The sequence below is a fragment of the Felis catus genome, chromosome C2, assembly GCF_018350175.1.
Source record: "Felis catus isolate Fca126 chromosome C2, F.catus_Fca126_mat1.0, whole genome shotgun sequence".
NCBI classification, from domain to species: domain Eukaryota; kingdom Metazoa; phylum Chordata; class Mammalia; order Carnivora; family Felidae; genus Felis; species Felis catus.
In genome coordinates, this window is record NC_058376.1 from 142,526,036 (window position 1) to 142,787,012 (window position 260,977).

General features: G+C 42.5%; 1 protein-coding gene and 1 long non-coding RNA gene across 7 annotated transcripts; one reads left to right on the plus strand and one right to left on the minus strand.

Moving 5' to 3' along the window:
* Positions 1-14,541: 14,541 nt before the first annotated feature.
* Positions 14,542-15,884, minus strand: LOC123380154. Its single transcript, XR_006585579.1, has 3 exons — positions 15,745-15,884; positions 15,203-15,294; positions 14,542-14,843 (listed from the first exon to the last, which is right to left on the minus strand). It is a non-coding gene; the product is annotated as an uncharacterized LOC123380154 (long non-coding RNA).
* A 63,674-nt stretch (positions 15,885-79,558) lies between these two features.
* Positions 79,559-187,841, plus strand: LRRC3B (leucine rich repeat containing 3B). 6 transcript variants are annotated; one of them, XM_045037705.1, is made up of 4 exons: positions 79,559-79,616; positions 81,945-82,088; positions 82,259-82,411; positions 186,581-187,841. In XM_045037705.1, exon 4 carries the CDS (start codon positions 186,745-186,747, stop codon positions 187,522-187,524), a length of 780 nt encoding a protein of 259 aa, XP_044893640.1. In that variant the 5' UTR covers positions 79,559-79,616; positions 81,945-82,088; positions 82,259-82,411; positions 186,581-186,744; the 3' UTR covers positions 187,525-187,841. The 6 variants fall into 6 exon arrangements, 5 of the variants coding, with proteins under 5 accessions (XP_044893640.1, XP_019666354.1, XP_011284572.1 ...); XR_006585581.1 differs by lacking the exon at positions 186,581-187,841 and adding an exon at positions 93,628-94,422; XM_011286270.4 differs by lacking the exons at positions 79,559-79,616; positions 81,945-82,088; positions 82,259-82,411 and adding exons at positions 97,225-97,850; positions 129,668-129,707.
* The last annotated feature ends 73,136 nt before the right edge of the window (positions 187,842-260,977 follow it).

Below are 260,977 nucleotides of genomic sequence, written 5' to 3' on the forward strand. Positions count from 1 at the left end.
AAAAAACAAAGACAAAAATTATTATTATTTGGAAGTAGAAGCCACTTTGTGTACTAGATAGGGATACAATGAGCAAAGACTTCAGACCAAGGACAAACATCAGCTACAGCACAGCTCCGACTCACAAATTCTTTGTGTGTTCAGAAAGCACAGTTCGAAGTCTCTCGGAGTGATGTAATTACAAACTGAAGCATATCCTTCTTCTTCTATGTCAACTGAACCCTGGAGAACTACTCTCCCAAAGTACCCTGCTGCATGTCTCAAGGTCTGCGGAGGCTTTTACATCCATGCTTGAACCAGGGATTATTATAGCAATTCGTTTCCCAGGGGTGTTCTGTGAGGTGAAAAGAACACTTAGAAATGGTAGGCTGAGAGTAATAATAATATTAATAATTGATGCGTCTGCCGTTCATTTAATCTTTGAATCCCACAGCTAAGTTGTCATATCGTATTATCTAAATTTCAAACAGACAACCTTCACACTGATTAGCACATCAAGGTAAAGATGGAACTTGGAAAAAGCTGAGGGGGTTTATTATTCAGTGCCGTGTTCTACAGCAGAACTTCACAGGCCGGCTGAGATTGGGTTCCAGGTGTTCAGATTGGGTTTCCAGCAGCTTTGGGACAGCCAGGTATGGCTTTTCAGGCCAATTATCTCACATCCCGAGATGCGGGGTGGAGCAGTGTCTAATGGCAGACCCCACGGTTCTGCAGCACCGAGCGTTAGTGACTTTCTGGCACCTGCTGCTTTGCCGTCACGTACAGACGCCCTCGAGGAGATGACCCGCCAATAGCAAGGCACGCTGCTCTCCAGGGACAAGAGGTCTGTGGTGTGGTTGAATGAGTTCTTCTTTCAGGCGTTCAGGGAGAGCAGGAGGCATTCCAATACCAGGGGGTCTGGAGCAAGTGGGGGGGGGGGATGAGCAGAAAAGCCTAGATGAGGGATTCTGATGGGCTCCCTGGATCTCTGTCGTTGATTCTTCTGTCAGTTTGTTTTGAGGAATGTGCTTAGTGCAGTCCAAGCTAGCTGCCAAGTGACTGCCTTAATAATGTGTGCATTTAGAACGTCATCATCTTCATATACTTGATAAAAAAGTTTTGATCAGAGGTTAAAACCATTTGCATCGTCACAACAAAATGACATTACATTTTGTAATGAAAGAAAATGGGGTGTTTGATTGTTTCAATATACCATCAACTGTTGCCAACTTTGGATGGTTGAAAATGTTTTAATTTTCCTATCATTTATGCAAAAACAGATTTTGTCTTCAATGTAAACTCAAGAGTTTAAGGAGATTATCAATAGGAAATATTGATAAAAATTGCATATTATTCATTTTTGTCGTAAAATTTGATGGGAAAACTATGTTCATACATGCTGTTATGAGTGAGTTATGTCCCTTAAGAATATATGTTGAAAAGTGGACCCAAGGAACTGGGGCAGTCACTGTGGCCACCAACCGTGGCTACCAGCTCAAGTGACTATCCTTGCCTTCACAGAGTAAGCCACAGCTCCCAGAGTGCTACCGGGGTGCATCTCCAGCCTATGAGCCTTTAGTCATCCCAGTATCAGTCCTTGTCATGATTAAAATGTGAGCAAAGATAAGGTTTGGCTCTCTGTTCCAAGGATTTTTGAGAATTGATAAATACTCATTTGTCTAGGCTTCGGGCAATCATAATAAATGTCCACCTAAACACCCCCCTTCTGGGAAAAAGAGCCACACGTGGAACATTGAATCTATGCAACAGGGAGGTGATTCAACATGGGGAAAGATCTTAGCCTGCTTTTGATTTGACATGAAGAGTAAATGGTCAGTGTCCTGGGAACTGGAGTTAGGTGGGGGAATTCTTTTCACTTTGTCCCTTCACTTTTTCTTCAGTTATAATATTCAAGGGCTTATTCACTCATTAATCGAGCAATTAACAGTTATTTTATGTTATCACCTACTTCCAAGGTTTTCTTCTATTTCCTGATCTCAGAGGGAGTCTTCTTTTCAGTCACTTGGACGTTCTTCCGATGAGTCAGTTCATGGCTCACCTTCTCTATCAGGTTATCTTGTTCCTGTTCCCAACCCACAGAAGGCCCGTGGAACAAAACCAAATGGAAGCTACTTGCAATTCCATTACTGAGCAGACAGGTCCTACTGCATAACAATATTGTCCAAATGGCCCTGGCTACTGCTCTCCACCATCTTTGCTTCCGGCCCTCTCATTGGCCCCCTCCCACCAAAGCTGCTCTGGACTGTCCTGATGCCCAAGCCACTAGATACTTTTTCCTCAGCCTTTAAATATTAGGCGGATGTTCCAATAGAAGGCTTTTAATGTTACTTTTGAAGTTCTGAGTTTCTGAGAAAACTTACAGTTAGTGGCCCTATTTCACGTAGAAGACAAAACCCAGCCAGCATAATTTGCTCCATCTTTCCTTTTTGTTATCCCATCCTAGATTCACCTATCTCTGCATCCCTCCTCTTAGCTCACCCAGACACTGGGAAGAGGAAGATTAGCTCTTTCACTTTTGTAAAACGAATCCTTCTGGTGATCTGAATTGCACCCCATCCCACCTCCTCAAGGATCAGGCTTTGACTCAACTCATTCTTTTCTAGCACCTTCTCTCTGTGTGGCCCCTGCCCATTTGCCTTCAATCACCTACAGTTCTCCCCCACATAAGAAACACACATTCCTTGTCTTGGAATGCAAACTCTGAACATATCTACCCTGTTTGCTTGTTGCTTTCCCACTTGGCTCACCCACCCACGACCATCATTGCAGAAACTGCTCGTTAGAAGGACACCAGAATCACCTTCTAGTCAAATCCAATAATGCCTTGTTTCTTCTTGTTCCTCATTTTCCATGATCTATTGGATTTGACAGACTTTTGTTGATATCGTAGTAAGTAAAGCAGATGTTAACAGTCCTTGGATAATTTGAACAGGGAAAAAAAATAACAGATGAAACATGAGAAGTATCCTCCCATGGACTTTAGTAGGTTAATTAACTACCCTGACTACTCTTGGCATATATGAAAGGCCAGGTAGGCAATCAGTGTTCTACTATTTGCAGCAATGTGGGATTATGCTCTTGTTTTTGGAAGAGGGAACTAATATTTGTATTGTTGTATCAAATTGGGTACCCTACCACAGCACCCTAATGTCATAGAGGGTGACTTCAACATTGTTCATTTCCTTCTTAAAACCTCTGCTCCCTAGTTACTGAGACTGTAGGTCTCCAATCACCTCTCTGGCAGTTTCTCTTGTGTGTGGTCATGTCTCTGACCCTTTTAGTTTGCCATTGAGTTTGGGTTCATGCTTGAAGGCCCTCCAGCTCTCATGTGCAGAAAGAATTGACCAGCAGTTTAGGTCACCATAAAGTCTGGAATTCCAAGAAAATAAATCGTTGGCATTGGGAGTGTCCAAGGAAGAGACACTGGCACTGTATTTTCTTTAGCTAGATGCCTGCTGCGTTGCAGGACCTGTAGGCCCACATCGGTGTTGCTATCAAACCGAGAGCTGGGAAACATGAAGAACCTTATAGAACAAAATGACAAAATACATGTTTTCTATCACTCATCCTCCCGAAAGTCCCACTGAAATAATAAAAGAAATATAAAACTATAAATCAGTCATTAGTAGCACTAAAAAATAAGAAAGAGACTCTCAACAGATTCAAACTCTCAGAGTATTTTTCCTTCAGCTCAAAGCCATAATACAGATTCTCCATGTAAAAAGAGAGATCTACCTGTGGAAAGAGCCAGGGAAATTTGAAAAAGCAAAGCCCGAGCTAACTTGCCCCCAGGTAACTTCTAGCTCTATGACAAAATAGAACCTTCCCACCCTGAAGGAAGACTGGCTTCTTCTCACTTTCTCCACCACTACTACCTGGTCAAAGTCAACTTCCTCCCTGGTCTGAATTTGCAATTACCTCCTAATCAGTGTCCCCACTTCAATTCATGTTCTTCTAAATTCTGTTCTCCACAGAGCAGCCAGTGATTCTATTAAACCATGAATCAAGTCATGTCACTCATTTGCTCAAAACCTCACACAGAGTAGATTCCAAAGGTGTGAATCCACAGTGACCCCCAAGTGACCTTCCACAGTGACCCCCAAGACCATGTGCAATCTCATGCCGAACCAGCCGATGGACCGTGTGGTTTTTCACAGAGGGAAAATAGCCGTCCCCTCCGAGCGTTGGTGGAGGTGAAGAGAAGGCAGAGATTGGAGGACTGACAAGAGCAGGATTAAAATAATCGAGTCTAGACTGTAAATTGGATTGGGAGAAAGCACACAGGGGTAGTGAGCTGAAGGGATATGGAGTTGCTGGAAATGATGACATGAGTCGGGATGATACCCTGCAGCCCTGATGAAGTGAGGAGTGGTGAGCGGTGGGGAAAAGGTAGCTCTGAGCAGAGGTGGCTGGAGTCACGGCAGGAGGAAGTCAGAGTGGGAGGGGCTCAGGCTTGTCCAAGGGCATGGAGGAGTAAGGGTCTGGAAGCATCACTGTGGAAGAGGAGGGGAGCGGCCCCGACTCCAGTATGACTGACACATGAATTTGGAAAGGGGATTCAAAGGAGAAGCGTCAAAAGGAAGCCGTGTCTTCAGGGATTATCCTACTTCCTTGAAAGTAAGGCATCGGAGGGGCTTTTTGAGAAGTGATTGAAGAAACAGAGGATGTTTTTGTGGAACATTAACTATAGCACATGAGATAAAGGACTCTGGAAAGACAGATATATTAAGTGAAAAAACAAGTTTTAGAAAAGTGTATATGATGCCACACTATTTTATGTAAATATAAATATATGCCAAACCCTGTATCAAAATGTGGAAGGATGCCAACACCAAAGCCTTTCAATGGATTTCAGGAAGTTTTCACGGTCAACAGTATGTATTTCTGTATTGGTTTTACTCGTAGCAGCTATCATGTATTAAACTTTGTGATCAGAGTAAACAAAACAGAATTAACAACAATAACAACAAAACTTGCCTGAGCAAATCAGTTAAATATGATCGTGCCTCTAACAAGGGCAGGAATGTCATAGAATTGTCACAGAGTTTTACGGAGCAGGTGCTAAGAGAGTTATATTTCTAGGGGCACGCTTGTGTTGTGACTTAAATGTTTGTGATCGAGTTATTCTGTGGGAGTAGGTAGAGTTCAAAGCAGTGATTTTTTTTTTATTTTGAGAGAGAGAGAGATAGAGAGAGAGAGAATGAGAATGAGTGGGGGAGAGGCAGAGAGAGAGAGAGGGAGAGAGAGAGAGAATTCCAAGCAGGCTCTGAGCTGTTAGCACAGAGCCCAATGCTGGGCTCTATCCTATGAGCTGTGAGATCATGACCGGAGCTGAAATTAAGAAGGGTGATGACATCAGTGAACTTTCTGGAATGTCAATTTATCAGTTAAATGACAGTGTTCTGTAATTAAAGAGTTCTGGACTCAAATCTTGGCTCCCTCTCTTACTAGCTTTGTGACTATGGATGTCACTTAACTTTTCTGAGCTACAGTTTCCTCATCTGTAAGATGGAGTTAGTAACACACATCTATAAATTTGTCTTAAGAATTGAATAAGGGTGTAAGTTCCCAGTACAATGCCTGGTCTAGAGCTAGTCCCCAACAAATTGAGCCTGTTATTACCTCTTCGTACATGAATTAAATCTGAAAATATCTTCTATATGTCAATTCTTTATAAGTTGTGTTACATGTGCAAAAATTTGACAAAAGTAGAAAAATAAAGCCACAATATGCAAAAAGTTTGTCAAAAAAAATCATCGATCCACCTCATTGATCTCTATTCCCTGAAATTAAAGAGATCTGAAGCTTTACCAAAACATTATGAAATTTGATAAATGTTATTGCAAATACTAATGTTGGTATTTACTAAAAGAAACTTTACCTCTTTATAACTTTTCTTGAACACATACTCCGTGTCATAAAATTTCTTTCCCAAGAATTTCAAAATGAAACAAGAAGCATTTTCAAACGTCTCATTTCTACTCAAGAGATTTTCCTCAAAACTAGAGGTCATGATTTATTGTTTATGATCCGAGAGAAATTAGGAATATTTCAGAACTTTCAGGGCTAGAAGAATGAAATTATGCCCTGAAATCTTCAAATATGTCAAAGGTGGAAACTTGCTCTGCAGATGAGGAAACAAATTCTGAAGAAAATATATCATGACGATTTAGGCAGACCATTTTTCTACTTCCCCATAAGAATGCACACAGTTCTTTATTACTGAACAGTACTGAATATCACTGCATTTAAATTTATGCTTTCAAAACAATGGTCATAGCAAAATTCAGTTTTGGAATTACTGCTGCAATGGAAAAAGCTATTACACAAAGGAAATATTTTAAAGACAGACAACCCAAATATAAACCCCAAACTGCAATTTTACATGGATGATGTAAAACAATTATTTTTTTAAAAAGCCACTTTTATTTTTCATCCTTTAAAACTTTTTAAAAATGTTTATTTATCTATTTTTGAGAGAGAGAGAGAGAGGAAGATAGAGAATCCCAAGCAGGCTCCACACCGTCAGCACAGAGCCTGACACGGAGCTTGAACTCATGAACGCTGAGATCATGACCTGAGCCAAAATCAAGAGTCAGATGCTTAATGACTCAGCCACCCAGGCCCACCCCTCTGCCTTTTTTTTTTTTTTTTTTGGTGATCATCTCTAGTATTTACTGATTCTTATTCAATACGGTTTTGGGCAAAAACAAACAACTTATAGCTGTCTGTTGATATTACTTTGACTTGGCCAATCACTACATCAAGCATAAAGTGCTAATTTCTTTTTATATGCCACCTGTGTCTTAAACAATGCCATAGGGAAGGACAGACATAGATTTTATGCCCTTATCTGTTGAGCAGAAATTTGCCGAAAATATTCATGGAAACTGGACATTTTGTCACATTAGTTAAAAAAAATAAAGGGGGAGATAAATATGAGGCAAAAACAAGATAAACGTTAATAGTCTATTATAGAAGCTACTTGCATTCTAGAGTTATCTTACATAGCAAAAAGGTTTTCTCTTGATTTTCAGTTAAAATCAGTTGATATTGCCTGAACGCTCTACTGGCTCCAAGGCTCAGCAAGAAAAAGTCCAGTGATTAATTAGTAATGTCTGTCACTGGTACAGATGACAAAGTGGAAACACGTGTGTGGAGACAGATTCACCCAGAGATTCTCAAAGCGTGGTCTCTGGTGCAGCAACAGCACCTGGAGATTTGCTAGAAATATAAATTATCAAGTCCTGCCCACTCATACTGAACCAGCAACTGGGGGGGGTGGGGCCCAGCAATCTTTTTATAAGCCCCCCAGGCAACTTAAATTTATAAGCTAGGGTTGAAAACCTCTGGGTTGGAATAATGCCAGTCATCAAACTACCTAAATTTATAGAACAATCCTAAACAGCAATTGCTTGTGTGTTTCTTAGCAGACGTTCCTCATTTTATTTGCCATTAAAAAAATTTCATCTCAGCGGCGCCTGGGTGGTTTAGTCAGTTGTGCCTTCAACTCTTGATTATGGCTCAAGTCATGATCCCAGGGTCATGGGATCGAGCCCTGCATTGGTCTCTGTAGAGTGTGGAGCCTACTTGGGATTCTCTCTCTCTCTCTCTCTCTCTCTCTCTCTCTCTCTGTTCCTCCCCAGCTCACATGCATGCTCTCTCTCTCACTCTTTCTCTAAAATTAAACAATTCATTTTATTGCCTTTCACTTTCCCCATGCCATCTTATTACTTAAATTCTAGTTTTTTAAAGTATTTTTTTAGTTTATTTATTTATTTTGAGAGAGAAGTGTGAGTGGGGTGGGGGGCAGAGAGAGAATCCCAAGGAGGCTCTGTGCACAGAGCCTGACTCCGGGCTTGAACTCACAAAACCGTGAGACCATGACCTGAGCGAAAGCCAAGAGTCAGATGCTTAGTGGACTGAGCCACCCATGCACCCCACTTAAATTTTGATCTAAGGCAATTTTAGAATAGAATATATTATGCTAGAATTTGACAACGGTGCCCTGGAGAAGTGTGCTATTTTAGGCTGATAGATGTACTTTATAATAAATCCCAAACAAAGGATAGTTTGCAAAAAAGAAATGTTATTGGAAACTACAGAAACTACCAGGAGTCAGGGGATTATAAAAACAAAGGAAGATCCTGAGATTAGAAGTGAATCAGTAGGAAAGGGTTTCAAAGCAAACCCAGAAAACATTTCTGGGTTTTCTGGGTTACATCACTTGATTATCTATTACCGCATAACGCAGTCCCCCAAACTTAAGTACCTTAAGCAGCAACTGTTTTGCATGCTTATGATTCTGTGGGCAGAAATTGGGACAGAGCACAGCAGGAACGGTTTATCCTTGTTCCGCGTGATATATGCTGGGGTTGGAATATCGAGTATTGTTCCCTGATACATATAACTGGACCCCCAGCCAAGACAGCTTGGCAAGCCGGGACCTCTCCAAGTATCATGATCTCTAGCAGGGGTGAGGGCCACCAAGCGGGAGAAGACAAAACTGCTACTTACAGAACAGGACCCAAAGTGGTCCAGTAGCAATCTCCCTATATTCTATTCCAGTTCAAGGGGTGAAAGAAATGAACTTCATATTCGGATGAGGGAAGTGAAAAAGAACGTACTGCCATCTTTAATCCAGTACGCCAATGGTTAAATTCTGTCTTCTGAAAGATCTTAGTATTTTGAAAAAGAAAGTAGAACTTATTTTACAGAAATTGTTTTATTGCCATATTTCAGGCAATCTATACAGTGAAACTTCAAGGATAATATAATTGGGTCTTTCTCATCTTCAAAGTCCCATGACCTAGTCCTGTGTCTGGCCCAATGTCAGAATTTAATAAATGGATGTTGAGAGAATGAATACATTTTGTAAATAAGGTGTAACAGTGTAGGCTAGGTTATATTGTTGTAACAACCCTAAATCTTACATCCCAGTCTGTCTTGGGTGCGTTAAAGCTCTGCTCTACGTTGTCACCATTCTGGAACCCAGACTGAAGAGACATATACTCTTTGGGCATGGTGGGTTGTGTGGAAGAGGGAGAAGAGAATATGGTAGAAACTCTATGGCTCCTCACACTTCAACTGGAAATGGCATGCGTCTCTACTGCTCATGTTTCTTTGGCCAAGGCAATTCAGTGACTATGCTTGGCATCAATAAAGCATCTTCCACAGGGAGAAACCATGAATATTTCGAGTAATAACATAAGCCCTCATGAAAAATGTGTCTGTGGTAATAGTACATTATTACTGATTTTGTCTTTTCATTTTTTTTTATAAAACTTTTCAATGTCCATTTATTTTTGAGAGACAGAGACATGGCACGAGTTGGGGAGGGGCAGAGAGAGAAGGAGACGTAGAATCCGAAACAGGCTCCAGGCTCTGAGCTGTCAGCACAGAGCCCAACGTGGGGCTCAGACTCATGAATTGCAAGATCATGACCTGAGCCGAAGTCGGACGCTCAGCTGACTGAGCCACCCGGGCACCCCTCTTTTTATTTCCTGAACAATCACAAGATTTCAGAAGTGGTGTCTTTTATGAGGGTTATTCGCATATAGCTTTCATATGGTATTATTCCAGATGCTCTTTCAAAAAAATTAACTAAATGTGGTTCCTTCCTTGAGAAAGGAACACGTAACCCCCGCAGAACGAGTCTGTTGAGCGAGGTGTCTGGAACAGAGCACCAAGTTGCTAAATTCTTCCTGAAGGAACTCTTCAATCTTTTTGTTGAAGTGCATAGAAAATAGAAAATATGTATTACGTCCAATTCAGTAATATGACTGGCATTGACAGCTGCTTCCCGAAACTCAACTGGTTTGAGGGGACGGACAGGTCTGCAACTGGACTATAAACAAGTTGGTTTTATTTTCCAGTTGGCTTTGTGCAGTTCTGGCTTCTAGGATTTCCAGCTTAGCTATGAATGAAGCCCACGGAAGCCCTGAAGAAATATCCCCCATGCCAGTCAGTGGCTTCGGAAGGAGTGGGGACTGCTGAGGCACGTCGCACGCAATTACCTGAACTTTGCTGAGGCATACCGTGCTCCGTTTTTAAATCCGTGAAGTAAGCCACTATTTGGGGATTTATCTACATGCAGTATTTCTCACCTACACGTTTGAAAAAGAATCGGACTGGCTTCACAAAATATTTTCAAAGGATTAGATAGCAATGCTTCGGGTAACCCGGAAACGGGGGATATCATTAGTAAATTCCATTCCTTGCAAGAGCGATTTACATTCTTTTTCATTTTCTGCCTTTGGCCCAAAAGGCCACAACGCCCAGAAAGGAAATAGTCTCTCTAATTGCAGATGCCTGTGCCCATCACTTGGCTGCCTGTGTTGCTCTCAAAGCGGGGGGGGGGGGGGAAGCAGTTCTGCCAGCCAGGGAAGCGATTACGGCTCTGAAGTTGGTTGGCAGGTTAGTTTACAGATTAACATTTTGTGGATGCATATTTATGGTCTAGAATCCCAAGTACTTACTTTATAATAGGATGTGTGAGAGAGAGATGATAAAGTGGCATGACCCGGCACATCATCCCCATGGCAACTGTATCACAGAGAAAAGTTACCGCCGGTGCAAAGGCAAGATGCTTTTCTCCTTGATGCAAAATATTGCCTTCGAAATCTGTAAACTGGGAAGGGGCTCAGAAGAGCTATTTCTCCCTCCAGCTCTTTGTCTTGGTAGCTTTCTTTTCTCTTTTCTTCTTACCTTCTCACCCTCTCTCCGCTCAGCCAAGGAAAAGGGGCGTCTCTTTTTCTAAGTTTTCTCATCGTTCCTGAACGTAAATCGGCATGAACACACAATTTTTAATGACGCAGTTTGTCAGAGAGCAAGAAGGCCACCTCAGAACCCTGCAGATATCCTAAATGTTTTGGGTTTTTGTTTCCTCCTTGGTGTCCTGCTCCTCCTTGGTGTCCTGCTCTGACTAAACACACAGAGGTGTTTACCTAACAGTTCACATTCGTCATTGGTCCAGGCAAATTGTTTGGAGTCCTAGAGGGGGAAGCTACCATTCATATTGATGAACACATATGATGTGGTCCATCGCATGTACCCAGAATGTGGATGGACGAGCCTGATGTTATGATTAGCAGGTGTTGTTTCCCCTCCCCAGTACGAAAGACAAATTTCTTGTCCCCTGGATAACATTGCAAATGATTTCTATGTGGAGAGAGTGCCAGTTTCCCTAAATCAAAGGCCAGGAGTTTCCCCTAAACTTGACCTAACTCTTCCATTAAGTACTGAATGGTTATTTCACTTCTACGTGCTTGGAAGTACCCCCTAATTTCAGATGATGCTTTAAATCTGTGACCTTTGTCTGTATTGGAGGAGGGGAGAAGGCAAAGTTCCTTTGCTATTTTAACTGTATAAATGCAATTATATATGCGACTGTATGCATATATAGGCACTTATGTCAGTATTTGTTGATGATGACCACCAGAAATCTGCTCTTTTCTCTTTGATAAATGCACACTAACAATCAGACAATAATAATGAATTTGCAACATCGCCAAGCACTAAATATTAGGCCAGAAATGGCAGATCGGTGGTACGTCTGTTTGCACTCTCTGAATTCATCGTGGACATTGCTAGCCAGTTTATCGTTTTCTCTTACTGAGACAGACATAGCCTCAGAGTTCTTAATTCAGCTCCCCAACCAGCCACTGCCAATTGATTAGAGCTGACCTGAAGCACGTAGCATTGACTTGTAAAATCTATTTCCTATTCCTAAATAAGGGAATGCATTAACTTAAAAAGGCAGCATAGCATTAAATCAAATGCCTGTCAAAAATGGAACCCAGCTGACACAAATTCAGTTGCGTAAACGAAGTCCAAGCCTTTATTACTAGATACAAATTCAGCAATGAATAGAGATGATTCCCACAAGACATGGAAACAGTGTAAATATACATCGATGGATGATTGGATAGATGTAGTGCGATGTACAATGGAGTATTATTTGGCCGTAAAAAAAGAAAGAGATCTTTCCATTTGCAACAACAAGGATAAACCGTGAGAACATTCTGTGAGTGAGATAAGTCAGACAGGGAAAGACAAAAGGCTGAATGATTTGACTCATAGGTAAAATCGAAAAAGGCCAAACTCCTAGAAATGGAGAATTGATTGGAAGTTGCCAAGGGCCGCGGTGTGGTTGGGGGGAGGATGAGAAGATGTTGGTCTAAGGGTACAAACTTCCAGTTATAAGAGGAATAAGCTCTGGGGATCTAAGATACAGTATGGCAAACAGAGTTTCCAATACTGTCTTGTATACTTGAAAATTGGCAAGAGAGGAGATCTTAACTGTTCTCCCCATAACAACAACAAAATTGTAATTACGTGAGGTGAAGGATGTGTTAAGTGGTAATTATTCCACGACATATACATGTAGCAAATAATCACACTGTGTGAGTTTAAGGTATACAGTGTGATATATCAATTGTGTCTCAATAAAGTTGGAGGAGAAAAGAAAGGTGAGGGTACTGATTGGGAAGAAATGGGATCCTGAAAATTAGAATAGGAGCATGTAGGAAAATCTTTACAAACCTTGGGATCTTCAACCCCCAAATTATTCTGAGTCTTTTTAGGCAGCAGAAGTATCCCTTCCATCTTATCTGAGGAACTCAACCCTCCTTTGTCTGAAAATCTATAATGGCCTCTCCTTGTAAGGCACTCCTTCTCCTTCTCAAGAGCAACTCTCATGACCCTCTTTGCTTTCAGATATACAATTAGATTTATGTCCCAGCAAGAACGAGGTACAAAGGACGAGGTACAGAAAGTTACCTGTGAGGAAGTCAATGTGCACCTAAGAACTACAGGGTTTTTAAAATCAAGATAGACATAAACCTAGAGAATGTTTGTAGGAATGGGATTATAGTGGAAGGGATATAAAATTGAATCAGGCTCAATTTATTATTATGGGCCCACTAAGCAAAGATTCTGGGTTCATTATTTGGGCTCAAAAGGCTAGGGATGGCTCTAACATTTTGGGGGAGTGATTCTCTAAAATGTGGAGCCAGTGGTGGTCTGTGCTAAATAAAGTTAGAATGCCAGAACTGCTTTGGTATGCTGTAGGGGAAAATATCCAAAGACAAGGTAATTGGAATGTGAGCGTGGATACGTCTTGTAAGATCTGATCACTCATTTTTGGAGGGCCTGGATGATATGATTTTCTCACGTGACTGTGAGGAATAAATTTGTGAGCATTCCTTGAAAAGTTCTTTGGTGACTCTTCTCTGTAGGTCCTAAATTACGGTAGGAACCACTCTATTTAACCAGAATCCCTAAATGCAATGGGAATGATGGGATCCTGGGATGTCAAGGGTAAAGTAAAGGCACTAATCACTAAGGACAAGGTGGGTGTGGTTATCATAATGGTAGTGATGTAGTAGCCAAAGTACTACAATGGTAATGGTAGCCAAAGTAGTAAACAGAATATTCTGACTCACAGATCCCTATGTGGTTGGCCAGCTGATCGTGATGTTCCTAGAAAAGAAATTGATGGGGGGGGGGCACCCGGGTGGCTCAGTCGGTGGAGTGTCCAACTTTGGCTCAGGTCACGATCTCACGGTGAGTTCAAGCCCCGCGTCCAGCTCTGTGCTGACAGCTCAGAGCCTGGAGCCTGCTTTGGATTCTGTCTCCCTCTCTCTCTGCCCCTCCTCCGCTCATGCTCTGTTCTCTCAAAAATGAATAAACATTAAAAAAAATTTTTTTAAAGAAAAGAGATGGGACAGCTCAAAAGGGTAGAGTTGTAAGAACATTCTATTATTTGCAGAATTTTGAGCAGTGCGTCCAGCTTTTATTCATCTTGCTTGGGAGGAGAAATGGCCAGATGTCTGAGTCTGTATCAATTCATAGGCTGTGGCTAATGGTTTGACTCACTGGCCAGGGACTTAGAAGGAACACAATTAGAAAGTTGGTCCCAAGGAAGTCTGAGGAAGAGATATACGGATAGGCTGTGGAGGTAGGCATAGGACATGAAGATATTTGTGTACAATTTGAATGCTTCTGAAAGGGTCACCTCAGCAGAGGAGAATATTAATAATCAAGTGGAGAAGATGACCCATTCTATGGACACCAGTCAGCCCTTCCCCCCCAGCAACCTCTGCCATTGTCCAACGGGCTCATGAGCAAAGTCGCCCTGGTGGAAGAAATGTATGCTGTGTATAGGCTCAGCCACATAGGCTAATCATAGTCAACTTTATACGTCCCTCAGTATTTAAATTGCAGAATACCCAAAGAGAATGAGACTGAATGTCACCTAATAACTTTGCATTTTCTTCCCGGAGAATGGTTTGCAGGATTTTAGCTGTTTGCAGAACATTTGTATCATGTCTGGCAGACATGTGTTTATTGTCTTTACTTGGGGATTTAAGCAGGGTCTAAGAACACATGGGGGCGCCTGGGTGGCTCAGTCCGTTAGGTGACCGACTTTGGCTCAGGTCATGATCTCGCGGTTTGTGAGTTCGAGCCCCGCGTCGGGCTCTGTGCTGACAGCCCAGAGCCTGGAGCCTGCTTCAGATTCGGTGTCCCCCACTCTCTCTACCCCTCCCCTGCTCACACTTTGCGTCGCTCTGTCTCCCAATAGTAAATAAACGTTAAAAAAAAAAAAAAGAAGACGTGTGTAGGTGCCAAATTGCTAAGGGGGATAGCTTAGCACCGTGATAGCTTTTTCCACATGTAAACTTGCAAAGGTGATAGTTTCCAACGATTCAACTGAATTATTATTTAGATGTCACTCTGAAGAGATTATGCAAATGAAACTAGAGACCCTGATCAGTCGGCTGCAAGTAAGGGAGATGATCCTGGATGATCTTGGTAGCCCTTCAAAGTTACACCGAAGCTTCCTGGGAGAAAGAGAATGAGAGCAGAGTCACAAATAGAGAGACACCTGTGGATATTTGGCTCATGCCTTTGGGTTCCAGTCTGGCTGTGAACTTCTTTCCCTGAATGCCTGCATCAGAGTCGTTTGGACTTTCAGACTTCCTTAGCCAGTCCCCACGATGGCATAAACCAATTCCTTGTAATAAGTAAATATTAAAAATATACATATACGTGGGGCCTCCCCTCTACTTACAAGATGGCATGCCATCTGATTCATGAATCATTTACTAAAGCCAATTAGATTACATACATGATAATCATGTATATACGTGTGTGTGTGTGTGTGTGTGTGTGTGTGTGTGTGTGTGTGTGTGTATCCTACCAGTTCTTCTTCTCTGGTTAAATCCTGACCGACACGTGTGCTTTGCAGAGTCCCAATTCTGGCATCACAGAGCAGCATTCAGAAGAGTAGGTCTGAAGCAAAGAGACAATATGGTAATAACCAGCCCATGGAGCTTTACTCAAGAGGGGCAGATAGTCACTCTGTGACCAGAAATGAGAACGGGCGTGGAGGTGTGTGTGTGTGCAGGGCTTCCCCCCCTCAAGAGTCTGGAGGAGAAAGGCCCATCTGGGCGGCTGAAACAGAAGTCCCGCAGCCCAGCCTTCGAGGAGCTGCAGAAGTGACTGAGGGAGGCTGGCCTGGGAGAGAGCGTGCTCCATGGCCAAAAGGCCATGGGGTGGGCAGCTGACCAACAGCAGGCCAGCATTTCCAGGATGGAAACTAGCATCACCCAGGGGAGCAGAGAGACTTTTTTCTCTGTCCTTGTTCAGAGAGAGCCGTAAGGAGATAGCCCTGTGCTGGAGGGATGGGCTCCTTGGCCTTGCAGAGTCCCCCAGGGCAAGCGGTGCCCCACGACCTCTTACTTCTGTCTGTCATGCTGCTGCTGCCGGCAGGGATGGGACGTGTGGTGACAGCCTCTAGGTCAGCTTTCACGGCCAAAGCTCTTCATAAAAGTAGCTCATCTGAGTCCCAGCCTTACTGGCAGCAACCCTGCAAGAAGAACCATCCCAAAGTAGCACAGGAAACCCGGGTGAAAAAGAAAGAAGTAGGGGAATATTCTGGGATGGCACCCTGACTCTAGTATATTCCAGGACTCCCAGAATTATCATAGTCTTATCTGGTTAACCTTGGTATTTTATAAAAAACAAAACACAAAACCAAAACAAAACCACAAAGAGTCTCCACTGCAGTACCTACAAAGCACAGACAGGTAACGCAGGTGCAGAGAGTAGATCAGGTGTGGCCTCTGACACTGCAGGAGACAGGTGGTCCCTCGGAAGGAGCCAACTTCACACAGCTCTTGTTTCCTGATGCCAACGGGGAGCTTGGCCCACTGTTCCCAATCTTCTGGGTTCTTTTAGAGAAGCCAAAAAAAAAAAATCCAGATTTTGATGAGACATCTTCCAAGTTTTCAATGTACGGCAATTTTTTTCAAGCACTATGTAGGTCAAAGAAAATACATCTGTGTCCTCCTGTTTGCAACTCAGCTCTAATCGTTAGTGAAATTGGAGATAAAGTAGGATTAGCTTAATCTCATTTCCTTTCCTTTCCTTCTCCTCTTCCCTGAGGCTTGTGCCCTCCGAGCCTGTGTGCTGTGTAATCCGTGGGTACTTTGTTTCTCCATCTAAGAGCACTGACTGGCCACCTCAAACCATATTACCAAGTAATTGAAAGGAGAAGTAGTCCTTCTCAATTTAACAGCTGTGAAAACTCAGACAAGAAACCACACCGGCTAACAGTGAGACCTGGCACACTGGTTTAAAAGGAGCTAGTGATAAATTCAAATGGAACTTGAAGGTTTACAAAGTATTTCTTGTCTATTTTTTGTGGCTTGTGTTTTGTTCTCAGCTGTATGGTCTGTCCCCCAACAACACCCAGCATCGTGCGGATTGAAATCAACTGTTAAGGGATGCACGCAGACAACTCCTGAAAGCAATTACCTGAAAGTGCTTATTTTGATGTGGCTCCACTGAACGCTAATTAGCAGCCGGTTTACAGAGGGTAGCTGTCCGTTCTCTCTTTTGTCTATGCAACGTGCTGGCTAACCTCCACATTACCAACTTTATCCTCTATGCAGTTAGCACCTTCCCAGATTCTTTCTGCAACTGGATCCTGAATCTATCTGTGGGTTGTAGTGATGCCAAAGGAAAAAATTAAAGGAATTTTAAGCGGGACCCTCTCAGAGTAGTTGAATAACAGTTAAGTTACCTGTTACAGGGTTTAGGGCAGGTCATCACCAAATATGCCACTTTGGCATATTGATTATTTTGAATTAAAGTTAATTAAGAAACCACAGGTGCAAGGATACACTGACTTTCCTTTGTCCCCCTGAAAACAGGAAATACATTTTCCATGTGAAAGTTACCTTCCCTGTACCAGGAGAAAGATCCCCACCACCAGAGATCAGGAATTTTAGGGATGAGAAGGCTGCATAAACAAAACTTTACTTCTTCACTAATTTATTACCTTAAGCCCAAACCTCTTTCACAGATTTGTTGTTTCTTCATCTAAAAGGTATAAAAGCTGCCTTCTTGGGTCATTTCTTTGAGTCTCGTGTCTCTATGAGTTCCTGTAATACAAGATGAAATTTATTTTCCTCCTGTGAATCTGTCTCACGCCAATTTAATTATTAGACCATCCAAAGAACCTGAAAGGGAAGAAAGGAAAAGTTCTCCTCTTGTACACCTGCTTCCAAAATATTCTTCTCTCCCAGCATGAATTTGAATATTGGCAGATGTTTGGAGGGGATAAGCTATTTCAGACCAAGGAGCATACAGAATAAATTTACCTCAGGAAATGCTGGCAATAGAGAATAGGAGTTCAAAATGGATTTTCTAAAATGCACGGTGAATGAAAATGTCTTGTTTTGGTTTTGTGTCTGAATGTTTCCCCACAACTGAAATTGAACACAAAGGATTTTAAAAAGAAATCTGAACACTTCTCTGTGGGAGATTTTAAAAATGGATCCTTGGCTTTCAGTAAGGAGGAATTAAACACACAGTGCAAGGCTAAAGGTGCAAATTTTACAAGGTAATGAAATTCAAATCCAAGGAGATGAAGTCAAGAAAATGATATCCTCTTTCACCTCTACTAATGCATGAATACCGTGATTATAAGTATCAGTAAATATTTTTCACGAATTATTTTCAAATTATGTTTCTAAGGATATCGATACTAACAACATGTATAAAATACGACAAGCATTAGGCTTGTCACGAAGGCAAAATAAAACAAAAAAAGAAGATAATGTATCCAGCTAATTCACACAGAAACCATACTCTTCAGGGAAAGAGAGATTCGGGATCTCCAGAAATTTCTGAGTAGTTATGGATTCCCATGTACCAGATATTAACTGTTTGGTTTTTTTTTTTTTTTTCCACTTTGTCTTTCTGTTTCAGATTATGTTCAGAGGCTGTCCAAACAGGCTATGTTCAAACACAATATCCGGATCATCTGCTGGTTTTCACAAGTTGCTTGGCCAGCGGAATGGGACCCGCTGCCTCTGCTTTTGGAGATCAGCGTCCACACATCTGCAATGCACCACAGCTGGTCCCTTATTATACCTTCAGTATTCTGAGTGGTTCCCATCGGAGTCCCCGGTGAAGCTCAGGCTGCTTAAGACATAAGTAAATGAGAAGCAGCATGAATTTTCTTCGTGGGGATGGGAAAGTCAGAAAATTTGAAGCTTGTTCTCTTTCTGCCCACTAATTCACTGTACTGCTTTTATTCTTGAATATCTGTCTTTCTGAACCTGTGGGGGAGGTTTAGCATGGATCACCTTGTGGAGAATAAAGCACCTCGTGTACACAGTCAAAAGCTGCACTGTCTGTGCTCCCCAGAGCCTGGGTCTGGACCTCCTCAGCCCCTTGTTCCTTCATGATACCCAGAAGGGGCAAGTGAGGGCCTGCCCAGCAAGAGCACAAACGAGGCGGTAAACAGGTGTTGGAGGGAGCCACGCATGGGGCATTGCCTCCTGCTTCCTTCCTCCTCACTTCAGAAACCAACAACACAGGAAAGCAGTGAGCCCCAGCCTGAGCCTGAAGAAGCCCGGCAGCTCTACATTTTGTTCTTCTGGATCCTAGGCTATCCTGTTGGAGGCAGAATGACCATGTGGAGGAGAATCAAGGCACCTTGTTAACAGCTAAGACCAAAGCCAAGGCATGTGAGTGAGGCCATCTTGGCTCTACTAACCTCAGTGATGCCCGGTCAGCATCTGTGTTTTAAGCATCCTGAGGTTAACTGAGAGGAACCTTCTCCTCTAAGCTCTGAGCCCACCTTCTCAAACCACAGAATCATAAGCAACAAAATGATGTTGTCTTGGGCAACTGAGTTTGGAATGATTTGTTATCAGCAGAAGCTGACACGTGAAGATAATGGCATTTTCCCAAATTACTAAGGCCTTTTAAAAATCAAACCGAATAGTAAATATTAGAAGGCCCTTTAAACTTATAAGTGGTTTAAGCTGAAGAGAATTAGTAGTAGTATAACTAATACTTTATATGACACTAGTTTAAGATGTCAAGAATTTGTATATAAAATACTGGCACCCTGAGCAGTACTGAGGGCAGGGAAGGAGAAGGAAACAAGGAGATGAGGTGCATGCTTTAATAATCATAATAGTAGCTATTATTTTTTGACTATATGCTAAGTGACAGGCACTGTGCTGGTCAATTCACAAGGCCCCAGGGAGGTCCACTACAGTGACCCCATTTTACAATGAGAAAACTGACTCTAGAGTGAGCGCAACACTGAGCTTCGTGCAGCAAATAAACGGAAGAGTCGGAATTATCCACTTATCTGAAGCCAAAGCTCTTTTCAATGTTGAACGTTGACCATGTTTTTCTGCAACTCCTTCACAAGTGCTTAGTGACACAGCCTCAGTTCTGTCGAATCCTTTTGGAAAACGCTACTCAAAGGCCAGATTCAAGGCACGAGGAAAGAGACTCCATTTCTTGGAGGAAAGACTGGGGTGTGTGTGTGTGTGTGTGTGTGTGTGTGTGTGTGTGTGTGTGTGTGTGTACAGGGATGGGTGGAACTATTGGCGGTTATCTCTACAAGACAATCTTATACCCTATTTTACACAGGAGGAGACTGAGGCCAAAAGAAGTTGGGCCACTTGTTTAATGTCACATAGTCAGTATAAAGCAGAGCTAGAATGAAGATCCAGCTGTGAAAGTCCAAGTTCAAGTGGTAGATAATTGTACAGATATTTTGCAGTCAAAGAGAACAGTCCATCCTGAATAGCCCAGCTGGGGAGGGATTTAGACACTTAGAGAGATCTGCCATATTTTATTGGTTGACAGTGTTGGAAGGGAAAATGACAGCATTACCCCTCAACAGTGGGCAGTGTTGCAGTGTTTAAAAGATGACAACATACAGGATTTGGAATAGTAGGTCATGACCCCTGACTCCTGGATTCTGAACAGCACAGTGGCGTGGAAAAGCTCCATCATTGCCAATGTCATTCCAGGGAAGGATTCCATTTAAATAATGTATGTTCTGGCTCCCAGGAATGGACAGTAGTGTTTTATTCATCTATATTTAGAATGGGGATTGTTTCTCAAGGTTTTACACTGTGTTATAATTATTCTATGTGCTGAAAAGAAAATAAGCTTAAAATGTGCTGGGATACAGAATAACATGAGTTCACCTAATTTAGTTTTGTCATCAAGCAGCATTACTCGAATTCTTTATATCACTTTATTTCAAACAGACCAATTATTCCCACTGAAAAAGCAAGTGACCAGAGGAATAAGAGAGGGGGGGTCCTTAGCTTTATGGTCAGGAGATTTCAACAGCAGCCAGATGATCCAGGCCAAAGAGATACAGTAGCCAAAGAGATTTTGCGTGGGCACCACAGAATAATTGAGAAGTCATTCTGAGTGCTGGTATTACGACTACCCTGTCACATATGTCAGTATTAGCCAGTGGGCCATCCCAGGATGCCACTATGGTCACTTCGTTTGAAATTAGGTGTGGACACAACAGAAAAGCCCAGTTCCTTCAACTTTAGAAAATTATACTTCCTCTCCTTCCAAATCACTCCTGGCTAAACAGTTATGCTTCTAAAACAGAAGTATGGTTAAATCAGCTATGTATGGGCAAAAGAGCTGCTGTTGCTTTCTTTGGCTCACAACCCCCAGCCACCAAGCTAGGATACTCAGGTGTGTCCTATATGAGTGGGTGTCACTAAAGATGGGTGGAGGGTCAGGGATCCTCTCCCAGCCAGCCGGGGCTGCTGCTGCATTTCTACCGAACCAGCTCATGGAAGGGAAGGTCATGATGTAAGATTGGATTTCAGGACGTCATCGAATGAACCGGAAAGCTCAGCTGACCACTGTAGCTCAGTGTGTGATAGGGACCAGTCTTACAGTACTTTTTCCTTGGCTTCCATCATCAAAAGTAGAGACTGACCGTTTGTGTAGAAAAGTTCCATTCTCTGTTTCCTCTGCACACTGATATCAACTAAAAGAAAGCTCCCCGTGTCTTCCTTTAGTCTCTCAACTCTACCCACAGAATGCTTCTGTACTTCTAACGTGTGGGATTTTTTTTTCCCATACCCAGCAATTCTCTAATTCTCTACAGACACCAGCTGGGTCCTACTATTCAAGTCTGACGCTATCCACCTGGAGTCAGTGTCAGATCCTACAGGTTAAGGTTGAGGGCTCAGTCCTACGAGACTGTCCTGCCCCCACACATAGACACCAATCTTAAGTAGTGGGTCCACAGGTTACCCACAATTTCCATCTGGCTTGACTACAAATCAGGAGTTTCCACAGTCTCTTCCTCACTTTCATTATTTTGCCAGAGTGACTCCCAGAACTGGGGAAAACAGTTTACTCACTAGATTACTGGCTTATTATAAAAAGATACAACTCAGGAACATTCAGGTGTTAGAAATGCTAAAAGAAAGTTATGTGGGTAAAGGGTGTGGGCTACGTGCTTTCCCCAACTTCGCCACCCTCCCAACCCTTTCTCATCTTCACCAACTAGGAAGCACCAAACCCCTTTGAGTAGGAGTTTTTGGAGGATTCATTACATAGGCCTCATTGATTATACCACTGGGTGTTGGTGATTGAGCCCAGTCTCCAGCCCTTCTCCCTGAGCCTGGAGGTCTGGAGCGCAGGTTTGAGGGTAAAGGGATGGTGTATGGAGGGTAAGGGTTGAAAGTTCCAACCCTCTAATTACTTGGTTGGTTCCCCTGGTAACCTAGCCCCCAGGGTTACCTGAGGTTGAACCAGGAGCCCTCAGCCATCAATCATCTCATTTGTATACAAAAAGAGACTTATCACCCTGAAAATCCCAAGGGTTTTAGGAGCTCTGTGCCAGGAAAGGTGGGGTGCAGAGAACAACTATTTATTTCTAATTAGCAATCCTCTCTATAGTGCATCAACTCTAAAGCTGCCCCATCAAAAGCTGGGGCTTAACTTCCGTGTGGATTAATTACTCCTCAGATTGTTCCATTAAATGAAGGGTATGCCCACTTGCTCAACTGCCTTACTTTTCCTTTGGAAATAGGCTGATAACTACAGCTTTCCGCAACTTAACATTTGTCCATAAACAGGGACAGTGTCTCTTAATGCTTAATGCTAAATTGCTATTCTAAAATCTTGGATATTTTCAGCTATATAGTACTCACTTCCTATTTTTGCCCCCAAGGTCAATGATTGTGTAAGGAACCCTGTACACACACTTCAAGCCAACCATACCCAGAAGTGTGTCCCCGAGGCCCTGAGATCAGGGCCAGGTGCTGTGTCCTAGTGGTCAATCTCAGACTAGGACAGGGCATCGGTGGCTCGGCGTCGTCATGTGTGGAGTTTTTAGAGGCTGGCCCAGAAGGCAGCTTCCTCAGGGAGGAAACATATCCTCCTAACAAAGCTCCCCTTTATTGAACATTTTCTAGGAGCCATTCTGCCATGCACTTTGCATACGTAATTTTAGTTCATCTTTACAACTTCAGAGAATGGTGCCATCCCCATTGAACAAAGACACTGAAGCTTACTGAGTCTAAGACACTTATTTTCCGTCAAAAAGCTAAAATCACGTAGAAGAACTGTGATTTAAATCCGGTTATGTCGAATCCCACAGCATTGACCTGTATCATAACGATAATACAACAAAACAACAACAACAACAACAAAACGGATATTCAGTAGACCCCCCAAACCAGTGTTGAAAGAGCTGAGGATAGGAGGGAGAACCCATCATAGTCCCCCCCACCAACCTGGTCCCCTCCCCCCCAACCCTCACTCCCACCCCCCTTCCCAAGAAGGCTTAGGGACACAGTTTGGGAGTTAATAAGTCTCAGCGGAACCCACTAGGGCAAAGCAACCCTCCCTGCCAGGAGAGGGCACAGGAGATGTGCGGACAGCTTCTTCCACTGAAGTCTAGATGTTCTCCATCTCCCTTAGAGCCCTGCCACAATTAATCTTTGCTTGAACCCCCCAATCTTCAGTAACCATGAAAAGAATTCAATATATTCTCAGATCCCAGCATCCCACTTCAGCAACCATCAAAAGAAAAACAAAGTGGGAGTTTCTTGCACCATCATACATTTTTGTATTTATATGAATAAAACTTCATAAGATACACAAAACTTCTGAAAGTAGAGATCGTCGTTGCATTCTTGGAGAAGAGACGCTTCACACGATAATTGTGATAAATAATATGTATTCAGCACTTCCATGTGAGGGACTGTGCTAAGTGCCTTAGATTATGTCGTGTATTCCTTTGTAAACCCGATGGCGTTACGGCTCAGCCTGAGAAGCTGAAGTTTAGCGTTGGAGCTAAATCTGATGCTGTCACAGAACGCAAAAGGCTTTCCGCTTCGGGTGCATCAGCCAAGAGACCAGACCAAGTGTTTTGCTTTAAGCAAATGGCTTTTGATTACTCATGGCAAGTAAGGAGACAGGAAGATCATTCTCAGGGCTTTGAGAACCAACACAAACTTCAGGGTTGCTTTACACGGTCAGCCAGCAGCCTTGTGGTCAGTTTTTCTTATAGTCGGAAGCAGCCGCCGGAACTTTGCAAAACCTGTATAATCATTTAAGCATGACCTAAAAGGCATTTGTTTTCCCCTGCGATTGCCCTGAAACTTTACAATTTTCTTTGTTCCCAGACATCTGCTCCCTTGAGTAGCTTCGGTGGGCTTCCCAGGAACAGGGCAGTTCTCGAGGACTCCTAAAGTTGAAAAATGAACAAGCCGGGAGCAGTTTGTTTGAATTTCTCGCTGTAGTCCTTGCTGACCTTATCCCTAACGAGCGATTCTAATAGCCATCTTTGTATTAGCACTTAAGCTATATTCCTAGTAATGACGTGTATCTCCCTTAGCCTTGGAAGTTGTTGTTTGTATGTTGCTGTATATGTCTGTATTAATGGCTCTCAGATATAAGGCTTATCTAAATGTAATGTAGAAATGTAAGTTACTCACCCTCAAAGCATGGCCTGTTTAGGGGCCAAGGTCAGGCTATCCTAAAGTGTGCCACTTTGGCATATTGGCTATTTTAAATAAAAGTTACTTAAGAGACAGCTTGTGTAAGGAGGGCCTCAGATCCTCCTCTGTCCCCTAAGACCAAGGAATAAATCTCCCATGTGAAAGCCAACCTCCCTGTACTAGGAGGTAAAGAAACATCCATATTACCAGAGACAGGAAATTTAGAACCAAGGAGGCTATATAGACAACCCTGTCACTTTTTGCTACCACAGACCAAATTCTGTTTAGAATTGCTTACTAATTAAAACTCCCAAACACAAGTTTTCTTTGTCCTGTCAATTGTTCACAAGTTTATTCTCTTTATCTGAAAAGTATAAAAACTGCGTGCTTTGGTCATTTTTTTTCTGTTTCAATTTCATTGTTGGGTCTCCTTGCACATATAATAAAACTTTTCTCCTGCTGTTTAATTTAATTCTTAGTCCAACTGGAAGACCTTGAAGGGCAGAGGAAAAACTTTTCCTTCCCCTCACCTGGAGACTTGTCCTTTACTGTATTTCCTTCCTTACCAATGGAACTTCGTGTGCCTATAAATCACATGGGTATTTTGTGAAAATGCAGATTCTGATTCAGCAGATCTGGGGTGCAGCCTGAGAGTCTGAATTTCTAATAAGCTCCCAAGTGCTGGCTTAGGGGTCATGTTGCAAGGATCCATGTAGGATCTCTACTAAATCCATGTAGCAAGGATCTCAGGTGTTGCGTCCCAGATTGAAACTCACAGTGTCGAATGAATTCTGGGTGTCCCCGAAGGCATCGCTGCCTTAGCTAGCTGGGCGGGTCCTGAGATGTTGTACCTCAGACCTCATCAAGACATGGAGGTGGGGCTGAGAAGGCAGCACTCTCTGCAGGTACTTGTTCCCAGCTGAGGAAAGGGGAGATGTAACTGTCCCCACTCTCCTGGGGCAGCTACAGGTTTGAGCTCACATTTTAGAATGTTTACATCAATCCCCGGCCCCCGGGGGTTATTTATGTTCTAGTGAGCTGGTGATTAAGTGCTATCGTAAGATTAAGAGTTCACAGCTGCAAGGCTGGTATTGGTAAATAAAAAAATGCCTTATTATTATTTTTAGCTTTCCTGGAGGCCAGATGGAGACCAGGTGCTTTACCTTAATGCGAGTGACAGCACAGTTCTGCTCAGTGAATGCTCAGCGAGGAATGACTGCCGGCTTGCGTCGCGTACACAACTGATGGGCTTTGTAAGTTATCCTTGCGCTGAATTTGTTTCACGTTAAGTATCATTTTCCCAATGACTTTCACCATGACTTCGGATTAAATTTATATTGTTTTGTATTACTGAGTAATGAGCCTGAGCTTATTTTTACTCTTTTTGAGTAATTGAGCAAGCTGTCACCACCTTCCTTGAGAAAATATGCACTCAAGAGGATCAGCGACACAGTATTGCATACATGCAAGCACGCACCGAGCACAGAGCTCTTGGAGAGTTTCCTCACCTGCCAAATGGCAGATTCCTTCCACCTTTATGCATCTGTGATATTATGATTCTTGAGTAACGATTCCTAAACTTTCTTGTACCTAATTTACTTGGAGGTCCTGTTATGCAGATCCTGATTAGTAGATCTGGGTTAAGACCCAAGATACTGCATTTCTAAGAAGCTTCCAGGTGATGACAGTGATGTTGGTGCATGAACCAAAGCTCTACTAAATAACTTTAATGCTCCTTCTCGCATCGAGGAGCTGATGGTTTCTTTATGTAAGCAAAGATATATACACTTAGGAGGGTTCGTATTTAAAGAAACTTCAACGTACCTTTGAACATTATTGTAAAAAAATCTAACCATAAAGCATTTGTCTACTTTTATGTATCAAGTTTACCACTGTGCACTTATTATTTTTGGCTATTTTTTTTTAATTAAAAACTGACAATTCCAATTGCTGGAAAAGATGTGGAGGAATAAGAGCTCTCGTTCAGTGTTGATGGTACAGCCATTTTGGGAGATAGTTTAGCAGTTTGTTATAATGCTAAACGTGATCTTACTGTATGACTCAGAAGTCGCCCTCCTAAGTATTTGATAATTTGAAAACTCATACACATATGCAATGTGCATGCAGTGTTTATAGTAACTTTATAATGACTAGAAACTGGGGCGCCTGGGTGGCGCAGTCGGTTAAGCCTCTGACTTCAGCCAGGTCACGATCTCGCGGTCCGTGAGTTCGAGCCCCGCGTCAGGCTCTGGGCTGATGGCTCAGAGCCTGGAGCCTGTTTCCGATGCTGTGTCTCCCTCTCTCTCTGCCCCTCCCCCGTTCATGCTCTGTTTCTCTCTGTCCCAAAAATAAAAAACATTGAAAAAAAAATTAGAAACTGGAAGCAACCAATGTGTTCTTCAGTATGTGAATCTATAAAGAAACTCTGGTGTATCTCTACAATGGAAAACGATTCAACAATAACAAGCAATGATCTATCTAAACCTCACAATGCATAGGTAATGTTAAACGTGTTACTAAGTTAAAGAAACCAGTCTGAAAAAAAGTGAAATGCTATATTGTTATAATAATGTGACATTTTAACAAAAGCAATACTAAGACGAAGTAAACGTATCAGTAATTGCCAGGGTTCTGGGTGGGAAAAGAATCGCATATGTGAAGCACAAGGAAATTTTTTTAGGCAAATAAAACTGTTTATCATATTACAATTGTAGATATGTGCCACTATGCTTTTGCCAACATCCATAGAACTTTATGGCACAAAGAGTGAACATTGACATATGAAATAAACGGTGATCATTTAGGAGGTTGAGGGAACCAATTATGGAATGCAGAAAGTTTACAGAAGAATCTGAATAAAGACGATGAGGGGAAAATGTGCTGAACTAAGTCACTCTGGAAACGAGTAGAGACAGTTAAGATTAAAGGCAAAGTGGACTGTATGTAAATGCTGTCCTCTCGTTGATGAAGTTGTTTCCCATGTCTGTACGGGCTAAAAATTACGAAACTGCTATACATGGATACTGGAACTGACGAAATAAATTAATATCAGCTTGTAGGAGCCAGGTTTCTCACTGTTGGAGTGGCAGTTTACAGATAAGCAAGGGAATAAGGTCAAAATGATCCAAGTAGTAATTAATTAGAGTTTCAGGAATCAGTATGAATTCATGTTTAGGTTAATGCAGATAGAGACATTTTCATATAGAAACATTTACAAATACACGTATATGCAGATTGGTATTTACAAATATACTTTCTTGCCTTGTCAGCTGAAAAGACCCGAAGCAACAAGACCAATGCCATTCACCAATAAAGGGAACCAGGTCTCCTTGGAAAATGGCTGATTCTAGGACCAAGACAGCTAATACACAACATGGCCTAGAGAATCTTGTAGTGCCAGCAAGCAAGGAAGTGCTAAGACAACAACAATAAAAACCTCCAACTATAGGGAGGTATGTCAAAGGGTCACAGGAGCCAACTGAAGGAAGTTTCAGTTGCCAAACCTGGAACAATTTGAGCAAATACATAAAGCTGTATTTGATCATAATGTACAGTATAATATAAATACCCATGCGTTCATTAAACTTGCAAAATCAAGTATGGTCATTGCAGGGCTGACTTTGATAGACAATTTGCCCTCATATTGAACTCCTATCTTTACAGTCTCTATTCAGTAGGTATTGGTCCTCCAGAGACTGATGCCTGTTGAACATAGCCTTGGCTAATCTGTTGGCCAGTCACTCTAGAAGCTGGCTAAGCCATCGGTACTAAACTTCCTGGATGTGGGGGATAATGATGTGACAGGATCTAATTCAGTGGATCCTTGCTGTTATATGTTGCCATCAGTCTTGGGCAGGTGTTCTCACCGAAGCACAGGATACAGGATATTACGGCTCATCCTTTGAAAGTAAGGGTACATGATTATGTAAAACTAATATGCATGATTTCCCCCCAGCTCCCTATAACCCTTCCTTGCTTCTGTCTAGAAATGCCAATGCTTAAATGAGAAATTTAAACCAAGCAAATGAAACTCTTTGAGGGAAACATCCTTTTTCTTTATGGTGGTGCACTGAGATCTCCTTAATGTAATAGCTTAAGGAATCAGAAGTAGTAAATCAGATGTTTTTACCACCGCCGAGACATATTTTTTTAACTCCCCATGAATCTCAAGCTAATTTACAAGCTTTGATTGGTTCCGACCTTAAATGAAGCTCAGGTAGGTCAGGTGAATACTCTCACTGGTCCAATTTCCTTCTATTACATGCAGGCTACATCCTCCTATTTCGAAAGTGTGTTGATGATGTTTTGTCACTAATGACTGGCCTGTCTGGAGTCTCTGAGGACAACAATGGCTTTTAAAGGGGGTTGTAATTGTTAGACTGTGCCAGTGCTCCTTGTGATCTTGTGATCCTTGTTGTGCACAGCAGTTACCTAATACCCCCAAGGCCCCTAGAGAATTAAACTAAAGCTTTCCGGTGCCATCTGGTATATAATATTTTTAAAAGGAAAAAAATGAACAAAACCTCTGATATGAAGCTGCAATGTAATTACAGTTTAACCTAAGGAAGGAAGAAATAGGAGCGATAATTTAATCAATAACAAATACATAATAAATGTCTTTGTATACAAAACTCTGCCGGTGAAAGGGACATGTGGCTCTAGCAAAATAGAGTCTCTGACCTCAGTGAACACACAATCTAGTGGGAAAAACAGATGCATAAAAGCAAACTATAACACAATGAGGAAAGACGCTCAATTGTGTTTAGATGAAAGGGACTAGGGATAAAGCTAAAGAAGAGGGACTGATTCTTTTGGGATAAAAGATGGAACAGAGAAAGTATTGCCAAGGAGATAATACTAAATTTGGTTCCGAAAGATGAGTAGAAATTTCCTGAAAGAAAAGACCAGGGAAGGATATTCTAGGCAGATAGAAGAGAAAAATCACAGATTTGGCACTGTAAATATGCTTATGTGTTGGGGGAAAGTTGGTTAATACCATAGAGCAAGAGCAGTTCTAGTCAAAGTATAGTCCGTGGACCAAAACAACATCAGCATCGACATCTGGGAACTTAATAGAAATGCTTATCAGATCCTAATCCAGACTGCCTGGATGAAGATTTCTGGAAGTCGGACCCTGCGTTCTGGGTTTTCCCCCACCTCTCTGAGTGATTCTGACACAAGTTTGAGAAGTACTGAACTATAACACCAACTGATTTTGGAGACCAACTATAATAAAGGGAAGCAAGATAGATTGTAGGAGGGACCAGATCTTGATGAGTCATTGTCCTTAATTAAGCATAACTGAGGCAACTGAAAATATAGTGAATGGAATAAATGCTAGGTTTTACAAGAAAAACACGTTATCCCAAAATAAACATAATCTTGGGTTATGAACATCGCAATGAGGTTCTAAGAACCAAGAACAAACTAGATGTGTCCACTTCCAAAGACCCGAACAGAGCAAGCCCAAGTTAAATATCAAGAGAGAGAGAAATTGTAAAGAGGACTGAATGTCCATCCTGAAAAATTGTGTGAGAGAGATGTGAGTTGAAATGAAAGTACAGTTCACCTTTTCTTGGCCAAGTTCTTTCAAGTATCTCTTTCATTCAACATGTGTTGAACACCTACCATGTGCTAAGTATTTTGACACACACTGGGGACATAAGCCAAGTGAGACTCATCTCTCCCTCAGGCAGATTAGAACGTATTGCCTAATGGTCACTGCCATTTATGGAGTCCTTACAAAGTGTTAATCACCATCTAACATTATAGAGAATCTTAACCTGTAAGCAACAATAAGTAACTTACACAAGTTTGTCTGCTTATAAAGCTCACGTTCCTTTTTTAATACCATATTATCTCTTTGCATAAAGTCAGAGGAAATTCATTGGTATTGGTAATGATACTGCTAAATGTATCTCCAGACTGAATAGATCAAAAGCATTGTACTATAAATAGGCCAAGGCCTTTGATGATGGACCCGCCATGTATTTCTGCCAGATTTTAAGTTCATCTTTGCCGCTTCTGGATTTGACTGTCTTATTTGTCTTCTTGTTTGGGTAGCTTGGTTGACCTTCTGCACCATTTTTGGTCTTGATGATTCCTGGGTTGCTCCCATGGTTATGAGTAGTATACTCTGCTCTTCTCTAAAACCTTATTTTGGCATCTTCAATTTCCATCCCCCTGCTTACTTCACCTCCCCCCAGATCATTGTGACGTTTAGACAAAGGTGGCCAAGTTTGAAAAATCAGACCGGAGGTCACAGGCAATCCAACAAATTCAAAGCGACCAAGTAGTCAGTACCACCATATTGGAAAAAATACTGGAGAATATGTTGCAAACCTACTAATTGTCAGAATTTGGCCAGTTTTGATTAGGTTCATTACATCACGATGGAACACGCTAAGAAAAGGCTTGGGTCTAGATTCATCCACTGGCATGGGGCAGGTATTGGGGAGAAGAACCAGTGTCAGAATATGAGAGGCAGTCCCACTGAATGACAGAATGGAGCCATGAAGGGATAGGAGCATGTGGCAGGTGATGGGTCCAGCCGTGATAGGGAGTCCGACATGCAGTATTGGAGTGTCCCGAAAAGAAAAGTCAGAATTCTAGGCATTCACTCAACGTCAGGGTCTGTGCAGTTGATTAAAATAAAGGAAGGAATCTGATCCTCAGTGAACAAAGTATGGAATGAGTTCTAAAGTATGGAATAGTTATGATGGCAGTGCTTAGTGCTAGGGGAACATGAAACCAGAACACATATCTAGAGGTAAGTGTTGAACATCACCAGGTGGACAACTGGGACCGAGGCCAATTTCCAGGTAGAAAGGCCATGAGCTAATATACAGAGATAGTCTGAACATTTGATGGGAACATTTGGCAGAAGTTGGAGATGTGCCCACTGATAGAGTCTCTAAGGTGCCTGGCATCTCTACCCTTGCATAACCATTTGTAATCACCTCTCTTTCCAAGAGGGAGACAGAGATGCTATAGAGAAAGGGCAACTGGAACTGGTTAATAATGGTGCAAGAACAGGCAATTTGCCTGTCTCTAAATGTGACATAGTTATTCATTCAGAAATGTATTTATTAGTATGTGCATGAACATACGTATTTATTTGGAAAAAGATAGTATTTTAATCCACTTAATTGACTTTTTTCTAGTTCCCTATCTGTGTTAGGTGAAAGTCATGTGGGGTTAGTAACTTCCCTGGCCTCATTTAATCAATGTTTGCTCTTCTGAGCAAACATGCCTTGCCCCAGACCACACTGTAGGGATGACCTGGGATTGACATGGGAGTGAAGTTCTCTTGCATCTCTCAGTGCAGCCGGCTGAACGAGGCTGAGGAGGTGGCTCCAGTTAACATCACATGGAGCAGAAAAACCACCCAACTGGGACCTGCCTGAAATCCTGACCCACAAAGTTATGAAAAACAGTACATTGCTGTTTTAAGCCCCTAAGCTTTGGATTGATTTGCTACACAGTCCCCGCTCTACCCCCATTAGTCTCAGTCAGAGTACACTCTTGCTTGGGGCCAGAAGGAGGAGCCACCTTGTATAGTGTTGGGGAAAAAGCATTCTAGGAAGGACGAGTACAAATCTTGGCGGCAGAGCGAGGTTTGAAGTGTTCACAGAACTGGAGACCAGAGCACAAGGGGTGAGAAGAAGGTTGAGGTGAAGGGGGAGCAGGAAGCAGGAGTGGATCCCACAGGGCCTTGTAGACTGTGATAAAGGGTTTGGAGTTTCTTGTGTGAGCAGTTGGAAGTCATTGATTGGACTGTGTGTTAAAGATGAACTGGTTTAGGGGCGCCTGGGTGGCGCAGTCAGTTAAGCGTCCGACTTCAGCCAGGTCACGATCTCGCGGTCCGTGAGTTCGAGCCCCGCGTCGGGCTCTGGGCTGATGGCTCAGAGCCTGGGGCCTGTTTCCGATTCTGTGTCTCCCTCTCTCTCTGCCCCTCGCCCGTTCATGCTCTGTCTCTCTCTGTCCCAAAAATAAATAAACGTTGAAAAAAAAAAAAATTAAAAAAAAAAAAAAAGACTGCATGGTCAATTTAAAAAAAAAAAAAAAAAAAAAGATGAACTGGTTTATTTTAAACAGATCTTTCTGGCCACCGTGCGGTGAATGAGCAGTGGTGGGGCAGGCACCGAGGCTGACAGAGCACTTAGGAACCATTGCGGTGGCCCAGGTAAGACATGATGGTTGGTTGAACTAAGATGCTGGCTGTGGTCTTGGAGAGAAGTGAACAGATTGGAGATACATTTTGAAGGTAAAATGGTTAGAATTTAGTGATTGATTTGAGGAGGTCGTGAAAAAAAGAATCAAGAATAACTCTTGAATTTGGGGTTTGAGCTACCAGGGAGTGCAATTTAATAAATGAAGCAAAGCAGGGTGGAAGGAGGCTTGGGGTGAGGACTGTAGGAAATTATCAAGGTCTCTGGTTTTAGTCATAATAAATTTCAAACAAGTATTGCAAAACCTGGCAGAATGTCAAGGAAGTGGTGAAAGGAAAGATTTGGACTGGATTCTTGGGATTGGATAAGACCTCTTGGGGGAGAGTATTGACAGGGTAATAGGGTGCTGGCTAAACCCTGAGACAAGTTGATTCAAAAAGGTTGAGGTGGCACAGAAGAGCCTGCAGAGAACAGTGGGAAGGGACAGCTTCTGAGGGAGAGGAAAATTAAGAGGCTAAATGTAGAGTATTTCAAGACAGAAGGAAGAATGGACTGTGTTGGGTGCTCTGAGAATCATATAAGATGATGGAGAAGACGTTCATTTCATTTGGCAACATGGAGGATGTCCATACTATTGACAAGAACAGTTTCCTTAGACTGAGGAGGCAGAAGACAGATTTTATTTAACTCAAGAAATTGTGGTATGAAAGGAGAGAAAGGGACTGATGACCTCGGAGAAAGGTGGGGTAAAGGAAGGGTATTGTGGTTGTTCCTGGTATTACATGTTTGTTTGTTTATCAAAGTAGTTACATTCTTATTTTGAAAAATTTAATAGTATTAATAAACTTAGCTTAAAAAAAAAACAAAAAACAACCCAGTAGTGCCCTGATCCCCCCCAAGAGGCAGCCACTTTGAATTCTTTTGGTTGTATTTTCTCGTTGCCTTAAATTTCTAAATAATACATGTGTATTACTATTTCTCAATGTGTTGATACGTTTTCTCTTGACCTAGTGCTATAAAAGATTTAAGTTTTTTTCTTTTCCTTTAATGACATATGTTAGAGCAGATGTAGGCAAACTTTTTCTGTTAAAGCACCATATATTTTAGGCAGTGTGGGTCACTTGGTCTCAGTTGGGACTGTTAAACTCTCCTGTTGTGCATGAAAGTGAACACAGCCAATACATAAATGAATGAGCATGGATAAGTTTCCAAAAATCTTTATTTACCAAAAGAGGTGAATGGGCCGGCGTCAGTTCACGGGCTAGAGTTTGCCAATTCCTCTTTAGAGTATGATTGTACGCTTACAGTACTGATCCAGGAGCAGGGAGGAGATCGATAATGCAGATCCTAACTAGGCTTCGAAACGTAAAGGCAACATACCGCTTCATATGATGTCAGAGCTCTCTCCAGTCTTCAAATGTCCCCACGTCTTTAGCACTGTGGCAGGAGAACAGGAGCTCTCTGGTTTCCTCAAGATGATTGCAAGATTAATGTAGACATTCCTGCCCCACTGGGCGTGGGGCTTAGTAACATACCGTATTTCCGTAGAACTAATTTCTCCATTTGACGAACGCAACAGGTGAACTTGGCTGTATATGTGGCTATATTTGTAGACCCTGTCCTTCTCTCACCCAGGCTCAGAAATTAGAGTCGATCACATAGTTAATTAATGTCTGTAAAACCAAAAAGGACACAGGAAGTCCCTCAGGAAACCCCGGCTAAACAAAGATGATAAATCAGGTTCCCTGGACTCCCATCTATGAGCTATGATTATTTCCTAGAAATGGTTCTGGTTTCCCATGTCTCTTATACCCAGTGGTTCAAGAATAGGGTATTGGCCTTGACGAAATGAATAAGCTGTAACGGCCTTAAATATAGTTACTGTTAAAAAATCCATGCTTCCTCTGAATGTGGTACTTTTGGTGGCCTTACTTGTTCCTTTTGCCATAACACAGCAGGGATATGATGGGAGCCCCACATCCCTGGGAGCTCCCATATCCCAGGGATATGATGGGAGCAGTGAAATTGATGGTTCAAGGCTAACTGGTGCCAGTCAAATGTCCACTTTCCAAGCACGGGGGGGATTCTGGTTTGCTGGTCGATATATTTTATGGTTTCATTTACAGAATGTACAAATATGCTTATTTAATTAAAAATGATCCAGGCTTAGCCAAAGAAAACATATTTTTTTCCCCAACCAAAATGTCCTCTTCCGATTCTCTAAAAATCAAGTGATAGTTTGTTTAAAAAACAGAGAACATCTGTTTTATTTCGAGATACTGTACTGTCAAATATAGAGCATAGGCCCTCATGCTGATTCATCTATGATATTTGTGTCTGCGATGGTGTGTGGAAACTTGAAAATTAATCTAATTAGTTAAATTTAACAAGTCCTTCCTGCTTGCTAACCTTTAAAGAAATTCCCATTTAGAAAACTTACTTATTTCAGTTCAAGTTAGTTAACATACAGTGTAGGATTGGTTTCAGGAGTAGAACCCAGTGATTCGTCACTTACATATGACACCCAGTGCTCATCCCAACAAGTGCCCTCCTTAGTGCCCATCACCCTTTAACCCATCCCCCCACTCACCTCCCCTCCAGCAACCCTCAGTTTGTTCTCTATATTGAAGAGGCTCTTATGGTTTGTCTCTCTCTCCATTTTTATCTTCTTTTTCCTTCCCTTCCCCTATGTTCATCTGTTGTGTTTCTTAAATTCCACAGGTGAATGAAATCATATGATATTTGTCTTTCTCTGATCGACTTATTTTGCTTAGCATAATATCCCCATTTTTTTTTTTAAGGAAAAGTCCCCATCCAGGGACTGGAAGAGTTGGCTGGATTTGGGATTTTCACATCAGCCAGCAACACGTGTAGGCACAGATATCTGCAATATGACAACAACCCTCTTTGTTGTAGTTATGGTGGTGAGAATGGCCAAAGTTACCAATTTAACTCGTACTGGTATTTATCCTGGATGAGCAGGGATTTTCTCAAAAGCAACAGTGCTTTGGGTCTCCAATTGATTGGTGGAGTTTCTGGGGATGAGGCTGATTATGGCATGATGAACTAACAGCAGAATTAAGTTAAACTGATGGGCACTGGAGCCCCGTGGAGAAAAGACAGAAAAGGTGCTGAGAGCAGCCAGGCTGGCGTATTGTCCCAAGCACCCATGCGTTAGAGCTATGTAGTTCTGGCTGTGGTGGGCATTTGTCCAAATGCTCACCTCAGAACAGCCAGCCCACTGCCTGCTCTGAACCAAGGAAACTGGCCCTTCAGAGAACATCAAGTTTACACAGCTCAGTGCTCTCAGCAAATGATGTTTTAATGGTGTTAAGATGGGGGAACGGATTTGGCCTAAAGCACCAATTACTTTCCATTAGACAGAAAGAACATCCCAGCAGTGGAATCTCCTAACCTCTGCATTGCCCCCCAATCTCACTTCCTTAGTGCTCCTCACAACGTCTGGCCCCACGTATCGTTCATTCCCCCCTCTTAGATCTAGGTTTGCTGCTACTCCACAGCCAGCACTTTTGCACAGGCCAGTCATTGATTAGCTGCCATCCCAGTGGTGCTCTTCCTGTTCTCTGCACCTACTAGACATGTGGGTCCAGCAGCCGGAAGCAAGTTCTGTGAGGAATAGCCACAAGTTCTGGCCATGGAAAGTCCAAGGAAGCCAGAGAGGGCACACGACCTGTCAAATACTTATCTGAGAGGGCCTGGAGATTCTCTGAGCACTGTCCTCCTTAAAGCATTAGGCAAAAGACGCAAAAGACACAAAACCTCTAGAACTCCAATTTGTGAAGCCCTCCACTGTGTGTGAAGCACTGTTCTAAGTACTGACCCATTTTATCCTATTGGATCTCTACCTAAGCATGAACATTACTGTTTCCTCATGTTATAGATGAGGAAAGCTAGGATCAAAGAAATTAACTTGCTCAATGCCAAACGATCCTAGGTCACAAAGCTGGAATTTGAATCCAGGTTTTATTTATTCTACCATCCATGCTCGTAAGCATCAGTATGCCTTCTTCTCAAACCATTCTCACATTGCTCAAGATTTTCCAAGCATCGTAGGAAATTTGACACGCCCTGGCCTTTGCTTGGTGGACCTTCTCTTAAACATCCTCCCTCTTGTGTCTATGTGCTGGTAACCTTCTCTTCTTTGCCACAGCCCTCCCTCCCAATGTCAAGTGTGCCCTGATAGTATTTCAATCAGTCTGCACCAGTTTTATGCTTCTGCAACTGTATGTCATCCCAATGTGCACAACTCTTCCACATTGTGACCTATATTTTTCCTCATGTTAGATCATACACTTCTTGAGGCCAGGGTCCATGCCTCGTTCATCTTTGTACTCCTGGCAATGAACATGCACCTAGGTAGCAAAGTGCTAAATTAAATGAGCCCGTGTATAGTAAGATGTATCAGCACCCTTCCAGTTGTGTGGCAATCAGAGGGTCAAGCAAATGTTACATTCCCACTGGAGACGGACATGTTTTCACTTGGGGTTATTGACAAAGGCTCTGTGGAAAGTTTGACCTTTGATGGTGGTTTTGGTGGCGAGAGGAGGGGAGTGGGAAGATTTTTCAAGTGGAATTGGCAGAGTGAGTAAATTGCTAGAAAATGTAAAACATTAGAGGGGCGCCTGGGTGGCTCAGTCGGTCGGGTATCCAACTCCGGCTCAGGTCATGATCTCATGGTTTGTGAGTCCTTCGAGCCCCGCATCGGGTTCTGCGCTGACAGCTCGGAGCCTGGAGTCTGCTTCCGATTCTGTGTCTCATTCTCTCTCTTCCCCTACCCCACTTGTGCTCAGTTTCTCTCTGTCTCTCAAAAATAAATAAATGTAAAAAGAAAAAAAGAAAATGCCAAACATGAGAAGAAGAGATCTTCTATGTGTCTGAACTATAGGAGTGTGTGGAAACAGACCAGGAAAGTGAACATGTTTCAGATCACAGGGAGTTTTGGATGCTCTGCTAAATGGGATATTTTTTATTTTTTAGATGTGAAGAGACCCTGAAAGATGCTATTTTTTTTAATAAGTGAATGAATAATAAACATTACTGTTATGATCTTGAGCAAGAAAATGTAAGTACTTGTGACTTTATGAATGATGTGAGGTGAATGGGCAGACTGAGTGGGAGATTGGCTAGAATGCCTATATCAATAGCTATAGGCGAACTCATGTTGGTAGTAGGCAACAATGGAGGCAGCTGCTACATCCCCATAGGAAGGAAAACACCCACCACAATTTGAGAATTGCCAGTTGAGCACAGGAAACAAAGGATGAGGCCAGAGAGCGTGGCCAGCACCATGGACTAGGTTCCCCCAGCCCTAACACGGGCCTGCCTGCATGCGTGAAGCTGTGCACTTACCACTTGATTAGTGTTTCGTTCATTCTTCACGCACTTGACTTAGGCTTGAGGATGGATTCCACCAGAGCTGACTTTGAACTAATCCTTTTAGAATCCAGGGAAGTGGGGGCGCCTGGGTGACTCTGTCGGTTAAGTGTCTGACTTCAGCTCAGGTCATCATCTCGAGGCTCATGGGTTCAAGCCCTGCGTTGGGCTCTGTGCTAACAGCTCAGAGCCTGGAGCCTGCTTCGGCTTCTAATGTCTCCCTCTCTCTCTGCCCCTCCCCCATGCACACTCTGTCTCTCTCCCTCAAGAGTAAATAAACATTAAAAAAAAAATCCAGGGGCGTGTAATCAGAGGCATACCATCTGTCTCATCATCAAGAAAACTTTCTCAACCTGCTAGGGAACGAAAGGACCTGAAGAGCAATTCTGTCAATAACAGCTCCCCACTCTCAACTCCCACAAGCCCCATTCTCGATCCCCCAACCTAAGCCCAGCCTCTGTTCCCCCATGGCCAAACTTCTGTCCCTCACCTCTTCACCTCCATTCCAGTTTCAGTGTAGGAAGCCAAAGTAGGCTCCATCAAACTGGAAAACCTGAGTCCTATGCGTTGTGCTTTGCCTAAGAACACTCTTCCCTTGCAGAAGTGATGCTTCTCAGAAGCTTACCAGTATCTTTCTTTCCCCTTTACAGTGGGCTTTGAATTTCTCAGGCTCACTGGTTTGGGAGGGAATGACTTCATCCTCTTTTCCAGGTATGGACCGTGATTGTTTTACCTAATCCTCCTATTCCATCACCTCCTGCAGGTGTTGGTTCAGGGATGAGCACTTGATCCAGGCCAATCAGGGGCAACTCTTTTTCTTTTTGGTAGCCTCAAATCGAAGAAATCTGTAGCCCTCTGAATGCCCACAGCCACTGCATGACAACATGAGGAAAGTGATCATCATGAAGAAGCCTTTAAGGAAAAGAGAATTTGGGTGCTTCTTCCATTGCTTAAGTGCTGGACGAGGCCAGGCTTAAAGCCCTTTTTACCATCTCCATTTATGAGAAACATTAAAGCAAAATAGACAAGGTAACCATCCTCTATCAGTTTAGATACTGGGTTTTTTGGGGGGGGGGTTTCTTTGGTTAGTGGCAACCCCAAACATCCAAACTAACACACCCTGTGATCTTCTTTGCCTCAACTGCTGGTTCGGATCACCGAAAGTATACTGTTATCTACTCAGCCCTTCCTTACAGCATGAACACACACAGTTGTGACAAGGAAGACATGTTTACAGGCAGCTGGGGCATAGAAAGTTGTGAGTAGGTTACAAATACCGTACAACAACATTATCCTACACAGTTGGCGATAGTGACAATCCTGAGTCATCAACTGCTTTACGGTTAAAGAACAGACAATTTTCTCTTCACATGGAGTAAAACTCAAATGTTTTCTTAACTACATATAAAATATTTTTTGATTTTTATTGGAAAGTTCTTCTACAATAACCTGGTTTGACATATTTCTCTGGCATATACTTACACAATGTATAACCAATAAACAACTAGTTTAGCCACGAAGTTTTGTTGATCCGTCTACCCAATCATGTGACAAGCTCATGTTCGATAGACAAATGCAACTGCTGTCCAGGGGCTGTATTCAAACTTTGTATTCATCTACCTTCAATTTTAAAGAGCTGAGGTTATTCCAAAATTTTGCTTTCTGCTTTACTAGCCATTAAAAACAAAGAAGTAGATAAAGAAATCAACTTTAAACTTATTTTGGAGAAATAATTCACAAAGAGGCCCAGAAATCCTTGTAAGGTGTGGATCCATCCAGCACCGCAATACTGATGACAGGCTAATTTGCCAATATTAACACGATTTAATTAGATTAAACCTAATAGATGCACTTCCTGAAGAGCAATGATTTCCGGACCAACTTCAGAATGCACAGAATATCCATTTAATCCCTATTTTGATGCAGAAATACTCAACTACACATAAGAAACACTCACCATGACTGAACCCACCAAAAAAATGACAGATTGCAAGAATCCGCTCCTGATTAGGGGTCTGAGAGGGTTATTATATTTAACATTATCTAAGTAGAACCTCTTGGTGAAGTAAAAATATATTTCCACATCAACCAGCAAAATTTTGTACCAGGAAGTCTAACAAAAGCAGCCTAGTTTAGGAGCTAAGACATGGTTTTTAACCTTTTTTGAGGTATAGACCTCTCACCATTGGGTCACATCAGTGGATCTCTTCTCGGAATGTTTTTAAATTCATAAAATAAAGCACATAGAATCACCAAGGAAATGAATTCTATTGAAAGATAGTCATCCCAACATTTAAAAATTATGATGGGATTATGTTTTCTTCTTTATTCATGAATTAAATAATAAGATCTAGCAGTGGGTCTGATAATTACTATAATTTCAAAATGATAATGAGCATAAACAGTATCTCATGAGGTTTGTGAAAACTCTGATTTGAGAATGTGAAAATGTGTGTTTTCAGTTGTATCAAGGTTGCAGGTACTGCCAGTACAACTGTGGACTGTTATCTGTGTTCACAATGTAACAGAATGACTTTGTAGCGGGGAGTGGTCTTTGCGCTAAGTGGCCCGTATTGGCTTCTCAAAGGATATGGCTTCTACTATCATAGATGTGTTTTCCCAGACCATCTTAATTATCACCTACTCCTCATGGGAGTGTAAATTGATGTAAGCACTTTGAAAAACCGTTTGACTTTATCTAACTCAAGTTGCACGATTTCTGTCCTAGCTTGGGCGGCCATAACGAAATACAATATACTGGGTGCCTTAAACAACAGAAATCTGTTTCTCACAATTCCGGAACCTGGGAGTCCAAGATCAGTGTGCTTGCATGGTTGGGTCTGGTGTGGGCCTCTTCCTGGTTTACAGACGATCGTCTTCTTATTGTGCTCTCACCTGGTGAAGAGACTGAGAAAGAGGGAGGGTGAGAGGCGGAAAGAGGGAGGGAGAAGTGTAAGTACAAGCTTTCTGGCATCTCTCCCTATAAGGGCATTAATCTCCTCTCATGATGATGAGAGTCCCATCCTCATGACTTCATCTAAACCTGATTGCCTCTCAAAAGTACCGTCTCCAGTTACCATCACATTGGGGGTTAGGGCTTCAACATGAATTCGAAAGTGGGGGCAGGATTCATTTCGTAGCAATTGTATTGCTAAGGTCCAGGGATATTTAAAGTCTTCATCCTCTGATTATTTAGGGTGCCAGTAGAGACTCCGAAGCTTGCCCTCCCCTCCACTTCTCTGGAATATAGCTACGGTACTGGGAATATACCCACTGGGAAGATTACTACATGCAGGTTCTATGTTGGGGAAGATATCTTGGATATGTATGGCTTGGTTATAACAACAGCAACAACACGATAATAATAGCAATCATAACACACGTAATGTGCACTATATGCCAAGCCCTGTTCTAAGCAGTTTATAATAATAATTCATTTGATCCTTTGAGATAAAAGTAAAAAAGTATGCCCATTTTACATCTGACAAAACTGGGGCACAAAGATGTTATGTGACTTGCTCAAGGCCTCACAGCCAGTGGTGACTGAGACAGGATCCCTACTCCTAACTACTACACACTATTGCCTTTGCCAAGGTGCTGATGAATGGACAGGTTAATCCCAATGAGGAATGAATGTGGATTCTGGGAACAGATCTGTGTTCAAATCCCAGCTTCACTGCTTTGTGAGCATGGTGGCATACGGCAATTATTTTTTCTCTGTGGTATTTAATTGTCTCTAATATTGAGAACAAAATAACTACTCACTTAGTTTGAGTTCCCTTGAGAGCAGAGCCCAGATAAGGACTTGAGTGTAGGTGCTTTATCTGGAAGATAATCCAGGAAGCAGCAAGGAGGGAGTGGGGTGAATAAAACAAAGAACGAGGGAAAGGCAGCAGGGTATGTTGTTAAGTTTGTACTGGGGTCGGTGAGAGCCTGATTCTTCCATGGCCTCCTAGGACAACTCCTGAGAGCATGCCTCTCAGAATTGCTCACCTGAAGGACATGGGACTGGAGCATTTATCTGTCGGTTCTTGGTCTGTTTTGGCTGAGGGTTGCGCTGCAGCGTTAGCTTCCCTGCCCTTTGAGGCCTCGCTTGCGATGCTGGGTGAGAGCAGCCTCCTTGGCCTCAGAGAAACCCCTGAGCTGGAATGCAGCGTGTGCCGAGGTAGGAGATGGCAATGGAAATGAATCTAAACTGGGCCCACGATGCCCATGGCAGCAGCAACTGAAATAGAAGGTAAGTCAAGGAGATATGCCACTGGGGACCAACCAGCTACACCCGTTTTTTCCAGATTTGATTAAGATTCGAGATGATACCTCCAAGCATCTGGCAGAGTGTCTAACTATAATGGACAAAGTCTACCACCTTCCATTCTCAAGGAAACCCATGTTAATTAGCCTATCGCTGCAATTGCCTCTTCTACTACTGCTACCGATTGCATTGTGTGTTTTTTTTAATGTTTATGTATTTATTTTGAGAGAGGGAACACAGGGGAGGGGCAGAGAGAGAGAGGGAGAGAGAATCGGAAGCAGCCTCCATGATGTTAGCTCAGAGCCCAACACGGGGCTCACACCCATGAACTGTGAGATTGTGACCTGAGCTGAAACCAAGAGTCAGACACTCAAGTGACTGAGCCACCCAGGTGCCCCCACTATTGATTACATTGTGATTGAACAATTGAAAAAAAAGATGAGCTTCGATCTATAACTCATGCCACATAAAAATTCAAAATTCATGGTAAATCTAAATATAAAATCCCAAACTATAATAGTTAGATAAAAACATAGAAGAAATTGAGCATTAGCAAATGAAAGAACTTCTGCTTTTTGTAAGTCACTATGAAAAGAACGAGAAGACAAACCACATCGGGGTGGAAATATGTGCAACTCAGATACTTATAAAGGACTTGTATTCAGAATATGTAAGTAACTCAAAACGCAGTAATAAGAAAACCAGCAATAAAACAATAGGCAGAAGATCTGAGTAGACACATTACCAAAGAAGGTGCATAGATGGCAAATGAGCCCATGAAAATATACTGAATGTCTTAGCCCTTAAGAACATGCAAATTGAACCCACAAAGAGATACTGCTACATAGCCCACTTACAGTAAAACCACTGACCACACCAAGCGTTGGTAATGATGTGGAACATCTGGAACTCTCATACGCTGCTTGGTGAGAATGAAAAATGGTACAACTGCTTTGGAAAACAATTTGGCAGTTTCTTAAGAAGTTAAATATACGCATACCATATGTCCCAGTCATTCCTCTTTTATGCCAGGTAAGTGAACTTATACATCCATACAAAGACTTGTATATCAATATTCAGAACAGCTTTATTTGCAATTGCCAGAAATTGAAGTGTCCATCAGGAGATGAACAGATAAACAATTTGTGTTGTATTAACGCATTGGAAAATACTCAGCCCTAAAAAAAAGGATAAATTATTGACACATGCAACAACATGAATTAACCTTAAAATAATTGTACTGAGTTTATTTTTTTTTAATTTTTTTTTTCAACATTTATTTATTTTTGGGGGGACAGAGAGAGACAGAGCATGAACGGGGGAGGGGCAGAGAGAGAGGGAGACATAGAATCGGAAACAGGCTCCAGGCTCTGAGCCATCAGCCCAGAGCCTGATGCGGGGCTCGAACTCACGGATCGCGAGATGGTGACCTGGCTGAAGTCGGACGCTTAACCGACTGCGCCACCCAGGCGCCCCTGTACTGAGTTTAAAAAGCCAGATCAGCGGCGCCTGGTTGGCTCAGTCGGTTAAGCGTCCGATTTTGGCTCAGGTCATGATCTTGAGGTTCATGAGTTCGAGGCTCTGTGCTGACAGCTCAGAGCCTGGAGCCTGCTTCGGGTTCTGTGTCTCCCTCTCTCTCAAAAATAAATAAACATAAATATTTTTTTAAAAAAGCCAGACCAAACAAGAGTACGTACTATATGAGTCTATTTTTATGCAGTTATCTAAATGCAAAGTAACCTACAGCAATAGAGAGCAGATCATTGGCAGCCTGGGAGTGGAGGGGTGGGAGAGGGATTACAGAAGGGCTTGAGGAAACTTTTGGTGGTGAAGGATCTATTCACTATCTTGATTGTGATGGTGGCTTCACAGGTGCATCCATCTGTGAAAATTGATCAAACTGTACAATCGAAACATATGCGATTTATTGTGTGTCAATTAAAGCCATTACAAATATCATCATGATGAAAATTCCCCTGATTAAGGATGGGGAAATTGCCAGTGCAGCCTCTCTCCCCCAGACATGGCAGCTCTCAGATGTAGGTTCTACACGACCCCGTATTTTATCTGTTCGCAAGGTCGTGGTTAATCTATTCTCTCCAGATTTCTTTTAAAAGCAATGTCATTAAAGACTCTTTAGCTCTGAATCTGTACACGTGTTTATATTTGTGTGTTTGCCATTGCATTGGGATTAACGCTCTAAAGGTCTCATCTTTGTGGTCATTAATCCCAGGTCCAGATGGCACTGTGTCTGGAGGGAGATTAAATTTCATCATCTGTCTTTAGAAAACTGGACAAATGCCTCTACTTGGAGGTGCTGTGTGCCTCGCTGGAAAGAAGTGTGCTCACCAGGAAGCTCACTCTTAAAGAGGAATCTACATTTTAAAAATAAAGCAAACACCCAATTTGTGGCAGATGTTTTACATGGCCCCATATCATATCCCACCATGACCCCAGAGTAGCCATGGTGGAAGGCGCCATGCATTGGCCACTGAAAACATCCCCCCTTCTGACTCACTTGTTTTTCTGTCTCTGGGTTTTCTCTAGATGCCAGGAAACCCTCTCAGCCAGTGCCCCAGCACCCAGGCTAGAACTGAGCAGGATTTAATGCCCTGTGGGCAACCCTCAATTAATGAAATTGGAATACCTGCTACCTATGCTCTTCAGAGAGGCACATTCTAGGCAATGCCTCAGGGGTAACCTGGGCATGAACCTCATTGCGTAGTGGTGAACAGCTAAGTTATGCATTCTGACTGCCTCTGATAAGTTCTCTTTTCCCTCTTCTCAGTTCCTCATTCTTGCTTCCGGGAATGACCTCCCAAATAGAGTTAACTTCATCTTAGACCTTGTCTCAAGTTCTGGTTCTCATCATTATCACATCAGCGCCTGCACTTTGTGTGCACAAGTTCAACATCTAGCTTCTAGGTTGATCTATAAAGCAAGCTGAGCAAAGAGTTTTGGTAGTGAAGTGGAATATTCACCCAAAACCTTGATGCCTAAAAAATTGTTGGTATTTTTTCCTTTAATTTCTCAATCCTTCATAAGTAAAATTGTGACATTTTAGCCACAGGTTAAAAATAGCATGACTTGAGCAAGGAGAATGCGGAAATATTTACATTTAAGATCAGGATCGGTTCTATAAGAGGAACTCCAACCAAGTTGGGACCTTGGGCTCACTATCATTTGGCAATCAATGCCATAGATACACTGACAGCATTATCTGCTTAGAAATCACATTCCAGTGCCCCCAAACGGCATACTGACATTAGAATCCTCACTACATACTACTGTGTCTGTTTCTGCCCCATGCAAGGACTCTCTGTTCTGCTCAGATTATTCTTGCTGTCATAAGATACATTTCAAAAACTAAAATGTAGATGCCAAGTGTTAGTCTAATCTATTATTCAGGATAGAAAACATTGCTGTCATAATACATTATGACGAACATTAATTATCCTTGACAAAAATGGGCCCATAGAAGGACATTAAACAATGCTACTTCCCTTGGTGCCTAAATGAACCCTTTTACTTGACTGATGAAAAAATTGTTATCCCCCAACAGGATGAGAGTTATCTTTGTCAGCTATCACTACCTAACTGATAGTTCAGATGGAAAGTAAACGTCACCCAGCATGATTAGATCATTATGGTTTGTGACATTTAATTTATAAATATTCCAAGATTTTGCTTATTTAAAAAATATCCTAAGGAAAGTTACGCGAACATACATGAAATAAGAGTTCAAGTGGGAAAGTTGAACAAAGTAAAAAGTGATTATGTCATTTGAGTCCTGGGGTGTCCTCTAGAATTCCTGTTTCCTGACATGGGAAAATTTGTGACGTGCTTGCTAAGAAGTAAAACTTTGTACCCAGTCATGTTTCAAGGCTAAGTATTTCAGGAATACCTGCCCCGGTTCTGAGAGTGTGATCCTGAGACATTAGTCCTGCCTTTCACGTGTGTCCTAAAAGAAAGCAAAGCACAGTGGTTAAGAGGTAGAGTTTTGAAGTAATGCATGGATTCAACTCCAGGCTCTTCCAGTATAGAATCTTAGGCAAATTACGTAAGTGTCAGAGCTCAATGTTTTTAGATCTAAAATAGGATTTCTAATGCCTCCCTGACAGGGAAATTGGGAGAATTAAGTGGATTAAAGTCTGCACCATTTTTTTTTAAAGTTTATTTAGTTTTGAGAGAGACAGACACAGAGAGAGAGAGAGAGAGACAGAGAGAGACAGAGTGTGAGTGGGGGAAGGACAGAGAGAGAGGGAGACACAGAATCGGAAGCAGGCTCCAGGCTCAGAGCTGTCAGCACAGAGCCCGATGTGGGGCTCAAACCCCTGAACCGTGAGATCATGACCTGAGCTGAAGTCAGATGCTTAACCGACTGAGCCACCCAGGCGCCCCAAAGTCTTTAACATTCTTAAAAAGTAACTGGCAAATAGTGAAATTCAAAAATTCAGCTGCTGGCATAAAAGAGTGGCCATTTGTAGATCGCCTGTTGTAGGTGAATTATGTTCTACCCTTCTCCCAACCCCCCAAATTCATGTACCGAAGCCCTAAACTCGGGAACCTCAGAATGTGAATGCATTTGGAGACAGGCTCTGTGAAGGGGTAATTAAACTAAAAAGAGGCTGTTAGAGTGAGCTGTGGCCCAATGTGACTGATGTTTTTGTAAGTGATCAGGACATGGACACGGAGGGAAAACCATGTGAAGACACGGGGAGAAAGCAGTCGTCTGCCAACAGAGAGAGAGGCCTCAGAAACCAACCCTTCTAAACCTTCATCTTGGACTTCTAGCCACCAGACCTGAGAGACAGTACATTTCTGTTGCTAAGTCCCCTAGTCGGTGTTATTTGGCTGTAGTGGGCGGAGCAAACGAAAACACTGCTCAATGACGACAAGCAAGTATAAACCGAGACAAATAAATGAAATGATCGCATTGGACAGCAGGAAGCAAAAGAAAGCGATCCTTGGGAAAAGGGGATAGAACGGCTGAGCCCGCTTGTCACCCTGGCTTTCTGCCCAGGGGCAGAAATAGATGACGCTGCGGAGGAAGGGGAAACAGAAGCAGAGCCCAGGGGTCGAAGTTCAGGAGACGGTGATCAAAGTTCAGGGGAGTTGACATGGATAGAAGTTGTCTGAGCAGAGTACCAGAGGGAAGGGATCTGTGTAGAGAAAAGAACTCCTCAAATTTGCAGCAGGGGCCCCTCAAGTCTCTGGCTGAAGACAAAATGGTGAACATGTAGGGGAAAATTTCATGCGCCAGAACAACTACTAGAAAAAGAACAAATTTCAAGCAAAGAACAGTTACTAGGCAACTGCAAACTGAGCAATTTCCAGCGCTGGCCAGCCAGAGAGATGAGATCTCAGTGAAGGTTCCGGGCATTTAGTAGAGACACCAAGAGGATCCAATGTTAATAATAGGGGTAAAATAGCCCTAGAGAGAAGTTTCCCTAAGGAATCACTAAAAACAGAGGCGCCTGGGTGGCTCACTCGGTTAAGAGTCTGACTTCGGCTCAGGTCATGACCTCACGGTTCGTGAGTTTGAGCCCCACATCGGGCTCCGGGCTGACAGCTCAGAGCCTGGAGCCTGCTTCCGATTCTGTGTCTCCCTCTCTCTCTGCCACTCCCCCACTCACGTTCTCTCTCTCTCTCTCTCTCTCTCTCTCTCTCTCTCTCTCTCAAAAGTAAATAAACATTTAAAAAAAAAGAGATCATTAAAAACAAACATCAAATAATCAGACTGCTCTCTAAGTAACTTTATTTTCTAAGTGGCAGGGGTGGGAGTTGGGGGGAGGGGGGCGGGTAGGAATCTCAGAAAAAGATGGGGGGCAGGAAATGGACAAACAGAAAAAAAATAGTAAAATGGTAGATACAAACCCTAATTGTCTACTCTTTGTGTTCCTATTTATACAGATATCAATACAAATTATCTAAACAGTCCAAATAAAAGCAGAGATTATCATATTGTGTTAGAAAACAAAACCCAAATATAGTTTCTATATAAAGCATTTTAACTATATTCACACAAGTAAAAATTGAAAGTAGAAAGTATATATCTTACAAACACAAAGCTAAAAAAGCTGGAAAGGCTATATTAGTATCACAGAAAGTAGACTCCTAGGTAAGGAATATTATCGGAGACTAAGTGGTACATTTTATACTAATATCTAGGTTAGTCGATAATATTGTGCCAAGATTAATGTCTTTTGATAAATGTATCACAGATGTAAGTTGTTAGCATTGAAGGAAAATAGGTGAAGAATAATGAGTAATACTTAATATAATCTTTGCAACTCTTCTGTAAATCTAAAACTGTTTTAGAAAAAAATGTAGATGTATCCAGCTTGAAAAGGGAGATAAAAAGACTATCTTTAGTCACAGATTGACGTGACTGATTTTGAAGGAAATCTTAAAAGGTTCACAAAAAAATAAGTTATGAGAAGCAATATGTGAGTTTAGCAAGTTTGTAGGATCAAGAAAAATATACTAAACTTAAGATATACTAGCAACGAACAAGCTGGCGTTGAAATTTTAAAATACCATTCACAATAGCAGCACCACGTAAAATACTTAGGGATAAATTTGGTAAAAGGCATGCAGTGTTGAACACTACCCAACGTTGCTGGAAGAAGGTAGAGACGGGTCGAAATAAATGGAGAGACAGATCTTATTCATGGGTTGGAAGACTTGGTAGACTAAGATGTCCTTTCTTCTCAAATTTATGTAGAGATTCACTGCAATACCACACACAACTCCGGTAGAGTTTCTCGTGGGAATTGACAAGCTGCCTCACTCAATATGCAGTTGACAATACAAAGGACCGGGGCGCCTAGGTGGCTCAGTCGGTTAAGCGTCCGACTTCGGCTCAGGTCATGATCTCACGGTCTGTGGGTTCGAGCCCGCGTCGGGCTCTGTGCTGACAGCTCAGAGCCTGGAGCCTGTTTCAGATTCTGTGTCTCCCTCTTTCTCTGACCCTCCCCTGTTCATGCTCTCTTTCTCTCTGTCTCAAAAATAAATAAATGTTAAAAAAAAATTTAAAAAAAAAAAAGAAAATACAAAGGACCTAGATTAGCTAAAACAGCTTTGAAAAAAAAAAAAAGAAAAAAGAAAAGAAAAACAAAGAGAGGCTGGCCTGTATGATTTCAAAATGTATGACATCGCTACAGCAATCAAGACAGTGTAATATTGGCATGAATGTTGACCAAAAAATCAATAGAACAAAATATAAAGCCCCAAAGTAGACTTACACATATATATGGTCTATTGATTTTTGACCAATGTGCAAAGGCAATTCAGAGGAGGAGAAAACTATGTTGTTCAACAAATGGTACCTGAACAATTTAATATGCAAAAATACAAAAACAAAAACTAATATCCAAAAATGCAAAAAGCCTTGGTTCATACTTTAAACCATGCCCCCCAAATAATTCAAATACACGATAAGCTAAATGTAAAACTTCAAACTATAGAACTTATTAAAACAAACCAACCAACCACCGGAAAACTCTCTGTGACTTTATGTTAGGAAAGATTTCTTATATGCATCCAAATCACAATCCAGAAGATAAATCATTTATAAAGTAGATTTTATCAAATTTAATAAATCTCTCTCTGAAAGACATTCTTAGGGAATTAAAGGCATGTATCTGCAAATCACCTATTAAAGGACTTTTTTTTTTCCGACGTTTTTTTATTTATTTTTGGGACAGAGAGAGACAGAGCATGAACGGGGGAGGGGCAGAGAGAGAGGGAGACACAGAATCGGAAACAGGCTCCAGGCTCTGAGCCATCAGCCCAGAGCCCGATGCGGGGCTCGAACTCACGGACCGCGAGATCGTGACCTGGCTGAAGTCGGACGCTCAACCGACTGTGCCACCCAGGCACCCCTATTAAAGGACTTTTAGCCAGAATATATAAAGAACCCTCAAAACAAAGCAATAAGAAAACAAAACAGCCAATCAAAACATGAGCAAAAATTTAAAGGCATCAGATGGCAAATAAGTTCCCAAAAGGGGTTTACCATCATTAGTTGTTAGAGAAATACAAATTAAAACAGCAGTGTAATACCACTAATACCTATTAGCGTGTCTAAAATTTAATAAAAAACTGGACCATATTAAGTCTTGATAAAAATATGGAGCAACTGGAACTTCCATATATTCCTGATGAGAAGGCAAAATGGCACAACGGCCTCGGACAACAGTTTGGTAATTTCTTAACATGTTAAATGTACACCCATCACATGAGCTAGCCATTCTTCTAGGATTTTGCCCAGGCGAACCGATGGCACATTTACACAAAGCCTTGTTCACAAATGTGCATAGCAGTCTCATTTGTAATAGTAAAAAATTGAAGACACCCCCAGAACAGCTGAAAAGAAAAAAAAATTGTGTTATATCCGTAGAATGGAATATTACTGTGCAAGAAACAAAAATGAAAACAAAACAAAACAAAATAAAAACCAAAAAGCTGTTTCTTTGGGAAAAAGAAAGGAAAACAAAAAAAGATGAATCTCAAAATAACTGTGTTAAGTGAAAGAAACCAGACCATGAACATATATAGTATATGATCCTCTTTACGTAATATTCTGGAAAATGTAAACTAATCCATAATGCTAAAGTAACTCAGTGGTTACTTAGCATTAAGGGTTAGTGGGGAGGGGCAGGAGGAAGAATTACAAAAGAAGGCTTTGAGCAAGAAAGACACCTTCTTTATATTCCTGGGGGTCATGTTTTCCCCAGTGTATACATATGTCAAACTATCAAATTGTATACTTTAAATATTTTTCGTTAGTACGTGTCAAATATGCCTTTAGAAAGCTGTAAAAATGATGCATAAAAACATTAGTATATTAGCAAACTGTTAAAATGTTTGATTAGCTGGTACTTATTGATGTTTATCAAATTATGCATACCACCTAAAACCACGCACATTAATAAGTGGCTACATGCCATTTGTATCATCCAAAACCAATCAGTAGTTAGATTGAAAAAAGGCAGGATTCTTGAGCTCAATTCTAGTATTACATTTCCTAACGTAGGGAATGAAAGAAATACATACATTGTGGGAATGGGGGGAGATTCGATTTCTAGAGAGACAAGTTTTCTTTATGGCTTCCCCATTAACTCTGTATTCAGAGAGGAGAAATTTGTCTGGGAAAATTAACATCAGAGCCTCCAAAGCCTCTGATCTGACTGTGCTCTTGAGTTTTTGGAGTATTGCACTTGGGTCTGATGATTATGATCATCATTCTCATCTGAATAAAGGGCATTAAGTGCTTGTGTGTGTGGAATAGATACTGAACAGAGAGCATGTTTAGCCCTGTACATGATTATCTCCATCTTCTGTGGATTTACTGTTTCTGAGAACATGTCCAGTCAAAATTGAGAAGTCTTGTAAATAAACAAACAAACAAACAACATCGCTCGACCACTGTGGCAGTGACCTTTTTTCCTGGCGCCTTTAGGTTAAAGTAGGACATCAGTTTTGAGACAGTTTCGCTGGCTTTTGACAAAATGATGTGTTTATGTGCATTTGATTAGAGAGCCTGTCTTCACTTTAACATTTTTCTTTTTTGCTCAGCCTTTTAGCTCAATGTTCAAACTGTTTTTCCAGTCAGCCTTGTGTTTTCTGTGAATATTGAGACCGGTAGCTGATAAACCGGAGGCAAACCCAAGGATTTTTAGGAAATTTGTAGCTATAGATGGAACACCTGGAATGCTGGGACCATGTATCTCTGGTGCCTAGCTCGTTTCCTGGCTTATGGTGAACACTTCATGAATGAGTGAATAGATGAATGGATGGATGGATGAGCAAAACCAATAAGAAAATATATTGATTCTTCAGGAAAATATATTTCTACTCATGAGATATGTATGTGTATATACATTTATATATTATATTATATTATATTATATTATATTATATTAGTGGTTATTATATAAATTATATTTATAAATAATAAGTATAATATATATAATATATATAAATTATATTATTATTGTATTAATGTGTGTTTATATATGGGCGGTTTACCATATGTATTAGTTATCTATTGCTGCATAAAAATGTACCCTCAAACTTAGCAGCTTAAAACAACATTATCTCACACAGTTTCTGTGGGTCAGGAATTCAATAATGGCATAAGTGAATTGTATGGCTTGGGAATGCTTATCAAATATATATGCAAGATGTCAGCCAGAGCTGTCATCTTTAAAGCTGGGACTAAAGGATCCATTTCCAAAATAGCTCACTCACATAGATGTGAGTAATTCTAGTTATTAGTAGGAGGCCTCAGTTCCTCACCATGTTGGCCCCTCCATTCAGCTTCATGAGTTCCCTATGACATGGCATCTGGTTTCTCCAAGAGTGAGTGAAAACGAGACAACAAGATAGAGGCTACAGTGATTTTTATGACCTAGTGTTATAAGTGGCACTCCATCATTTCTGCGATGTCTTATTTGCTGCCTAGGGCAGCTCTATATAGTGTTTTACAGACTATAAAAAGGCACAAAATAGCATAAGGGAAGAGTCCTCGGAGGCTACCCTAGAGTCAGATGACCTCATCATTCTTTGGATTCTTCAGAGTATTTCCCCAGCTATTATAGCATTAACATAAAAGTACTCCTTGAACTTTGTAAAAAAAAGAAACACCATGGCTCATTATCACCATGATTTCGTGCCCTTCAGTACATGGCCAATACAAGGAACCAATACATTTTATTTGAAGGATAAGAGTCTAAATCGGGTGATGTGACCAACAATTAAGTAATCCCTGTGGCCTGGGAAGCGACCTCATCTGGGTTGCCTGAACTAGTCACTGTGATAAAGGAAATGGGGTTAACTGATTGGGTTAGTCTTACTAATGTCCATATCTGGTAGAGTGTGGGATCACCTTATCCACAAGACAGACACCTGAATGTCAACCAGTGCCCTGTTAGAAAGTGGGAATTAGGGGATAGACATTAACCAGGCAACAAATGAATGTCCACCACCCTCTATCTTGGAGAATTAGTTAATGACCTTGGTTTTGGAATGGAAAGAAAAAATCAAGATCTCATTCCAGAAGGGCACATGGACTTTCCTTCCAAAGTTCCACCGTCTTAAGGTTACTCAGGTCCAATCCCTCTTACTATGTATTTCTTCATCCCAAATTTCAGATTCTTTAGAGAGCAACTCTGGTTGATACAACTTGCATCAGATGTCCAGTCACAATGACAAAAGGGCAGGATCAACTTCATTCCTACATGCTGAAGCCATTCTTAGAAAAGGCAGCTCCTTGGTTGTTGGAGAGACAACTCCAGCACACTTAGGGCCAGGAAATTAATTATGCCCTGATTGGATTCACCTTTAGCCTCAGGGCTATATTAACAACATTAGAAGCCCTGAGCTCTGGTTACCATGGCTCTCCAATCACCACGTATGATTCAAAATGAAAACAATTCTAACCATAATATCAATGAAAAGAAGTCAATAAAATTGTGTTATTTCCCTTGATCATAGTTGCAATACTTTTTTTCTGAAAGTTGTTTTTTCTTTTTTAAGCATTGTTAGTGCCCTAAGCCCTCAATTAGTGTTCTTTAGTGATCCAACATGGACCACTCTTATGAAGTTTACTACAGAATTCAGAATCAAAATCAATGAACACAGCAAATAAATTAGGCAGCAGTAGGCAGGTGCAGGAAATGCAAGAGTGTAGTCTCATTTTCTGTCATTATTAAAGGGGACTATAGCAGACACTGGCAAAGCCCACTCTATAATCTTGGCAGAGCCCACTGTTCCATATAGCCCAAGGGCTTCCTACCGCCCTGCCAGCAACTCTGTGTCTATGGTGGAGGCTTCCTCTGGCTACAGAAGTTTACTCCACCTAAGCAGTGTCCCCAGGAGTTAATTCCCCTAGAACAATCCTCAGCAATGAGGGATGTGATCAAGGGTAAATACCTCTCCTATGAAGTTGAAATATTCAACATCATCTTCCAAAGCCTCCCAAAAGGACGGAGTCTCAGGGGACCATGGTGGTTTCTTCCCATCTCTGCCTCCTTCCTCCTTTGTCTTTCCAGCGCTCCTAAGGATCATCTTCCAAATACAAATCATTATCTCGGGATTTTGTGGGAACCCCATCAAAGACAGGCAGATCCTAGCACGAGGCCATAACCAAGGGAGTGCTGAGGCCTGACCACTCCAAAGCATAATAGGGTTCGATTTCCTAGATGAATTGGTAAACTCAGTTGGGGACGCAACCATACAGATAGAGAAACTAGACTTTCTCTCAGTTCACTGGCGTGATGAGTGTTTTAGAGTTCAGCTTCTCTTAACTAAGTACACGTGACTAATAATTCAATGCCAGAAGTTCACTGGAGAACCTCATAGTAAGACTGAGTTTGTTCCAGGAATCAGTATGCTTTTCCCTTCTGTCAATTGTATTTTCATCGGGGTGCCTGAAGCTCAATAAAATAATCAGAAATGTGTCAGGTCGGCACTGATATAGGGCAAAAGGAAATGGATGTTCGCAGAGCTATCTATCCAGGCCGTGGTGAGGCCTGATAAACCCCCTCTGCCCCACACTAGAGGCACCCCTGGTTGATGGCCAGAATTCCTGTCACCCCCCCTGTTTAGGAACTCTCTCTGAAACAATGGTAGACTGTCAAGTTGGCACATTGGAACCAGTTTTCTATCCACATTACCCCTTTCAGCTAAAACATTCCTGCTCCGGATGGAACAAGCAATCTACAGCCATGCCCTGGGACACAGTGTCCCCTTTGTTTTCATTCCTAGAGAACAACCTTTTTTCCACGTACTGAGTGGACCCCTCATTATCGTCCACTAACTATTCTTTTCTGAAATTTCTGTTATTTTTGATTTTTTTTAATTTTATTTTAGAGAGAGAGAGAAAGAACATGAGCTGGGGAGAGGGGCAGAGGGAGAGAGAAAGAGAATCTTAAGCAGGCTCCACACTCAACACAGAGCCCAACTTGGGGCTTGATTCCATGACCCTGGGATCATGACCTGAGCCAAAATCAAGAGTGAGATGCTCAACGGACTGAGCCACCCAGGCGCCCTGCACAAGCCATTCTTTTAACATTCTTTATACTTTACTCTCTTCTAAAAATGGCTTAAGGTAGCTCACAATAATGCATAAAATAACACATGAGAATACAAATTTTTTAGAAAGGTGATGAAAGTCTAGGGAAAATCTAGGAAAGCGTCACAAAACGAAGTTAGGAATGATACCAAAATCAATATAGCAGGCCATTTTAATTCTAAGTTTAATTCTAATACCATTTAATTCTAATACCATTTAATTCTAATACCACAAGGGAGTCAATCTACAAACCTAAGCTCACTAGTGGGAGCCCCGGTATTCCCAGCCCCCAGACACCTGTGCTTGTCCTCTGTTTGGGATGCAAGGTCTTTTGCTCGTCCACACAAGAGCCTCCATCAAATTCATAGGAGCATGCATCCAAAGGGCTTGCAAACTTTTGTGCCACCTCAAATCAAAACGGCAGTAGGCAAAGCTGTTTTTCTCGCCTTCCCCACTCCCCTCCTGCCAACAAGAAACAGAGGCAGAGAGGTGCTGGGAAAATAGACTTCGGGCTCTCCTGTGTATTTTCAAAGGCCTCCACCTCTGACAAATAGTAGCTGAAGCTCTATGCCATTTGAAAAGAATTCAGCTGAAAATTACGAATGGCTTTGCTGTTATTCAAACTCAAGCAGGTGCCAGCACCTCCTTCCCGCCCCACCACCCCTGCCCCATTTATTTTTGACAATTTCCAGAGTTTTTCTCTTTGATTTCCTTATAATGAAATTCACTAAGAAGGAGAACAGAGAGGTTTTCAAGGGGGAATTGGAAGCTTGACAGACTAGGGCCATTGAAACTATTTTAATTAAGTCCTCAATGCTTCTGTAGAACATACACACCAGCCACAATAACAAAGAAACAAGAAAAGGGCCTTGGCTTTACTCTCAGCAAAATAGATACAACGAAGTAACACCATTCTGCCCAATACAAATCTTCCTTTCTTTATTTCTCAGGCTGTGCTTATATTGGGCACATCCAGGGTATTTTTTTGGTTCTGTGGCCCGCCACAGAACTGTCCAGGAAGCAGCCTCTTCTCATCTCCGGGGTATGAGGTCTTTGCAGGCTGAAATGCTGTCTCCGGCTTTCCTTTGTTGTTAGAAAAGAAAACTGTGGTGTCAGAGAGGCATAGGACTCTTACCCTGCAGGACAAGCCGAAAGCTTCCTGGGTCCATCTGATTTCTGCCACACAATCTGCTCATGGCATGCGGTCACCTATAGGAGCTACTCTTTGACATTTACCCTTAACCACTGTTCTGGTCAAGTAGCAGTTACTAAAACTGTATTTAATCTCTGAAGTTAAAAAAAAAAGTAGGAAAGTGATTTTTTTTTCTGAATGATTTATTTGTTTAAAAAAATTTTAAGTGTCTTTATTTATTCTGAGAGAGACAGAGAGAGTGGGGAAGGGTTAGAGAGAGAAGGAGACAGAACCCTGAGCAGACTCCACACTGCCAGGGCAGAGCCCGCTGTGGGGCTCGAACCCACGAGACCGCGAGGTCATGACTTGAGCCGAAACCAAGAGTTGGAGGCTCAACCAACTGAGCCACCCAGGTGCCCCTGAGTGATTTATTTTAAGATGTCAATGCCATTCTGAGGGGTTTTGATACATAGAAAGGTATTTCTTTAATAAGGTTCAGTATTCTTCATAATTCTCAGTATCCTCCATCTGTTCAGTTGTGGTGAGGCCAGTACATACTGCATAAGACTAATTTGAGAATTAAAAGAGGAAATAAATGCACAGTAAGCGCTCAGTCATGTTTATTAGTAGCATTTTCTTGCCTTTATAATGATCATATATCGAGCACATAGTCTGTGTCATGTACTATAATAAATACTTTTTTGGTACAATTATCTGTTATTTCCCCGAAGAGCCCCAAAGAATAGTTTCTGTGAAATTTGCCTTTATCTGATTATAGAGTAATATATACTCTTTGTAGAAAACTTTAAAAATGAAGAAAAGTGTACATAAGAAATTATCTATTTTCCTACCACCCAGAATAAGCACTCTTAATCTTTTAGTATGTTTTGCCCCAATTATTTATCCTTATGCATAAAATGGATGTACTTTATACAAGTGGACTCATCGTGCAAATAAATGTGACTTCCTGTATTCATTTATTTTTTTTTTTTTAATGTTTATTTATCTTTGAGAGGCAGAGACAGACAGAGAACCAGCAGGGGAGGAACAGAGAGAGAGGGAGACACAGAATCCAAAGCAGGCTCCAGGCTCTGAGCTGTCAGCACAGAGCCCGACGCGGGGCTCGAACCCACGAACTGCGAGATCATGACCTGAGCTGAAGTCAGTTGCTTAACCGACTGAGCCACCCAGGTGCCCCTGTATTCATTTAATTTGATAGCAGGAGCTTTGTCCCAGGACATTTAATATTTTTGAGTAACAGTGGTTATTGTATGTGCCATCAAAAGAATGCATAATAACTTGATACTCTGCAAGGTAGTGTTGTTGCCCCCAGTTCGCAGCTGGAGGAATTGAAGCTAGGAAAGTTGAGTGATGTGCTGAAGCAGGATAGTTTATGGGGACCAGACCCGGGATTCAAAACCAAGTCTGTCTGGCTGCAAAGCAGAGGCTTGGTGCCCCCCTCTGTATGGCCTTGTTCTCCCCTCGAGGTCACCAACAGACGTTCTGCACATGCCCGTGGCTTCCAGTAGCTCTGTCTTGGAGGTGCTCTCTGGCCAGAAGGAGTGGGCTTAGCTACGTAGGGGAGCAAACATGTTACAGTGTCTTAAGTGGGGCTCCTGTAACAAAAGACAGACTCACAAGAGAAAAACAAGTTTGTCAACATGTGTATCACACATGTAACACGCAGGAGTACCCGGGCATGAGTGACACAGAGGTGGCTTAGAACTCTGGGTTACACAGCATCTTCAACAAAGAACAATAAATTTTGCCGGAAAATGACAGGACAAAAGAAAGTGGTTTTCTGGCTTCCAAGGATGGCAAAGTTGTGGGAAAGTAACTATATAGAAAGAAACTAATGGAGTCAGGTTTATTTGTAGATTCCTCTGGTGCCATCTCCTGTAAAACAGAATTTACATCCTGCCTTTAGGCAGAAAAGGAGGAAGGCAGAGGGAGCTTTTCTTCTGATGTTGCTGCTTATTAATTGCTTTCGGCTCAAAATAAGTTTTTGTCAAAGAAGTATATTTCGGGGTGACATATTCTGGTTTCCTGCAGCTCCTACATGTCACAGCCTGGAAACGTCAGGAGTTAAGGCCCCAGGAACAACCCTCCAGGGTAGGATGGGAGTTAGTGACCGAGTACCTGTGCTTCATCACCCCAGTGGGTCATTCTGAGGAGTGCTGGACATAGTCCTTCAGAGGATCCCCTATGGGACCGGGCCCATGTTGCCCACAGGGTCCTGCCCATGTGTGCATCCTCTATTGCTGTCCTTTCCTCCCTGGGTTCCTTCCCCGCTCCCTCGCAGCGCTTTCCAGATAAATCCCGTGGATAAAAACCCTTGCTTTAGTGCCACCTTCTGTGAACTACCCAAACGAGGACAATCTCAGATGCACCCACATTCTGTGTCACCCAGAGCCCAGCCAAATGCTCCTTCGTCTGCCTTAGCCTTATGCTAACCGAGAACTCTCTTCATGGTCATCGTACAATTTACAACAGTGAAAAATTTCGCGCTTTAAGGCTTAAACTGTTAGAAAGTTCTTTCATATGCGCTTCCATTTTTTTAGCGTTAGCCTTCATAGAAAACCTACTAGATGAACAAGTCAGATCTAGTTTGGTCCGTTTTAAAGATGAAGTGAAATGGTCCCAGATGGGTTAGTTATATTACTCAGAGTTCCAAAGAGAAATCATGATTATTTTGTACATTTCCTGCTGAATCCCATTACATACAGATTCTCTGCTAAATACTCCTAGACTACTCCATATTTCACAGTCTGGAACAAAAAAGAGCTACGATTGATGGATAATTGGAGAAAAGGTAATAATTGGTTCATTAAAAATAAGATGCTTAAAATCCTCCGTACTATTAAGTTTTAATGTTTTCCCATGAATTCACTGAGTTAGTAACACAGTTTAAATAACAGTGAGTTTAACCTTATCTGCAACAAGGGATGAATAAAATATGAAAAATGAAAGGTCAGTTCTAAAAGGCAACTGTCTCACCCTTTTTCTGTACATATTTTTTCTGTCTGACAAAATGTTCTGTTACAGCTAATTGGTCAGCATGAGCAAATCTACAAAAGGAACTTCATGCTGTGTGGAAGATTTTGAACTGATGGCACAAGACGGAGTTGTTTTGGGCAAAAGTCTGAGATTTCAATCTCAATCAAACCACGTAGGAGGCATTTACACATATAAATAACTACACAAGCATATTTCTCATGCACAGACCTCACTAATGTATCTCTTCTCTCAAGGCTCTTCCACAGACTCTGCACCCTGTGTTCCTTTTTCCTTCTGTCTTCAATCTTAAAGAAGCCATCATTCTGCTCTCCCTTGTTCAGACCCTAACCTCTTATCCTCAACTACCAACTGGGAGTTTTTATTCAGATGTCCTAGAATGGCTTTGAACCCAATGTCTTTACAAGCCAACTTTTTGGCTCCTTTCCAGCATCACTGTTTCTATCCATACCCACGTTTACCTCAGAAACCTTGCATCTGGGCTCATTCTTCTTCACTGTTCTCCATTCCCGAAGACTAATTCTTATCATTTTTCCATGTAAAATGGGATCCCATGGCCACAAAGTCACGTGAAGACACCTTCCTGAGTGTCTTCCAGCCCATCCCCTCTCTCTGGTGGCACCACGGCTCACAGTGCCAGTGGGGTATTCCTCGGGACCAAATCCCCCCATGGCTCTCCTTACCAAGTGTAATTTCCTCTGTCGGATTCCCACGACGCTTTCTAATATCTCCCCATTTGGGTCCGAATCTATTCTTTGTTATTCTGCTATGTGTACTTTCTATTTTGGTCAGTGTCTAAAATCTGAGAGATCACTGCTCTTTCAAGTCACAATTTGTTTGTCACTGGTTTATAGGTGCACAAAATAGATGTTCTCTGAAGACAGGGTTTAGCTCCTACTCTCCGTTCACGAACGTGCCTGGTACAGTGTTAAGCACAGTAGAAGTTCAACAGTTGTTCACTGACTTATTATATTCAATAGATTGGTGTGCCTGAGTGGCTCAGTGAGTTAAACATCCAACTCTTCCATTTGGCTTGACCTCACTGTCATGAGATCCAGCCCTGCGTCATGCTCTGCACTGGGTTTGGAGCCTGCCTAAGATTCTTTCTCTCTCTCTCTCTCTCTCTCTCTCTCTCTCTCTCTCTCTCTCTCTGTTTCTCTCTCCCTCCCTCCCTCTGTTCCCCTCCCCACTCATGTTCTCTCTCTCTTAAAATCAATCAATCAATCAATTAAATAAAAGCTAGATCATCATTTTTGAGAATAACACATGCCTCAAGGCACATAGGCTAAGAGGGATCCTTGTAGCTCACTCCCCAGGCAGAAATACATTGCCCAAGCCAAAGGTATGGCAACCATAGGGCACAAAGTCCAGGCTGGTCTGGGTTGACACAAGATCTAGTGGGTTAGTTTCCCAGTCTTTGCTCACACCTGAGTTGTCTTCATCAGATGTTGCTAGTAGAACCTTGAAGAAGAGAGGGAAACTCACTGTTTTCTCTAGGGAATGGAATATTCCTTGAATTTGACCACTTAGAAGCAAAATCTCAACACTAGGGGTGAGTTTGATTTCCAAGTCAGTCATTCCCGACCCTGGCTATTCATCATAGTCACGGAGTTGCTTTAAAAAATACTGATGCCTGGGCCCAAACTACCACAGATAATGATTTGTAGCTGAGGAGTGGGTCTCAGCCATGTGCATTAAAAAAAAAAAAATCCCCCCAGGGAATTCTTATGAGTATCCAGGGTTGGAAACCATTATTTTAGATGTAACAATATGGGGTATATGTACGTTTCACTTCCCTTCTGTTTTAGGAATCTATGATTTGGCTGAATAATCAAGTACTATGTCAAAGAAGGTACTTCTGAGTTAGAAAAACATGACTTGGTGGATGGAGAAAGAATACGTTCTGTAGCCCATGTCATTAATTTTGATCCTCTGACATAGCAGACCATAATACAGCTATATATTTAAGCTACTCTCCTTCTAAAAGTTAAAGGAAATAGACCTGCTGGCTGACATTGACCTTATGGATTCTGAATGGTCACAGTTTGCAAAACCTATTGCCTCCCATCTCAGAGTCAAGAAGTATTTTTAAACCCAATTAGGAACAACTTCTTCAATCTCTTCAAGTAGCTTCAAATAGGGAATTTGTCAACAAGGGCAAATTGAAAGGAGTCCACTTAAAGGAAATTGACATATTTATAATGAGGGAAAGAGAAATCATCACTTTCTGAAAATAGTGAACTCCATAGTTTGCCTACATAATTCCTGGAAGCTTTGTTCCTTCCACCTGTGTTCCCTTCCATTTTCCTATTCAGATACTACGTTTGAGTGGCCTGTACAATGTCAGATCACATCACTAGTCCACTCACTCACACAAAGTTACGTGGAAATATTTGGGTCCTCCACTGACAGCCTTTATGCATTCTGCCACTACCTTTAGTGTGTTTCCAATTCAAAGCATCACCAAAGGAGAAGTTTTCATTTTGAAATAGGTGTGATCATTCTTAGAAATAGGAGAAGGTGTTTGTTTTGGAACTTAATGGACTCCATGGCCGGACTTGAAAGTAGACAGCCAGTGACACTCTTGGGAGTGTCTTTTATAGACCACTCTTACCCAATCAATGGAACTTTAGAGCCTTGGTGTCTGTTGATTTAAGGTAGCCTCGTAGGAGGGAAAAGATGTATTTGCTACTTCAAAATAAAGCCCCGTGGATCTGAAACTCGGCAGAAGATATTTATTCCTTTGGATTAATTTGTTGCTAAATGTTAGACAGTTAACTTATTCATGGTCATTTACACCATAGCGTGAGCTGGTTCATTAGCCACTTTCTGCTGTGACTGCCGGCTGATGTTTTCATTTGGATCAGGGAGAATAAGACAGATAGTCTCATTTCCGGGATAGAGCAAATTGATGTGAAGACCACTGGCCCCTCAAGGACAGGGCAAGAATTCCACTGTTGGAATTAAAGGGGTCTGTCTGAGCAGTGAAGTGTGGGGAAGCCTGGGGTCAAGGAAATTCTTCCTCCAACAGCTCTAAGACATGATCTGAGACACAAATGCATACACTTAGCTTCTAACTTTCTTCTTTTTTAAAATTTTATTTTGAAAGAGAGAGTGGTGGGGGGTGGGAAGGGCAGAGAGAGGAGAGAGAGAATCCCAAGCAAGCTTCATGCTGTCAGCACAGAGCTCGATGTGGGGCTCAATCCCACTAACTGTGAGATCATAACCTGAGCAGAAACCAAGAGTGGGACACTTAACTGACTGAGCCACCCAGGCACCTGCCTCTGGTTTTCTCTACCCCACCTAGTCACCAAGTGGAAAAAGAAAATTTGTGAAATCCCAGAAACCACGCCTGGATTTGGGGGATTCTCTGGGTGACTTTTGAACGTCTTTTTGCCCCCATGCTTGATTTTCCTTTTAACTAGTTCTCAACTGTATAATAGCAGTGGAATGGGGAGAGCAACATGTAGAGTGGTTTGTCGTCAGCCTGACCCCTACCTTGGATAGTTCTAGGTAGTATAACGGGTTTAGACAATAAACTCTTCTGACCGGGGGCTTCCTGAAGTTCTGAGTACCTAGAAGTCAGCTGGAAGAATCTGGGAACCTGGAAGGAGATGATGGACAAGTTCAGAAAAGAGAAGTGGGAACACCGTCTGAAGAATTCTCTTTCGCCGTGGTGCCATTAAATTCCCTGTTGCCCAAGCTGATCCCTTGCGGGGGGGTGGGGGGGCATCTTAGACTCTTTCTTTGCCTAGTCAGTCAACAAGCACGGTCCAGGCTCCGTGTATATCTTGTCAGTGGCTTCTCTCCTCCCCGACCCCACAGCATTCCTCCCTCTGACCTTCACTACCTCTCACCTGGGCTGTGGTTGTTTCCTTCTCCCAACCACCAGTCTCAGCCCCCATAAATCCACAGCCCTCAATATCACCAGAAAGGTGTTCCAAAAGGGTAACTTTGCTTCCCTAAAACCATTAAGAGATGTTCCCATCACCCCAAGATGGCTCCCCTACTTGTGGGACCTTTGCCACTGACAGCTCTCAGGATGCTTTTAGAAACTCATGGTGACAGCATTACCTGATACCAAATTCCACAGCACCAAGCGCATTCCCTTCCCAGCTTCCTCTCCATCTTTCTAAGTGAAAAGTTTGCCATATGTGCTTGATGGTTTTCACACTCCTCGAAAACCTACTGATTTCCCTTTTTAGCCAAGAGACAGTAGGCTCAGAGCCTTTGCAGGCAAAAGTATCTAGCAAGGGTTTATGAAAGTAATTTGTTTTTACTTCACTTGTTTCACCATTATGTTTACAGCGAAAGATAAGGATTATTATTTACAATAGTAACAGAGTTTTCTTAGATGGCAGGTTTAGTTAAGTTAAAAAGAACGGGTTGGGGCACCTGGGTGGCTCAGTCGGTTGAGCGTCCAGCTCCACTCAGGTCACGATGTCGCGGTCTGTGAGTTCGAGCCCCGAGTCGGGCTCTGTGCTGAAGGCTCGGAGCCTGGAACCTGCTTCGGATTCTGTGTGTGTGTGTCTCTCTCTCTGCCCCTCCCCTGCTCATGCTCTGTCTCTCTCTCTCTCTGTCAAAAATAAATAAACATTTTTAAAAAATTAAAAATAAAATAAAATAAATACAAAGAACGGGTAAATTAAGGAAAACATTAAGAGGTTAAGTGAGAGATATTGCATTATTTAGATCTGGCAAAAATTGTGCAGGTGACACTGGCTGAAGTTTGGAAAACACTGACCCCACGGGACCTAATCCCTGCTGCTTAACGTGCTGCTCAAGGCCACCACTGTCTGTTCCCATCTCACTTTCCAGTTGCCCTGAGTACCAGCATGTCCTGGCCTCGCTGTCATCCTGTGGGCTTCGTGGAGTCCTGCCCTCCTGTCAGTCGCTGGGCCCTGGCTGGCATGAGCGCACCGGCCACCTTTCCTTACCTGGCAGTGACTCCCACTGTTTCTGAGTCTCAGCTCAGTGTTCTGCCCCTCCAAGTCGTTCTCCTCTCCTGCTCTCTGCCCACTCCTGTCCACGGGGATGGCTGGCCTTTCTGGGTTCATTTATTCATCATCTGTTGTAGGGCAGACCCTCTACCCTTGCCCGGCTGCCAGGAGACATGCAGTCCAGTGGGGCTGAGACCCCCCCTCCCCCCGCCGTAAAGGGAGGAGGCGATTGCGACGTAGTGCAGTAATTACAATGTTTGCAGTAGCTAATATTCACTGAGTGCTTTTTATGGGCCAGACATTCCACTTACATGTAGTATCCTAAGTATCGTTCGCCATAATAGTATGACAAAGGAAATATTATTAATATCACCATTTTACAGATGAGAAAGCTGAGGCGTTAAGAGATTGAATAACTTTCTCAAGACTACAGAACCACAAACAGAGAGTAACTAGCCGTGCCAGGGGGCAGTGGCGAGGGATACATTTTGGCTCTGTGCTCTTGTTCCAGACACATCTAAACATAAATGCACCTGGTTTGTCACCATGTCTAACATTTGGACACAGAGGGACGTGAAGGTGATGAGAGGCCTTGTCTAAAGCAGGACCAAAACTCTTCTTTCTTCTGCCTGGTCCCTGGGAGGAAGCCTCTATTGTACTTGCGGGGGACCTAACAGGGCAGGGCACAAAGTAGTGTCCAAGGGGATACCTTAGGGGTCCTGATGTTAGAAGCACATTACATTTCCCTCAGATTCTTTAACGACTCTGTTAACTCTCCTGCAGTCCCAAAGCTCAAGGCTTTAAAATAGCAGCGTGTTGGGACCCCTGGGTGGCTCAGTCGGTTGAGCATCGATTTCGGCTCAGGTCATGATCTCACAGCTTGTGGGTTTGAGCCCCACATCGAGCTCTGTGCTGACAGCTCAGAGCCTGGAGCCTGCTTCAGATTTTGTGTCTCCCTCTCTCTCTGTCCCTCCTCCACTTGCACTCTGTCTCTCAAAAATAAATAAACGTTAAAAATTTTTTTAATTTAAAATAGCAGTGTGTTTTCATGCACATTATTTCACTTCTGCTCACATCTACCCTGTGAGGTACACTTTCTTAGCCCTATTTTACAGTTAAGAAAATGGAGGTTTGAGCAAGTTGAGCACTTTGTCCAAGGTCACAGAACAGCTTAGTGCTAAGAGCTGGGGTTTGAATCTGAACTGTTGGTTACAACTTTATTGTTTTTTTTTTTTTTGATGATACCATATCTACTCTCGTAGTGAATAGTCAGAATTTTGTTGTTTTGGATTCACAGTACCTCTGAAAATGACATGCTAGCTTCCTGGGGATGATTTCTAGTCAAGGATCATTTGGGAGAGAATAGGATCATTAAAAACAAATCCGAGGCTCGTTATCTCCGGGAACCACAATTTGGAAAAACATGGGCTCGTTGTGGAATGGTTGTATCCAAACTGGCGTCTCTGCGATCGTTAGTATTGCCCACAGGAGCCAGAAGAGGTTACTTCCTGGCATAGCCCTCTGCTTCATGATCCATCAGGCTAGGGTCTAAGGTTCGGCTCCTTACAGGTTTCTCTTCTGCTTCTCCACTCACATCATCAAGTCCAATCCAGACAGCTGGGTCCCTGGCAGTGTCTAGAGGTCGTGCCACTGTCTTCAGACAGTGATGCAGAAACTGGGCATCAACCACGGGCAGGAGGCTGCTGGGACAGAATGCTGCCTCCCTGTGGTGCCTGGTAGGACACAGGAGACAGCGTCTCCCTCCATTTCCCCTGCCCACAACCTCGCTCTAAAGAAGAGCTTGTGTTTTTATTAGGTTGAGGGAACAAATGACCCTCTTTGAACTTGACCCTAGCCCGCTTTGTGTGCACCACATGCCCAAGTGTCAGCCACACTGGGTTCCTCCCCGTATCCCTGGGAAGTTCGTAACCCTCATGCCATCATAACCTTCACATTTCTTGGCTTAGAATGACCTACTCCATCTTTCTCACATGTGCAACCCCACCCACGTCTGATGCTCAAACCAAACGGTCTCTGGGGAAATCCTCACTATGTCCACCTCTACTCTTCTCTGAAATTCTAGAATTCCTTAGTTCTGACACCACGTATCACAGAGGTTACAAGCACTTGCTTTAGCGTCAGACAGATCTAGGCTCACAACCCAGTTCTTGCAATTACTGATAATAACATTGGGGAAGTTATTGACTGCTCTGCATCTGTCTTTACTCACTCTAAAACGGGAATGATAGTATCTGCTTCCTCAGGAGGCTGGTTTGAAGCTAAACACGGAATGCTACATATATAACATGGTACCACGATGTAGACACAATACCGTAACAATTAGTTTTACTTCTCAGGCTACAAATAAGGGTTCCCACTCCATACTTCATAGAGCAGGTACTAGGATACAAGCCACACATTGATTGCAGCCTTCGTTTCCCCAGTGGGTCCCGTCTCTGGGCCAACGAAAGCGAGAGAGTGGGGAAGGGGAGAAGCAATGAGGACACAGAAATTGAAAGCAGCACACGTTTTTTATTTGCCATTGTCCACCCGGCAGGAGGCTGCTGGAGACGCAACCAAGCACTTGGGCCCCTCCTTCTTGCAGTCAGTTAAGCCAGAACCTCGGGGCGGGGGGAGGGGGACGGGGGGCGCGGGGGGGGGGGCGGGGGGGGGCAGGGAGAGATCAGGACAATAGATTCCACCTCAAGGCCTCTCATCCTGTGAAGATCTGAGATGCCTGGCTCTTGCCTCTGCTTCCTGCCAAAAAGTTTGCAACTCTGGCTTTTTCCAGTGGATAGCCATAAAGACTCCTCACCTCGTCTTTAGGAATGCTCTCAAAACCAGCATCTTGGCCTTTCCCTTTCATGGGCCTTGATTTTGATTCCCATGACCCAGCAGTATCACTGGGAAGCATTCTAGTGGAAAAGCTTACTACTGCCTCTCTCTGTACATAGAAAGAAGTAATGCCTACGTAGAACTTGGTACTTATTTCGGCTTGGTGCTCTTGGCACTTATTTGGGCTTGGTACTCTTTTGAACACCTTGCGGACATTAACTCATCTATTTAATTCTCATGATGATCATAGGGAGTAATCTCTAATATCATCCCTGTTTTTACGGGTAAGGAAACTGAGGCACCAAGAGAGTCACTCACCTAAGGTTCCACAACTAGCAAGTGGCAGGAGTGGGATCCAAACCAAAGCCCAATATTGTCACCTCTAAGCCACACCCCCTTAACGGACAGACAGATGGAAAATCAGTTATACAAGTCAGTTGTGCATTATGCGCAGATTACATTATATGCATCTAAAGAATGATGTTAGCTCTTTGAGACTCAGCAGCAGTAACACTTCCCCTTGGAAACTTCTCCATCCCATCCTCTCTCCCAAATGGAATGAGGTGCCTCCTTTCTTCTTTCTTTCCTGATTATTCTGGATCCACCTGAATCCTGACCCTCCAGGAGACTGCAGGCTCTGGAGAACAGACGCCTTGTTTTACTTATCTTTGCCACCCTGGTGTCTGTCTGACCCAGCAGTATTTGGTCAGTGAATGAATAAGTGATTGAGGATACGTCTGTCTCCTAAATCTGTGAGAATCAATCGATAACATTCTACTTCTGGAAAGCAGGGCCTGTACTCCATATATTTTAATATTCCCCCAAATGCTTACATCTCATAACAAAGGCTATCTACATGCTAGTTGAAAGAGTGAATGAATAACCAACTCTTTTCTAGAACCCCCCGACAAAGTCTGCCCCTTCCTCTGCTCTCCGTCTCTCTTGCCCGATGGTTTAGCCCCCACGGGCTTCATCTGTGTAGCTTATTCATGTTTAAAAATGAAGGTGACACTCTACTATCTTAGAAACACTCTCCACTCCAACTGCTACTTTTAAAAGGGGCAAGTTCAGTTGTGGTTGCAGCTCTATGCAAGGAGTGGCGGGAGTTTATCATCTGTTGGTGCTGTGGAATATAGCCAACATTTATGGCTCATTTCTCCCTTTCTCTCCCCGTCAGCTTTTCTTAGTTTCTGAGCTAGATTATGTCCTGCCATGTTATGAGAAAAACAGCAGTAAATCTGATGGGGACTCTGTGTCCGGGAAGACTGGAAAAGTAAGCCCCTTCCCCTTCCCCCACCCCCTTTCTTTCTGTTTCTTATTAAAAAACAATGAGTGTGTGCGTGTCCTGAGAAGGGTTAACTACCCTCAACGTATCATGTCCAATGTTTTGAAGGCACTGATGAAAGATGAAAAGATAATGATTTATTTATGCAGTCCTTCTCCCAACCTTTTTCCTGGTCTCTGTATTAAGGAGAAGATGCCTAGGAAGACCTCCCCCTACATCCTCCATGCTGAAGTGTAGCTGGTAGGGAGACCATGAGCCAGCCAAGGGGGCTGTGGAGTCCTTTGCGAGCGATAACTCGAAACTCTGCTAGACAGTTATGTCCAGCCTCCAAGGTGGCCCATATTAGTCCCTGTCTCCTGGAAGATACACGCTTGTATGGTGCCCTCGACATTCTCCTAGGGTTGGTCTCTGTGACCAGTTGCATTTTATGAGAAAAATAATGACATGTCACTTCTGAGATTAGGTTAGATACCTCCTAGGACATGTATCTGGGTATCGTTCCCTCTCGGTCATTCACTCTGGGGATGCCAGCTGTCATATTGTAAGCAGCCCTGTGTGCAGGCCTACGTGGTGAGGAACTGATGCGTCTTGAGGACATCCATGGGAACAAGTTTGGATCTTCTAATCCAACAAAGCCCTGGGATGACTGCGGCCCCAAGCAACGTCTTGACTGCAGCATTAAGACAGACCTCAACCAGAACCACTCATCTGAGATGCTCCCTGAGTCTTGACACTCAGACACCGAGTGAGATCATCAGTGTTTGTTATTTTAAATTGCTAAGGTTTGGGGTAATTTGTTGGGCAGAAATAATTAATTGGTATAGCTTTACAGTTAGATCAGGGAATTGAAATCAAACCACCCGGGACTGGCTTTGCCACTTTCTAGCTGGGTGACCTCTGTGGGTTCCTACCCTTCTGAGCCCCCGGTTTCTCATGTAAAAATGTCAACCTCATTTCATGATTCCTGCGTCATAGAGATGGGATTAAGTGGCAAATAATAATAATAATAATAATAATAATAATAATTCTTACTTAATTTAAAGAATCATCTAATATAAATCTAATTTTAAAAAAAACACACCTTTTATCTACATGTGGTGTACAACTAGTTTCTAATGAAAGCGGTTGGAGAAAACATATTTACCAATGAGGATCCAATGAGCAGTACAGATAAGATGGATGAGAGGGGGGGTAAAAATGTTGGCTGTCTGGTGGTCCAGAAGGGGCCCATGGCCTGTCTCATTTGCACATTTCATTAAGTTTTATTTTAATTCCAGTCCAGTTAGCATACAGTGTTCTATTAGTTTCAGGTGCACAATAGGTAATTCAACAATTCTATACATTATTCAGTGCTCACCGTGGGAAGTGTGCTTCTAATCCCTATCACCTATTTCACCCATCTCCCTCTGCTGACCATCAGTTTTTTTCTCTATAGTTAAGAGCCTATTTCCTGGCTTCTCTCTCCCCGCCCCACACTTTTCTTCACTCGTTTGTTTTGTTTCTTAAAGTCCACATATGAGTGATATCGTATGAATCTGTTCCTTCTCTGCCTGACTTATTCCACTAAACATCTTACTCTCTAGCCCCACTCATGTGGTTGCCAATTGGCATATTAATATAAATCCCCACAGAGAGATTTTTGGCTTGCCGGAAGGAAATATTTTGCGTGATGGTTTGTACCTTGGAGGGATGTCCCTCATAGGTAGACTCAAACAGCATCTTCTCCCCTGGGAAGACATTGCATTATAGGTTTTTAAGACTTCCTATTTTCCTGCTACCTCAACAGATCCACAAACAAACAGGCAGGAAGCATTTGACCCACGTGACCAGGTGCACCAGCGTGGTAAGGCTAGTCCCTGCCAAAGCTCCCCCTTTGGCCCTCTCCTGGTTGTGACCAGTGATCACACCAGTGAAATTCCTCACCTCTCTTGCTTGTTGTGCACCACACCCTGACCTCCAGTAAAGGCACTTGCCCAGAGGTCCTCGCTCTCTCTCGGCTCCCCACCTGCTTGGCGGAGCCTGTTCCCTGCACCCTCCTCCTGTGTGGCCCCTGCGTGGCCCGCCTCGCCTCTCTCTTCTATGACTCGTGAGCGTAACAGATCTCTTTCGCTCTCGTATGCCTCTCTGGTGTTATTTTGTGTCTGCACCCGACTGATCATCAAACCCTATGTTAAGCAACATAATCATTCTTTACAATAAGATGGTGTATCCTCAAGGAAATGCCTATTAGAGATGAAGAAATGGTTTCCTGTTTTACAGGTAGAAATACTGAATCTCAGAGCATTGACCCCCTTTGCCACGGGCCCCTGGCTAGACATGCTTGGGATTGGAAACATGTCTTGCTCTCTACCTCCGAGTCTCTCACCTCATCTCCGAGTGGCAAGAACACATCCCAGGGCAGCTGAGACACATCCAATCCCTTCGTGTTGCTCTACTGGAAGGAATGGGACTATGGAGCTGAGCGTAGCACTTGAAGCCCGATACATGTTAAGTAAAATTCAGGCCAGACGTGTTGCCTGGGAATTCTGCCCAGTGCTCGGCTTCTTGCTCTCCACGTGCAAGGCAGTGTATGCAGAGCTCTAGCCGTGACCAACACCCTAAGTCTAACTGACCCTCAGGTGGTCCAGATGCAGTCTTTGGCCAACGTGGGGCCAGCTCCATCATTCCGGGCTCGCTACTGACCTCCTGATGCCTCCCTCTGTGCCGTTGGGGACCCTGCGGGCCTCCTCTGTGATGGCAGAGGAGGCTGCTGAACCCATCCTGGTTCTACAGCACTGGGGACGCTGCTGACTATCTCCTGTCAGAAGCAGCTGCCTAGAAAGCATGGCTTCCCTATGCAGACAGTGCAGTAGCCCCCACTTTTCTCGAAAGTTCGCGTTATACCACTTCGCTTTTAGAAAAGACCAACATTAGTACCTGTTTTTTGCCAACAAAAGAAATCTGGAAAGGGTTTTTGCTTTTATGAGAAAAAGGTAGGAAGCACAAGCAACATTCAGCATTTGTTTGGCAGTGAGCCGCGATGGATGCGGCACGTACCCCCAGCAGCGGCAGTGGCCCTGCCAGTTCCTTCCCCGGGGCACGACAGCACCTTAGCGTCAGGCCACCATAGCTTTGAACTGCGTCTCTGAGCATCTGTGCTTTCTCTCGATTTATCTCGTGCATCCATTAGCAAGATGTGTCCTCAGGTATCAAAAAAGCCTAAGAGGTTATTTGGGGGGAATCTGGAATGCTCACAAACTGTTCCATATAAATTAATGGCAGTTGTTTCGCTTTGTGCCATTTGGGCTTCTGAAAGGGTTCACAGGTCCCTTCTACTTTTGGATGGCAGGAGAAGCCTGGACTGGGCAGGACTTGCCAGCCGGACACTCCCCCTCCGCATGGCGAATGTTCCCGCATGATTACAGCCCTAATGGGAGCTTGAGCGTCTGCAAAATTAGCAGGCTTTGCAGATGATTCTATCGAGCTGCCAGTTCATGGAAACTTTCGGGGCTATTTTCTCAGGTTTCCTGAACTGGGATTCCAGATAAGAGAAACTATGGGATGGCAAGCAGCTTATGTAGATGACGAAAATGATTTCCTCAGCTCCCTGAGGGTCCCTGGTTCGGTCTGAAAATTAAACTGACAAAGATCGATTAGCAAAAAACATATCCACGTCCTTGAATTTTACATGCACACGAGAAACTTCACAAGAGAATGAAGACCCAAAGCAACCAGAGCAGAAAGCTTTTATACTTTTTTAGACAAGTGGACAATGAACTTGTGAGGAATTGGCAAGACGGAGGTGTTTGGGCCAGGGGTAGTAAATGGTGAAGAAGTAACCAGAAAGAGAAGAGTGAGTTTCACAAGGTTTGTGCACATTTCCCAGCCCTTAATTCTCCATCTCTGATGGTAAGAGTGTCTCCCTCCCTCCAGGTTCAGGTCGGGTACCCTTCACATGGGGGATTTATCTCATGCTTTCAGAGATGAAGGGCGAAGCGTTGGGGGTCACAGTGACCTTTTTTCTCCTGTCATTTTTTTCAAAAAGAAAATCCTTCGGCTTAATACTTAATATGCTGAGGTGTCATATTTGGGGGTAGCATGTCCTGAACCTCATAATATACAATAGCATGTTTGGAATGGAGGCCAAATAAGGTCACTTCTCTTTTTGCTGGACTGAGACACATTCTGCTTCTTCCAAAGGGCCACAGTCATGGAGTGCAAGAGTATGTAGTGAGGTTGGTCTGGCCACCAGGGCGGTGCTTACCAAAGTGTGCTCCTTGGAACCCCAGCATGTCCTACTGTCCTGAGTTATTCCTTCATGGTCTGTACTCTCATTTCTCCAAGGCTTGACCCAGATGTAACCTTCTCAGAGAGATCTTTCCTAACCACGATATCTAAAAATGCAACAATCCACCCAATACTTCCTCTACCTTTCCTTGCTTTCTTTTTCCCCTTAGGACTTACCAGCCTCTAACAAACTAAGTATTTACTTATTTTGTTTACACTAGGATGTGTGGCAATAAATTCTGTTTGTTTCATTTACCCTGTGTCCTCAGAGCCTACAATGCAGTCTGGCACCTCATATGTACTCCATAAATATTTATTGCATTCGTTAATATTGACAACATTAAAAGAAGAGACACACACCCTGCTTTGCAATAATGCAATATCCCTAGTATGTTATAGCATTTTAATATTTGCAAAATCTTTCCTATGCCTTGCCCAAGTATGATCCTCACCTTAGGCTGACAGAGCCAGCACTATTATCCTCATCTTGGGAAAGGTCAGGCTCAGAGTGGTAAAGCCATTTCCATAAATTCACACAGCCGAGAAGTGCCATAGCCCCACCTTGAACCAGGCATCCCACTACAATGTGTTTGATTCTTTAGTGCTGTCTTCTTACTGATGTGGCTACTGATTTAGGGGCGACTTAGAGACGAATTCTGAAAACCGAAGGCTTTGATGTTCTCTCAAAGCCCAAACTTTATTCTTTTTCCCCTTGTTTTGGAAGAACAATACATTCATCAAACGCCAGCTGTTCGAGTAGCATCAAGGATCAGAAACGTGTAAGAAGCAAATTCTTGTGAAGCAGTTTCACATTTTGGAAAGCATCCAGGTGAAAGCTGGGGTAGCTTCAGGCTACATGGTGGCTTGGGGGTTCCCTCCTCCCATACCTCATTAGGTTCACATCTTTCTCAGCGCAAGACTGTGGAATGGAATGAGGCAGAGTACTACCGGATGGGGCTCCAGGTGAAATGTCCAGGCCTGTGCCTTCAGAGAATCAAGTGGAAGACTGAATGCATGCAGGGACCTCCAGGAGGATTTTTGTTAATTGGCCAAGGAAGTGCACTGGCCCCAGACAGACGTGGGTTCTGATCTCAGCCTTGTCACTTGCCATCTGTGTGACCTTCGGCAGGTTGACTGAGCTCTCTGAGCCTAGGTTCCTTGTGTGAAAATGTGACCAGGCCGCCTGACCTGATGCTCTACTAACCAGTCATGTGTCCTTGGGCAAGATAATTGTTGAAATTTGAAGTGGGATTCATGAGCAAACGGCTAAGAATTATCGAGACATCTTTGGTGCAAAAGGGTGATTTTATTAAAGCGCAGGGGCAGCACCCGTGGGCAGGAAGAGCTGTATTGGGTTGTGAGGAGCGACTGATTGTATACTTTTAAGTTTGTGGAAGGAGGAAAGGTATAGACAACGTAGGTATCCAAGGAATTTCTGGATGCCAAAAAACGGAGTCTCACAGGACCCTGAGGATTTAGGTATTGTCAAGATAAGGTTGCTTTTAGTTTTTAAGGAAACGTAAACATTAAGGCATTAAGGCAGCCATAAACTTCTTGATGAGTGTTCCACACTACAGGTCTCTGGCATCTATCAGTGGGCTGCAGGCTCTAAGGGAATTAAATTTAAACTACATTTTTCTTGCCTTTGCTTCCCTCATCATAATCAATGTTTTATGCCTTGCTTTCCTCATCTATAAATGAGGGTGATATCAACACCCAGACCAGTATGGTGATGTGAGAATGATATGAGGTAATATGTGGAAAGCACTTAGAAAAATGAATAATCATTGCTAGTAGTACATTATCACACTCGGTTGTTTATCAGCATCTGGTGTGTGTTGTCTTGTGCCGGCCTCCCCCAGAAGCAGATCCTCTGGTAAGTGTGTATCAGGGAAGTGGTCTTAGGAGGTACTGTAGGGACCCAGGAAGTGGGAGAGGGAAGGAAAGGCAGCTCTCAAAGTGCGTGTTAGTGGTCGGGTCACTGCCGTGGGCATTGGAGACTCAAGCCTGTGGGGACCTTGGGGAAATAGGGTGAGACATACCTGAAAGCTGTGTCGCCCTCGGCATGTGGGACTGGCCGCCATCTTTTAGTGCTTGAGGGCTGCTTCAGGAGCATTAATTCTGTGTCAGCCCTGAGTTGAGTCCAGTCTGTAGCAGAGCACTCCTATGGCTGGAAAAGTCCAGTGTTGGGCAGAGCGTGGAAGGAATTTGTGGTGAGCACTCTCCATGAGTGCCGAGGGGGGAAAGAATGTGGATACAAAAGCAAGTGTCAGGCAGAGAACCGGGCTCCCGTTAAGTTTTCAATAAAAGCTTCCCTCTACCCTTAACGAGTTTCCTGGCGGATGTGGATTCCCTTGGAAGACGTGAGAAGAGCTTGAGGGCAAGCAGTTTATCTGCTTGAAGGGCCAAGAAAGCAAGGACGGGCCACGTGGGGAAGTGAGGCAGCCAGTAGAGGGCGCTTTCTCAATCAGGGCCCGGCTGTGAAAAACTTGCCCTTCTGGGAACTCTGGAGACAGTGCAGAGCACCTCAGAATTATCTCTGCACAGAGGTTCAGATGCTGGGTGGTGTTTATCTACCAAGCCCCTGTCAGCCCCTGTCTGCTTCTCTCTCCAGTGTGAGGAAGCAACGTTGCCAATATGTCTCTTCGCTGTCATATTTCAGTGCCTGGTTACTAATTATTATAGCTCTGGCTTACCGAAGTTAGGAATTAGAGGATAATGATTTTTTTTTAAGTTTTATTTATTTATTTTGAAAGAGAGAGCGTGAGCAGGCACACAAGTGGGGCAGGGACAGAGAGAGGGGGAGAGAGAGAATCCCAAGAAGGCTTTATCCTCAGCTTGAAGCCCAACTAAGAGCTGGATCCCAGGACCATGAGATCATGACCTGAGCCAAAATCATAACCTGCTGAGCCCCCCGGGCACCCTGAGGATGATGCATTTGGTCAGTATTTAGCCACATATCTCCAGTTGTTTCAGAAAGTAATTTGAGCAAGTTCTGCAAAAGGGCAGTGCTCTTGGGCCGTACTACCAGAGACTTGTTTTCCAGAGCCTGTCTGCCCCTACACTGACACCTGTGTGACCCACACAGAGTGTTCCCCAGGCTCTCGGGGTGAACAACCTGTCCTCTGTAGGTCTCTCCCACATGTGCTGTTGTAAACATCATCCATGGGGCAAGCACATGTCAGAGACTAGAAGTCCAGTTGCTGATGTCAAACACATTTTCAGGAATGCTTGGAGTTGAGCCTCAACTGAGAAGGACTCCAGTGAGTGAAAACTGGGGCTGACATTTCTGGTGAGCTCAGCATAAAACTGGTGGAAGCAAGATATAGGGGCTGCTGTCAGGCTGGGGCACACTCACTGGGGTGGGCGTGGGCAGCTCACAAGGTCAGCTCAACACCGTTATCCTCTGGAAACTCATTGTCATAGGATGGTCCTGGCTCACCTGGCTTGGAGAGAGCTAGGCGTGACGTCGTCTTCTCAGCATTTACTCTTCCTTCTAAAAGGCCAAATAAATCACAAAGATAATAATATTTCCTATTCCTAGATACTCTTTTTCTACCCCTGGACCTTGCGCTCAAGTCACTCCAGTTTGGAGGCAACTTACAAAGAGTCACAGCACATCCCCACCACTGTGGTTTGGCCTGTGCCTTCCTCCACCAGGAATGCCTTATCCCCAGAGAATGTTACACCTTAGTCTACTTCCTAATGGTGGAAATGAAAATGAATGAGTGGACGTCGACTTCACTTGGAAGTCCACTGAGCAGTACCTGCCGACCCCTCCCCGCCACCCAGTCCATCAGCGATCCATGTTGTATCCCATTTCCTCCCTCCTCATCCATAGGGCAGACGCAGTGGATGACCTGCCCTTTCAAAACCCTCCCTCTTATGGCCACACCCAACACTGGATGGTTCTGAAGGAGAACGTATCCCTCATAACCGCCTCTCAAGACCCTTCCCATCCTTCAAGACCAGTCAAATCCTCTCATCTCCCCCAAAGGCTTCCCAAATCCGCCACCAGAATCTCTCTTTGCCTATATTCCCTTTGCATTTTATACATAGCCATCATGACAATCTGCTCTAAATTAAAGATATTAATACGATGTTCTTCCAGCCTAGGTGGTAACATTCAACTGAGTATCCATCCGGATGCTGCTTTGGATGCAGTAGTCACTAAATAAATGTCACTTCCTTTGCATTGAGTTCAAATGAATGACAAAAAGGGTAAAAGCCCAGCTTTACAGCTTGGGGAGACGCTCCCAGCATGATGCTATCCTGATGGTGACAATAATGACGATACCAGTGACGTTAACGACTAGAATAATGGTATCGATCAGAACTGCCATTCGCTGAGCACATATAATAATGATGGTATAGTGGACAGTCTGCTAAACGCTTCATCCTCACATCAATCCTGTGACACAAGACTTATTATCATTCCCATTCTCTAGATGAGGAAGCTGAGGGGGTAGAAAGGTTAAGTAAGTTACTCAAGATCATACAGATAGCAGGGCAAAGTAAGGACTGAAATTCGAGGCCCTTACTCTTAGAAAGCCTTGCTCCAAGGAAGATCACTATGATGGTTACACAGAATACACAGAAGATCAGGTGTAGGGAGATGGGAATGGAAGAAAAAAAAAAGACTCTTGTGAGAGTTCTGGCAAGAGATGAAAAGATGTAAGTGTGAACAAGTACACAATGGAAACAGAAGATGAATTTGAGACATATTTATCGGGTAACACCGACAGCAGTTGATACCTAGTTGAATGTAGTGAGTGAGACAGAAGTCGCTGAAGATCACGTCAAAGTTTTTGTTCAAGGCAGTTGGATAGCTGTTGATGGCATCAGCAGGTTTATGGAGAAAGCAAGACTTGGTGAAGAAAAACAGTTGGACGCCTTAGGGTAGGACGTGTTGGCGCTGAGGTGCCTGCGAGACATCTGACTTTGTTCCAGTGATAGTAATAGATTAAGGAGCAATTTGAGCATAACAAGAATTTTGTGTTTGCTCATGTGTGATTTCATCCACGAGAAGCACTCGGCAAGTGCAGAAAACCGTACCCAGCTGAACCAAGCCACAAAGGGATCCCCGCCCCCCCCCCCCCACACACACACGCCTCACACATCTACCAGCTACCTCGGGCTGAATCGCATGTGTCCGGAGTTACACCTATCCACGTCTAGTGTTACAACTTTCTGAATCATCTCATGACCCTCCTTCTACCACTTCACAATCACTCACAAAGTGTGATGGTTCCAAAGCATCTTTCTCCAGGCAAACGTCAGGTATTTTTCAATATTTATTGTAGCATTTGTGCTATTGTGTGTGTATTGCTTAACCATTTAACATGTATAAATTGTGACATTGCATGAATTAGGTCGGCATCATTTTCTATGTGTTTTTGACACATATGTGATGAAGTTTTTGACTATTGTTCTCCTAATTCCATTTTTGCCCATAAGCCTTGTTATTTTTATTATATAATTTTGCACAATGTTGCAAAACAGGATCCTTAATCAGAGATTGGCAAACTATGGCCCCTGGGCCAAATCTGGACCATTGCTTTTGTGTGTGTGTGTGTGTGTGTGTGTGTGTGTGTGTGTGTGTTTGTGTGTGTGTGTGTGTGTGTGTGTGTGTATGTATAACATTACTGGAGCAGAGCCATGTCAGTTTGTTTATTTACTATCTGTGGCTGCTTTTTCTAAAATTTTTTTAATGTTTATTTATTTTTGAGAGACAGAGCATGAGCAGAGGAGGGGCAGAGAGAGAGGGAGACACAATCCGAAGCAGGCTCCAGGCTCTGAGCTGTCAGCACAGAGCGTGATGCAGGGTTCAAACCCACAAACCTCAAGATCATGACCTGAGCTGAAGTTGGACGCTTAATCGACTGAGCCACCCAGGTGCCCCATGGCTGCTTTTGAACTACAGTGGCAGAACTGACTATCTGTGACTGAGACCCACCCCATGGCTCACACAGCCTAATACATTTACTATCTGGCCCTTTAAAAAAAAATTCTACTGGTGTCTGCCCTAGCTCAAAAGGAACGTGGAGGGTAGCAATGAAGGGGTCTAACCAAGGTTAGGAGAGTAAAGCGAAGTGTTCCAGTCCAAGGTCAAGGTCAAGATCACTGATTCAATATTGAAACATTTGCAGGAGGATGAAGAAACTCAGAGTGATCAGTGCTATACCCACAATAGACAAGCTAAACATGGGGAAAATATTTTTCAAAAAATGTGATATTAAATGCTTCAAAAAAAATCAAGATATTCATCATGGGAAAAATTAGTACTTTCTTGGGGCTTCCTAATTTCATAGTGTTTATTATTTTAATTTGAATTGCATATGGTTTGTGGCAGCAACCCTTCCACACTTAGGGCCTCGAAGTTCTTAATTTAAGGAAGAAGGGTGCCTGCGGGACTGACTTGAGAGACAGGTCAACAAAGGGTTGGCAACTTATTGTGGACGCCCTTCTTGCCGTATTCCCCTCCTCAAACCACCACCTGGCCTTGTTGATGCTGACCTGGCTCTTCCACTTTCCAACAGACCTCTTCAGTGTAAATTCCAGAGCCACCATTTGCTGTTATTTTCTCTTCTCCTACTTCTCAGCTACGAATTGAGCAGATAGGCTAGTATCTATTTAGTAGGTAATCCACAAAATGTTCTTAGAATACTATCTGGTATACATTCAAGCATCAAGAAAAGGTTATTATTTTCTTTAATGTTTATTTATTTTGAAGGAGAGAGAGACAGAGTGTGATTGGGGAGGCGCAGAGAGACAGACACCCACAGAATCCACAGCAGGCTCCAGGCTCTGAGCTGTCAGCAGAGCCCAACGCGGAGCTCAGAGTCGCAAACCACAAGATCACGACTTGAGCCGAAGTCAGATGCTTAACCCAATGAGTCATCCAGGCGCCCCCCAGAAAAGGTTAGTTATGGTAAGTGCCTATTTAAATCTCCAATATGCTTTCGCCAAAGAATATTCAGTAAAAACTGAATGGGACAAGTGGGAATGACATCTTTTCCAATTAGTTTTTCCTCTACCAACCTCAGATCTTTGGAGCGCAACCATACTCTGTGTCCTAATTTGTACAAAGTGTTCCTTCCTTCACTTTTTACACGAGAATGCAGAGCACTTTTGGAAGTATTTTACTCCGGAAGTGGGGGGGCGAGAACTAAACACACATACTGACTAGTGTGGCGGGTTCCAGGCCACACTGCTGTGCTTCACTGAAATCATTATAGCAGGTCCCGTAAGCCAGGTATTTTTCTCCCTTCATGTATGATTAAACCAAGATTTATGATAACTTTTTTAAAAAGCTAGCTCAAGATACATAGTCTATGGCCCTCCTGTGATTCCAAAGGTTATTATCCCGTGTCTCTTTGGCTTTACCAATGGTTCTCCCAGGGGGAGGGGTGGGGAGGGCAATTTTGCCCCTAGGACACATTTGGCCTTGTGGGGTCTGGAGGGGGATCAGTGGTGCCACTGACTTCTCTAGTAGGTAGAGGCCGGGATGCTGGTAGACATCCTAAAAGGCACCGAACAACCCCAAATGATCTGTCCCCACATGTAAATAGTGCTAAGATTGAGAACCCTGGACTAGACCATGCTGCTTCCGAGGTATTTTTGTTGGTTTAGGGAAAATAAGTGAAAAGAAGATATATGCAAATAACGTTTCTAAAGGACTTGCTGCAGTGGTTTCAGTTGATTATTACTCAACGTTGCTGATAAAATGAATTCCTGTTTTAAATCCTGAAGTTCAACATTTTAACATCTCTTCTTAACCTCTTCCACTGTTGTCTGAGACTCATTAATATGGCTGTTTGTAAAATGCTTGGAACATTTCAAGGAGAAAAGGAGATGTTTGTTATTCGGCATTGCAAATACTGTGTCCACATTGCCCTACGTTAGCAGAGTGCCCTCCGAAGGGAACTCAAGATGCCAGACATGATTCTCAAGGCCACTATGAATTATGCTGTGCCAGGCAGTGATACTTGGAGAAGTGCTTTTGGGTTGTTGTTTTTTTTTAAACTGTGATTCATGTCTCTTTTGGACTCTGGCAGACATAAAGCAAATGCTCTTGGTGTCTCATCTAAATCTCCCTCGTGGGATAGGGGCACCCCACTCTCAGCCTCTGTGATTGTTGGCTGGCCAGGGTGCACAGCTGCCCCCAGGGGGCTCATGCCCCACCCTGTTGAGCAGTCCAAGGCCCAAGACTGACCGACAAAGGGTTATGAAAATCGGGTCCCCTTGCCTCAGGAGGATCAACTCCTTGGTACACTTCGTATTCCACATCTGCCCAGGGGATCAGACTGAAGCTAAATTCCAGCCAAAAATGACATCCTTGCTTAGATTTCTTCCCCTAATTTGTCTGGCTTCCTATATTGCCCTTCTCCTGAGAGGAGCACCCAATAAATCACTTACACAGAAATACCCACTGGGGGCTCTGGGCCTATGGAATATGACCGAAAACGGGGTCAGCAAATTCAAATGGCGATGAGTATTGTAGGTACTTCTCCTGTAACATCCTCCTTGCTTTGCTACATTCCTGTTGTTCTTTAGCCCGGGTGCTGACAGAGACGCTGGGGGCGGGGGGGGGGGGGGGGGGGGGCGGGGAGGCTAGTCAGAGCTCAGAAACTGATCAGAGAGAGGAAGCCTACTGATCTGCCTACCGATCAAAGGACTGTCTCTCCAAACTCCTCCTTCTCCCTGAGGGGAGCATTTGTTTCTTGGCCGGAAACTAGGCTTCAGGGCAATCGCGGTTTTGTCTGACACCCAGCTCCCATCAAAATTAGTGGGGAGGGATTCCTACTTCACCATTCCTGTTGAATTCATACATTTAAGATCATCAGCACAAAATAGCCCATGAATCTTTGCATCCCTTAATAAGGCTATCAACGATATGTTATGTGAATAGGTCTTTTTTCTTCCGTGATTCCTGCAGTTCTTGAGAAATAACTCGACCTATTTATACCAGTCAGTCCACAAAGACAGATTATGGTGACCAAATAGTTAAAATAACAGTTAAGACGGCTTCCCAAGTATAATTTTCCAAGCAGTCCTTGGTGAATGCAGGCTTGTTTTTTTTTTTTTCCCAGTAATGTTAGGTTTTTAAAAATATATACAGCCATCAAATTAAGGGGAAATGTATGATTTTTCTCTCTATTCTGATCACACATTCCTAGAGGGCTAGTTTTTGGCTAAGTAAAGGCATACATTCATTTATTCATTTCTCAGATGTTGTCTAATGCCTTCTGTGTGCCAGGTGCTGTTCTAGGCACTTGAAGATACAAAGAGGAGCAAAACAGACAAAAACTCCTGCCCTCTTGGACCTCACTTGGTAAAGGGGAGACAGAGAGGAAACAGAAGAGACTGAAAAATATACATCGTGCAGTGGTGTCGGACGTTGGTAAGTGAAAGGAAGAAACATCGATTAGAATAACTCCTCACCTTAGTGAGGAGGATGCTAAGTTAGATAAGATTATGATGTGATGTTTCTCTGATCAGATGACAATTTAGTGGAGACCTCAACGAAGCAAGGGAACGAGACCTATGGATATGTTGGGCGGTGTTTTTCAGGCAGGGAGCAGCTAGTGACAGATCCCTGAGAATGGAACACACCTGGAAGTTTCGAGCAATGGCAAGTGCGCTGGCTAGAGCACCAAGACTGACCCGTCGAGTGGGTGAGGCAGCGAGGCCACAGGATCTTACCAGAGGCGCTCAACAGTTTGGGTGAGTCAGTTCTTCACAGCCCTCCTGTTACGGGGCAATATGTTTCCTCCACCCCCAGGTGCTAAAGGCTAGTAGCTCCCCACTTACTAGGACAAGCCAACATACGTCCCTACTTATTTCCAGTAGCACACTGGGCTATGTATGGAATTAGTCCCAGTGGAGACTAAGCTTTAGGACAAGAAGTGACACCATCAGGTTTGCTTTGTTAAGGTTACTGTGACTGCCGAGCAGAAAGCAGATTGAACAGGTGGAAGGTTGAAGATAAATCATTGAGAACGCTGTTGAAGTGGACCCGGGGAAAGAGAATGGTGGCAGGTCTGGGAGGTATCAGTGGAGGTGGCCCAAAGCAATTGCTTTTGGGAATATTGTTTGAAAGAGGAGCTGACAGGATGGGCTGGTGTTGGAAGTAAGATGGGTGAAAGAGGAGAAGTTATGGAAAAGTCGAAGGTTTTCTGTTGTCATTTCTGTTCCTGTTTTGCTTATAAAGAAGAATTAGAAGTAATGTAGCTAGCTATCTTATCTTCTGGTCATTTCTGTGTTTGCGTGTGTGTGTGTGTGTGTGTGTGTGTGTGTATGCAAGCCTTATTATTTAAATGATACTTGCACCCCTGGGTTTCTTAGCCTCATCACTACTATGCTGGGGAGCCATTTTGTGCGTTATAGGATGTGTACTAGGATTCCTGTGCCCAATTCACTAGATGTGAGTAGTACTTTCTTCCTAGTGTGAAACCAAAAATGTATCCAAACCTTATTCAGTGTCTCTCAGGGGGGCAAAATTACCACCAGTTGAGTACCACTGGTCTAAAAGAGGTAATGAGGCTGTGGTCCTAGCTCTGCCGCTAATTGAGTGACCTTGGGCAAGCCACTAACTGCTCAGGGCTCTGTTTCTTGCTGTGCATTTATCAGAAGTATGAGTGAGAGGTCTGTTAACCCAAATTGGTAAGTCTATAAATTGGTTAACCAACTCCTTTCTGGGGAATTAACTTCCACTCAATTTCAAATGAACAGTGTCTCAAAAAATCTTATTAATATAAACATAAAATTAGTTTTTCTTCTGGGAGTGAAAAAATGCCCCCAACAATTATAAGACTGATTTTCTCAATCTAGGCCATAATTTGAACAGGCAAAATTTGCTAATAAGCATTCCCAGATTCTGAAATAGCTTCTGCAATTTTCCTATTTGCAAAGTCAATTGGGGACTTAAAACCACAGCTGTCCATGTGTGGTTTTCTGTGGGCCTCATTGGGCAATTTGGTCCAATAAAGTTTAGCTTTCAGTGGACAATGTTGAATTATGGCAGGCACTGCTAGGGATTATTTTGCTACATCACGTCTTCCCCTCCTTTGCCCAATTAGGGCTGTCAGTAAATAAATGAAATTGTTGGAACAGATGGAAAAATTTAGTACGACCTCTTCTAAATGATCTCATACAACCTCCGTGAATTTTGTGAAACTATTTCCCTTAAATGAGTATATGGTTTTTCTTATCCACCCTAAAATTTGGGATTGAGGAGTGTCCATAATCAAACGGATGGCACTCATTTGCACCAACAGGCTGGGATAGGCTCACCTCTTACCTTTAACTGGTATGGAGTTGGGACCAGATCCTAAGCCCCTTTGCCTTAGGTCTTGGGTTTTGCTCACTACACCTACAGTGACTGCCATTTTGCCAGATATTGAGGGGGGAGGCCAGCATGCCGATATGCTGTGGGCTGTGAAGGTGTGTTTACAAAATCATGGAAAAGCCAGAAAGTCAAACCACATGGCTCTCTATTTGTTGTATGTGTTGTGAGAAGGCTAAAATCTATTCCCCGTGTGCGTCCTCTGTTTGTGTGACCTATATGCAGAGTTTCTACTTTATAGAATCTATGGATGCTTTTTATTAAATGAAAAAGATAAATCAATTTTCTATATTTATCCCTGCCTTCTAGCTTCTCTAAGCTTGGCCACCGCCAGAGCCTTTTAAGGAAAGCAGAGTCAGCTAAATGTGCCTGCCTCTTTCTGGCTTTTCCTGATTTCTAGATGGTCAGGAATTTCTTTCCTGGCCATATTTAGTGGTCAACGTTCGATGCTAAATGGTGGATTAATTTATGGCATTGATTACTATAAATTAATCAGCATATGGAAAAAGTGGTCCCCAGAGGGCTGCATCTGGTGACTTGGACAGGGCCAACCCTGGGATGACTTCCATTATTCCAATGACAATAAGGCAATTAAGCTTTAGAAAGATGGCAAGGATGTGGCCCACCATGAGGAAAAAACCAGATTTATGGAGCATTTTGCCTCTGAAGAGCTCTGTTGAGCACGGCTCTACCTGGAAAATGGTTGAATAAGAAAACAAAATACATTTATAGCCCGAGGCAGATCATGAGCGTACCTCTGGGTCCATTTTGTCTATCTACTGGAGGTTCTAAAATTCTCATTGGCAAGAAGAATTACAAAGAAATTATTACTCCTTTTATTCTTTCATTCAATAAATATTTGAATATTTGCTTTCACGGAATTTAATGCTGGGCAGAAGGGGGAGTAGAAAGGCCAGTAGGATATAGGGCTTTCTCTTAAGGAATTTATGACGTTGTATCGATCAGACTGCCACAGACAGTTCTAACTCTACTATGTACATATGACAAAATAAAAGGCATGCTGTGGCAGAGAGGTGGTCAAGTATTGTGGAATAACAGGAGAAAACACAATTACTTCTAGTTATAGAGGGAGCTGTATGTAATGATATATTAATTAGGATGCTTCAAGGAAAGTAACACAATACTCAATGAAAAGGAGCTTAAACTGACACTGGGGATCTGGTTAAAATGCAGATTCTTTTTTTCTTTTTTTTTTCTTTTTTTTTTTAATTTTTTTTCAACATTCACTTATTTTTGGGACAGAGAGAGACAGAGCATGAACGGGGGAGGGGCAGAGAGAGAGGGAGACACAGAATCGGAAACAGGCTCCAGGCTCTGAGCCATCAGCCCAGAGCCCGACGCGGGGCTCGAACTCCCGGACCGCGAGATCGTGACCTGGCTGAAGTCGGACGCTTAACCGGCTGCGCCACCCAGGCGCCCCTAAAATGCAGATTCTGATTCAGGTTTTCTGGGCTAGTGCCCAAGATTCTGTGGTTACAACAGAATTCGCTGGTTATGACCGGTTCCAGTTTATATTGAGAGACTTGGTCCACTGACCACCCTTTGAGTAGCAAGAACTTTTAAAACTAGGCTTTGTATTATTTCATATAACAGAAGTTTGGAGACATGTGGTTTCAGGGTGGGTTTAAAAAGCTCAAATGACATCAATAAAGAACCAGGTTCTTTCCATTCTTCTTCTCCGATCCTTGACATAATGGCTTCTGTCTTCACACTTTTCTCTCATGGTCTCAGGATGGTTGCCACAGTTCTAGGCATCACACACAGGCATGACAAAGGGCATGATCAGTAGAAGAAGAGGGATATTTCTCCTCTTGTTATTCTTTTTTTATAGGGAAAAAGCCCTTCACTAAAAAATTCCTGGCACCAAGCTTCCCCTTAGTTTCCAGTGACTGCAGTCATGTGTGATGTTAATCCTTCACTGCAAAGTCTGCTGGGAAAGCAGGTTTTCAGCTCCTATAGTGAGTTATGGGCTCTGTTGTAAGAATGGTGGGGAGGAAAAATTGGTTGGGCAGCCAACTGCACTTGTCACAGTGGGGCTGGGGTTCTGTTGGCCATAGAAATCTTGATGGGCTAGGGACACCCCACTGAGTTAGCACGTGGAAGGGGAAATTGGAGTCCATCATATAATGTGTCACTTAGATAGCATTAGATGACTTAACTTAGACCTTAGAATTGTCTCCTTCTAGAGGCACATGTCTCCCCATCCATCCTTCTATTGTCTTGATTCTAAACACTGATATTTCTCACCTTGAATATTGTCCTGGAGTCCTAAATGCTCTCCCTATCCCCACCCTTCTACACCGCCCATCCATCCTGCATGCAGCGTCAGACTCCTGGCCTGCAAATGTGACTGTGATATACTTTGTTCAAAACTCTTTAGTGGTTCCTGATAAGATATTAACTCCGTAATATAGTCTTCAAGTTTCGTTATAATTTCCTGTCTGCTACTTGTTTGTCCTGCTTCACCTCCCAACACTACCCACTAAAAGTCAGACTTCAATGCTACAGAGAATAAGAGAATGATTTTGCTGGGACCTATGATTAAATTCTATAGGTATAAAACCATCTGCTTAAGAATTCCTTTCAATATCTCCACAGATCATGAGAAATGATTACTAGGATTCCCCTGTTATGGAACATGTACATTTTCTAATCCACCCTCTATGCTAGATGCTTGATTATCATGGCCATCCTCAAATATGCCAGGAGGCTTTAATGGTGAGAACTCCAGGGGCCTTTCATTCACTGAGGGAGGGGGAGTCATCTGGAGCCAAAGTTCTGATTTCCTTAATATTACCCTTAGTTTGCTTTCCTTTCCGTGATTTATTAAATTTTACCCAAGACTTGAGGACTTTCTGGCTTATTTGACTTTTCGGTATGCATGATTTATTATTATTAATATCTCTGCCCATCCTCTCATTATTTTTATCACTCTCCCAGATGTAAGTCATAGGCTGCTTACTTTCCCTTCCTGTCCTGAACCTCCCCCAAATCAAACACGGAGACTGTCATATCTTAGGTGCTTAGAAAATGCTCTTTCCTTTCTCATCCTAAGACATTTATCGAGCACCTTTTGTCTGGTATGGTGCTAGGGAGTTGAAGATCCAACACATGGTCTCAGCCTTTAGATGGTCACACTTGAGTTCACCATGCAAATGCTAGTTTGATTATAGCCATATGGCCGTATGTAGGGAGCATTGGAAATGGGAAGGAAATTGTCCGTAGTGAGTTAGGAAAGGTGATTTGGGGAAGATGTTGGTGAGAGGCACCTAAAAGGTAAGGAGAACCTGGGAGTATCCTTTCTGGGAAGTATCCCAGTAAGCAGCACAAGAGTGCAGTGAATTTGGGGGGACCATGAACAGCTAAACTTGGCTAGACCCTAGAAGAAGAGGAAATCACAGAGGGGGAGGCTAGTGAAGTAGGCAGATTATAATGAGACTTATAGGGCTGTGTGATAAAGTTCTGGTTTTATTACGAACCACTGAAGAATTCTAAACAAGGCATGTGACCAACACATTGCAGACTAGGGAATCGCTCCTGCTGCTGGGCTGAGAGCAGAGTTGAGGACAGTTAGACCTTTTCGGAGGGTAATAGAGTACCCACGTGAGATATGATAATGTTCTGAATCAAGCCAGCAGTGGAGGGGCGTTGACAGAGCGGTGTGGACCATTAGCAAGATATTGAGGGGGTAAACTTAGTTCTATTTGGTGATGCATAGGGAGGCTAAGGGTGACTATGTGGTGAGTAGAGAGAAGAATAGGACTTTGAGCTTCTTTTACGCCCCTTCGCGCCCCTCGCTGAAATTGTTGCACGACTCCTTATGTCCAAAGGTGCGTGCCAGATACACCCAACAACCTATAAATGTAACTCAATCTTAATTCCTGGTACAACTCGCTAGCATTGCCTCTCGCCGTGTAACTCTTGAGGAATTGAGCACTGTGGCTCAAAGAACTTTGGCCATGTGTGAATATTGCACCTTTCCTCTCGGGTATGATCTCTATTTTTATTGAACAACTGTCAGTAGGCCACGCAGCATTGCCAACAACACACTGAAAATAGAATGAAAGCAATTACCTCAGCAAAGATTAACGCAGAAAGTAAAATTGCACTTATGTAATACTCCTTTTCCAGGCACTGAGACCAGCCTTCCGTTGGTTTGTCTGTATCTGTTTCAGAACGGTAACAGAATGACACCATCCCTGTCCATGCTGGAGGGATCCATTTTCTCCATAATCCCCTCTTCCTGCGATCTCTAAATCTGTTCTCAGAGCAGACTCCAGAAGAGGGCTGCTCCCCAGGGATGATTTCCCATCAAGATGCTACAAACAGATGAGAGATAATATTAGCTAACAACATATCAGCACTCCTCTGGTGTTTGGCAACTACTTGTCAGTAAGCTTCAAGAAGATGCTTGTGTTTTGGAGAATGTCAGTCCTAAGAGGAACTAAGAGTTGCAGAAGAGATGATTTAGGCCAATTCACAAGCCTGGGGAAATAAATGGCTTGCCTGAAGCTTCCTTTGTCCCTCGAATTTAAAGAAAGGATTGAAACCCCAGCCTCTACTCCAACAAGGGCATTTCCCCCACACCCTTGGCTTCTTACAATGAAACAGGGACCATAGGGAAAGCTTCCTTGTCAAATCCCTAACACCCCCAGTGGGTGGAGAAAACCTTAATACAAAAGAAGAAAATCAACCCCATAATTAGATACAGAACTGACTCCAGACCAGCTAGCAGAAATATTGTGCCGGCTTCCATAAGTGCTACAGAAGGAGGAAAGGAAAGTCTGCATCAGCAACTTGAGGCTTACATGTGGGTCTGATGGAACGATCCCATTTCACAAAGCACAAACAATAACAAAAATAGCTATGATGGGAGGCAAAAAGAAACAAGAACAACTAATTGCTAAGGAGGGCCACTTTGGCATCAATTGTTAATGTCACCCAGCTTCACCCCCCCCCACCCCCGCCAAACCCCACCACCAAATCTCTGGCATTACAGACTGAGTCGGCTCGTTATACCTATTAAGTTATACTATTATAAATGTTAACCTCTGACCAAACCTTGTCAAAGCAAATCTCACATCTGAAAAGTAACAGGGAGACAGGATGGTAATGGAGATCGTGGGGGGAAACAGGATGCCTGAGACGCACTGATGATTCTGCCTTATGCACCTAGGTCCCCGTGTTAGTTAGTTCGAAAGAGAGAGAGGTTATCTGCCAGACATAGTAAGTGTTGTATACACTATCTCAATTGATAGTGTATAATTCTTATAACCAGTTTACGGATGAGTATTGTAGTATTGTTCTCCCTTAAGGTAGGGAAACTGAGTCAGAGAAGTTTTGACCCTTCCCAAGCTCAGACCTTCCCAAGTTTAGACCCAAGTTTAAAAACTGTTTATTTTAAAGTAGGTTTACATTTGCAAAAGAATTGCCATGATAGTACAGACCCTCCATGCCCATACACCTTTTACCCAGCCTCTCCTAATGTTAACATTTTGCATCACAATGTGGACCTAACTTCAAGAGCTTTGTTCCGATGCAATTCACATACTATATAGTTGACCTATTTAAAGTGTACCTTTCAATGGTTTTTAGTATATTAAGAGATATGGATAACTCTAGTCATGTTTAGAATATTTTTATCACCTCAAAAAGAAACCCCACGCCCTTCAGCTATCTCCCCCCTTCCCCACTCCCCTCCACACGCCCAAGCCCTAAGCAACGGCAAATCTATTTTATGCCTCTGCAGAAATCCTAGGCATTGCATATAAATAGAATAATATTATATGTGATATTTTGTGACTGTATTGTTTTACTTACCATCACATTTTCAAGATCCAGCTATGCTATAGCAGGTCTCAATATTTCATGCCTTTTAATGGCCAAATAATATTCCATAAACATATTTTGTCTATCCATTAATCAGTTGATGCTTATTTGGGTTGTTTCCACATTTGGCTTTTATGAACCATGTGAATATTGCTGATAAAGCTGTTTGGAGAGCATGATTTTAGATCTGTAAGGATCTGGTGAGTGTCCTAATACATCACTCCTGAAACGAACTGACTTATCCATCCAGTTGCTAACTGAAGACCTTCCCATGAAGGCAAGCCTTTAAGCCCACAGCAGAGGGTAGTCCAAACATGCATGTCCTATGAACTTGCCCTCTTCAAAAGAGTTGAAGTAATAGATAATGTTCAGTTTCTTCTTTCAAACTCATCGATCAGGTAATCTGACAGTCTCCCTTCAGGATGAGGATAAAGGGGCCAGAGATATGACTTAGCTCCTTAGCTCAGGTGAGCCCAGAAGCAGAACCTTGAGATAAAGGCAAGAGTTTGAGTAGTTTGTTTGGAAGGTTCTGGGAGAGGTGAAGGGAAGTGAGACATGGAAGGAAAGGAAACCAATAAAGGGTATACTTTTAAGCAAATTAGTGTTGTGGGTAATTGGGGCACAGTCACATCGAGGACCTCTTGGAGACAGTGTGGAACATGCCTTGAAGTCAAACCAAAAGAGGAGGAAGGTGTAGGGTATTTATCCATCAACTCCCATCAGTCTTGGGGGTAAGGAGTAAGTCCTCTAACTCTTCCAGGGAAAGACCAGGGGAACAAGAAGAGAGCTTCCATCCTGAAAATGAGACTTTCTGAGTAGATATTGACTGATGAGTACTGGATGCAGCCCTATAGACCTGCACTTACTCGTCTGTAGAGTGAGGACTAATTCTGTGTTCACTAAATCCTTGATCATTAGAGCTGGAGTTATATATGAAGCAATATTCCAGTCCAGCCTTGTCCCCTTTTAGTTTATTGCTCCGGAAGAGATCCCTGCCCTGTATGTTAATATGTGAATGTGGTATGTTAGAGAGAGCACACGTTTTGGAGACTGATGCTCCTGGTTTCAAATCCTGACCCCCACCATATAGAATCTACGTGCAAACTGTTTGAACAAACTGTCTCATCTTAGAACAAGTTCTCGGAATCCATAGTCGTTTCCCACCCACAGCCTCCGCTCCAAGGTCAGGTAATAAACTAAATGACATGTTTGTTGACACTGAGCACAGTGGCTGATTTGTAGTATGGATTCAATAAGGAGTCATTGTCCATATTTCGACTAGGACTAAGGAAGATATGCAACAAATAAATGCATTCATTCATTCCACAAATATTTATTAAATAATGTGCAGAATTATCTAGCATGTGCAGAATTCTATTGTAGTCATCAGTGAACAGTGGTAAAGAATCCAGATTTCTCCCTCATGAAGCCTACATTCCAGTAAGTCAAAAACACTGGGATCCTGCTTTTACATGTCAGATCCTATTTTTATTATCTGGAAAATTATGGTTCAATTTATATTAGTCACCGGGCTTTTAACTTCTCAAACTATAAGCCTCATATCGAAGTGTCCCCAAGCGCACTCTCTCCAACCCTTAATCAAACATATTCTGAGAAGCATTTCTCCAATCTTTCTTTGATGTTGCATTAGTTGGACTTTTTTTTTTTGGTCCCAAGAGACAGAAACTAAATGTGAACTAGTTTAAGCAAAAAGGTGATTTCTTGAAAAAAGAGGATGAATAAAAGCAGGGGAGAGCAGAGCCATGGCTGGACTTCCAAATAGCTTGAACCAGGGACTCAGACCCTCGAGGGAATCACTCTGCCTCTCACATTTGTCCCTGTGTGGAAGTTTTGTCACTCATAGTATAGTGTGCCTTTCTCTGCAAGGCAGATATCATCCCTGCTCATGGCTCCTATGAGTTACACCTTGCGATGTTAGTCATCAGAAAGATGAGCCCGGTCTTCCCAGTTTTCTTGTCCAAAATGCCCAAGAAGAGAGTCTGATATTTCCACCTAGGGATAGGAATTCTCTATTGGTTCTCTCAGCTACAAGACATTTCCCACAATAATTATATGGCTAGGGAGCTAAGAGTGCAATCCTAGAATCCCATAGGTACCCATATGACCTGTCAAGACACGGAACCCCAGGAAGGCTGATTCTCATATCCTGGGCACCTTTCTGGCAGAAAACATGTATAATAGTGGTTCTGAGAGCTGGAGAAATGAGCAAACAATAGAGCCAGAAGAGGCCACATCTTATTCAGTCCACACAAGATGTCCATTAGTAGAAATGAGCCAACAATACATTACTTCCTGCAAATTTGTTGAGTATATTCAAAACAAACACATTAAAATGGATTATTCACCATTTATGTGTCAGGGAAGTAATAATAATGTCTTTATTGCACATATTAATGTTCTTGAGTGCTTCCAAAGTACTGTGGAACTTCAAAACATTTTCCAGTTTCAGAGAATTAATTAGCTCCCCTGTGGAGCAGCTCACGAGCAATATTGCCATTTTAGAGATAGAATGATTGAATTGGAAAGGCAAGGGGTGTTGAATTATTCATCTTTTCAATAAGCATGTATAAGCACCCACTCTTTGCATGGCTCGACTGACAGTTGTGGGGGCATAAATTGATTGGAATAAAGTCTCTGCTCTCAAGGAACTTTAGTCCCCTATGATAAGTCTACTAGGAGAGGTGAACTTGTCAACAGCTAGCCTGAATAGGAGTCTACATAAAGCCAAGGTAAGATGGATAAACATGAGAAGATAAAAGAAGCTGACAGAGCTGGAAAGAAAGTTAAATGGCAGAGGCCCATGAAAAAACCATGATAGGGAATTTGGTCTTCACTATGTGGACCAGTCATTAAATACACACACACACACACACACACACACACACACACACACAAATTACTATGCATTTATACATGGCCAGTCCTCTAATTCCTTTATTTTTATTAAACAGTAAACCTATTTCTCCCATCTCCCCCAACCTCTGCCTCTGGCAACCACCAATATGTTCATTGTATTGAAGAGTTTTTGTTTTTGTTTTTTTTGGTGTTTTGTTTTGTTTTGTTTTGGTTTGGTTTGGTTTAGATTCCACATAGAAGTGAAATCACACAGTATTTGTCTCTCTCTCTCTGGTTTCTTTCACTTAGCATAATGCCCTCAAGGTCCATTCATGTTATTACAAAGGCAGGATTTCCTTCGTTTTTATGGCTGAATAATATTCCATAGTGTCATTTTGTGTGTGTGTGTGTGTGTGTGTGTGTGTGTGTGTGTGTGTCTTTTTCATTACCCATTCATCCATCAATAGACACTTAGGTTGTTTCCATGTCTTGGCTATTGTAAATAATGCTGCAATGAACATGAGGGTGCAGACATATTTTTGAGATGGTGATTCTGTTTTCTTTGGATAAATACCCAGAAGTGGAATTGCTGGATCATATAATAGTTCTATTTTTAATTTTTTGAGGAATCTCCATATTGTTTCCCATGGTGGGTGCACTACTTTGCATTCCAAATGATCTCAGTAAATGGAAGAAAAACTGATCCATGTACCCAAGTCTTCCAAATGATGAGCTAGATTCACGAGTGTACATTGCCCAGTGAGTTCTGGGTTAAAACTTGCAATGCCATTCGAAGACTAGATTGTATAATGGGCACCACTGGGTTAAAACTTGCAATGCCATTCGAAGACTAGATTGTTTGTATAATGTTCAGATTTTCATTATCCAGGCAAGGTCCGATTCCTATCGGGTTCTCTTTGTAAACACAAATGGCATAAAGTGAGGAAATCTATGAGGAACTATGGAGATATGGGAAAGATGCACATGGAAACGCCCATATGGAGAGAAACTGAGGTCTGAGCTTCAGCTCCTGTCGAACGCCAAGAGCCAGCACATGCCGCCAGGCATGTGACGGAACCATTTGGGAAGTGAATCCTCTACTTCTGATTCCAGTGGCCCTAAGCTGACACTGAGTGGGCCAGAAGTGAGCCTTCCTCCCCGAGCCCTGTCCAAATTCCAGATTCAGGCTAATAAAAGATTGTTGTTATTTTAAGCCAAGAAGTTCTGGGGTGATTTGTTATGAAGAGTACTTAACTGGAACACGTTCCACAAAGGATTCATGATATTAACATCTTCTTGCCTTGATTCCATTCATTTAAGTCACCCCAACTATTTAGATTTCAGAAAATCAACTCAAGGGCTCGGAAAAATGCATTTCCATTTCTCTGGAGAGTTCCAAATGGAAAATGCAATTAAAATTTCAAGAGGTTTCCTTTAGTTGCAAAATTACTGGAATATATTGATTTTAAAACAATTGCTTACCCCTGTTTCTAAAGAGAGTTAAACTGAAAACACCAGTAAGTAATGTAATGTTTGTAATATACACAATAAGTTTTACAAAAGCTCCCCCTCTGGGCCAGAGGGGCCGCTGCTGTGATGTGAAGGTCATTGAATGAAGTGGCCCTTCAGTGCTAGGCTTCCTTCTTAATTCACTAATCAAGTTACAAATATAGCTTCTGATACCTCCTCCCTTCTCTTTTTTTATAGGTTGTCAAGACAAGTCAGGGGCAGCAACCAATCAGCTCCTCGTATTAAACAGCATATTTTGCTGAGCTGGATTTGACTCCTGGTTGCTACAAAACAAATCTAAGTTTATATCAGAGGTGACAAACTCCATGCCCTGTCATTTATCCTTTTTATAGCATGGGCGACACCAATGGTCAGCAAGTCTTGTTGATGAGCATGTGAATCAAGTAGAGCAGAAAGCATCCAAGTCTAGAGGTTTCCTCTGTCAATAGGTAGAAATCGTTTGTTTTAATTAAAAGAGAACTAATTTAAAAACAAATTCCTCTGCTTTTGATTACCCTATATATTTTAAAAGATACTTGTAATCCCTGTATGAACAGGGATAACCACTGTTAATACTGGAGTATACATTACTCTAGACACGAGCCTAAACATATGTATATATTCACATTTATACATGTAATGATTGCCAAGAGAAAAACATACTGAGATTTTTACCGTGTAGTAGGCACTTATTTGTGAAATAAGTGTTTTGCAAAGTTCAATGAAAACAGAACACTATGAGGTAATTAACATCAACCAATTATACCTTTAAGGAATTGGAAGTTCAAGTCTAAGATTTCTACATAGCTATCAGGTAGAAATGTATAGCTCCAAACCTACATCTGTTGACTCCAGATATTAATTTTTATTATTGTGTCTCTCATCTTGTGCATCTGATTTTTTTGCATCTAAAATTATAATTATCATTTATAACAATACTCACTTAACTCATTTACAACCACAGTTTAATGTCTGACCAGTATCCATTTATAGATTTAAAAACATTTCACTATTCCAGTCTTGTTAGAAATTTCAATTTGGTTTTGTTTATTTTCAATTTTCCACTAGTGTAAACAACACTGCAATGAATATCCTTGTATATAAATCTTACTGTATATCCATTATTTATTCCTAATGATGAATTTCTAGAAGTACAGTCTTAGGGACAATGACCTCCAAAAAGTTTATGCTTTCAAGAGTAACATCATATTTCCCTTCAGAAAAGTTACACCAAATTACATACCTGCCATCCATAAGTCCTAAGACTTCATTTAAAAAACAAAAACAAAATAAATAAACGGAACTTAAACCACAAAAAACCCACAACCTTTCCAATCACAGTTTCATCTTAGAAATAGAAGATATCTTAGCAATCATGTTTTCTAATCTCCTACACATTATGGACCTTTTCCTTAGCACATCCCCGATCTAGGTGGTATCCATCCTACAATGCATAGGAAGTGGGGATAGAAAATAAAGAACAATTTTAAATATCCCTAAACTACATAGCACTTTTTTTTTTTAACTCTCAGCAATGAAGTACTCTTCAAACTATTCTAAAATGCATCTACAATAAGAGAGCCTCATTGGAAATGAGGACACCTTGGCAGGCTTTCAACATACTTGACACAGGTCATGAAATAATAAAGATTTTTTTGGTCATTCTCTGCCTGGAATGGGTTTGCTTTGGGTGTGGGCAACTGAGTACATATCACTTGCTCTATGCAGTTGCCCAACAACTTGGTTTCCCTTGCTTATGGGAATTCAGCAAACAGACGTAGGCTGGTCAGTGGGAAAAGAAAAGTGTCCAGACACAAAAAATGAATTAAATACTTTTACATTTCTAGGTCAGAGGAGCTGGGAGTAGAACTATGTGTGCCCTCCCCTTCCCCAAACCCTCCCAAATTTCATCACCCAAGTTCCTTTAATTCTAGACACCCTGGGATTTAGCAGTGTTTAAAGGAGAAAACGACTTCCAACAGGCTAAGCTTTCCTTGAGCACCCACTAGACACAAAACAAGTCTGGATGTTGCAGTGGTATCCTAAAAAAGAAGAAAAAAGGAGGTAATACAGGTGAGTGATGCAATAGAAAACGATAAAAAAAATCTATACCTTTGTGAATTCTGCAAGTGATTGGCAAATTTGACTGCGAGAGCAAAGAGAAGAGGAAAAGTAATTCTGCCTGGAGTGAGGGGTGAGGGCTGGGGTGGAAACAGGGCTGTAAAAGAAGGTGGTATTTGTAGATGCTGGGAAGGCTGGTTCCTCTGGCCCCAATTGCTTGTTTCTTGATTCATTTATTTATTTAGGTGCAGATCTGCTAAATAATTTAAATCATGAACTGAGAACCACTAAAACCAGTAATTTGTGTTAATCTTAGCAAACACACATGAACACACACACATACACTTTCTTAAGGTCTATATATACTCTGCACGCCGTTTGTTGTTGTTGTTGTTGTTGTTGTTGTTGTTGTTGTTTTGGTTTGGTTTGGTTTGGTTTGGTTTTGGCTGTAGAAAGTCATCCCTGCAACCGGAAGGCAAATTGAATTCTAACACCTTCTTCTGCTTTGGGAAACTGGACTAGTAGGGGGTGGGGATCAGGGCCCAGGACTCATGGCCAAAACTTTGTGCTTCAGGAACCGCAGGGGATCATTCTGATATTGGAATATAGAGCCTTCGGGGAATAGCTCACTTTATCCCTCTTACCCCGGAACAGCCTACTACATACAGCACTTGGCACCCAGTAGGCCATCATTTGTCGAAGAGCTGTTAGGCATCCGCCTTTTCCCCATTAGAGAACAATCAACCCATCACCACATTATGCTTCTTCTGCCGGTTTTATTCAGCTCGGATCTCAGTAGTTAGATAAACAGGAGAAAGAATGGGGCCGTAGCTTCCAGAGAGAGGAGCTCTGCACCGGCGGGGTGCGAGGAAGGCAGGCGAGGGAGGCGGAGGGAGCCCATACTCCCACCTCGGCGCCTCTCCTCCCGCAGCAAACGCTCAGCCCCCGCCCTCTCTCTCCGTTCCGGACCCTCCACCCGGCTGGCGAGAGGGCAGCGCGGGAGAGGCGGTGGCAGGGCTCTGACTGTCACGTTCGTTCCCTGCTGCTTTTCCCGTCCCCAGCCTCCTCGCCCCTCCTCCCTCATCCTCAGCCGGGGTTTGGAGGCGATTCCCCTCTAGTGACTGAGACGATCGCATCTGGGCGAGCGGCGCTTCGCCTCCCTCGCGTCTTTGTCTCCTCCTCCTGCAAGGCTCCGGGGCCGGGCGCAGGGTCTGCAGCAGCCGCCGCAGAAGCGGGAGCCAAGCGGTGCTCCGCACGGTCGCCCGGAGCCGCACCCTCGCTCGGTGGAGGCGCCGGAGGACGCCGGCCAGCCACGCACAGCCGGCGTCCCGCGCTCCTGCCGCCGCGCACTAACGCCGCCGCCGCGGCGGGGAACGAGCCCTCCCGGCCGGCCGGGTCCGGGGTGGGCAGCCCGGCTGGCAGCGGGGTGGGAAGAGCGGGCGCTGCAGCTCTGGCAGCTCACACCCCCAGGCATACGCATCCAACGCCTCTTCCCTGCGCCACGAGGATGGAGCAGCCACCCCGGCCCGGGACTGGCGCAAGGTAAGGTGCAGCCGCCTGTTGCTTTTCGCAAAGCGCGGTGTCGTCCCTCTACCCGGGTGCCTAGGCCGTCCCTTCCCGTAACAAGTAGAGGGGAACTGTCACCCCAGGCCAGAGCCACGTCCAAAGCTCCGGTCCCCTTGGCGCAGACCCTGGGAGAGACCCCTCCTGGCGGGGGGAAGTCGACCCCCTGCTCGCTTGCAGCCAGCTGCTGTGCAATAGTCTGCAAAGTTTTGTGCCCCCCTCCCTCCCCGCGCGGTGCTCACCCCGTGCCGTGCAAGTTGCAGGTCTAGTTCTCGCGTGCGCCCTTCCCCCAGCCCTCCCCCACTACCACCCCTGACGTTTGCATCTGCCCATTTCTCTTTCGGTGTTCTTGCTAGTCGACTTTTCACTCCCTGCAGCTCCCGCTAGAGAGGCGAGGGTTTGGGACTCAGCAGTGCTCATCCTGCTCGTGAGGGTGGGATAGGAGCAGAAATAATGCAATAGGAGGGGTGGGACATGGGAGGAGGCTGCGGCCACCCTTGGGGCTCAGTCTAGCACGGTCCATCCTTGCGTATGCCACCCCGAACTCGGTAATGAAACCCTTGGAGTGGCTTGCGGCTGTGTGCCGCGGGAACAGCAAGTGCAGATCCGGGTGGGTGAAGTAAGTCATTTGGGGAGAGAAATGTTGCTGGAGGGGTGGGGGTGGGGGTCTCGGGTAGATCTGGTTGACAGGGTACCAAAGGGCTCCGCTTTTAAAGTGGGCGAGGGGCCAGTCCAAGCCGTCACCTGACACGGAGGAAACAGGATTTGAGTCCGGAGAGCTCTGGCCCGGGTGTGTAAATAGAGATGGGGGGAGGGGCTGGGCACCTGGGAAGGCGCAGAGAGGCAGAATGGAGCCCTGGAATGCCAGAGCCCGGGGGGGAGGGGGGTGGAGGGGTGGGGAGGGGTACTTGGGAAGGCCGGCTTCTGGGTGCCTGGAACGGGGCGATCTTCCTCTCCAGGAGAAACAAACCTCCAGGCGAGATTGTGAATGCGTTGGCGTCTCAGGCGGCGACCGAGTGGTCAGACCATGGACCAGGGATGCTTTTCCTGGCTCTAAGAGGACCAGAGTCCTCTCCTTTCCCCGGCACCCGCTTCTACACCCTTCCACCTCCGCAGCCGAGTCCGTAGACCCACGCCCACCTTCCCTGCCGGGCGCTCTGGAGTCAAGGAGGTCTGCACAGCCGCAGGGTGGGAAGGGGATTCCTGGCCCCCAGGAGAGGCGCGTGTGCCGGGCGGGGGGGGGGGGAGTCCCCAGCGCCAGGAGAGTAGACAGGGGTTCGAACCGGTTGGAGGAGAGCGCAGGGGCGGAGGCTGCAGTGGGAAGCCACCTTTCCGTCCCCCCCCCCTCCCCGCCCTTCCGCAAATCGCACCTGGGCGGAGCGAGGGAGTGGGGGAGCCCCACGCTGTGCCCGCAGGCTCCGGAGCCAAGAGCCGGAGGGCGTGCGGGAAACGCAGGGCGAGGGGGTGTGGGCATCCGATGAGGGGAGACTTGGCTTCCAGGCCGGGGCCCCGGGCAGAGGTGGGTCTTTCCACGTTTGGGCCCCTCGGTAGGTCCTTGTGGTTGTTGCAGCCGCCTTAACGGATGCGGGAAGGCGAGGCTCTCTCCTCCTTTGCCCCCCAGCAATCTCGAATGGAAGACCATTTGCGGGAGGGGGCCTAGACTGCTGTTGCAGAGAAGGGGCGCCCCCCCCCCGGGCTCCATTTCTCCAGGTGGGCTACCAAAGGCCTGGAAGCACCTCGTTTAACCCTTCTCTCTCTGAGGAGGTGCACGCCCCTCTCCAAGCAGCACCTTGGAGAGTCCAGTGCCGGGTTTCCACTGGCCCATCGAAGAATTTGGAGGTTGCGTGGGGTCCCGAGCTGTTTAAAACCCTCTGGCCCTCCTTGCCCAGGCCTCCCACGTGCAGGCTTTTCGGGGCACAGCCGCCTCTGCGGTTGCCCTGTTATAATAAGTCTGCTGCTCTCCCGTAACCAGCTGGGAGAAAGCAGAGCTCAGCGCAGTCTCCTTTTCTGGGCCCCACGCCTTGGCCAGACCCTTCCGGAAGAGACGTCGACTTGCCAGGGCTCCGGGGGAGGAATCCTGAGGTCGCTCACTCCCACCCTGGGGCACCCCTGGAGCAGCGAGCTCCAGTCTCCCCGCGGCCGGCTTCAGAGCCCCGAGGAGCGGGACCGGGGATTCCCTCAGCGCTGACTCCCCGCGGCTCCTGAGCACAAAGGCCACACCCTCACAGGCCAGGCATCGCAGGGGACAGAGCGTTGGCTTCTGCCGAATTACCTGGATACCTGAGGTAGGATCCCAGAATGCAGTCCCTCACCCCTGGAGAACTACCCCAGGACCACTTTCTTTCCGGATGTCTATTACCTGGGTTTGTGCTTGGGCCACTTCCCTCTGCATGGAGAAACAGGTTGGAACATGTCCCTGGGGAACTCTTGAAGGAAGACTTCAATTGCACACCAAAGTGTCCCCGTCCGCCCTCCCCCCACCCCCACCCCCACCCCCGCGTTGCTGAGATATCCTGGGGAGACAGGTAGTAATAATAATCAGCGCCAGTGTTTATTGAGCTCTTACTCTGTGCCAGGCACTATTCTTGATATGTTGCGTGAACTGTTAGTTCTACTCCTCACAACAACCCTGGAGGACAGTTATTTTTTTTCCCCATTTTATGGGTGAGGAAACTAAACCATGGAGAACTTAAGTTATGTGTTCATTGTCATCCAGCCAGCAAGTGGGGAAGCTGGTTAATCTTGTGGGTAGAGAACACTGGGTGTGTCCCAAGCTCCTTGACCCTGTTTGGTACTAAAGACCTTTTGTCCACAAGGAAGTATGGGTGAGGTCTCCCAGCCCTTTACTCCAAACCCCACAGGCAGGCATACTGTGGGAGCGCCAGTCCTTGCCTGTATCACGTGGGAGGCTGATGGGGCATGTCCCCTCTCTCAGAGTCTGTTGGGGTACATCTTGGTAGAATGGGACCCTGGTGCTGAAAGCAAATTTAGGCAACTGGCTGCTGGCAATGGACTTCTTTTCTGAACCTTTTGGTAGACCTTCCCATTTAAAATATGAAGAGCAGTGGAGAGGGGGGAATCCAAACGTGAACGGAGATCTATAGTCACAAACCTTAGAAACTGTGTTTTGCCAGTGTCTTTCTAGTGATTGAACCACAGAATATTAGAGCTAAAGGGATCTCAGATATCACTGCCCCCAATCCAAAAGCAGGGAAGAGATTCAGTGATATGTTCAAGGCCACTCTGTGTGTTCCTAACATAACCAGTACTGGAACCACTGTCTTCTGACTCTTGGCCAAAATAAGCCATGTTGATGCATAAATGGATTATGGCCACTGCTGTTTTTCAGCATCTTAAAATTAATTAGGGAAAAACTTATTAAAAGAAAGTTCATTTTTCTAATTCTTCATAACCGCCTCAGTCAGCATAACCAGAAAAAAAATAACTATCTTATAACGGATACACCATCACAAATGTGTCTCATTTGCAAAAAATTGCAACCAAATACTTATAAGCCTTCAAATCAACAGCGTTTAAGTAACCATGCAAACCTTTCGGTGACGTTAAATAAAATTGAATGGATTCCCAATCATTGTAGCAGTCTTTTTGTCAGGAGGAGTAGCTCTGTCTGGCCTCACTCCCAAGTATTTGGGAAAATAAGAGAAATCATAGTAGATCAGAGGGGAAAATTCTTTTGAATACAATGAAGTGATTTGGTATGACTTCTTCTGAATTTCTGACCGTTGGGTCACACTGTAGGCTTTTGCAAATCTGAGGCAAAACAATATCGTTCTAGCGGATATACCTGAGGCTCAGAGAGGGGAAAATAGCCCTTTGCCACTTTGTTACCCACAGAGACCTTATAACAAAGGGACCTTCTTCAGCAGCCTCGGGATGCCATATAGCCCTAGCCATTCTTATAGGACAGAATTTTGGTTTCTAAGAACATCCCATGTCTTTTCTCTGTAGCTACTGGCATCAGGAGGTCCTGCCCCTGGAGACAAATCAAGAAAAAGTCAGCTGGAGTAAACAGAGAGGGGGATTGGGAAAAACCTGTTTCTTAGAGCCACACAGAGGGGTGAGAGTTACAAGCAGACAGATGGTGGAAGCTTGGTGCCTTTTATGTAGCCTGGGGTAGGATTTGCATCCCTGATGTTGTGAGAAGCCAGGACAGAAGTCCTCAGGCAGTAACTAGGGGTGGAGGAGGGAAAGGTGAAGGTGAGGGATCACTGCTGTCAAGAACCTGGGGTGGGGGTAGACGGAGGTCGGCTGATAAAGGGCTTTGGGGTGACAGGAATGACCATGGAGAGCCTGAACTGAGAGATGCTGTTCTTTCCCCTTCTCCGCCTCCCCACCACCTCAGTTTGCCGTCTGTGTTGGGTTGACCGGTCCGAATCCCAGAATCCCCTGTTATCTCGAGGGGAGCACTCACATTTTTAGAGAATTTATTAGAAATGAATATTATTTTATGTTAAGTCAGAAAACAAAATATGCCTAGCTGTCCCAATCTTCAGGGGAAACTATGAAAATTCACATTAAAGTGGAGATGCTGGTCTAGTGAGATCACAGCAGTGTTAGAGGAGAAAAGATGTACCATTGAAATCAGGTATGACAAAATCCAAAAGAAATGGTCTCTCTTTTAGGAAGCACAGGAAGAAGAATCCTTTTTGATCTGGGCAGATATCCTGGTTCCCAATTTGTAGCTTTTCAGGGCTGATAGGAGACTTAGCTGGAGCCTCATCCTGTTTATGTGGTTGGCATCCCTACTACCTGTTTTACTGTGGCTTTTATGTGGTGTAGTGTTAAAGGGCCCACACAGCACTTCTGCTGGGACAATTCTTTGCGCGTGTATCTACCTTAAATCATATAAACTGATATCAGTTTGTTGGCAGAAGAAAAACTGCTGTTAAACAGCATGTTCTGGGGAAAAGAGTATGAAGAAAAAAAAAACCGAAGCCTTTTTATTCAGAACACAATGAATAAACGCATTTATGCAATACATAGCATGAATTAAAATTCTCAGTTTGGGTGAGATATTTGAAAATAAAAACATAATCAAGGACCAGAGCATCTGAACTTGACCTACTTTGAGTAACAAGAGAAGCCGTATAATAAGTTTCTGTGGAGTTTGAAGAAGACGTTGGAGGGGGAAAAGGTTCATTAAGTAGAACCTGAGAAGTTTTACCCTTGTGTATTTTATTTTAAATAAATATATACTATCTTAATTTACACTTAAGTTTGAATATTCCATAAGATCAATAAATCTAATATTGTATCTGCAGGTTGTGACTTTGGAGAGCTTTATTCTACAAGTGGTTGGGAACCATGATGGCAGCTTTTATATCTGACATACTAGTATATAATTGTATATCCCTTATAAAAGCCCAGTGAATTAATACATTGTAACATGGCGTATGAAATTTTATGTGAGAATGAAGTCTGCAGTCTTCTCAAGAGCTAACAGCCTTGGAACATGCTATTTTCCCAAAGGGGATGGGTTGTTGGCAAGGGCAGTATAATTCATTTAAAATAAATAAATGAACAGGTGTTGAAAAAGAACCACCCTGATAAAAATGGATTTTTTTCTTTAAGAGGATCAATGAACAGATCAGTGAAGTTTATAAAATTTGTGGTTTCAATTTATCCCAAGTTCTCTGAGCTGCTTCATATGTTAACAACTCTCCAATGTAAGTGTCACTACACTTTCAGATAGTTTTCTAAAAAGAATTGTGCCTTTCCTTAGAATTAAATTGGAAACAGAGGTGCCTGGGTGGCTCAGTCGGTTAAGCGTCCGACTCTTGGTTTCAGTTCAGCTCATGATCTCACGTTCGTGGGATCGAGCCCCACGGAGCCTGCTTGGGGTTCTCTCTCTCCCCCTCTCTCTGCCCCTCCTCTGCATGTGCTCTCTCTCTCTCAAAATAAATAAACATTTTTTTAGGAGAAGAAGTAAAATAGAAACATTAAAAAAAAAATAAAAGATTGTGCACCATTCTCGAACACAGAATAACCCTCGACAAAATGAAGCATGTCTTCAAATGCAGATTCGTTTCCTTTTTTCTCTTTCTTCTCTTTATTTCTTCCCTTTTGTTCTTTCTTCCTTTCATTTTTTAGGCCATTGATACACGTTTTCAGTCTACATGTAAGCCTTCAATACCTTGCCGGGAGAGTTGGCTATTTCAGGACAAATGTTTCCCCTGGTGAGGGCAGGGAGGAGGCGCCGTGCACTTGGATGTTTGTCCAGAGCGAAAGCACACAGGTCATGAAGGCACACTGGCTTTCCCTCTAGTCTAACCTCTTCACTTCTGATTTAGAAAAGCAATGCTGGTAAAGGCCTGCTTACAGAGGGCTCCCCCTGTTAGCAGTGACTAAGCAGTATACTTCTCTTTTGCTACTCTGGGAATTCATGCACTGAGAAGAATCCTGGTCTAGTCTGCTGACCTTCCCTAGACATCTGGTCAGCAGGGATTATCAAGCAGGAGTGTTCCCCACCCTCCTACAAATTATATTTAAGCTTGCGTTGGCAAAGGCAGGTACCCTTCTCCCATGGAATGTTTGGTTGTCATTTATTCAGGTGGTCAGTCTGTTTTCTGGTGGCTCCTTAGAAACGTGTCATCTAGACAAAATAAATTCCCTTCCCCAGTGCAAGGTGGACTGTAGGCGCTTGGTGCCCGAAGCATCTGCTGCAGAACCCAGGAAGGAGGGAGGACTGACAGCCAGCTGGGTCAGGGGGCGAAGAGAGAGGTAACCAGGATACAGCAAGGAGAGAAAGGGGGTGAGAGAGGTAGGCCGGGAAAGAAAACAGACCACCTGAAGGAAGAAAACCCAGCTCTGTGCACAGAAGGACTAAATGAGATTCGATAGTATGCCAAACATGAGGGATAGGATTTAAAAGGCATAAAAATAAGAAGATACGGAAAGCTAATGGGGATGATAAAGGGCTGAAGAAGTGTACAAGGAAAAATAACGTACCCAAATAATTCCTCAAGGTGTAGGTCAAAGGAGAGGCCAGCTGGCTGCTCAGCCTGCTGGAGCAGGGCCTGGTCTCATACCCACATTCCCCTGTCCCCTGTTCATGTGGCTTCTCTACCACCAGGCCAATCAATGGCTCTTCATCTCATTGATGCCTGTGGCCCTTCGGCAGTCCTCCAAACTTAGGGACCCGCAGAATGACGTGTTTAAATGCTTCAAACGCAACGCAGAAGATTATAACACTAGATACACACACGCGCACACACACACGCACACCATTGTAAGCTCCTAATGTATGTGTAACAACAAGATCTGGTGGGACAGATGGCCACCATCTCTCCTAAGTAGGGATCTGCAACGGGGCTGCTTTGAGACACCTGCAGCAGCTGTGTTCGGACACGAAAAAGTCTGCTTTCTGTCAGTGGCAAAGTCTTTGGTGCTTCTACTACGTGGCAGACCGTAAAGGCAGTATTGTAGCCTGCCTTTATGATGGAATGAAATACTAAATTGTAGTGCAGTGTTCATAAACAAAGTTGTGACTCTCCCTGTTCAAGTTTATGGATCACTTGCATTCTGTTGATAAATGCCCTAGAGGTCTGCGACCCCCAAAACCTTGGACCCTTGTTCGGTGTCTCCAGCTAACACGGTAGGAGTACGTCGGAACAGACTTGGGCAGATTATAACAGGGTCCTCCCAGCTTCTTTTATCTCTCTGGGATCTTCTGTCTCTCCGTCTCTCTCTCTGGACCAATTTTCACTTTTCCGGCTCCAGGAACTGGCCTTACCTGCCCTATTCCTAGGGGTCATGGTTGTAGACAATGACGGGCGTTGGCAAATAAAAATCACTGTTAGCTGAAAGAGACTCACATGTCAGGGGCACAGGCAGGCTGTGGGATGCCTCTGTAAGAACTAGAAAATAGGCAGCAACATCATCTGGCTCCTGGCTAGGTGAAGATTGGCCTGTATCTCAGTCCCCTACGGCTGGCTGCCTTGGCTACGTGCCCTGTCGCCTTGGCTGGTCACCTGAAGTGTGCATTTCAGCTGAAAGTTTTAAGTTCCCCTCCAACACTTTTTTCCCCAAAGCAGAGCTGCTATAATGGCTTTTAAAGGTTCACTTCCTTTCCCTGTCCATTTCCTGCTTATCAGGAAATGGCCTCAGTGCAGGCCAGGTAGATGGAGACCCAGGGGGAAAGGTCTGGGTCTGGAGAACTGAATTCTTAAACTGACGAATAAGGCCATGAGTGATAGAAAGGAGACTGTGGTCATAGGAGTGTTTTCCAGACAGATGGCTCATACTGTCCTGTGTTACGGGAGGATGCCAGGATGTCCCCGATCGTGGAGATCACCATGTTTCTGTCTGTTCTATTTGGTGAAGTAGAACCTGCTTAATAGAAAAAGTTCTCCTAAGAATGCCTTTGACTTTGCAGGAGGGAAGCAACATCTCAGAAAACATCCTGCTTATATGCAGGTAGAGTATTTGGGAACGAGGCAACCTGATTCTACATCAAACTTTGGCCTTAATCAGCATGATGTCTTTGGGCTGGTTAAGTTGACTGCCCTCTGCTCTGCTTCCCCGGTAAACTGGAGGCTTTCTAGAGCCCCTTCCAGCTCTGTGGTCTCTGATGTCAAGGATGTGTCTGGCTTTGCTTTACTGATAATACTCCGTATGATGGCTTTCCTGTTCAGCTCGTTCAAGCTCACTTCTTTGCTTAGGCCCTCCAGCCCTGACGTACCAGAGGACCAGTAATGATGGGCAGAGATTCCCCAGTCCTGAGGGTCTGTTGACCCCCAGAGCACTTCCAGGAGCCCAGAATAAGAGGATTGTGGTGGTGGGCAGAGGGATTGGTAGAGGGAACGACAGCTGACGGGGGAAAAGGGATAGAGTAGGCAAAGGGCAGAACCACTGGTAAGTTTCCTTGCAGCAGTAACTGTCACTCAGGAAAGTTGCAGGAAAGATGAAGGAGGGGTTCCTGAAGGTTTGACTGTGTGCCTGTCTTCATAACTGTATGATGTGTCACTTGCTACTAAAAACTTCGAGGTTACTCCTTGTTGTTGTATTGAGGACGATCCTCAGTAGGGTTTCGTAGTTCCTTCCTCACCTGGTCCTGCCTGTCTCTTCCTCTGTCGCCTTCCTAGGTACATCCTGCACTCTGGTGTATCTGAGCTGACGTGTTAGTACCGGGTAGTGCCACCAACTTGTCCCATTTCCTCTTTCCAACTCTGCATTCAGTGATATCACGTTGAGAGCTCAAAATCCTCCACGGTAGGATTATCGGCACCACAGAAACTCACAGACACTGCGAAGCAGGGCTTTTTTGATGCAGAGAATCTGTTGCTACATTTTACCAGCATACGACACTGCCCTGGCCCCACCAGGGACCTTGTGGTTGCCGCCACGGAACGTGCCTTTTCCTGTTCCTAACAGTTCACCTGACTGGGTCTCCCTCCTTTCCTCTCTTTTTCCTTTCTTCCGTCTCTCCCTTCCTTCTGTCTTTTCATCTACCCATCTATCCAGAGGTAGCCAGACTCGGTTCTAATTCCCCTTCTGCAACTGAATAGCAGAGTGAGTGACTCCGAGAATATTCCCTAACCTTTAATGTGCCTAAATATCCTCAGACATCCATTTTCTCTAGGTGAGATGAATGTAAGGATAGAGAGTTGTGAGGCTTACATGAGTTAATATGTATTAGGTGCTTTGAACCGCGTCTGGTACATGATAAGTACTACTTAATTCTTTGTTTTTAGTACGGATCAAAACATAGCTGATTGCTTACTATGTGCCCAACACTGAATATGCACACATGAAAAGACGTTTAATAAAATAAACACAAAAAGGGAGGCCTCGGTGGCTCAGTCAGTTAAGCATCCGACTTTGGCTCAGGACATCATCTCACCATTCGTGGGTTCAAGCCCTGCATCGGGCTCAGTGCTGACAGCTCAGAGTCTGGAGCCTGCTTTGGACTCTGTGTCTCCCTCTCTCTCTGCCCCTCCCCAGCTCGCACTCTGTCTCTGTGTCTCTCAAAAATAAATAAACATTTAAAAAATTTTTAAATAAATAAAATAAACACAAGAAATATTCAAGAACAGAGGCTGGTTCGTTCTTCCGGGGAACTGACTTTTTGGAGCCAAGGGCACGCGAACTGGATCCTGAAAGACTGATCACATACACATACCAAACTGGCAAGACAGGCAGAGACGTCCCAGGAAGACAGAAGTCATGTGAGCACAGGCGTGGAAGTGGGAACAGCCTGAGCTGTTAGGGTTTTGTGTAGCTGAGCGTGAGACCGTGGAAGGAGAGAGTCTTTGACCCTGTTTGGGTTCTGGGTTATCCATGGGAAAACGGGCTACAGTCTCCTCTTAGCTCTGTTCTTCAGTTGCCCTGTGTGAGGACAGATCTGAGCTTTTTTTCCCCCCAGAAGTCAGAAATCCAGGTTTTTATGTGAAACCTCCTGATGTTTGATGGTTGGACCAGCTCAATTAAAAACAGAACAAAGCAAAATACAAAACACATCCGCAGGCTACGTCCAGCCTCCTGCAGAAGAATGGACTTCTAGGTTCCCAAGCCCATGTAAAGATGATAACATCTGCCCTTGGAATTCCTGATTTTGAATAGGATTCTGCCATTAGCTGTGTGACCAGAGGTGAGAGTCCCTTCAACTTTCTGAGCCCCGGGTTTCTGCTAAACGGCTATCATATTTCTTGTCCTACATCAGTGGCTGTGAGGAGCCTCTAGTACTATGGAAATAAAAGCCCTTGCAACGAACAAGAGATGCCTTAGAATTATTCCCAGACCCTGTGTGCTGTGGCAGAACCATCCATCCAGCACAGCCCGATTGAAGTCACCCAACGATACCCGCTTTTTCAATTTTAACACTAGATGAGGGAAGAGACATGTAGGAGTGTCTTTTTCCCCTTCGTTCTGTTAGAAACAGGAAGGAGCTTGACCTTCCGTTTTGGAAGTCTGGATGTCAGAGATCCAGCTAAAAGTTCTCGATTGCTTCTGCATGGATCGAGGACCAGGGCAAAAGGTGCATTCGGCCTCTGTGACGTGTGCTGATTATTTCTTTGAGGTGGCAGAGGATGGTCTGAAAGCAAGTCCGCTGCCCTAAGTTTTAGAGTCAAAACCTGCATCTGGATTTCTGTAATTTCTCCTCTTTGATCCCTTTGCGTGCCAGGCTGGCTTTGATCATCCAGGCTTTTAAGGAAATGATCAAACCTCGAAGAGTCAAATGACATCTAGTGGAGGGGCTGAGCTTGGTGGGTGTTGCCTTTAATGTATTGGGGGGTGGGGTGTGAATACCCACCTACCCTACTTCCTCAGGTCCCAAGAAAAGTGCTCTGTGATTGCAGTTTTGTGAAAACCTCACAATAACGCATTGACTCTTGCTGTTATTCTGAGTTTGTGTTATTTTTATTTGTTTTGCTGTACTGCCTGATTGAACTTGATCACGAGAACTTCAAAGAGGGAGGCAGGCCTTGGAGTAAGGATACTGGATTTTAAAAAGCATATCATTTCTAAATTTCGACCTCACTGCGGAGATCTTATCAGTTCTGCTTTAGATGCTGACCTGAGAGCCTCAGAGCCTGTTTTACTTTCTTCCAAACCCTAAACCACTTGCGTCCTTAGGACTGGGGGGGGTCTGGTGCTCCTGTGGCTCTCATCCTCTGTTGGTGTCTAAGGCCCTCAGCCCTAACCACTACAGAAAGCCAAATGGCAGAGGAGCCAAAGTCCCACTCTTCTGAGATGGATTTGAAAGACTTAGGTCTATTGAATTAACATGACGGATGAAATAGCACATTTGATATTAAAGAGGTATTGAAGCCCTAACCCCTAATGTGATGGCGTTCGGAGATGGGGCCTTGGGGAGGTAATTAGGTGATGAGGGTGGGCCCCTCATTACGGGATTAGCACCCTGATAAGAAGAGATATTAGAGAGTTTACATCCTCTCTTTCCAACCACACCCACTCAAGAACAGTCACGCGAGGATACAGGAAGGACGTGGCCATCTGCAACCCAAGGAGAGATCCCTCATAAGACATTGGCCATGCTGGCACCTTGGCTTTGGTATTTGGTTATGGCAGCCCGAGATGACTGATACAGGAGGTGACCGTAGGTTAGTCTGGGCACCCAGCCACCTTGTGAAATGTTCCTTTGAGCAAAGATGGGCTTGTGTTGGTACCAGTGTATGTGATGTTCACCACCAGCCTGGCACATAGTAGGCATTCACTCACAACTTGTCGAACGAATGAACACTAATGAATGAAGTGACAACCACCCAACTTATAAACAAATATTTGGGAAACCATTCAAGTATGGGGGATTTTCTGCAGGCACGGTTTGAGATGAAGGAAAAGTAAATTCTTTTAGAATATACTGTGTGTGTGGGGGGGTGTGTATGTGTATGTATATACCAAGCTGTTAACAGCCTGCACTTTTTTACTAGCCCACCCCACGGAGACATAATGATAGTAAAATAAATACAGTCAGCATGCTTTCCTATTTACCCAGCATGCAAGCAAGTGACTATTTCCAAGCATTTGCAATTTCATCAAGGTCTCCTAGAACCATTCTCCATAAAGAGATGCTGAGTTGGACTGCTGACCTACCAAAATGTAATTATCTGAAATTTAGTAAAAGGAGAAAGAAAAGTCATTTCTTCATAAGAGAATCACAGAACCTCTCAGTATTGGAACTTCTGAAGTTCCTTTGGACTTTAAATCCCTAGTGGGCACGTTGCCAGGGAAGGATGTGGTTTTTTTTCTAACAAAATGGTGGCTTTAGGGTTCTTTCTTGCTCCTCTGAGAAATCCCTCAGACACCGTGACGTGTTTGCTTCATGGCTTTTGCCATTTGAGAATGGAGAAGCTATTTCCTCAAGATGCTATTCATCTTTATTCATATCTGAGTGCAGATGAGTTCAGAACATGTGGGTGTGGGATTTGAAGAGTGAAGTGCTTAGGTAACAGTTGGGGTGCCAGTTCTGTAATGAAGAAAATGTATTGACAATATTAAATTGTGGGCTGAATCTGGCTTTTGGTGTTACGAAAAAAAAGAAAGAAAGAAAGAAAAAGAACAAAATTTTCAAAAGCGACAGCATTGTTTTGATGCCGGGGCGTTTCTAAATGTTGGGACAACAAGTGCCTAGAAATACCGGTCTTCAGTGTGTGTCACTTTTTCTTTCTGCCCTGCCTGGTCTTACCCTTCTAAGCCCAGCGTAGCTTTTCTTTTAAACTGGAATGTGTTGCAGTGTTTCTAAATATACATTCATATTGTACTTAACTGAGGGAAATGGATTCAGTAATAACAGGCAAGGTTTTAATCCACTTTTCATATTGCAGGTGGAAGAGCCAAGTGGTTTCTAGAAAAACTGATCGTAACTTATTGAGTCACTAGGAAGTTACTGTTTGCTTCCCAAGCTCTAAAACCTCCACATCATCATCAACTTCTAAGGCTTTAACAGGTGAAAATGTGCACCATTACACCTCTCTCTTATTTTTTAAATGTAAAATTAACATTTTAAATTTGTTGAGATTGAGTCTAGAAATATTTTAAATGTAAAAATTAATGTACATAAAATTACAAAGAACAGCACCACCCCCACCACCTACACAAAACGCCCTGATTCTCAGGGATTCTGGGAATCTCTGTCACACTGAACTTACAATATTATGCATGACCTATATCACTGCCTACTCCGTCATCAGTGTTTTAAAAAAATCACTTGAAATAACACACTTGGATAGTTAGCTTTACCATCAGATGTGTTTGAACTTGCCTGGTCTGGATTTGTAGTCCACAGACCTGTCATATTCCAAAAGCCAGTGCTAACTTATGAAGAATTAAACCTTCTCATTTAAGCTGTCCGGCTTTGCAGAACTATAACAAATAATTTAAGTGGTTGACTTCTTTCTATTTATCCATGAAGAATAAACAAATGTCGACAGGGGCAGCCATTAAGCACCCTCGACGCCTGGATCACTGGGTGAGAAGATGCACCCTTTCCCTTTTGTGGCTGAGGTGAGAAGTTGACCAGTAATCCCCTCCCTACATTAGAAGGGGCTGTGGTCAGGAGGAATTAACTATCCTGATTTTAAAGTTGTGATATTCGTAAATGATATTTCAGGATTTAATTTTTTTTATATATATATTTTAGAGAGAGAGAGAGAGAGAGTAGGAGTTGGGGGAAAGGGGCAGATGGGAAAAGACTCTTAAGCGGGCTCCACACTCAGCGTGGATCCTGAGGAGGGGCTATTTCCCACAACCCTGGGATCGTGACCTGGGCCTAAATCAAGAGTCAGGTGCTCAATCGACTGAGCCAGCCAGGTGGTCTATTTCAGGATTTCTAAACAACTGTGCTGCCATGTAAAAAAAAAAAAAAAAAAAAAAAAAAAAAAAAAAAAAAAGCTGTGATTTTTTTTTTTTTGGTGATGTCACAGGTACTAATTAACAGTAGTGTAATCTGTTGCTTGTCTTTAAAATTAAAGAAAATGCCAGATTCCAGTTGTTGATGAGTGGGGGAAAAAAATCAGAAAAGACCTCCCAGAGTTGTGGATCCCCTGCATTGTAACCATGGCCTCAGTGGGGGACCATGGAGCCCAAAAACCTCTGTCTCAAGGTGCAAGTCAATGCCTGATAACGTGGGAAATAACAATGAAAGCAGTTTTCAGACACATGAAACCCACAGAAGGGGTTAGAAAAAAATGTCACTGTCTGGTAATGTATTTATTTATTTAAAAAAAATTTTTTTTTTAACATTTATTTATTTTTGAGACAGAGAGAGCATGAACGGGGGAGGGTCAGAGAGAGAGGGAGACACAGAATCCGAAACAGGCTCCGGGCTCCGAGCTGTCAGCACAGAGCCCGACGCGGGGCTCGAACTCACAGACCGCGAGATCATGACCTGAGCCGAAGTCGGCCGCTTAACCGACTGAGCCACCCAGGTGCCCCTGGTAATGTATTTAACAAACATGCCAGAATTTGACCTAAAGAGTGTGGTTGGTTTAGTAACTAGTCTCTTTGGAGAGAGATGCTGTTGCCTGTATTCAATAGACATTTGGGGTCTTTGAGACCCAGGGGTATATTGTTGTGAATAGTCTTGTCTGTTAATTCTTAAACTGTTTAGGGTTGGGTTAAGGCTGCTGAATATAGAGGGTGATCAGGTGTGCACGCCAGATTGGGACTTGAAAATTCTAAGTCTTCTTTTCAGAAGGGACTCATCAGCTCTCCTGGAATCTGATGCATTGTGATGGAGGCAAAGTAAGGATGAGATCTGGAAAAGATTTGAGTTTCCAAAATGATAATATCCTTGGAATCAGCCTTCAGTCCTCTGGGGTGACTAATTCATAGAGGAACAGCCATTTCCCTCTATAAACTAATGTTCCAAGATGGTTTCAAAATATTTAATAACATTCAGTAGTCACATTCTATATAGTCTTGAATGGAACTGCGCTCTTTGGTAGAAATATAATGCTAGCTACTTAAGGAATTTAAAATTTTCCAGTAGCCACATTAAACATGTAAAAAGACGGGCGCCTGGGTGGCTCAGTGGGTTAAGCGTCCGACTTTGGCTCAGGTCATGATCTCACGGTTCGTGAGTTGGAGCCCTGCATCGGGCTCTCTGCTGACAACTCAGAGCCTGGAGCCTGCTTCAGATTCTGTGTCTCCCTCTCTCTCTCTCTCTCTGCCCATCCGCTGCTCATGCTCTGTCTCTCTCTGTCTCTCAAAACTAAAGTGTTAAACAAAGAAATTTTAAACATGTAAAAAGAAAAAAGGTGAAATTAAGTTTAATAATTTTTTTTTTACTTAACTCAGTATATCCAAAATTATCCTTTTCACATATAATCAAGTTAAAATTTATTGATTTTTTTTCCATACCAAATCTATGAAATCTAGTGTGTATTTTATACTCACAGCCCATTGCCCTTTGGACGCTGAGTTTTCATCAGAAACACTTGACCTGTGTTCAGATTTCAAAAAACTGTTGAGAAAGCAAATCCCCATAACCACGTTGCTTCAAATATGCCTGAGTGTTTTCTGGTGACTGGAGTATTAGGTTTTAAGTTTAATCACAAATAAAATTAAACATTTAGCTCCTCAGTCACATGAGCCACATTTCAAGTGCTCTGTAGCCACTGTAACTAGTGGTTACCTCATTGGGTGGGGAATGCTCTCAATTATACGGGGGGAACAATGGGAGTGGGATCCATAGGCACAGTGTGGACATTTAAACTCTGGAAAACTTGGGAGATTCTTGTCCTTCCAGTGTTTTGGCCTTTCTATGAAACAGTTCTTTTTGTTAATCCAGTATTTTTCCAAAAGCTCCCCATCTTCTCCTTTGAATCCATTTATAGGCGCCCTCCCTTTGCGGGGCCCCTCCCCCCCCCCCCCCCCCGCCCCGCAAAGGGCCTTTCCTTGTGGGTATTTACCACTTACATCCAGGGGCACCATATGGGCTCTGCTTCATAGATGGAAGGTTCAGGGATGAGTAGAGATGATTAGACAAAGGCCAGAATTAATACCCCTGCTCCAGGTTCTTATGACTAAGCACTTAAAACACAGGAGCAAAGTTTCCTGACTGTAAGCCCCACTGGACGCACCTCTGATTCGGATTCTGAAGAGCTGGGGTGGGGCTCAGGAAATTGCATTTTCGTCAAGTCTTCTTTGTTGTCCCTACCTCCCCGCCCCAGGTGATTTGGCACAGCCTAATCTACTAACTACTACCCCTCGCCCCACTATGTTCTTTTTGCCAGTGGTCCATAAAATGTGTTCTGTACCCTATGTCTCGTTGAACTGAAGAGTTCTGGGCCCTGCCCCAAACCAGCTAAGTCAGAACAGCTGAAACTGTGGAGCTGAGAATCTTCATTTTAACAAGCCCCTTAAATAATTCTTGTGCCCAGTGACTTTAAAAAGCACTGCTCTGTGCAGACCCCTCCCAAGTTGGGCAGACAGAATTCTTTGATCCCACTCTTTCTCGTTCATTCTCTTTCGCCATGTCTGATGTTTAGAAACCCCCTGTGCCGTGTATTCCACTTCCCCTGTGTTCAAGTCATTTAACAAATATGCATTTGTTCCAGGGATTGGGGATACAAAGATATAGATTGTGAGATTCTGTCTCTGACCTCTGAGAGCTTGCGGACACAGGAGGGAGGGATAGATCTATGGACAAGTGAGCTCATAAAGCATCACAGGTGGAGTGCTACGTGTATGTTCTGGGTGCAGGGAGATCACGGAGAAAAGAGTCATGCTTACCTGGGCTGTGAGTTGATGAGAATGGCTTGAAAGGGGCTTTAGAGACCCTGGATGCGTTGAGGGAAAGATAAAATTGGTTGGCCTGATAGAGGAGGGGAAGGATACCTGGAGACCCTAGTAGGAATGAGGTGAACAGGGAAACAGAGCTATCGTGAATGAAGGATTTACCGTATGAAGGATCCCAAACAGTTTTCGTTTAGGTGGGCAATATTATCCCTAATTTCCATTAGAAAATAAGGCTGAGAAATTTTAAAAAATGATTGCTGATTCATTAAAATAACAATAACAAACCCATTACCTATTAACGTAAAGAACACGTTTATGAAAACTTATTTTCCAGAACAAAAATTCAGTGAGAAGAGTGACATCCTTTAATGTTTCTGCACGTCTCTAATACCCGACTTAAGACAAGACTGTGATTCTCAGATCTGCTTCTGGATTCACTCTGTTCCGATAGCCCACGTCAGAAAACCTTTGGAAAACTCCACAGCACACTCATGATAGAATAAGTGTAGAAAAGGCAAATCGCATCTTTAATATTATATCTGTATTGTTATGGAAATAGTCTATATCATGTTCACAGTCAAATCATGTCTACAGAATCATAGAAATAGTCTCATTCTCACGTAAGGGTCTCAGGGATCCCAGGGGTCCCTGGGCCAAACTTTGAGAGCCATTGATGTAGAGGGTGGCTTGGTAGGCAGGCAGTAGGTAGGGATACCAGGGGGGAGACCTTGTAACAGTGTAGGGGAGGAACATGAGGGCCTGCACCAAGGTGTATCAGTAGGGAAGGAGAAGAGAGAATGGAGGGGACAAGTTCTAGGGAGACAGATGCCACAGAACTCAGTAACCAATCGGCTGTTGGGATGAAAGAGAGGGGAGAGCCCCTGAGAGCGTCCTGGGCCATGGATAGCTTGGCATCTACCAGCTGCCGGAACAGGTGTGGGGGGTTCTCCAACCCATGCCGGAGCTCCCCAGGCCTTCTGGTCCACAAGGCTTTGACCTGAGGTGTGAAGGTGGTGGGAGGTCTAGCCCTAAAATAATTTTATGGAGGTCCAAATGCTGAGTTTTTATAGTGTGATTATACCCTGGCAGGAATTAGGATGGGTAGAGTTACTAGAAGCATTTTCGTATGGGCTGGCCGGGGCTGCATGGTTCGCAGAGCAAGGGACACAGGGAAAGATGATTGTTTGGTGAGCAGCGAAAATGACAATGGTGAGGTTCAGAGAATGAACCTCTCTGCCCCTTGCCTTTGGGGCTGAACACATTTGTGGTTGAAAGAGCATTTAGGAGGGATTCAGGAAGCCAGAATGTGGTTTTGCATGTATGTGTGTTTATGTGTGTGTGTGTGTGTGTATAAATATGGCTTTATATGTGTAATGGTATATATATATGGTTTTATACATCAAAAACTGTATAGGCTCAGGCCTCAGCATGGGGTGTGGAATGAACTGTTCTCAGGGATCTGAGATTGTAGATGAAGTTTCTGGTTTGCCACCAACAAGCAGTGTGACCCTGGACACTGGACAACCCACCCAGCGTCTCCGGGCCTCTGTCTCTTTCTGGCAAATGTAGAGGGGATGAAACCTCGGGAATTCTGTGATCCATATGCATATTTTATAGGCCACAAAGTGATCTTCTGGAGGACACAGTGATTCCTTCCATCAGTGTCAGAGTTTGCCCGAGTAGCATTTTCCTGAGCCTGTTTTCAATCTTGCCTGTTGAGGGCCTGGGAAATGAATAGACAAGCAATCAATCTGGCGTCAGGGGACTGGAGATAGCAGCTGTGCCTCTCAGGAAATGCAGGCCTTGTCATTTGTTTAGATGTTGTCCCTGACTTGGCCTGACAACCTGGGCACCTTCTTGTTTCCTTAGTTCCTGAGAAGGCCTTTTATGCCAACTCGGTCTACACACACACGCGCACGTGTGTGCCCACAGCAGGGCGACCCTACTGTACTCAGTGTTTCCCCCAGAACCCCACTGTGTTATGGGAGATGGTTTTAGACGTGCACAGATTTGTTTTCGGTATTTTTGTATACCGGATAGGTGTTAGAAAAATAGAGCAAGCCCAGCAGAACCGTTGTTATGGATATTATTTCTTAGGATAACAGTTTCAATAAGTTGAATTAAAATAAATGATTGCATCAATGCTAATGTAAGTAGAACTTGGGTGTAACAAAATTCTTGAAGATCATATGTGAGTGACTAATGTGTGGGAAGCACTAACCTGACTGCATTGAGGAGGATTTTAACAAATTGAGGAGACTTGTTTCTCAGGCAAGACCTGATGCCTATGTCAGAAGTGTTCTTATCCTTCATTGATTCGCTATTTCAGCCTAAAAATTTCTTTTGGGAACCAGAGGTATTTCATATCTACTTTACATTGGTGGTGTCAGGTACTTAGAATGATAGACTTCACCCTAGATATAATTAGAGGAAACAATCAGGTCAATTCAAATGGAAGGAAATTCCCTAAGAAGCTGGCCCAGGACACTACAAAAATGTCAGTGTCATACAGGGCCAAAAAGAAACAAACAAACACGGCTGGGGAACCATTCTAGATTAAAGGAGACTCAAGAAAGATGACAACTAAATATAATGTGTGATACGTGATTGGACCCTGGGTCGAAAATAAGAAGTTATCAAGGACATTTGGGGATGTTTAAGGGATGTGAAAACCAACTGCCTATTAGGGAACCGTAGTTACAAATTTTACATTTTCTGAGTGTGATAGTTGTAGTAGAGGCGGCTGTTCTTGGTCTAACGAGATTCCTGATGAAGTATTCAGGGATGAAGTACATCGATGTCTGCCACAAACTCTCAATTCAAGCCAAATATACACGTACACTCACACGTTCACCTAATGCCCATACATACATGTACGTAGCTACGCGTACCACATAGCACGCACGCGTGTGCATACACGCCGATGCACATGCCCACATTCACACATTCATACTCACATGTACAAGAAGAGGGAAAGCAAATGTGACAGAATAGCTAACAGTCGCTCCGTCTATGGCGTCCATCGTGCAATTCTCCCACCCTTTCTGAAGGCCGAGACCTCGAAATTTGGCAAAAGAAAAAGGCGCGGAAAAATATTAGACTTTTTGAGGTAGAGAAGTCTGAGATCATGCGAGATTTTCATCGTGTAGATCAGGAAGCAGGTGTTGAGGAATTGGGTAACCTTTTCTTTAAGCTTACTCAGGGGCATGCTTACTTTGGTGCGGAGAACCCAAATTGCCCTGCTGTTCTTGCACACCTAAGATTCCCTCTGGCGACTGACTGTTAGACATAGAATGAGTCTCCAGTCAGCAGACAGTTCATGATGAGCGCCTAGATTCTAGCTTGCATAGGCTTCACTGTTAACAGCTGATGAAACAATACTCTTGCACACAGAATAGCCTCTGCTCTTGTCTATTGAGATTTTTGTGAAGTCAGAAGTCTTTCAGTTAAGATTTATTGAGTACCCACTGTGCTCCGGGCATTGTTCCTAGGGGCTGGTGGAGGGTGGTTAAAATTCTCCTTCTCAGGGAGGTTATGTTCTGGGATGGGAGGGATAGAATAGCCGGGCAAGTAATGAAAACTAATTGGGCGATTCCAGAAATTGTTTTGTCTTGTAAAGAAAAAGAAAATTCTGAGGGTAACATGGCGGAGAGTGATGAGGCAGGGTGAGATAGGATGGTCGTGGAAGGTTTCTCTGAAGAGATGGCCCATCGTTAAGATCACAAGGAAGAGGATTTTATTTTACACGTCTGTACTGCTTATTCCCAATTCTCCCAGCCTTTGAGTTTGACGTCAAGGTCAAGGGTCTTCTGAAACCTGACTGTTCTGTTGGGCTACCACGGGTCTGTGTTTCTGGTTTTGGTTCATGCCAGTTGACCAGAATGGAGCCAACACTTGGATGTGTTCTTGTGTCCTCGTTCTCTCGTTGCCAAATGCAGATGTCTGGGCATTTTCATCTGTGTGGTGGACTTTTGAAAAAGTTTAATCCAAGAGCCACAGAAAGCCCATCATTTGCTTGTACTGATACATGGTGATGAAAGTGAGTTATTGTCCCCAAATAATGCTGCAGGAAGCCTTCCAGCCAGCAATTTTCAATAATGCCACATTGGCACCCCTCTGAATTACTATCTTCTTTTGCTAATTCGATATGACAGGTTTCTAAAGCAATTTGAGCTCATGTAAAAGCAGTGTCAGAGAGAGCATTCAAACTTGCTTAGAGAAGGAACTTGTACTGCATTCTTCCCGCAACGCCAATCCAGAGCCATTTGGATTCATTTCCTAGAGGCATTAAATATGCTTTACTTCTTTTCCCGTCACCTTTTTAGTTTCATCTGATAACTATATTCTATCTTCAGTGCTTGAATTTGCCTCAGAGTGTAGAGACAGTCAGCTGATTCTTTAGACCAGAGGCCACCAAAGATAGGAAACGAAGACGATGTGGCTTCGCACTTAGAGAAATTGCAACTTTTAAAATTCAGGCTGAAATTATGTCCTTCATAAGCAAACGCTCACGACATAGGCCAGCAGGTAAAAAGGCTCCTGTGTGGGATTCAGAATATCATTTTTCCTTCTCTTTCCCGCTTCCACCTGGGTGAACCAAAGCTGGCCTTCCGGATGGCTGGGTGTGAGCCGGGCAGCGCGGCATAGCACGAGACACACAGGATTTGGAGTCAGAGAATCTGGTTTGAGTCCCAGCCCCACCACTTATGGCTGAACTTGGCTCCAAGTCTGGCCCACAGTAAACACTCGACAAATATGAGCCCCGTCTCCTCCTCCTCCTCCATCTTATTTCTTTACGCATGGTCTTGTACTTCCAAGGAGGAAGGCCCTTTCCCCACCTTTCCAGCCCATCTCTTTTCCCATTCTCTCCAAAGCCCCCATCAGTCACGCTGGCCTTCTTGCGGTTTGTAGGACATGCCAAGCAGGTCCCTGCTTCAGAGTGGCTGAACGTGGGGCGCCGGGGTCAACTTCAGCTCAGGTCGTGATCTCAAGGTTCGTGAGTTCGAACCCCTCCGGTCCTCTCTCTCCCTCCCCCCAGCCTCTCAAAACCAAAGTTGCTGAATGCGCCCTTCCTTCTGTTTGACATGCCCCTCCCTCAGATCACCCTTTGCTTGCCACTTACCCCTTGCCGTTCTCAGTTTGAGTGTCACCCTCAAGAACAGCCTCCCCATCTCTGACATACTGCCCCGATGGATTTTCTTCATGGTGTCTCTCACTGTCTTAAGTTATCTCGATGATTCATTTGTGTTTGCCGTTTATTATCTGTCTCTCCCTCCCAGCCCGGAGCTCCGTGGGAGCAGAGGCCTTGACTCCAGTGGGTGTACCAACAACACCTGTAACACACACCGGTTACTCAGCACATTATTTATTGTACGGAAGTTACAGGAAACTCCCTGAGAGATGGGACAGCGTCACAGGGCTATTCTGAAGGTCAGATGGTTCGGGTTTCTGAGAGTCCTTTGGAAATTAAATCACATCACGCAGATGACGCTTAGTATTATGAAGAATTCCCAACCTCATCCATGAACCGCCCCTTCTCAGTGCCTCCGCCTGAAGTATCCTTTTCACATTCGTACAGCATTTTCTGTAGAGATTGGGTGTTTGTGACACACGATTTCACTCCTGATCTACTTCCCCGGCACGAGTTTCACATGAAACCTAGAGGAATTTGAAACAGAGGAAAACAGTTCCTGCTTGGAAATTGGTAGCCAGCAACCAGTTTACAGGTGTAGGCTTCAGTCCTCTAGAGGGCACAGAGCATGCAGCAAACAATGGCCAACATCAGAGGGAGACTGTATTAAGAATTCAAGTTACACACAGCTTCCCTGTGCCAAGTTTGGCGTAAAGGATATGGCATCATATGCCTGGTTTGGGGGAGGCACGAATAAATGCAGAGGTTTCAGCTCGGAGGCAGGCACAATGGTGCAGCGGCCCTTCTTTGTTCCTCGCGTTCTTTCAAGACAGCAGCACAGTGATGAAGGAGAACAGTGTTGATAATGAGCCGCTGAGTACATCTTGCCCGTGTATGGTATAAGGCTTTTTTTTTTCTTCATCTACCTACCTTTGTGGAAAATTTTCAACCTTTACTATTTATAACCTTTTCAGGCTTCAATCAAGATGTAGTATGTTGGCTTTGAAAGAGCTTGATTTAAATTATGGAGGGAAAGGAAGGGGTTTCAGAAATCTCCATCCATTATTCATGATGTTTAGAAAGATGTGTTTTTGGAAGTGTGAAAATCATCCTGATAGAGACTGAATCAAGGAGCGAACGATGTTGATTTCGCGGTGAAAACCCCTCACTCGCTGCCACCTTGTAGACACAGTCTGCAGGGATGCTCGCCTTTTCCCCTCCCCGTTCTCCCTCCAGTTCCCCAGGCAGTTCAAAGGGCTTCTTTAAGTTTCAGTGGAAATTGAAGCCTCCGGTTTAAAAAACTGAAACCAAATCTTGAAAAATGTTGGGAAAAATCACTTCACCTGTAGCTCTCAAAATGGATGTCCGCCCTGTTTCTCAAAGTGCAAAGATTTTGGAAAACTGAGTCAGAAAAGGAGACTGAATATCCAGTCTGTTTTCTCCTCCCCCACCTCCCCGGAAGATCCAAATCCTGCCCTCACCTCCTAGGATGTGGAGTCTTTTTCTCCCAAGAGAAACACACACAAATGCTTAGATCTACTGAAAAAAAATGTATATAGCACGAGGGCTTTGATATTTGATGCAAAATATTTCAATTATACTGTTTTTAATTTGAGTGATTTGAAGAATGCATGGTTGCAACACAAATTTTATAATATGGATGAGACCTTAAAATCAGCAAATTATTGCTGCTAAAGACGAATACACTGGCTGTCTAGACTCTCTTAAACTTGCATCTCTCCCTTGAGACAACTCACAAATGAGAGTGAAGCCTTTTTCTTTTTTGGAGCGCTGAAGATTTCTTGTAGGCAGCGTTATTTAAAGAGGAGAGGTGGGGCACCTGGGTGGCTCAGTTGGTTAAGCATCCAGCTTTTGATGTTGGCTCAGGTCGGGATCTCTTGGTTATAAGGATTCATTTTTACTCTTTGTTTTAGGGTTTACAATTGAAGCCACTTGCGTTTCTAAGAAAAGAATTAGAAATAGAAGGTAGATCTTAATTTCTAAAAGATTCTCAGGGTTTCATATTCTATTGTCTGACTTCAGGTCAGCTGTCCCAGGTAGGACCAACCACCAGACAGAATTTTCCTGGACCTTCATGTAAGTGATTCTTTTTTTTTTTTTTTTTAACTTATTTTTGAGGATGGAAAGCTTCTACTGGTTTTTGTGGAGAAGCCAGCAGTTGAACTCTAGCATTCAAAGAGAAGTCTTTGTCCCTCTGACTTTTCGGTATTGTTTCTTTGGGAATCTAGCTCAGAATCTTTAGCTTAGAATACTATGTCAGCAGATACAAGAGCATTTTACTAGATGCCAGTTGTGTGACTATCTTCCCCAGTCTCATACTTCACATTCCCCAAGTTAAAAATTTAGCCCAGCCTCTGAGTTTTAATTTTGTGATGTTTGATCCTTTGTCTAATGTCACCCATTCCATTGTATTTGAAGGAGAACTTCTTCAAATTCTTTTTATCACTTTATGCCTGTATCCACATTTGCTTCTCTTTACCCCCTTCCTTTACCCCAGTCCTTCATATGACTTCATATTTTCCTAAAATACCGCTTTGATTTAGTTACCCCCTTGCTTAAAGCATTTGGTGACACTCAGCTGCCAGTAAAGTCAAACCCCTTAACCCGGCTTTCAAGGCCGCCTATGGCCCCATTCTACTTCTCCTAATAGATTTCATGGTGCATCTCCATGCTCCTGTTGGACATCATCCAAACTGTTGCTTGACTGTTTAACACACTCTGCATTTTCTACACCCCTGAGGTCGTCTCCACTGAAGATTTTCTCTTCTCCTCTTCCTTTTACTCATCCAGTGCCATTACATCCTTTTGAGACCTGTGTCAAACACTAATGCAGACATTTGCCTTGACCACCCCTGATTAAAGTAATCTCTCCTTTTTAATAAGATTCTATCTCTTGAATTTATTTGCACTATGGGTTGTTTGTTTGTTTGTTTGTTTGTTTTTCGCCTTTTATAATCTGTGCCCAAGCTATGTCTTAAGTTCCAAGACTGTGTCTCATAACTTTGTGAACCCCTAGCTTGCCCTCTCACACATTATAGATATTCGGTCAGTATCTGTTATTTGCTATCAAGAATGAGGTTATGCTCTTTCTCATAAACATGAAGGTTGGGTGGCTCCATTTCTATGCTCATCAAACAAGCTTTGTTTGTCATATCACTTTACTTCTGAGGGATGAGCTGTCGTATTCCGGGACCTGAAAGGCCCATGAAGAATACTCGATGGCATCACACCAGATCTGGAAGTGAGAAGAGTGGGGACACTCAGCTCATCCCATCAGTGGCTTGTCTAGGGTGGGACAGGGGAGTAGCACACCCTGTGGGCAGGCAATAAGCAGGTACACAGAGGATTTAAACCTGTCATAAACCTGCTGAGTGGTTCTTCTTATTATCACCAAACACTAGCACATCTAAACAACGTCAATGCTAAAATACTCTTTCCTCCCCAAAATACATGTTGCTGTGGTTACTGTTAAATTTTAATAATGTATGTAAACTACAGGGGCGCCCGCATGGCTCATTTGGTTGAGCATCTGACTTCGGCTCAGGTCATGATATCACAGTTTGTGAGTTTGAGCCCCTCATTGGTCTCGCTCCTGTCTGTGCAGAGCCTGCTTTAGATCCTCTGTCCCCCTTTCTCTCTGCCCCTCCCCTGCTTGTCCTCTTTCTCTCTCTCTCTCTCTAAAATAACAAAATAAACATTAAAAAAATAATATATGTAAACTCCAAATTAGCATATTATTATTATTATTATCTAATAAATGCTGAATTATGCATGGGTGTTAATTTGGAGAGATCCCAATATGCCGCATGGCCCACACGACCTCAGGTGTCCACTTACCAAAAGGGACTTAACGGATCCTGTATCCTTCCCTTGTTTCAGGCACAGCTTGTGCCCCCAGCCCCTGTGGGATCATGTATTCTTGCATTTAATTAGTAGATTTGGAATTAGCAGTGGAGGATGATGATTGTAAAAATGAATAGATCTTGAGTCTCATTAATTCTTTCATCCTCTGTGACCACTTGTGGTTTTTGTTTGTTAGTTTTTAACAATCGGATACTTCAAAGTACAGGGTTTTGTTTGATGAATGCATATTTTAGTTTGTACATGAAATAAATATATTTGTCCCATTTCATGATCATCACCACAAATCATTTTTTTTTCACGTAGAGAAGGGGTATGATAAAAATGACTTAGCCCAAAAGTCATATATACTAAGAATTCTTATGTATCAGATGCATTTGTTTTACTGAAGGACAGTCTCCTAGGAGGCCCCCATGGAAGGCTCTACTCAATGTCACCTTATTAGAGAAGTTCCACTGATCAACCACCTACAGTCTGCAGTCATTCCCCTGCTTCCACTCTCTATTCCCACTCCAGTTTATCTCCAGAGCACTGATATATTGTGTGTGTGTGTGTGTGTGTGTGTGTGTGTGTGTGTCCTCTGCTACTTTCAAGTTCCACAGGGCCAGGAAATTTGCTTTATCAGTGTTGTATCCTAGACACCTGTACGATAGTCTGACATACAGTCAAGGCTCAGTAAATATTGGTGAATGAACGAATGAATGAATGAAGTGTCATAATACGTCCTACAGAGACCTTTCCTTTATGTTCTCTCCAGAGCTTATCTGAGTAGGGAGAATGAGCAGACTTTCACGTGGGTCATAGATATAGTGCTTTTTTTTTTTTTTTACCTAAACTGGAAGTTGATGGAAAATTGCCCCCAACTTTTCTACCCATTGTTCAGCCCTGTAGGCTTAACTCAGGAGATGGATGTGTAATCAGCAGTTAACATATATTGAAAATTTACCGTGTTAGGCCATTTAATATGTATTATCTCAAGGAATTCTCAAAAAAAATAAAAAGGCAATTTTAGAAATGAGACCAGTATCAGTGTGATCAGCTGGGTCCGCCCTGTCCCCGGGACCAAGGAGGAAGGACAGCTGGGCCCTGGGAGGCACAGCCCAGCCCTTCATGGGGTCTTCTCCATTTCTCAGTCTCCACTGCTTTGGCATCGGCTCCTGCCAGCATATGCTGCCGGGAAGTGTTAGATGTCACCGCACAGCTGTGAAGTGGGGTGGAAGCCAGAAGCGGAGGGAATAGCACAGAAGAGCTGGGGAACTAAATGCAGGGCTTCAGAAGGTGAGGAGAACCACGTCAGCTCGAACCCTGCAAGAGTGAAAGAGGTGGTCTTCAGGGAAAAGGATGCGTAGAAATCCGGGAGTTGATAGAGTCAACTGCACACAGGGAAGGGGCCCGTTTCCTGTGTCCGTGCACTAAGAATGCCTCCACAATGATACTCATTCTGTCAATTACCCACCCCTCAACCCCACTTTTCCCCCAAACCATTCATAGATGCTTTAGGGGCTTGAAGGCAGCTTTTTAAAAAGCGTATATTTTTTTAATTACAAGTTTAAATTTCTGCTCTAAAACCCTGCCGTCACAAAGTTATAACAACGCTGCAGGAAATAAACAGAGCGTCTCCTGAAATTTCACCATGCTAAAAAATATTTTTGAGTTTTTCTGGGCTCCTCCCTTTCTAGTTCTTGTCCATCTGCATGCATATTTTTATTTTGGCAGAAGCCTGTATCTGGAATGTGCTGGAATCTGTTTCTGGAGGGAGTTGTGGCTTCCACTGCCACCAGTGCAGGGCATGGCCAGGGTCAAGAAGGAGATTGAAGGGATGACAGCATCCCTCGTAGATTCACACATAGGGAGAGGTCACCCCAAAAGCAGGGGCTGAGCTTGTGAGATTAAAAAAAATGAGATTGGGGCTCCTGGGTGGCTCAGTCGGTTAAGCGTCCGACTTCGGCTTAGGTCATGATCTCACGGCTGGTGGGTTCGAGCCCTGCATCAGGCTCCAGGCTCTGTGCTCACAGCTCAGGGAATAGAGTAAGGAAGAGAGAGCAAAAGTGCCAGAAGAGTGGATTAAAAAAAAAAAAAAATAGAACAGACATAAGTGGGAAAGGGGAAAATGGGGCAGGAAGAAGTTATTAGAGGGAATGAATGAAAGGAAAATGACTTACAGCTCCCTGACATTCAGTTTGACCAATTTGTGTTAGCCACAGCCCACATCGGGGCAGTTTCTCCATGAAATCTAGAATTTCTGTCATTTTTCTTCAGGCAGAGTAACAAATATGGTGGAAAGACTGATTTGAAATATTCTCAAAGATGGGCTTGGATATACATGTGAGTTCAGATGTTGCAGAAATTGGTCTGTCATTAATAATGTTTTAGGAGAAACTGACATGCCATTTCTCACTGATTTAAGCCTCTGGGAGGATGAGAGAGGTGGAGTATAAAACGAAACATGTAAACCGTCAGAAAGAAGAACTCACAGAGAAGAAAGCTGACGGTGTCCCTTAAGCAACAGTAAGATAACCTGAGTCTCGCAGAGATTTTGAGAACTCTTGACCATGCTGGGTGTATTAGGCCTTTAAGTCAATCTGATTACTGCTCAGGGCCAGGTATTAGATTTTACTATGAATTATAAGGTTACTCATATAAAGTCACTCTGAACTGTTTGTTTTTGAGAACAGACTGTGCCCATGTGTGTGTCAAGAAATAGTTATGCCCGGCCATACTGAAAGACGCCATCTTGAAAACAGCGGTTCATCTCATGGGTGGCGTTTGGTTTATTAAGAGGCAAATTACGTTCGTGTGGATATTGGAGAAGAAGTTTGTAGTGTCCATACTTGGTGGCACCAGATGGCTATTTTTTCGATGTCTAATTAAGAACCTAAAATAGCCTGCACGATACATTTCCTAGATGCAGAAGCCATCCACAGCCTGGCTGAATTGTGATGCCTTCCTGTTCCTGGTGGCCTGTTTCTAATAACCTGCACAATAATGTTATAGAAGCAGACTGAAAATCCATCAGAAATGTAGGTGTCCTGGAACGAGACCAGGGTAGCCTTACCTTTTAGCAAGCCAAGGCCCAGATCCGTTCAGAATGCTGAACCAGATGCTTGAGTCTTTTCCCACTGACATCCATCTGTACCAAGGGAGACAAACTTAAGAAGTTCACTGTCCAACAGCAGAGGCCTAGAGAGGATTCTAAGTATCTATAGCAATGGTTCTCAAGCTTCACTACATGCCAGAGTCTCCTGGGAGCTTCTAAAATCCGCCAAGTTCCGGGCTATGTTCTGTACACATTAAATCAGAATTTCTAAGGCTGGGGCTGAATGATCAGTAGTTTAACATATCTTCCAGGTGGTTCTGATACACAACTATAGATTAGTATAAGAAATGCTGATGGGAAAATAGCGAAGGCTTCCTTGGCAGGCAGTAAGGAGGGTGTTCCCGGCAGTGGGAACAGCATAAGCAAACACAGAGATAAGAAAGCATGTAGTGGGACAGTGCAAACTTGGTTGCTTTTTTGTGGTTAGTTTTTATTTTTTCCTTTTGGTTTTGTTTGGTTTTGGCTATAGCGTGGAGGCGTAAAGGAACAGTGGGAGAAAATATCATGGAGTATCGTGATATGCTATTAAGGGGGTTTGACTACCAGGCTGATGAAATCTTACGTGTAGTTTCCGAGGCAGAGGTAACTATTAGAGAGAAAGGTAACTATTAGAGAGAAAAGGTAACTTGTTTGTTTGTTTGTTTTTTCATTTATTTTTGGATGCTTTATTGTATAGCCTCACCCCAAACGCCAATTTTTCCCCTTGAGAACCACAAGCACCTTTTTAAAAATTTATTTTATTTTTAGAGGGAAAGAGAGCGGGCAAGCAGGTGAGAGGGGCAGAGGGAGAGAGAAAAGCTCACGCAGGCTCCATGCTCCGCGCAGAGCCCAATGCGGGGCTCAGTCCCATGACCCTGAGATCGTGACCTGAGCGAAATCAAGAATGGGACACTCAACCGACTGAGCACCACTCGGGTGCCCTGAGAACCACAAGCACTTTAAAGATACCATATAAATGTTTCTTATAATATCCCTTTGATGTTGGGGTCGGATAAAAGAACCCTGCTTCACGGGTGACAAAATTGAGGTGATTCTCCAACACGTTTCCTAAACCATTGACAGATGGCATCTGGGTTACAAGCCTTCCGGTGGCTGGCAGAATTAATTTTTGTTGACAAAATGGCACCATTTTGTTATATCTTAGCATCCCCTCAACTATGGCAAAGGAGAGCAGAAGCCTTTCTTTTCTTTCTCCGAGTCCTGCTGGGCACCTTGTCTCCTGTGTATTTGTCTGTGGACCCAATGCCTTCCTGATGACAGTGAGGTACGAGGTGGGGGGGCGGTGAGGCTGCAACTTGAGTGAGGACACAGAGGTAGACGTGAAGTTTTCATTCAAAACTTGAGTTGTACGTGCACATGCCATCCAGGGGGCCATTTTAGAGAGAAAAGAAAACCGCAAGAAGCAAACCTTAAAAAAAAAAAAATGTTGCTCCACATTCAATAAAACTGAGAAAAATCACATTGTCCTTGGTAAAAGCAGCTGCCACTTCTTCCAGAAGGCCTTTGAAGATGGGCTGCCACCTCGGTGCCGTGAGAGGCGGTGCACCGTGGAGCATGAGCCCGGGCAAATGCAGCTTGCTTCCCGGCCACTGTGTTTCAGCTGAGAAAGAATCGAAAGGGCACACTTCCGGACACACTCATCTCCAAAAGGCTGCTTCCTAAAACTGCTCATGGTGCATGTTAAAGAGGCTCCCGGCGGCCTCTCCGACTCCTCTTTGCAGATGTTTTATTTTTGTTTGTTTGTGTCTAATGAACAAAGCCTCGGTGTATACAAAGTGCCTACGGGAAAGCAGAAACTCTAACCCTGCGTCACATTGGGAGGCTCGTGTGGCTTTTAAGCGACGCCTCCCAACTTTAGTCATTAGCTGGCATCTTCATGATTTTTGCGCACAATTTCCTAATACTTTTCTTTAAATGGACTTACTTTACTTAAATTATCTACAAAGAATACATATGTATGTGGATCTCCGTCGATACTTACACAACCCCCTTAATGGAAAACTAGTAGCACTTTTCATAAATGGAAGCTTAACCTTAGGAACTAAGACAGAACTAAAGGACTAAAACAAAGGCATTTCTTGATAGATACTCTCACCCACCGAGGAGTCCGACTTCGAGGCCCGGCCTCTTGGTGAAAAGGGAAGGTTTGCAAGGGGTGTGAAAGACGGAACGGCGCCAAGCAGGGCAGTGGCCGTGAGTCTGGAGAAGGTGGAATGGAAACGAGACCGCTCAGAGGCAGACGCACCGGTCTTTGGCCAGTGGCCCCTGTTGGCTCTGCATGAGGGTGATGGGCATTTTGTCAGTGTTGCCCCCAGAGAATGCAGCTCCAGTCTGCCTGCCGTGTGTCAGCTCGAATGCCAAAATACCTACAAGGGATGTGGCTGAGAAAGATGGTAAAGATCAGGACAGCGAATCTTCGAGAGTTCCTTCAGATCTAATCATCCCCTTTTCTTTTGCTTGCAGAAAAGGCAGCTCCTGATGGTTTGATAATCCCAGGAAGAAGGTACTTGCTCTCGGTGTGTATGAACCTAACTGGTAACACACACTGTAACTAAATACAGTTGGATTTAGTGATTGTCGTCTTTAAAACACAATACCAACTAAGAGAATCATGAGAATTTGGAGTGTCACGAAATTTGAAAATAGTGTGCTGCATGGCTGTAGTTGTATGTGGGCACATTTTATTTTGGTGAGGGGCTGATTAGATTTGAAGCCGAGAGAACACCGTGGTGTCCATATATGTGTCTGTGTTTTGTATTCACGAAGCACTATGGTAAATGGAAACTTTCCAAAGTAGTTTCGAAACTGCTGGGCAAAGAAAGTAATGAGGGAAATAAGCCTGCAGTCACAGAGCAAACATTACGACCCTATCTTTAAAGCCAGTGACCAATGGAGAAGGAAATGTAATTCTTACTAACCCTCTGGAGTTCTCTTAAAGCCTTTGAGACACATAATAATGTCCTGATCTTGAGTTACATGCTGCTTTGTTTATGTAGACTATTAGTAAAATCCAATCTGGAGCCTGCTACAATTGCATGACTAAGGCCTTCTGCTGATAAATAGATCTTACTCGACAGGTAGGACTAGGATTATGAGTAAAACCCAGCAGTGCTGGAGACAAACCCGCTTCTGTTCATGTCACCGATTCATCTGCCCTGTTTGCATCGACAACACCTACCTGCATCTTTTTCGTTGTCCAGTAACTGTCCTTTGCGGCTGTCTCCTCCTTGGAATGCCAAGTTGAAGGAGAGCTCACGTCTCTGATTTTCTGTTACCAATTGCCCGTATTACCTTCAGCCACCATTCTAGTTGTGTTGTGGTGACAGAAAAGCCCACGGTGCACCTGCTAAAGATCGCTAATGCCTGCTGGTTACTAGACGTCCTTTACGGGCCAGGGCCTGTGCCATGCCTGCCACTTACATTGTGACGTGGCTTAACATTCACCAGAACATTACTGTTGTTTATCATCACCTTTTTATAGATGAGGAAACCAAGACTCCGAAACTAAGGGGCCAGCCGGAGTTTGCGTAGCTGAGGAATGACGGAGCTAGACTCCAGACTGAGGTCTGTTCACAGAGTTAATCTCATCTGCTTCTCTACACTGCCTCCAGTTGGCTCAATGACTTACGAGCACAGTGAACAATCACCACAGGGAGGGATTTGACAGTCTCTGTGAAACAGAGCAAGACTCACGTCGCTGCTGCTGTTGCCCCAAATGAGCTGGCAGGCGGGGAGGCTGGTTGTGTATCATAGCCAGGATCCTCTAACTGCTTAAACAAATTGACCCAATCATGTCATGACTCAACACAACAAAAGTTTTATTTCTTTTTTTTTAATTTTTTAATGTTTCTTTATTTTTGACAGAGAGAGAGAGAGAGAGACAGTGAGGGAGGGGCAGAGACAGAGAGAGGGAGACACAGAATCTGAAACAGGCTCCAGGCTGTCAGCATAGAGCCCAACGTGGGGCTCAAACCCACGGACTGTGAGATCATGACCTGGGCCGAAGTCGGACGCTTGACTCACCGAACCACCCAGGTGCTCCCAAAAGTTTTATTTCTTAGTCAAATAGTTTCCAGGGCAGTTTGAAGTTGATGGTAAGGTGGGAGGGAATGGTGACTTTGCTCCATGTAGCCATTCAGGGACCTCAGCTGTCCGTGGCTCTGTTATCACCACGAGTGGCTTCCATGGTTGTCGTCGTTTGCCATTGCAGTCAGCCAGGAGCAAAGAGGTTTAGAGGAATGTACATGGGATACTTTCATAGGCCAGGCCTTACAAGAGGTGTATGTTCCTTGCACACCCATTCCATTGGCCAGAATTCAGTCACACGGATACCCTAATGGCAGGGAAGCCTGTGAAATATCGTCAAGCTAGGTTTCCAAGAAGAGGAGGAAATGAATTGTCCCGAATACTCACATCAGGGGAGCAGAGGGAAGCTTCCCCAGTCTAGGAACCCAGACATTTCCTGACGACCCATTACTAACAGCCACTTGGCAAGTTTCTCATTTGAAAAATCAGAATCAATCGCCCTTGCAGCTTTGCACTCCACAGGGTAATTTAAGATCAAAATTAAGGTGAAATAAGGTATGTGCGTATGCTTTGTATGCAACTTAGCATGGAATAATAGGCAAAGACCTAGACTGAGATATGGAATCCAAGTTCACATTCTTTTTTCTGCCACTTCCTAGCTATGTAAGCATGACTCACTCATTTGAGCTGTGAGCTGCAAGGCCTTTTCTGTTAAGTTAGGAGGAAAAGCACCTCCTTACCTTCTTTGTAGGCTTCCCGAACATATACAAATGAATCAGCTATGAAAAAGCGTTGGAGAAACCGTTCAATGTCAAGGAGATAATGAAAGCATTTAATGTTTTGTCTTTTGGTATCATCGGGGACTTCTGCTTAAGGGCCTATTACCTGGGGAGTTGCTTTCTGAACCCCATGCTCCGTGCTTTGCCCTTCCCCCCTGGCTGAAGTAGAGCCTTTATGCGTGAAAATGTTTTTTTTTTTTTCTAAAGATTGAAATAGATGTTCACTCTCAACACACACCGTAACTGTAGGCTCCTGAGCGAACACCCTGCATCACCTCCATGTTTGGAATCCCCACCAGGTATTCATACGTTCCAGGTATGCAGTTGCTGTCCAACTGTTGCTTACTGAATTACTTTCAAGTTTAATTTTTTTTAAGTTATTTATTTACTTATTTATTTTGAGGGAGACAGAGACAGCATGAGAAAGGGAGGGGGAGAGAGAGACGGAGAGAAAGAGAGAATCCCAAGCAGACCCCACCCTGTCAGCACAGAGCCTGATGGCGGGGCTCGAACTCACAAAACCATGAGGTCATGACCAGAGCTGAAACTGAGAGTTGGACGCTTAACCGACTGAGACACCGAGGCACCCCTGAGTTACCTTCAATTTTAAAATATACTTGCTGGCCTGGGGCGCCTGGGTGGCGCAGTCGGTTAAGCGTCCGACTTCAGCCAGGTCACGATCTCACGGTCCGTGAGTTTGAGCCCCGTGTCGGGCTCTGGGCTGATGGCTCAGAGCCTGGAGCCTGTTTCCGATTCTGTGTCTCCCTCTCTCTCTGCCCCTCCCCCGTTCATGCTCTGTCTCTCTCTGTCCCAAAAATAAATAAACGTTGAAAAAAAAAATTAAAATATACTTGCTGGCCAAAGACAGAGTGACTAGGGGGCTGGTACAAGAGTAGTTCGTGACTGACCCCCCTGGGATGTAACGGGGGGCTCATTCAGGTCCCATTTCTCTCTTTGAGGGTGTTTTATCCTAAGTGATCATATTCCAACTTTCTTATTTGCTAAATCATTTTTCTGAATTGATGGTGTTAGTCACTTAAACAGACTCAGACTTTCCTTCCTACATTGAGTATTGCCAAACTCAGAGTGATTCACTACGTTATTTTCCTTTTCCAATTCTTTTTTCTTGTTGGAATCTCTTGAAACTTCTTAATTGCAGCCACCGAGTTCATTCTGTGAGAGGTTGCTTTCTGAGCTGAGTCTCGAAGAGGGATGGTTCGCCTGGCCTTTCATTCATTCCTGGGCTCACCCAGCTATGAGCTGTGAAAGTGGGATGACTCACTCTTTTGTTGTTCTGGGTTGTTGCAGGTGAGGCCGCATCTGCTTTTTCAAGCTTTCATAAGTAAATAACAAGGGACATTAGAGAAAATCTGGGAGATTGGCTGCCTTTAGTTCTAGAATGGTTGCTGAAGTGGATCGTAGTACTATCAAATTTAGGCTAATCTTGACTTTACCTGCCCACTGAACAGCTACCAAAGTGTCATTCCTTGAATGGGCCCTCCAGTAAGAGAGACAATTGCAAATAACGGTCCTGCAGAGAGGTAGCCCTGTGCTTCTCGGACTTTCACGTGCACGGGAACCAGCTGGGATCATCCTTTTTTTTTTTTTTTTAAGCTTATTTATTTATCTTGAGAGAGAAAGAGAGAGTACATGGGGGTGGAGGTGGGGGGCAGAGAGAGAGAAGAAACAGAATCTCGAGCAGGCTCCATGTTGTCAGCACAGAGCCCAACACGGGGCTCTATCTGATCTCACGAACCATGAGATCATGACCTGAGACGAAACCAAGAGTCGGACGCTTCACCAACAGAGCCCCTCGCCTGGGATCGCCTTACGCTGCAGATTCTGACGCAGTGGGTGTGAAATGGGGCCTGGGAATTGGCATTTCTAGAAAGCTCCCCAGGAATGCTGCTGGTTGAGCTACCACATTTTGAGGAGCGTGGGGGAGTTGATGAGGCTGAGACCATTCTTACCAAGCCTTTTTTTTTTTTTTTTGGATGGGGGGCAGTGAAGGGGAAGGAATGAACATTTATGGAGCATTTTCACTGACCAGCTGTAAGCTAGGAACATCCCATAGCATCTCATTAATATTTAATGCATACGACTATTATTATCTGTTTCTTAAACCTCTGTCAAATTAAGTTATGATAATTCCAAAAGCAAACTCCAAGCGTCAGCTTTTTCAAAGTATGTTGCTCATGTAGTACATTTCATTAGCCCATACAATATGGTTATTTCCTCTGAATGTATTAAAATTTAAAGGGAATAATGGGCATTCATCAGAAATAGCAAATGACAATGAGCTCTCCAAGGAATTTTTTTCTCCAACACTCAATTTCTGGGAGTTGAAATTCAGGGTGATTAAGATGGCCAACCCGGTAGGTGCTGCAAGGCCTCGTTCTTTATACAAAATATTTTCAGATGATGTGGTCTCTGTGATAAGGAGTAATAACCAGGCTGCGATTGTGAAAGTAGCTAAAAAATTTGCAATCAGGAGGCAAGTGGGATCTTTTACGTTTTTTTAATCTACGGTATTTTATAAAGTGCCTCTTCTGGGTCCGAACGAGTTTGTGCAATTCAGGCCACTCCAGTGCTAAGGTTGCATCTACACGGACGGTGAACAGGAAGATAACAGATCCCATTCCATCTGAGCGGTGCTATGAGCTGACTGCAACCGATTACCCAACAGAAGGGATGGTGAGCTATGAGAGCAGGGGTGAATATCGGGATCATAGAAAATTAGGGATCTGGCTTGGGATCAGATGCTAACTTGCTAATGGTTTTGCATAGTACATTGGGAGTTTGGAGATACCCAGATATAAATATTGGAGGCATACCTTCATAAGTACGTTTTTATGTCTAAAAGGGGAGGTGGGGCCAAATATCTGTACATAGTTAATGATGACAGCCACAAGTATAGTGCTTACGGGGTCCAGGCGCTTTGCTCATATTAACTCATTTTATCCTCACAACAGTCCTGTCCTTGTCTCCTTTTTATAGATAAAGAAATTGAGTCACAGAGAGATTAAGCACATTCTCCAGTTCAACAGAGCTCAGATTTTGAATCTGAGCAGGCTGGCTGCCGAGCGTACTCTCTCATCATGCTCGTCCTGGGCTCACGTACACCAAGGATGTGGGGGTTCAAGTTCAGATTCTGCCCATTTGCATCTATCCTTTGAGAAGTCCTCCAGTCTCTCTGTGTCAGTTTCATCACCTGTGAAATGAGCCCAGTGCTGTCCTGCAACCTCCCAGGATTCTTGGGACATTGAGATCAGATAATGCACTGAAATTATATACATTATATACTGCTGTATAGACAGATTCAGAGGTCAGATGGACACATTCAGTTATCATTGGTATATATTTTAAATAGCATCGGGTAAAGACCCAACTTATGTTTCCTGAGTCTCTATTTTTATATTTTTGCTGCTTCCTCAGAAAGAACTAGTTTTGCCTGGACACTTAAACAGAAAACAACAAAAAAAAAGTCTTTTTGGATTTGCTTTCTTTAGGTTTTCTGAAAATAGAATGTTCTGCAGAGGCTAAAAACCAGTAGAAGCCCCATCAGCTGATTTCATTCATTCCTATTTTGTGAAATATTCCCTACAGGTTCTTCTCTGAAGTGTTAGCCCATCTGGATTGAAATGATTCTCTGAGGCCTCTAGCATTTAGCTCTTCATTTGGAAAGGTGTTTTGTGATGAAATCCATTTCACCAGAGATTTTTGCACTCAGATTCAGCCCGTGATTTTTCTTGTTGCCTTGTCTCGCGCCAGCATATTTCTCATTCTGCAAAAGCCGTCACTTAGAGTTTTAACGTTCCAGCTGCACCCATTTCTGTCCCTCTAAGTTTTAGTGAGAGGTAAGATAGGACTTGGGTCATAATTGCATTACTGCATCTCTCCTCTGCCCAAGAATTCAGGGGACTTGAGAATATGAATTGGCAGGAGGAAAGATCACAGGGGCTTTGCTTGTTTGCTGGGGCCAGGATTTCGATGTCTCTGGTTCCTGGATGAGTGTGATGGAGGTGCCTCCTGATCATTAAACTATACAAATTATGATTAGAGATTAATTTTTTCTTTGTTTTCTGTTTGTTTGTTTGTTTCGGTCAGAAAGCCAGGGAATTGAAGCAAGTGAATTTTAAACCAGAATGTTATTCTATTTCATTCAATTTCTCCAGATCAGAATTGTTTCCTTTTGGGCAGCAGCTCATGGCAAGTCTTTCAGAGTAAATGTTAGTGTTAGATACGATTAGCTCTCTTAAATAAATTAGCAAATTCGAAACAGAACAAATTCACAGAGTGAATTTTATGTGTGCAAGGAGGTAACATTTTGAAGCTGATTTCATCAAAGAGCCATCAGACAACGACATCATCATTTTCCTTTAAGTGTAGCTTCTAAGATAGGGTTCATTTAGATTTCGGAAGTGGCCCGTAATTCCTGAACTCCAGTAGTTACTCTGTGTATGTGTGCTCCCGAACATGGCTTGCTTTCTCTGGTATTGTTTTAGAGCAAACAGTGACAAAGAAAGACGGTCTGCGAGGACTATTGGCTTCCAAGCTATCTAGGTATGTATTTCTGGAGTCAAAAAATACAGACAGTATAGGACATGGTCAAAGATATAGGGCTTGAGGTCAGAGAGCACCCAGTTTAGATCTTGCTTTTTTCCTTTCCTCGCTGCATGGCCCTGAGTGAGTTAACTCATCTTGCCTAAGCCTCCGCCTCCCCCTTATGTGGAGTGATAATAGTTTCCACCTCAGGGGTTGTGGTGGCGACCACACTAATGTGTTGTGTGGAATATCATGTATTTCTTTAAAAAATGATAAAACTTGTGAAGACAAGTTTTGAGATAATTTTATCTTTGACTTACTATTAATCCATGTGGGACCCTAATGGCTGCAATAACTTGTGTGAGACATTTGAACGATTTCAAAAACACCCTGAATGAATTAGGAATGCCTTTCAAACCAGTCCATAGAAATGCCATCCCAGAAATGTGTGCATCTTTAAGAGAAACCCCTTCACTTCAGCTCAGGTCATGATCTCACGGTTCATGGGTTCAAGCCCCTCATTGGGCTCTGTGCTGGCAGCTCAGAGGATGAAGAAATGCCACTCAAAATCTCGATCCCCAACCCAAAGATTAATATTTTGGGGTTTTTTTAATGACTTTAGGTGTTTGTTGTTAGTTGCAATCATACTGTACAGGTAATTTTATGTCCTCCTTTTTCATTATGCATGTTAAAAAACATTATTATTACAATGTCTTTATAAAATCATTTTAATGACTGTGTACCATCATATTGAATGGATGTGTTGTCAGTTTTCAGGCCAAGTTTGTAGAGTAAAACACATGCTTTCCCAGTTCTTAGCTGTCATACTGATGTTGCAGCATTTGTGACAGTGGTCACATGTCTCCCGCACATGCCAAATATGTCAAGTCATTAGAGTTGGAAGTTGGTTCATGCAACTGCCATCAATTTCTCCCACTGTATTTCCTGATGTTTTGTAGAGTCCCCCAGCTCAGGATCAAAGACCAAGTCAGTCTCTGACATCTCCATGTCTTTTAAAGGCTGGAAGGTCAGGAAGGTACAGAAAGGTCTGGAATGGATAGGGGTCACTCATCTTGCTCAGATAACCGTGTTCTCAGGGTTATAGGTTCTGAACTCTGTGACCCCTCAGAGCCTTCTAGTAATTACCCGAGGCTGCTGAGGCTCCTTTGGGAAATGCTGCTGTCCTTAACCTATCACCCCAGCATTCCCTTATCTATCCCAGAAAACCAATCACATTAACTTCACCTTTAAAGGAATATGCATTTCAGATCTTTTCGTCAAAGCCCTTCTTTATCCTTCCCTTGAGTTAGATAATTTAAGTCATTTCTTCTAACTGTTAAAGCTATCCTGCCTTATCTTTTTTCCCCCTTGATCATTATAGTTAATTCAATTCATTACTGTCCTTAAACTCTCTGCCATACCCTACCTGTGCTTCACATTTGGGGATTTAGAGAGTTTAATAAAAGAACAATATTCTTGTTTGTTAGGACTGATACTCTTCTGATCCGCATGGTACCAGCACACCAGTCATTGAAATAGTGACATGCATTAGTACTGAGTAATAAATAGTTTCTACCACTATGTCCCCTTAAAAGGCCCCCCTTCACCCCTAACTTTCTCCTACCGTTCTGGCAACCCCAGCCCCTCCTCTGAAATCTCTGTGCCATGCAGCTTCTCAATTCTGCTGTAGCTGCTGTTTCCTGCTTGCCTTAAGACAGACAGATAGATATCTCCGCTCTATTCAAATTGGGATTGGGGTCTTTGCCTATAAATTTCTTGGAAAGAAGGCAGATATTTTGGTTGTACGAATATCACTTGATTCCCGCCTTTGCCTCTTGCTCTCCCGACCCAGACGCTTCTTTAAAGGAGGTCTATTCTCAGATTGATGGTGGGATGATGAGGCCAATTGACATCGCCATTATTTTCAGGGAAATCTGACACTGGTCTTTCCTATTGCTATTTCTCCTCATTTTGGATACCAAGGAGTTTAAGTCAAAGAGAGCAGAAAGGAAGGAGAGATGTGAATACGTGCATGTGTATTACTCAGGGGGCCTTTCTAAGAGCTCGAACACTTGGACAGAAGGGGAGCCAAGGTCTTGTGCTGGCTTTGCCATTCGGTCACTTTTGCTCCCAGTGCATCGTGTGCAAGAGGATGGAGCTAGACTGGGTTGTATTGTAGGCACCAGTAAACCCTCCTCCAAGTCGTTTCTACAAATTCCTCCCTTTATGCAGGTGGTAAGCTCTGGCTTTGAGAAAAGAGGCACATTTAATGGTAATATTTATGTACCAGAGTCAGGTGCTGTGCTTGCTCCTGTCCAAATAGTAATTCGAGGGTTTCATTTTGCAGGTTGCCTTGCTGACCGCTTACAGTGACTACGTATTTGCTCCCTGCACCCCAACACAAACATCTTTACTTCACTGTTGGTTCTCTAGTAAACTTGTACATGGCTCTACGTCTGATTCTCTCAAGGCTTAGAATTTTATTAATTACTGACAAAATACTGGATAATTTCATAAACTTTCCATTTAAGTAATCATGCCTAAATTGCATTTAACTGAAAGGGCCTGTGTATTAATTGTGCCTGGTGTTTTTGTTGATTAGGCAATTCTGTATCTGTGCTAATCAGAGCCGCCTTGTGTCTGTCGGCACCGATGAAGTTTTCCGTCAACTGTGTTGATGTAGAATATTAGTCGTGTCTTGCTTTCCTAAGGTGGGGGAGCAGTTCTCAGCAGGACTGTTTTAGTCCTCATTCTGAACTGACAAAATGGAAATGATTAGGACTCTAAGTTAATTGCATCACTTAAGCCAGAAACCTGGATTTGTCCTTGCCTCGTTCTTCCCTGTCATTCAGTACATTTATGCAGTCAAACTCTTGTCACTTTCACCCCCCTAAATATTTCGTGTGTTAACAGATCCTCCTCTAGCTCGGGCCCCTGGTATGTCTTGCCTGAACTATCCCTGGAGTCTTTGACTTGGTCTGCCTGATGGTAGGATCATCCCTCTTAATTCAGCCAGAAGGATCTTCCTATGCACGTCTGACAGAGTTCCTCTCATGCTTAAGAGCCATCAGCAGATACAGAAAAAGGCCATGCTACTTTACAGGGCACAGACGTGTCTTCCTGTGCTTCCAGTGCTTTCCTATTTTTTTCAGCTTCATCACCTGCCCCTTTCCAATTTGAACTTGACACCACACGAACACCAAATCATGACTTTTTTCTCTGTTGCTCGCTTTCATGTTTTGGTCCATGGTTTGGGCTGGAATATTTTGTTCACTTTCCCTATCCTGACTCGCTAAACCTCATCCACGCTTGAGCAGCTAGCTTGGCTTATTGCCCCTTTCAGGAATTTGGGGGGGGGGGAATGTTTTCCTAGCACTGTTGAGAATTTCACTATTGTTATACTGACAATATCCATTCTTGTGTCTGCTTCCCACCACTATTGCCGCTAGCCCTAAGTTCTCTAAGGGCAGAAAGACTCCTATTTTTCGTGTTGTCCCCATTCTGTAATACGGTGCCCGGAGTCTAGTAACAACTGATAATGTAATGCTGGGTCACCAGGCTATAACCAACGAAGGTGGATTTTTTTTTTTTTTTCACTGAAGGACATATTTTTTGTGTAGTTCCCTAGGAGCAGACTGTGAGCTGAAGGCTCATGTGAAAATGATTTATTAGGTACTGGTCCCAGGAAAAAGTAGTAAAGGAGTAGGGCAGTGAGGCAGGGATATAAAGGTAAAGAGGTCAAGTATGGGCTGCTCTCAGGAGAGTCCCACAGAAGGTAATTTTGGCTCAGTTCTACAAGAGAGTTCTGGAGACAGTTTAGGTCCCACCTGTGATTTGTCCCCACCAGAAGTGGGGCACCTGGGGTTTCGATACACTCACGTCTATCAACATTGGCCAGGTACTGCCTCTCCCCCAAAAAATAAAGTCCCAGTCACTTGACTTTCTATGTGTATAAGTCAGTGGAGCTCAAAACTGCTCATGTGTCAGAATCACCTAAAGGGCTTATTAAAATACAGATTGTTGAGCCCTACCCCTAGAGTTGCTGATTCGGTGGGTCTGCAGTTGGGCTCAAGAATTTGCAGTTTCAACAAGTTCCCAGGTGGTGCTGATGCTTCTGATTTGCAGACCGTATTTTGAGAAGCACTGGTTTAAGCAAAGCAAGTTACAGCAGCCTGAGGGTCATCCTACAATAAGGGCGTGGATATATAGGCTGCTAGCAATGAAGACATACCAGAATCATCAAGGGATCTAAGGGAATAAGGATACTGCTTCAACAGCATCTCCTTTCAGGGATTGAGCCCAGACTAATGCCCAAGACGATTTGAGCTGTCCGGGGCAGAGGGCTGCTGGCCCCATTTGTTCTCCAAGGCCAGATCCCAATTTGAAGGATGACTTATGTGAGTATTTAACTTCTAAATCAAATTTCACTTTGCGGTAATTGACAATCACACTTTCACTAAACTATTTCTTCTTCTTATCGTTGGTTCTCTTCTTGTCCTCATTAAGTTCTGCCAAAAGTACTTCCTGGAAGCACCATTGGATGTTGTCTTGCTGATATGTTTTTCTTCCCAGCTGACTTCTTTGTATGTTCTCTTTTATCTTAATGTACCAAAACAAACTTCAAAATGTCATTATCTAATCAGAAAAGAGTAGAGTGTAGTAATATAGAAGAGTTGAGGCAACAAACTAAAAATATAGTGTAAGAAAAAAGTGTAGCATTAAGAAATAAACAACCAGACAGTAAAATAGGCTAACTCAACAAGAAAGGACCTAGAATTAAACAAAAACAAAAATTAGAGCTTAGTTTGTGGATTTTCTAGATGCTCTTTGGAAATAAGTGAGGAATCTTGGCAATTGTGAGAATTTTGGTCAAATCTTAGGTATGATTTTATTTTACTAAAAGAGGATTTCCTTCCACAGTTTTTATCCTGGGTTGTTAGAAAAAGTTCATGGAGCTCCCAGAGGCATCTGATGTTCACAAGAGTAGCTCATGATGTAGTGGAAAATCTATCTAACCTGGTGCTTTGAAATAAATATGCGAGAGCTAAAAGTTTAGTGTTGTAATTGAATCTGACATCATGCTAGAATCTTTGCAAAGGTGGTAAGTCACTCAAGAATCATGAAATGGTTCTTTCACTATACTCCTTGTTCATTACTTTAAGTCAACTTAATAGAAACATGAGAACCTACTCTGTGTAAAGGGAAGAGACGGAACCACAGAGAAGGAGGACTTTTGCCCTTAGAAGGCTTACTGTCAGCATGCCTTTGTGAGAGCACTTAGTATGATCTGAATCTGAAATTTAGTCATATGTGGAAAACTTAGAAAGACCAGAAAAATGACTTCATGGAAGAAAGAAGTGTAAGAGGAAAAGCTGATGACAAATAGTTAATTGATGGTGAAGAAAAGGACAAAAAAACCTATAACCATCTTCAAATTTGTGCAAGTTCATAATAAGAGAATAGATTGTTCAGTTATGCCATGATAGAAGTACACATCAAAGAATTTGTCTGATAATGAAGTGGTTGATAAGGATTTTATGAAGGGTTTACTTGGAAGGAAGGATATTACCACTTGCTGGATCCCTTCTACAAGTCCATGGTTTTATAACCTATTAACACAACAAATCTACCAAAGATATTACCATTTTTTAAATAACATTTTAAAATTTTATTTACAAAAAAAGTAAAGCTAGAACAGAGAGTTCTTTGTATGCCCTCAGTCACTTTCCCCTATTGTTTACATCTTATGTTAGTCTGCTTTGTCACAATGAAAACTCTTAATATCGGCCCATCACTATCAACCAAACTCCAGACTTTAGTTGGATGTCACCACAGTGCTTTTCTTTTCCAGGATCCAATTCAGTATCCAAACTACCCTTATCTCCTCTGGTCCATGACAGTTTCTCAATCTTCCTTGTCTTTCGTGATCTTGGCAGTTTTGCAGAGTACTGGTTAGGTATTTGTAGAATTGAAATTGCTATTTTTAATAGACATTTATCAACTGTAACACTTTCATCAAAGATAGAGATTTCGGCTGAAAAGAGAGGTATCAGTACGAACTTTTGCCAGCAACAACATTGAAAACTAAGAATGAACTGTTTTGTACCAATGTCTGGGCTCCTTGAATTCTAGAAATGTTGCCTCTGTGATTTTGTTTTCACTGTTTCTAAAGGCCCCCTTTTGAGAGAAAGAAACAAGCCTTAGGTTACATCAGAATATCCATTCCCATCACCCTTCAGCCTCTGGGAGATTTGATGAGGATGCTAACCTTCTGAGTGAATTTTTAAGGATCACTAACACTTGATATTCACTACTGAACATAGTGCCTAACTTAAGTTTATTAAGTGTTCTAATTCTGCATTCTGTTAAAATGTCTGCTTGTCATACAAAACTTCATATAGCCTTCAAGATAAGGTTTGGCTGCAAGTACAGAGATTTGAAAAAAAACAACAAAAAACAAAGCCCAGTAAATATAGCGACTTAAAGAAAGCACACATTTATTATCTTCTTACCTGGAAACAATTCAGAGTAGGCAATACAGAACTGGAATCAAAGCTAAAGAAATTGTTCACTCAGGGATATAACCCCCCCTTCAGCTCACTATTCTATCTTCCCGAGAGTGTGGCCTGATTCTTCTGGTCCCAAAAGGCTGGTAAAACTCTATTCATCACATCCACATTGCATGTAGTAGGATGGAGCAAGAAAAGGGTGTGCCTTCTCCCTTATAAGAAGATTTCTGGAAGTACAGCACAACACTTTCTCTTCATATCTTCTTGCCCGAAACTTAGTCACATGAACAGTCCTAAATACAAGGGAGGCTGGGTATATGATTTTTATTGTGGGTGGTCAAGTACCTGCAAAAATTGAGTATCTCTTACCAAAGAAGAAGGTGATACTGGGAGTTGGGAGATAAATAGTGGTCTCCACCACACTTAGCAATGTTGTATGATCCCTCCTGTAGATGCAGACACAGATCATTGGGTTACCAACAATTTTCGGTGCACCATCAATGGTTGAGTCTTTTGACTCAACATGGCTTTGGACCTATCATTAATTGTTGCATAAACAGTGTTTTGGACCTATCATTTTCAAATAACTAGACGATGGAGACATATCTGGGTTGCAGTTAAATCCTAAAGAAAATGGATTTGCTGTCTTTATAATCTATCTTGGGAATGCATAGAATAGGGGAGCTCTCTTTTTCCCTCCATAAGTGAATTGGAGAGCTTTTGTTCCAGAGGATGTGTCCTGGGAAATAACTAGACTCTTTGAAGAACTAGTAAGCAAGATGGCTTTGAAATGCCATGACAGAGCCAAAGCTGGTTACTCAATATCATGGTTAAGCATTAAGCTAGAGAGGTTAGGGGGAGGCAGTATCAGAAAGCTTTGAAGGCTGTGCAATTTTCCTCCAAGTCAAACAGAAGCAGAACAGGATTTCTTTTGTGCTGAAGATGTAGTTGTTCTTGCCAGAAACCTAGTTTTTTGGGATACATCATGGTTGTAGAATGCACATTTACATTCTCATAGTTTCCCACATTGCTTTGCAGGAATGGGTCCTCAGGAAAGAGTAGAAGCAGCTATTAGGGACATTTTCCAAGAATCTGGGTGTTTAACTCTACAGTGAACTGCTAGGTAGGGCCTTCCTGATAATCATGGCATGGGGACCTTTTGTTAAGTTTTGTTTGGCTTTTTTGTTGTTTGTTTTTACTACAAAGGGAATAAATAATTACTGTTGAAAATTTGGAAAATACAGAAAAGCAAATAAACCTCCCTAAACTATTCTAGCCAGCAATGAATACTGTTACCATTTTAGTGTTTGATACTCTGGCTCTTTTTCAATGCAGATAGACTGCAAATTTTTGCAGGATAACGTGCTGGAATGCCTTCTAAAAGCCTATTTTTAGTTCATGGAGTCTTTAGTAGAAGAGAAAGGGCTTAGTAGTTCCCATCTGGCAGCTGAAGAATCCTGGGGAGCCATGAATTACTTATAAGGGTCCTCAAATCCGCACGCTTATCAAACGTTATCAATAGATTGAACAAATTAATATGTCACACACACACACACACACACACACACACACATGTTTGACCATAGGGTAAACATACAAAGATGCTATTCATTGAGATTAATAAATGCAAATTCATTCAAAAGCACTACTGAATTTAGAGTAGCTTGCTGTCGTTAGTTATTTTTTCAATGAATATTAAATAAGTTCAACTACCTTATAGTAGGCCCCCAGTGTACTGATGTTCCAAAGGGGTCCCTGTGTTTGTGATGAGGGATGACTGACTTATGGAGCCATCACTGTTTCTACCATATCATACTTCAGTCCATGCCAGCCACATGCTTCCAGAATACCTCCTTTGCCTTCACTCTTCTTACTTTGCTCCTTTCAATGAGAAGCAGCAAATTGCTCACATAGTTTGGAAGGTCCTTCTTCCACAGTTACATTAATAAACCTGATTGCTTACTATTCTTTCAAAAAGTCGAGTCATTTCCCAGAACACATCCTCTGGAACAAAGGCTCTCCAATTAACTTATGGAGGGAAAAAGAGAGCTCCCCTATTCTATGCATTCCCGAGATAGATTATAAAGACAGCAAATCCATTTTCTTTAGGATTTAACTGCAACCCAGATATGTCTCCATCGTCTAGTTATTTGAAAATGATAGGTCCAAAACACTGTTTATGCAACAATTAATGATAGGTCCAAAGCCGTGTTGAGTCGAAAGACTCAACCATTGACGGTGCACTGAAAATTTTTAGTGACCCAACATTCGTAAAATAAGGAGATGGCTTTTGCCATTTTACCCTTGATCACCCCGAGAGTCATGAACCTTCTTTCACTAATTGCTTGATTCCTGTTCTTTAAGATTTACTCTTTTAGTGAAATCTGCCCTATTTGAAGAGAGCAGCCCAGTAATTTGGAAATAAAGATTTCCTATTTGCCATTCTGAAGAAAACGCTATTTCACACTTCATTACTTTTCTTTGCCCAAAGTTGAATGTGACTTAAAGCCATACAGTCTCTAGCAAAAGGTGATTTCTTGGATTTTCCATGAGTAGGATGTGCTCACAGATGCCCCTTCCAAGCCCATTAGTTTCGCTTAGTGTTGTTCGTTTGGGTTCAGTTCTGTTACTTGAGGGTGCTCACCCCAGGAGAAGAATCAAGCCCTCCTCATCCACTCTAGCACATTCCAAATATAATCACATTTCCCTGAGCTTCATAAAATGCTCTTTCTCCCTCTCCACTCTGCTTAGCCTTCTCCTTTTAGGTGATTAGAATTAATACTTCTGTCCTTTCTATACCTGATGGAGTTTTGCCATCAGCTTAGCACCTCATTCTCATCATTTATCTCCTTTGTCCTGTTTGTTTTTATCCTATGGGTGCTGTTAATTAGTCTGTTTCTTTCATCACTGGAGAAGTGAGGGTATTTAGGAAAGGAGGTACATTTCCTGGTGGATGCTCTGTTCTAAAGAGAAATCACTTCATCACTTTGACTTTCACAAGTGAGAGATGCGAAGCAGTTTTCTAGAATATGGAGAGACATGTTAGTACTGTGTTTCCCAAAATAACTGAAGGGATTTAGTTCGCAGTCCTGTGCCCTCCCTTCTACCCCATTTTTTGATAGAAGGTCATGGTGAACTATCCAGGGGAATGTCGTCATATTAGTATTCTGAAGGCTCGAATTCTTGTTCACTGTTCCACTTAGATCCTTGGGCAAATTATTTCTTCTTCCTGAGTTTTGGGCCTTTTAAGCTATCAAATAAAGCTCATGATATTCCAGGATTGTCTGGGAAGCTCAAGAAATACCACAAGTGCTATAAAAATATCAGGAATCAAAAGTTTTATTAACAAAGCTGAAGGCACAGTCATTAGTTTCTTATTTGTTTCCTTATTATTCAAAGAGATAACAAGCCTGGGTATTGAATTCCCAAGCCTACTAATGTATCACCTTGAGCAAGTTACTTGACCTCTTTGTGTCTCAGTTTCCCCAAGCATAAAATAGAGATAATCATAGCTACTACCTCATTAGATTAGGCAAATAGAAAGCAATAATTCACATAAAGAGCTCAGTGTGGTACTTGGAGCATAATAAAAGTTGAGTAACCATTAATGTCTTTATCAGCACATATAAAGAACTAGCAAGGAGAATTCTGGCATTTCAATCCTTTCAGGCTATGTTCATTGCATCCTATCTATGGCAGGTGCATCATAGTGGAAACTGCATTGGGAGAAGTGAACACAGTCCTTTTCTCATGTATCTTATGAAAAGAATGTCTATATTTAAAGGATCAAAACTAGCCCCATTTTACCGATAAAGGAAACTGAAGTTCAGGGACATGAAGCAGATTATTTTAACCAGGACCACATTCTAGGTGTTCAAATTCTGTCCTAGAGTTCCTTCTTCTGTATTTGCAAACTTGAGCTTGACATCCTTCCCTAACAGAAAACTCTCCCAGAAAGGACAAGATATAAACGTTGTGGATTTTAAACACAAGATCTGTTTTGTTGTTAGAAAATTGAAAAGCCCTACAGTAACAATGGTTCATTGTAAAACTCATTTTATAGACTTTTCAAACATATGGTGTTCTGGGCACACCCCTTCCCCCCAGCTCTAGGTTTCAACCACTTGAAATAAATTGCTATCCAGTAATTGAGATGTTGGTCCCCTGAAAACACCCTGCTTTCTGGGTAAACAACTGTGTCACTCTGCATATATTTTTTGGATTTATAAGAAAAATATTGAATATAAAAAGATATAATACATACATACACATTGATATGGCAATGCCAGTCTTTTTAATTGGAACCCTTAAATTTAAAATTGAGTACATTTTTTGGAAGACAAAATACATTTTGAAGAGAATAATCTCGATTTGTTAAAAGGCAGAGCCAAAGACATATCAAGAAAGAGGGAACACAGCTTTTAATGATATGCTATCCTAGCAATCACAGTCAGCAATTTTGAAGGAGAGAGGTGGTGATAAGTTGGTTGCAACACGCCATGCAGTTCTCAGCCTGATTTCTTAGTATTTTCATTGTTCAATTGCTAGGTCAGTTCTTAACTGTTTGATAAAAGTTAGTTGTGATTACAGGTATATGGAAATATCTTCCCACAATGTTCAGCTAATTGTAAACAAAAAAGAAGAAGAAGACGCTTCACTTGGGTGGTTACCCTGGGAAGGTCACCTGCCTTTTGAAAAAGAATGTTAGATTTAGCGTGCATTTCCTGGACTGGCAGTTCATACTGAGTCCCTGCTCCCAACCTCCAACCCGGTCAGGCTGTTGGTATTCACATTTTTATCGTTAGACATAAAATCTCAAATTGGTTATCCAGTTTCCATCAGAGACTGAAACCTCAGCCTCAAATCTGGGGCTCAAATTACAGTAGCAGCTACTCTAGTAGCTACTTAAGATTCTTGCACTCACCATATTTGATAGTCCCTCCTTGTCATGTCTCTGAAATCAATCCATTTTGAATAGAATGCATCCGGGTCTTTTTTGAACATCTTAATTCAGAAACAACTTCATAGCGTACCTTTTGTAGGGGCCACTTTTTGGAAGGTTAACGATACTTGTTATCTTTCACCAAGGCGACTACACCACATGACTGTGAGTTAGAGCAAGGCTGCCCACGATATAAGAATGCTGGATGGCAGACTAGGTTTACTCACTGTTCTAAAGTCCCACACCACACCCAACTTCATAGCATTTGAGATTCCAGTTCTGGCCTCGGCGAATGTAAACGTTGCCTCATAAAGTGAATCTTAGAGATCGCACTTGCGTAGCCCCAAAGAAGGTCCGTTGCAGTGGTGAGCAGTATTTTCTGCACAAATGTCAAACCAAGAAAAATTAAAGTGTTCATAGATTGCTTTCTTTTTTTCTTGGTACAAATCATAATCCTTAAAAAATGGGAACATGAAGTATCTAAAACTTAGCTTCTGCAGTCTTTTATTTCTCTTATGCTAAGGTTTTCATTTCAAGCAGTAACTGTACTGCTGTGTCTTTAGATACACTTTGTGCGAGATGAAAACCCAACGATATTCAAGGGGTTATTGCAAACTATGTAGATAGTGGAGAAAAAAATGGCACCATAGTTGAGCCACGGTACTATGAAAATGTGTTCTATTAAGGTTTTCTCAGCTGTGTAGGGAGAGTTTTAGGGACATTTAGTAAATGGGACAGTGCAATGGGGCCTGTGGATTGGATACAGACACTTACCAGTGAGTCCTTGCCTGTTCCACATCTATTCCCAGCCTACAAACAGGACAGAATTCCAGGGGAGCTGTTCTCTGGCACAGGATGGAGTAAAAGCTGTCCTCTCTATCTCGCTTCCTCTCTGGCTACTTTGCCCTCTACTATGTCTATGTCATGTAAGAAGATACCGGCGTAGGTAGTTAGATACCATATGGGTGGGAACTTAGGTCGTTTTCTTAAAATAAAATAGAGACATCTCAAATGTTCTAGAAGATGACCCCTGGATTGTGCACCACGTTGGAAAGCTGGCAAGCTACAGGAGACCCAATCTTCGGGCCTCGTGGAGATTGTAAATAACAATAATAAAGCAATAGCAAAGAAATAAATAGGTTTGCTGCTGATGAAGTTTGGGGCTAAGTCAATTCAATGATTTAATAGTAGTCATTTAAACATTTAAACCTCCTGAATTTTTGAAGCAAGCACACTCTGCAGTTTACAAGAGAGGTTTATGTTGGGTTAGTTTGTGGATTCATGATGTGGCACTCTCAGAAATGTGGCTGTGACTTTCATCATCTCCCAAAGTTAATTAATAGAGATCTTTCTGAAGTCTGTGGGAGGTTGTGCTATCCAATTCAACAGGTTAATTATGAATATTTGGTAACTATATTTTGTCATATTGTCATAGGACAAAAGCAAACACATTTACTCGTGAAGGCAAAAAATATTAAGGTGAAATTAAATGGACTGAAATAAAATGTAGGCTCTTGACTAATTTAGCCAGATCAAAATAACAAAAGTAAAATGTTGGAATTATGTAAATGTGGCAGCACTTGACTTCTATTCCTGTTTTCTTATTTAAAAAAAGATGAGGTGCCTGGCTAGCTCAGTCAGTAGAGCATGCGACTCAGTCTTGGGATTGTGAGTTTGAGCCCCACATTGGGTGTGGTGATGACTTAAAAAAGAAAAAGAAGGATGCTCTTTAAAATTTCCAAATGAATTATATACTTAAAAACAAGATTTCTCAAAGAAGAAAAACATTTTATTAGTTACCACAGAAATGGTTGCTATTAAAATGTAGGTTCTCTGTGGAAGCAGGTCCGTGTTCTTTTTTGAATCCCTAGAACCTAATGCTGGGGTTGTCAGTCATTAAATATATAGTTGACCCTTGAACAAGATGGGTTTGAACTGCATGGGTCCACTTATACATGGGTTTTTTTTTCAATAAATACCATACAGTACTGTAGATGTACTTTTTCTTTTGATTTTCTTACCATTTTTTCCTCTAGCTTACTTTACCATAAGAATAACATATATAATACATAAAACATACAAAATATGTCTTAATCAACTGTTTATATTTTCAGTGGGGGTTGGGGTCAACAGTAGGCTATTCATAAAGTTTTTGAAGAGTCCAAGTTATACACAGATTTTCAACTGTGGGGGTGGGAGAGGGTTGGTATCCTTAGCCCCTGTGTTCTTCAAGGGTCACCTGTAATAATAAATAGTTTTAGATGGTTAAATGGTTTATAAGCTACCTATGAGACCTCATAACCTCAAAGTCCCACAAGTACATCAAACGAGCATTTCTAGAAAGGAGCTCAAACTTGACCATTCCTTATGTGCTTCAACCCACAACCTACTCCTCTCATTTTCTTCCTCAGTGAAGAGAAAAGGGTTTGACCTGAGTGTCAACATGTTTCAAGTCCTGTCCATCAGGATTGTCCATTAAAGAGCATGAGCTTATAAATATAATCTAAAATTGATTTAGCATCATTTTATATTGGGCTATTGTGTTGACATTCAATGACTTGATCTGAAATAATTGTAAACACCCTGGGGTATCGCAAGCAGAAAGACCAAGAAATCCTCTCTTAATGTTTTCTAGTCTTTAAACAAAATTTTATTTTTAATGTTGATTTGTTTTTGAGAGAGAGACAGAGACAGAGATAGAGCATGGGTGGGGGAGAGGCAGAGAGAGACAGGGAGACACAGAATCCCAAGCAGGCTCCAGGCTCTGAGCTGTCAGCACGGAGCCCGGTGCAGGGCTCAAACTCCAGAACCATGAGATCATGACCTGAGCTGAAGTCGGACACTTAACCGACTGAGCCACCCAGGCACCCCTGTCGTCTAGTCTTTGATATATGTTTTCTCTGTACTTTAGTAGAATGTCTTCCCTATGGAGTCCTTCCCCACCTAATTTCTGTTGCATATAAGAAGATACCTGTGTAGGTAGATAGATACCATACAGGTAGGGACTTACGTTATTTTCTTAAAATAAAATGGAGACGTTCAAGTATAGCATGTAAATAAAGCCAGTGATTCTTAAAATCAGATCTGTAACACAAGTGCCTGTGATACCCCAATAAGATGATTTGCAAGTGGCAGGGTTCTGAATCAGGCCCAGGCCGTCAGCTCTGGGTCTCAGCAGAGGCTCTAGGTGCTGCAGTCCCCTTCCTACAGCACCTGCTACCTTCAGCCAGATGCACACCCTGCCAACGACCCACTGTCCTTCTAGAGTTCCACGGAGAGAGAGAGGCAGAAAAGAAGCCAGTGGCATAGAAACAGTTGATTCCCCACTTCTTTCAGTTGGCCTAGAATATTCTAAGCTATGTGAAGAAGCCCTAGTGAGTGTTATTTCCATTTTTATCAAATAGCATGTGAAACTGGGAGGTTTGGTAATATTGACAGAAATGAAGTTAATTGAAATAACTGTTTTTCCTTGCATTGGTGAATATATATATGTATATATGTATGTATATAATATATATACACATATATATGTACACACACTCAGATTGACAAACTGTGTCAATTATTAATATATATAAAGCATAGTTAAAGGAAAATTGTTTTCATTTTTCTAATTTTAGATTTGAAAAAATAATTTTATACATATGTATTTATTTATTATTTTTTTAATATATATTTTTTAACATTTATTCATTCTTGAGAGACAGAGTGCGAACAGGGGAGGGGCAGAGAGCGGTGGGGAGACACACAATCTGAAGCAGGCTCCAGGCTCTGAGCTGTCAGCCCAGAGCCTGACGTGGGGCTCAAACCCATGAACTGTGGGATCATGACCTGAGCTAAAGTCAGACTCTCAACTGACTGAGCCACCCAGGTGCCCCCAAAAATATAATTATATTTTTAAAAATAGAGTGGTGCAAATGGTTTAATGGTTGTTTCTTAGGAAAGACTAGCTCTTATTCTAAAATGTTTTACTTTCTATTTTGGTGGTGGCCATGTTACTTTTATGAAATAATGGTGGTAGCTGACACAATAAAATGTGACCGTACTATATCAGTCCTTGGTTTATTTCATCTTCAAATTTTGCACGTCCATGAACACTGGTGTGGAAGCTTGGTTTTGGAGGATGGGAGTCTAGGCTTCCCTGCAGTCTCTGACTGGATGGGCATGGAGATTGGAGATGTTTGTGCTTCCAAGTTGCAGCATAAAGTTGGACTTGGGTGAGGTGTCATGGTGGAATAAAAAGGGCGCTAGTCTTGGGGTCAGAGAGCAGGCTTCACAGTCTCGCTCCATCACTGACTGGTCGTGAAGATGAGTCATTAACCTCATCTGCAAAATGAAGATAAAAACCGTGTCTGTCTTCCCCGCAGGGATATTGAACAATCAAAGAAATGTGCATGAAGCACTTTGAAAATTGTACAGTACTATGCAGAAATAAGTCATTAATTATATAAGGAAGCCATAGTTTCCTCTGAGGGAGTGGGGATGTGTATAGGTTGATTTCGAGAATATTTAACCACCAGTGCTATGTGCTGCAGAGATTGCACTTCCGATAGGCTTCCACGTGAGGGCAAATATGAGGGAGGTTTGGCTAGTGATGGGCTATGATCACAATGGTGGGTGGTGGTTGGAGTTAGGTAATGGACCTGTCATGGAGCTAGCACTGCTGTCTGTCAGGAGACAGGCTCGTCCACCATGGTCCTGACCCACTCTGGAGGGGCTAGGGATTTGTATGTAAAGAAGGGATCGTCTGAGTCAGAGCAGATTGACTAGGGGGCCAGTTGGCTGAGGGACACTGGAAGCACCTCTGTGCTAATGCTATAAAAATGTGAAGGTTATTTAGAGCATGTGAGGACAATAACGCTGTAATTCCAAAGAAACACAGGTACACATGTCATGCATTCTCACTGCCAGCCAAAATTGAGCTATCAATATGGCCAGATTAGAATTTTTAAAAGTTGTTTTAGATACATACAAAAGCACAAGAGAGGGCTTCTTGGTGAAACCTGTGAACATCTGGCAGAAGTAGAGATTGTTGCTCAGTGTTGGTGTCTAAGGAGCCAGATTTTGCACCTAACCCTCAAAGCCATATGCTAATCATGATCAGCGTTCTTGATGCTTATTCTGGAAGAAAGGTTGGAAAACCACCACGGTCAAGATTCACCAAAATCGTAGATTCATAGAACCAGAGATAAAAGTGACTTCGAAGGTCGTCCAATACGCAATTCACATTCTATTGAGGGTTATTATAAAAGTCTTTGAGAGTAAGGGGGGATGACGAGCTTCCTAAGAGGAATGGTTATGAATTTCCTTCTTAAGTCTGCCTTTGAGAGAAATGTGTATTTTCCATGGTTTCCCATTAGAAACAAAGTGAAATCCGGAATTCTCTAAAAACCTCAGATCTTGAAGGAATATTTGGGTGGACTTCCTGTTGACAATGTGTCTGTTATCCTATAGCAAATCCAAATAGATATGGTGAGAAAAGATCAATACTGCATAGCATAGGATTATTTGCTTCAGGTAGCCAAAATACGGGCAATCGGAACCATTTATTCAATCATTCATTCAGTTTTTGACTCCGTCATCAAATATTTGAACAAGGGGATACAAACCCTTAGAGATGGACAATCTGTGGCATTGTAGATGCTTCTTTAGAAGAGGTGATGGCTGGTGGCCTTGGTGTGAACACAACAGCTGGAGTAATCTTCCCTTTCCTCCTCTCCCTTCCCTCCCCTCCCCTTCCCTGTTTATGTATTCATTTTGAGAGAGAGAGCCCAATAGGGGAGGGGCGGGGGGGGGAGAGAATCCCAAGCAGGCTCCACGCTGTCAGTGCAGAGCCCCATGTGGGGCTTGATCTCACAAACCGTGAGATCATGACCTGAGCCAAAGTCAACAGACACTTAACTGACTGAGCCACCCAGGTGCCCCCAGAGTAATCTTTTCAATATATAAATCAGACAGTCTTGCTTCTCTACTCACAGTCTTCCAGTGGCTTGTCATTGTGCATAAATTAAAATCCAACCCCCTCCCCCCACTATGGTCTTTGAAGACCTTCTGACCTCTAGTTCCTGCTGACCTCTCCAAACCTATTTCTGCCACTGTACCACCTCACTTCAGCCAAGCTAGACTTTTCACTCTTCCTCAAAGAAGTTGCAGATGTCTCAGGGTCTTGGCACATGCTGTTCCTTCTGCCTGGAACACTGTTCCCCAACTACCTTCAGAATGGTTCCCTCACTCAGTTCTCTGCTCAACAGGTACCTCCTTGGAGAGGTGTCCCCCAACCCCTGTCTGAAACAGCACCATCACACCACAACAGGCTTTTCTTGTCCTACTTTATTATGACTCATAGCTACTCCCTGACATTAAATGGTTTCTTTATGTGTTTGCCTCCTGTCCATCTCACTCCTCCTCCTCCTCCTCCACCCTCCTCCCTCCCAAGCTTTGTTTGGGCAGGGATCTGGTCTGCTGCGTGCACTGCTGTACCCTCAACGCAGCGGGGGGACAGTGCCTAGCACAGAGGAGGCTTCTAAGAAAATATTTGTTGAGTGGCCAGATGAATGAATGAAAGCGAGTGATGCGGGATTGGAGGTGGGGAAAAAGCAAAGAAACGCCACATTCAGGGGAGAAGGGGTCCCTGAGCTTCATTTCCTCCATGGGTCACTACCTCTGCCATGCTCACTTGCTTTCCCCCTTCAGCCTGCAGAGGAGGCTGAGGCCGAGTGAATCCAACCTTCAAGTGCGAGAAAATCACCTGGACCTTGTGAAAGTGCAGCTCGTTATGTAGGAGGTCTGGGGTGGGACCTGAGATTCTGCATTTCGAAGAATCTCGAAGGTGCCGCCATTACTGCTGCTCCGTGGGCCAGGGGAGGACAAGGGTAACAAAGCTGCCTGCCACACCGGGGCCCTTCCCCCCCTCCTGGCCCCACCCACCCCGTTCCCTACCTGTGGGCCTCAGGTGGGTGGGGCCTTGAGCAAAAGGCAAAAGGGAAAACCTGAGGAAGTTGCCAATGGAATCGGCTTCTCCCCCAGGGCCCTTAAGGTAAATTCCCTCTGAATGAGTCCTCCTGAGGATCTAATTCCATGGGATTTTTGATTTTTTAAAAAAAATTATTAAAGGTCAAGGAAACTATAAAATGACAAAACCCAGACTACCTGAAATTCTGGGATTTACATTTTCTTGACTTTATTTACAAAAATAAACCGTGTTTTCCCAGGGGTCGTTTTGAATTTCCGGGGGGGGGGAAAGCTCTTTTGCTTGTCCTAGGACCTCCTCGTCCCTTAAAAGTTACGTAATTTTGGGGGGCATGCCTGGGTGGCTCAGTTAAGCTTCTGACTCTTGGTTTCGGCTCAGGTCATGATCTTGTGGTTTGTGGGTTTGAGCCCCTCATGGGGGTCCTTCCTCTCTCTCTACCCCGCTCGCTCTCTTTCTCGGTCAAAAATACTCAAACATTTTTTTTTCAAGTTCTGTAATTTCAATTTCCGTGTATCTCATCCTGACTGAAGAGTCAAAGTAACATAAGAGCTTTTTATTTGGGTGGATCTTTAATGCATTTTGATATCAACTTATAAAGAGTTATTTATCCTTTTCACTCTGTTTCTACTGATAAGTGGAAATGATACCCACTGTGACAGTCTGGTTAGACATTTGGTGCAGTGCTAGCGTGACTGGATAATTTCTCGAAAAGCTCAGAGTCCTGGGGTAGCCAGTGAGGTGTGCTGGTGGGTAATCCCCTCTAGGAAATGATGATTATGTGCTAGATAGTGTTAAGGATCCTATGTCTGTAGTGTTAAACATTCTGTATCGATAGTCCTCCCGAAGATTTTCCTGCCAGAACAAGAAAGTAGCTTCTCTCTGCATTTCATTTATAATTAACAGGTAAAGATTAAGGAAGATGCACTAGAGACCATATGGTTTTGCTTTCATTTGAAAATACATTCACAGAAATTTAGACAGGTTAAGTCATCCTCCCAGAATCACACTGCCGAGCCTGGACTCAAATTCTTTCTTCTTCCCCGTGGCACCTGTTGTTGCTCAGATTTAGACACAGGAACTCATGGTCAGACAACCAGGCGGTGCCCATCTCGCTTACGTGGTGTCTGGAGTCCTTGTGAAGGCGGAGGCTCACTCTGTTGTCTTTATTTCTGCATCCACGGCTCCTTAGTGCCTGGCACATAGTAGGCCCTCAGTAAATAGCTGTTGAGTGAATGAATGTCATTACCATCTGCCAAAGCATTTCATTTTCTGGAGAATAGTCTGGACTCCCAGGACGCAGGGACTTCTGTGCTAACAAGAGAGTGGATGTCACATTCTGTCCCTCCAGGAGGGTTTTACAGCCTCCTTGTCCCCTCCAGAGGTTTATTCTCTTCTTCACCCCCAACTCAAGAGGCACAAAGTCATGCCTGGCATCCTTATCCTGGACTCCTTACTTGAAATTTCCAGCCCTTCCTTGACCACTCCCTCTCCCAAACCAGATATGCAAGAAAGAAGCAAGGCCCAGCCCAGAGGCATACTTTATGAATAATTTAAAAACTGGAATTTAGAAACCAGACATCAGTTTACTACCTACCCATCACAATCAATCCAGCATAAAAGTCCATAACTTGTATAACTTGCATTACTAGATTAGTACAAGTAGCAACCATGTTATATTGGGCAGGCTACAAAGATCCATTTCATTGCACATTATTTTTTTATTCTGAGAGAGGGGTATTCTGAGCACTCCCTTTGCAAAAGTATCAGAGGTTACTTGGCCAGTATGAGATTCTCTTCCATTTCACCTGCAGGCTTGGATCACCTACCTTTACTACTCTACCTAAGAGTCAAACTGAGAATTAGTAGAATGAGACTGTGGAAGTAGATAAGCCAATCCGGAAGTAGGAATAATCAATGTCCCCATTTAATTAGATGTGGAAACTGAGGTACAGAAAGGATAAGGTAACTTGCTGAAAATTATAGATGATAACTAGCAGATTCAAGGGTAGGATGACAACTTTGTTTTTATGGAAGAAATGTCAAATGTACTCAATACTTAGGCCTATGTTTTTTCCTTTTTTTATTGAGAAAGGAATGCACAGAGCTTTAGTATTCACTGAAATTGATGGGAGATCCTTGGAAAAATTTCCATTAAAAAGCTGAATCTCCTGTTTCTTGCCATATCAAAGATTTTCCTTTTTATACTAATCCAAACAGATCAATAAATTGTGGTTACTGTCCCAAAGTTCCAAGAACTTTCCCACGGGAAAAAAAATTACATGCATAAATTCTCTTGAAGTTCCTATGTTTAAGAATTGTACTAAGTTGTACTTTTTAAACATATGCCTTGTTAATCTACTTAGGAGTTGACCATTCCTTCTTTCACACATGAAATAAAAGGAGATTCTGCTAGGATTTCTCTGGATGAGGTCTAATGCCATGGACAGAGACTGCAAATTTCCCAGTGCCTACGAAATAGGATTTTGTATCCTATCCATTTGCTGGAGGATCATTCCGGAAATGTCACATATAAGGCACTTCTGAAGTTCCTCTGTCACCCCAAATCATAAACATGCAGTTCCTACCCTGTAGCCCAGCACTGCTCAAAACAAGTGACTTCTCAGACCTTTAAACAGAATGCAGAGAGCCTATGGGTAATATGCAGAGATTGTTTGGGCATTGGGATTGGTAGAGGCGACTGTAGCTGGTTTCCCCTCTTGGGCTCAACATCTTTTGTTTCACTGTGGTTAAAAGAATCAAAATATAGTTCAGCTCAGAGAGGGGACTTACCTTGGTGTATCTTAAAACACAGATTTCCAAATATTTCAGACAAGTATCCTAATCCAGAAAGATGGCTTTATCGTTCCTATTTCAGTAGAAATCATCAAATTTTCTTTTGGAAGCTAAAACCCAAAGGCACCATTAGACAGAGAAAAGAAAAATGACTCTTTTGTTCTCCCAAATGTGTTTTTTTGTCACTTACATACTACCCAAGACAGTTTAAATACGGTGGTGTGGGTCAGGCTCTTAAAACAATAGCTGTTGAGGGAGCAAGAAGGCAGTTAGGGAAAGGTTGGAAAGTGAAATAATTAATATATGGTTTCTGTTCTCATTGGCATTTACTTGTCCTTTTGTTGTTGTTGTTCTTTTGTGTTCGTGGAAGGTTGTTTAGATTTAGGTAATCTAACATCAATCCTTTGGGATCCCACTAAGCTGTGTTAACACAATGATAGGTGTTGATTTTGTGGTTTAAGAGAGGGTAATGTTGAATACGTAGTTGTAACAGGGAACATATTTGAAAACTGAAGCTGAATTAAATATATTTATGAGAACATATTTGTAGCACACGAAACTCTTTCTCACAGCCCAGTAGGGAGGAATAGATACAAACCCCATCAGTTCTGCCCACCAAGAGATGATATTCCATAATGTTTATGAGCTCAGGCTCTTGAGTTGGCAGATCTGGGTCAAAATCCAGGCTGTGTACCTGACTCAAGCAAGCTTCTCTGAGCCTTGATTTCCTCATCTATAAAAGGAGCTATAGTTGCTCACACATTTCTGGGTAGCTCTGCGTGTGAAATAAAATGATACGATGTGTATAAAGCATATAGTCCAAAGTAAAGGCTAAATAAATGTCAGCCACTACAGTTATAATCATCATTCTTATCACCATACGATCATTAATGTCAATCACTGTCTGGCACGAGATTAGCAACCAGATGGTTTGATGAACTTGGTATGAGTAAAAGTGTTTCTGAAATGGGCAAAGCCTCTTTTGAGCTGAAAACTTACAAACACAAAATACTTCACGTAATAAATGTGTTTACCAGATTTAGCCATTAACCAGATCCATTTTATGGTACAGCCAAGTCATACGGTGAACCCCAAGCCCTTCCTACTCAGGACTTGGCAAAGGTTGTGTAGCTGGCATCTCCTCTCTGTCCAGCCCATTTATTTCACACTTCTTTTGTTCTCCTGACACGTTGCCCAGGATTGAGACCCCTCTACACATAATGTGTGTCCCATTATTGCCACCTCTCCCTCGCAGACTCTCAAGTTCACTCGCCCTTTCTCTTTGTGCCATACCTGCCGTGCACACACACATGATCCGCTGAAGAAGAGAACTTCTTTGGTTGCTCTCTTGTCACCTGGTTTACCGCGTAACAACATTTCCTTTTGTTTTTGTTCTTGGTGGGAAGAGCTATTTATTTACCCCCAGGAAGTCCTGTCATGGAGATGGGAAAATGTGTTTCCTGGCTGTGTGCCACTGGAAAGACCATCCCCCGTCTAGAGAAAAATTAAACATTCCTTTTGGTAGTGACGTTGTTCACTTTAAAGCATCATTAGACATCCATGCAGTCCCGCACATCAAGGCTCTCACACCAGGGCCATTATTACCCCAGTGGGATGGTGCGTCCCCTTCCCCTTGCGCATTGTATGTGGCATTCACCCACAGAACATTAGCATCAAAAGATTGCTGTTTTTCCTTCCTCTACATCAATTAGCTCTGTATTTCCTATTTCACTTTTCCATGGTGTTTACCCAAAACAATGCAACATCTGAGATTTCCTAATTTACACCCTGTGTTTCTCTGCACAGGCATTCTGCAGCTTGTATTAAGAATGACACACAAAAACAATTCTGTCTGCATTTTTTTTTTATATACCAGTTAAACCCAAGCAACTCACTTCTGAGGTCTTTTATATTCTAGTCATGCTTAGTTACCAGGCATGCGGGAACTTCAGAAGCACCTTCTGGAAATAGGAGGAGATTAGGAAAGGTCAGGATCTAGGAAAGGGAAGCTAATGAAGATATGGGGCTTCCCTCACCCCATCTGGGAAGGGGACAGCAGTTCTGATCATACTTCTAGAGGCCTGGTAAAAACTGGCTCGATAGAGGATGCATCGACACCCAGCTGGAATCCCCACATTGAAGAGGGACTTGGCAGGAATATGCGGGGAGTTGGATTTCAAGGAGCAGAGAAGTTGATGGCAGGGCCCCACCAGGTGTTATATGCTGCAGGTCAGGAATTTCCAAAGGCCTGATCCAACACAGAAGGGCAGAGCCTAGGTGGATCCGAGAGTGACTGAGACTCTACACTATTGAAGCGGTGAAACGAATCCCACATTCCATCCCTGAAATACTGCCCACTCAAAGCAGGACAACTTCCACTAGTCTGCTAACCCAGAAGTTATCCATTCTTCTGAGTCAAGAGGGCAGGCTCGCTAGATTTCCACTTTGTATCCCCTTGTATTTTCTTCTCTCTCTCTTTTTTTTTTTTTTTTTTTTTTTAGTTTATTTATTTTGAGAGAGAGAGACTGAGAGAGCAGGGGAGGGGCAGAGAGAGAGGGAGACAGAATCCCAAACAGGCTCCACCCTGTCAGCGCAAAGCCTGATGCAGGGCTCAGACTCATGAACCGTGAGATCATGGCCTGAACCAAAATCAAGAGTCACCCACTTAACCAACTGAGCCACCCAGGCACCCCTGGCTTTGCGTTTTCTGACGGCACCAAAGGAACCAAAGGTGAAAACCATTTGCATGGAACTGGTCAGTCCAGCTGCTTCCCATGCAATCAAGTCAGAGTCTCAATCTACGTGGCATTGAACAACGGACCATGCAGTGTTAGGAACTGGGCAGGTTGTAGCAAAATCTTGATAACGTCCTGGCCTTGATGGTGTAAGCTCCATCCGTGCTTTACACTTTACTCTCTCTCCTCTGACAATTTCTGGTCCTTTGCTCCAGCTCTCTTGCTGACTTCCTGTAAACATATCCAATGAGTTCAGAATGAACCTGATATTCACTTGGCATTCAGAACTCTGAGTTTTGCTCTGAGCTCTCTGTCCCCACACACTGGAAGGGATATTTGCGGATGTTCAAGTATACTTTTTTACCTTCTCGACGCTGCTAAAGTTGGTCTTCCTTCCCGAAATGATACTGCCCCTCACTCTCTGCCAAACTGCTTCCCATCTTACTAGTACCTGAACCTCAATTTCTTTGTCTGTGGAAGGACGGTAAAAGCAACTGTAATCATCCCCAGATCTCAGTGGCATAAAGGAGCAACAGCCTCTTTTTCATTCACACCACATAACATGGGTCAGGGAGGGGATCTGCTTTTCATATTCACTGACCCAGGAAGATGGAGACGGAGGTAGGGGAGCCTAAGTTCTGCCCAGAATTCACTAGCCAAAGTGATCACATGGCACAGCTAACCTCAAAGAGGGAGGAGAAGTGCAATCCTACCACCTTCCAGAAGGAGCACTGAGAATTTTGTGAGGCCCTGAAATGGCAGCCCAGCCTCTGTAAAGCACATGATAAACCCATACAGATGGCACTATACTTCCTCTTGGCAAGGTCCAGCTTCAGTTTGGTGATGAGAAAGAGATTTTAAATTAACCCCTCTATGTTCTTTTTTTGCGCAGGCATGATAAAAGAAAGCCCAACATGGCAGTCAACATAGATTCTGCATTGGTGCAAATCCTGGCTTAATGACTTACTCGCTCTGTGACCTTGGGCAAATTAGTTAACTTGTCTGTTCTTCAACTCCTCCACCTGGAAATAGGGACAAGAGTTGTAAATTCCCCAGAAGGTGGTTAGGCATGTTAAGTGAGCTGGGAATTGTGAAATTATCAGGTGTACCTGAGGCCATATAAGTATTTGCTGAGTCAAATGGAATTATACCACCACCACACACTGTTATGCAACTGGCCTTTTTGTTGTTGTTGTTAATAATGTAGACTTTATGTGTGTGGGTGTGTGCATGTGTATGTATGTGTGTATCCACCTTGTTTTTAAAACTGGTTACATATTATTATTTTATTTATTTATTTTTTTTTTGCTGTATCTTAATTTTCTCGGGCAGTTCCTCCAGTGATGAAAAATTCCTATAAGACAATTCAGGAAAACCTTGGTTTCATGAATCTCCATTTGTTGAGCTGTTCCCTGTTTTATTCCTCTCAGATGTAGGGTCTAAAGGCTGTGTCTAATACCATTCAATGGGGAAGTGTGTTCGGATCTATCAATAATTTAGTCCAAAGGAAAACCCGGGTTGTTCAGTCTGTTAAGTGTCTGACTCTTGATTTCGGCTCAGGTCACGATCTCAAGGTCTGTGGGTTCGAGCCCCGTGTGGGGTTGAACGATGCTGAGCTGATGTTGCAGAGGTTGCTGCTGATGGTGCAGAGCTTGCTTGGGATCTCTCTCTCTTCCTCTCACTCTGTCTCTCAAAAATAGGTAAATAAACTTAAAAATGTTTTTTAAATTTTTTAATGTTTATTCATTTTTGAGAGAAAATGGAGAGACAAAATGAATAAACATCTCTCTCTGCTCTCTCTCAAAAATAAATATTAAAATATATATTAAAATATAGACATTTAAGTCATTTTTATTTTATTTATTTATTTTTAAATTTTTAACGTTTTTATTTACTTTTGAGAGAGCGAGAGAGACGGAGCGTGAGTGGGGGAGGAATAGAGAGAAAGAGGGAGACACAGAATCAGAAGCAGGCTCCAGGCTCCGAGCTGTCAGCACAGAGCCCGACGCGGCGCTCGAACTCACGAACCATGAGACCATGACCTGAGCCGAAGTCAGACACTCAACTGACTGAGCTACCTAGGCGCCCCTAAACTTAAAAATTTTTAAATAGTAATAATTTAGTCCAAACTCTCTGTTATGATCTTACCTGGTGGCAAGCATTCTCTGTGACTGTATTGCCAATAATTCCTCCAAATGAAAGGTATCATGTTCTTAGGCTTAGCCAAAAAACACCGCAAAAAACAGGTTATATTCCCATTGATGGACTCCGTTATGGTATAGGATTCACACAGACTCCGCCTCTTGCCTTGCTCAGGTAAACTCATGCTGTGCCCTTCCCTGGTCTCCCCAGTGCTTGGACCTGTTATGGGTGCCATACAACTATCTTGAATGATGTAGTTGTGACGTCTTCATGCTCAATATTCCATTTTTTGTCTCTTTGTTCTATTCCCGTTTTCATGGTCTTGTTCTCTCCTCCATCCCCTATCTCTCCAACCTGTCTCTCTTTGGTGTGTTTCATAACTTTTCTTCCTGTATATGCCAGCATCGTACATAAAAGTAAATCTTTCACTCAGAGAAAGTGATAAGCTATACATCCCAGGCAGGATAAGGAAAAAGTAGTGACCATTGCATGTTGAGCTTCCAGGGTAGAAGAGTCTGGAAATGGGATTCTATATGTGAGAGGTTCATTAAGAAGTACATTTGGTGGGGGGAGCACCTGGGTGGCTCCATCACTTGAGTGTCTGACTCTTGATTTTGGCTCAGGTCACCATCCCAGGGTCATGGGATTGAGTCCCACATCTGACTCCATGCTGAGCTTGCTTAAGGTTCTCTCTCTCCCTCTCTCTGCCCATCCCCCTTGCTCATATGGGCTTTCTCTCTTTCTTTCTGAAAAAAAAAAAAAAAAGTACCCTTGGAATCAACATTTGTGGGCGGGATGGGATGGACTGGAGAGAGAAGTTGAGCTGTAATGCATACCCAACGACAACCTCAGGCAACCCCTCAGGCAGCTCTGAGTCCCCTCGCCCCGCTGTATCTCTCCAGTGGCCCTTTGGAGCTGCCCCAGGTTGGGCTGAGCAGGCCAGGCCTTTTTCCTCTTACATCGGTCAGTCATTGGATGTAGGCTGTCCCTGGAGGGCAGAGCCACCCTCTGCCACACAGAGACAAGCCCCGAAGAAGCTGACAGCGGAAAGTTCTCTGCCCCCAGCACTCCCAGCAGCTGGAACAAGCCCTTCATTAGAGGGGCATTTGGATGGCGTATCACAGCGTCCACCACAGAGCAGGACAGGACCGTGGTAACCACAGGCCTCCTCCTTCCTATTCCATAAGCTCAGAGAAGAGGGCACCTCCTTCTGCAACACAGTTCCATCCACTCCCTGCCCGCCTATTTGTGTTAGGGGGAGTGGGCTTAAAGGATTACTGTGTTTTTCTTCCCTTTCATTATCCTTTAAGGTTTTGATACGGCCCTTGCTTGTTTCTGCCTCTGCCGTCCTTGGAAGCAGCTCTCAAGAATACTTTCTCATTTTCTTTTTGCTGCTATGACCATCAGTGCATCCTCTGCATTATAATTGCTCTAAATACGGTCTCAGCATCCCTTTCCCTCCAGTGCTGAGGGAATAAGATGCTTCCAAACACGAGTTTGTTTAATAAAATTTGGGCTACTCTGCGTGGCACGCTGCCACCGAGCATATAATTCCTTTCCCTTTTATTTGAAGAAGCAACTGATGGAGCCTGCTTCCCCCCTCCTTTCTTCTTTCATCCCACAGATCATTTCCATACAGCCCACTCGATATTGCCTGGCAGCACGAGGGACAAGAATAGCAGGGAGCTTTGAAACCCACAGAACTGCAGCCTCCTCCCCCTTTGTGTACTTGTGAGCTGAGCTGCTAACAAGTGGCAGGATGGATTCATTTGAATTTCATCTGCCTTCATTTCCCCTGCCTTCCCTCTGGTGCTCGTGGTAATGAGCAGCGAAAATGACCGGGGGCCCAGGAGGCACATGGAAGTGGGGGAGAACCCAGGGCTTGAGAGAGTCCGTACCTTGAACACTCAAGAATTAACCTCGGTCCCTTCCCCTCGCCCCGCTGTATCTCATGTGGCCGCTGCACAGAGCCCACTGAATGCGGAGCTGCTCCACAAGTGGCCTCTGGAAAGATTTCTGTCCGATTCTTCTTTTGTTGACGCGACAAAGGCAGCTCATCGAAGCTTTCCTCTTGGTCATCTCAGGACAAAGCTCGGGTATCCACAAGTGCACTTGGGAAGACATAACATGGACTTTGTACGATCATAGGTTGATAGAAAAGGGATGAACCTTCAAAACTCTGTCCACGGCATGGGGCGCCTGGGTGGCGCAGTCGGTTAAGCGTCCGACTTCAGCCAGGTCACGATCTCGCGGTCAGTGAGTTCGAGCCCCGCGTCAGGCTCTGGGCTGATGGCTCGGAGCCTGGAGCCTGTTTCCGATTCTGTGTCTCCCTCTCTCTCTGCCCCTCCCCCGTTCATGCTCTGTCTCTCTCTGTCCCAAAAATAAATAAACGTTGAAAAAAAAAAAAAAACTCTGTCCACGGCCCTTTCCAGACACCCGGGCGTCTGTCCTTCTCTGGTCAGCAGATCAGAGTAATGCTTGCCTGCGGAGGAGAACAGGGAGCAAAAAATAGTACTTGCCGCTTCTTTGTGCCGGTGGGGAAAAGACCAGCTTAGTCGGGGAGTATTGGTCAGCACCAGTGAAGTATAATGACCGTTCCCATCCACCCCCGTAATTACTGCCTGGAGCATATTTTTCAACCACTCCCTCTTAGTTCTGGCTTTAGCAGGGCAAGAATGGCCTCTGCCCTATACAGGCATACTTTGGAGATATGGTGGGTTCAATTCCAGACCACTGCAATGAAGCGGGTTGAATAAATTTTTTGGTTTCCCACTGCATGCAAAAGTTATGTTTACACTACGTTGTAGTCTATTAAGTGTGCAATAGCATTTTGTCTAAAAAACAATGTGCATGCCTTAATTAAAACGTACTTCATGGCTAGGATGCCTGGGTGGCTCAGTAGGTTAAGTCTCTGACTTCAGCTCAGGTCATGATCTCACAGATCATGGGTTTGAGCCCCACATCGGGCTCTGTGCTGACAGCTTGGAGCCTGGAGCCTGCTTTGGATTCTGTGTCTGCCTCTGTCTCTGCCCCTGTCCCATTCAAGCTCTGTCTCTGTCTCAAAAATAAATAAATGTTAAATTTTTTTTAATACTTTATCGCTAAAAAATGCTAACCATTATCTGAACTTTCAGTGAGTTGTAATCACGTGTCACCATTCACCATAACAAATGTAAGAATGATGAAAAAGTTTGAAATATGGTGAGAATGACCAAAATGTGACACAGAGGCATGAGGTGAGCAAATGCTGTTGGAAAAATGGCACCAATGGATTTTCTTGATTCAGGGCAGCCACAAACCTTCAATTTGTATAAAAAAACAAAACAAAACAAAACCCAGCAATATTTGTGAAGTACAACAGAGTGAAGTACAATAAAACAAGGTATGCCTGTATAATTGTTTGCTGGCTCAATCAGATCTACCTGGATCCCCAAGATGACAAGGATCTAATACCTGGATACTAGAAGAATCCGCGTGTCATGTGACCAAGGCCTCCGCTTCTCCATCCTTGGAGGAGTGCCATCTGTTTCTGCAGCTGCACAGAACTTGGTGGCCACAGCTCTACCACGTTTTCCTGGACTCCACAGAGTTCTCAGCAGCTGCACACAAGCAGGATGTGTAGACTCTTCCGATGCCCCATCTCCCTAAGGGTTGATAATGATGGCTTCCCTTCTAGAGCTGAGGCAAAGTAGAGGCAAAGAGGGAAATGCTGTACATTAGTACAGTCAGTACAGTCAGTCTCTTTCTGCCATTCACACCGCAGAAATATTTTACCTTCGTGTTTTGACTATGTGTTTCTGAAAATCATGGGCCAGGCCAGAGTCACGGGCCCAGTGACCAGGATCCATCCCTACGTGGTAAACAATGGCGAGCCCTCCCAGAGCCTGACCTCCTGTGACCATGGGCATCTCTGGGTGACTTGTGGGGAGCGGAAGTGTCATCCTCCTTTATCTGGCTAGGTGTCAGATTTCATGAATTGGATGCTGCCTCCCCCATGTCCCCAGTGTCGGCAGCTCTGCTTTTATTCTGAACCCAGTTGCATAAGAAGCAGCTCATAATTAGGGGCTCCTTCCTTCCTCTTCCATTTCCACGTGGACTGCCCCACAGTGACGAGAGGTGGAAAAGTCTGCACTGGTGAGGGGAGGGTGGCTCATCCCCGGGACCCCAGCCCCTACCCTGTCAGGGTTAGGTTTGTGAGAAGCTTCGGTGTGTTGTCTGTCATCCGGCCCTTCCCTGAGCAAACACGTCCTGAACACCTCCTGTGTCTTTGTCCCTAACGTGGCTCTGGGGATGCCCACAGCCGAGACATTCAGATGGTCCAGAGGCCCACCACACGTGGGAGTTTGGCTCTGCTCTGTCCAGCTCTTCCCTCTGTGACTTTAAGAATGGCTGAAGTGGAAAGAGAGAAAAGGAAAAGAGTGCCAGGGGTCGGGGGTGAATGGGCTGTGTGCTCATGCTTAGACCAAGTTTACTGTATCAGGGGATCAGGGACACCAGACCAGCCTCACCACCCTTCCTGTTATCATATCCTGAGGCTCCGTGCAAGGCAAAAAGCAACAGGTTGGGTATAAACAATACTTTCTCACCTAACCAAACATTTTTTGAGCCAAACAGGTATAAGCAGTAGCTATTCGGTCATGATTCCTGAAACCATCCTATAGGCAATGAGATTTGTGATTGCATGTTAATATTGGGATGGCCTTTTTTTTTTTTTTTAATTGTGCAAGCATTTAGAGGAGACAAGGTAGGATTTCAGATGATCTTTTTTTCTCTGAAAATGGCTCTCTCTTCTGGTTGACTTTTTCTTAGCTTCACCTGGACTGACCTTACCTTTTTTACTTATCATAACCTGGCTGGTTGGTTCACTGAGATAAGAGTAAATGCTAGGATGGAGAATACCAATTCAGTTTTATTTAAACTGGCATATTATTTCTGAGCAAGGAGATAGGGGAAGCCTTACTACATCCTGCAGACAATTAAATGACTTTGGAAAGTCTGATTTGCTTTGTTGTTGACAGGAACTAAGTCCCTGGGTAGCTGTTGATTTTTCCGGGTGACTCCCAAAGGACAATCAAGCCAACTCAGGGCTACGCATTTCTCTATGGAACTTCAGTGAACTACACAGCATGGAAAAGAAAAACCATAGATCTCTGTTCTGATTTTCTTTGTTTTTTTCTTTTCTTTCTTGTTGTGGAGTTTTGTTTTGTTTTTTTACTATGAAAAGAAGATTTTTTACATTTGATAGAAGCTGACATTTAACTGAAAAGATAAAGGGCTCAGGTGGAGAACAGGAAGCAGTAAGACCATTTCTAGACTAGATACAACCCATTGATCTAAAAAGGGCTGCCTCTTTCATGCATTTGCATAATTAGGTAAATAGTAGGCAGCCTGTCCCATGATCCTCTTGTTAAAATTAAACTGCCATCCATCGTATCCAGGCAAGTTCTTTGTACTACTTTATTGTTCTACAAATACTGGTTTGTTTTTCTGTTCTGTCTTCTTCTTTAGGGAGGACTTAAGGGTTGTTGTTGTTGTTTGAAAAATACACTTCACAGGATAAAATAAATGAAGAAATTTCTATCTTACATGATCCCCAGGTGGTCACTGAGGAGATGAAATTTGAAAGTGTACATTAGAGAGCTTAACAGAATGAAGAATCTAAATCTGAAATCAAGGGCAAATTTACGTGAAGATTGGAATGATCTATCTACCACTTAGTTTCTGCTAACAGATTGGAGGGGTAGCAATTCTATGTGCTTTGATAAAACAGCAGTTCTGGAAAGGAGAAACTGTGAGGTTCTAGAAGGAAGGGTAATCTGAGTGCAAATAAATTCTCTGTTCACCTTTCATTGAAATCAGAGTTCAGGTGTTAGCCTCAGGTCATCAGCCTAGGTCATTCGGTGAAAATGTCTATGAGGTCCCAGGTCTGGGCAGGCCTGTTAATGGATAAATGGCCAAAATGAAATTGGAGGAAGTGGACCCTCAGGGTTCTACCTTTCAGGACTGTGTAATGGAGAGTGGGTTCCATTTGGTGGAAACCTTTTGCAGACAAAACAACAGGGAAGAGCCTCAGAGTGTCTACATGCTCGCTATAGCTCCTGAATTAATAAAATGTTACCTATTTCAGTTCTGTTTCATCGCGATTGCTAAGACATGACATTTCAATTCTTCACTGACTCTCTAGAAACTTCGATTTCTTTTAGTTGTCTCTTTGATGTTTGCCTCTGTGTTTGCAGGATAGCTTCTGAGAGCCTGCGAGATCCAGCAAGCCCAAGGGTGGCTACTCACATATGCCCAGAACTACCACACGGGCTCTGTTTCCAGGAGGATGTTTCAAACAAAAATCACTCGCAAAGAGAAATAACTAACATTTCTTGTGTACTATGTGCCATGTAGGTACGTTGTCTAAATAATACCACTTAATCCTTATACGAAAGAAGCAGTAAATGCTTCTGTAATCCTCACTTACAGGTGAGGAAACTGAGCCAAGGCAAAGTTATGGAAGGAACTGGGACTCGGAGCCCTTGCTCCTAACCCCTGGGCTGCACTGGTAGAGCCCTGACTCCATGCTGGCACTGCGCTTGGCACGAGGAATATGCAAGCAAGCAATATTAAAGTGTCTCATTCAGATTTGACCTAGGAACTGGATGGATGTCTTCCATCTATGTATCAGTTTTTCTGGGCTACTTGGAGGTTACCATAACAATTTTGAATATTATTGACAGTCATAGTCAGCAAATATATAGTTTGGTTTCCATTGATAATGTAACTGCTGGTGTCCTTTAGCACTGAGCAGTTATAACATTCTTGAATGAGGTCTCTGTGATTCTTGTATGAAGAAGCATGTTCTTCTATTGGTAGTATATATGCATGAAACAAATGTCAATCAGGTGGCGTAAGAAACAGAAACATATTAACTTTTTAAATTGTTAAAATAGTCACGTGTATCAGGTGGACTTTGCTACATCACAAGCGCACCCCACACCCAGGGTCATTTTTGTCATTCGCAAATTCATGGGTGGCTGGATAGTTTTTCCGGTCTCGACTGGGCTCACTTACAAATCTGTGGTCAGCTACAGGTCGGAGAGTTGTATCTGACGATCTGGGTTGGCCTTTCTCGCATGTTGGAAGTGTGGCCAGCTCTAGGCTAGAGTGACCCAGGTGGGCCAGGCGGCCCCTCCTTCGTATGACTGCTTATCATCCGGCAGGCTAGGCAAGGATTATGGTGGCTTGCGGTGGGGGAGGGTTCCCACAGCAAAAGCAAGAGCATGGATGGCCTCTTGGAGAGGTGTAGGCTTGAAACTGGCATAATGTCACTTCTGCCTCGTCTGTAGTCAAAAGGACTTCCAAGGCCAGCCTAGATTCAAGGGAGGGAGAAATGGACCCCATGTCTTCATGGAAGGAACTCCAGGTTACCTTGCAAAAGGACAGGGATGTTACGGGGTGGGGAGTAACGGAAACTGTGTGAAAATAAGCTACGACAGCACATGAAATGAAGTATTATGCTCACTGTATAGATGAAAAAAATTGAGGCCCAGTATTAAGTAGCATGCCCGAAAAACAAACTGACAACTAGTAACTTACTAGCACTGATTAGTAACTAGTAAGTGGTTGAATGACAAACTTAGGCAAACTTAGGCATGTCTAACTCCAAAGTCCTTCGAAACCCCCACTCTGTAAGGTTTTCAAGGTCTTTGGGGGTCGTGTTATTAAATGATCTCGTCGAAAATGAAAGTGGTGCCTAGGGAAAAAGATATAGGAGAGGATAAAATTCAAAGATAATAATAACCCATTTTTCATTTACTTATAGGCATGACTAGTTTTAATCAAGGGGCATTTCTTTAATTAAATAAAACCACCCTAGATAGCTATGGATAGTTTTTTCATCTCCACCTGTAATAGGCATCAGTTGGCAGTGGCTCTTTCTCTATATTATACAGCCCGAGAGGGATCAAGTACAAATAGAATTCGCATTTGCAAAACTTGTGACCATATATTACTAGTGATTATAACGGAGGGAGAATGAAATGTCCTTTAATTAATTTGAATTTATCCAATGCATTCTGTGGGTGTTTATGCTATAAAAATAATGGGGTATGGGGAGGCCTTTGGCAGGGGGACCAAGTATTGGGGAAATTATGAGGTAATCGGTTACTTTGCTATGTAAGTTCTCAGAACCTTTAACAGGCTGGCGCCCATTGTGGCGCTCAAAGAGGGTATTTCTCCGACTTATGTGACTCCAGAATATTCATATGGTAGAAATCTCAGATACCTAGTATTCCGCAGAACCCTTGGGAAATCTGAACTGGATTCTTTCTCATCCCTTTGAAGGTCAATAGTATTTGTCAAGCCTCTGCTTTGAGACAGACACTGTCAGGACCAGGCATTATCAGAAACCCATGAAATAGGCGTTGTTGTTTTTTTTTATTTATAGTGGAAGAAACTGAGAAGCTGGTGCCATAACTGGGAGTTAAACCTGGTTTTATCTAACATCAAGCCTATAATGTTTCCTGTACACTCTCCTGGGATTCAGAAAGTTTAAATGACTGCCCGTGGTGACTCAGCCACTCAGAAGAGACACTATGTTTCACATTTTTGTAATCCCTATAGCTCCTGACAGAAAAGAGATGATCTGTCAATGCCTCCTGGCCAACCCCTTTATTACCTACTTATCGGTATGATCATGCTCATGGCAAAAAAATTGCAAGACTAGGAAAGGGTATAAGATAAAAAGTGAAGATTCTTCGCCATTTTTTTAGCTCCAGAACGTTCCCCTAGAGGGTAAGACTATCATTTTTTATTGTTCTCCTGTAGCTTTTTAATTACGTGTGTATGTGTGTGTGTAGATCTTTCTATTTTGTTTTACACAGGTGGAATCGTACATGTACCTTTTTCACTGAATATATGTTTGACATCTTTTTTTTAAAATCAGGATTTATAGGGGCGCCTGGGTGGCTCGGTCGGTTAAGCATCCGACTTCGGCTCAGGTCATGATCTCACAGTCCGTGAGTTCGAGCCCCGCGTCGGGCTCTGTGCTGACAGCTCAGAGCCTGGAGCCTGTTTCAGATTCTGTGTCTCCCTCTCTCTCTCTGCCCCTCCCCTGTTCATGCTCTCTCTCTGTCTCAAAAATAAATAAACGTTAAAAAAAAATTTAAAAAAAAATAAAATCAGGATTTATAGATTGCTTCTTTCTTTTGTATTTATGAACCATATTTAATCAATTTTTGTGATGGACTTTTAAGGTATTTATAGTTGTATTTTTAATTCCTTTTTTATTAAAAAAATTTTTTAATCTTTATTTATTTTTGATAGACAGAGCTGAGTGGGGGAACAGCAGAGAGAGAGGGAGACATAGAATCTGAAGCAGGCTCCAGGCTCTGAGCTGTCAGCACAGAGCCCGATGCGGGGCTCAAACCCACGAACCATGAGATCATGACCTGAGCTGAAGTCAGATGCTTAACCAACTGAGCCACGAAGGCACCCCTAATTCCTTCTTTTTTAAAAAAAAATTCTGCTGTAGCAAACAGTGTCTCAGTGAAAAAACAATCTTATACCTATATCTTTGCGCGGTTATGTGTTTAATGGAAAACAAAAAGCAAAAACAATGCAGAACATCATTTTCCCCGGTGACCTCTCTTAGGAAAAATAGTGGACCATTGCCAAGGAAGTGTTAATGAGCTGTAAATAAACATTTCTTTAAATACAAATTTTGGACCAAATACAGTATTCTATTTGTTTGGTCAGCTCTGTTCTGACCAGAGGGCAAATGGACTGAGCCAGTGGTCCTATCCAATGCCACTCTGACTAAGGTCCACAATGACTAAAACCGGGAGAGGGTGACTCAGACTCTGGAAGCTGTTACCTGCCCTGTGGAACAACGTTACATATTTTGGTTTTGACGCTATGGACACATACTCAATACAAAGTGGACAGATGTAACCAACGCTTTGTCATTTAAAGACTTGCCCATAATTTTATGCAATTGGCCCTTTCAGTGATGGAAACAGTGAACAGAATTCAGATGCAGAGTTGGACTTGAGTAAATTTCACCTCTAGGAATTTATCATAAGGCAATGATCCAAGAGGAAAATGTATCACCCTGAAACATTTATTTCAATTGCATATTATTTATGATAAGTTACTAGCAAAAATGGGAGAAAATCAAAATATCTAGCAAAAGAATAACGTTTGAGGGGACCTAATGTATAACTGGGGCATTGTGCTGGTATTAAAATGATGAAGAACATGACAATTTAAAACCTTAAAAAAAGAAACAAAATTGTCACCTATGCTAACATGGCAATTATAAAATTGCGTGGAAGGATAAGATACTTAATTTGTTAGATGTTTGAATTCTAGGTAGTCTATTTCATTTAGAAAACATATCTGGTGTATAATATTATTTGTAAATTCAATAAGTTACTAGTTCACAGAAGATAATTTGTATGGATGTTGAGGAAGACCGTGAGGTTGTTTTTAGTGTTTACTTATTTTCGAAAGAGAGAGAGTATGCACAAGCAGGGGAAGGGCAGAGAGAGAGGAGAGAGAGAGAATCCCAAGCAGGATCCGCTGCGTCAACGCAGAGACTGACGCAGGGCTCGAACTCACAAACTGTGAGATCATGACGTGAGCCAAAATCTAGAGTTGGATGCTTACCTGACTGAGCCACGCAGGTGCCCCATGAAGAATGTGAGTTTTGAACAAAAGTCTGTTTTTTGTCTCAAAGTGCCTTTGAAAAGGCATAGTATAGATCTGGCTAGGCTGTCTCCTCACTTTGAAGGATGTTGACTATTAGCAAGATGACCACGTGTCTCATTTTTCTGGGACAGTTGTTGCTTGACCCTGTTGTCCCAGTACAGTTGTTCCCAGCACTGCTTTTCACTGTCGGAGGTGACTTGGTTTGTCTGATTAAGTCTGTGGACCCCTGCACTATAAGGGGCATGCTAACCTTCCTGTTCTGTCATATTTTCTATCCCATCCCTGTTTTAATCCCGCATCTCTAGTAAATATCCGACATGAGAATTTAGCTTTCTGTGGTTTAGGAAGCCTTTTACAGAGCAATGCCTTCACATTCCACCTACAGCCAGAGCAGAGTTTGCGTACGTCATTAGTGCAGTTGTAAAGATCTTGCCCGTTATGTCGTGTGGTCGTCCTGTCACAGAATCTTTTTGAAACTGTGAAATTTGAGGGGCGCCTGGGTGGCTCAGTTGGTTAAGCGTCTGTCTTTGGCTCAGGTCATGATCTGATGGCTTGTGAGTTCGAGCCCCACATCAGGCTCTGTGCTGACAGCTCAGGGCCTGGAACCTGCTTTGGATTCTGTGTCTCCCTCTCTCTCTGCTCCTCTCCTGCTCACACACACACACACACACACACACTCTCAAAAATAAATAAATACTAAAAAAATATTTAATCATGAAATTTGAAAGTTTCTCTCTGCTTGCCAGTCATTTTTCACTACATTAGATAGCAATCATTTTGTAATTTGACATTTTTGTCTTCTTCCTTCGGCAGGAAACTCAGAGCTAAGCCAGGTATTTAGTTGTAGCAAAAGTCCTTTATCCAGTGTGATGGAGAGTCAGAATGGACTGTGGGTTCTATTCTTCACTTACTGTGGTGCTAGTTTCCTAGGGCTCCTATCACTAATTACCACAAACCTTGTGGCTTAAAACAACACACATCTGTTCTATAGTTCTGGAAGCCAGAAGTTTGAAGTCAGTTTTGCTGGACCAGAATCAGTTTGTCAGCTGGGCCCACGTCCTCCAGAGGCTCTAAGGGAGCATCTGTTTCTTGCTGCTTCTGGCTTCTGGGGGCTGCCATGTTGCCCGTAGCCACATCACCGCAATTTCTGCTTCGGGAGTCCTGGTGCCTTCTTGTTTCCCACGTCAATTACACCTTTGCCTCCTTCTTATAAGGACATTTATAATTACATTTAGGGTTCACCCAGATAATCCAGGATGATCCCTCCATCTCAAGATCCCTAACTTAATCATATCTGCAAAGTCTCTTTTTCCATAAAAGGTAACATGCATGGGTTCCAGGGGTTAGGACCTAGGTATTGGGTGGGGACGGGGGGGGAGGCATTTTTCAGCCTCCTACAATCTACCTTCTGGTCCCAAAGGTTCACATTCATCCCCCATGCAAAATATATCCATCTTATCCCAACATTACCGAGGTCTCGGCCCATTATGGCATCAATTCAAAAAATCCAAAATTTCATCTGAGGATCATCAGCTCAAAAGTCCCAGATCTTATCATCCAGATTATCCAAAGCGGATATGAGGAGACTCTGGGCATGGTCCATCCTGGGGCAAAATTCCTCTTCGTCTCAAAGTAAAGTTTTTGCACATAGTACGTGTCCAAGAAATGTCAGCCACTATCGGAGTTACTCCCTTTATTGCATTAAGGGTACATCACTCTGGTCCTCCATTGTCCTAGCAGAGAGAAGACAAAGTGTAAGATGATGATGGTAATGATAGTAACAACAATCGTAGTGGTAGAGTGAGTAATAGTAAACTCTCATGGACAGTTTCTCATGTAACAGAAGCTTTTCTAAGTGTTTTATATGTATTGCCTCAGTGAATCCTCATGAAATCCCTTGGATAGAACTTATTAATACCCCCATGTTTAACTGTGGGGAAGAGAGGATACATAATTAGTAAATGGCTAAGCCATGATCTCCATGCTGCCCAATTAAAACCAGGTCCACGCTGCACATGTGACGTCTGTCCGTGTGCTAGGACGGCATACAAGGACGGCATACAAGGACGTGTGGTAGTCCTGGCATACAAGAAATACAATTTTCTTAAGTTAATTTGTTTATTTTGAGAGAGGTGGGGGGAGAAAAAGGGGGGGGGATGAGCAGGAGAGGGGCAGAGAGAGAAGGAGAGAAAGAAAATCCCAAGTAGCCTCTGCACTGTCGGTGTGGAACCTAGCATGGGGCTCGAACCCATGAACCGCAAGATCGTGACCTGAGTTGAAACCAAGAGTCAGGTGCTTAACCAGCTGAGCCACTCAGGTGCCTCCACAAAATACAGTTTAAAGAAGTCCTTCTCATTTCACCTTCGGTTTCTATTCAGTGTCACTATGAGGAGATAGGCCACATTCAAATGAGTATTCCTAAAAGTCTCTTCCTTCATCAGGAAGGGATTTCTTTTTCTCTTGAAGTTCTTTCCGTTGCTGTTGTTTATTTTTTAAGCCTAGAACCTCCCGTCCACATGTTCCTTTGAGAAACGTGAAACTTTCAGACAAGATGGAAAATTGGTACAATGAATACTTTTAGGTGATCACTTTCCATTTACCAGTCCTTAATCTCTTTCCCCTTTGTCTCTCTCTTTCCACATAAAAATATAGTTTTGTTTTTCCTGGGTATTTTGCATACCCTTTGCAGTTGTCATGACACTTTACCCCAAAACACTTCAGTATGTACCTCTTAGGAACAAGGATTCTCTCCTTCCTCCTCAAATCATGAAAAGCCCAAGAAGTTTATATTTGGTTCAATAATATCTAATATAGGTTGTAATCAGAGTTTTCCCTCATTGTTCCAATAATGCACTTTGCTAGCATATTTTTTTTTTACAGCCGGAAGTCAGTCTTTTGCATTGCTGTTGGTTATCACATCTTTTTTCTTTAATCAGGAAGAGTTCTGCAGACTGCTTTGGGTTTTTTGTGTGTTTTGTTTTGTTTTGTTTTGTTTTGTTTTGTTTTGTTTCCCTTCAGTCACCCTTTGAAGAGTCCTGATCAGTCACATTGCAAAGTGCCTCAAGTTTCAGATCGGTCAAATCCTTTCCTCATGATTAGATTCAGGTTAAATATGGTTTGAAATGAATACTATCATAGGTTATGTGAGAATCGCATCCTAGTTGGTTGTGCTTAAGAAAAAGACACGTAAGGCTCTGGAAAAAGAATGATCTGATATTCAAGCGAAACAGCCAAATACTGAAACCCACAATACAGCATAATCTTTAAGTGGCCATTGATGGCTTCTGAAGCGCATTTCACATATATTTATTTCAGTTTATCCTCATAACTATGAGACCAGGGAGGTGAATATTATTCATTATAGGTCTATGATAAATAAAGCTTAGAAGTGTGTGTGATTTGCTAAATTCCTGGAATTCATTCCTCAGAAGCTAGGGTTTGAATCCAGTTTCTAGACCTTGGTTTGGATCTCAATCCTGTACTTTCCCCACCAAATCAATGAATAAGGTTAAACAAAACAAGGGTTTAAAAAAAAATAACAGTCACTCAGCCTACTCAGAAATTCGACTGAATTCAGCATAAGCTAGTGTGCTCTAAAAGCAGCTTTCAGGTTGCCTCAGGACCCTCTTGAGTTTTAGGGAGCCTACATTTATGTAGATTATGTGTTAAGAGCTTGCAAAGCTCTCACTGTTAAATGTCATAGGCACTTGCTGAGAAATAATAATAGAGAAGCAGAAAGAAACTGAGATAGATGGGTTCCCACTCAATCCCCCTGTAAACTTGCAGCATGTTGAATAATGAATACAGATGTAAGCAAAGACATAGTCTTATCTTTATTCTGTGTTTAGTCCCAGAGAGAGAGAGATACTATGTCAAAAAAAAAAAGTGGATTTTGTTTATGTATTTCTTTGTTTTTCAAGCAGGTTTATGGGTGGGAAGAATTTTTACATCTACTCCGGAGATCTATGCGCATTAGATCATGTAGAAAGGAGGCAATGTATTCATAAGAGTCATTTGTCCCCCAGTAAGTTCAGGGTTTGTTTAAAGAATTATTTTGTGAAATAGGTTTCAAAAGAAGAAAAGCAGTGCCTAAAATGACTGAGATCTGGGACAGATGGACATCATGTCGTTTTGATAAAAGTTTTGTATGAGTAGCTCTTAGAAGATTTTTTGCGGGAAAAAGAGTTTCTCTTCTCGTTATTGACCTTCCCAAAGTCTGCGGAAAGTAGTCAACAGAGGACTGATTTGGCATTTGAAACTCAGTACTTGTGTTTGCAGACCCTCTATATCTAAATGTGGCCAGTAGAAGGATTCTATAAATCACTGAGTGTTGAATGGAATCTACCCTGTGGGACACCTAGGATCCAAATTTTGTCCTTCTGCTAACCAGCGTGTGACTTTAAGCCATTTCCATTCGGTGCGTTCCTCTACTGTGCTGAAGTAGGACCAATGATGTTTATCATGCTTCCCTAAAAAGGCTGCTTAGAGATAATTAAATAAGAGCATATCCATGGACTTGCCCCGCAGACATCTAATGTAATGTAGTTCACAAACGTAAGGCAAATGTGTCATGTTAGAGCTTTCAGTTTAGAGGTGTAAGGGAGGAAATTTTTTCCTCCACATCTCTAGGTTTGTTTGGCTGGTCTGTTAATTAAATTGACATAAAACAGGTTAACAGAAAAAAACTTTAATTATGGAGCAGGAGCCCCACAAAGACAATGAGAGGCTACCTGACAGGCAGTTGAGGTGTGCTTGCCATTCTGAGTTAACGGGAAGGGGGTAGGGATCTGAGGCTTCAAAGGGGAGGAAGCCAACTCACAGAACGATGGGAAGACCAAACGGTTAGTAAACAAATGTCTGTGGTGCCATGCAGAGACAATGGGACGCAGAAAGGAATCTGAACCAACAGGCTCTGCGGACCTCCAGCCATCCTCTAGCCCATCCTGTGTGTAGTTACCTCTGGTAGTAGCTCTCTTTCCCGAACTGGGCCCTCTGTCTGAATTTTTCCAGGCAGTTAAGGGGGAGGTGCCAAGCTCTTCCTGAGTCTTTTGGGACTTGATCGTCTTCAGTTCAAAGTAGTCATCATGCCAGAACGGTGCTCTCTGGGGAGACTTGTTCTGAACCCCTTCAGAAGCATGTGTCACCTTTTCTCCCTCCCTCTTGCTATCTCGCTAGTCTTCTTTTTCAGCAATGCTTCCCCCAGTGCTCAGGGTTGTCCTGAGGATTTTGCAAGGCGACATATGTGTATCCAGAATAGAAGGCAACTTACTTTCTGTTTTCGCCATTCCTTTAATCTCTATTCTGTGCAAGTGACCATCTTCCTCTAGTCCCTGAACGAAACACATCAGTCAGCCCCGTGATTCTGTGCCAATCTCAGGTAATGGATTGTCCTACCATTACCTTAAGTCACAAAGTCAATTGACTTAAGCCAAAGTAAAAGTTGAATATGATTATGTAAGCGTCTAATTCAAGAGATTAGCCAATACACTGAATTTCATCTAATATTCAACTATTCCCCTCTCTTCTTTGTTTCAGGCGTAAAGGAAAGGGAAAGAAGGTATGGTGGGTAGCTCGGTTTCTTCTCTCTGCCCTTTCACCCCACCCCAGCCATCAGCATAACTGGGCTTCAGCTGCTCTCCTCAGAGGCTCATTGGAAGGTAGAATGAGATGGGCTTGGTGCTTCTTTCTGGAGCTCTTTTGTGCCCCCTACCCACCTGTATGATGCCCCGATATATGACTCCCCTGGTCCCTGTGGTGGATACATTCCAGATGGCTACATTCCCCAAATCCAAACATCTGCCCTTCAGTTTCTTGTTGCTCAGATGCCTCGGCCCTACCAGGGAATCCTATGGGACCATGAGAAAGGACCCAAGATACTTTTCACTGGGGAGTTCCTTCCCTCAGGTGGCCATATCTGACCGATAGGGAGTAGTTTTCTATCCCTTGTCTGACAGCTCTGGGAGTGCAGGCTCACCCCAACCTCAAAACATTACCCAACTCTACCACCAATCAATGGCCAACCTTGTGCTAGGACATTCTGCACCTCCACCCCAGCTCCAGGAATCCTATTAATAACTCTCTCCTCTCTTTGGGGAGGTGATAAGATAGATGCCTCTTGACACCTTTTTCCCTCAAAGTGGACAAGGAGATGTTAGACTCACAGAACATGTTACCCAACCTTCACATAGCACCTTGAGCCCTCACTTTGGAATTCTATATCCGTTTAACTAGGAACCTAATCAGAACTTCAGTTTCACCATCCATTACTCATGTTAGATGAGTTCGTCACTTAATAAATACCTGGCATGTAATAAATGCCAAGTGAACAGTAGCTGGTTTATGATGAAATGAGGATGGATCCTAATTCATTTCAATAAATATTTATTAAACTCTTACTATGGGCGATGCAAGAATATAAAAATGAGTAAGACATTGACCCCTACCCTCTGAAAGCTCATGGTCTGGTAGCAAAAATAAACCGATATCCTCAACTGTAAAAGCAAGAATTTTGAGATTTCAGGCGCTTCCTGACTTAACCTGTTATGACATATTGGGTCTGCAAGCAGCTTAAACTCCTTCTAAATATAATGATCCTCAGTTCCTCCTGTATTTGTTGGCCTTATTAGTTCATATCCTTAACTAAATGATGATAGTTGCTTGTTATCAACCAGCCGAATGACTACTGGGCCAGATCTTCATCATCGAATTTGAAACCAGGAAAGCGAATCCAAGCTGTAGAGGGTTGGGATGACCTCTGATAAATCTCACGCTTGTGGAAGGAAGTGCTCTTCATCATCAGCTTTCTAACTGTGGATCTCTGTTTCCTGAGCTCAGGTTTCTGTGTCTGTGTAAGTGTGGTGGGACATAGGATTGGAAAAGGAGGGTTGCCATGAACAACAGGGGCTCGTGAAAGCTTTTTGGCCAGTGGAAATTCATGGTCAAAGTGTTACTTGCACCTGACATTGGAAGGAGAACAGAAGCTGCACACAGGCAGGCCGGGAAGGAGGCTTTGGCTTCCTTTTGGTGCAAGAGGCTAGTGTTTTGAACAGGAGAGAGAAAAAGGGGACACAAAGCATAAGAGAGTGGGCAGGGAGAATGAAAATGGAAACCGTTCCCAAGAAATCAGGAGGGAAGAATAGGTGGTTTATGGTAGAAGGTAGTTGGGTGAGGATAAAGGGTGAAAGTGATTTTACTTTTAAGGGTGCCCATTGTGAAGCCCAGGTGGAATCTTTTAGTGAGAGGTGGTTGCGAGTGGAAATGCAAAACTAAAGTTCATGGCAGAGCTCAATGCTAAAGATGCGAAATAAGGTGTCATATCTGTGAACGTCATCTCAAAATTATCTATATAGTTCATTCACCTGAATTATTCAGATCCCAACTGTCCCTCATTTTTTGGTCAGGAATTATACACATTGATGTTTTATGCAACCAATACTTAGTTTATAGAAAACCTGAGCATGTAAAGAAATCCCTATATAATTTCTATAATAAGTTATAAAGTTAACTTTGGAAATATTACATTGAAAATATCACACACTGTAGTCTTTGCGGAAGTAAATGAAAACTACCCAAATGAGAACAAGCAGAGGCCATTTTCCCCAAGCTTTCTATAGCAAGGGAGCCAGCCCTGATCCCTCGCATTCGGCAGAGACTCATGGGGAGGCAAGGAGTGTAAAAGCTTTATCGTGGGACAAATGAAAGGCTTCAGATGTGCCCTGATTGGTGGCTCTTGGCATGAGGAATCTGGAGGCAGGCTAACTAGACCCAGAACCTCATTATGTGGTTGCTTAGGGGAGCAGATTTGGCTCTCCCTGGTTAACCCTAAATTGGAAGCAGGAGGGAAAATGAGGGAGGCTGGCAGTTACTGATCTGGCTGAGTTGGGACAATTGCTATAGAGGCTGCAGTTTGGCTTCCTGGGCTGGTTTAAGCAGGTTGTGAGTTGAAGTTCTGTTTTGATATGTGGTCTCAGCATTGTCCCTTTGCATATTCAGTCTCTCAGGTTGAAACACGTTCAGCTTTTTAAACTTTATCGTCTTGTTATTGACCCAACCCTCTTGGCCGCCATTGTCCAACTGTTTCATGGTGCTCGAAAGTTGTCTTCTGAGGCGTTATGTTCAGATTGTTTTTTCAGTTAAGTTCTGGTCCTTTTGCACTAATTTTTTTTAAATTTTATGTAAACAAAAACACCTTTGTATCATAAAAAGTTAAATCCACTAGAAGGGTATGAAATAAAAAGACCACTGCTTTTCTCCCCATCAGCCCCTTGAGTTCTGCTCCTCAGTTAACCACTATTAATAGTTTCATATACATTTCCTTCCATACAGATCCTTTCAGAAACGAACTATGCATTTGCAAACATATGTTATATACCTATAGCTGCACATTCGTGTCCTCTTTTTAAAACTTTACACAAACAGGATGAGACTATAAACCCCTTTTTCCTAGCTGCTTTTTGAGGTCATCTTTGGAGATCTTTACATCAGTACAAGTCAGTCTAACTTGTTCTCATGTTTTAAAATCTGAATAGATATCCCTACATTGCTTGTACAAAAAGAATGTCCCAAGTATCCCCTCATCAAGGGTTTGAGAGTGCTTTGTTTTTTACACTTACACTGACCCTAGTTTTCCTAATTTTAACCAAGATGTTAGGTACTTTCACTTGAATTTATTCTTGTGTCAGTGAGATCAAGGATCTTTTCATAGGGTTTTTTTGGTCATTCGTATATATTGTTTTTCTGTCCTATTTTTCTGTTGGATCAGTTTCTTATCCCTTGGTAAGAATGTCTTGTATATTAAAGAAATCAACCCTTTGTTTTAGCATCTGCCCTTTCATTTTGTGTATGGTCTTACTTTTGCCCTATGGAAGTTTTAATTTTAAGTACTTAAACTTATGAGGTTTTTGTTTTTCTTTTTTCATTAATTTGAAAATTAATGAACCCACCCACCCACCCCACCCCCCACCCCGAATCAAAGGGCCTTCCTGTGTTGCTGTATTGTGCTCTTTAATCAAATCCTCGTTGGTAGCAGTGTTGCATGGAAAGAAATTGGGAGAAATCGGTCTGTTATTTCTTCTTGAATTGGTGTGCTCACTGATCTTAGAAGAGTTAATGAAAGCTTTGGGTTTGAAGCCCTGAGTGTCCCTGAGTATCTATCCCCTAATGATGAGAAGAAAGGAACAGGAAGCAAGATAGAGTTGTTAATCAACCACTGAAAGATCTGTCTTCTCAGGCAGTTTGCTAAATACACTTTTTTTTTTCTTCTGGAAACAACATTTGATAGTTACCACCCAATCCGGGCATTAATTGTTGGACCTTGGAGACCCATGTGATGGGAAAATGTGGGCAAGGCATGGGGCCAGGGATAAAATGGCCCCGTTTGGGAGCACAGCTCATACCTAAATACCACATTCCAAAAATACAGTAGCTTCCTGACTGCCCCAGACATATTTAAAGGGAATGAAGATAGGGTAGTATGATGAGTTGAGAAATGCAGAGGGGAGTCAAGAGGTAGAGAAGGCACTGTTTGATTTGCTCTGTCCCTTTATCGGATCTTGTTCCTTATCAGGAGGACAGGCAGTGATGCTGCTTCTATTCTTGCCATCACCAGTGTGACCCCAGCCCTTCTCTGGTGTTCTACATACTCCCCCTGAAGTTAGAAAGGAGACACTCTATTTTTTCTAGCAGGATATTGTGTTTGCTGCTTCGCATATTTGGGTAGACCTGACTGGAAATAGAGCAGGAGGGAGTTTTAAGTTTTTGAGCTGCTCCTTAGCTTTGTACTCTGCTGGGTGGTAGCTGATGTCAGAAGAATACCTATGTTTTTCACTAAGGCACACCTCCCATGTCTTTCTTTTCCAAGAACCTCTTTTGACCTCTCCAGCAATTTAAGACAATGTCAAGCTGATTTTGGAAAATAGTAATTCGGCATATTAGAGTGGAGAGGCCGTTCTTCCATCTTCCCTGCTGAAGATGACCTTGACTCAATAACTTTGGCCCCTGCTGTCTGCTTCCTAGACATCCAAGGGCTCAATTCTCTACTCCTTGCATTTCTTGTCACTTTGTCCTGGCTGAGCATGGGAGCACTAGAGGCTGAGTCATAGCAGCCAAGTAATCTATCTAGCCAGTCCCAGAGCTTTTGTTTCCCTTTCCTCCAACATGACAGGAAGAAAATGAAATAGCTTGAGCCCAGCATCTCTGAATGCAAGAGATACTCTGTATTTGTATTCCTAATAGGCGTTCTATTCAGTGTATAGGTGGACCATTTCAAGGTTTCAAGGTGAAACCATTTCATTGGATTCCATCTCAAGAGGTATTTCATTCTGTTGTTGAAAACTCAAGATGTGTTCTCATCATTTCTTGTCTGTTACCATGACCATTGGGCCGATCATCCTGTAGAAACCAAGATTAAGTCTCAAGAAGCCTACCGGAAAAGCTCCATTCTTCCTTTCATCAGCTAGGAGCCTGCGCTCATGATTTTTCCAAAGACCACCATGTTGACATGTAAAACCAATAGACATTGGAAGAGCCAATATTTATATTAAAAATAAAAATAATTATCTTAGGGAAGAAAAAGGAAAGCTATATGCTTCAATATGTTATTCGATCATTCATACAATAGATGTTTGTATAGCCCTGACTACATGTCAAGCACTATGCTAGCATTTGGGAACGTATCTGGGATAATAGCAGTAACCGTAGCTAACAAGTATGGAGCTCTTACTACCTATTAGACATTGGGCTAAATGCTTTATGTGGATTATCCCACATAATTCTCAAATCAACTTTGTAACTGTGTTCTTTTATCATTTCTATTCAAAGATAAGGAAAATAAGGCTTAGAGAGGTTAAATAACTTGCCCAGGAACACATTGCTAATAAGGATTAAAGCTGGGATACACGCCAGTGTACTTTTTAATTGCACTTTGCACTTTTTAATTGTTTGCTGTTGTTTCTGCATGAGGCGGAAACAAGCCCCTGCCCTCATGGAACTTACAGTCTAACTTGGTGAACACTTTTCTTCAGGTAGACTCTTAATCAGTCTCTGGAGAGATGTGGAGGGTCTGCCAGAGAAGCCTTGCCACCTTTCAGCAGGATTTAGGCTGGTTGCACAGCCTCAGTTGATGGGAGTTGGTTGATCGCATAGACTTTTTTCATGTTCTCTAATCATGTTCATGTCCCCCATCTCCTGTGTCCTTCTCATGCCTTCCTCCTAACATCCTTTATCTTATCCTTCTGCCACCCTCCTTTCTCTCTGAATGCCCTCCCCTCCACACCTGCTTATTTTTTCCTCTCTCCCATCTAGACAATCACTAGAGTCCCAAATGTCGTGCAATGCAGTTTTCAAGGAAAACATGGAAGGGAGGGAAACTCACTGCAAATGAAATGAGCTATTGATGGATGGCCCAGTAAGCCTAGAGGTCCTTCTTTAGCATTCTCTGGCATTTAAGGGACTCAGGATTCCAAAAGCACATCCACTCCATTCTGCTAGTGCTAATCTCATTTTTCCCATGATTAACAACCCCATTCATTATGTTTTCAGCTCACATTAATCTTCTCTTCTGTGAGTTTGGTAACATTTGGAGTCATTTCCCCCTGTATTTATCCATCTGGGATCTTTAGAAAAGATAAGTTTGCAGAGACTCATTTGTTGCTCATGCAGAAAGTCATTTATTACTCACTGTGGTAAGAGGAAGGAATATTCCCCTTGTTTCTCACATCCTGAGAGAGGACACTCTGAAATCAGACATCGAGCTCCATGGGGTACTGAATTTGGGGTTGAGCTTCGACATAACAGCATCAGAAGTCATAACAAGCAATGCTTCCTTGATCCCAACTGTCTTTATAGAGCAGATAATGTTGGGAGAGCATTGTAGGGGTAGTAGAGAGTGTTAGGAGATTAATAAGTCAGAATAAAGCCTTTGGCGTGAGTCCTGTCTCTGCCACCTATGAGCTATAACCTTGGGCGAATCACATAATCTCTCCAAAATCCACTTGCTTCCTCTGTGAACTGGTCCCAAAGATGCCTGTCCTCTCTATATGAGAAAAGAGTTTGGAGGGTTCACTTAATATTCTCATTTCTGTTCCTGAGTAAGCTTGTATCCTTACTTATATTACTTAATATTAAAATATTACTTAATTACATTTCAGAAGCCCCTTCCAACAATATTATATATATACAGTAAAACCTTGGTTTTCAAGCATAATTCATTCTGGAAACATACATGTAATCCAAAGCACTTGTATATCAAAGTGAATTTCAAGAACCGTTGCCTCCGTTGTGATCATGTGACATTCGGTGTCATTTACCACTGGTATTGCAAGACATCACTCGTTTATGAAGTTAAAATTTGTTAGAAATGTTTGTTCATCTTGCAGAACACTCGGAGAGCAAGTCACTTGCAATCCAAGGTTTTACTGTGTATTTATTATATATGTAATTTATTATATACATATAATTTATCATGTATATGTATATATATACATTTCAGCAATAATATATACATATAATGATTGGAAAGAAAAAAATAAGCTATTGGGAAAGTCTTAGAGGCTAATATTTTTTAGTCCTTATATTTTAAAAAGTCTTGGAGGTGTGTGTCATATTTGAAGACCTATTGGGGACGGGATAGGTTGTTTAGAAAACAGAGAGAATCAGGGAGACAACCCTTTTGGGGATTCTGTTCTATCAGTCCCTAGCAACATTTTGTTGTAAAGGTTGGAATGCATTTATTCATTTCTTAATTCAAGCAAGATGTTTCTTTAGAGAAAATATTCCAATTGAGCATCCATTCAGGAGCCATGACAATTATTGCTATCTATGGTCATTAACCATGAAATATCAGTGTTATTTCTCATTGCTGCTCAAGAGGAGGTCTAAACTGCATTCATGCATCTGCAACTGTAGAAAGGAGGAAAGGCGTAATTAAATTTTATTGCTATATAATTTAGAAGGGGTTCAGGATGTTGAGAGGACTAGTAGAGATGACAGAATTCTAGGCTGTTTGCTGTAATTCTGCACAACTAAAAACAAGGCGGCAGGATTCGGAAATGTCATTTATTGACAGACCTTTCCCCAAGCACCTGGGATTTGAGCAGGAGACTCCCATTATGCAGACATCTCCCAGTGGTATCAATGGAAATTACCTCTCCTGCCCACATAGAATGCCAGACGCCTGAGAGCACTTTTAATTGCTCTCTCTGCAAAAAAAGCTAATTGTCTCTGCTTCCCTTTCCTTTAGGTACCCAAGCAAGGACAGGAATAATGAAGAGACACATGTGTTAGCTGCAACCTTTTGAAATAAGCAAGAAGGAAATCAGCAGTGTGGACAAGGCTGGAACCGTTGCCACGCTTGCTTGTCGGAGTGAATGAGGAATGGGCTTGTGATTATGCTGACATTCCAGCATGAATCTGGTAGACCTGTGGTTAACCCGTTCCCTCTCCATGTGTCTCCTCCTACAAAGTTTTGTTCTTATGATACTGTGCTTTCATTCAGCCAGTATGTGTCCCAAGGGCTGTCTCTGTTCTTCCTCTGGGGGTTTAAATGTCACCTGTAGCAATGCAAATCTCAAGGAAATACCTAGAGATCTTCCTCCTGAAACAGTCTTATTGTATCTGGACTCCAATCAGATCACATCTATCCCCAATGAGATTTTTAAGGACCTCCATCAACTAAGAGTTCTCAACTTGTCCAAAAACGGCATTGAGTTTATCGATGAGCATGCTTTCAAAGGAGTAGCGGAAACTTTGCAGACTCTGGACTTGTCTGACAACCGGATTCAAAGTGTACACAAAAATGCCTTCAATAACCTGAAGGCCAGGGCCAGAATCGCCAACAACCCCTGGCACTGCGACTGTACTCTCCAGCAAGTTCTGAGGAGCATGGCATCCAACCACGAGACAGCCCACAATGTGATCTGTAAGACTTCTGTGTTGGATGAGCACGCCGGGAGACCATTCCTCAATGCTGCCAATGATGCTGACCTTTGTAACCTCCCCAAAAAGACTACCGATTATGCCATGCTGGTCACCATGTTTGGCTGGTTCACCATGGTGATCTCATATGTGGTGTATTACGTGAGGCAAAATCAGGAGGATGCCCGGAGACACCTTGAATACTTGAAATCCCTGCCCAGCAGGCAGAAGAAAGCAGATGAGCCCGATGACATTAGCACTGTGGTATAGCGTCCAAACAGACTGGCACCGAGAAAGAAATTCGTTTGCAGTTGCAATAGAATAAGTGGTTTACTTTTCCCATCCGTTGTAAACATCTAAAACTTTGTATCTCCCTTTCTTTTGAATTATGCCACTGTCGAGCTTTTAACAAACATGACAACATAACAGATAATTTTAGTTTAGGTGTCCCACCCCTTAATTGTACCCCCAGTGGTATATTCCTGAGTAAGCTACTATCTGGACATAAGTTAGATCCATCTCACTATTTAATAATGAAATTTATTTTTTTAATTTAAAACCAAATAAAAGCTTAACTTTGAACCATGGAAAACAGAGTGACTTATTGGTCCAGAAAACAGTACAGTCATTCCGTTGCTTTCAAGAGAAATCGACAACCCTTACGAGCCTAAAGAATTATCATAATGAAAGATGTGTTATTAAGTCCTACTGGACACGGGGAAGCCATAGCTGAATGATCGAGCAAGGAAAGTGTCTGTCAGACTTTAAAATACTGAGCCTTAGCAAACCTGAGTGATAATACACAGTCCGGCATCCTGCAGAGGCTTCCGCTGGGATGCCGCTAGATGTTCGCTATCTAAAAGTTGGTGTGTTTAGCTGTTATATTGATTATATTATATTATATTATAGTATATTATATTATATTATATCTAGCTAAACACACTGCTTTTACTCTATGCCAGATACATGGACAAGAAAAGGACAGCACATATTCTGTCCTGAAGATCACCTTTTGGTGGGCAGGTGTATGTGACAAACATAGAAATAGCTATGCTGAAAAGGAAAGTCCTAACTGTAATATAGCATCAACAGTGTGCGAGGCATTTTTATACTATCATTAGGTCTCTAAACCTTCACTGCAAAGGGAGAACGTAACAACTGCCCATTTACATAAGAGGAAACGGAGGTGAAAGAAGGCCAACGAAGTGCCAGGTAGAAAGTATTAGAACTTGACTTTGAACCAAGTGTTCCTCTCTCCAAAGGCTGAGACATTCTCATTATGTTCCTACTGGGTTGGTTTGGAGAGGTATGATTTACATGCCAGAAAATTGGCCATGTTAAGGGTACAGTTCCATAAGTTTTGACAGATGTATGTACCAGTATATCAAGATATTGTGTCCCTGAAACTGTTCTGAGATAGGAGAAAGTTAATTCAGTTCTTGGAGCAGGGAATTGTGGGTTTGGTTTTTGGTTTTCATTTTGGTTTTAAGGTGCCATTACAGATAACCCTTGGAACTTGGGTGGGATCTCATCAGATGGTGATACAGGCAAGGAAGGTAGATGAAGCAGGGGGAGGAAAGCGGTAAAAATGCAAGGTGGTATTTGGGATGAAGGAATCTGTGTCGGGGAGAAGTGCAAGACAAAGCTGGAGCCCTATCATGGATCTCAATTCTGGGCTCCAGGGTAAGAATGACTAATGGAATTTATGGAGCACTTACAACGCACCAAGTACTTTCTTTGGGTTGTATTAATTAGTCCTTGTAATTACCCTATGAGATAGTCTTTTGTGAATGAGGTATCAGAGACACAAGAGTGTAAGTAATTAATTCAGAAAACCAGGCCTTATAAGAAGTACAGCAGATACTGAAATCCAGTCAATTTTAGAACCCACGGGCCTCTTAACCAATGTACTGCATTGCTTTACATTCACTTTACTGTTGAAGTTGCTGGTTCCCCAGACCAAGAGGCTTGCAGATTCCCAAGTGATGGTCTCATTAACACAGTAATGAGCAACAATGACTTTTTGTGGGGCTTAAGTAGGAAGGTTGGATCCTTTGCAATTTTGACCCACAAAGCCTTCTCCAACCCACATTAGGTTAACTTTGGGCCTCCAGGAATCACATTTCTGCCCTTGGAAAGCACCACGGTTCCTGTCCATATCAATAGTCTCTTAAGAGGTTCCTGACATGGGTCATGAGGGTCAGCCACTCTGATACCTGTAGTAGAGCATTCAGAACAACGTGGCAAGGCCACACTGGCACATACCCCGGAGCAATGGGATTGTCACACCCGTCCTAGCCTTACAAAAAAAAAAAAAAAAAAAAAAAAAGCAAGACCTAGTCCACAAGTCTGAGATGTGAAATTCAGAATATGGGCCCCAGTACTTCTGCATCCCAGTGAGAAAGAAGCCAGACTGTCTGCTTTTGCTAACTGGGTTTGAACGCCTTCCAGAGGAATTGGAGCTTTGCTGAAGATTTAACGCCCCCTGGAGGACAACATGATAATATATCTCTGTAAGTACTACCACAGAGAGATGCCTAACTGAATGCACCTTCCCCCCACCCCACGCCAGCTAAAGAATAGGAAAGTCCAGCCATGGCAAAGGATAAGCCTTAAAACATTAATTGCATTTATTCGAGTGGGTGAGTCACATTCATTTTAGAAAAGCTTTCACAAATCACAGAATCCACTTCAGGTTGCCTCTTCCAAAATAGCCTTTTCATATTTCTTGCTAATAAGAGTTTATTTTCCTAATGGCCAATTGCATTGGTCAAGTGTGAGTACGTATAAAAAAAAAAAAAAATCTCTGAAGAGTGTTGCAGCACAGTGGCAGGCTGGTTCAGATGTGGCAACATTGAATTCCCACATGTGGGTTTGTAGTTCTCTGTGTACACAGAGTTAAGAGGTGCACCCTAGGTTAATAATCATTCCCCTGCCTAGATTCTGTGTATAGAATTTCAGCTAACAGGCTATAAGTGTGAGTGCTTTAAAACAACAACTTTAAGTTAGGTTTCTGTGATTGGAGTAGTTAAGCCGCCGGAGGAGAAAATTAATTCGTTAAAAAACAAAAACAGGGGAGCCTGGGTGGCTCAGTCGGTTAAGCGTCCGACTTCGGCTCAGGTCGTGATCTTGCGGTTCATGAGTTCAAGCCCCGCGTCGGGCTCTGTGCTGACAGCTCAGAGCCTGGAGCCCGTTTCAGATTCTGTGTCTCCCTCTCTCTCTCTGACCCTCCTCCGTTCATGCTCTGTCTCTCTCTGTCTCAAAAATAAATAAACGTTAAAAAAAATTTTTTTTAAATAAAAAAAAAAAACCAAAAACACCACCAGATACCAGGCTATCAGGCCCCTTCGTGACCGGAACTGGAAGGAAACACACTTCCCATCAGCTTGTAGGGATGTTACACCCCACTGGGCCAACAGTGAACGAGGCCAGTGAGTGGCTTCTTGAGGCCGGTGGCTGGCTGTATAGGAAAAGCCCCGAAATGCATGCGTCAGTTTCAATCCCAGCATGCTAAAGTTTCTGGACTCTCGTAAATGTATATATACAAGGAGAGCTACCTTTTTGAGAACTGTAGGGTTTTTGAAATGCACTATCATCTTATCATCTGAGGCACATACACACCATCTTGCTTTTTAAATATTTTAATTGACAGCTTCTGTGCTCAACCCTCTCCTTTGCCATCACTCACCCGACCTCAACCTTTGCAGTTCAAAAGTACCTGGGAAGTTGTGTCTAATCATTGACAATGCGCTTATCTCTGAAGCAAGGCAAATCATAAAACGTGCCAGCCCAACTGGAACATTTTTAAGGAAAGTGATAAAAAAGTTATGTAACGTAAGATTTAACTTTCAAGAACACTTTGGCAAATTGTAATGCACTGGTATACAAATTCTGCCAGGTACGCGTTGTTCTTTTTTACGTCCTTCGATGATTACCCACAATAATTCATGTTCTGACATCAACAAGCATAAGGCAGTCTGAGATGTGGGTAGGTTTTCCTTACTGGCTCGAGACTTTCAATTCATTCAGTAAGTTTTCTCATCTATCTGGCACAGCTAGAGAATGGAAAATTCTGCCTAATGAAATGTTCAAGTTACTAGAAATAGGCAAACTCCTAGAATTTCAGGGCTGGGAGAGCTCTGGAGATGATCTCACCCACTGATTTGACAGGTGCTGAAATGGAAACCCTTCAGACATGGACATTAGCATGCATGTGTCCATACTCTTCACCCAGTGTCCTTCACAGGGCACCAAGTGCCTCTCCTGATGAACCATCCCCCAGTCTTCAAAGAAACAAAACAATGTAACAATATACACCACGAAGATGTCCCAGCAATCAGTAGCAGTTTCTCTGAGGAGTCAGAAGGCAGTCGCGGCTCCTACATTGTCACAGAGTTGTAATGAAGAGTATCTGTGATTCTAAAAAGGTCCTTGTTCCCCCAAGATAGACTGAAGTCATCAGTTTTCCTTTCACAAACAACCCCCAGATAACATGCTCAACACTATGCATGATCTGGCTTCCCAGGGGAGAGATGGAGAAAATGATCTTGATGCAGCTTCCTGGGGAGGGAGGGTTGATGAGCGTTTGTTTCCTTGAGTTGCTGCCTAAACCCTGTGTGGTCAAATACAGCCTTGCTGGGGGGGAGGGGGGGGGGAGGGAGTCACTGTCTTTAACCCTATGGTCTCCAATTCCAGAGCTCTTGTCAGTCTGGCTTCCAACGTGATGTCACTGATTCATCAAGTTGGCTGGTCTGACCCCGATAGAGCAAACCAAAGGCAAAGTCATTTAACCACACATGTGTAAATGCCCTCCCCAACCCTTTGCCAAATCCAAATCTAAATAGAAACTTAGGGAAAAGAAAGACCTGGATTCCTCATCCCACATTTGCCCATAGATGGATGGTCCCAAATGCCCCAAGTGAATAAGCAGGGGACACCCCTTAAGGTCTAAGACTCTAATGCCAACTCAGGGAAATGATGATCTTGCGACTATGAGACGTATGGATATACAGTCCCATAGTATCATGGGTGGGAGACAGTAAAAGAAAACCCACCTCTGTTTATGGCTCTAACTTATTTAACATAGAACCAGAAGCTAGTGTGAATTAAGAAGTGTGTGTGTGTGTGTGTGTGTGTGTGTGTGTGTGTGTGTGTTGTGCACATTGTGGTAATACAGTGGGGAATTGGCCCCTAAAAACACCAGGAAAAGAGATAGTGAGATCACCGAAAACAAAATATTTCGGTTATCTGGTCTAGGGATGGCCTAAGTTTGGGATTTCCAGGGAAATTATTAGATGTATTTTCAAGGCTATCCCCAAGTTCAGAGAAAACATTTATGCTTGTCACTAATGGCAACTGAGTTAATCAGGTTGGGGAGCTGTGTGCTTTCTTTGGCTGACAAATGTTTTGCATTTTGCTCACTATTTTCAAAAACAAAGCAATGCATTTACTTTCTTTGCCTGTAGACATACGAGCATCCGACTGACAAAAGTTTGCCAAATCTGACCTTAAAAACCAGGCCTGAAATGAATACATTGTAGGTCTCCCTGGGGTTGGGACTGAAATTCTATTTTTTTTTTCCTTTTATATTTCATGTACTTTTTTCTTCAGAGAAGGGTTTGCAAAATGGAAGGCAGGCAATTTAAAATCTGGCTGTTGGTCTGAAGATTAATAAGCCATCTGTTGAGCTAATGGCATTGATTGTTGAATAGATTTTAAAATAAAATGGCCCACAGGGAGTGGGATGGGGCTAATTTACACAGATCCAGCTTCCTTGGGCTTGTCCACATTCCTTCTGGAAGGAAGATATATGAAAGACGCTCTCAAAGTTTTTCATCCTCACAGACTGTCTTGCCAATTCCCTGACTCTCTGTGGAGCAAGCTGCACTGACAAGAGGAGAATGTAAAATGAAGAACGAAGGAGAAAAACCAGGGAGAGCGCTACCTGGAGGAAGGCTCTGGGGGAACAAACACGACTGACCTAAACTGACATTGTCCGCACGTTACCACGGACAAGACCTTCTATCTTCCCATTGAAACATGAACTGAGGAATCCCTGTGTATAAGTCACAGATGAAGAACCTTTTATCCTACAAAAGAACCTTTTGTTCAATAGTTCTCCCTTCCTTAACAGCACTTATCATTTACTTGGCAGAGTACGAGGCTCTGTTTCTACCTTCCCTGATTCTTACAACATCCCTGCCCAGTAGATATTATCATTGTTCCCATTTTACAGATGAGGAAACTAGGGCTCAGAATGTATTCTGCCCAAGTTCCCACAGCGAACATGCCAGAGTGGAGCCAGGTGTAGCTCTCCTCCACGTCCTTTGCTCTCCCTAAGCTGCACTGCCTAGTTATGCTTCACCCTGTAGTTACATGAAGTCTTGTCTTAAGTCCCGTGGTAATAAATGAAGAGAGGACAAGTCAATTTTCTTAATTTGCACAGCAGAGAAATGAGGTTAGCTGATGCAGCCAGTGGGCCGGGCCTGGTGTTCGGGGACTGCAGTGGTCCATTCCCATTTTACACCCATCCCTCTGTGCCCGGCTCTGAAGCCCCACGTAACATAAAGTAAACCATGCTGTTGCACAGGGAAGATGCGAATATAGCTCTGGGTCGTGGGGTTGATGAATGACCCTTGGTCACTTGCTCCCAGGAGGGTCGTGAGGGTTAGGGACACCAGGGAATTGCCATCTGCTGGGAGCAGCCCTCAACCCACGACCGCTAGGCACTTCGTGTATACACACCCAGCTCCCTCACTCTCAGAAGCATGTGTCCTACTCTGCGTTACTGTTACCCCAGCAGGATGAAGCTGTGCTAGACCACTGGGCTAATGGGCTTGGTGAGGTGCTACTTTCGCTGCCTTTCCTCTGTTGTCTCGTTTCTCCACTACCCTATCTGTGCTTCCTTCACCTCCCGCATAAACACTTTGCATTCAAATCCTTGTCTCACTGCCTGCTTCTCGGAAAAACCTAAACTAAGATCCCTGAACATCCCCCATCAACGCTTTGCAAACCTGACTAATGATCAAGCAGATTGACCCAGCCTTTGCACAAAGTAAATACTTATGTACTCAGACCAGCTGAACTGGAAACCTTGAGGATTGGGCTCTGGCCTCTGAATGTTTTGATGGTTCCTCTCTTCCTGAGAGATCTAGGGTGGCCAGTCAGGGTAGTAACTCTGACCTAGAGGACATTCTGCACTAGAAATTTCTTCTCAGACGTTGTGCTTAGCTGCCATAAAAAAATGAACAGCTATCCCCTCATGGAGAATGAATGTCATGTGAATCCTTCATAAAATTTCCCTTGTTTGCCTCCCGTGCCAGAGAATTAAGAGGGAAAAAAAGTCTACACTTCTAATTTAGTAACCATTTCTGATCTCATAGTCCATCTAGCTACAGTTTAGTTTTCTCTACTTTGGACCTGCAGTCACATGTAAGTAATTAGCTATTCTGATTGTTTTAAATGTATCATATACATGTTTCTATTTTACTATAAGTACTTTTTTTAAATTTTTTTAATGTTTATTTATTTTGAGAGAGAGAGAGAGACAGAGTGTGAGTGGGGGAGGGGCAGAGAGAGAGGGAGACACAGAAGCCGAAGAGCCTCCAGGCTCTGAGCTGTCAGCACAGATCCTTATGTGGGGCTCGAACCCAGGAGCTGTGAGATCATGACCTGAGCCAGACGCTCAACCGACTGAGCCACCCAGGCGCCCCTATAAGTATTCTTTAAGACCCCTCAAACCCTTCATGTAATGAAACAGGGACATCATTTATGTTTATTTTCTGCCTTTTACATTCCCCTCAAATTTATACATTGTTTCTGACTCATTTCCTATTCAGTACTGCTTAATTTCTGATTTTTTTATCATGTGTTTCCCTTCGCTTTTATGTGCCCAAAATATTTGATATCCAGTCATCCTTTGCTATGAACCTATGCCTAATCAACAAGATTCAGGATCTAACACAAGTTCAAGGCCCAGAATCTCACAACCCGTCAATGGCCTCTGGCTCATGTGATCCCCTCAACCACCATGGAAAGAGGGAGGTAGAGTATATAACAGCATCATTTTCCAAATGTGGGAATTGAGACCCAGAAATGCTAAATGACTGCCCAAGAAGGTAATAAGTGAAAGAGTTCAGACTTACAAGAAGTTCTCTTGACACTAAAGTTCGTGCTCTATCCATTTCTCACTTTGGAGGCATGAAGAGTTTTGGGGAGGCCTCAGGTAATTATAAGGAGAAGGGTAATTATCTGGTGCCACAGGACACTTGTTTTTTGGGATAAAAAAAATCTCATATTCATCTCTATTCAAAGTTGGCCGATGATATTGTCATTGTTGCTGATGTTATAAAACCACCAGCAATATTTTAGTCCTTCATTGGGTTTCTTTCTCCATTTATTCTTTTCAATGGACGCCACATGCTATCGCATGAATTGTGCCCCCTCAGACATTGTATGTTGAAGTCCTAATCTCAATATCTCAGAATGTGACTGTACTTGGACATGGGGATTTTAGAGAAATGATTAAGTTAAAATGAGGTCTTGAGGATGGGCCCTCATCCAACCTGACTGGTATCCTTATAAGGAGACGAGAATAGGACACATAGAGACACATCAGAGATGCATGTGCCCACAGGAAAGGCCATGTGAGGACACAGCAAGAAGGTGGCCCTCTGCAGGCCACGGAGAGAGGCCTCAGAAGAAACCAAACCTGCTGACACCTTGATCTTAGACTTCCAGAACTGAGAGAAAATAAATATACATTGTTTAAGGTACCCAGTCTGTGGTATTTTGTTATAGCAGCCCTAGTAGACTAATACGTTTTATTAACCCTTGATTTCTAGGGAGTATTTTGGAAGGTTTTCTTAGGAGAAAATTAAGAAAATTTTAGAAAATGCAACTAATTAATCAATGCCATCCCGTATCCAGAACTTTCTGTGTTGCCCTTAGTTTTCAGAGACAATTTTGGTTTTGAAAGGGATCTGCCTCTTTGCTCTGGAAATGCTCCATACTGAAGAGTAAGCACAATAACTCTGAGAAATGAGGACTTTCATGCAGATATATGAGAACAAAAGAGACAAAATGAATAAATGATCAGATAGTGCTTCATTTCCAGATAACGAAGACTATTTTAAAGGGGAAAATGGCCATAGGTAATAAACCATCTTAATTGGAAGAATGATATAATTATCTGTGAGCCCTATATTTAATTACAGCCAAATCCCTACTCCACCCCCTGCCCCAGCTTCATTAGGAAATTTTTTTTCAGAGCAAAAAATCTCAACTATTCCTTTACGATAGTTGTCCGTAAGAGCAGGGGCTGAAAAATGGGAGGCTTTATCCATTCCTTGCCAGCAATTTCTCAGTAGAGGAGATCAGTTTACAATCCAACGATCACTTCTCTGGTTAGGGGCTCTGAAAACTTTGACCAACGTGGCAGACGAGGACCCTTGCCTCTCGCCTTTCAAAGAGCAATAAAAACATTGTAATTGGCATTGGCTTGTCAGTTAGCAGCTGCGGCACACAGCTGGCTCCCCTCAGCTAGCAGAGACCATGGTTCAGCTAGTAAGAGACTCAAAAGACTTCTGAAGGCAAGAAACTTAGAAGCCAATGACTGTGGGAAGCCTATTAGAACACAGTTCCTCACACCACAGATTCAGCTACTGCGAGAGCCTACAGTGCAGAGGGGCCCGATTAACCCAGTGTTTTAATCGGCCTTGTAGTGTGGTTAGAAAAAAAAAAAAAAGGACTCGTTTTATTTTGTTTGCACGATGAAAATAACCATAATGTTTAAAAACCTGAGAATACAGAATCATGTAGAAAATGAGAGTAATTTAAAGAACACAAAGAAATGTATAAACCACTCCAAATCTCAGCACTCAGAAGTAACGGCTCTTCACATTTTGAACTTTCTTCTGGACATCTCTCTCTGTACATACACATACAAAATTTTGTATAAAAGGGACATCCAATGCACATTCTTCAGACACCATGGCTCATGGTTTTCCCCTACAGTAATGCCCAGGCCAAACCCCTTAATGCTAACATAGCCCTTTTTGACCAATCTTGTCCAGTTTTCCAGCATGATCTCTTGCCTCCACCCCTCGAATCTGTTAGGTTCCTGCCTCTCCCGTCATGAATTCCTGGAAACTGCCTCTGCCTCTCATGAGACTCCTTGAAGAGTTCACAGCTGCTACGAGAGCGCGATCGGCCTTCCATTTCTGGAAGCTAAGTAGCAGATGTGGTCAGCAGGAATTGCCTGGAACCACAGGATGATCAGAGATGAGGAACCCAGGTATTTGTGGCACTAAATTCAGATTTAAAACAAAAGCTATTCTCCTGGGCAGGAATTGTGGCAGTGGAGACAGAAAGCAGATGGATCCAAGGACACGTTTGGGAGAGGCATTCGGGTATGAGGTAAATGCTGCCATCCTCTTCCTCTTCTTCCACCTCCTCCTCCTCCTCTTTCCCTCCTCCTCCTCATCCTCCTCATCCTCACCACCACCAAGGTAGTTGCTATTGCTATATTTGGGCTCCATCCCTAGGGTTTAATGATTATACCTGACAATAACAGGATCAAGGAAAGTACATGGAATCACTAAAGCTTCAAAAAACCAGCCTAATTGTTGTAGCCAGGAGACATGGTTTCACTGTTGAGCTCAACCTCATGTAGCCCAAAACAGGTCAGATTTCAGCTGCATCACAGATTAAATGATCATCCATCTTTTCCTCTGGTTGTCAGAAAAGGATAAAGTTCATTTTATGTGAAGACCTCTTTTAATAAAGGCTTTAAATCAAACACTGCGAACGCTTACCACCTTGCAGGGAAATGACTCAGCTCATGTTAATGCAGTTTATTAAATTTCTGGTCTAATCCTTGACCTGAGAATCATAATCACCTGGAATCTCTGCCTTCTAGCTCCTGCCACATCTCCACGGAACTGTCCTTTGGGAGGCCTGGGAAATCTCTGAGCTTTTATTCAGGAGATTAGGGTGTGAGATGTTTGTACCTTGAGCTCATAAAAGGAGACGTTCTCAAAGAGTGGATGGAAACAACTGGAATATATGCTTTCCCCTTGCCACTCAAAGGTCACATCATGGAGTTCAAAAGGCCAATCAAAAATGTTACATTATAAAGGATCAATGTCTAGTTGTCAAAACTAAGAGGAAGTATATTGTGTTTAAAAACTCAGTATGATAAAATACTCTCTGGGATCCTTTTGTGTTGCAGAAATTTAACACATAATGCCACAAAATAATGAAAACAACCATTTCAGCTGATAACATGTATTAAGCAAGCATTGTGTGCCAGGTGTCACGCTTAGCACTTTTCATGACTTTCTCGCTCGGTTACTCTTCAGAGCAACCTTCTAAAGCAGATACTGTTACACTTCACATTGTACAGATGAGTAAACTGGACGAAGAATTCACATGAGCTCATGCCTTCAGGAAGGTCAGGTCCTCATACAACAGGAAGGTCAGTGCTCCCAATCCCACACCAGAGACCACACAGCTAAGTGGTAGCCTCCCCATGTTGCTCTATACCAGGAGGACACGGTCCACGGTTTCATCATCATGAGAGTTAACTCTTGGGTTAATTCACTTAAGCCCAAGAACATTATGGATCATTATTATCCTCATGCTATAAGAATGTACACCAAAAAGAACCTTCAGTGACTGATCAGGGTCCCCGAGTTAGTAAGGGAGAACAGGGACCATGAACTCAGTTTTCCGACACACAGAGGACTGCTGCAGTGAACCTCCTGGCGGTCAGCGTCCCCTATCCTATTCCAAGCCTTCAGTGCTGTCACGCCTGGTTGTTAGCTACCAAATAACATGGAGAGGTGAAGCTAACCATCTTTCAAAATAAGGGACGCTAGATTTCATCAAAGTTAATCATTTGTATGTCTTAGCCAAGCTGCCTTTCTTTAATCACTCTTAGTTATCATATGTAATAGACTATACAATTTAATACCTACATGAATGTCTGTTTTTCACCCATCTTACGGTATACTGCCAGTGCTGAGAAGCTACCAACCGTGTTAAGAGTTAACAGCCACAGTCAAGGTAAAAGGTCTTAGTTAAGACAATAAATTGTAATGTATTCCATTATGGGTAGATGCTGAGTCTAATTCATGAATGTTCCAATTTTGTTCTTCTCTATGACAGGTTGGGTGCTTTAACCATAACATACACTCTTCTCTTTGGGAAAGTATGCAGTAAATTATTCTTAAGCATGACTTTTTTTTTCCCTAAACATGATAGATGTCTCCAAAACACAATTTTGTGATTCATCTGAAAAAAATCAGAAGTAAGAAAAATAGCAGCTTTGGGGATGAAGTAATCTTACGTGATTTTAGTCCTTTTTTTTTTTGCTCCGAGGGTTTTAGCCCTGCCTCAATTAAATGACATTTCTTTACTTATTGATTTATTTTGAGAGAGAGACTGGAGGAGAGAATGAGCAGGGGAGGGACAGAGAGACAGGGGGACAGGGGTTCCAAAGTGGGCTCTGTGCTGACAGCAGAGAGCCCAATGAGGGGCTCAAACTCACCAACTGCAAGATCATGACCTGAGCTAAAGTCAGACGCTTAACTGACTGCACCACCCAAGTACCCCTAAATGACATTTTGAAGTGCCTTTGTATAAATTATATGAATTAGAAGGTGTAATTTCAAAAGCCAGTAGGAGGAAAACAAGTACTCCCGTAATAGATTGGGCCATGCCCCCATCACATCTTATCTAGTCCCAGGTGACTTGCAGGACCTCCTTCTGGCCAGAAGTAGCAGTGCGCCGATTCAGAGCCTATGCCTCAAAGAGGCATCGAATGCTTCCGCTCGTCTTCTCACGCCTCTGCTACTCGCCATGACAAAAGCATATCTCAGCCACTGGGCTAAGGCGCATGATAGGCCCATGAAACAAGCTCCTTGAACATCCCAAAATAGATCATCTGGTTGGTTGAAGCAGGGTCACCCCTGCTGACTTCCAGAACCTTGAGCAAGAAAAATAAAAATGTTTCCTCTTTGTCTCAGTCCGTGTGGGCTGCTATAACAAAAAGACCACAGACTGGCTTAAACAACAAACATTTATTTCTTGTAGCTCTGGAGTCTGGGAAGTCCAAGATCGAGGTGCCAACAGATGGGGTGTCTGGTAAGAGCCCACTTCCTGGTTCATAGATGGCCATCTTCTGGTTGTGCATAGCAGAGAGCAGAAAGAAGCACATTCTCTCAGGATTCGTATGAAACTACCAACCCTGTCCATGAGGACTTTCCATCATGATCTCATCCAATCTTAATTAGCTCCCCAAAGCCCTACCTCCCACTACCATCACACTGGGGGTAGAGCTTCCAACATATGGATTTTAAGGGGACACAATTCATTCCATAGCACTCCTTTGATTCATTAAGATGTTTAGTTTCTTTGGTATACAGTATGATGCAGCCATAGCTGACCACTACAATCCATAGGAAATACCCTTAAAGTACACCTAAAGGTAAAGGGATGAGCAAAAAGTGCCCTCAAGGATTCTGCCTACTGCTGTAAGTGAATGGCCCCCAACATCAATGGGGAGAAATAGATCAGTGTTACTGCATTTTAAGCCTGGAAGGCATGCTTTATTTTAAGAGGAAATGCACTCTATGTGTGGCGTGCATAGAAAAAAATCCACACCCTTCCTTTGTACAATTTCTTTGGGCAAATCCTTCATCAATACCAAAATCCCACCTTCATGTGTCCATCTGATTCTCACACAAAAGCCAATGATGGTAGGCATGACTATCAGGAAACATTTTGCTTATTTCCCAAAATCACAGTATATAAGATTTATTAGAACCGCGGCAAATCAGGCATCTATGTTTTATTCTAAACTGTCTCCCTGAGATGGGCCTGAACAAGTCATAAAACTCAAAGGACATGTAATCCATGAGGAATGGATTGTGTTGAGGTTTTGCAAGATAATTAGCACTTCGCTTGAGGACCAAGGTGCTCACTGTCCCCAAGGACTTCCCATCAGTGGAGCTGCAGCTCATTGAGAAGAGAAGTAAGTGGCAGGAGAATCAAGAATTTCCACCTCACTTTCCTATTCACATCCTGGTGTCAAAATTCATTGTTAATTGGAAGTATGGCCTCTTAGGATTTGCAAAGTGTCCCTCGGAAGCTGAGTCACTGCATATGTCACAGCTGTAGAGTGAGCTAGAACCAGCTTCGAATCCTGAATTTTCCATTTCCTGGGAGTCACCCCCGGTGACTTAAATAGTAAGAACTTCAGGTTCTTGGACTGTAAAGTGAGAAATCATACTAACTATCTACTGGGCTTATTAGAAGGGTGAAATGAGATCTATTGTGTCAAGATATCTAGACATAAGACCTAAGATTAAGACTCAATATTGCTTGCTGCTTTGACATCTGGTGAAACGGGGAGGGACATGAATGGCCCAAGTGCCAGCTCTTCTCTCCACCACTCCACTCGCATGGGTAAGATCACCTAGCCAAATAACACTTCTTATCACAGGGACAGGACACAGTCCTTGCTTACCCTAAACAGTGAGCTACAGTTTCCTGCCAGCCCACAGAATTATTCAAGCAACCCATCACTTCCTCCCATGGGAATCAGGGGCACCTCACTTGCTTGATATTTAAAACCTGCCTCTGACGATCCCTTGTTTTTCACTCTGTCCCTAAGCACAACATTGTGTAACCTTGCATGGCATGCAGTGTTCTCCTCCCCTGGGTGTGAGGATATGTGATTAATAAGCAGCTGTCAACTTTGTCTGTTCAGTGTTGAATGTTTTGTGTTTGGCCATCCCTATAGCATAGGAATCTCTCTCTTGACAATGTGGTGAAGAGACCATCAAAACAAATACCTAACACACTGCAAATAACAAATGGTAGATGATGTAGTTAATTTCCAAGAAAAACAAACCTTAAGGTTGCTCTCCAGCCTTTTAGGAACCTTTTTTAACTAGTATTTCCTCGAAGGAGAGCGGTGGCCATCCTCTGTCTTTTGTTACCCAGAGCTGACGTTTGGATACGGAAACCAAGGGAGAGGAGTGAGGATCAGGGCTGGGAAGAAACCAAGGGGTCTTTGGCCTATATGATTCCTGCTCTGTGTGGCCAATATAAGAAAGAAAAAGGAATGAAAAGTTAGGCTTCATAGTCACTATGATCCTCTCAACATGTCTAAGGGGTCTGGCCCCATGGTGAACTCAGGGGATGATCCACAGACATGTCAGAGTCGTTGGCTGTGTCTCAGCCTCCTGGGAGATGACTGTCACTGCTTCCTAAGAGTTCAACCATTATACTAGAGGAGATGTAGCGATATTCCCTGCTGCCTTCATAGCCCTTGGTGTGAGGCTTCACATTTATTTTTTTTTTAGTTTATTTACTTATTTTGAGAGAGACAGAGAGAGAGAGCCAGTGGGGGAGGGGCAGAGAGAGGGAGACAGAATCCCAAGTAGGCTCTGCACTTTCGGCACAGAGCCCCATAGGGGGCTCAATCCGTGAGATCATGACCCAAGCGGAAACCAAGAGTCAGATGCTTAACTGCCTGAGTCACCCAGGCGCCCCGCTGTGATGACTCAGATTTAAAGGGCTTGCAACAAACATGTGTTGAATGAATTATTGATTCGATGAATGAATGCTAAAGTCAGATGAATTCACTGTGCACCTAGCACATAGTAAGAGTGTCAGGATTATAAAATATGGTCCCTAGGCTTACGGAGACTGCAGTATATTTGAGGAGACAAAACCCGGAATCAAAGAGCAAGGAGGAACTCCGTGTGGGAAGGAGGAGCTGTTGATGGCTCGGTGAGGAAGGTGGGAAGCTGAGCTCAGTAGACAATAAGGAGTCAAGTCAACTGGGAGTGGAGCTGGATGAACAGAAGCCCATGCTTTCCTTCCGTGTTTCTTGCAACTTATTTTTCAGAAGGAAGAGCAAAAATGTGGATGAATAGGGACGTGTTATCCTGCAGGAAATGCTCGCCAGCTTTGAAAACAAATGGTCATGCTCCAAGTATACCAATTAAATCAAAGGATTGCTTGTGAAAAGAGAGGGCAGTGTTATCCCACTTAGCTTTCTATCGAAGGGCAACATCATCAGCTTTGCACATTTTCATCTGTGAAATGTAGTGCACTCGGTGTGATACTAAAATATCGTTGATACGGTGGAAACGAAGCCCTACCTCAGGATAAACTCGACAAGTGTCAGTTTTCCCTTGATGTTCTTTTTCATCATGTGCAAACTAAAAAGGGAGCCATGGTGTAACGAAGACTTGACAAAGCAATGTTGAGGTGACAAATATCTGAGGCACAGAAGTTGAAATGTGACATAAAATACGATCACTAAAAGAAAATAATGGTACCTTTCAAACAGGCAAAAAAAAAAAAATCCCATTATAGAAATAGGAAACCAGGAGTCGTGCTTTTAGAAAAAGACTTAAAGCCAAATTCTTTCTCTCCTACTCTGGGGGTGTGGTTCCATGTCAAAATATTAGAATCAGAAGTTGAAATATAGTCTTAAAAGCCTGGATTAATGGACAAATCACATTAGCAACCTAAAAAGATTCGTTAACCTTCAGAATAAAATATGTTTTTACATTTTGAGAAACTGTCCTAACTCCATTGAAGATAGGAAAGATACAAGCCACTTACTGATATTTTTAAAATGTTTTATGGCTGATACAAATAGCTTCTGTGTACCAATTTTTAATACACACACAGACACACGCACACACACATACACTGTTCTCTAGTTTTATTTTGAAACAGAGGCTTCATTTTTAAACCAAACTGACAATGTTATCTGTTTATGTCTGATGAATTTGCCTCCATATCTCACAATTTCCAAAAAGTCTGAAGTGTATAATTCCTCTCTTTAGCTAGAAACTTGAGATGACTAACATTGTGTGGCACTGACTGAGCCTTTTCAGGGTTTAGGGATTTGTGATTTGGATTTAGAAAGTCTCATTGTCATGGAAATGTGAGATGCTTTTTTTTTTTATATAACTCAGGGAAAGTGGTGAATGCTTTCTTAGTCATTATAAGGCCAAGCTATTAGTTTGTAAGAAAGAAAGTCAAAGTTAAATTAATATGAGGAATAGCTTTTCTCAAGTTGTCCAGACTTGAGAATCCAGGAAGGAAATTCAACTTCGCAGTATTGTGACGGGATTGAATTTAGATATTCCTATAGAGAACCATCCATTGCTTGAAATAAAACATTCTCTCTTCCCAACTTCCCCACCCTGAGCGCCTGGGAGGTAGGCTCAGCCCCCCTCACTGTGGGAGCCTTGGATGCCAAGACCAGAGCAATGGCAGTTAGACAGAGGATGAAAAACATTGTCAACCAATTTTCGAGAAGGTAAGCTGTACAGGACATTAGGAGCGACAGACGGAGACTAAGATTGATCATATTCTTGGCAAATCTGTTGGTTCCCAAAAGAAAAAAAAAAAAGGACAGTGGAGACACTTGAATGAAAAAGTGTGAAGGGGGAACACTTTAGGAAGTGGGAAGAAAACAAAAACAAACAATTAACAGGAAGGGCCGTCGCTGGTAGGTACTTATTACCTGTTTCATGCGTATTACCTACAACTGGCTACAGGGTGGGTGGCCATGCACCCATCTCCCTACCTCAGCTCTCTACTCCTTCAGTTCCTCAGCCCCTTCAGTTAAGGAATTTTTAAGCCCTCTTTGGGATCCACTGAGTAGAGAAGGTATTCCCTTCCTTCCTGATCACCAGTGGGCAGAAACAGCACCCTCCACTCCAGCACTAGGTAGGGAGAAGCTTCTATTTGAGACCAACTACCCGGTGGAAAACACAGAAAGATTGATTTCTTCCAACCTGCCAACATCTCTTCCCACAAATCATAGCTAGAGGACCAACCTGGGGGCAGGAGGAAGGGAGGGGGAAGGAGTTTCTTCTGCGGTTAACAGTTATGTTTTCAGTTACAGAACTGACCATCAGTGTGAAAAAGCAAATAGAGAAAAATCAAAGTAGGCCTGGTGTGTAGGATGACCAGCAAGTCAAATAGCAAATAGAAAACCTCGCCCAAGCAACCAGTGCCTTGTGTCAGGCCCCAGGAGCCTGAAACCCAGAGAATGGGTGCTCACCTTACTCCAAATGGAGAAAAGTCTCCGTAGCAGATCTGCCTTGGCACTTGCGGGCAATCCCACAGGGAATGGAAGTGGGTAAATGGGAGGAAGGGAAGAGTGGCTAAGACAAAATGTCGTGGGTTCGGTGGCCTTTAGACTCTAGCTCAGGGAGTCCTGATCTCGGCTGCAGGATTAGAATCACCTGGGGGAACTTTAGAAGTCCTGATGTTCATGCATCTTGATGGGTGGGACCAGTTAACTCAGCATCTTGATGGGTGAGACCCAGGCGTCAGTCCAGGTGATTCCAGTGTGAACCCACCACTGTGAATCACATCTCTGGTGCATTTTCACATCAGGAAGCTCCCAGGTAGCACAGATTCAATTCCTCAGAAGCTTGAGAGTTTGGGGCAGCCCCTGTAGCAACAAGCAGACCTACAGAAACTATGCCACTGATGCCAATGGTCTTCAAACTGAGCCACATGTCAGAACCACCTGGGGAATTGTTTTTTTAAATGCCACCACCCAGGTCACAGATCAGACTGATTCAATCAGAATTGTATAGGGGAGGAATACAGGCATCAGTATTTTTTTTTTTTTTAAGTTTCTTGGGTTATTACAAGTCCCACTCCTATAGCTCCATTGCTTCCCACAGTTTACTATGCAGAGAAATCACCTGTGGATGCTGATAAAATGAAGATTCAGACTCAGCAGGTCTGGGCGATGGCCCATGATTCTGTGTTTCTAACAAGCTCCCAGGTAATGTTGATGATGCTGGCCCACGGAGGACACTCAGAGAAGCAAGGCTTTAGTCTATTTTCTTGTCAGAAAGCCACCAGGGGGCATGTGTACTAGTCAGCAACTGTCTAGTCAGAAAAAGGGAGAATCCCCTTTTTCTCCCACCAATGATGAGAGAGAAACAAAAACAAAATCTCACCATTGCATAATATATACATTACCAGATCATTACGTCGCACACGTTGTTACAAAATTATGTGTCGGTTAAAGCTCAACAAAACTGGGGGAAAATCGTGTCCCCTCTCAATACCACACACTTGCATAATCAGGTCTAAAGCCCTTGCTTGCAAGAGCTACAAGGTGCCACAATTTTGTGGCCTGTGGGTCCCTGCATTTAGGTCCCACTTGTGCTAGTTATTCTGTGGTCAATAAAGCAACTTTTTTCTTTTTAAATGTCTGTGCAGGCTCTTAGCAATGAGTTTGGAAATCATCTTTAAGAAGGTATTCGTGGGGTGCCTGGGTGGCTTAGTCAGTTAAGTGTCTCACTCTTGGCTTTGGCTCCCGTCATGATCTCACGGTTTGTGAGTTCGAGCCCCATGTGTGGCTCAGTGCTGCTGGTGCAGAGCCTGCTTGGGATTCTCTCTCTCTCCCTCTCTCTCTGCCCCTCTTCTGCTGTCTCTTTCTCTCTCAAAATAAATGAACTTAAAAAAAAATAGGTGTTTGTAAGTGCACACGGGAAACAGAAGGGAAGGGCAAGATCCTCAAGAGTGGAGATGTGGCTGATAAAACAGAAATTCAAAGTCAATTCATGGTCCTCTAGCTGTCAAATCTTCCCAGGAACACATTTCAGGCCATGTTCTCCTTCCTTCAATAGAACTATGTGAACAGGGACACCATAGAATAGCTAGTCCACACTTGCCCAGCCAATAAAAGGGGTTAAAGGATTTGGATCCAAAAGACACACAGTACATAGGACCCAATCTAAAATTATAAACTCTAATACAATACCTAGAATATTCCACACCTGAGTCCAAGAAATCAATTGCACAAGTGTAGGGTGGGGAGATTTGATATAACAGGAATAATAAATGTAAAAGACGTACATATAATAGCTGAATGCAAGAGTGTATTAAGTCAATATGGCAATGTTGCGGCCACTTATTCATAATATTATTTTAAAAACCTAGGTCTAGTACAGCACTAGACTCTATGCATGCAGAAAATCAGACAGGGTGTCTGGCCTTAAGGAATTTACAATCTAGCAGTGAGGAAGTTATAACTAATGCAACCAGCTGCAAAATGAAATATAGAGTCTAGAGCCAAAGCCAGATTTGTCCACCTCTTCTTCACTGGTCGATTTTCATCTGGAGCATGTTCATCTCTGGGACAAAGATTTTAAGAGAAACACTGACAAAACACATATCTTTAGGAGGCTGCCATTAGAACAAATCTACAAATAAGGTTAAATTTGGAAAAGAGGGGAGCCCAGGGGAAGCTGTGCTATGGTTTTCAAATACAGGAAGTGTTTATTCAGGAGTGGGTTGGAACTACTTTTGTAGGACTCTGGAAAGGTGGCCCAGGGCCACTGGGTGTCACTTCGTCGGAGGCAGGTCTGGCTTGGAAAAGAGCGGCCCCACAGGGGAATACATTGTTCAGAAAAGACCACACCGCACATGTTTTGAGCGTCCACTCCCCCTAGTGAGTCCCCCACCTGCCGGGGGCCGTCAAGCTGGTGCTGGATGACACTTTTTTGGGAAGGATATAGGGAGGATCATGGCTATGGGTAGGGAGCACAGGATGATGCTCAGGAGAAAAGTACAATTTCTTTTAATGTTTATTTATTTTTGAGAGAGAGAGAGAGAGAGAGAGAGAGAGAGAGAGAGAGGCAAAGAGCGAGGGAGACAGAATCTGAAACAGGCTCCAGGCTTCGAGCTGTCAGCACTCAGCCCAGTGTGGGGCTCGAATCCACGAACCGCGAGATCATGACCTGAGCCGAAGACGTTCGCTTAACCGACTGAGCCACCCAGGCGCCCCAGGAGAAAAGAACAATTGTAAGATGCCCTCAGGTTTCTTAGACCGTCTTCTGGCTATAAAGCTACACATCTAAAAAGAAGCAGGGTCTGAGTGTGCTCTAAGTCTCACCTAGAGAATGGGGTACAATTGATAGGAGTCTCCAAGAGCCTTGAGAGTAAAATGTCCCGGGGGACAGCTACAATAACTGACAGGAGGAGACTGCAATGATTGAGGAATGACAAGTAAAACTGAAGGAAAAAATGGGGCTGAGAAATAAAATATAGGAGGCAAAATAAAGCCTTGGAAACGTGGTGGGTCCCACCTGGGTCAGCTGACTGGAAGATGGCGGTGTGTGGAAGATGGTTCCGGTGGAAAGACATTGGAATAGACTGTGAAATATCCTGGGGTTTCACAGGCACCTCTAAATGCTGTCATCTGTGTGAAGCCACCCAATGATTCTGGAAAATCAGACACACGGCCCTAGACCAGATTATGGGACTACCCGGTGAGCCTCATTGCCATGAAATGGGGACTAGGAGCCTTTCCTGCTCTCCCTCCAGTGGAATGGGGAGGGCACAGCTTGTGGAAATTCGCCCCTTTAGTTCATGACAGGCCTGGTGAATCTCACCAGATAACCAGAGCTGAAATTCCCCCACCCAGCGGGCTCCAGGGCGGACGAGAATTGATGCCGGCCCGGATGAGGAGGGAGAGCCAAGTTTTCTCAGATTTCTAAAACATCTTGTCTTATAAATAGCATCTTTGCTAACTCAAAAGGGAAAGGATTTTAAACTTTAACGTCCTTCTTGTCATTTTTATACTTCACTCATTCCACGAAAGTGAAGCCCAGGTTCGGCTTCCTAATGATTTCCTATTTCATTTTATTTCTCATTATTATTACATGTGCGTTTCTAGTGATGCTAAAGACCATTTGTAAAAAATTACTTTCCTTAAAATCGCTGTCCTTTGATTCTGGAAACAGTCTCATTTGTACTAAGAATTATTAGTGAGCCCTTCACCCATCTGCCAGCCTTTAAAAAAAAAAATTCTTACTGAAGCCCAGATTTGAGTTCAAGTCATTGAATTTTTCTCCTTTAAATCACCAGTCAACAAATTCTACTTGAACATTCTAGGATTTGGGCTTAAACAGCAGGTTTAAAAAAAAAATCAGGCTAGAAGAAGAAACCATTCCTTGGCTCAGCAAGTTGATCTGGCTAATCCAACTGCAAATCCTCTTGTTAGGGGCAGATTTGCAAAACCTCAATCAACACAAAGGGAACCTTTCATAAAAGCTTTTCTCTGCCACATAATGTTTTGCTGCTTTCTTCTCAAAACGCAGGTCTTTCCATCAAGATGCCTAACACACTACATGATTTAAAGTCTTTTTATCCTGCTTAAAAGTGTTGCTGCATTAAAAAGAAGATCAAGGAATAGTAGCCATCACAGTAATAGCATGTGCACACAATCTGAAAGTTTGTTTTATGCCTATAATTGCCTATCTTACCCTATTACTTCCCTTCTGTGTGCTTTTCATTATCTTTTTCTATTTTCAGCCTCTCTCTGTGGTCTCTCTTTTATCAGCCTCTCCTTCCTTTTTCCCTTTTGCTTCTCTGTGCAGAGCCACCCTAGCACATATACCATATGAAACTTCTAGAGAAATATGTTGTGTGTGTGTGTGTGTGTGTGTGTGTTTTCTGAATTTTCAAAGAGACAGTTTCTTTTCATGCAATCCCGTCTCCCTTGCAATGGAATGTGGCATTTGGGTTATAGGATACTTCAAGACTTCTCAGCTTCTTTGGATCTGGAGATGAAGGGGGGAAATGGAAACTGGTGACTGGGTGGGGGGGGGGGAGTTTTCTATTTTTTATCTGCAAAACTTCTAGTCAATGGCCCAGCTTGTAGATGATTTTTATCATTTTAAAAGTGTAGGGGGGGGGACAAAGATTGATCTACTTTCTCTTGAAAGGAAAATACCTACAACAATTGTCATAATCTTGTAGAAATAATGCCCTCTTAAGGAAAAATGGCTTTCAGTTGAGAGGTTTTTGGAATTCTACAGCATTCTTCTGAGAGAATGAGTAGGTGGCCAAAGGATGGAGATTGTTATAACTCAACTAGAGGTTGTCCACCGGGCAACATAAGTGGTCAGCTCCAGAAAGATCCATGGCAATGGAATTTGGCCCTTGTAGTCAACTTCCCCCAAAACTATAGCTCGATTCAGGGTCAAGTTACAGCCAACCTCCCTCTATGCTGAACCATGTTGAAAGGAATTATTCTTGTCAGTTAAATATGTTGACTGGCTTAGTCTTAATGCTACACATTAATTTTACAGCAGCACTTACCACATAGTATTGTAAGTATCACCCTATGTTTTTTCTTTCCCCTTCAAATAGTTGTTCATTATTTGAAGTCAGACTATGTCATGTTTATCTATGTGGCCCCATTCCCATTATTAGGGGACATGAACGTGAGTTAGGCTTTTTTAAAAATGTAGCAAGTGGTGAAAAATGCAATTCAAATTGGCATAAACAATAAAAGAAGTTTGCATAATCTAGACATAAGTGTAGCTGCAGGTGAAGCTTGATTCAGAAGCAAGAAAGAGTTCTTCAAGTACCTAGTTTCTTCCTGTCTGTTCACTCTGCCTTTACTGGTTAAGTTTAAATTCCAATTATGGTATAGAAAGAGTGCAATAATTCTATACCTCCTACCCTAACATAGAGCATTCTGAAAAGGAGAGAATGTTTCTTGGGAAAGAGAAAAAAACATTTGTATCCAGAAGCCCCAGGAATAATCTTCTTCCCTGTTTCAGTCACTTGCCCATCTGTGAACAAATACATTATGAGCAGTGGTCTGGGATATGCTGTAGGGCTTAAGCCAATCTTTCTGGAATTTGGTATGACCAAATTTATCCAAATTACATTCCTCAGAATTTGAAAGAAGTGAATTCCAAAGGAAAACTAATGTAAGTATAGTAGACAAAAGGAGCAATGAAAACTTTAGGGAAAAACTAAAAAAAAAAAAAAAAATTCTCTGTAGCACCTAAGAAGGATTTGTTGAACAATTAAATACTTTTTCTAGTTAAGAATATTCTTTCTTAAAGTATTAGCAACAACATAAACTTTACCAAAAACAAACCAGCAAATTATTGAAGTGATGTTTAAAAACAACCAAAGCCTTCTTGGTCATCAGTGTGACTGATTGCACTTTGCAGGTATAAAAACACACTGTTTTCCACTGGAGGTTTGTGCTTGCTTCCATTCTAGATAAACATACTGGTTTCAAAAAGCTTAAACACCAAAAAAGAAATAGGGGAAAAATGTATGAAAAGTACCCAAGAATGTATGCAAAGACAAGCTAGACTCTTTATTAGAAAGCTTGGATCCCAAAATAGGTAAAAATTATTCACTAGGCTATGAGATTTTCTTTCCTGGACCCATGTCCTGTGGTGCCAGAGGAAAGATGACCAGTTCCTTTATGGTATGTAATTGAAAGAAGATTGGAAAGGGTCTCAGTGCCTTGACATAAGTACCTTGAAACCTGTGCCTATTGGTTGAAAATCCTGTCATAGTGGACAAAGGTGTTCCAAAGAGACAAAGCTTACAAAGCAAACATCTTTGGGAGAAAGACCAAAACATACCTTCCCTGCAGAAGGCATGTCCATAGTCAGATATGTTCCTGAATGATAGAAGGAAACTTTGCAAGAGAGAATAATTGTATCCTGGTCCCAGTGGAAGTGATGCTAAATTCACTGGTCCAGCCACTTCAAGACGTTGTTCCTTCCTTTCTCCTCACGAATCCCTATTAATCCTATAAAACCTACTCTTATTCTTATGTCCTCAGTGCTAACCTCAGAGTCTGGCTCAAACCAGGCTGTGAATAAATGTTTATTTTAAAAATGAATAAATATTTGTTGAGGGAATACTTACTGGGACTCATTCTATTGTAAAGGAATAAAGAGGACAACGTTCACATAAATCCAAACTGGAGCGGTCCCCCAGTGGCAGTGAAATTAGCTATGGTGGTCTTAGGTCCATATCAGGAGCAACTCCTCGAAGACACCCAAAGCCTTGTAAAGCAAGACCCTCCACACCTTGCAAAATCTGTCCCCGACATAGAGTCCATAAGTGGGATATGGTCTCCAATATATGAAGAAGGAGCAGTTACCTTCCGGTGGCTTCTTAAAATAGAAGCTTATTTATTTATTATTTATTTTCAATTTTTTTAATGTTTATTTATTTTTGAGAGAGAGAGACAGAGACAGAGCACAAGTGGGGGAGGGATAGAGAGAGAGGGAGACACAGAATCTGAAGCAGGCTCCAGGCTCCGAGCTGTCAGCCCAGAGGCTGGGGCTCGGACCTGGGGCTCGAACTCACGGACCGCGAGATCATGACCTAAGCCGAAGTCAGACGCTCAACCGACTGAGCCACCCAGGCACCCCTAGAAGCTTATTTAAAATTTGAATTGTATCAACACCTCAAAGGTTTAAAACACCAAGGAAAACTTTTTTTTTCTTTTTGCACCCAGAATTATGGGTAAAATGTTAGTATTAAAAGGGTTAAAACTCTCAAAATAGTGTTGACAGAAAATATATACAACCACAGATGAATAACAAATGGAAAATATTAGCCAGGATTCTTGTTGGAACTAACTGCCCTATATTGAGTGTATCAACATTCATCATACATGTCATGGTGCTTTTGGAAGTGGGGGAGGTAGAAAGACAGTAGAAATAAAAAGGTATGTTACACTGACTTCACTTTAAAATTATCTTTTTAAATACGGTCGCCTGCGTGTCTCGATTGGTTAAGAGCCTGACCCTTGATTTTGGCTCAGGTCATGATCTCATGGTTGTGGGATTGAACCCCGCGTTGGGCTTTGTGCTAATGGTGTGTGAAGACTGCTTGGGATTCTCTCTCTCCCTCTCTCCCTAGCCCTCCCCTGCTTGCTGATTCATTCTCTCTCTCTCTCTCTCTCTCTCTCTCTCTCTCTCTCTCTCTGACTCTCAAAATAAATAAAAATTTTTAAAAATATTTTTAAATAATACTTTGTATATTTAAATTCACGTGTTAGGTAAAGGAGGAGAGATGAAGTACTCATGTTTTGGCTTTCATTCATTCTTTTATTCATTTGTATCATTTTTCATTTCAGAAATGAGTCTAAAGCAGCTTAAAAACACTTAAACAATATAGAAAGGTAATGTTTTACCTGTTTAATAATTTGCTTTGGGGGTAAATCACTGCATAGAAATGACTGAGTGAGGTCACTGACTATCACTAAAGAGTGATCTTTCCTGACGATAAATAGGGGAGAGATAGGGTAAACATTGTACATCAAATAAAATGAAGCTAAAATTTGGGTCCATTGTTTAAAAAGGCAGTTTCTTGTGTTTTCTATCCAGTGTACCATCCCATTACTTACAGCTAAGCACAGCGGTGGACTCCATTATCTCCTGGAAAGGGAAGCTCATAGATGATAAGAGGGTAAGTAGGATATATGGAGGTTGAATGGGCCACACATTCAGCAGGGAGGTTCATGAGTTGGATATTGTGGGATGGTCCCTCCTTCTCCTAGGATTCTACAAGATTCTACTAAGCATAGTTGTCTTCCTCCAAGAAGCTTTGAGGATAGGCAGAGGATAGAGGTGAACAAGCTAGAATTCAGCAGTGTCTAAATTGAACAGAGCAGGTCAAAGTGCAGGGACCAGAAGGAATTGTGACTGGAAATCTGCAGACATTTCAAGCAGAGCCACATTTTTCAAAATCTCTGATGGAAGAAAGGTCCCAAGTGATATCTGGGTTCTATATGGCTGCAGAATCAACAGTAAGCCACCCTCTGCTCTCCTTCCCTGTTCCATATTTTCCCCACTCATATCTAGCTCTTTATCACCATTCCTTCTGGTCACTGATAGGAGGTGTTCTTCTAAAAGACTACTATGTGATCCTTTCCATATGGACTTCATTCATGGTTTCTCTACACTAGACTCACTGAAGCTAACACCTACACAAGCCTTAAGTTATACGACAGAATTCTTGCACTGCTTAAAAATGATTGACTTTTCTCTCCCAGGGAGAAAATTTTGTGATTGTGTTACATTGTTTTAGTTAGATGCCTATGTCTCATCACTATTTCTAAGTTCTGCCTGAAGGTCTTGGATTGAGATTTCAGTAAACTCCATTTTTCAGTCCTTGTTGAAGGAGATACACCACTAGATGGAGTGAACAATGGGACAAGAGCCCCAGAGGAAATGGAAGAGCCCAACACATTTCAGACCACATAAGTCCTCTTTCAAACCAGCAGAAATGATTGCAGCCTCGGGAATTGTTGTTTCAAAAAACCCAGAATTCTTGCTCCCCCAATATGGAGTAGTTTCTTTATATTAATGACAAATTGTGTCATCAAATACACCATACCCAACTGGGTCTCTTAAAGTGCTGGCCCAGGACACTGCCAACCAAAGCGTCGAGGGGACATCATGTGGTGATGACAGCCCTTTAAGTAAACAGACATGATGGAGAGGAGCCAAGATCCAGCTATGTTAGGACATATTGCTTCTCAATCAAATTTAGCTGCAAACCCTTAGGCATTTGGGAAGTAACGTGAAGAGCATAATACAAGCAAGACCAGGAATCAGAGGATCTGGGGATCTGGGTCCTACTTACAACTACTAATTAGCAGTGTGGACCCAGACAAATCATTGCCTTCTTTGTCAGTTCCTTCAGTGAAACCAAGAGACAAGGGCCTATCATTCTGGAGGTTTCTCCATTAATGGAGGTCATGGATTGTGTGTGCATAAGTCCTGTCTTCTTCTTTTGGTTTAGGAAATAAAGTTGAATTTTATTACTTTGGTTTTATATGCCCTCAACAATCCAACCCCAGCTTATATTCATGCTCTCTCCCCCAACCCCCACTTAATACACAATTTATTCTAAAGAAAGCAAATGGTAAGTACATTCATCCTGATATTCACAAAACCAGTGATGTATGTTGGTCTTCCCAGATAAGTCCCTAGCAGGAACTAGGCCTTTATTTTTTCTTCTTTGAGTGCCCAGCCTAGCCCAGAGCCTGGCATAAATTTTTAAATTTTTATTTTATTTTTTATTTTTTAAAATTTACATCCAAATTAGTTAGCATATAGTGAAATGATGATTTCAGGAGTAGATTCCTTAATGCCCCCTACCCATTTAATCCCATCCCCCTTCCCACAACCCCTCCAGTAACCCTAAGTTTGTTCTCCATATTTATGAGACTCTTCTGTTTTGTCCTCCTCCCTGTTTTTATGTTATTTTTGTTTCCCTTCCATTATGTTCACCTGTTTTGTCTCTTAAAGTCCTCATATGAGTGAAGTCATATGATTTTTGTCTTTCTCTGACTGACTAATTTCACTTAGCATAATATCCTCCAGTTCCATCCACATAGTTGCAAATGGCAAAATTTCTTTCTTTTTGATTGCCGAGTAATACTCCATTGTATCTATATACCACATCTTCTTTATCCATTCATCCATTGGACATTCGGGCTCTTTCCATACTTTGGCTGTTGTTGATAGTGCTGCTATAAACATGGGGGTGCATGTGTCCCTTCGAAACAGCACACCTGGATCCCGTAGATAAATGCCTAGTAGTGCAATTGCCAGGTTGTAGGGTACTTCCATTGTTAGTTTTTTGAGGAACCTCCAGACTGTTTTCCAGAGTGGCTGCACCAGCTTGCATTCCCATTTTTTTTAATGTTTATTTATTTTTGGGAGAGAGAGAGAGAGAGACAGAGCACAAATAGGGGAGGGGCAGAAAGAGAGGGAGACACAGAATCCAAAGCAGGCTCCAGGTTCTGAACTGTCAGCACAGAACCTGATGTGGGGCTCATACCAACAGGCCATGAGATCGTGACCTGAGCTAAAGTTGGACACGTAACCGACTGAGCCACCCAGGTGCCCCAAGGCTGGCATATTAGAAGTGCTCCATAAATACTTATAAAATGAAGAAATACAATGTGCTGCTTCTCCCAGGATGAAATGGAGATGCTAAAAGGTTGAAAGTTCTGACTTTCAAGTTCTAGTAGCTGGTAAGAACATCTGTGAAGGCTGGGGAGTCTGCTGGTACACTTGAAGGTCTATCTCCTAGCTGGCCATATATTCTAGGTAGTCAGCCCCAGTGCTGTGGTCATTCTGAGCTTGAATCTTTTTTTCAAGCATTTTCTGGTGCCTGGCGTGGCTTTCTCTCTGCCTCTCATTTTTCCAAGTCCTGTACCATCCGTGAAACTGTCTCCATCTACAGGCCCTTATTTGTCTTTCCTCTTCTAAAGTCCTATATCACTTAACATGTCTTGCTTTTATTCACCTCTTATTTGTTAATAATTAACATTTCACAGGTCAAAGCACAGGACGTGGGATCAGGAGCTTCAAGTTCTTGTCCTAAGTCAGCACTGACCAGCTCTGAAATTATGACTAAGTCTCTGAGCCTTCCTGGAACTAATGGGGGAATTTGATGAATCTGGGCCTCAGTTAAGTTTCAACATTTGTGCTTAGTGATCGATAGGGTCTGTCTGGAGCAGGGCCCTGCAGAGATTTCTAAGGCAGTCCTTAGGATCAGAGGGGGAAGAGTCTAATTACCAGTGGTTGCTGTGGTCAGAGCAAGAATTAGACCTAGCAGTAGACCTAGGAGTGACCTTTAGGAGTCTATGGGCACATGTGTCTCTCTTATGAGATCCTAATGTTACCCTTGCCTTGTACTTCTGTGAATAATCTACAGCCATCAGTTCTGTGTCCTGCACATGGTAGTTACTCTATTAAGATATTTTGGATGAATAAATGAATACTCAAACCTTGACCAATTCTGAAAGCATGCCACTTAAGTTACATCAAAACATGCTGACAGAAATACACAGACTTCTTTTTCCCTAGTATATTTTATCAAGACTTTATTTTTACCTCACTATCCCTAAGACTTAAAATGTGGGTTTCAATGGAAAGAATTCCATATATCCAATGTGATGATGAAAATCTTTTAAATAGCACTAGAGGGGTATAGCCATATGCTTGATGAATTCCTTATGATTGGGCAACTAAGGTATTAGATATTTCTTTGTATTTTGTATGCAGGATTAATTTTTAATTAAAAAATTATGTTTATTTATTTATTTTGAGAGAGAGAGAGAGAGAGACCATGAGCAGGGGAGGGGCAGAGAGAGATGGAAAGAGAGTGAATCCCAAGCATGGGATTCGAACCCATGAAACATGAGATAATAACCTGAGCCAAAATCAAGAATCAGGTGCTTAATGGGGCGCCTGGGTGGCTCGGTCCGTTAAGTGTCTGACTTTGGCTCAGGTCATGATCTCACAGTTCATGAGTTCGAGCCCCACATTGGGCTCTGTGCTGTCAGCTTCAGATTCTGTGTCTTCTTCTCTGTCTGCTCCTCCTCTGCTCATGCTCTGTCTCTCTCTCTCTCTCTCTCTCTCTCTCTCTCTCCTTCAAAAATAAATAAAAACATTAAAAAAAATTTTTAAAGAATCGGGTGCTTAACTGACTGAGCCACCCTGGTGCCCCACCAGTTTTAATTTTTTAAACAACATCTTTATTGAGATATAATCCCATACCACAAAGGTTACCCTTTACAAGGGTAGAATTCAATGGTTTGTAATGTATTCATAGAGTTATATATCCATCACCACTAAGTCTAGAACATTTCTGTCACCTCCAAAAGAAGCCCCATATTCATTAGCAGTTATCCCCACCCTAGCATACCCCATCCCCCCAGCCTCTTGTAACTGTCAACCTATATTCTGTCTCTACGGGGTTGCCCATTTTGGATATTTCATATAAATGGATTCGTACACAATCATGTGATCTTTTGTGTTTGGCTTCTTTCATTGGGTATGTCTTTAAAGTTCATCCATTTGTAGTATGTCATATATACATACTTCATTTCTCTTTATGACTAAGAAACATTGCATTGTATGAATATACCACATTTTGTGTGTCCATTCATCAGCCAATGGGCATTTCAGTTGTTTCCATTTTTTGGCTATCATGAATAATGCTGCTAGGAACATGTACAGGTTTCATATAGACGTCTGTTGTCAATTCTCTCAGGTCTACACACAGGAGGAGAATTGGGTCAGATAAGAATGCCTTAACTTATGGAAAAACTCGCCAAATGAAGATATTGGGGGGATATACAGGTGTCATCATATTTAAATGATATTGTTCCCCAATGATAAGTTTTAGGTCATCCCTCTCCTTCTATAATCAAACAACTTAGTGACATACATACCTGGTCAGTAGCAGGGATACTGAGGAGGAAATTGGACTTGAGCTCTGAATAGAATGAACGAGCACATATGGGAAAAGCCTCGCCCTCTGTTTCCCATACACCTTGTGGTCATGGGGCCAGCTTCCAGAAATCAGTGAGGCAAGAAATGTCACCAAAGAAAACACTTATGGGGCGCCTGGGTGGTGCAGTCGGTTGAGCGTCCAACTTCAGCCAGGTCACGATCTCGCGGTCCGTGGGTTCGAGCCCCGCGTCGGGCTCTGGGCTGATGGCTCAGAGCCTGGAGCCTGTTTCCGATTCTGTGTCTCCCTCTCTTTCTGCCCCTCCCCCGTTCGTGCTTTGTCTCTCTCTGTCCCAAAAATAAAAAAAAAATAAAAAAAAATAAAAAAAAGAAAACACTTATGTCAGGGAGTGGCCCCTGAGGCTGATATGCATAGCACAGGCAGATACCGACCTTTGGACGATTTGTTAACAACTCTTCCTCTTGTTCTTCTTCTTTTGCATTTTCTCAGAATTTTTACTCTTCTTCCTCCATCTCATAATCAAGTTATTTTTACTAACAATCTGGAAGCAAATTTCTTAGTGGAGATCCAAACCTTTTGAGAAGACTGGTTCCGGTACAAATGCTGGGATTTATCATCAGTGGGGTATTCTGAGCTGTGTCCTTACTGTAATAACACGTACTCCAGGGGATTGTTTTGAGCAATGTGGGATAATAAATGGAAAGTGTCCAAGATGGTGCCTAGCACATAGAAGATTCTGGGGCACCTGGGTGGCTCAGTTGGTTAAGCGTCTGGCTTTGGCTCAGGTCATGATCTCATGGTTCATGAGTTCCAGCCCAGCATCGGGCTTTGTGCTGTCAGCACAGAGCCCGCTTCAGGTCCTCTGTCCCCTTCTCTCTCTGCCTCTCCCACACTCACACACACACACACACACACACACACACACACACTTTCTCTCAAAAATAAAATAAACATAAAAAAAAGAAGATTCTAAGTGAGTGTTTCAGGTGCTTCCCTTTCACTTCAGTATAATGCAAATTTGAGTGGTCCAAAGGGTAATAAGCTTGTAGTCAGAAGATATGGGTTAGAGTTTTAGTTTCACTTCATGAATTTTGGACAAATCAGTGTAAGCCTGAGTTTCCCTGACTTTAAAATGCAGACAATCCTGCCTCCTTTCCCTTGCAACTGCCTACCTCCCGAGACTCTTAAGAATGTATGAAGAAGTGCTTTGTAAATGTATGAGTGTTCTATAAATGTGTGTCAAGAGGATTTTTTCCCTCCATGTCCCTGACAGGTTTCAAGCTTGATTCACGTCTTCACCGGCAACAAGAGATCAGAGGAAAAAGAGCACACCCAGACTTCAAATATGTGCACTGCCACAGATTGCTATCTTCACTCACCCTATGACATATAGACGCTGTAATATTTGCAGACAAAAACTTTTCTCCTGATTTCTGAAACTTGAGATAAATGTGATGCTGTCCTGAAATGAAGGTACAATCCTCCAGTGTGGGGAACTAGACAGTCCCTAAGTTTCACAGAAATGTCACAGGGTCATTGTGGATCTGGCAGAGGTCAAGAGTACCCAGGACCCATATAATTTTTACTATCGTCCTTCCATCCTGGCATATGATGCCCAAACATGCCCCTACGTATTCAGTGAATGCTTTATTTTTTAGGGGGAAAAAAAAACTTCCAAGAGAAAAGTCTAGTACTTGTAACACATACTATAGATTGCTTGGCAACAGATTCTAGCTTGCTTACCTGAACGATAGAATCTGCCAAACTAGAAGTTACACTTTAAAACTGCCAAGAAGGTAGAAATCCACAGGAGAACCAAATTTTACCGCACAGATGCAACCCCACACGTCTTAGAAGGCAGAGGAGGAAATTGAGGCAGCACCTCACGCTGGGATAACCCAACTTTTCGCAAGCAGGGGTGTGGTTATGCTGGTCCCTAGGAAAACATTCTAAGCTCCAGGCCTTAGCATCACATTGCTAAGTGGGAGGTGGTGTGGGCAGTGATATGTCTAGTAGAGAGCTCCATGGTATGTTCTGTTCCATTTGACTGCATTTTTCTTCACTGTGTAGCAGCTAGGCCTAAGTCTCTGTGACCTGCTTAATACCATTTCATATCTCCTTCTTATTAATAGCTATGGCAGATTTTGTTGTCGGTGATTAACAACACTGACCAAGTATACTCCATGATGGCGCCTTTATGAGAGTGGAAAACAACCACTGGTTCAGATTTGTCCAAACATTTGGAAAAGGTAACAAGAGGTGTCATTTTTTGAAATTAGTTTTATGTAACCTCTTACTACTATGAAGTTGAGAGAGAGTTAGAGTTCTTTTTTTTTTTCTATGATCATAGTCAATTCAGTACTATATGCATACAAGGTTTATGTGGTCGTGAAGTTGTTTGGGGGGGTATCATCTATTTTTCTTTAATAGTTTCAAATCTTTATTCTAAATCTGTTTTCTTCAAATTAGGAACAGCAGCTGCCTGCCAAAAGCTAATAAGGCTATTTTAATTAGTGTTAGGAAAACCTTCTAATTTGCAAACACAGATATTTTAAAATTATGAATTGTAAAATTAACACGGTGTTAACCATAAAGCCTTTTGGTGGCCTTATGATGGAGGACTGTTAGCTTTTCAGGCTCAGATTCTCCAGACACTACATTTCAATTCTGGTTTGAGTCTTGGAAGAAATTTGAGAGGCAGAAACACTTGTATTTATTATAGTTAAGAGAGCCAGCCAAAGATCATCCTAACAACTGTCTATGGACTCATTCTTGTGAAAGAAAGAAGAAATAAGAAGAAAGGCAGGAAAGAAAGAAAAAAAGAAAGGGAGGAAAGGAGAGAGAGAGGGAGGAAGGAAGGAAGGAAGGAAGGACAGAAGGAAGGAAGAAAGAAAGGAAAGGAAGGAGGGAAGAAGGAAGAAAGGAAGGGAAGAAGGAAGGAAGGGAAGGAGGGAGGAAGGAAGGAAGGGAGGGAGGGAGGGAGGGAGGGAGGAAGGAAAGAAGGAAGGAAGGAAGGAAGGAAGGAAGGAAGGAAGGAAGGAAGGAAGGAAGGAAAGGAGGGAGGAAGGAAGGAAGGGAGGGAGGGAGGAAGGAAGGAAGGAAAGGAGGGAGGAAGTAAGGAGAGAGAGAATAGAAGGAATTCTCTTATCACCCTCTAGTTTGAACCGGACACTTGTGCCATTTCTTCCAAATTAGAGTCCTGTTTACTCTTGTTTAATTTCTACACTTTAGTCCCTCTTTTAAACCTAATCATTTTTCCAGGGAAGTGTAAAAAGACGATCTTCCTGTTTATTCAGGACAATACTTGTTATGTTCTCTAGTTAATTAATTCATCTCTGGTAGAGACTACTGTTTATTTGCTACAAACTGTTTCCCCTTGTGGTTGAAAGAATAAGATTCCCTTCACCCCCAGAGAGATCCAAGATGGGTTCATCCTAACTTCCAGAACCTGTGAATATGTGACAGTAAGTAGAAAAAGGAACTTTCCAGATATGAATAAGCTAAGGATCTTGAGATAGGAAGTTTATTCTAGATTACCAGGCTGGGCCTAATGTAATCACCAGGGTCCATATTCAAGGCAAGCAGTAGGGTCAGGGTAAGAGAAGGTGATGCAGTGACAGAAGCAAGGTCAGAGAGAGAGAGAGAGAGAGAGAGAGAGAGAGAGAGAGACTGAAGAGAATGTACTGCTGGTTTTGAATGTGGAGGAAGGTGTCATGAACTCAAGAATGCAGGTTGCCTCTAGAAGCTGGAAAAGGCCAGGGAACAGATTCTCCTCTAGAACCTCCAGAAGGAATGCAACTGCCAACACTTTGGTTTTAAGACTTCTGACCTCCAGAACTTATGAATAAGGTGTGCCGTTTTATTCTACTAAATTTATGGCAATTTATTGGAGCAGCAATAGGACACTAATACATTCCTCTCGGGTACACAGTTGGACTACATTTCCCACCTTCCTCTGAGGATAAATGTGTCCATGTGACTGAGTTCTGGCCAACTGACTATGGCAGAAGTGAGATACATCACCTCTAGGCCAGGGAGTAAAATCCTTTCTCATAATTCTCCATGGTCTCCTTTTGTAAGATGTATGAAAATGATGCAGCAAAGAATTCTAAAATTCTATGAGAGGCTGGAGCCAGAATGTGGAAAAGGCCTGCCTCCTTGAATTTCCACATAGAAAGTAGCCCACCAAAGAACCACACTGAACTGATATATACGCCAAAAATAAAGTTATCATGTGGTCAACCACTGAAATTTTAGGCATGTTTGCTATTCAGTGGTTATCCTACCTGACTAGCACATCATTGTTAGGGACCTTCCTTGGAAAGATGTGACTACCAATTAACCCATGAGCTGGACCTACCTGGACAATAGGAGGCTCCTCCCCACCCCCATCCTTGGGATATGGGTTCTATTTGCATTTTCTGCTCTCATAAGCTGCTGCAAGGACATAGCTTTGAGAGAAGTATGTGATATTGAGAGTATCTGGACAATATACATGAATAAACCCAGTTAAGTCCTTTTTTAAACATTTTTTTTAATGAGAGAGAGCAAAGGGGGAGGGGCAGAGAGAGAGAGGGAGACACAGAATCTGAAACAAGATTCAGGCTCTGAGCTGTCAGTACAGAGTCCAATGCGGGGCTCAAACCCATGAGCCCCGAGATCATTACTTGAGCTGAAGTCGGATGCTCAACCGACTGAGTCACCCAGGAGCCCTTTTATAAACTTTTAAAATTTGAAAGCTTAACACCAGCATTCTTCTCGAAACTAGAACAAGCAATCCTAAAATTCATATGGAACCACAAAAGGCCCCAAATAGCCAAAGTAATTTTGAAGAAGAAGACCAAAGCAGGAGGCATCACAATCCCAGACTTTAGCCTCTACTACAAAGCTGTCATCATCAATACAGCATGGTATTGGCACAAAAACAGACACATAGACCAATGGAATAGAATAGAAACCCCAGAACTAGACCCACAAACGTATGGCCAACTCATCTTTGACAAAGCAGAAAGAACATCCAATGGAAAAAAGACAGTCTCTTTAACAAATGGTGCTGGGAGAACTGGACAGCAACATGCAGAAGGTTGAAACTAGACCACTTTCTCACACCATTCACAAAAATAAACTCAAAATGGATAAAGGACCTCAATGTGAGACAGGAAACCATCAAAACCCTAGAGGAGAAAGCAGGAAAAGACCTCTCTGACCTCAGCCGTAGCAATCTCTTACTCGACACATCCCCAAAGGCAAGGGAATTAAAAGCAAAAATGAACTACTGGGACCTTATGAAGATAAAAGCTTCTGCACTGCAAAGGAAACAACCAACAAAACTAAAAGGCAACCAATGGAATGGGAAAAGATATTTGCAAATGACATATCAGACAAAGGGCTAGTATCCAAAATCTATAAAGAGCTCACCAAACTCCACACTCGAAAAACAAATAACCCAGTGAAGAAATGGGCAGAAAACATGAATAGACACTTCTCTAAAGAAGACATCCGGATGGCCAACAGGCACATGAAAAGATGCTCAATGTCGCTCCTTATCAGGGAAATACAAATCAAAACCACACTCAGATATCACCTCACGCCAGTCAGAGTGGCCAAAATGAACAAATCAGGAGACTACAGATGCTGGAAAGGATGTGGAGAAACAGGAACCCTCTTGCACTGTTGGTGGGAATGCAAATTGGTGCAGCCATTCTGGAAAACAGTGTGGGGTTTCCTCAAAAAATTAAAAATAGACCTACCCTATGACCCAGCAATAGCACTGCTAGGAATTTACCCAAGGGATACAGGAGTACTGATGCATAGGGTCACTTGTACCCCAATGTTTATAGCAGCACTCTCAACAATAGCCAAATTATGGAAAGAGCCTAAATGTCCATCAACTGATGAATGGATAAACAAATTGTGGTTTATATACACAATGGAATACTACATGGCAATGAGAAAGAATGAAATATGGCCCTTTGTAGCAACGTGGATGGAACTGGAGAGTGTGATGCTAAGTGAAATAAGCCATACAGAGAAAGACAGATACCATATGGTTTCACTCTTATGTGGATCCTGAGAGACTTAACAGAAACCCATGGGGGAGGGGAAGGGAAAAAAAAGGAGGTTAGAGTGGGAGAGAGCCAAAGCATAAGAGACTCTTAAAAACTGAGAACAAACTGAGGGTTGATGGGGGGTGGGAGGGAGGGGAGGGTGGGTGATGGGTATTGAGGAGGTCACCTTTTGGGATGAGCACTGGGTGTTGTATGGAAACCAATTTGACAATAAACTTCATATATTGAAAAAAAAAGAAAAAGAAAAAAAATAAAATTTGGCAGGCAGGTGCAGGGATCCATTTGTCTTGCTGTTACCCAAGACAAGCCTCACATGTAGATTCAATTACTCATTAAACACACCATGTACCAACTTGGTGTAGTCTGTCTCTTCCTTTGGTCTTTCTCTGCCCTCCAAGTATGGGAGCTGCTTTCAGATTATACCCAGGAAGCTTCCAAGAGGGTTGTGAACCAAAATCATCCACTCAATAAATCAATCAATATTTATTAAGCACCTACACTACATTACATCATAAACATGATTCCCGTGCTCGTAATATTTACAGAATTCTCACGCATCGTTCCTCTTACTTAATGAAAAACCTCCGGGTAGCTCTTATTAACGCTAAATTATGTTAAAGCCTGTCACCCATGTGGTCGTGGTAGTCACGTATAAAATGTGAAAAGATGTTAGTGCCAGGGTTAATAGTAGATTAGTGACTCGCCTGGGAATAATCATAACACCTATTAATCAGGCTATGCTAACTTTATAACAAATAACTTGAAATTCTCCCTGTTTTAAGGCAATGGAGGGTTTTTTTATTTTTGTTTTTGTTTTTCTCTCCTGAAAAGTCTACTGTGAGGTCAGGCTCTTTGGGTAACTATCATGCCAGAGTTGACTCGGGGACACATTGATTTCCCTCTTGAAGTTCCATGTTTTCTTGGGCATGTACCAATCAAAGATGGGGTGAACTAAGTGGCAGAAAGGTACGCCAGTATGTCTAATCAGCAAGGACCAAAAATCATTCCACTCACATACTATTAGCCGGAACTGGTCATTTCATTTCCTCTAGACGCAAGGGAGCTGGGAAATGTAGTGGCTGAGAGATGATCATTTGCCATCAGTTCCCGTGGAAGGGGGAGAGTAAACCACAGATGGTCGCTGAGCCATCTCTGCCACATCATCATAGGCAACCACTGTATAAAGATTTTCTCATTTAATTTTAAAGACACTCCTTCAGACATTAGTATTATTCCCCCCTAATCTACGGATGAGGAAAGAAGTCTCAGAAAGATTAATTGTTGTGCAGACACAGTGGGGGGCAAAGCCAGGATTCAAGGAAGTTTCCGGAGAACGTTATATCCTGAGAAGTTATTACAGTCTTACATAGCAAACCTAAAAGAGAAAGAAATAGACCAAAAAAAAAAAAAAAAAAAAAAAAAAAACCAAAAAGTTTAGGTGGAACAGAGCCCAGCACCTAACTTTTCTGCTGTAGCGAGAGATGGTGCTTTACTTTCTGGAAGGATTAGGCACGATTTTAGAGAATGGGAAGGCCTTGGAGTTTGAGCACTCTGATGTTTTGTTTGCAGTGGTGGGGCGTTTCTCCTTTCACCTTTATGACCCTGGGGTCTTGTCCCATCCTCACAACAGAATCGTTCACTGCTGGGGAAGCTCTGTCTGTAACTGAACCTCCCACATCAGTCTTCACATTGTCTGTATTTTCCTTTGGAATTTAAAATGTGAGAAAGTTTTAATGCAGAAAACTAAAGATTAATCTAGGTGTGAGCAGTTCCATAGCATATTGCTTTGGGCTCCCACCCTCTCATCACAATGTTGGAGGGTCACGTGGCTTCCCATAGACTCTCCCCCCTCACACTCCCACACTCCCCCCCCCACCCCGTTCCGTACTCCCCGCCTCCCCCTATGGCCACCGCAATCTGCTCCTGCTCTGGAGAAGCCAAAAGAATCCAACATTTCGCTTTGGAGAACTTCACACTAGGTGATTAGCTTGACCTCTGAGCCCAAGGAAATTAGATGCAATTTTGTGACGCTTACTGTCTACCTGCAGAGACGGGGAGGCTTTTCCTTTCCCAGAAGCATTGTCTCTGGGATGCCTTCATTAGCTCTGCCAGGCAGAGATCATTGTAACTGTAGCTTGTATCTGATTGCACTGGGCTGCTTTGAGTCTGCCTGGCTCCCAAACTCCACTGTTAGGCAGAACCGGTGGTTAGGGACAATTTTACACCTGAGGCTCACTGGATACTGTTATATAATGGAAACAATATTTCCTAGTTTCCTTGCTTTAACAGTTGCCTATACTTACTAGACTGTGTGGTCAATGTAGTGAGAAGAGGACCAAAAAAAAAAAAAAAAAAATATCTAGTTTAAAAGCTGGTAAAGAGAAGGGGACAGGGTCAGTGGAGTAAAAAGGGAGGGCCTGTCCCATTTAGAAAAGCACGCTGGTGTGCCCAAAGTCAGGGGAGCAGAAGTTCTCCACGTGATCTGCTGTAAGTTTCCTCCGTGGGAATGAAAGGCTGTTTCTGAGATACAAAAAGTTGTACTTTTGGGGTGACTGAATAGGTTAAGCGTCTGACTCTTGATTTGGGCTCAGATCATGACCTCATGGTTCATGAGTTTGAGCCCTGCTACGGCCTCTGTGCTGACAGCATGGAGCCTGCGTGAGATTCTCTCTCTCTCTCTCTCTCTCTCTCTCTCTCTCTCTGCCCCTCCCCTGCTTATTCTCTCTCTCAAAATAAATAAATAAGCATTATTTTTAAAAAGTTTTACTTTTTCTGGGAGTGTTCAAAACACTATCCAAAGGATTTTTTTTACTGAGTGAGGTAGTAATTTGGACTTGAGAAAGAGAAGAACTTAGCAGTCTTTTCTGAATGTTGCTGGCCCTTCTGGATCTCAGATGAGAGATGAAGTCTGTGTTAGGATGAGGCAGAGAGAGAACATATATGTGTGTGCATGGGTGGGGGGGGGCAGTGGGTGGGGAGAGAGAGAAAGATTTTAAGGAATTTGCTTTCTTCATTGTGGAGGCTGGCAAGTCCACAACCTGCAGGGTAGACCAGCAGGCTGGAGACCCCGGGGAGGAGCTGATACTGTAGCCCAAGTCTGAAGTCAGTCTCCTGGCAGAATTCCCTCTTCTCACAGGAAGTCAGTCTTTTTTCAACTGGTTAAAGTGAGGCCTACCCACCTTATGGGAGGTAATCTGTTTTACTCCGAGTCTACTGATTTGAATGATAATTTCATCTAAAAAATACCTTCCCACAAATTCTGAAATAATGTTTGACCAAATATCAGGGTCTCATGACCTGGCCAAACTGATACAAAATTGGTCATCTCAAAGTGTTTCTGAGAGATTCATCCAAAAGATTGCTGGTATTCCAGGGGTCTGTTCCCCCTCCTCTGCTTTTCTCCACATAATGTAGGGGTCTAGGGTGTGGGATCGGACTCTGCCACCTGAACAGGAGAGCCCAGGTTATGTAGGGTTTAGTGCTTATATAATCTGAGAGGCCCTCCGTAAGACAAAGGATAAAAACATATAAAAGAATGTCCATATTTTATCTCAGACACTGCTGGTTGAAGGGGAGAAAGGTGCAAACACTTTGGAAATCAGGTAGGCAATTTTTTAAATAAAAGTAACCATTCATCTACCCTATGACAAAGCATTTCCAAAGGAAACGAAAACTTACGTCCACAGAGAGACTAAACAAGTGTTTTATAACGGCTTTATTTATAGTAGACCTAAACCAGAAACAACCCAAATGGCCATTAAGGTGAATGGATTAAAAACAATGGTGTATTCACATAATGGAATGCTACCCAGTAATGGAGAGGAATGAATTAATGGTATGCACAAAAACATGGTTAAATCTCAACAACATGCTGAGCTCAAGTTCCATACACAAAAAATGCACAGTGTTATCATTTCACTTATACGAGATTCTAGAATAGGCATAAAACTATTCTGTGGTAGGAGCAGAAAAGGAGTTGCCTGGGGCTGGGGTAGGAGGTTGAAGGGGGCAGTGGGAACTTTTTGGAATGATGGAAATGTCCTAAATCTTGACTGGGAAGGAGCTTACTCCCGTCAGATTTTGTCAAAATCATTAAATTGTACAGTCAAGATTGATGCATTTTATGTAAATTATTCCTGAATAAAGTTAACTTATACAAGTTATAAAACAAAGTAGAAGAGAGGATATTTATTTGGAATTAATTAAGAAATCTCAGCAAATTAAAAATTTTTAAGATGAAAAACAGAAATATCTCCAAATCCAGAACTATCACATTTTTATTATCATCATTATATCAGACAATCCCTCTTTAATACATTTCCCTTATGTTTTTGACTATATACTCTTTTATTACCTTCTCATATAACAAAGGTCTTATAAATTTGTCTCTAGAGGAACGAGAAAGTTATTTTAATATTTCCTGCGGCATGAACGCATGAAATTGACTTTTTAAATTCTTGATAATTTAGAAGAGCTTCTTTTAGCTTCTCAACGCATTTTTGGTGATGCCTTATCGTTATTTCTCATGTAATTTTTTGCCACGAAGGTGCTTCTGCCTTGGGTGTCTATAGACAATTGGTGTCCTTTGGCGTGACCCCTGAAGACCACTCAGCACCTGGCTCAGCTCAGCCAAGTCCTCACTGGGCCCTGCTCTAGAGCCCCTGACCCCTACAGGGCTAATGCTGGAGGTGGGGCAGCCATGAAACCTAAGTCCCAGTAGTCCCTAGTGGAATAGCATCTCCATCAGATGCTTCTCTTTGAAGTAAAGGTAGAGCCCAGTTGCCTGAAGCTTGCAGGTTGCACTGGCAGCCCGAGGATCACTTGCAGGGCACAGAAGTAACCCTCACACTGGGCCTTGCTCTATGCCCCTGGCACTTGGATGGAGCTACTGCTTCTTGCTCACACCCTCAAAGAGACGCATGCTAAGCCTTGGATTGGGCCATGCCAGAGCAGGGGCCCAAAGCTCAAGCTTCATTAGCATTTCCCTAATAACTTCGTGACCTTGTTTATGCTAACTTCAATTTCTTCGTTTGAAAAAGGAGGATGATGAATGATGATGATGATGATGATAATAATACATGGCGGAAAGGATTGTTGAGAACTAAATGTATTAAAGTGCTTAATGGGTCCACAGTAAATACTCACTGAACGTTAGTACTCGGATGACCACACCCACATACATTCCAAATCTATTGTTTTCAACTGATCTCTATCCTGAGCCTCCAACCCATGTATTTAACATGCCAACAAAGTAAACAGTTCCGGTGAAAGTCAAACAGACATTTCAAGGTCAACATATCGAACATAAAACACTTAGTTATCCCCCCATAACCTTCCACTTTCTGTCATTTCTTTTTTTTTTTTATTTTTAAGTTTATTTATTTACTTTTTGAGAGAGAGAGAGAGAGTGGGAGGGGCCAAGGGAGTAGGAGAGAGAGGGAGAAGGAGAGAGAGAATCCCAAGTAGACTCCACATAGTGGGGCTCGAACTCACAAACCATCAGATCATGACCTGAGTCAAAACCAAGAGCTGGCGATTAACCTACTGAGCCACCCAGGTGCCCTTCTGTCATTTCTTCTTTGTTTAAAGACAACACAGTTCTCAAGTTGCCCAAGACAGACACCTGGGTGATCATTTTATATCAGTGTTGTCCATTAGATAAATAACATGAGTCACCATGTAAATGACACATGTAATTTTCAGATTTCTAGTAGGCACATTAAAATGGTGAAAAGAATCAAGTGAAATTAATTTTGATAATATATTTTATATAACCCAATATATCCAAAAATTACCATTTCAACATGTAATCAATGTACGAAGTTATTAATGAGATGTTTTAGATTCGATTTTCATACTAAGTCTTCAAAATTAGGTGTGTATTTCATACTTATAGCACATGTCAAATTATATTAGCCATGTCTAAAATAGTCATTAGCCACACATGGCTGTGGCTATCGTATCAGACAGCACAGCTATAGACTTCCCCCAATTTGGCCCTCTACCCAACACATTCCATTAATCACCTCTTTTTATTGATACTATCTCCTTATTACTCTCACTTTCTTGTCACCCTCTTCTTTCGCTGTCATAGATAATGCTTTTGGTCTTCTGAACTGATGTCTCAGTCTTATAACCAATTTCTCTTTCTTTGAACTACCATCTTTCCAGCCTCTCTCTCTCTCTCTCTCTCTCTCTCTTTCTCTCCTCTACCATTGGATCCTCCCCTGGTTAGCACACACCCAAGATAAAGTGTTAAGCCCTTAGCTCATCAGACAGAATCCATCCACTACATAGCCCAGGAGACATCCCCATGGTTCTGTCTCCTTCTACTCTTTGATATGCTATTCCCTTTAGCATCAAGGAACATTTGAAATTCTCTCGACAAATATTTACTGATCAAAACAAAATTCCTTGACTTCAGTGGATCTACATACACGTGCACATACATCTCCCTGCCCCTTTCAGGACAGGGCTCTGGCTCCTTTTCTTTCAGAGCTCAATTTGTACAACATTTTCCTCTGACCAAGACATTTCCTCCATCCCATTTGTCAGGAAGCCTGGCCCCATTTTCCTACCTCTCTCTGAATAGAACCATTAAGATGTTCGTTACAATGCTCCCTGCTTGCTGAGTTTCTTACTTCTTTCTTTAATGTCTCCTACGCTTCACTGTATTGAGTAAAGATGATATATTATTTAAATTCTTTAAGTTTCTGTCCCAGGACTTGGCATAGGGCACTTATAGGTCCTCAATAAATACTTTTTGAGCTTACAAGTGAAACCAGAAACAGCGACCCTGAGTCCCATTTAGTTTCTTTTTTATCAATAGAACCTAACGTTGGTATTTTAAAAGGTATAATAGTCATTTCCTCCCACTATTTAGCAAAAAAGACACTTCTCATCCTCATTTAAGAAGGTTAACTAAAAACCCGTAGTAGAGCTTTTAAAAATGTTTTCAGAAACCATACTCCACACAAAAGGCATCTCAAAAGAAGATAAATAAGCATTTACATAAGAAAATCTGACAATAGTATATTTATGTGGGAGTATTCAGGGCTCCCAAGGATTCCAGCCAAGAAAAATACTAGCTTGTGTTCTTGTCCTGATCTTGTTATTTTAATAAAAAGTCTTACTTTTAAATCAGCTTAGTAACATGCTGCATGAACAGCAATGTAAGCAGGTATGTTCCTCTTTCAGCCGAATGATTTATACAGTCTGATTCATTTAAAAAATCATACAGAGGTAGTCTTCACTTAATGAAAAGATTCACCTTACCTTGGTTCTACATTTAGAACTCACTACATGTTTAATGTGATTTGTTTTATTAAAATACATATGGGGTGCCTGGGTGGCTCAGTCGGTTTAGCACTTGATTCTTGATTTCGGCTCAGGTCATGATCTCAGTTTGTGAGTTTGAGCCCTGCATCAGACTGTCTGCTGTCAGTGCGGAGCCTGCTTTGGAGCCTCTCTTCCCCCTCTGTCTCTGTCCCTTTTCAACTCACTCTCTCTCTGCCTCAAAAATAAATAACATTAAAAAAGTAAAACAAAAAAATATGTATATATATGCATAAAAGTTTTCAGAAGTAATAACATTTTAAATTAGTTCAATATTTATTTATTTGCCTTTTTTTTAAAGTTTACTTTTGAGAGAGAGACAGAGAGAGAAAAAGAGCACACGTTCAAGGCAGGGAGGGGCAGAGAGGAGAGAGAGGGAATCCCAAGCAGGCTCCATGCTGTCAGCACAGAGCCCGAGGTGGGGCTCAAACCCATGAACTGTGAGATCATGACCTGAGCCGAAATCAAGAGTTGGATGTTTGATTAACTGACTGAGCCATTCAGGCATCCCAATTATTTTGATATTTAAAAATGTTTTCTGGGGTACCTGGATGGCTCAGTCAGTTAAGCATCCAACTTCAGTTCAGGTCATGGCCTCACTATTCCCAAGTTCGAGCTCCACATTGGGCTCTGTGCTGACAGGCAGCTCAGAGCCTAGAGCCTGTTTCAGATTCTGTGTGTCCCTCTCTCTCTGCCCTTCCCCTGCTTGCACTCTGTCTCTCTCTCAAAAATAAGTACATTAAAAAAATGTTTTAAAAATGCTTTTCAAAAGGCTTTGCCAACTAGACTATCATATTTCCACATCATTGTCTGACGTTGGTAAGGAAGTGATAATTATTTAAACCATGATGGCAATAACAATAATAAATATAACATTAACAAATAATGATAGTGATTATTGTTAATGCTTATTGACCATTTACCGTATGCCACATATTATTTTTAGTGTTTTCTATATAATGAATTCTTTAATCTTCCCAATGATTGTTAAGGGTCACTTATTGTTGATGTCCCCATTTAACAGGTGAGGTACCCAGTCCTGCTCTACTGAATTGCTTTCGTTTCTCATATTGCCTGTGGATTGAATATTGCTCTCAAAACAAGATGTCCAGGTCCAAAACGTCCAGGTGAATGTGACCTTATTTGAAACTACAGTCTTGCAGCTATAAATAGGTTAATGATTCCAGGATGAAATAATCCTAGATTTAAGATGGGCCCTAAATCCCATGACTGGTATCTTTATGAGAAGAAAACAGGGGTTTGAGACACAGAGACATGGGGAAGAAGCCCATGAGAAGATTGAGGCGAAGTTTGGTGTTTTATGCTGCCACCAGCCAAGGAAGGCCAAGAGCCACCGGAAGCTAGAATTTGCAAAGAAGGATTCTTCCCAAGAGCCTTGGAAGAGCATGACCCTGCTGACAACCTAATTTTGGACTTCTGGCCTTCAGGACCATGAGATCATAAATTTCTGATGTATTAAGTCACCTTGTTGTGGTAATTTAGTATGGCAACCTTAAGAAATGAATATATTGGCCATGGTCCTTTTTGCTGTAGGTTTTTATATGTGCTTTTCCCTCAAACTCTTATCTAGAATGCGGCAATGAAGCAGAAAGTTCTCGTATCAGTAGACTCTTACCATAATAATGTTGCATAACAACAATAACATCCAAAGATAAGCCTCCATTTCTCATACACCTGCAAGTTGGCAAGAACAGCTTTCTTGACCTCACCTAGGCTCATTCATGCATCAGCAGATTGGCTAGAGGTCAGCTGATATAAATTCGATTGGCAGGCCAGCTCAGCTTCACACTGTGGCTCCAAGCTGCTTGGCTCTTTATGGTGAATTGAGGTCACATAATTTCCACATGCCATTCACCTTCCTTAGATGATCACATTAGCTAGGGTGGATTTCTCTTACTTAAGAAAGGGTGAGTGGAACTGTGTGATGCCTCCCTAGGCCTATGCCCTGAACTGTCACAATGTCATTTCTATCCACATTCCATTGGCCAATACAAGTCACATAGAATTAAGGGGAAGGGACGTACACTCCATCCATAGAGGTGGGAAGTGAGAAAAGATAAGTAAATATTTTTGAACAATATTTAACTTGCTACAAACATTTTTCTGTTTTGTCTCACTCTCTGTCCCCATGTCTACATCTTCTACTTGCATTTCAAGAGCAGTCTAGATATTACCCCCTCCAGGAGGCCTTCCCCACAATCTAAATCTGAGTTAGGTATTTCTTCCACACTATACTTTCCCCCTTTATATGTGACACTTTAAATATGACCCTGGAGGGGCGCCTGGGTGGCGCAGTCGGTTAAGTGTCCGACTTCAGCCAGGTCACGATCTCGCGGTCCGTGAGTTTGAGCCCCGCGTCAGGCTCTGGGCTGATGGCTCAGAGCCTGGAGCCTGTTTCCGATTCTGTGTCTCCCTCTCTCTCTGCCCCTCCCCCGTTCATGCTCTGTCTCTCTCTGTCCCAAAAATAAACGGTGAAAAAAAAAATTAAAAAAAAAATATGACCCTGGATATAATTCATATTTCAGTATCTGCCTCTCAGATAGACCTCAAACTTTCAGAGGGCAGGAATCACAAGTCTTTCTACTTCATTACTTTCCCAGAGTCTTGTCCAAAGTCCACGTCACTGTTGAAGGGAAAACACATTCTTAAGCTGTTCATCTATAGATTTCTCCCTAGTCTCACAAAATGTCCACAGGCCATGAGAGTTTGGGCAACACTTTCAGCAGTTTTCTCATTGATGGCTCAGAAGAAAGGTCTTGTCTCTGGCAGATCAAGTGGCCTAAGAGGTCTCCTAAGCGAACTCTCTCATTTTAGGAACGGGAATCTGGAGGCCCAGAGAAATGACATGATTCTCTACAGGTTATCTAACTGGAGAAGGTACCAGGCTTGCTTATCTAAGTAACACCTTTACTTAATAGCTTTGCCATATGTTCTCATCCATTTCTATTACTGGTTAGGTGCTGGGCCAAGGTCAGAAAGTACAGTCCTCACAACTTAATACATCAAGACTGAACAGTAAGAATCATGTGGTGGGTCATGTTGGTGATAGTTACTCCTTAATCTAGAGGAGGGGAGGGATGCTTTTAGAATTGTACTACCCTTTTAGACCACCAAGCTATCAGTCCGAGTCTTAAGAGGAAACAGGATTCTTCTCAGACAGCTTGAGTGGACTTTAAAGAGGTGCAAGCAGAGTTAAGGAAAAACCATCAGAGACCAACAGTGATGGGAAGCCATTACCTCATGTGGTAGCTTTATTGCATCCATGGCCTCTATTAATTTTCCCTGCAACATTATCTGTGTGGTGCTTAATTTTATGTGTCAGCTTGACTGGGCCATAGGGTACCTAGATATTTGGTCAGACGTTATTCTGGGGGTGTCTGTGAGGATGTTTTTGAATAAGATTAACATTTGAATCCATAGACTGAGTAAAGCAGATTGTCCTCCCTAATGTGGGTGGACTTCATCCAATCAGTTGAAGTCCTGAATAGAATAAAAAGGCCGACCATCCCTCAAATTTCAAGGACCTCCTCCTGCCTGATTGCTTGAGCTGGAACACTGGTCTTTCCCTGGCTTCTGACTCAAATTGAAATATTGGCTCTTTTCAGGTCTCAAGTCTGCCAGCTTTTGGACCTACATTGATGGCTTTCTGGTTCTCAGACCTTCATACTGGGATTGGAACTACACCACCGGCTCTCTTGGATCTCCAGCTGGCGGACTGCAGATATTGGGACTTCTCAGTCTTCATCATTTGAGCCAATTCTTTGTAACAAATCTTTTAAATATGTATATAGGTATACCTTATTATTTTCTGGATGACCAGAATAATACATTCTGACTCTGACCCTCTTTTTTAAAATGTTTATTTATTTTTGAAAGAGAGAGCGCGCACGCATGTGTATGCACATGCACGTGTGTATGCTTGTGTTTGCATAAGCGGGGGAGAGGTAGAGAGAGAAGGAGACAGAGGATCCAAAGTAGGCTCTGCACTGACAGCAGAGAGCCTGATGCAGAGCTCGAACTCACAAATTGTGAGATCATGACCTGAGCTGAAGTCAGATGCTTAACCCACTGAGCCACTCAGGTGCCCCTGACTCTGACCCTCTTACCTCCCTCTTATAAAAACCTGATTACATTGGGCCCACTCAGATAATCCAAGATAATCTCCCCATCTCAGGATCCTTAATTTGATCACAACAACCAAGTTCCTTTTGCTAATATAAGGTAACATATTCACAAGTTTGGGGAATTAGGACATTGACATATGGGGGGGCAGAGGGGCATTATATTGTCTACCGCAGGCTCTCAGTGGTCCAGAGTGGACCATTTCTTCAGCTCTGACCTCGTATCTGTTGTTAGAAAGGCGAGGTGCTCTGACTGGACATCTCTGAAGCATATCCTCATACCTTTACCTTGGGGAAAGTAAGGAAAGTAACCTCAGCCATACCACGAGGACTGAAACTGGAGGAAGGTTGTCTCCACAGGAAACCCAGAGGCTATTTCCAGATTAACGGGAACTTAATGCTTGGGAAAGTAGCAATGAAAAATCCTCTACAACTTCTAATCTCAAGGTGCTCTCAAGGCTCCTAGAACTATTGAACACAAAAAGCTCTGGCCTTCAAGTCAACACAATCCTGCCTGCTGTAAATTGTAGCTTACCACTTCAGAGATGTTTGACCTTGAGTGAGTTACTGAATGTCCATAAGTCTTAGTTTTTTCCCTGCTAAAAATAGAGATAAAAATATGTCCTTTGGTTAGCTATCATGTTGACTGAAGGAAATCAAGTACATAAAGTGTCTAGAAAATGAGTGGCCCATAGCTGGCGTGCAATAAATGTAAGCTCCCCTCTCCTTTCCATTTCTTTTCTATGACATTCTGATTCTAAAATTCCACAGAGTGGATTTATAGAACCCAGTTCCTGAGAGCTCTATGGAACTGAGCTTGTGGTGATTTCCCACCTGGCTCATAATGTGACAATTTGTAGATGCTGGCTTCTAATGGATGGATTTGAGAAACCAAAATTAAAATGCAAGGAGTTCATACTTCAAATTTCTGACTGATCAGAAGGGAGTAGAGGTAACAGTTGGCACCACTAGCTTCTGGGTAATTTAGGAGAAGAGAATATGAAGAGCAAAATGAACATCAGAAGGCGGGAGGCTGCGTCCAGGATAGTTTCAGTACAGGCTTTTCTGAGAGCAGGGCACACACTTCTGTGATCCCTGAAAGTCACTTCCTATCCTACAGTGCCATAATTATCAAGGTCTATTACCTAAGACCTGGAAATAAATGGCCTGGCCACCTTCCAACAGTATGGTCATGAAGAGTTAATTAGCATGTAAGTGTTCCGTAAATAGATAGCACTATGCAAAGGTTAAGTAATAACATTAGGAAAGAACTGTCTTAAATTTTTTGCTACTTTTCTTCAGTGTTCATGCATAATTGTAATTAAAACATCAGAGAGGAGAAAGAGTTAATAGCAAAAGCAGAGTGGGCGTGTCGATAAAAAATGTGGGGAAGGAAAGCAACGTATAGTGTGAGAAACATACAGGGGTTGGGACTGAATATTATTTATTGATGGACTTTTAAAGAGCTGGCAGAAGGAGTTGCTGAGCTATGATTATTCATTTCTGACAAGTGACCAAGAACAAGTAAGGATCTACATGTCCTTAAATAAAATTCAAGCCCTCACCCAGATCTCGCCTGACCTGGAAAGCAGATCAAGATCAGGATGGCTGGTACTTGGTTAGGAGATGGCCTTGCTACTTGGAGGTGTTGCAATATTTGGGAAGAGAATATGAAGGCAGGAGAGAGAGTCCAGCATAAAAAGAAGAGAGTCCAGGTGTAAAAGAAGAAGCCGACGGCTAAGAGTCAGAATTTTAGTAAATCTTAGCTCAAACACTAACTGTACGATCTTGAAAGAGAAATGTTGCTCTCTGAGCTTGTTTCCTCATCTGAGAAGCCAGGTGGTTAAGATTAAATGATCCAAAATGGCCCTTCTCATACAAGCATCCTATGATCCTAAGAGGAAAGTGGTTCATGAGAGACCACCTATCCATCCTCCATGGTCCAACCCAAATGTTGCCTTCACCATGGTTTCACCACTTGGAATTCTTAAAGTGCCTTAGCAAATTGTGCCTTTATGAGGGGATCAATCATACTTCACTTTTCATTATGGCAATTTTAGTATTTCTTATGTCTCTGACAAAATTAGCTATTCCTTTGGCATAGGAGCTCTGACTGATACACATTTGAACTACAGCTCCTAGTACAATACCCAGCACATAATGAATGTTCGGTAAGCATTGCAGAAAATTGAGTAGGACTTTTCCTGTTGTCTTAGAACTGACAACCAGTTACCAAAGCTGGAGACAAAGAAACTCCAAGTACCAAACATTCTGCTATCCTTGATCAAACATGAGCATTAAACCTCCAGACAATGAGTGGAAGACCATGAAAAGAGAAACATGGGAGAAAACAATGGCTAAAGTCAGGAATTGGCATAATGGGGAGTTGTGACAATGGTTCCCCTGCCATGAAAACAAACTGTACAGACAAAAACAAACAAATCTTGCATGAAAGAAGATAGGTAACTGCCAGAAAGAGCAGTTTTTCATTTCTAGTTAGAACTATTCTTAGGATTAAATTGTTGATCACCCCCATAACCACCTCAATTTCCTTGTTTGAACAATGAGAGAAGAGACTGGAGAGATATCAAATCCATGATGTGAATGACAAAGATGTGTGTTTTCCTTGAGCCAAGTGGACACCAATGAACGTTGTCCGATTTGAGCCAAACTGTAGAGAACCTAGTCAAGACAATGCAAAGAATATCATTTCTTATTACTGATTTCTTATTCTTTACTCATCTTTAACACAAGAATTATGAATTCTAGTTTCCACACTAAATTAGCTACGACCCAGGAACTACCAAGATGTTGGAAAGATCATTTTTAAAATGTACAACACTTTGGTATAAATATGGGTATATGTTAGTAGCTTTCTTCTTCTACTCCTGGATACCTTACAAAAGGAAAAAATGGAAAAAAAATAAAATTAATTTTAGCAAAACTACCAGTATAATCTGCAGACACCACAAGCCTTGCAGGAAAAAGAAGCAATTTGGAGAGTGGTGAGCTGGCCAGGTGAAGGCAGATATCAAAACATACAACAGGAACACACTCCCTGAAGGTGAAGGACTCAACCTGAGTAGTAAAGGCAATCGTCTTTGCAGCAACCAGCGTCAGAACTGAAGTAAGCAGGGCTAATGGCAAAAATCCTCACCCCACCTCTCCCTATCCCACCAATTCCACGCTCCACCATATTGAGAAGAGGCAGTCTGTCTCCGCAGTAGCAAAGAAGAAATTTTTGAGGTGTGCTATTGGAAAGTTTTTCCTTAAAGAAACTTCCTGTAATATTTCCAATAATGAGTAATAAAATGGAATTGGTCAAACATTGAAAGTATGTATAATATTTAAATATATAAAGTATATTTATGTATATAAACATTTTATACACACACACACACACACACACACACACAGAATCAAAAGAAGTAGTAGTAGTATATACTGAGAGCTCCTACTACATGGTAACTGACCAATAATGGTAAATACCAAGACATGGCCTAGTGAATTTACTGTACTTCATAATTAAAGAATGATACATTTTAAAAAGTAAGGGTAAAGTTTTTGCTTGTCACAAAGTCTAGAGGGTACAGCACTGGGATTTAATGGACGGATCATGTAAGTTAAACATCTTTCATTTTGTAAAAATATCTCACAATAAATTTTCCCCATCAAAACACCAATAACCACTGACATAATTCACCATATAGATAGAATGAAGGACCTATATTGCCCAAGACTATAGTTGAGGAGTTTTAAATCAGAAACTAGCAAAAGATTCCACCAATGCATCAAAAAAGAAAAATAGACTATAAACAGAGTTTATTTCTGAAATTCAGACTTTATCTAAAAAAAAATCTGTTAATGCAATCTATTATCGAATGAAAAAATCAAATGATTAAATCAAAGAAAAAAGACAAAACATTTAATAAAATCCATCATCCACTCCTAATAGAATTCTAAATAAAATAAGGATGGACAGGGGCGCCTGGGTGGTGCAGTCGGTTAAGCGTCCGACTTCAGCTCAGGTCACGATCTCGCGATCTCCCGGTCGGTGAGTTCGAGCCCCCCGTCAGGCTCTGGGCTGATGGCTCAGAGCCTGGAGCCTGTTTCCGATTCTGTGTCTCCCTCTCTCTCTGCCCCTCCCCCGTTCATGCTCTGTCTCTCTCTGTCCCAAAAATAAATAAACGTTGAAAAAAAAAAAAGGATGGACATAAATGGTTTAAAAATTTTTTTTAATGTTTATTCACTTTTTGAGAGAGAGAGAGAAAGAGTGTGAGCAGGGGAGGGGCAGAGAGAGAGAATGAGACACAGAATCGGAAGCAGGCTCCAGGCTCTGAGCTGTCAGCACAGAGCCAGACATGGGGCTCAAACTCACAAACCGTGGGATCATGACCTGAGCCGAAGTCAGATGCTTAACTGACTGAGCCACCCGGGCTCCCTGGATAGACATAAACATTTAAACTTATTAAATATTTTCACCAAAACCCAATATCACATATTATTTTAAATGATGAAAACCCAAAAATAATTGATTAAAAACAGAAATAAGACAGCAATGTGTCATCATTATTATTCAATAGGATTCTAGAGATTCTAATGAAAACAATAAGATAATAAAATGAAATGACATGTAACATAGCACATATAGGTAAACTTATATAAATACTTACAAATTTTGCTATAGTTTATAATAATATCCTAGCTGGATTGAAGTTCAGTTTACAAAACTCAATAGCTTCTCTCTATTCCAATGAAAGAAATTAGAAAAGGAAATGAGAAAATGAATGTTACACTTGCGATAGTCACAAAAACTGAAGAATATTTAGGATAATTTATTAAAAGAACAGCATGGGACTTCCCTGAAGATAATTTAAGAGCTTATTAAAGAATATAAAATCTAAACTGATGGAAATATATACTATGTTCTTGAATAAGAAATCTTAATATGATAAAAATATAAATTCCACAGAACAGAGAGGCTATAAAAAGAGATGTACATGCTTGACAATAAAAATTATACATTTTAGGGGCTCTTGGGTGGTTCAGTCAGTTAAGCGTTCGACTTCGGCTCAGGTCATGATCTCACAGTTCGTGGGTTCGAGCCCTGCGTCAGGCTTTGTGCTGACAGCTCAGAGCCTGGAGCCTGCCTCAGATTCTGTTGTTTCCTTCTCTCTGCCCCTCCCCTGCTCATAATCTGTCTCTCTTTCTCTCAAAAATAAACATTAAATTTTTTTTTTAAAAAATTGTACATTTTAAATGGCAAAAGATAACATAAAATCAACAGAAGCATAATGTAATTGGAAACAATATTTTTGATGCAGGACATCTGAGGTTGCATATGTAAGTTATTAATGTACAAACTGTTCTTACACACAGAAAGGAGACATGAAACAACCCAAGGGGAAAGCGAACAAACAAAGCGTGCAGTGAGCAAGTTTGTATCACTGAAGAGAAACTCCAAAGGGTCAAGAAAGGCATGGAAAGATGCTCAAACTCAGTAGTACAAAGAAAAATGCAAAGTAAACAAACAAATGTTATCTCTACCCATCAGACTAGCTAAGAATGAAAGTGAGAAACTCCCTTCTATGCAGCCATTAGGAATGAACTTTCTCCGTATCCATCAATAGGGGATATTTCCTGTTACAAACTAAATGTGTCCCCTGCCAAATTCTTATGTTGAAACCCTCCCTCCTAGTGTGATGGTGCTAGGAGTTGGGGCCTTTGGAAGGTGATTGAGGTTAGACGAGGGGTCAGGGTGGAGCCCTCATGAATGGGACTAGTTCCCATGAGAGTCACCACAGAGCTGGTTCGCTCTCTGCTCTGTGCCATTCGAAGATTCAGGAAAAGCTGGCATGCTGCAACCCACAAGAGGGCTCCCACCAGAAGCTACCATGCCAGTATTTTGATCCTGAAGGTTCAGACTCCAAAACTGTGAGAAATACATTTCTGCAGTCTACAGCCACCCAGTCTGTGGTACTTTGTAATAGGAGTGCCAGCTCCCTAAGACATTTCTTTAAGGTACTTTTCAATGAGGAAAGCAAGATACAGAAAAGCACACATTACTGAACTCCATTTTATAAAAACAAACAGTGATAACCCATATGTGTATATTTGCAAACCGGTATATAGATTTGAACACGGAGGAAATATGGAGGGATACTTAACTAGGTTGTTAGCATGGATTACCTGGATGGAGCAGAGAGGGGGAAAGGAAAGGGATGAGGGGGAGGGGAGAGAACGCTGGGAAAGATGGCAACTGAGAGGTTAGGCACACGGATTCTGGAATCAGATTCTCAGGGTTGGAATCCCATCTTGGGGAGGGAGTTATTTAACCCTCTGCATTCTAGCTCCCTATCCGTGTAACAGAGATAGTACTAGTGCCTACCTCGTAAGGCTCTTTGTGAAATTAAATTAGCTACTATATATGAAGTGCTTAGAATAAGACCTGAAACACTGAATAAACAAATACAATGAAACATTGAAAAAACAAAATTGAAAACAAATATTCAATATTATTATTATATGTATATGAGGATACATTTTAAATGAAATAAATAATTTTATTATCATTTTACTATTAAATAAAATTCTATTATTAAAAATAAAATCAAGTAGAAATCCTTTGGCACCTCCCCAGTCCAAAAGACATCATCTGGGCTTGAATCCTATCAGTTAGCTATTGCAATTGCACTCCTGGCCAACGTCTTTTCTGGAGGAACATTGCCACATATAGCTGACCACTCTACTAGCGGCAAAGAATGGAGTGTATGTTTCAGAAACTACATACAGTTCAGTGGTGATGTTCATGCGGGAGACAAGATGGCACGGTGGACAGGACTTTGGAAAGAGATCAAGCAGATTCCAATTTTAGTTCTGCTGCATGTTGTCTGTGAAACTGTGGGCCAATCGCAAACTCTCTGGGCCTCCATTTCCTTGAATTTACAATGAGATAATGATACCTATCTTATACTACATTAGTGAAAAATAAAAGGAAAAAAATGTACACAAAGTACTGAATACAGTGACTGTCTCACAGTGAGCCTCTTAAAGGTTACCTTTTATTTTTATGACTGTATTTAGAAGTAATGCAAAAGAGAGGAAAGCAGACAAATTTGGACCAAGGAAGGGGGTGCTGCTTCGCCGAAACCTTAGTGAGAAGCTTGAATTAGGTTTTCTGGAACACTGGACTGAGGGTGTAGCTCCAAATCTGCCCAAACGTAGAGGGTTGTGAGCAGGAGAGAGCGCTCTGTGGGCGTGTGGGAATAACTGGGAAAGCCCCTCTGGAGGAAGACAGAATATGGCCCTGGAATGAAAGAGGTGGGAGCAGCTGAGAGTAAGAGAGAGAAGACATACGAGGACACTTGGAAGCCAAAGTCCCAAACTAATTCCTGGGAGACCATGCTGGAAGCATTGCTGGAGCATCATCAACATTTGTTTTCCTGTCCTCTCTATGTTGCCAGAAATGTGAGTATTGGGATATTCTAGAGGTTCCTCTTTGCCCTTTGCTCAAGAGCCTTGGAAGGCATAAAAGCACTGATAATGAAAAGCATAACAACGACATAATCAGAAAGCCGTAAAAAGCGCCCTACATCCTAGCAAACTAGGGTGTCAGAACATTGGGCTGCATCCCCTGGAAATCTGCTCTGGCTGGGCTCATGGTTATGCAGGCCAGGACACAAGTCACAACACTGTTGTCCTCCAGAGTTGATGGGGAGACACCAGCAAGGGGCTCCTGGGATTCTGACGCCCTCACAGAGCCCAGGCATGATGGCACCAAATGGCCCCACTTTCCATTCAGCTTACCCAACCACTTACTAGGGACACCTGAGAGCCCACTGAGTCCCAGGCTTTCATGTACGCTGAATAGCTCACAAAGTTAGTATTAACCTTCTACTTCATGGATAACCTCTAAGAAGTTACGAACTTGTCCAAGGACACTTACTGTCTGAATAAGGATCTGAAACTGGAGCCCAGACCAGTTCTACAGTTCTACTGTTTGCTTGCAAATGAGTGAAGGATGCTGCATGGGCGGGGCGGTCTGGAAATAAGGAGGCAGGGCCAGGCCTCAGTCAGCCTGAGGTTCAAATCTTTATGGTGGAAGAAACTACAGAGACCATTCTCTCTCCCCGTTTAGAAGGGTTCCCCGGGTTTTATTCTGGAAAGACTTGCCCATTTTCTTTAAGAATTTCAGAAGACAATTTCTTTCACTTGTTCATCATTCAGTCTCATCTTCCAGAAAATAGTTTACAATCCCTCTGTAAGAGTGGGGAGGGAGGGAGTGAATGCCAGAAGAGCCACCAGAGAACTTTGTGATGTTAAACTGGGACAATATGTGTGAAAATGCTTTGGTGAACTACAACTTCTGACACATTTTCCCCTCTCATTTGACTACCATCATCAGCTTAGCACGAGCATTCTTAAATTATAGCATGCATCGGAACCATCTGGAAGGCTTGCTAACCATGGATACTGATTGCAATGCCCTACTCCCAGAATTTCAGATTCTGGTAGGTCTAAGGTTTGCATTTCTGAAATTAGAATTTAATGCTGGTATGCGACCACACTTTCTTTGAGGACCATTGGCCCATCAGAAAGATGCCTTGTTTGTGCTTGTGCCACAATCTCTCTCTTCTTGCGTCTTCACTTGGAAAATCTACTTAACCCGTGGTGTGTGTGGATGTCATAGGAGAGAGCCCTTGGGATAATTGCTTGGCCCACAAACCTTCCCTCATTTTCAGGAATGGTTCCCAGTTATGCAGGGCTGAGGTCTACTGGGCCTTTCTGTGCTGTGTAACTGTGATCTTTGGCCACAGTTGATTGACCTATATATAGGTGGATTATTGATTCATACTGGGAAAATCAGATACCCTTTCCCAAGAATACAAAACTGGGAACTCTTCCACTAAAAACTCCCCAATACTTTCTCACAGCTTTCAGATTAAAGGGCAAAATCTTTAATAAGTGTATTAGTTAGGGTAAGCTAACTGCTGTAAACACCCCAATGTATCAGTGCCTTAATCTAATAAAGGCCTTTTTTTTTTTTTTTTGCTTCGTTTCCAATCTAAAGGAATGGGTAGAAGATGAATCTTATAGGAGCCATACACCATCCAATCTGAGGCTCCAACATCCTCTAGGCCTTTGGAGAATTTCCAGTAGACAAGAGAAGTGAAAGGGATGATTTGAGTGGCAGGTTTCATGTGCCAGGCTGGAGGTAATGTTTATAAATTCCCGCTCACATTCCATTGGTCAGAACCTATCAGATGGTTGCATCCAACTGCATTTCAGGCTACTGACCCAGGGGGAAAAGGGAAGGGTTTTGTAGAACAGAAATATTTCTCCTGTATGTGGTTTTTAAGGCCCTTTGTGATCTAGTGCCTACGTATTTTCATAGGGCTCCATTCTGTTCCAATCACAGGGCATGTGATTTTCCTTCCTCGAAACATTCTTTAGTCCATGGTTACCTTATAAACCTCTAGTCATCCTTCCAATTATAGCACCCAATTGTAACTTTGGAACCTTCCTAAAACAGTTATCATATTATATATATTTTAATAGAGCCATGTACCTCTCCTTGAATTTTGGAAAAAATGGTAATTGGGCTTGTTTTGTGTGATTACTTTATTAATATCTATAAATCCCAGGAGGGATTTGTTTGTTCATTGGATCTCCATTGCCTATCATGGCATTGAACATATGGTAAGTATTCAATTAGTATTTGTTTCATGAAAGGAAGGAAGGAAGGAAGGAAGGAAGGAAGGAAGGAAGGAAGGAAGATAGAAAAGAAAGAAGGAAGGAAAGGAAGAAGGGACAACCAGTGGAGCTGTTTTGTTAATAGTCACATTCCAGAGAGAAGTTCCTGGTTCCCATGCTGTTAAGATTCTTTCCTTTTCTGACCTTGGATGGTCAGCTCTTTCTTCTTGATATTTTCAATATCTTTTAATGTATTTTCCCTGAAAATTTTAATTGAATACAGACAGTTGGTGTTGTTTTCTAACAAAATAATTTCATGTTTCTTGGACATTAAGGAGTATGAACATTCAGGGATTTGGTGAAGATACAGATTCTGATCCAGTAGGCCTTTGGAGAGTGGAAGAGTAGGGCCCTGTCATCCTAAAAGGTCCCCAGGTGATTCTGTTGCTACTCACTCATGGACACACATTTTGAGTAGCAAGACCTGGTTTTTACACCATAATCCAACAGGGTGATGGTTCAAAGTATCTGGCCGGGATTATAGAAAACAACCACTGTCACTTGATTCATATAGAAGAGAATGTATTGTTCCCACTTACTCTGCCTTTCCTACTAAAGCTCGATTTAGTCCATTTGATTTCCAGTCTTCAGTCCCTAGCTATTGACGACACCTTCAACACACCTATGCTCATTGTCAGATTTGACTCCTTTCTTCCTGAACTAATGCTCATTTTAAATCTTGTATTACCTAGCCAGTTCACTGAAATGTGTGAATATTTACTGCCAGCATTTAATTGCCTGAGACATTAAAATAACTATCAAAATGCCAAGGCTGGCAGACACAGCCTATTGTCTGTAAATAGCATTTTCACCATTTACTTTAAAAGGCTGAGCAGTTATCCCCTGAGCACTAGCTGGCCTATTGTTTTGGAAAATATCAATTCCTCTCAAGATAGAAACATATTCTGCAGAATTATCAGTGCCTCTCTCTGGAAAAATTAATTACAATTCTTTACTTTTGGATAGCTTTTCAAACCTTACAAACCTACTGATGTATGCTATTTCATTCTATAATCTCATGCCTTAAAATTAGTTGTTATTCCCATTTTATATAAAAGAAAACCATGATTTTTAAAAAATTATTTGTCTGGGGCGCCTGGGTGGCTCAGTCGGTTAAGCGTCCAACTTCGGCTCAGGTCATGATCTCGCGGTCCGTGAGTTCGAGCTCTGCGTTGGGCTCTGTGCTGAAAGCTCAGAGCCTGGAGCCTGTTTCAGATTCTGTGTCTCCCTCTCTCTCTGCCCCTTCCCCGTTCATGCTCTGTCTCTCTCTGTCTCAAAAATAAATAAACATTAAAAAAAATTATTTGTCAAATATTTAACTTCTTAGTATGTTTCCTCGGGTTGGCCAGGTGAGTTTTTTGACCAATGGAATGGTTAGTGTCTGTGATGCAGCAAAGGCATGAATCAAGATTCCTGATGTTGAGTATGCCTTTCTGTGTCTCTCCCATTATCATGAGAAGACATTCTCCCCAGATAGCTGTTATGCCTTCAGTCTAGGTCCCAGAATTGACCCATGTTACAAAATTCTGAGGCTCCTAATCAGAAAGTGAGGAGACAAACCCAGCTCACAACTTGTAGCTGAGCCACTCAACTAAGCCTGGCCAAGATCAGCCAATCTGCAGTGGGTCTGCAGACTATAAACATGAAAAGAAATATCTGCATTATAACCGAGTTCTGTTACAAAACATTATTGTAGGAATAGCTGACTGAAACAGAACCTAATGTACGGAAATGATAGACAATGTCCCCAACATTACATAACTGGTAACTGTTTACAATGAGATTCACACTGTCGCACTCTGAATAGATTACTTTCCCTACTGTATAACTCAGTGGGGCATGAATAAGAAAAAAATGTCCTTTTTGCACTAATTCTTTCAAGGTCATTTAGAGGCACTCCCTCAATAGCCCCATATCCAGTGGAATGGTTTTGGACAGAACAAAAAATATATAAAATATATTTTTCTCTTCTGGTTTCGTATGTGAAAGCAGATTCTAAATGAGACAAGGAGTCCTCTTCTTCATGCCTTGTTAATGGCAGACTTGAAACCATAACTCCAGATGTCTAGAGATTAAGGAGGGAATACATTAAAGAACACAAACTTCAGAATCAGATAGGCTTAGGTTTCAATCTTGATTCAGCTCTACATATGTGGATGGAATTTGAATACATATTTAATGTTCCTAAACTTTGGTTTCCTAAACTTTGGTATAAATTAAGTACTACTCTACTTACTATGGACCTTAGAAGATTGTCCTGAAGATAAATGAGATGATATAAAAATAGGGTCTGACACTTAACAGTAATAAAATATGGGCTCTGGGGTTATGCTTTCTAGGTTTACATGCTTGATATCACATTTGATGTGTGAACTTAAGTAAATTCATAAACTCTTTGTTCTTTAGTTTACTTTTGTATGAAATGGGAACAAGATTATATTTATTTCATAAGGTTATTTCATAGGTTAAATATGACAATACAGGGTCTAACATAGTATTACTCAATTCATGTTAGCTCTTCTTTTTCTTAATAAGTACAAAATAAATAGTAGCTTTATTAAAAAAAGTTTTACTATGATTATTCCACTCTATGATGCTGTAGAGGATTGGAACATTCTAGTAAATTCTAAATCTCTTTGGAGGGAGTCTCTCTTAGGTATAAATCCAGTGCTGAACATGAAAAGGGTATTTCCAAAAGGCAAATTATAAAAACATAGACTCTCAAAACTAGAATCTTGATCAAATGTTATGTGAACATTTTTATTTTATAGAGTGATACAGTGCAGCCAAAGACTCCATAGACCTATTGCCAGAGGAAAATGAGTTGGAGTGTGTATGTGGTGGGGGGAAGACTCAAAGGCTTTCAAGGGCATATGTATCATATGTTACCAGACAGGTAACATAAATGCATACTGAATAAAGGAATGGTGAGTTGTGACTACTGCTAAAAGTATAAAACTGAAGTACTACTCTTATAAATTAAGTTTCCAATTTTTAACACATTATGTTGATAAAACAAGACATGTTTACAAGGCTACATTCAGCTGTGTGTTACCAGCTACGATGTCTCTTCTGGTGGCAGGGAGAGATCATGTGTTTCCTTACCCTTTCTGGTAGTAGAGGATAGTGAGAGTCATCTGTGTCTATTGATGCACTGGGGATGTCATATATCCTTGAGCATATATTTATATAGGCTCATTTCTACTTAGAAGAAACCATTCTGAAGGAAGTTTGCACACAGGTAAGCAGGGACTGATCCTGCAAAAGAGATATGGGCTTGCTGTCCATCTCCCCTGTGCAGGAACACTCTACAGAGTGGGGTAGGTTGTGTTCTACACAACCCAGTAGATTCCATTCACGTCATCCCCTATGGGAATGGTACCTCCTGGGACTGTGCATTAAATCATATGTATATGTAGTGGCCCAGCAGGGACCATAAATTTATGTATGAGCCATGTATAGAGGTGGTTGATTTCTGAGAGGCTCTGTGACCCAAGGAACACTATGTGAGGCTCTGTCTAAAAGTGTATAACACAGAAAGAACAGATGTGTCTCCTCAGCAAAATAGAATAGACAGCAGGTGCCATCCCCTTGGGGAAACATATCAGATGAGGAAAAGAGGCTGTCAGTTTCTAAAACTATATTCCAAAGTGAGTTGACTATTTGATTATTTTTCATCCATTCAAGAAACCTTGATGGGAGGTGAGATATTATTTTTATCCATGTACTGAAGCTTGAGTCCTGCCATGTCGCGTCAGTCATGACATTCTGAGTGCTCCTGGGTCTGGTGTAGATGACATATTCCAGAAAATGCCTGGGGGTGCAAACTTGTTCTGGAATGCATGGGAGTCTTTCCCAGAGGGCTCTGAGAAATCTATACTTCTCAGAGTCTAAGCAAAACAGGCAAGAACTAGGAAAATTTGAATTTGAATGTCACTGTTATTTTCCTCTCATGTACCCACAGCCTGGAAAGTTCTGTGGAGGCAAGAAGATGTGGTCCAGATTTTGAAGAAATGCCAGTGAATATTATATAGCTTTACTATAAGCTGTTTATTAATTTTATTAATAATTTAATTATATATTATGTACATATATATAGTTTTTTATAGGAACCCTCCAAACTGAATTTTAAAGATAAGAAAACAGGGGCTAAGAAAGAAAAACAACTTACTCAAGATTATACAGGAGGTAATCCATAAGCCCGCCTGACTCCAAAGCTGCTTATAGATATTAAGTGATCTGCTTCAGGGATCTTTGAACCTGCTGTATGGACTACACTGACCATAATATTGGTACCCACAGACTGGATTAAAGAGAAGAGAAAGCTTATCACTCCATTATTATCTCCATTGCTATCCATGCTGAAATTATCTGGAACCTGCTCAGTCTACTGGTTCATTGCCTGCATGCCTGATGTTTCCATAACATTTCCATTAAATTTAAAATTAAATGTGTTTCATCAAGTCTCTTGGTCCATGGAGAACTCCGAGTCTCACTGGCCCACAGAATGATCCTTGGGCTATGGTACCCATTCATTACTTCATCAGAACACCAAGTTTTTTTCCTTTGAATCCAAATCTGAGATTATTATAAGTAGGAAGAAGACTCATGCCTTGACTTTGCAAATACACAACATAGATTCACATTTATAAATATGCACCTTTGTGAGGAGGATTTTACCATTCACGACCCTAAGAGGGACAGAAATACACCTTTTTAACTGAGAAGAGACTCTCTTTGTAACTGTGGGTTCCTGCTTTGTCTCCTTTTTTTAAAGATTATTTAAAAAAAAACAACTTTATGAAGGTAAATTGGTATACCAAAAAATGCACATTTTTAATTATACAATTTGATGTCAATGTGTATTTGATTTAATGTACACAGTTTGGACATATACATACACCCATGAAACCATTACCACTAATACATGTAACCACTGGCTCACCTCCAAAATTTCCTTATGTCCCTTTGGTTTTTGTTTTGTTTGGCAGAGAGGAGGCAGTAAGAAAACTTCAGATCTACTCTCTTAAATTTTTAAGTGCACAACGTAGTATTAACTATAGGCATTATGTTGCATGGCAGATCTCTAGAACTTATTCATCTTGTATAAGTGAAACGGTATGCCCACCAGCAACAACTCTCCATATGTTAGCCTTTGCAGATCTCCCATTTGCTCCAGATTTGGGGGGGAATACTCTCAGACTTTACTATAGAGCTAAGGAACTGTTTGTTGAGAAGGAAATTTCACAGGGCACGTTTACTTTTCCTCATGCAACCCTAATCCCCAGAAACAGATGAAAAATATATGAAAGAAAAGCATGTAATTTGATATTTTAAAAATGCATTATCGCACTATTGATAATAGTCAAATTATGGAAAGAGCCCAAATGTCCATCGATTGCTGAATGGATAAAGAAGATGTGGGGGCGCCAGGGTGGTTCAGTTGGTTGAGCGTCTGATTTCGGCTCAGGTCACGATCTCACGGTTCGTGGGTTCAAGCCCCATATCAGGCTCTGTGCTGACAGCTCAGAGCCTGGAGCCTATTTTGGATTCTGTGTCTCCCTCTCTCTCTGCTCCTCCCCCACTCACGCTCTGTCTCCCTCTGTCTCAAAAATAAATAAACATTTAAAAAAATAAAAAAAAAGATGTGGTATACATACATATATATACACAATCGAATACTACTCAGTGATGCAAAAAGAATGAGATCTTCCATTTACAACATGGATGGAACTAAAGTGTATTATGCTAAGTGAAATAAGTCAGTGAGAGAAAGACAGATATCATATGATTTTATTCATATGTGGAATGTAATAAAACAGATGAACATAGAGGAAGGGAAGGAAAATTAAAATAAGATAAAAACAGAGAGGATGCAAACCACAGGAGACTCTTAAATATAGAGAACAAACTGAGAGTTGATGGAGTGAGGTGTGTGGTGGGATGGGCTAGATGGGTGATGGGCAGTGAGGAGGGCAATTGTTGGGATGGGCACTGGATGTTACATGTAAGCGATGAATCACTAAATTCTACTCCTGAAACCAATACTACATTATATATCAACTGATTTGAATTTAAATAAAAATTAAGTTAAATTAAAAAAACTAAAAATGCATTATCAAGAACTTTTGTATGCCAAGCAAAAAAAGTCGGCTTGGCTCTAAAAATTTTCTAGAAGGAAAAAAATTTTGTAAGAGAAACAAAGTGTTGTAGGAACCCTCTGCACTATGTCATCAACAGAGCAAGAAGCAAGGGAGAAGAGGCATACATTGAGATTATTCCCATGCCTTTCAGCTCTCATCAACTGGTTGGCACAATGCAGGTACCATGTTTCAGGTCAAGGACCCTGAATGATGGTTTGAGCATCTTGGAGAGCAGGATAACTGAGAAATAGTCCACCTCATGGTGGATATGTGTCTAACCACAGGAAGGAATCTGTTAAATTATTTGGTAAGTTGGTTAGTTAGTTAATACATCTCCACCCAGCAGCTAGAACTCTTCTTAGACTAGAGCCCTTAGCCACATTCTGCTTGAGTGTCAATTTCCAGTGTTTTAAAATGAACCTTTCAATGAATGCTAATATTCTCATCTGAAACCACCCAGAGGCCAGCAAAACTTTGACAAGAAAAAATTTGCTTTGAAATGTGCCAAACATTCAGGATCTCATTCATCATGCAACTTGCTGAGGCTATTGACAAATTCCAGAGAATGCTGAGAGGGACTTTTCTAGGAATAAGGTTTCATCTTTTCATCTTACCATCTAGAGTCGTCTGGAGGGACCCAGATGTGAGGCCCAGGGTGACTGAGCTCACATCATCTTTGAAGAAAGCAAAAACCATTAGTCTTATTATGAAGTTACCAAGCATTTCACCTAATTCAGCTTTCGGTAAAATCTTTCCATAGAATGAATGGAGATTGCATTCTGTTCGCCCCTAATGGACACAGAAAGAAAGCATTCCAGGAGGGTGATAATGATTGGAAACTGTCTCCTAGGAACTGGATATCACAAAAGTGAGGGACTCTGGTATCTTTTTGTTGCCAGTGGGATTCCAGAACTGTGCTCGTGGTTTCAGGATGAAAAAACGGGGAAAACACTAAACTGGATCTGTGTGACCCAATCTCTAATCCCAGCCCTGCTTTGCATCAACTCTGTGACTTTGGGCAAGTCACTTTACCTCCCTCTGAGCCTGAGCTTTCTCCGCTATAAGTAGAGTTGGAAGCTGTCCAACGTGGTAACCCCTAGCTACCAGTGAATTATATTAAATTCTCCCTCTCAGTAACACTAGTCAAATTTCAAGTGCCACATGTGGCTAGTGGCTACCATATTGATAGCACAAATTATAAACCATTCCATCATCACAGAAAGTTCTTTTGAATAGTGCTGGTAGAGATGATGTGCCTGGTCTTTTCTAACTCAAAATTTCTGAATCCGTGCCCACATACCATCTGGGTAAATCAGGATTAAAAGGCATGGACTCCTGGCCCTAGAACAGTAGCCCTTGTCTGCTAAACATGATAATGAGGGTGGCATTTGTAACAGAGTGGGGACGTATTGGCTGGGATCAGCATTCACCCACTAAGCAGATGCAACAAGGAACATAATGGAAAGCCCCACGAAAAAGGAATGAAAGAGAGCTGGTTGGCCAGATGGCACTTCTGGATTCTCATTCCCAAACCTCCCACTTGGTCAAACTTCAGAAAGGGACAGAAATATTAGACCCAACCCTAGAGAACAAGGCTTTTACTGTATACTCACCCATAACAAGCTGACTCAAGGTAATTCACAATTTAGAAACTGGTTAACACTGTAAGAACTAAATTCTAAAAGAAGCTGCTGCCAGAAAAGCTAGCATTATAATAGATTCATTCTTCATAGTTTACTTCAGTAACTCCGTACTATCTCTCTGGGCCTCAGAACATGGCACCCACAGAACCAAATCAAGATACTTCTGGCCACTCAGCTCCTTTTCATTCCTTGGACACAGCTTTTGGTTGCTATTACAGGTGTTGGGTTTTTAATTTTTGATTCAAAGGGAGCTCTGAGCATTAAAAAAAGGGCACTGTTGGAAAGATATGGGGATCCAGGCCAAATGGAAATAATTCTTGCACATTTTTCATTCTAATGCAATGCAACTAAATCCATAGCTGACTTTCATTTAATCATGGCCTCAGGGTCTAGAGAGCTGGGCCAATGGAAAATCCACTGCAGTACCCGTTCAGCTAAAGTTTACATTCTCCACTCAACCTAATGTCAGCCCTTACTCTTGCTCTCACTTTAGTATAAGACTGGTCATGAACTTAGCTAGCACTAGTTATACCCTTATATGCTTCCAAACGCTTTAGATAGATTTGCCCATATAATCCTCAGAGTAAACTTATGAGGGAGGTACTATTTTTGTCCCCATCTGACAGTGTGACACTGAGGCACAAATAGTTTCAATGATTTTCACAAGGTTACACAAGTAGGAATTGATAAACATGGATTCTGCACTCAGGCACTCTGGTTTTATCGCTTCCATATTTAACCATGAGACTATATAGCCTTTCCAAACAAAATAGATTTACCTGAAAGCCTGGTTGTAAATGGCAGGACTTTTGTAAGAGACAGTTTCAAGGTTAACATGTTAGAAAAGGAGACAGAAAGAGCGGAGTAACTGTAACAGAAGCTGGGGGGGTGGAGATGCATGGGGGCAGAGGGGTGGGGGGTTGATCTGCTGAAACCAAATCAGTGACAACTGTCAGGCAAATCAAAACCCAAAACACATCCTTCCAAGAGAGTCTCTTAACTGATACAGCATTAATTAACTTGCCTTTTTCCTTTTTTTTTTTTTTTCTTATCAGAAAGTATAACTAACAGTGAAGCAGTCAGAAGGGAGGACATCATAAGGGGGACGGGGACATAAAAAGGACACATAGAAAAGCAAAAGGTTGAGAATATGAGTTTGAACCATGTGGGAGGAGCCTCCTTGAGACTGGGCTTGAGCTCCTGATGTTTGTCATCCTTTAAGAGCATTTACTCTACCAAGGAGTGCAGCAAGAGGTAAGGCATTCTTCCTGCAATCCAGGTAGCTGTCACCCCATGGTTGGAGAATTTCCTACATTAGTAGCCTGTGTTAGACTGTTCCAGACACAGGTATCAGAGAAGGCAGGGAAGTTAATGCCCAGTCTTATGCCTACTATGATTTGTCAATAAAATAGCCCTCTCCTATGAAGCAATTATATGCAATAGTTCAAAGCTTTCCCTAAGACACCAAGGAACATAATAAGTAGCAACGTAAAAAATTAGTTTCTCTGAGTGCTATGTGCCTACCTCTTTCATATCCACTTTGTACTGATCTTTGGTGGTAAATGTTCTCAGGTTTGCTTCAGAGGCAGAGACCTGCTCTAAAAAGGTTTTATCTCTGCGTCTAGTTCTCCCATATCCAACCTCCCCATTTCCAACACACATGTGCACAGGCACACAGGCACACACACATGCGCCCGCCTCAGTCTGGATTCCAGTAACAAGATCTGTAAGCCCTGGGCACTCCATTTTCCAGGCTCTATTATTTCTGTTCATTTCCTTTGGTTCCCCCACTGCCGACTTCCGTCCCCGAAATGATGAATTCTTTTCTGGAGGCAAAGTCTATACATTTTAATAGCTTTCGTTTTTATTTTTAGTTTTTTAATTAATAACTAATTAATTAATTAATTTTTGGGCAAGAAAGAGCATGCATGAACGAGGGGCAGAGAAAGAGAGAGAGAGAAACCCATGCAGGCTCTACACTCTTATCATGGAGCGAGAAGTGGGCTCGAGCTTACCTGATGTGGGGCTCAAACTCATGAACCGTGAAGACCATGGCCTGAGCTGAAGTCAGATGCCTGATTGACTGAGCCACCCACGTACCCCAAGTGTGTCCATTTTACATGCAGCCACTAACAGGTTTGTATCTGGTTTGGGCCACTTGCTAGCTGTGTCAACGTGGAAAATGGAAACCTTTCTTACCCCTATGAGCCTAATTTTCCTCATCTGTAAGATAAAATGATATTTCCTGCTTCACAGTGTTTTTGAATAAAAATAAGATGTCTAATACATAAAGATTTTTAAGCAATTAGTTCCTCTTGCCTATTTCTTCCTTTCTTAGCTCCAAAGGCTAGACAATGATAGATATTAACAAGTGCTTATTGAATGTTTATATGAATAAAAGAGGATGGGTTTTCAGTGCATAGCAATGCTTCTGAGCTAGACTGGAAAACGTTTTGGGTACACTAGCTAACTAGATTCCTATGCCTTACTTTCTTGACTCCTTTACCCTGTATTTTTACAGAGTGTACAGCCCAGTGCCTATTGGTCATGTCATTATAATGACATTTCTGACGCTATAGATAACATGGAATCACTGTGAACTGTGTAGCCCAAACAGGTCGGAAGGTGATAAAAACAATTCAGAATAGAACCAAGCAGTTGAATTTGCTGTATGAGAGCACGAGTTGCACATTTCCTTGAAAAAGCAAAAGAATAAGGTACTCATAGGATTCACATTCAGGATGGTGGGCCATCTGCCCTGGGTTAAGTTTTAGAGTCTATGCCACGATGATCATAAAAAGCCTGCACATAAAGGTCCTAGGCAATATCTCTAATTCTTAGGTAACTTTCACTAGTTGAGAAGGTAACCTCAAAATCATTTAGATATTATAACCCTTATTAGTGAATAAGAATCTTTTAACCTTGAGAAAATTTGGATAAAAGTAGACATGCTTAAGAGAATTATGGTATTAATTTTTGTCTTAACTATGTGCTTGATATTTTCAGAGTTTGTAATACTTGAAAGAATTTTGCCTTTGAGAGTAACGTATCAGCTTTATGATTCCAATGTGAAATGCGTACCTGAGTAATTGATCTAGATATGTGATTTGAGGTTGAAATTTACTATACATATATACGAAGTAGGACTGTTTAATGCAAATTTAAAATTTCTATTTTTAAAAGTTTAATTTCTACATTTGAAGAAGTGATTTGGGTGCTTGAGAAGAATTTTTTGCACATCAGTTATTTGAAGTTCTTAAAAAAGAAATTTAATGTACTAGGTTTATAAATTTAATTCAAAATATTTAAGAGTTAGGGGCGGCTCAGTCAGTTAAGCGTCGGACTTTGGCTCAGGTCACGATCTCACAGTTCATGGGTTTACGTCCCACACCGGGTCTGCTGACAGCTCAGAGTCTGGAGCCTGCTTCAGATTCTGTGTCTCCCTTTCTGCCCCTCCCCCATTCGCACTCTGTCTCTCTCTCTCTGTCTCTCAAAAATGAATAACATGAAAAATTTTTTTTTAATTTTTAAATATTCAAGATGTTGTTTCAAATAGAACAGAATATTAGTTGAGGTCCCTTTAAAACTGCTAGATTTTGCTAAATTTGTAAGTAGATAAAAGATTTAAAAGCAGTACTTAAAATAAGAAAAAATAGTGTTGAATGAATTTTAATAAACTATTAATATTAAAAATTAAAAAATATCTGGATAATCTTTTCTGTTAGTTAATGTTTCTCTAGGGATCCCCAAATCTGGCCTTGGTTCCTCGTACCTGTTTTTTCATCCTTCTTTTGGTGACTCTCCCAGGAATGGATTCAGGAGTGGGATGGCAGCCACCTAAAAAATCAAATTCTAGGGCTCAAAACCAGCATGAAATAAATACATCAGGAAAATGACTCCAGGTCACTAAGGTTTCCACATACAATGTGGGAAAGAGTAAATGTAGTCTCCTCCCTCAGAAGTATGCAATGTCCACCATCTTGGAGGGGGTGGAATAAAAGAAGATAAGAAGGGAAAAAAATTAAAGATAAAATAAAGTAACAACACCAAAAAAGGAAACAAAACAACAGCAAATCAAAAATCACCAACGCTGGACTGAAGCTGGCCATTTGAAAAAGTTGAGCCTGAGGTCAGTTTGGTCAAGCAGCAACCAAAGCATGACTGGAGAGCATCATTCCAGCCTGACGGGGAGTCGTTGATCCTACTAGCTAAATGTCAAGCCATTTTATATGCATTACAGAAAAAGAAAACTGGACTGAGAACAAGTCCTGCCGAAAAGTGGCAAGCGTCTAACCTACAGGAAAGTATTTTGGAAGATGTTTTGTTGCCTTATGCGTGCAAGTTATGTCTGCCCCTAGTGAGTGAAAATGACCATCTGTAATCAGTTATGAGTGCCAAAATATGGAGACAAAAAAGGTAATTCACATAAATCACAGCCTTGTATTATAGCAGTACATATAATTAATGCTTTATTTTGAACCTGTGGGCTGGGGTATACGATTTTGTTAATAGACATGTAGCTCCTCACTAATAAATGTTAGACAAAAAATAAAGAATATTAACTTGAGCAAAGTGCTGAGATTTGGCCTGCTGGGGGGCCCACACGTCTCAGCTAACCCTCTCGGTTCTCCAAAGGGTGGACGTTATGATACAGAAAAGCACAATCTCCACATACATACAATAGAGACAATCTTCCCCCAAATAACATCAGAGCCTAGTTCTGTTTGGCAGCCACTGTGATGCCAGCAGCATCCTGCTTTATGTCCCCTCTTTTCCAGTTGAGTCTCCTTTGCTGTTTGAGTCAGCATTCAGTCATCTAATTTGCTAACGGTCACACTGGTTTACGTTTTCTGGCAATCGATTTTTGTTTTAAATGAAGAGAGAGAAATGTCAGAATGTTTCAAGGTGCTTTCACATTTCCATTTTCTGAACCTGTAAAGTATATTTTGATCTAGATAGAATATAATCGTATAAAAACAAAATTTCATTGTCTTCCTGTCCAACGCAATTAAGATTGTGTGTCTGAGGAGCAAATAATTGACATTTACTGAGTTCCTCCTCCCAGGTGCCGAGCCAACTTAAGCCATAGCCTCTGAGGGATGGTTTTTGCCATCTGTTTACCTTTGAGACCTGCCCCGAAGTCATACCTGGAAAGAGTTTGTTGAAATATACCAACTTACTGACCTAAAGGAGTCATCTGTTTAATAGGTGCAACACTTTTTTTTTTAATTTTTTTAATGTTTATTTATTTTTGAGAGAGGGAGAGACAGAGCATGAGTGGGGGAGGGGCAGAGAGAAGACACAGACCCAGAATCCAAAGCAGGCTCCAGGCTCTGAGCTGTCGGCACAGAGCCGGAGGCAGGGTTCGAACCCATGAACCGCGGGATCGTGACATTTAACCTACTGAGCCACCCAGGCATCCCTAATAGGTCCAACTCTTGACTGTACCACAGAGAAGTGAAGGCTATGGCAGAAGCCGTCACAAAGTGCTTGGAAACAAGACAGGGAAAACCGTGACTTCTCCCTGAGATGGGGCTCTTCTAGAGCGCTAGCAATTTCCAATGGACATTCATACATAGATGGTGTGTTTTGTATAAATCCCACAGAAAGAAATGGAAAAGAGTGTAGCAAGGAAAATGTAAAAGTAGAAAGGCAAGAATCAGAAAACTGAACAAGAGTTCCAATATTAATGGGTCATATCAGACTACTTCTAAAATGAGATTGCTCTAGAGAGAAGCAATTTTAAAAATTAGCTTAGATTAAGTTAGACCACCATTAGCCAAAAGATTATGATGCTATAGAAGCTAGTATTAGAAATGGTGCAGATTCACAGATCCCTGGGAGACAGACCAGGTTTAGTTTGGGTGGGCCTGGCCTTTTGCCTTTAAAAAGTACCATACAATTAAATACTACCCAGCAAGAAGAATTAACAGAGTACTGATATGTCAATAAAATGGATTAGTCTCAATATGTTGAGCCAAAGAAGCTGGACCTAAAATGTACACTATATGTTTCCACTTGATAAATATTCAAGAACAGACAAATCTAATCTCTGGTGTTAGAAATGATAAGAATGCCTTGGGGGAGGATAGTGAAAGTGGTGATGGAAATAATCGATATCATCGTATGAGTGATGGTTACATGGCTGTTTACATTTGCAAAAATTCATTGAGCTTTACATTCAAAGGTGTGCAATTTCGCTACCTTTAAATTGTATTTCACTAAGACAGGCACAGACAAGGAGAAACTACTACATATCCACCATGGGGGAGCTCTGCAGCTAAATTGAAAATAATGCAAACTACCTTGTGTTGGCAAGAATGAGAAGCAGCTGGCACTGCTTCATACACTGCTGTAGAATATAAATTTGTAGAATAATGTTGGGGAAAATGTTTGGCAGTCTCTCTAAAACTAAATATGCACCTATGTTATGACCCAGTGAATTCACTCCCAGGTATATATACTCAGCAGAAATGCCTACAGGAATATACCAATCATACGTACATTGCTTTGTTTCATATTTTGCAATAGCCCCAACTGGAAATTTCTCAAATAACCATCCAATGTAGGATGAATAAAGAAATTTGGGGCCAGTAATGCAATTGAAAACTACACAGCAATGAGAATAAATGATAGTTTTATGCAATAGTATGAGTGAATCTCACTAATATAAAGTTTAGCGAAATGAGCTAGATACAGAGGAGCACCTACTGAAAGGTGGTTATTTATTATTCCATTAATAAAAAGTCACAAAATGGGGGGTGCCTGGGTGGCTCAGCCGGTTAAGCATCCGGCTTCGGCTCAGGTCATGATTTCAGTTTGTGAGTTCGAGCCCCGCTTCGGGCTCTGTGCTGACAGCTCAGAGCCTGGAGTCTGCTTCAGATTCTGTGTCTCCCTCTCTCTCTGCTCCTTCCCCACTTGTGCTCTTTCTCTCTCTCTCTCAAAAATAAATAAACATTTAAAAAAAGTCACAAAATGGACAAAATTAATTTGTGATGTTAAAAAATAAAAGGGGTGCCAGTCTGACTCAGTCGGTAGAGCATGTAACTCTTGATCTCGGGGTCATGAGTTCAAGCCCCACGTTGGGTGTAGAGCTTACTTAAAAAACAAAAAAATAGTTGCTATCCCTGAGGGAATTGTAACCGAAAGAAGCAGGAGGGGGAATTCAAGGGTGCTGATCATATTCTTTCTTGATCTGGGTTCTGGTTACACAAATGCTTATGAAAATTCATGGAGCTATACAATTATTATATACATTTCTTCTTATATGTGGTGCATGCATATATGTTTTGATTATTTTAAAGCTGAAACCAAGAAGTGTCTGATGGATTATACTTCTTACCATCTGTAGGGGCCAAGATCAGGCAGCCCCAAAACATTTGGCCTGTTAATTATTTTAAATAAGAGTTACTTAAGAGACAACCGGTGGAAGAAGAATGCTCAGACCTTCCTCTGTCCCTCAAGCAGGAAATAAATCGCCATGTGAAAGTCATCTTCCCTGTACAGGAGGTAGAGAGACATTCTTA

Coding starts and splice junctions, on each gene's coding strand:
- LRRC3B (XM_045037705.1), top strand. CDS start 186,745: ATGAATCTGGTAGACCTGTGGTTAACCCGTTCCCTCTCCATGTGTCTC.